This window comes from Leuciscus leuciscus, assembly GCF_965113295.1.
Source record: "Leuciscus leuciscus genome assembly, chromosome: 15".
NCBI classification, from domain to species: domain Eukaryota; kingdom Metazoa; phylum Chordata; class Actinopteri; order Cypriniformes; family Leuciscidae; genus Leuciscus; species Leuciscus leuciscus.
This window is the reverse complement of record NC_138739.1, coordinates 310658-557080: the sequence shown is the minus strand read 5'-3', so window position 1 is coordinate 557080 and position 246423 is coordinate 310658. Positions and strand designations below refer to the sequence as shown.

Sequence of the window (246423 nt, the reverse complement as noted above, 5' to 3'; positions counted from 1 at the left end):
AACACTACTGCTAGATCTACCCGGAAAACTCTGAAAACACATAAACAAATTATTTAATTTCAGCCTTTCTTTGTTCTATTGTATTTATTTGTGCCATTTCTAATTTGATTATTTGTTCTTATTTTATTACTGAATGCTTACTTGTCTTTAATAAGGTTTTAAATTCACATTAATTAGGCTAGTAGTTTTGCTGTAGTATCAAAATTGTAATAGAGAATTGTGATATTTCACAGCTATCTAAAAATTTTAACCGCTGACCCAATCCTCAGCAATGAGCCTTTGTCATGATTCCTGTCCTGTGTTTCCCTTGTCTTGTGTGCACTTTTGTTATTTCCTGTTCTGTGCCATGTTTTGTAGTCCTTTGTAGTCTTTCTTGTTTATTAGTCTCCCCAGGTGTTTCTTATTAACCACACCCCCTTGTTATTTAGTTAAGCTTGTTTGTCTCTGTGTATTTATAGCCCTTGTGTTTCACTTGTTACCTTGTCAGTTGTTGCACATGTATGGGTGCTTGTAGTTCAGTCCTTCTCGTGGTTTTGTTTCTTTGTCCTTTGTGTTCTTTATTATTTGTACTACGTGTTTCTCCATTAAAACCCTGCAAATAGATCCTCGCTTCCGCCTGCTTTCTCCGGCACACTAGTGATGGCAAAATCGAGGCCTTGTGAACCAATGAAACAGTTGAACCAAATGTGCCATATTGTTTCGAGGCTTCGAATCAACCCGACACCCGTCTCAACGGTGACACCTAGTGGTCACTTGCAGGTGTTGATCTGAAACAACCTTGACGAGCCATTAAAAAAATGTGTTGTTTTTTTATTATTATAATGTTCTAATATGTGAAGCTTGTAACCTATAGGCTCCTCACTGTGCATAATGTTATTTTGGTCATGAAAAATGAATATTAATAAAAGAAATCAAGCCACAATGTCTCACTTTTTTAGAGATTTTTATTCAAAAATATTAATTTATCTGCTGTGGAAGGACTTAGCCTACTTCTTTTTTTACAGATAATTTCTCCAGCCTTTGAAAAAATCCTCTCACAAGGGACACTTGTTGCTTGTCAAATGGTGCATCATGGATGATGTATTGTTGCAGTAGGCTAGCTGCCGATCACAATACACACATCTCACTTTATTTGGGGTTTCTAAATGGAAATGCTCCCACACCACTGATGTACGGCATCTCTTCTGGGGAGCCTCCATTTTATCTATCTATCCAAATCTATCTATATATGAATTGATCTATGTATCTAGATATGTATCTATAATCTATGTATCTATATATGTATCGATCTATAATATATGTATTTATATATGTATCTGTAATCTATCTATATATGTATCTATCAATTAATCTAGCTGTCTATATATATTTATATCTATGTATCTATTAATGTGTCACTATATGTATACTCTGTCTGTCTCTAGCCTATCAGTCAATGTGTTGTGTAAATTTAAATGTAAGTCTAAATTGCCTATAACTAATCAAATCGCACTATGTCACTATATCACCAAAAATCCGCTATCTCAAAATCAAACTCCTCTCACAAAAACCCACGAGGTCAAAATGCGTTTATTTCACTTTTATACAGATGTGCGATTGTGTGGTCTGTTCCCGACCGTGTCAATCAAATGCTGATTCGGCGGACCACACCTGATGAAACACTTCGAGGCTTCGTTTGGTCATAGTCACGTGACATGGGTGTTTCGAATCACGCTTCGGATCAGTGTTTCGACACATCTGCGCTTCGGGATCTCGCAAAGCTTCGGAACGACTGTTTCGCTTCAGCCATCCTTACGGCACACTACAGCCTTGCTGGAGCAGATCTAAATGTGCTGTGCTATTAAATGAAAGTGTACCATTACACCCCTATGTCACTATTTAGAATTAAGTCACTAATTACAGATTAGGGGTAACAATCAATAAGCATAAATTAAAATCTACTAGTTTTACCTGTGTAATATTTTTACCTGTATACTTTGCTGGGTGAGACACAACGAAGACACCAAAGACACCAGGGGCCGGTTTCACAAAGCTATTTTAGACCGGTCTATTGTGTTAGACAAGTCTACAATGTGCTGATAGACTAGTCTAATGCAAGTTAGACTGTTTCACAAAAATAAAGACTGATTTAATTTAGACCAAAAAAATTAGACACCTTATCCCCAGGCTAACTGAGGGCTTAAGCTGGTCGCACACCGGACGAGAAGCGCAGCGCCGCATCTAGGACAACTCGAGGTATCGCACACCGGATGCGCATTTTCTCAGTTTATGGCCAGCAATGTTGTTATGTTTAAGGACATTATGAAATTAAGATTAACGCTGTTAACTGTCGTAGCAATCTTTTTCCAAATTAAACATTTCTTCTTGTTACTACATTGTCCACCAAATTTCCCAAGTAAAATGTCCTTGTAACTGTTACACTCCTCCAACAAACACACACACTGGGGTAAACTACACTGAGCGTTTGAATGCGCTTACTCGATCCGCCATGTTTTTTTGTTTTGAAAAGTGTTTTATTTTACCCAGAATGCATTGCAGTGTAGTCCTACTTAAAGGTCCCGTTCTTCGTGATCCCATGTTTCAAACTTTAGTTAGTGTGTAATGTTGTTGTTAGAGTATAAATAATATCTGTAAAATTATAAAGCTCAAAGTTCAATGCCAAGCGAGATATTTTATTTAACAGAAGTCTCCTACATCGAACGCCCGGATTGAACTACATCCCTCTACTTCCTTCTTTAATGACGTCATTAAAACCGTTTTTGACTAACCTCCGCCCACAGGAACACAGGCGTATTGATGGCGAAATGTCAACAGACGTGGTTGATGTTTATCTATAATCGGATACCGCAAAAGCTTAATTCGAAGTTGTTAGTTTGCTCTGTCCATTTCACCACGGACTGTTTTTCTAACCTGGGATAATATCAAGCAGGCTTCTCTCAGCGTTTCATACTGACGAAGGGGGCAATTTCAACTATATTCCAGCAAGCGGTAAGTAGTGATTATGGAAGTAGCGATTAACTTCACATCGTTTCTCTTAGCAGGATGAAAATAATCTTACTTAAACTGTGATTAATATACAGAAAGCGATCAAAGATCAATCCCTTTCCAATCGCCCAAGCTGTCAATCACACAGCGCGAGTTTATCTGGACACTTGCCAAAACTCGTTATGAAATCAATGACGCTGTTATGCTGCACAACGAAGCTCTTACTGTATTTATATACCTCATGTTTGCATTTGCGAGATCATTAGTGAGAGTGCAGAAACGTACTCGGTTACCTAATGTAACCTCGGTTCTCTCTAGAGGAGGGAACGAGTATTGCGTAAGTTGCTTACGCTATGGGAAAGTCTTCTTTCTTCGAGATCTGAAGCCAAAAATTATCCTTAATTTTGTATTCATTGTCAACGCAGTGCGGCAGCCGGCAGACCATGGCAGGCTGAATAAGCGTGCTCATTGGCTGCTCAGCGGCAACTGCTTAAGCCTACCAGTGAGCCCTGTGTGACGTCACATCCAATGAGGGCGCTTTGCGCCCTCCGCAACCCTTTAACCGTCAGGATCGGTGTGGCTTTTCACAGTTTTCATAGTCTGAAGCGAAAAAGCTCGTGGCGCGTCACGGCAGGTTACGCAATACTCGTTCCCTCTTCTAGAGAGAACCGAGGTTACATTAGGTAACCGAGTATGTTCTCTTACGAGAGGTTCTCTCGTATTGCGTAAGTTGCTCGCCGTGCGTGCCGAGCATCCAGCACATGAATCCCAGGGAGACCGAGGAAAACATCACGCTGAAACAGGTGGCCGGTCGAGAAACGGGCCAACACATGTACAAAGCACTTCACTTCGTATATAAGATAGAGCAGCACAGCCAGTCTATATACATCAACGTAAACAACCGGTATATTTGTGGGGAGAATAATCCCCAGCGCGACAGAGTGTAGGACGGGTGGCCGGTACACACCGGTACACAAGCGTGTAACGGGGAATAAAGGAACAGAGCGGCACAGCCGGTCTGAGCACAAAATACTCCTTCCCTTGGTGCCATACCAGAAATATATATAGTCTGCAAGGCAGGAACTTCCAGATTATAAAACCTCACGAATGTCGATGGGGAGGCACAGCCCGCCGCCATACAAATATCGTGAATAGAAATTCCGCTGGACCAGGCCCACGAAGAGGCCATGCCTCTAGTGGAGTGGGCTCTAATGCCCATAGGGCACTGCAGGTGTTTGGAGGCGTAAGCTGCTGCAATCGCGTCCACTATCCACCTGGACAGGCTCTGTTTCGAGGCGGCGAGACCCTTGGTACGTCCGCCAAAAGAAACGAAGAGCTGCTCGGAACGCCTGAAAGCGGCGGAGCACGTGATGTAAACTCTCAGCGCCCTAACAGGGCATAGGAGGTTATCACTGTCCCCGTTATCGGATGCTGGCAGAGCCGAAAGGGAGATTATTTGTGCCCTAAAGTGACTTGTGACTTTTGAGTCATTTGGTCCGAACTCAAGACATGCAGGGCTAACAGATAGCGCGTGCAGATCCCCCACGCGTTTTACTGAAGACAGAGCTATCAGAAAAACAGTTTTGAGCGAAAGGTACTTTGAATCCACGGATTCAAGCGGTTCAAAAGGAAAAGCCTTCAGGGCCTCCAGGACCAAGGACAGATCCCAAATAGGAACCGAGGGGGGCCGCGGGGGATTCATCCGTCTGGCTCCTCTGAGGAAACGGATAATAAGCTCGTTCCTTCCTATTGCCCGGCTGCGCGTCGTCTCAGCGAACGCTGCAATAGCCGCCACATACACTTTGAGCGTGGAAGGGGACCTGCCCTTATCCAACAGCTCCTGTAGGAAGGAGAGCACTCGCGGGACCCCACATGTGCGTGGATCCAAGCTTTTAGTAGCGCACCATTTAGAGAACACAGACCATTTAGACGCATAGAGCCGTCTCGTGGAGGGAGCTCTAGACTGCGTGATCGTGTTCACGACCCCTTCTGGCAGGTCAACGGGTATCTGTTGATTACCCATGCATGCAGAGACCATCGCTCCGGATGGGGATGCCAGATCGATCCACTGGCTTGAGAGAGGAGATCCTTTCTCACCGGGATCGGCCATGGGGGTGAGTGCGACAGCCTCACTAGCTCTGAGTACCAGATTTGGTTCTCCCAACGCGGGGCTATAAGGAGCACTGGGTGGTGCGTTTCCCTGATCCTCGTTATGACCTGTGGTAACAGGGAGATCGGAGGGAAAGCGTACAGTGGGAGACTGGGCCAGGTTTGGGACAGCGCGTCCTCGCTTTTCGAGAAAAATATCGGGCAGTGAGCATTGTCTTTCGACGCAAAGAGGTCGACCTCCGCTCTGAATAGGCGCCAGAGGAACTGGACTGTCTGAGGGTGCAGGGACCATTCTCCCGGGGGAATGATGTCTCTGGACAGTCTGTCTGGGCCGACATTCAGGTGGCCCGGCACGTACGCGGCTCTCAGCGAGCGCAACGAGCGGTGAGCCCACACGAGAAGGCGTTCTGTCAGTTTGCACAGGTTCCTGGATCTGACACCGCCCTGTCGGTTCACATAGGACACCACGGACATGTTGTCCGAGCGGACTAGCACATGGTGATCCCGTATGAATGGGAGAAAGCGCTTGAGCGCGTTCTCGACCGCTATCATCTCCAAACAATTTATGTGGAGGCATTTCTCCTGGTCTGACCACAGGCCAAAGACCGGCTTGCCCTCGAAAAGAGCGCCCCAACCTGAGGTGGAAGCGTCCGTCGAGATAACTTTGCGGTGTGAGACGGCTCCCATTGTCACTCCCCGCTGGTACCAGTCGGCCGCTAACCAGGGCTTCAGTGCTGAAACGCAGCTCTGAGTCACTCTGATTCGAATGCCGCCGGAAGCCCAGGCTCTATGAGGCACTCGGGCATTCAACCAGCGTTGCAGCGGGCGCATACGCAATAGACCCAGCTGAAGCACTGCTGCAGCTGAAGCCATACAACCCAGCATCCTCTGAAATGTATTGAGAGGTGCGGTGCTGCCAGGCTGGAAGGACGCGGCCAGGTGTCGAATGCAGCAGCGCGCGCTGTGTCGACAGGCGGGCCGTCATTGCCACAGTCTCCAGATCCAAACCCAGAAAAGAGATTGATTGACTGGGCACTAATGAGCTCTTGGTCCAGTTGACCGTGAGCCCCAGGCTTTCCAGGTGGCTGAGAAGCACTGTTCTGTGGGCGATGAGCTCGGCCTCTGACTGTGGTAGAATCAGCCAATCGTCCAAATAGTTTAAAATTCGCATTCCCCGACCTCTCAGGGGAGCGAGAGCCGTGTCCATGCACTTTGTGAATGTGCGGGGTGCTAAAGACAGGCCGAACGGCAGGACGGTATATTGATATACCTGACCGTCGAAGGCGAATCTCAAGAATGGCCTGTGACGGGGTATTATCTGGATCTGAAAGTATGCGTCTTAGATCGAGAGAGATAAACCAGTCCCTCGGGCGAATTTGCGCGAGGATCTGCCTGGTTGTGAGCATTTTGAACGGTCTTCTCATAAGAGCTTTGTTCAAATATCTCAGATCCAAAATCGGTCTGAGAGCTCCGTCCTTCTTGGGAACGAGGAAATAACGGCTGTAAAAGCCCGACTCGCTCATAGAAGGGGGAACCGGTTCTATAGCCCCTTTGCACAGAAGTGTCGCTATTTCTGCTCGAAGTAGATGTGCTACTTCTCCATTCACTCTCGTCTCGGTACGCGCCTGAAAGCGCGGGGGGCGGCGAGCGGCGAGCGAACTGCAGAGTATAGCCCTGTTTTACTGTGCTTAGCACCCATTCTGACGCGCCTGGAATAGCTTCCCACGCTTTTGCGTGTGCAGCCAGGGGCAGAATGGCCTCCGCATCGCGGGCTCGAGAGCTCGAAACGGAGGGGGCGGGCGCAGCGCGCGCGCTCTCGGTGCTTGGATACGGCGGATCGCACACAGCGATAGCTGCCCGTTTTACACACAGTGTCCCGGTGGCTTGGACGGGGAACATATAGTGTGAGGCGCAACGCGCGAGGGCGGCGTCGGGGCGAAATGTTCGTTAGTATGTGTGAGCGCTCGAGGGCGGGCACAGGACTTACATTTAAAACATGACCGGTCGTGAGAGGCCGTGTGACAGAGCGGGCAGTGAGTAGGTGTGGGCACGGTGAGGTGGACACGTGACCTACTTTTAACACTCGAGCGGCTTCTGCCTGCTTTATGAGAGTGGGCTCTGTGAGAGACACGGGATTTATAGTGCTTGTGTTCAGGGGTGAACACGGACACGTGGGCACATTCACTGTATTTGAAACACATACGGCGTGAGCCGTGCAACCAGACATATGCTCATTTGAGATTTCTCTGGGTCGCCGTGAGGACGGTGGTTGCGCGCAGGCGAGCGGGTAGATGTACCGGCTTGTTGGCTGCGAGGTAAACATCTGCAGTAGCCGTGGCAACGGGGACTGACAGAGCGTGAAGCTTTGACGGTGGTCCAGCCGCAGCGAGACTTAATCATCTTTTCTTCCCTCGTGTATAGACGCTCATAAATAATCGAGCACCATGAGTAGGAGGGGTGCGAGAGGCGGGTTCGCTTTCTGTATGTAAGAAAAGCTGGCCGCGAGCTCGGAGAAGCAAACAGCATACATTTTTATCTGCCGCGAGAGCCGGGATCGAACACTGGTCTCTGGTGCGAAAGCATATGATTCTGCCACTGGGCTACAGGGGAGAACACATTAGCTCTCGGTTAGCGCGAGCATATAAGTGAGCGACCTCATGTTTGTTTGCAGGCGTGCGTGTAATAAAACAGGCTCGTTTACTGCAATAGTAATATTTCCAGCCGCCTGAACTTAAGAGGGGACTGAGAAATGTGTGAGAATAGGCGATTTGTCCGGCCACAGTGGGACTAAAACACTCTCTCTTCTCTTTTCGCCGGTGAGTGAAGCGCGCGCGCTGAACGTTGCTCGTGACCGTCCGCTCTGTCATCCCTTGTGAACGGCGCAATCTGCGCGGCCCAACAAGGGGGAGAGCAGGTTCGCTTTCTGTATGTAAGAAAAGCTGGCCACGAGCTTGGAGAAGCGAACAGCATAAATTTATCTGCCACGAGAGCCGGGATTGAACACGGGTCTCTGGTGCGAAAGCCTAAGATTCCGCCACTGAGTTACAGGGGAGAATACATTTGCTTTCGGTTAGAATACAGAGCGTCATCATGTCTTGTGACGGCGTTTGCTTGCGGGCGTGCGTGTATTTATAACAGGCTCGTATACTGCGATATGAACAATTCCAGTCGCCTGAACTTAAGAGTTGACTGAGAAATGTGTGAGAAATGGATGTTGTCCTTTCGCCGGTGAGTGACGCGCGAGGACGGAGTAACTTTCTTGTAACGTAAAGAGAGCTCCAAGACAAAAGGGAGAAACCGGGCATTCAGATTGATAAAAAATGCGGGACAATGCGTCAGGTTTGATGTTCTTGGAACCTGGAAAAATCGAATTGGCCGAAAAAAAGTGCGATAGTGTCTGATATATTAAAGGTTCCTGTGGTCGGTCCAAACAATGAAAGGTACCCCTGCGCTGTCCAACCAATGACGCCACTCCTCCAAGGCTAGCTTGACTGCCAACAATTCTCTATTACCAATGTCGTAGTTACGTTCAGCGGGTGACAAACAATGAGACAAATAGGCGCATGGATGAACCTTGCCGTCCACGGAGGCGCACTGGGAGAGAACCGCACCTACTCCCACCTCTGACGCGTCAACCTCCACAACAAACTGACGAGAGGGATCAGGGGCGACAAGAATGGGGGCTGAAACAAAGCAGGGGACAGACTGTGCAAGGCAAGGCAAGGCAAGTTTATTTCATATTATTACATTACATACACAATGGCAATTCAAAGTGCTTTACATAGAAGAAATTAAAATAATAAAAAGAAACAAGAATAATTAAAACAGTTTAGAAAAATAAAATGAAATACAGTACAGTACAGTCGGACGAACAGCGGCACAGTGCTCATTCAGTAAATGCATAGCTAAACAGAAGTGTTTTGAGTCTGGATTTGAATGTGACCACTGTAGGAGCACCTCTGATCTCTTCTGGAAGCTGGTTCCAGCTGCGGCTGGCATAATAGCTAAAAGCAGACTCACCATGCTTAGAGTTTTTACATTGTGCATGAAAAACGCATTTCTCTGCCTTGACATAAAGCCCATTCCCCAACATCCTCTGAAGCACTCGTCTGACGTGCTGAACGTGTTCCTGGAGAGACAAAGAAAAAAATCAAAATGTCATCCAGGTAAACATATATGAACTGATCAACCATGTCTCTCAGCAAGTCGTTGACGAGTGCCTGGAAAACCGCGGGGGAGTTGGAAAGACCGAAAGGCATGACCAAGTATTCAAAGTGCCCCCTGGGGGTATTAACCCCCTGAGGTCTACGGTATCGCCGGCGATACCAGCTCGCTTTTTTTTTATCAATGTAAAAGAAACTCATAAATACTCTCGCGCTATTCAAACGCAAATGACTGAGACGATCCCATACAAACTGTGAACGCCCACATATCAGCTCGAGAAAACACATCAAGTTTATTCAGATAAGTGTAGTTGTCTACACTGTCTCGCAGCGCTGTGAGGAATAATAATAATGGAAAACTTACCTCAGAAGTGCTGGTATTTCGAGGAGCAACGGATGGAATAATGTAGTAAGTTTTTTTTTTTCATTCTCAAGTAAATCACGTTTCTGTGTGAATGAATGAACGGCAGAGATGCGCTGTTTACCACAACTCGCAAAAAGACGGTTTAAATTTGAATTGCGTTTCTGTGTGTGAATAAATGATCTGCTTTTAGCAAACTATTTTGCTATACTGAGTAAAATCGATTGAAATATGTTGAAATAAAATGTATTTGTATAAGCAACGTATTAAACTGCAAATTAACATTTATATTCCTTATAATAAAAACGAAAGACCTATGTTACAGACATATGAAAGACAACATTTCGTTGATTAGTTTTGGATAGATTACACATTTTTACTGTAAAATATCTGCCACCTCAAATAAGCTTTTGTTTGCCAATTTTTGCTAATATGTTAAATATAGTATGTTTTGTCAATGTAGGCTATATTCGAAGTTTGAAATATGTATGATAAAATGTATACTTTAGTTTTTACAAAGAAAGATTACACTTCAATTGTTGTTGTAATTGTAACCTTTTTAATAAAAAAATATATATTTACAAGGTAGATGTAAACAAATTTTAAAAGGTAAATATAAGCATTTTCTTTAAATAATTTTTATTGTGTTTTATTATTGACAAATTTGGGGAGAGGATACATATTCCAAAACTGAAAATACAGTATGAGAATTAACTGCACAATTAATAGACATGTTTTCCTTGGATATTATACAATTTGCAAGCAAAATTTGTGAAAAAAAAAAAATTGACATGCTTCCAACTATGAACCAATTTGGTAGAATATATATATATATATATATACTGTATATATATTGCTCTTGCATTCTTTCTTGTGGCTATAGGTGACACACCTGAATGAATGGCTCATTAAGTATGCGGGCCCCATTGTCTCCTGAGGTGTGAACCACTACATATGCATGATGCTGTTGAATGGTTGACGCCCCTTGCGCATATTGCCTTTACAAACAAAAAGTGTTTTACAAGATTTAAATCAATGTATTGTGTTATGTGAATGATAAGGGCAGGATGATTTTCACATCATTTTGAAGAAAAAACTCTAGGCAAAGACATCAATGTGTTTTGTGGCCTTATTTCAGAAACTTTAGTTTTTAGTTTTTTCAATAACCATGCATAAACATTATTCTCTCAAAAATACAAACATGTACATGCATGTTGCTCACATATTATGGTAGCCCTGTTTGTGCTAAATAGAGTGTAATTATACCTTTGCCATTAATATGTTTATAAGCAACTGAAAAAAGCACAAATGTCAGGGCATGTCAGAACATCTCAAGGACCCCAAAAACCCCTCAGACCTCAGAGGGTTAAACGCGGTTTTCCACTTATCCCCCTTCCTGATGCGGACCAAATGATAGGCGTTACGTAGATCCAACTTTGTGAATAAGGAAGCGCCCTGCAGTCTCTCGAAGGCTGAAGACATCAGCGGCAAAGGATAAGTATTAAGTCCATAGCCATTTTTAAGAAACTGCTGAAGACGTATCTTTTTCGGCAGTTATATACGCTTGTTGGACAGATCACAATTTTTGAACATGCTCTTGAGATGCCATTTTGCTGGAGCTGTCAAGGTAGTCTACCATGCCAGTGACGTCACGGACCATTGAAGTTCAAAATGGCTGCGCCCTAGTAACAAAACAACAAACTAATATCACTGTTTTTCCCCCTGGTAACTACTTCAGCAGTTTTAAGTGTCCTACCACAAATAATAATGATAACACATCTGTTATATCACCTTTACTTTCTATTTCGTTTCAGTTCCCAGCATTACCAACTCTTGTACCACATTCATATGGAAAAGAACCATCATAACAGAAATTCTAAAATTATAAATTGAAAGAAATTAAAAAGCTATAATTTGAGACCAAAGACGTAGCATGTTACTGTTAAAAAACTGATTAAGTCCTTGTTTATAAGAAAGTTTGGGAATTATTAACTTATTTATGTGTCCAGCACCGTCACATCACGTCACGTGACAAAAGAACGAAAGACTCAAAAGAATCAGACCCGAAGAATCGAGAGGTGAACTAATCATTTCTCTTTCTGGTACTGACAGCATAGCCTCTATGGGACTGACGGGAAGAACGAAAGACTCGGACTCGAACCTGAAGACTCAAGAGATTAACTAATCATTTCTGTTTCCAGTACAGAACTTATAGGATGTTGCGCATGCATGGTCAACACAAAATTATTATAATTATTATATTATTTTATAAAACTAATCATTTTATGAACCGACTTGAGTGCTCTGTGCAAAAAAATTAAGAGTGCAGGTTGATGTTTTAAGGTACTGTACGGTTTCTTCCAAAATTTTGCCATCAATTTCTTTGAAATCAGACATAGTAACTACTTTCTCAGGTGGTCTGATCTGTCTAAACCCAGTGCAACTCAAGGATGTGCTGATCACCTTTCTGATATTATTGATTTTCTCAGAGAAGAAAGAAGCAAACTCACTGCACTTGCTGTCTGAGATCATTTCACTGGGAATCTGGCTTGGGGGGTTTATCAGTCTCTCTACAGTAGCAAAAAGAGTGCATGTGTTGTTTAAATTGCTGTTTATAATATTTGAGAAGAAAGTCTGTCTAGCTTTGCCTAGTTCCATATTGAAAGCATGGATGCTGTCTTTGTAGATGTTATAATGGACTACAAGTTTTGTTTTCCGCCACATGCGCTCTGCTTTTCTGCATTGTCTTTTCATATTTTGCACTGCTGTTGAGTTTCTCCAAGGTGCTTTTTGTCTGACACTCTTCCTGACTTTAACAGGAGCAATATCATCAATTACAGTTTTAACTTTTGAGTTAAAAGAATCAAGGAGAAAATCAACAGAGTCAGCAGATATACTTGGTGTTAAGGATATAGCCTTCATAAATAGTAAACTAGTGTTCTCATTTAAGCATCTCTTCTTGACAGACACAGATCTAGCTTCAGTGGCAGGAGAGATCAATATATCAAAGAAAATACAGAAATGATCAGACAGTGCTACATCCTTAATAACCATCGATGAAATGTTTAGACCCTTACTGATAAGTAAATCTAGAGTGTGTCCACACTGCAAAAAATGCTTTTCTTACTTAGTATTTTTGTGTTGTTTCCAGTCCAAATATCTAAAAATTCTTAAATCAAGAAGCATTTACTAGAGAAGTAAAATGACATAAGAAATTCTATTTTGTTTTCAGATAAACAGAAAGTAATTTAAGTAATTTTTGCTTAAAACAAGCTAAATTATCTGCCAGAAGGGCACGTGGGTGACGTCACGGCCCCGGATAGTGACGCACACTAAGGAACCAGTAACCCATGCTCTTATACGCACCGAATGCCAGGCCATTGGCCAAACCATGACAAGTAGGAGGGGTCATAACCCTTCCTGCTACATGATTATGAATTCGTTCAGTGTTTCATTTGAATTGATCTGCTACAAGTTTTCAATCGCTCTCAATGAGCCGCGCCGCGGCGGCAGATTACGCAATAGAGAAGAAACTTAGCGGTAAGAGGCTGCAGATACACACCCGCAATTTACCCGTTCCCGCGGCGGTAAAAGTATTATTCTGGTTGAGTACTAGGGGTGGGCAAAAAAATCGATTCACATATGAATCGCGATTCAAACGTTACCGATTCAAAATCGATTCATAGAATTCCAAAAATCGATTCTTGTTTTTTTTTTTTTTTATATATATTTTTTGGTATTGTCCGGAAATGAGTTTAGCTTGCCATTCCCATAGATGGCGCTGCATCGGATTCACACTTACGCCTGCACACTCTTGTCATAGCCAAAAGAAGTAGTGCAGCAGAAGCTTCTTTCTTATACTGTCCATGAGCAGAAGCGGAGCAGAAGGAAGGCTGGCTGGCTGGCTGGCTGTGTGGCGTGTCTGTTTTTATTTCGGCTCCCATGTTAACAGGTTAGAGCTTGCACACAGCCTGCGTGACGCGCGCGTCTCAGGTGTGGCCCGAGTCGTGCGGAAAACGCGTGCATGCTAGAATAGAACCGACGCCAATTTTTCTCGCGACACGCAAGCGTGTTGGAAGCGTTTTCAGGCAAAATAGAATGTTTATATGTCATTTTGACACGAATATTCATATTAATAAATGACATTTTGATGTTTGAAAGTCTAGGTTTTGACATAAATGCAGATATAATGTAGGCTTATTGTATTTTTTTTATCGATTTTCCAAAATGGCACCTGTCAATACAGAACGAAATATTCTGTAGCCTATTTTGCCGTCAATAGCCTACTCCTTAAACTACATTTAGCAGTATTGTTTGTTTGATCTGACTACAGCACTTTAAAGCTAAATGTAAACAAAAAAAAATTTAAGTTTTAATTTAAACTTGAATTAAATGTATTCGAAAGTTGGCCAAAGCTTGGCACTTTGCACTGTTTAGTTGCAAAAGTTTTTATGAAGACAAAGTAATATCAAACTTCATTTAATTTGTTATTTATTTTCTTTTAAATTGTATGTCTACTGCAATCACACAGGAAAAAGTCAACTAGGCCTACATTTACATACTGTGAATCGTTTTTTGAATTGAGAATCGTTTTTGAATCGAAAATCGATTTTGAATCGAATCTTGAGACTAAAAATCGGTATCGAATCGAATCGTGAAATTTTCTGAATCGTGCACCCCTATTGAGTACCATCTGTATAAGTTATTTATAAAACAATTTAAGAGCACATGGAATAAAAGAAAGTTCATGTCTTTTTGATTTACTCCTGGGCACAACATATTCCCTACACTGCCGTAGTAGGTAAGTAGGTGTAGGGGCCACAGACAGGAAACAATGCAGTGGTGATGATCTGTCCTTGAGTAGTTTGGAAAAAGTACGTATAGTGGCCTCGTCACGCCTCTCACTCAGTGATGGAAAAGTAGAAGTTGAAACACCTATTATCCGACAGCAACGTTTTTGGACCCTCTCTAACTCATCAGAGAGACCTTTAGGTAGTCCACCCCATACTGGGCTAGCGTACTCAAGAACGTCTCGGTTACGTATGTAACCCTCGTTCCCTGAGTAGGGAACGGAGACGTTACGTCGGATGACGACAAATGGGGTTTCGCTTAGAAAGCCTATCATCTTCGAGTATATAAAACGAGCCAATGGCAAAGAAATGCCATGGGTCAGCGGAATTTGCATAGCGTAACTCCGCCCCACCCTGGGGGTATATAAGGAAGTGCGCTGGCAACATGCAGATATGTCTTCGCTGAGGAGCCGAGACTGAACTTAGGCGTTCCAGCGGTACAGCGGAAGTGGCAGGGAGACGTAACGTCTCCGTTCCCTACTCAGGGAACGAGGGTTACATACGTAACCGAGACGTTCCCTTTCGTAGTCACTCCGAGTTACGTCGGATGACGACGAATGGGGTTCCCAGTGTAATCACGCCACCTCCCGACTGTCTTCCAGTCCCCTGCGTAAGTCTGAGCTCCCTGTCGTGAGACTGGCACGGACGAAGGACTCCTACTTAACACAGGAATACCAAGGTACACTGGGAAGCATATCTCAGTGGAAATATGCAATCATGCCCAGCCCGAAGGGGGGGACTTAGGATACACATATGACCCCGGGGGGCTGCATATGGAGAATCACTGGGGTGTCCAGCCGCAGGTGGAATATTTCAACCCCAGGGGTGGCAAGGTGGCTTGCCGAGGGAAAGACATATGCTCAAGGAGGCTTACAGTGGAAAGACACATGTGGGGGTCACCCAGAGGGGGAACCATGCACATGGAGGCACCTAGCCAAGCGCGAAAGCTGCCGGTGGCATAACTCTGGCGTTGACGTCGACAGTGCTGGAGGAGACTCAGGGCTTATTAGGCTCACCTGAGAAATATATTGCACGTATCCCGTCCGTGGAGAGGAATGGCGAGCAAGCGAAGACACCTGAGCAGAATCTAGTACCGGGTAGTTGAAGCGAGTACATGAGAAGAAACTGGCTCTACTCGGAGATTGTAGAATCTCGCGAAAGTATTAGGTGTCGCCCAGCCTGCAGCTCTACAGATGTCTGTTAGCGAGGCGCCATGCGCTAGAGCCCAAGAGGATGCCACACTCCGGTTGGAGTGGGCCGTCACACCAAGGGGGCACGGTCGACCTTGCTGCTGGTATGCCAAAGCAATGGCGTCCACTATCCAGTGGGACAACCTTTGCTTGGAGAGAGCCTTTCCCTTCAGCTTCCCACCATAACAGACAAAGAGCTGGTCTGAAGTCCTGAAACACTGAGTTCTGTCTATGTAAGCACGGAGGGTGCGTACTGGACAGAGCAGTGCCAAGGCTGGGTCTGCCTCCTCCAAGGGCAGCGCATGCAGGTTCACCACCTGGTCTCGAAAGGGAGTGGTGGGAACCTTGGGCACATATCCAGGCCGGGGTCTCAGGATCACGTGAGAGTTAGCTGACCCGAACTCCAGGCACGCTTCGTCAACCGAAAATGCCTGCAGGTCCCCTACCCTCTTGATGGAGGCCAATGCAACCAGGAGCGCTGTCTTCATAGACAGGAACTTAAGCTCCACTGATTGCAGAGGCTCAAAGGGAGCACTCTGCAGGGCAGTTAAAACCACTGAGAGGTCCCAAGAGGGTACGAGGGGAGGACGAGGAGGATGTAGTCTCCTCGCTCCCCTCAGGAACCTGATGATCAGGTTGTGCTTCCCCAGAGACTTACCATCAACTGCGTCGTGATATGCGGCAATGGCGGTGACCAGGTTACAGCTTGACTGGCCATGCGATCAAGAGACCCCCAAACGTAATAAGCTAGAGGATAGGTTTCTGTCCGGTGGCAGGGGGAGGGAAAACACCATCAGTCTCTCCCCTTCTTCAAGGACCTCCATGACGAGCTGTCTAAGTGTGTCTTTTGTCCTGTGTCTTTGTGCCCTTGATGTCGACTTTTTCGACTATCGTGGGTGCGAAGTCACGGGGGTACGCGGAGATGCCACAGGTTGAAGAGACGCTCGCAAGCTATTTCTCACCTGGTTCGGCATCTTCAATAAAGAGACCTGTCCTCCCCACTAAGCCATGTAGAATAACTTCGGTGCTCGTGGGAAAAGCTTACCAAGCTGCAGGTCAGGTTGGTGCTGCCCTGCACACTATGGCAGTGTTACAGGCGTACCAGGCTGACCTGAGAGTGAAATATCTGTAACAGTTTTTTTTCTCTCTCATCCATGTAAGAATGGAATGGTGTAGAAATACTACGAGAAGGAAGTCAGTTTGAGGTAGTGGGAACTTGTGTTTCTTGGTGGCTACCTAAAAACTTGTGCTCGTTGAGAAACCGTTTTATGCTCAATACGGAATGGACAGAAGAGAGAAGAGAGAAATATTTCAACTCACTCAATGTTTTTCTTCATAGCAACATATTTCAGCGCACTCAATGGTTTTCTTCAGGTTGCATAACTTCATTTTTTTCACTGGACGGAACTTCATCACAGATAAGAACCTTGAGATGATTTTTTTTCAAAGACATCAAAGACAATGTTTTTCTAGTATTTCATTTGAATTATTATTAGAAAGTGGCAGCATTGGGGGAATAAAACACCTAAAAACAGTCAAATGTTTGCTCAAGTTCATTAACCCTCTGGGGTCGGCAAACGCGCCAGCGCGTTTTGCTCGTTTTTTTTTTACATAGCAGCAAAATAGGTTTAAAATGCTCCGTCATTTTTGGTCATACAGACTTAAGAAATATGAAAAAATAAACTGTTAAATGTCTACTTTTTTATGTGTCCACTTACAATCGAAAATATAGCTGCGAGCAGCGATTGCGGGCCCAAGCCGGTGGCACCGCCACCCTGGTGCCTTTAGTTACACTAAAGGTGAAGCTTACACTAGTGCCTTTAGGGGTACCTTTAGTAAAGGTGCCTTTAGTTACACAGCCGGTGTCACCGGCTTGGGCCCTCCATCGCTGCTCGCAGCTATATTTATATATATATATAGCTAGATAGGTGTTCTCTATTAAACATCTAAATACAGTAGATATCGATGAGCAATTAAGTTTATTTAATTCTCTCTGTACCAACGCTCTTGACACTGTTGCACCTCTGAGACTTAAATGTCAAAAACATAAATCTGAACCTTGGCTGAATAGCAACACTCGCCAATTAAGACAACTTTGCAGAAGAGCGGAGCGTAGATGGAAAAAGGACAGGCTGCAGGTGTCCTATGAAATTTTGCGGGATTCCTTAAAGGCATACCAAAAAGCTGTTAAAACAGCTAAGTCTCAATATTTTTCTAATATATTAACTAAAAATTCAAATAATCCTAAAATCCTGTTTAAGGTCCTAAACTCTGTTTTTAATCCTGTAAGTAACAACCATCTTACTGAATCTGCTTCTACATGTGAGAATTTTCGCAATTTTTTTGTTGAGAAATTGGCAACAATTAGACCGTCCATAACGTCTTCGACTACTGACCCCGTAAACACTCCCTCGGCCATCAGGTTTTTAAACTCTTTTGACCCAATTACCATGACTGGTCTAACAGATATAGTCGCTAAGTTGAAGCCTACTGTCTCATCTCTTGATACTGTTCCTACATGGTTCTTCAAACAGATTTTTTTTAAGGTGGGGCATTGGATTTTGTCTATTATAAACAGATGCCTTCTGTCAGGTTTTGTCCCTGCTCTTTGCAAACATGCCTTGGTGAAACCCATATTAAAAAAGCCAAACGCGGACATTACTGATTTGTCAAATTTTAGACCTATCTCAAATTTATCTTTTATATCTAAGATCCTTGAGAAAACTGTGCTATTGCAACTACAGAGCTTCCTTGATGAGAATAGTATCATAGAGAAATTTCAGTCTGGTTTTAGGACTAATCACAGTACTGAATCTGCTTTATTGAGAGTTTTAAATGATATTTTGTTGTCTCTTGATTCTGGGGACTCCGTTATTTTAATTCTCTTGGATCTGAGGGCAGCATTTGACACTGTTGACCACAGAATTTTACTATCATGCCTTGAAAAGTCTGTGGGCATCCGAGGAAATGCTCTTAGCTGGTTTAAGTCCTATCTGACAAACAGAACCTTTTCAGTTGGTATTGGAGATTCTGTTTCGTCCGTAGCTCCTCTTACCTATGGCGTACCACAAGGCTCAATTCTGGCTCCTACTTTGTTTTCATTGTATATGCTGCCGTTGGGATCAATTTTTAGGAAACACGGAGTGTGTTTCCACTTATACGCAGATGATACTCAAATCTACCTGCCTTTTAAACGCACTGACACAAAGGGCCTTGAAACCCTATCTGCGTGCCTAAATGACATAAAATCCTGGATGTCCTTAAAGTTTTTACATTTAAATGCAAGTAAAACAGAGGCTATTGTGTTTGGCCCCTCTGTAGGAGATGGAAAAAATACTTTTAATACTGCAGACCTGTACTGTGATATTAAACCTACAGTCAGGAGTCTGGGAGTGGTTTTGGATTCCTCCTTAAAGCTAGAGAAACACAGAAACACAGTGGTTAAATCAAGTTTCTTTCACTTGAAGCTATTATCTAGAGTAAAGCATTTTCTATCATCGATAGAGCTTGAAAAAATTATACATGCTTTCGTTCTATCCCGTCTGGATTATTCTAATTCCTTATATGTAGAACTACCCCAGTCTTCAATTACAAGGCTTCAAATGGTACAAAATGCAGCTGCCAGATTCCTGACTGGGACTCGCAAACATGAACATATCACTCCGATTTTAATGTCTCTTAACTGGCTGCCGGTGCGTTACAGAGTTGACATGAAAATACTGATGTTTGTTTTTAAATCTTTTAACGGTCTTGCACCTTCATACTTGTCCGAACTTGTAAATGTTAATGTACCTGGGAGGTGTCTAAGGTCCACGAGTAACTATACTCTGACCCAGCCACGCTCACGCTTAAAGTCTAGAGGAGACCGTGCTTTCGCTGTTGTCGGTCCTAGGCTGTGGAATAGCCTCCCTGTCTCCTTGAGATCGATATCCTCTTTATATGAGTTCAAACTCAAACTAAAGGTGTATCTTTTGGAGCGTGCTTTTCTCTAAATTTAAATCTATGTTTATTCTTTCTGCAGTCTGAATGATATTTTTTATTCTTATATCTTGTTGTATTTATGTTATGTGAAGCACAGTGGTCAACTTCTGTTGTGTTTACTTGTGCTATATAAATAAAGGAAAGAAAGAAAGAAAGAAATATATATATATATATATATATATATAAATGTAACACAAAATATATATTCATACATACATATACATATATACATATATATATATACATATACATATATATATATATACATACATATATGGGGGGCCAAACAGGAAATAATTAAATGTAAATCCTGAATATATAGTTATAACTCGGAATATATAAATGTAAATCCCGAATTTATACTTAAACCCCATAGGCTCGTTTTTTTCCTTATCAGTGAAAAAAAAAAAAAAAAAAAAAACCTTTTTATCTTATATGCTTGTGGTATACATCAATCGATCCTGTTAAGTGTGTATTATTTTTGTCTATACTCACAATAAAAACAAAGTGTTGTGTTTTTTTTGCCAAATAAAGAAAAATAAACATGATGCGAGTTCTGCCTCCTCTCTGTCAGTGAAGAAAATGAACCATAACTCAGCGAATACTCAGTCAAACAGACATACAGACACACAGACATGAAGTTTGAATTCTCTTCTTTTAAATGAAGTAATTTTTATTATAAAAAAAATATTCTCTGTTTATGTAATCTGTATGAAAAGAGAGAGATTTCAGTCGTTCTCATCTCAGCTCATTACGTTTTAATCTGCCCCGCCCACGGAGAGCGCGCGCTATTCAAACGCAAATGACTGAGGCGATCCATGCAAACCTGTGAACCCATTTCAGCTCGAGAAAACACAAGTTTATTCAGATCAATGTACTTGTTTACACCTTCTTGCAGTGCTGTGAGGAATAATAATAATGTAAAATGTAACTCAGAAGTGCTGGTATTTCGAGGAGCAACGGATGTAATACTGTAGTAAGTTTTTTTCATTCTCAAGTAAATCGCGTTTCTGTGTGTGAATGAATGAACGGCAGAGATGCGCTGTTTACCACAACTCGCAAAAAGACGGTTTAAATTTGAATTGTTTCTGTGTGAATGAATGATCCGCTTTTAGCAAACTATATTGCTATACTGAGTAAAAATCGACTGAAATATGTTGAAATAAAATGTATTTGTATAAGCAACGTATTAAACTACAAATTAACATTTATATTCCTTATAATAAAAACGAAAGACCTATGTTACAGACATATGAAAGACAACATTTCGTTGACTAGTTTTGGATAGATTATACATTTTTACTGTAAAATATCTGCCACCTCAAATAAGCTTTTGTTTGCCAATTTTATGTTAAATATAGTATGTTTTGTCAATGTAGGCTATATTCGAAGTAATGAATCCTTAACTTTGAAATATGTATGCTAAAATGTATACTTTAGTTTTTACTAAGAAAGATTACACTTGAATTGTTGTTGTAATTGTAACCTTTTTAATAAAAAAAATATATTTACAAGGTAGATGTAAACACATTTTAAAAGGTAAATATAAGCCTTTTCTTTAAATAATTTTTATTGTGTTTTATTATTGACAAATTTGGGGAGAGGATACATATTCCAAAACTGAAAATATGAGAATTAACTGCACAATTACTAGACATGTTTTCCTTGGATATTATACAATTTGCAAGCACAATTTGTGAAAAAAAAAAAAAAATGAGATGCTTCCAACTGTGAACCAATTTGGTAGAATATATATATATTTATTGCTCTTGCATTCTTTCTTGTGGCTATAGGTGTCACACCTGAATGAATGGCTCATTAAGTATGCGGGACCCATTGTCTCCTCAGGTGTGAACCACTAAATATGCATGATGGTGTTGGATTGTTGCGCATTGCGCATATTGCCTTTACAAACAGAAAGTGTTTTACAAGATTTAAATCAATGTATTGTGCTATGTGAACGATTAGGGAGGATGATTTTCACATCATTTTGAAGAAAAAACTATAGGCAACGACATCCATTTGTCAAAAGTCTTATTGACACATATTTAGTATGTGTTTTGTGGCCTTATTTCAGAAACTTTATTTTTTATTTTTTTCAATAACCATGCATAAACATTATTCTCTCAAAAATACAAACATGTACATGCATGTTGTTCACATATTATGGTAGCCCTGTTTGTGCTAAATAGAGTGTAATTACACCTATGCCATTAATATGTTTATAAGCAACTGAAAAAAGCACAAATGTCAGGGCATGTCAGAACATCTCAAGGACCCCAAAAACCCCTCAGACCCCAGAGGCGTTAAAACTCTGAATATATAAATTTAATCCTGAATATATAGTTATAAAATCCTAAATATATATAAATGTAAATCTGAATATATAAATGTAAATCGCGAATATATAGTTAAAACTCTGAATATATAAATGTAATCCTGAATATATAGTTATAGCTCTGAATATATAAATGTAGACGGGGAGGCCCAGCCTGCCGCCATACATATGTCTTGCAAGGCAATCCCACTGGACCAAGCCCATGATGAGGCCATGCCCCTCGTAGAGTGCGCTCTGACACACAATGGGCACTGCAGGCCCTTGGAAGTGTACGCTAGCGCTATAGCGTCAACTATCCATCTGGATAGGCTCTGTTTCGATGCAGCTAGTCCCTTAGAACGCCCGCTGAACGAAACAAAGAGCTGCTCTGTCTGTCTGAAGGCAGACGAGCGAGACACATAAGCTCTTAATGCCCTGACTGGGCAAAGGAAGCTCGCGTCTCTCTCCTCGTCAGAGACCGGCAGGGCTGACAGGGAAATGACCTGTGTCCTAAACAGTGTGTTGAGGGATTTTGGAACATAACCATGCCTAGGCTTGAGTATGACTCTCGAGTCATTTGGCCCAAACTCCATGCATGTCGCGCTTACCGAGAGCACGTGTAAGTCACCTATGTGCTTCACCGAAGCGAGAGCCAGAAGAAACACTGTCTTGAAAGACAGGTATTTAAAATCAATCGTTTGGATAGGCTCGAATGGGTCACCTTTCATGGCTTCCAACACCGTAGAAAGGTCCCACACAGGGACTGAGGGAGGCCTGGGAGGGTTCAGCGCGTTCCTGCTCTTGGAGAAAAATTCCGGACAGTGAGCGTTTTCCTGAGACGCAAACAGGTCTACCTTCGCTCTGCCGAATTTCTTCCACAGCAGTTTGACTGTCTGTGGGTGTAGAGACCACTCGCCTGTCGGAACGTTGTTCCTGGACAGTCTGTCTGGTCCTATGTTTAGGAGCCCTGGCACGTGCGCTGCTCATATTTTTTACGTTAATTTGCTTTGTTTTGTTTTGTTTACTTCAAAAGTAAAGCTATTTTCAATTTCTTCAGGTTCAGGATAGGTGCAGTAAAAGGTTCAAATAAACCCCATTTCAGGCTGCTATTAGTATAATAAAAATGGTGTCAAATGCTGTTTTTGACCATAGATGGTCAAGATGTTGTAAAATATAACAAATAACAATTTCCCTGGGTCAGAATTGTATGGAAAAATGTGTCCATTTGTCTCTGTGAGTTGTTTACATCAAAAGTTATGGCACTTTATATCACATTTGATTTTTCGGGATTGGTGCAAAGGGTTAAAAAATAAAGCATTTTGGACATTATTTCAGCTTGGTACCCAATTTAATTTTAAAATAGACACTTGAATGATAAATAAATAACAGTTTGTGGGGAAAAAAAATCACCCTATGCGCTTCAGAAAATGAAAATATAGTTGATCCTCTACACATTTTTGGCCATTTTTTGCTATTTTTGTCCAGAAATAGGGTCAATATGTTGTCAAATGTCAAAAATAACCATTCCATTAAATTTCTGGGGTCAGAATTGTAAGGGAAAATGTGTTCATTTGTCTCTGTATGTTGTTTACTTCAAATGTTAAGCCACTTTCTATATTATTTTTTTATTTTCCGGGTTCCGGTCGGGTGCAGCAAAGGGTTAAAAATGAAGCCTTTGGGACATTATTTCAGCTTGGTACCGGGCAGATTCTGAAAATAGACACTTTAAAGATTTTAAAAAATCAGGTGGCATAAAAAAAGCCGGGGGGTGCGTGTGGACCCCTATTTCCATCTAGACTAATTAAAGTGTTTTGTGATTATAAATCCCTGTGTACAAAAATAATACAGGGGTTCTCTTTCCTCTTTGTTAAAGAGCATCTTGCATGTAAAAAAAAAAAGTCTAAATGAATATATAACCGTGTATGAAAATACCATATGAAAAGATAATGCAGGATTTAAAATGTTTTAAAACGACATAAGGACACCAATTTAGTAGATAAAGTGAGCGTTTCTTTGCCTGCTCGTACAAACCGCTTTTTTTTCAACATCGCGTCATTTTACGTCACACGAGGGAGACGTGTGCTGTGCTCTGCCGCAGCTCAGTGCAGAGTAGGTTGGTATTCAGTAAGAGCGGTCGTGAGTCAGTGTGTTTTCAGTAGTTTTTGTATTTCAATTTATCATCGTCATGGTAAATTTTTGTGTTTGTGGAGCTTGCAAAAACTCCAGCCTGTCAGGACATCGAGTCCACCGGTTTCCTAACAAGAAAAAGGACGGTGCTATCTTTCGTGCCTGGGTGCGGTTTGTGCAGGTGAAGAGACGGGATTTCTCTTCCGCGTCGGCTTCGGAAAACGCGGTCGTGTGTAGCGTTCACTTCAGATCGGAGGATTATCGTCCCGGCGATATGATGGAGTTCAACATGGGATACCGAAGTAAGATCCGGGTGAGACTCAGAGCTGGTGCGGTTCCTTCAGTGCACGCATCTTCGGGTTCTCCCGCCGGATGTAGGCGCGAGCACAACATCAACTGGCAAACGCAATGTAAGCGGAACGAAACTGAGCTACTGGTTGTTGTGTTTGTGTGGACCGTTTATCAGTTTGGACCAGTGCAGCGCGAGCCTGATCAAGCAACACTGTAACTGCGAGATCCAGTAAATAAAGCATTTGAATCCGCCACTGAAGTAATAACATCGCTGCGAGATCTAGTGAGAAATATTCACATTTCTCCGTTATTAACGGATCAAACAGCGCTGACATGGAAACCAGGAATAAACATTGTGCAATGAATGAACAAACTATCCAGTGTCCACAGATCAGCAACATTCACCATGGCTTTACTGTAGTAACACTAACTGCAACCATGGAAGTTTGGCATTTTCCACTAAGGCCCAGTATGCATCCACCTCCCTACACTGACTTTCCTCAGCTGTAAACATTGCCTCGCATTTCCCACACAAGCACCTATGGAACAAAATATGTATCAGGAATAAATATCTCTCTGTCTCTCGATGAGAAACCGCTAAGTTCACGTAAGGTTAGTCTGGGCGGATATTAATGAGCATGACAAACGCCTGATCAAAGCTTAGTTTCTGTTATTGTAAGTTCCAATATGTTCTGTCTAACATTAATCCTGGCCTGTCCCTGCTCTCTTGGCAGCCTAGCAGGCTCATAATTGTATGGCTGTGGTCCGTCAACAATTTCCTCAGCGTCCGAAATGCCATTGCAATCCATGTTTCCCTGTTGTTTGAATCGACCGCTCTCCCTCGCGCTACGTCACGACTCTCGCCCGTCACGCCCATTTTCAGATGAATTAGTAAATTAGTAAAATTTTCTCACAAAAACGACTCCAGAAGCCACTGTAGTGTATTTATACATTTTTTTTAAAGAAAATCTAGTTCCTACATTATTTTTCTATACATTAACTTGTTGGGTCTTCTAACCTGCAAGATGCTCTTTAAACTCATTTAACTATTTTTACATATTTCACAGTTTTCCAATAATTTCTACACTGTTCTTGAGTAGGGTTCTTACGAATGAAGGAATTCAAGTAATGTTCATTTTCTATCATCTTTATTTTCTTCTAAAAAAGGACTAGGATTTTTGTGAAAGATATTGTCCCCATCAGAGGTAGACATATCCTATCTTTCAAAAATTAAAAATCATATTTGAAGTTAAAGTTAAACTCATCCCATCTAAATATCAATCTGATAACATGTTAACTACACATATAAGCCCATTTTGGTATAAAAACTAATTTTGATTTTAATTAAAAGGATCATTTTCCATTCAAGGAACACATTAAAAATAATAATATATATAAAAAAAAAACATCTAAGATTAAAAATAAGATTCATCTTACCCGAATATAAACGGATAGAGGGATTGGGGATATGTAAAACATGATTGGGGATATTAAAACCTAATATTGTGAGTAAAAATAAATATTTTCCTCAATAAGATAGCCACATTTCACACGACGAACGATGGTGATGACGTCATCCGATGTCGTCGCCATAGAGCTGGTAAGTCCCGCCCCCTCCGCTAACCCCGCTGGACCTCTAGGTTGAAAAGTCGTCAATGCAAGTGAATGGGAGAAAATAATTATTTTCTGGTCCCGTTTGAATTGTGCCATGAATGTGAACATATGTTGTCTGTGAATTTTTATAGAACTTTTCATGTTACGAGTGTGACAGTATATGTATGATTCTTCGGCTACCAGTTGTGGAAAAGACATAACGAGAAAGACTACATGTCGCCTATGTGACGTCACCCCATTAAGTTGACTTACCCGTGGTTTTCGCCAACCTCATGGATTTTGTCCTCTCCCTGAAAGAAGGCGGTGAAGTGCACCAAAGACACAGCCGTGTTTAGCAGGATCCGTGAGCTAGTGTCCGTGTGCGAATGGTGGTGACGTTTCAAACGCGTCGAAAGCAGTGAAGAGTTGTAGTCCACAAAGTGCTCTCACACAAAGTCTAACCGTATCAAACTTCTACCCGCTAAATTGTAGCATTCTTCACACGAAAGATTATATAAAAAATTCACAGACAACATATGTTCACATTCATGGCACAATTCAAACTGAAAATAATTATTTTCGGGACCAGGAAATAATTATTTTCTCCCATTCACTTGCATTGACGATTTTTCAACCTAGCGGGGTTAGCGGAAGGGGCGGGACTTACCAGCTCTATAGTCGAGCACTTTAAAAATGAATAGTAACATGCACAACACATATACACAAATACTTTTACATCCACATGATTAAATACAACTGAAGCTACACATACATACCACTCCCATGAAATTTGAACAAAAATTTGATTTTATATCACCATTTTTTTTGTGTGAGGTGGGGAGTTTCACTCTTGCTCGACCGTGTGCGGAGGAGAGAGTGACCCAGTTTCACAAAACTCGACAAAACTCTCTTATTTTAACTCTTTTCACAAAAATCTTTTTCTACAACTGTCCTTTCACTTACTTACTATCAATTCGCCGAGTTGGAATTTTATTTTGACCGTAGGAAGCTTAGTTCAGCCGTCTCGCGAAAGATTAATTAATTTTTTTTTTTTATCAAACAGCAGTCTATAAAACGGCGACGCGCCACACGTGCATTTGCACGTGGCGTGCACATTTCTCACTTCACTCTGTGGATGTGCAGACACGATTTCGCTCTCTCTTAAACATTGACTTTCAAAAGGAAAACTACTCAAGACAAACTTTATCACAAAATATATTATATATATAATAGAATATCTTCTTATTGTATATTTTTCTCTTTTTGTTACTTTTCTTAACAAGCCTGCCTGAAGAAGATATAGTATATCGAAACGTCGCGAAGGCTTGTATTCTCTTTTCAATTTTATCTTTTCATTTTATTATTAATATTTATTTACTATTTTACTTTTGGGATTGATGAGACACTGCGAGGATGGACGTCTTTAGAGGCCGTGTGAGACAGAGAGATATAGACTCAGACTCTCTAGCAGTTCTCCTGTTCTGAATAGAACAAATAATAATCATTATTTTCCTTCTAATGCACGGGCTCGTGCGAATGAGACAGATTTTGCCCCAAAAGAAAGGGGAAGAAATATGAGTAGGAATTCCCAGACTTTTGACCACAGAAATGGTCAAAGGGTCAGGGAATTTAGAAACACGGCCAGGGGACACAGGACTGTGTCCTCCCATAGGCCTAATGTCTATCATGAGTCAAGACTGGTTGAAGGTTGAATTTTTCAAAAATTAGGTTGAGGATGATCACTCTCCTCCTCGACAACAAACTTATTATTCTCGCCAATACTCGAGACCGCCAACACAATTTCAAAGGAGGAGTTCTACTTATAATTTTCCATCACGCTCTTTTTCGAGACAACATAATAAGAGAGTCTCATTTGTAAACCATGGGGGAAGTTTTAGAGATCGATATTTCAATTGATAGACGACCAATAGAGCAAAAGAGAAAGAGCTCTGCGCTACTTTCCTCGGGAAAACGAAAGAGCCGAGGAAAGGCCTCATAGGTTTACACAAAATGAGTACATACCAGCCCAGCCAGCACTAAAAAATTAAATAAATGCTTGCACGACATCATCAGACTCGTGCATCATTTGAGCAAGGTAACAACAAAAATTACGGGCAATCAGCCAATCACTTTCCAGCAACTCACGCGGCTGCTCACAAACACGGTCAGACCAGCGTTTCCTGGTGAGCAGGTCAAAACATTGCTTGAGGGTAATGCCAAAAACTGGGCATTCAACACACAAGTAATTTTAGAGCAACATTATGAGACTCTGATGAAGCTCTGCAGAACGTTCGCACACAGAGTAACCACCATGAGTGGCCAAAAGCATTCGAGATAGCTGCTGGCTGGGCTAGTAGAAACTTTCATAGTCGAATCACCGCAGGCGGAAGCTCTTATCACGGCGGAGACGCCAGGTCCCTCTACCACACTCAGAACAGAGACAGCACGTGCTCCGACCTATGCGGAGGTAGTGACAAGAGGTGGACAAGAACCCACCAATACTGTGACCACCACTACGCTGGCAGCTCACACTATTGTTTTACCACCACGGGCCACACACGTACCTGTCGCCACCACCAACACCACCACCACACGGATCACAGACACCTCAATAACACCAACACGGGTAATACAAACACCACTTAGGGCAACCACCACTGACTCACCAATTCGACCTCAAATGATAATGAACACCATTGATATTCATACTTCTCCGGGTCTATTGGTTAGGGGGGATTGGCCCATTGATGAGGAAGTTCCTCGAGCAGGTCTTCAAAAAACGCTCCAGCCCACACAGGTTGTTGAGCCCCAGCTCACACCCGCTATTGAACCCCCTCCAATTCAAGAGGTAGAGAGCACAGGAGAGGTGGAGCCCCAACCCACACAGGTACCTGAGCTCCCTCTTATTCAGTTGACAGAGAACCCTCCTCCCTCTTGAACAAAGACAAGGAAAATAACCGTAAAGAGAAGCACTGTAAAGATCTTTTGCCCCCCCTGGAGGAAAGAAAAAAAAAAAAAAAAAATTTTTTTTGATTTGTTTCCTTGGCATTTTGTAGGCATCTTTTTAAATAACCAGAGGATTTTGTTCCAAAAATGCGGTTTGAAAGAGATCATTCAGTGTAATGTGATCAAGAAGCCCTTATAAAATCAGATGGTCATGAGACACTCTGTGATGTCATCAAACGGCACCCAGAAAGGCCATGTGCTGCAGAAAGGTGAGTTCACTGCTCTTAACCCTTTAGAACCTGAAGCTAAAATAGGTGTTTTTCACATAATTTGATTTTTTGACTGTAAAATTCTAAAACAATGTGCTATCTTCATGTGCAAGGTGTCATCTTTTTCAGAAAAAGATAAGCTTTCAACAAATTACAGTTATTGACCATTATTGTGTGTGGTGAGTTTGTAAATAGAATTTAAATAGACAAAAATAAATATACTATAATACATATATACAAGTCTTTTTTGTGACGTTGGGTTGCACAGTTTTTATGTAGGACACTTTTTTTCATACACGCACGCATACAAATGCACGCATTCATAGGCATGCACACACGCACTACATGCTTACATGTAGTTTCTTACGAAAGAAACTAACACTTTAAAGTTGAAAAATGAACTATAATACATATATAAAAGTGTTTTTTGTGACATTGAGTTGCACAGTTTTCATTTAGGATACTTTTTTCATACACACACATACAAATGCACCCATTCAGGCATGCACACGCACGCACTACATGCTTACATACGTGAAAGAGTAACGGCCATCCGCCTCCCAGATTTCATTAAAAATTATCCCAATCCCCTCTTCTGCTGTCTAACACTTCTTTCGCCATGTATTTGTTCGTTTCTTTTATTATTTTATGCAATCCAAAACACTCTAACCTGCCGCGCGTCGAATCTCTCTGTTCAAATCCTTCCATCCCGCACGGCTGTCATTTGCAGACGGAAAGCATGACATTACCGTAATAAGCCGTATATTGGCGAAAAGCGCATGATGTCTACTGTCAGGAACTATTTAAATTATTTTGATAGTGCAAACGGTTGAAGAGTTACAGTGACAAGAATACAGCTTGGTTGGCTGTGTCGTCGACGACACATCCGGTTTTAAAGGGTTAAATATCTGATAATTCCACCTAACCCATGTTGAGCTAAGTTACAAAAACACATGTCATTCAGTTAAATGCCCCAAAAAACACTTATATTGTTCGATTTTTTTTTTTTTTTTTTTTTTTTTTTTTTTAAAAAAGCAAATGATTAACAACAATTTACAAGACTAAATATCTTGCATTATTTTGCTTATCTAATAAATAGATCTTGATTTAGGAATGTTTAGATATTTTGACTGGAAAACAAAAAAACAAACAAACTATTACTTAGTAATATAAGCATTTCTTTTGCAGTGCAGTATCACTGTGTGCATAACCATTTTGACATCTTATTTTATAGTAGCCTACAGATAAATAAGGAATATTTAGCACTGACAGATATGTGTTAAACTTAATCAATATTAATATGTTGATGCCTTTTTTTGTATGGTTTAATTTGTTTTATTGATTACCAGAACTGAACACCTGCACGGTGGGAGAGCAACAGGATACAATCAAAACAAGCACAGAAGTGAGTAAATTAGGTCTTATTTTCCTTTCTTTAGTGGGACTATAAAAAGTGTGTTTTCGTTACAGTTACACTAATCCTAACTTACAAAAACCTATTTTTTTGAGAATGATGACTCCCAATAACATTACAATCTCCAACTACTTCAGATCACTGTTGTTTACAGGTTTAGAAGTGATGTGCTGTAAATCCTTGCATGATCTGTTAACATTGACATTTAACATTGAGACATCCGTCTGTTTGACCCTGATATGCTTCCCATGCAGTTTCTAGTATATACACTAAGTGTAATTGTGGTCTTTATGACCCCAAATATTTGTAGTGATTGTTAATAAAAACTTTTTTTTAATTAGAACTTTCTTCTTATTGTTTACTTCTTCATCTATACATTGGTACCAATTACCACAAAACTCACCATAACCTTCCATTTAAAAATGTTATATTTGAATGAAACATCACTTAAATCAGGGGTCACCAAACTTTTTTCTCTGGGGGCCACATTATCGTTCCTGACTGTGATGGGGGGCCGGGGCCGGGTCAGCTATATAACATAGAATTGTATGACCCAGACCAAAATGACCACCAGCAGGCCTTATTGAGAGATTACTAGCCTGGCACAGCCATCCCCACTACTATATCCACACTACTATATCAACACTTGATTCCTGGCACATATTTGTTTATCTTTACTAGTGGTTTGCAAAAGTTGTAATCGAGTCTTCACACTTTGTTTTAATTAAAGTTATTCTTCACAAATAATCGTTGGTCCACTGTTCTTTGGAAACTCTGCACTCTCTTTTAGGGGTGGAACGGTACACAGAAGTCACGGTTCGGTTCATACCTCGGTTCAGACATCACGGTTCGGTACGAGTTCGGTACAATGGAGGGAAAAGCAAAACAAAAATGCAGAAGGCTTGTGCATGTCTCAGGTTGGACCACCAAAGGAAAATAAATTACTTAAGCCTTGTATTTTTAAAATAAATTTGATTAATAAAGTAAATAAAGGTATAGAACCAGTTTATTTGTAGTGCACTGGCAATAGTTTTATATATTTAGTTTATTAATTCAATTCATAAAAATACCTTGATATGTTTGGTAATTGTAGCCTACCTGAATGAATTGAAAATTAATCTGCAACATTTCAGATTAATAATATTTTGTTTTCCTTAAAAATGTAATTAACAGTAACAAACACTTTGCAGTTTGAATGATGTCCTGCATAAACTAAATGACGGAGTATGTTTTTATGTTTCCACTGTTCGATCGCGGCCGCGCCTCACACAAACACACACACACGCACACGCAGACGCGCAAATATAAGTAAACACTTTACGACTTTTCGATCGCGCCCGCGGCCCACACCTCTCTCTCAACATATTCCAGCATAGCAATCTTACCATCGCAGCCTGCTTCAGAGCTAAGGCGGAGCTACAGGTGTCCCTAAAGAATCTGCGTATCTAACAGTAGATCCGCATTACATTAATTAAATTGCACGCGAGTTTTATTTATTTTTATACTGTGTATTCTCCGTGTAAATGTATGCACCAAACAGTGACCAAACATTCATTTTACTGGATGTGGCCAACTGCTCATAAATCACATTTTGTAAATGTGTGTATATATATTTATAAAACGCATTAAAAATAAATAGTATTAAAGAATAATATTCTATTAATTGTTTTAATATATTTTTGACTCGTTATGAAATGGATGTTTTATTACCACAGAAATTTTACAGAAAAGTGTCACACAAGAAACACCTAAAGGACAAGACCTGGAGTCAGATTATAGTAGAACATTTATTTTATAAAAAAAATAATAATAATCATTTAGAATGTATAAAAAATTATTCAAAAAATATAAAAATAAAGAACACAATATGAAGAAACAAACAGAAGTGAAGAGTGAACATGAACTTCTTGAACTTTATACATTAATACTATAGGGCAGATGAGGCGGCACTTTGATTGACAGCTGCCGTCTCCGCTCCTGTGACGTGCACTTCTTGAGACGGACCAGCAGAAGACAAACAGGTTGCCTAGTTTACAACGACACTGTACTATTTCACTATTCTCACCACCTAACTAATGACACCTCGTGATAAAAGTCAGTATTTAGTTCTTGAAACTTTCTTCAGGCTCCCTATTATTCTGAAGCGGATGATTGACAGACCAGAGTCGCCCTGTAACGTTTCTGCTGACCTCTAGTGGACGACTTACGACAGTGACTTTAATATAAATGATCTCTCCGTTCTATACCTTGGATGGGTTTGATGTCTTATAATGGACATGATGCAGAAGAGTGCTGACAGGTAATGCCACAGACGGCTTGTTTTCATCTCGCTGCAGAGCACGAGTTCTCTCCCAGTCAACAACCTGATCCTAACCTCTGTCTTAATGACCTTGACCATAGATTGTGTGCTCTTCCATTTGGTCAGAAGAAGGCAGCATGAAATTGCAACATCCCGAGGCAAACCAAGTCAAAGTAGGTACAGGACTTAAAGCAGTACTACTCTTCAAACACGTCATTTAAATGTACATTTAAAACTAATTTGGTTGTTGAAAAACCAAGATTTGAAGGCCCTGTTTTTTTGTTATGCATTTAATTTTTTTAATTTTTTCTAAACAACAACACCAGTTTTTAGGTCACCCCCATCCACAACACTTTCTACAGAGGGACTATCGAGAGCATCCTGAGCAGCTGCTTCACTGTAGGGATCCTAACATCCAGCAGCGGATAGTGAGGACAGCAGATCATCAGTGTCCATCTTCCCTCTCACAGACACACTGCTGTGCCCGCAGAGTTATCAGTGTTGCGGATGACCACACACACCCTTCTGCCGTCCAGCAGGAGGTACAGAAGCATTCTGACTTTATAATCTAATTGTGTACAGTGTTTTTTGTTTGTCCTATATGTTGTTATATGCAGCACCTTAGGCCACTGTTTCATGTCACTGTATATGAGCTGCGTATAGAGCTGCAAAGACAACAAAGCTACTTTGACTCTATAACTCTTATGGTTACTTCAATTAGAGTTGTGGAGTATGAAAATAATGCCATATTGCATAAAGAAATCCCAAACATATATGCACAAATGTAATATAAATGTTATTAGCTGACAGTGTTCAGGTGGGTCCAGATAAATTGTGACAAATGCAGCGGTACGGAATGCATCGTATTAACACATGGCATCGTATGCTTGGCCCCTAGAAAAGTCCTTCATGGTAAATTGAATCTGTGCCCTCCAACAAAAGTGCTTGGACTTTGTTTGCAATTAATTACTTTTTCTTTATCTTTTATTTGATTTAAAAAAAAGCAAAAAACACATACTTAACAGTGTTAAATAAAATAAAAAACACTGTTCAACAGAACTGCTTGGTTTTGTTACCACAGTTATCTGCGTGGTTCCTCGCCGATGAAGTTCCACATGTGTGGCTATCCAACACGAAAATGCATGCAGCAAATAAGCCGTTCACAATATTTTCTTCAGATAACTCCAAATTTCTCCCACACACTGGACTTGATTTTTGATGACTGTCGACAACTTTACAATCTCACTAGCTATTCTTTCTTCAACTCCTCAGCATCCATCTCGACGACTGCAAGCAGATCGCGCGCGCGCGGTTATGATGCATTTTTAAAAGTGAAAGATCCTGGGAGGGCGTGGCGCGTGGACAAATAAACTGATGTGGATTTTAAATTATTTTATCAACTTGAAATACAGGCAATCAGGCATATTTTTGTAGACGTGTTCCTAAAAATCTGAATATATTTTTACGTTTGCATGTGATTGTTTTAAACCCGTGTTTAAACCCGTGTTTCCCCCGTGTCCGACCCGACACACTTTGGATATTTTTCACCCGTTTAAGCAAAATTTGCGGGTCACTCGTCCAAACCCGTGCAGGACTCTAATCAGGCAGACAATTGCCATTAGCTAAAACAAGTTTATTATGGTTCTGTTCCCGTTCCTGTGATGGCAAAGACAGTGCATATATATGCCGGTCTATTAGCCGCACCATTTTTCTGACCCCATGCTGCGCGCGCACCCAACCTAGGCGTTCGATGTTTACAAACATTGAAGGGGTCTATAGGTGAGGAACATAGTCAATAATTCACTATATACAGCGAGTGTCCCGTCCCAAAAAAGTTGGAAATCTCAAAATAAATAAATAACAAAGTGCGAGTTAAAACTACACAAAGTCAACGATATTTATTACTAAATAAAACGTCTAAAAACAAGACATAAAAAACAAGTAGGCATAGAGGCATAAGCACCCCCATTAGAATCTATATACATTTTGCAGAATAGTCCATCCAAACAATACAAACAATAATCGATGCAATGTTTGAATGGGTCCTCAATCCTTGCAAGCCGCACAAACAAAAGTATCCAGGCTGGACGGCTGAACGCAGGATCTGTGGTACCGGCGCAGGCAGGAAAGACAGCTAATCTGAAAATGTGGATCAATAAAGACAACTAAATGATAACATCACTGTTAACTTTGAGGATGCATGTGTAAATGTTTGCACATACTAACCCAGGCGGTGTCTCCGCTTTCCTCTCCACAGAATGAGCACAACCGGGTTAAATCATCTAGAAAACAATACAGAATAAAATAAAAAAAAAGGAGGCCAAAAACTATTTATATAGATGTAATGCTCTCCCTGTGTCATGTCTGGGAGGAACTGCAATAATCATTACGAACATTTTGATTAGCTTCGAGACATTCACAGCTCAAGGATTTTACTGTACATACTAAATCATAATTTAAAGGACTGGTTATGCATCAGTGATTTAAGCGATGTGTCCTAAAATGAATGGTGCTCTGTCTGAACTTGAGAATGAACAACTTCCGTGAAACGTACCACTGTCTTGTAGAAGAGTGACAGCTATGTGTTTCCTGAGGTTGTTAACTGATTCTTCATCACTGGAAAAATCAATTGGCTGCTGACGGAGAATGCATTCGGCAAACTACAAAAAAATTAAAATAAAAAGATGTGTATATATATGTTGTCATTTTAGGACAGTGCTATTAGAAATTACTATATGATGTCCATGTCCACCATCATATAATCATCCTCATTTTTATTTTTTTAATTCAATCAAATTGGATGTTTAAGTCATTAAAACTTGAATTCATCAAACTGACTTAAATAAGTTGAATCTTGTATAAATTGTAAAAAAAAATTATATATATATATATATATATATATATATATATATATATATGATCAATATGTCAGGAAACCATATTACATTACTTTAACTCATCAAAATAAGTTGAGCAGTTTTTTACACCTTTGATACCTTCAGTACATAAACTCCACAGGACGAGGAATCCCTCTGTTTAGGATGAGGAATCCCTCTGTTTGGGATGAGGAATCCCTCTGTTTGGGATGAGGAATCCCTCTGTTTGGGATGAGGAATCCCTCTGTTTGGGATGAGGAATCCCTCTGTTTGGGATGAGGAATCCCTCTGTTTGGGATGAGGAACCGTCTCGCACGTCCAGGATGAGGAATCCCTCTGTTTAGGATGAGGAATCCCTCTGTTTGGGATGAGGAATCCCTCTGTTTGGGATGAGGAACCGTCTCGCACGTCCAGGGTGAGAAATCCCTCTGTTTGGGATGAGGAATCCCTCTGTTTGGGATGATGAATCCCTCTGTTTGGGATGAGGAACCGTCTCGCACGTCCAGGGTGAGAAATCCCTCTGTTTGGGATGAGGAATCCCTCTGTTTGGGATGAGGAATCCCTCTGTTTGGGATGAGGAACCGTCTCGCACGTCCAGGGTGAGGAATCCCTCTGTTTGGGATGAGGAATCCCTCTGTTTGGGATGAGGAATCCCTCTGTTTGGGATGAGGAATCCCTCTGTTTGGGATGAGGAATCCCTCTGTTTGGGATGAGGAACCGTCTCGCACGTCCAGGATGAGGAATCCCTCTGTTTGGGATGAGGAATCCCTCTGTTTGGGATGAGGAATCCCTCTGTTTGGGATGAGGAATCCCTCTGTTTGGGATGAGGAATCCCTCTGTTTGGGATGAGGAATCCCTCTGTTTGGGATGAGGAACCGTCTCGCACGTCCAGGATGAGGAATCCCTCTGTTTGGGATGAGGAATCCCTCTGTTTGGGATGAGGAATCCCTCTGTTTGGGATGAGGAATCCCTCTGTTTGGGATGAGGAATCCCTCTGTTTGGGATGAGGAATCCCTCTGTTTGGGATGAGGAACCGTCTCGCACGTCCAGGCTGAGGCGTCGTATCCTCTCTGAAGCATCAATGCTCTTATATTGACAAACAACAATGTAACAAATGACAGCGCTATGCATTGTAGTTTCAAATACATTACTGTAAAAAGCCTTTGATTTTATTTATTCATACCTTGTCACCTTCTGGCACTTCATTACATCGATTTGACTTTCTCCCATTGGGTCTAAAAACAATGGCTTCTTCTGTGATGGCAGGATAACCTTTCAGGATTTTAGAATATATAGAAACATAGTTATGCACACTAATGGTCTGTTTTAGTTTGGTTTATTTAAAAAACAAAGCAAGTACCATCTTATACCGTAACTGTCCAGTGGTTGTGCTTGTTTGTGATGCCAATGATGAAGTGGTACACTGAGGGGTCAGTCTGGAAATATTTTTGTTGTTGTTGTTGTTGTTAGAATTCAAAGCCTTTGTGACCTTATCGTATTTACACTGAATAAAACCAACCTTCAGCATTGTTAAATGACCTCGCCAAATTTTTCTCATTTCAAAGCTGTCTATGTAGAACGCCTGCTCTGCTGACCGAGTGTTGAATCTCTGGATTTCCAGATAGATGAAGGCATTGATGACCTGCTGACAATGAGGTTCACATGAAGGTGCATACATGTTGTGTTTATTATACATAATAATAAAGTCAAGCAGCTGTTTGTTTGTGTACCTCACTCTCGAGCTCCAGACCTGGAGAAGTACTGTAAAGGTCAGAAAAGAAGACTTTGTATGGCCCAATTTTGGAGACCAACACAAAAACATTCTTTCCTCTCCATGCATCTGTAATGCCTGTATTTAAAAACATACCGAGTGTATAATGTCCCTTTTCAAAGAGCCTTCCCATAGTTCACATCACAGACGCAATATTTCTAACTTACACTGTTCTATGCGTGGGCTGACTTGAGTTTCTGACACAGTTTCTGCTGTGGAAAGGTGGATGATAACACACTGATAGATTATTTGTTTATTTAGTTTGACAACACAACTACAATTTTAAATGTGTCTTGCCTTATACAAAATAAATATAAATAATGTTAAAAAACGTATGTGAATTTATATTTTACTGTTTGTACATGTGCCCAGATCCAGCAGACGATGCTCTAGCCTCCTCATGTCTTCCTTGCCATCTTTAATGAGTTGGACAACATGTCGTCTTACATCCTTGTATTGCCTTCTGACGCGTCTCACGGACTCTAGACAGAAATAATGAATGTGAATTATGAGATGGGTTATTGTCCCAGTGCTAACTTATTCCATATAAAAATCAGTCTGTTGCAATAATTGATTCTTTTTAGAAAACCTACAAATAAGCATCATTCAAAAAGTATAAATTAAAAAGAGCAAAAGATGTTGATAAATAAACAATCAAAAATAAAATTTAAACGAGAGAATAATAAAGACTACAAAATTAATCATTTCGCTACATGACGTTCAAGCATGGTATTTTTTTTTTGTAAAAAATGTTCATGTCCAAATGAATACCAATGAATAATGAATACATATATGGCAGAAAATAAAATGCTATAGCAAAAGTGTTACAAGGTAACAACACAGTGTATAAACGCTCGATCAACATGAAACTGTTATTTATCCACTCAGTAGCCCAGTTTCGAAACCGCTCACGTGATGTCATAAGTACAGGCATAACTTGAAATATCATGCAAATAATTAAAAAAGTGGAAAGATTGTCACCTTGATCAGCAGAAGATCGATCTCACACGGTGTAAAACAACAGGTTTGATTGACAGTAAGACGTCACAGGTCACAGAGGGGGATCGAGTATGGATGTTACAAAATAACATCTTAAAAAGAAACAATATAAGCATTAAAGAACTATAAAAGAAAACTATTAGATAAGAGAACTATATGATAAAAAGAACTATATAACAGAACTATAAAATTAAGACAAAAAAAACTGGCAAAGAACTCAAGCTCTGTGGACTGAGGGGAAAGGGGAGAAAAAAAACCCCGGCAGGCAGCCATCTTCAGCACAAGATCCACATAAACACATTCATCCAGTCCTCGGGAACCAAGCGTCGGCTGTGTCGAAAAGTGACAGGACAGATTTTTTAGGTGCACTCGGGCAAAGTCCTGGCCTACTCGTCAAGCCATTCTAGGTTTAAGCCCTCGCCACGGAATGAGGTCCTCCGAACACCATAATCGAATTTGAGCTGGGTGTCGACGGGTATGTCAGAGAGCGCTTTGAACAAAATCACATCCGTTTTCACTCCACTCGGCTTAACGGAGCAGTAAAACAGCTTTTAGTTTGGCATCTTTGCAGAACTATTTATAAGTCGGCCAAACGTGTCCGAGTCGGGATGGCATGCGCAGGGGAAGGTCTGCGCGTTGTGACGGTTCAATGAGTCCTTGTGCATTGAGTGCTTGTGTGTTTGTCCCCAAGTTACAGGCTGATTGCTGGAGGGCGTGGCTTTACACCTGAACCAGATCATGGTACTTTAAAAGACACTGGGTCAAACAGAGAGGTAGTCGATGGCTCACTGGTGTTGTTGCGGCTCTGGAGGCTTCCGGAGAGCTGACGGGATGTGTGGGTTACGGGAGATCACAACCGCTTCGGAGATCTGATGTGATACACTTCCCTGATGACGATATTTTGATTTGGACTTCTCGTTATGTTTGGTTGAACTGATATCATTTGAGCTTGCTACTTACAGTTACATACTGACACACTGACTAACACTTATACTGATCTCTTGACATTTCATGTTTATTACTTTATTTAAATAAATCTAGTTGTTTACGTAGCGGTTGTGTGGCGTCTCCCTTACTTTGTTGCGATCTTTGAGAAGAATCGTAACAAATGGGGGCTCGTCCTAAAAGAGTAATTAGTTAACAAATGAGAGTTTGTTTGATTAAAATGTAGGCATTGTTTAGCTCATTTGGTAGACTAGTGCTCTGTTGGATGTTAATGTGAAAGTTAATCTTGTTTGTTCGCATTATTTTGGAGATGTACGTAAATCTTTGATTAGATTATGTTGGTAATGTCCCGTGAGTTCGAAGGTAGTCATTTAAGGTAAGTGCATGTTATTGAGGTACGGATGAAACCTTATTCATTTTTCCCCTGTAGGTATTAGCAACGCTTGCGTTGATTTGTTATTTTGCCTTTTTTATTTTTGTGCAGGCTTTTGGGTGAAGCACACCGCCGTGGCTACGGATTGGGCTGTATTGCTCAGTTTCGAAACCAGCGGTATTTGGTGTTTAAAGTCGCTTTACTCTTGAAAGCTGCATGAAGATTAGGCATAGAATAGGTTAGTGGGTTGTTAGGTAGGGTAGAAGGGGAGAAGTTGAATGAGTGTTTTGGTCCGTTGCTTATTAGGGTTTTTAATGCACTTACTTTAAGTCGAGAGTGTAATCAACAAGTTAAAGGTTAAAATGACATCCGTTGAAGAATTTGTGAAAGCTCCGTCGGAGGACGTGTTAAATTCGTTTGTGAAGCAACAATTGTGGGAACTTGTAGAGCTGTTTAAAATTGGTGATGTGGATAAAAAAATAAAGAAGAATGAACTTCGTTCTATTGTGAGAGATTGTTTAATCGAAAAGAATCTTTTGATCGTTTCTGCAAAGAAAAAACAAGACGTTGAAATAAAAACTTCGTTAGATATTTTTTCAGGGTTGTCTTTCGAACAGAAAAAAGAGATTTTGCACATGCAACAGATTCACGATAGAGATTTGGTCATGGAAACTAAACGGTATGAGTTGGAGTTTGAAAAATTAAGAACAGATAATTTACTCAAACAACGCGAAATTGAATTTGCACAGAAAAAAATAGAGTTTGAAAAATCAGAACGGGAGTTTGAGCTGCAGGCGGAACGTTTGCAACTAATAAAGGAGGGTATATTACCCCCAGAGGGTGGTGAAAAGTTACATTCGTCTGGCAGTTTTGACTTTGCCGGTAATTTAAGACTGCTCCCTAAATTCAACGAACGTGACCCTGATGTTTTTTTCTCTTTATTTGAGACCATAGCGGAAGAGCGGAAATGGCCAAGTGCGGTCCGAGTTATGATGCTTCAAACTGTCATTACAGGTAAAGCACAGGAGGCATACGCAGCGCTTACGATGGAGGACAGAAGAAATTATGATAAGGTAAAAGTGACTATCCTAAAAGCTTATGAGTTAGTTCCTGAGGCATACCGCCAGCGTTTTAGGAATTGGAGAAAAGGTGACCGCCAAACACATTCTGAGGTGGTAAGAGAACTTGTTTCACATTTTGATCGTTGGTGTATTGCTTCCGATGTTGATAATTTCGAGAAGTTGCGTAACTTGGTTATTTTAGAACAATTTAAGAACATTGTACCTGACTATATTGCTACATATATAAACGAAAAGAAGCCAAATGACGCGAGTGAAGCTGCAGTCTTGGCAGATGATTACATATTGACGCATAAAAATGTGTATCAGGAGGATCGACCAGGGCGTCCGTATGGTAACTTTAGTGAAAATAGGGTGGCATCAAAGAGATTTGAACAAACCTATGTTTCAAAATTCGAGAAAAAGGGTCGTGGGAGGAGTGACCGATACTTGGTATGCAATTACTGTTTCAATGTTGGTCATTGGAAAAATAAGTGTCCTATTTTGGCCTCAAAGTTGAAATTTAGTCCAAAGAATAAGACAAATGCAAATGTTAGTCCAGTGCTGATGACGGAGACAACAGGGTTTAATGATTTTGTGGGTAGTGCTTCGATGGAAGTAGGTAATGCAGTCTCTGAGTCAAAGAGTGACAGTACAAAACACTTTGCACCATTCATTACAGAGGGTTTTGTTTCTTTGATTAATTCTGATAAAAAAGTTCAAGTTAAGATTTTGAGAGATACCGGAGCTTCAGAATCCTTTATTCTTGAATCGGTCCTGCCTTTTTCTGATGCATCAAGTGAAGGGAAGAATGTTTTAATCAGGGGAATTGGATTACAAACTTTTTCTGTCCCTTTGCACAGGATAAACTTGACTTCGGAGTTGGTCTGTGGAGAAGTAACCCTGGGAGTGCGTCCATCATTGCCAGTGGAGGGTGTCATGGTAATACTGGGGAATAATTTAGCTGGAGATAGGGTATGGCGAGAGGTAATTCCACCACCTGTGGTAGTGTCCACTCCATTAATTGAAAAGTCTGATGTACTAAAGCAAGAATTCCCTGAGGTATTTGTAACGTGTGCAGTAACTCGTTCGAGGAGTCGTGAGGCATCTTGTGAAGAAAAAGAAGTGTTTAACTGTGTTGTGCCTGGTTTGTCTACTCTTTTTCCTATTACTCATAGGGAGTTGATGACTGCTCAACAGAATGATCCTGGGTTACAACAACTGTTTGAGAATGTTATTCCATCACAGGAGGTAAGAAGTGCTGCCAGTGGATATTTTATCCAGGATGAGATACTCTTAAGGAAATTTATTCCCTGTAAGAAAGGTTTGTTGGAGGAATCCGTATTTCAAGTAGTGGTGCCAAAGCAATTTCGAGAGGTGGTAATGCGAATTTCACATGGTGAAGTTGCTGGTCATTTCGGAGTAAATAAAACGTATAACAGAGTTTTGAGACAGTTTTATTGGCCATGTTTGAAAAAGGATATTTCGGCCTTTATTAAAACGTGCCATACCTGTCAGTTAACCGGGAAACCAAATCAATCTTTGAGACCAGTGCCTCTGTGTCCGATTGCGGTTACAAGTAAACCCTTTGAGCATCTAATAATTGACTGCGTGGGTCCATTACCGAAATCTAAATCAGGTAATGTATATTTGCTGACTGTGATGTGTCAGGCAACTCGATACCCGGCAGCTTATCCGATCAGAAGAATTACTACTAAAGCAGTTGTGAAAGCTTTAACCCAATTCATCTCTATTTTTGGGATACCGAAGATTATTCAGAGCGATAAAGGGTCTAATTTCACTTCACATATGTTTGCTGAGATTTTGAGAGTGATTAAGGTCAAGCATAATCAATCAAGCCCATATCACGCCCAAAGTCAAGGTGCGCTCGAACGGTTTCACCAAACATTGAAAGCGTTATTACGTGCTTACTGTGTGGAGTTGAACCGCGACTGGGAGGAGGGTTTACCCTGGTTGTTACTTGCAGCTAGAGAGGTACAACAAGAGAGTTTGGGTTTTAGCCCGAATGATCTTGTGTTTGGTCACAGTGTACGTGGTCCTCTTTCTGTTTTGAGGGAGGGATTGGGTGAAAAGGATCCTCCTCAAGGTTTGTTGGAATATGTGGATGGTTTCCGTAGACGTTTGTTTTTAGCTGGAATGAGTGCTCAGAAAAATCTTGTCGGAGCACAAGATAAGATGAAGAAACACTTTGACAAACATACCGAATGCCGTGTTTTTATACCGGGTGATCAGGTGTTGGTCTTATTACCTTCATCTGGCTCTCCTTTTTGCGCACGGTTTACTGGTCCGTATACTGTTCTTCGAAAAATGACTGACCAAAATTATCAAATTGCAACTCCAAATCGGCGAAAGGTTAAACAGTGTTTTCACGTAAATTTACTTAAGTCTTATCATTCTCGTAATTCTGACACTCAACTGGTTAAGCCAGCTGTTACTGTTGCTGCTGTCCCTCTGGATAATTCTCAACCTTCTTTTGTAGAAGGAGGGGAGGATGTGATTGTACCTGGAGACTGTGTCTTGCTTCCACGGTTAAAGAATTCAGAGACCCTTCAGAATCTAGATGCTTTGTTTTCACATTTGTCAGAGTTAAAAAGGTCAGAATTGATAGAGTTGTTGTTTGATTTTCCTAGTTTGTTTGCAGATGTGCCCACCCGTACGCATCTGATCCAGCATGATGTGGATGTGGGAGATGCGCGACCTATTCGTCAGCGTTTTTACAGGGTTCCTATCAATAAGCGGGATGTGCTGAAGTCAGAGGTTCAGTATATGCTTGAGAATGAGATCGCTGTTCCTTCATGCTCCAGTTGGGCTTCACCTTGCTTGTTGGTAAGAAAGCCAGATTCTACTTATAGATTTTGTACTGATTACCGCAAGTTAAACGCTATTACTAAACCTGACGCTTTTCCACTTCCTCGAATGGAGGATTGTGTGGATCAGGTGGGTTCTGCTAAGTTTGTAAGCAAACTAGACCTTCTAAAGGGATATTGGCAAGTGCCTTTAACTCCCAGAGCTCAAGAGATAACTTCATTCATTACACCATCTGGGTTATATTCTTACTCTGTTATGAGTTTCGGTTTGAGAAATGCACCCGCAACCTTCCAGAGATTGATGAATAAAGTGGTATTCGGCCTGGAGGGTTGTGCGGTGTATTTGGATGATGTTATTGTGTTTAGTGATACATGGGAACAACATCTGGTACATCTTCGTGCACTACTGCTGCGTTTGGCTGAGGCATGTCTTAGTTAACTTGGCAAAGTGTGAGTTTGCCAAGGGTACTGTTAGATATTTGGGAAAAGAAGTTGGACAGGGCGAGGTGCGACCTGTTCAAGCCAAAGTTGCAGCTATTCAACAATTTCCTCCTCCATCAACAAAGAAGGAGCTGATGCGCTTTTTAGGGATGGTCGGGTATTACCGGGGGTTTTGCCCAAATTTCTCAACTGTTGTTTCTCCGCTCACTGATCTGCTTAAGAGTGCTGTCAATTTTGTTTGGAGTGCAAACTGTCAGAAGGCTTTTGAACATGTTAAACTGTTATTAACTGTTGCTCCTGTTTTAGCTGCCCCTATGCTGGATAAGCTATTTAAGATACAAGTAGATGCAAGCCAGATTGGTGCTGGAGCTGTTTTATTACAGACTGGTGAGAGTGGACTTGACCATCCTGTAAGTTTCTTTTCTCGTAAGTTTAATACTTACCAAAGGAACTATTCTGTAATAGAGAACGAAGCATTATCCTTAATTTGGGCTCTTCAACATTTTGATGTGTACGTGGGGGGCGGATTACCTGTGGAGGTTTATTCTGATCATAATCCTCTAACGTTTTTACACTCTCTACAGTCCCCGAGTCAGCGGTTAATGCGCTGGATTCTCTTTTTGCAGCCTTACAGTTTAACTGTAAAACACATCAAGGGGACTGATAACGTAGTGGCAGATGCGTTATCTCGTGTTCCTGATTAGATCGAATAGTATACTGTAAGTGTTTGGACAGTTGTTACTATTTTTCTGTGCTCTCTGTTTGTTGCCTTAATATGCTTTCAGGATCCAGATTGCTGGGGATAAATTGAGTAGTCTAGGAGAATGGAGGTGACTGTGAAAAACACTTGTTATACGGGAATCGGATTTCATTAAAAAAAGAGTGCTTTTGAAAGGAAAGTATGATTTGTTAAATAATTTTTATTAATTTGAGATTCTTTTTGAGAGGTTTTGAGGATCCTTATAAGATATCGGATCTTTTAAAGGGGGGTGTGTGACGGTTCAATGAGTCCTTGTGCATTGAGTGCTTGTGTGTTTGTCCCCAAGTTACAGGCTGATTGCTGGAGGGCGTGGCTTTACACCTGAACCAGATCATGGTACTTTAAAAGACACTGGGTCAAACAGAGAGGTAGTCGATGGCTCACTGGTGTTGTTGCGGCTCTGGAGGCTTCCGGAGAGCTGACGGGATGTGTGGGTTACGGGAGATCACAACCGCTTCGGAGATCTGATGTGATACACTTCCCTGATGACGATATTTTGATTTGGACTTCTCGTTATGTTTGGTTGAACTGATATCATTTGAGCTTGCTACTTACAGTTACATACTGACACACTGACTAACACTTATACTGATCTCTTGACATTTCATGTTTATTACTTTATTTAAATAAATCTAGTTGTTTACGTAGCGGTTGTGTGGCGTCTCCCTTACTTTGTTGCGATCTTTGAGAAGAATCGTAACAGCGTCGACGCATAGGTCTCTTTGGCCCGCCTTAAAAAAAAACAAGTAGCCAGCCTGGTCACCGAGGTCCCACATCATCTCCTTCCCAACTGATGCTGGAATCACCTTCCCGTGATAGTCACAAACTATTTCCCCTTTGTAACGACAATGACTATGACATGCGGTCACATGCTGTTCAAATTAGTAAATCCTGATCTCCAAGTCTGCTTGAACGGTCAAAATTGCATCTTTGTGGCTCCCCCGAGGGACATTTGAGTCACATAAGGAAACCCTGTTTTCTTAGAATCCCCTCTAAAACCCCCATTTCAGCATGGACTCCCTGTGACTTTTACAACCTCACAGACTCGTGACATTCCAGAACACACACACACGTACACACACACACACACACACACACCAACATCCTTTTGTGTTTAACTTAAAATGTGTGTAACTCAGACTGGTATCTGAACTTCCTGAATGTATGTATGATTAATGTTGTTTTGATCATATAGTTCTGATCTTCGAGTGTTTGGATCTGAAATGTATTTTTGAAGGATGTTCTCCCAGTAGAATCGCATTCCGTAACCCGAGCTCATTGGCAGGTCATAAAATTTGACCACAGAGCTATCCAGCCCTATGCATGAGATAACAGGGTCGCAACATTCCAACACACACACATACAAACACACTCTGGACTGTGAAACAGAAACCCCCTACAGAAAAGGACTTTTACCCATAAAGTCACTCTTAAAGGTACTAAATATATAAATTTGTGTGTTAAGAGGTGTGTGTAAACTATAGGAAAGCATATGTCCTATTTGTGACATTAATAGAACTGCTATTGCCTATACAAATGCATAATAATGTATCGTTGCATTGCTACAACGCCTATATTCTATTTTTGATATCTCTGTAATCCTCTCCAGCTAACGGAGTTGAATTCCAATAACAGAATTCAGTGATGCGCATTGTTTTATAAGTTCATATGTCTGGAGAAAATCCTCTCCAGTTAAAGTCAATCATGACTCATTCGAGTGGGCGTGTCTAACCGGACAAAGGAATCTTCCCGCTCGAAAAATCTCGACAGCTGATTCGTCCTACACGAAGGAGGGGACGGCACCTGGGGCACGCGCGCGTCCCCCTTTGCAGCATCACACTGAAAGAGTACCATATCTCGCAAGTATCGTTCTCTCTAACAGCTGATTCCTGGTGTTTAGCTTGTAGGTCTGTGAATTAAGTTACCCTCTATCTCTTAACTCTTTCTTTCTTTCATGTCATTCATTCCGATCACGTCATGCTATGTTTTATGTTTTTGTTCGGTTAAATGTTTGTCTGTTTTATCGTTTGCATTTTACGTACGTTTATATTTGTAGCTTATAATCTCTAGCGTGTGCCATTTTATTAATAAACCCATTTATACTTTTAACTGTCTCTGTGTTTGAAAACCCACTTTTTATAAAGTCAATGAAACAAAAGATCTATAAAGCTACAGGCTCTATATTATAAAACTACTTTGAGTAGTTTTAATTTATAAACCCAAAGAGGTTTTGTCTTCGTGGCCAGAAGACAAACTTTCTTGGAGTTTTGTAAACAGGAATACTTCTTCTTAACTGTAATGATCAGACAGTACAGAACGAGGCATTTCCTATAATTGATAAAGTAAATGCATATGCGATTTATGAATTATGACCATGCGTTATAAATATTAATATTGCCAAAATTCCCTATATTCTTGAGCTAATTCGCATTAACCCAGAGGCATTTACGTTACACCTTTAAGAAAGGGCCGTGTTGCAACCACTCCTACAATAGAACAAAACATTACAATTTGAGTTGGTTGAATAAACATTGCATCCATTTGAAAAATGTTCTGTTTAAAAAAAAAAAAACCCTCTACTGCCTATGCTAATAATTCACTGCAGTATACGTTGCATGGCCCACATTTTATTTATAGAACAAACTAATGCCACAGTTGTACCCTTACCACGACCTTGCTTGGCACCGAAGTCCTTAATGGCCAGCCCCGTCCATGTCTGCTTAGACAGGCACTTCATTATGGCCTCATCCGACTCTATGGCGAGGTTGGAAGGAGATGGTTTCCACAAGCGCTGAATCTCCTCTGGCTTCGGGTAGTTGGACTTCCACCCCTCCTGCCTAATCAGCCTCGACAACTTTCCGGTCGAAGGCTTACGGACTTTGAAGTGTTCTGAAAGCCAAAATGAAACCACTTTACTCACACTGATCACTTTTTTGACTTCTTTTGAGTCGGACATTGCTGTGTTTTGATAGAGATAGTGTGTGGTAGAAAAAGGTTTTTGGGTTTGGAGTTTATAAAAAAAAAAAAAAAAGGCTAATTGTGTGATGTGGGTGTGTTGCCGTGTTAAGGGGTTTAGAAAAATGTTTGCCTTAAGCATTGATAAAAACTTGTTGGCGGCTGTTTACAAAAAAAAAAACAAGAAAAACCCACAGCAACCTGCAGTGTCTGCATGTTAAAATGAGGGACAATGCTGTATTGGTGGATTCGGAGACTTACCCAGAAGATATTCCCGTCTCTGGGCGTACTGCGAGACCCGCCACTTATCGTAGAAGGTGCGGTCTTCAGGAAACCCGTATTTCACACGCTGTTTTTTTTAAGGTGGCTGCCCATCCAGTGAAATGGGAAAACTGGTCACAAATGCAGAGCGTCCTGTGGTCCGACATCACGAGCGCCACGGTCCAGGTAAAACTGCACCGTCTGCCGTTGGGGCTCCGTTAGCTTCTGCACAGCAATACTAACGGCCCTGCGCACATCCTGGCTAGTAAAGTGGGGCAGTTTGTGCCTGCAGAAACAAAATGGAACACAAAGGGTTGCCTGTGAAATGACTGTGACTGACAAAATGTAAATAACGGTTTGCACTCACACACACATGCATATGTGCAGGTACATACAGATCGTGTAGGCATTTGAGGTCTCGCGATACGCTGGAGACCGCCTCACCGGAGGACACAAGAAAGAAGGCGTTGAATGGTTTCTCGTGACAGATGTTCCCTGGCCTTATCTTGCTGAAGTAGACCTGCAAACACTATGGGAAACAAAAACAAAAAAAGGGAAAATATGTTTGTGCGACCAAAAGATTATTAAATGGTATAAACAATGGTAGCAAGTCATCGGCTGTTTATGTCGTACTAAAACTCACAGCTTCCCCTGGTTCAGGGCAAGCAGCGTGTTGGTATCCGTGCCCCTCCCTATGCCGATCACCACCCTGCCACTATGCTCAAACCGATCCAACCAATCTGAATCCTGGATAACGAAAGAGCGGTCACTAATGCATACATAAACATTGCATCATATCATGAGCGTAAAGTCTTAAAAGTAGACATGGACTTACTGTCAAGGACTCCACAGCAATCGGGCGCAGCATGTGGGCAAAAACCAGTGTAGCTTCGCAGTAGTACCTATACATGGTACTTTCTCTGTGCCCGAGTTTTCTGCCCATCACCAGATCTTGACACATCCTGTTTATTTCCGGCTTCGCCACTCTTAAAATTGTTTGACAATCTTTGAGTGCAGCAATCCCAAAGAGGAAGAACCTGTTTGGACTAAACAAAAAACAAGACAGGTGTAAGGGATCTGCTGGAGGCAAGTATAGATGAGAACTCAAGTGCATTTAGAAACATAACAAGATCAGACATAGAACAAAAGCATGGCGTGGCATTAACTCACAACAGAAGGATGGGACGGCATGACTTTGGACCAAACCATGACACTCAGCAAACACGGGTACAGTGAAACAAAAAACTGACAAAGACACGTAGCAAACATGAGGGCTTAAATACACACAAGACTAATGACAAGACAAGGGACACCTGTAAACAATGAACCAATGACAGCATGGCACATCAGACAAGGGAACACATGGCAGGATCATACCCAACACCTGGGGAATGTTCAAGTTCAAAACGGTGCGCAACGTTTTGCTACGGTTTCCGGGTTGAACGTCATGTTTCCTGGAAACCGCGTGCACTGGGGGGTATTCCAGAAAGCAGGTTATGTGACATACCCTGGTAAGTTTAAGGGTAAGTTAGTGGATAACCTCAACTTTCGGTTCCAAAAACGGAGGTAACTTTCTGGGTATGTATGTAACCAAAGGAACTTACTCTCTGAAGATAACCTGCTCGGTAGCAGGTTATGTTCCAGGGTTAGTTTGTTTCAGAGAGGTGACGGAGCATGGCGTGCCCTTTTGAAGACGATCCAGTGGATGTGGAAGCACAGATAATACGAAATCTTTTCCGCCGTGAGGGTGATACGACCACGTATCGATGTGTTTTCGTATCCAAATGAATATTTACCGGTTTTCAAAAGAATCGTTAATTTATTAAACGAAGATAATGGAGTTAAATATTTAACTCCATTTATTTAACTTTTTTGCAACGGGGAGTTTTTTGTATACAATAGTCTATTCATACTGTATACAGTCACAATAATTTTAAATGTTTCTAATTATATAACTTTCAGTTTCAGGGTTCCCAAATATGATTGGTTGCATTGATGGAACCCACATTCCCATTAAAGCTCATTCAGTCAATGAAGGAGACTATGTTAATAGGAAGTCAATCCATAGCATCAATGTGCAGGTGACAATAGATTTTTTGGGTGCTAAATGTTTGGGTGTTTAAACCATTAAATCACCCTCATTACTGGTCCCCACTAACTAGGTAATATGTGATGCAACCCCTAATGTTGAAGCCAAATGGCCAGGGTCTGTACATGATGCCAGAATGTTTAGGGAGTCATCATTGTGCCACAAATTTCAACAGGGTATGGTTTGCCTTACACAATGTTTATTTTTATTTTTATGCAATTATACACTTTAACTACCTTTAGGACACTTCAGTGGTTACTTGCTGGGGGACAGAGGGTACCCTTGTCTGCCCTATATGATGACACCCTACCCTGAACCTGAGTCTGGACCACAGGCACAATTCAACCTGGCCCACAGCAGAACACGGGTCAAGGTGGAAATGACCATAGGCATCCTGAAGGCAGGTTTCAGTGCCTGTGTGGGCTCAGGGTCAGCCCAGAAAGGGCATGTGACATCACAGCTGCTTGTGTTGTTCTTCACAACATTGCCACACTGAGAGGTGAGAGGGCCCCCCCCCCTCCAAGAGGAACCCCCAGTGAACCCAGTAGACCAAAGAGATGGCAGGGTGGTACGAGACATGATTTGCCAAAATCACTTTAATTAAAACCAGTTAACAGTCAAGTGTTGTTCAATGTTTCTTTATTTCCTGTAACAAAATACATTTGTATTTATTGCTTTAGATTTCATTCAACAACAAATGACAGATTAATGTTCACATACTGTTTCCCACCTTAAGCTGGTGCTCCAGCAATTCAAGTCTGGCCTTTTTTAGGTTAAGCCTTTACTCCTCCATTTGAAGCTGTATAAGGTCCATCTCCATGCCACTTTTTCTGATTAGCTTTTGAAGGTGGACCTTATACAGCTCTTTGGCAGGCAACTAGAAAGACAGAATAATTAAACATGACTGATAAAGTCTGTTATACAAACACAGACCAAATATTTAAATGAGGAAGGAGAACTGCAGAACATTTCTTACACTGCTAAGATTCTGTGTGGAGGTAGATGGACCCTCATCTGTATTAAAATCTCCTGCCATATTCTGTAAAATGACAATGACAATTTATTTATTCTCTTATGTAAAAAAGGGGGAATGCATTCTATGCATCATACCTCTATGGGCCTCCCCACATTTTCTGTTTCTGTCACAGCAGAAGTGGTCTCTTCATCGTCATCCTACAGTGAAAATAAGGAAGGATGCTTGGTCTAGCAAACAGAAACCTAAAGACAATAATCACTTACAACTGTGACAGAGTGTGGTGTTGCAGGAGGATCCAATAATACAATGTGGCCATCAGCAACTGCAAGATAATTAAACCAATAATATAATCATGCATATTCAATACTCAATGTATATTCTTAAACAAATACAACTAATAATGAAGGACATTAGGAACATCTAAGAGTACTAGTAATAAGATTACAGTACACAGCATATGCAGTCAAAGCAGCATGCATACTGCACAAGTGAATCAATGACTGTAAAATGCATTCAAAATGCCTTTTTAAAATGGTGACAGTGTTGATGATTTTCTTTATTAAAACACTGACAAAAACAGTGAAAACATCAATAAATCATAAGTATTAATATGGTACACCTACATTTTACTAAGCCACTTGTCTTGGTTGCTGAGTCCGATGAACTGCCCCTGGAATCCCATCGACCACAGGTCGCCCTTTATTAAGGGACAGTGCCAGCTCCTGGGCAGCTGGGGTGAGGGAAGGTGGAGGTGGACCCCCACCTGTTTTACGGGCCTCAGCCTTCTTTCTATTGGCTACATAGAAAACTAAATTAGGCTACATTAAATACTAAATATACATTGCTGGAGAATGTTTTTGTGTTTCAATTTGACTTAGCTCACACTTCTTCTGGCTCCAGAAGATAAAACAAGAAGCCAACATACTAGCCAATTATGTGCATTACTACTGTAATATTAAGAAATGTATGGAGGCCAACAAGTAAATACTTGTCTATTTTTACTACATGCCCCAAAGAATTTTTGCGTCACAATGAAAGGGGAAAATAGCCCATTTATAATTTTATAAACTCACGCATTTACTCTGTCCGTTATTTTTTGCCAAGCCAACTCTTTCTTTTGCTGATGCAGCAGTATTGCTTTTTTTTGTTTGTTATAATGGGCTTATAGTCTTCATAAGCAAGCATTAAAACCTCCAACTCAGTTTCACCGAAATATGTAGCTCGCTTTTTTTCTCCCTGGGTTTCCATGGTGACTCCTGAAATCGGTGATCCAATGAAAATGTCTTTATGTACTCGCCGTGCGCGCGCATTAACTCTGGGTTACCAATAGGAGGTTGATTAAACTAACTCTTCTCAGGTGTTTTGGAACCGACATACTCATGGTATGCGGGTTTGGGGTAAATCAACCCAGAGGTTATGATTTACCAAATGGTAAGTTAACCAAGCTTTCTGGAAAAAAATCATTTTCTTACTTAGTATTATTGTCTGGTTTCAAGTCCAAATATCTAAAAATTCTTACATGAAGATGCATTTAAATGAAGTGGGTTTTTACTTAACACAAGCTAAACTATCTGTCCATGGATTAAGAAAAATAACCTTAAATTCAATCAGAAACAATATTTTTCTTACCCCATGGACAGATAGTTTTGCTTGTTTTAAGCAAAAACTCCCTTCATTTGAATTATTTCCACAGAAAACCAGACATAATATAGCATTTGACTACTTTAGTAAATTCATCTTGATTTTAAGAAATTCTTTTGATATTTGGACTGGAAACCAAGACACGGATACTAAGTAAGAAAAGCATTTTTTGCAGTGTATGTCTTTGTTAACAACTCCCTTCAATCTGATTTACTTATCACAGAAAACAGGACACACTATAATTATGACATCTAGTGAATGCATCCTGATTTACAAATTGTTAGATATTTGGACTGGGGAAACAAGACAAGGATACGGAGGGGGAATAACACTTTTCTTTTTTTTTTTTTGCAGTGTAGCACACGGTTTACTGCACTTACTTTTGAGTCGGACCAGACGGGACTTCGTGGGTTGGAGATGGAGGTCTCCGGGGGCTGATTGGCAACGAAGAAGTTCATTGACCAAGTTGGCCTGGGAGCATCTGTCAGGAATGAGCTTGCAGATGACATTGTAGTCCCAGTTTCTGCCGTAGCAGACCCAACCCTTGCTTGAGGCCTTTGCGCTCTGCACCTCGGCTGCTCTCTCCTCTGGAGTGCTGCTCCTCATGCACACACGAGCCAGGTGAACGGAGATGCACTCCTGAGGCTTGTGGCACCGCAAGCAGTGGACGAGATGACGATCAGGAGTCCTTGGAGACAAACAGACACGTGAAAGAAATTATTTCAACGGTTTTAAAGAACAATTCATGATTTGAAGAAATGTAATTTCAATAATTAAAAAAACCAAACAAAAAAAAACACTAAATGGGCAGCAGCACAACAGGGCCTGCCCTGCACTATTGCCGTTTCCATTGTGAGGGCCTTTGTCATTAAAGGGTGTGAGAGCGTGCACAGACTATGGTCATCTTAAACCTAAGCGTTGTCTTTAAACGCTGAGAAACACACAATGAATTTGCTTAAACTTGGTTTTAAAAAAATAAAATAATTTGTTTGTGCAATTGTTGTAGTAATTGTTTGTTCTTCTAAACAACTCGCTTTGTTTGTTTTCTTTCCAGAAAACAAGACATTGCATCTTATTCAGTTTTACTCATCTATTAAATGCATATTTATTCATATATATAATATATATATATTTTTTTTCAATATTTGGACTGTTTTAAAAAAGACAAAAACACTAAGTTGGAAAATCATTTTTGGTAGTGTATTTACAGTCCAGTTTAAACTAAGAATATAGGTGGAAAATGCCTGGTGATCAGTTGTCTCTTAAAAAAATTTAAAACACAATAGGTTTGCTTTGAAACGTTGTTAACATGAGTTTTTTTTTTTTTTTTTTTGGTTGAGAAAAATTGGTTTCTCTGTAACCACCATGACCTCTGACCTCAATGAGTTGTTTGTAGCTTATTCACAAAAAACAAGTCGAAGTTAAAAGCGTTAGAATTGTGTTTTGATTCTATAAAAGATGTGCAACAGAGTGACGCGCCATCACAAGTGATACGGCATCAAATCTGGTACTGCATCAGTCCACACCTAACCCAAGTCAAAACCTAACTCGCACACAAGCTGAAAACAAGCCCCACTCACTCAAGCACCATCCAAATCTACCAAGTCCAAACAACCAAAAGTCTAACTCCATCCATGTAACAGGCCTAAAAAACATTAACTTTTTCAAACATAAACATCTATCTATCTATCTATCCATCCATCCATCAATCTATCTATAGAAATAGACACTTACCAGTCAGCACTGGTGCTGATATGCACGGCAAATGCAACCATTTTGCATTGACAGGTGAACAGCTGGGGAAAACTCAAGTTCACTTTGCGTCAGGCCGTCTGCATGCATGCAGGGTCAAAGGCCACAGGCCTGGCACGCTACCTCACCTAACCAGCTAAATCTACACACCACCTGCACAAAAAAAAAAAAAACACTGACCACTGGCCAAAATATCCCAAGATAGACCAGCCCTTTATAAAATAGCCCTAGATACAACAGCACTAGGGCTGCAGCTATCTATTCTTTTTGTAATCGATTAATCTAGCACTTTATCGATCGATTAATCGAGTAATCGGATAAAAAAATTAGTGTGTTTTTAAACAACCAAAACAAATAATGCATAACGAAAATGATGTGGCTGTAAAATAATCAAGCATTTGGCTTTTATTTCTCAAAAAAAAAACAGAGCTATTTATTCCAACTCCAACATTTGGCTCCAAAACTAAGCCTATTTATTGTACTTTTTACCCATTTAGTGTTTATAAGTGCCAGTGCCAACAATTATATAACAATACAGTTAAGTCAACTTTATACTGTAAAACATGTATAACATGTAAAACTATGAATACAAACTTAAATAGTAAAGGCCATTTGGCCTTAGTTTTGTCTTCTTAATACAACATTACAAAAAAAGGATTGCACCTTCTGCAAATTACCCACCGGAGAACAAAAATAAATTAAATGAATATAAAATATCAAGCCAAACAGGTACACAATGTACACAATTTATAAAAAAAAAAATTTTGTTTCTCGCTTAGGCTAGTTGAAGTATATTAGCACGTTTTGTAGCATTATATTTTTTTGTTAACTGAAAATGTTCTATGCTCAATTACTTTGGTAGCCGATTATGTCTTCCCCAAAAGTACGAGTGGATTTGGAGAAGCAGGCTGGGGAGTTTCATTTTTTGTTGTTGTCTGTAACTATTTGGCAGACGTGACAAACAAGGTCTCGCAAAGACTGCAATGCAATATTTGTTCCTCCATCACGTCCCGGTGTATACAGTGAATGCATGCTGAAATTATTGTTGCGTGGCTACATAAAAGTTTGAGCATATGTGATGCATTGCCGCAATTGGTCTGACTGGGGCGTGAGAGAGACGAGGGTGCGTGTGTGTGTGTGTGTGTGTTTGTGTGTGTGTGTGTGTGTGTGTGTGTGTGTGTGTAAAGGGGGTCTTTTTTAGGCTATACTCTCTTGCAGTTGAACATGAATACATTTACTACTTTAAAACATCAAAGCTAAACATCATATCTAGTCAAACCGCATCACGACATCACTACATCACTACAAATACAGTATGGGATTAAAATCAGCGAACATCAATGTATAGGCTTGGGCACGGGCGGAAATATTGGCGCTGGGTTAAAAAAAATGCGGGGGACAGAATCGTTACCTACTACGCTGGAAGGAAGCGATCCCAAACTTTATGGACATCTTTACTCTCCGCCATCGCGCCAACTAAATTCAAAATGTATCACGCGCTATTGTGCTTCCTGAACACTGAACAACGGTCCGTGTGAAATCAGATCCCTGCGCGTATAGTGCGCGTCATAGGAATTAACGAGGCTTCGAGGCAGAGTTTTTGCCTCGAGGAATTTTTGAAATCGAGTAAATCGAGTAACTCGATGAATCGTTGCAGCCCTAAATATCACTTTATAAAATAGACCCCTGTTAAAAAAACAGATCTAAAAAATAAAGTGCAGTACCGTGTCTACACACCTGGTGGCGCTAGAGGCGCACCAAACCACCACCAGTCGACTAGCCATACATCAATTACTATATAAACCAAGTTTCGTACAGATAAAACACACTGTTGCAGATATATGGACAGTTAAGATTCGGCCAATCAGATGCCATATATGCTAATGAGGGTGGTTACTAATGAGGGTGAAAGTCGTTTTTACCTCCCTACCTAACCCTAACCCTAACTCTAACCCATCATTGTTGTGAGTGATGTTGCAGAGACACATAATTTTTTCTCCGTCCACTGTGACGTCGAGCGTCTCCTCATGTCCACAAAGACGTGGGTTATATGCCCCTCACCACATCTGACTAAAACCTACCATTCGTTTTTTTCATAAAATTAAACCCTTGTTGGTATAAACCAGGGCAATATAGCCCGTTTGATTTGAACCCTTGGCGATTTAGCCCTATATTTTATTATTTTATTATTTTATATATATATCTCTCTATGGTGTGACCGCTTTCTTTTCTGGGCCTGTGGTGTCCTTTAGTGGTCAGTAGAAAGTAGGCCAGTGCATAGCCATTTCTGGGACCTTTGGGTCCTAGATCTTGGATTTTTCATTCCCCTAACCAAGCCCGTGCCACCGCCTCTGAGCTTTTGGATTGCCCTTCATCTGGATTGGATTGTGTGGGATGTCTGTGAGTGTTTATATATGATTATTAAATTTTAAAATGAAAAACAAATTTATTGATAGTGAAAAAACGATTTATGAAGCACCATACAGTTCTGAAAGGTATTTAGTAGTGGGAGGGGCGCCCCGCCCTCTACCACTGTAGAGTCCGGAGGGACCACGCCCTCAAGCACTCTGTAGTTGCAGAGGGAACAGAGACAGTTGTCATTTCAATTCGCCTGATGAGAACCTTGGGAAAGTTCGAAACGCGTTGCGAGAGTATGCCTGAATGACACAAAACCGTAAGAATGAGTACAGCTGCCATCATTTTGAAGGTGGGTGATGTAGCAGTGCTTTGGAAAATATTCTCATCGACCCATACAGGTCTTGAGTTGGTTAAAATGGCCGCCATCATTGTTGTGGGTGATGTTGCAGAGCCACATAATTTTTTCTCCGTCCGCTGTGACGTCGAGCGTCTCCCCATGTCCATATAGACGTGGGATATATGCCCCTCACCACATCTGACTAAAACCTACCATTCGTTTTTTCTTAAAATTAAACCCTTGTTGGTATAAACCACGGCAATATAGCCCGTTTGATTTGAACCCTTGGCGATTTAGCCCTATATTTCATTATTTTATAATTATATATATATATATATATATATATATATTTCTATGGTGTGACCGCTTTCTTTTCTGGGCCTGGGGTTTCCTTTAGTGGTCAGTAGAAAGTGGGCCAGTGCATAGCCATTTCTGGGACCTTTGGGTTCCAGATCTTGGATTTCTCATTCCCCTAACCCTTGTACTAACTTCTGCTCTAAACCTACCCACAGTAGCCCTGTGGTTTGTAAAACTAGGCTTGTACTAACTTCTGCTCTAAACCTACCCACAGTAGCCCTGTGGTTTGTAAAACTAGGCTTGTACTAACTTCTGCTCTAAACCTACCCACAGTAGCCCTGTGGTTTGTAAAACTAGGCTTGTACTAACTTCTGCTCTAAACCTACCCACAGTAGCCCTGTGGTTTATTTACTGAGGAGTTTGCTCTAACCCTACCCATAAGAGCCCTTATGGTTACATACCCAGTGGGAAGATAAGTTTTTCTTTTTTTCTAGCCCCAGAGCTCCAAGTAGGAGCGTGCTCCAAGAAGGAGCCATGGTATAGTCTAACATGCGTCGGCCCATGCCTTCCTCAGTCTCCTTTCTTCTCTGGACTCATGCCAGGGAGAGGGAGCTGTTGTAATATTTACAAAAAATCTAACCCAGCCAGATCCATCTGACTTGACATACCAGGGATTATCCAGGTATTGGATTTTCAGTTTTGAGAGCTATATCATTCTGTTTAGGAGTCGGGCTGTTCTAGTTGAAAAGTGCAAAGGTTTGTGTTGTTGGAGGGAGAGTGCCTCACGTGGTTTCAAAGATCCTGGCTCCTAATTATTGGTGTTTGTTTAGGGTAATGTCCTAAGAGTAGGTTCACCTTTTCTAAAAGTTTTTGTCGTTGGGGGGGGGGGGGGGGGTTGGTCTCACGGAGAGGGGGCGGGATGGGAGTACGAATACGGGCTCACACAGGCCCTTAGGGAGTTGTTCGGCCCAGACCGGTTGAACGGCTCCTGGTTCGTCTCTGTTTGATTTAGATGGGGGGAGTGGAATGATGAGGAGGTAAGCCCTAGGTGGTAATCGACTCTTTCTTCTTTCTTCTTTTCGTAGGCAGATTGAAAGTGAAAGGAGTGAACCTTTTTGAAATTATGGAGAATAGGAAGCAAAGGGAGGAGAGAGAGGAGCGTGAATACAAGGCCCTTATTAGGCCTCACCTCGGGATGATGGAGGCCGGGGATAAGGAGGGGCCACCGGCCAAGTTGCAGAGGATGGCGTACCAAATCTCGGCGGGGATCCAGCCGGCGTTTCCGAGGGTCAGCACTGAATGGCTGATCTTCGGAAACGCCAAGAATTGGCTAAATGCTGGGTTAGATATTCTGTCGGATCATCATGAGAAAGCCCTTCAGGAGGCCGGCCAGGCGGTCTCCCATGCCTCCAGGGTGCGTTGGAGGGAGGCATGGGAGATCGCAGTCAAGTGGGCCCGCCGGGTGCTCAAGACTCTGAGGGAGTCCACGGTTCGTCGAGCTTTTGCCGAGGTCGCCCGTCTGCTGACTCGGGAGGAGGGCGATGACGGTGGAGAGACCTCAGGATATGTCCCCAGGGGATCGCGTGCTGGGCCGTCTTCCTCTTCATCAGGAAGACAGGCTAGGGCTGGGGAGGAAGAGGCACGGGAGAGTCAGGTCGTGGTTGAGGCAGTAAGGGTCCGTAAGAAGACTGCCCGCAAACCGGCAATCAAGTGGCCCCAGCCAACTGTGGAGAAACCATCGGCCCAGGGGTCTTCCGTTCCCAAGCCAAAAACAGCCGTGGAGAGTCGAACGGCCCAGGGAGCTCCGGTTTCTGCACCAAAACCGGCTGTGGAAAGCCAGCCGGTCCAAGGTCCCCCAGGTCCTGTATCCAGGGAGGAGGATCCTCCACAGAGGGCTTCAGACCTGGGAGATTCCCCGAGTTACAGTCTGGAGGTGGAGCAAGAGCAAGTCTGCCTTAGGGTGGAGCCCCCGAAGCCAGGGAAGGCCAAGAAGGGTCTGGGCCCCAGCAGGAGCAGGGCGGTGGGAGTTTTGCCGGTCTTGCCAGTTTTGCCAGTCTTGCCGTCTTTGACTCCGATGCAGTGTCTGGAGGAGCCAATGAAGGTGGGAGACAGTTTGGATTCTGACGTGGAGTGGCTCTTGGAGGTGAGCCAGGTAGAAGCAGGGGTCCCCCAGGAGTCGGGGCCAGTGGCCACTGGGGAAGCAATCACGAGGGAGGTGCCAGTGGTTCCTCAGGAGGAGGAGACGATGGTCGTCAGGAAAGTACCGGGAGTTGATAAGAAGGTGCCGGAAAGTCCAGCGGCTAGGAAAGCCGCCACGTCAGGCATGAGGTGGTAGGCGGTGATAAGTATAATTTGTGGAGGTTGGCCCCGGGAAGAGCTATCCTTATCATTGGAGACTCTAATTTGAGTCAGGTCCTTGAGATTAATAATGGAGCTGTGGAGGTCCACAGCTTTCCCGGGGCCACTCTGGCACAGGCCTTCAGCCTTATTAAATACAAGATCCCGGTGTCGGATGGGGTCAGACACGTGGTGTTGTCTTTTGGCCTAAACGATCGAAGCCAGAGCAACGTCCAGGCTCTGAGAAAGTGCGTCGAGAAGCTGAAGGAGGCGGCGGCCGCAACTTACTACGAGCCCACCTTGCCGGAGCAGCAGGTGAGGAATTTGCGGGCCCTGAACGACATCATTTTTAGGGCCGAGTGTTGTATTCCCCTCCTGCCGGGTGGTCGTTTCCAAGTGGAGTTCGATAAGATTCACTGGACGGCGGATACGGCCCAAGCCATGTTACAGCACTGGCTCAGCCATTTAAACTACTGAAGGGGCCTTTCGATCAGGGTCCCGACGACGATGTTGTTGATGAGAACAATAAAAAAACGGCCTCTGTCATAAACTTGTCTCAGTGTTTTCATTTCACAACGGCACAGATTAGTTTACTGGATAGGGGTTTATCATTTATAGCCCTGGACAGGCTCTATTTCGTGAGAAATACAATGTGTGGCGGGAGTGCGTGACAAAACACCGAAATGAGTGACACTTGAGAGCCCTCTAGTCTATTTCATAACAATATATCAAAAAGCAGCACGTCAAATGAGTAGGAAACCGTATGAAACAGAACGCAGACAATACAGCATCTCAAATCAATCCCATAATGCCTCAGTGGCAGAGAGAACTGTCAAGCGTTTACTTCTGTCTTGCTTTTCACAGAGTTTCTGGTTCTAGTCTAGTCAAGTCACCTTCATTTATATGGCGCTTTTAAAGCTACACTGTCATTTTTTTAAGTTGATTCTTAGCAAAAAATATACACGAGCGAGTCGCTCGATTAGCCAAAGAGGGACAGAACTGTAAATTCAAGCTTCGCCTTTCGCGTTTTTACACTCAGTGGTGCCGCGACGAATGCGCGGGGAGATTACTCGTAACACGGCCGCTGTAGGAGTTAGAATGCCCTCGGAATGGGAGGGGCTGGAGAGTAATATTCAGTTGGTAGTATACTGTACTATTACAAGACCGTAATTTCTATGGTCTCGGACTTGTCTCGGACTCGCTGGTATTCGGACTCGGACTTGTCTCGGTCTCGGCCACTGGTCTTGCCAAATATGGCTTTTGGTCTCGACCGAGTCCAGGTGTCTTTATTATGTTCAAGGTAAGCACACATACGGCTCTTTAAAAAAATAAATGTTTTAACTCGCTGAAAGTCCACTGCTAGTGCAACGTGAATATTCACATTTTTAATTGTCCATAGCAACCTGAAACCTTGCCTGCTTGCCTTGCACATCTAATTAATAGGCGGCCTCCTCCAATAGCACTGACAGCTGGGCTCATAGCTTGCAGGTTTGCTTAGTGGCAAACTTTTTTCATTTGACTGGCTCAACCGCCACCCGCCCGAATTTAATTAAAATATTATTTTTCGTCACGTCATCCGCCCGATCCGCGGTTTATCCGCATCTCTAGAGTGTGTGTGTGTGTGTGTGTTGGCTCGGCCCTCCCTCATGCAGTTTAATTGGTTGACATCGCGTGTGTGACTGACAGGAACAGAATGTGAGGCTGATCAGACAGTCGAAACGAATGTGTGTGCGCCTTTAGGCCCATAAAATTATTTTTTTGTTGTTCTTTGAATTAGTCAATTATTTTAAATAAAATTAAAATCATTCATTATTTAATAATTACATAATGATTTAATTTCTATAGGCTATATTTTTTTAAATAGAGTCGGCTCTTTGACACTGGTTTTGCTTTTAGATCAACAAATAATAACCCAAACTGATTGTCTTGATAATTTCATGCATAAGACTTTTTTTTCCTGTCCTGGACTCGGTCTTGACTCGGACTCGAACGTTTTTGGACTTCATCTTGACTTTCATTTCATTTCATTTCATAACACTTTATTTGTCCCCGAGGGGCAATTATTGAGGCCATGTAGAGTCACGTAAACAATATACATAAAAACATCAGCATTAAATAAATAATAACAGTGTACACGAAGTGCATATTAATAAAAATCCACTACAAGTGGATACCTTAAAAACACAACTAGTCCATACCATGAATAAGAATATATAAATAAATACGTAATTATATGTATACGGAGTACAAAAAAAAAAAAAAAAAAAAAAAAAAATTTTCAATACGATTTCGACTTGGTAACCCAGGGAGCCAGTGACGGTTGAGAGTTTAAAAGCTGCACTGATTTTGGAACAAAAGTTGCCTTCCTCCTTTGAGTCCTACAACATGGGCAACGAAGCCGTCGCCCTGAAGGAAGCCACTCAAAAACAGAGAACATGACATGTGAAGTGTCTTGTAAAATCCTTCCAGCCAATCGCAATGTTTGCTGATCACTTACAGTAGAAAGAGCCCTAATAGGGAGTCCAATTATTTTTGAACAGACTCTAACTGTACGCTCCAGACTATTTCTATTTTGAAGGCTAATAGAATGAAACCAGCAGACAATAGAAAATGTAGTGACACTTTCAATGTAGGAGTAGTAGAACATGATAAGAATGTTCTTACTAACTCCAAAGGAATTAAGCTTCCTTAAAAGGTACTGCCGTTGCTGAAATTTCCTCAATATCTCCTCTGTATTAGAAGCAAATTTAAACAGGCTATCAAAAATTGTCCCCAGGTACTTGTACTCCTTGACAATCTCAATTGGTTTTCCATGAATAACAGTAGGGGCTGCCATAGCCATCTGCCTCTGCTTATTAGAAAAGGTTACCACCATCTCTTTGGTCTTATTCACATTAAGTTCCAAACAAGAGATATCACACCACTCAACAAATTTCTGAAGTGTTGGGCCATGATGCTGTGAAGGGCCTGAGAGCAGAGACAGTAAGATGGTGTCATCAGCAAACTTAATTAGATGACAATCAGATAGGTTAGATCTGCAATCATCAGTATACAAAATGAAGAGCAGTGGTGAAAGGATACAACCCTGGGGAGAGCCAGTTGAAGTAAATAGGAGGTCAGAAAAGATATTATTGACCAGCACTCTTTGAGACCTATTGGTCAAAAAATCAATTATCCATAAAATCAATTGGTCCTCCAGATGAAAACGACTAATAAGTTTCTCAGCGAGAATATGTGGCTGTAAGGTATTAAGCATCTCTTCTTGACAGACACAGATCTCGCTTCAGTGGCAGGAGAGATCAATATATCAAAGAAAATACAGAAATGATCAGACAGTGCTACATCCTTATGAACCATCGGTGAAATGTTTAGACCCTTACTGATGAGTAAATCTAGAGTGTGTCCGCAATTGTGTGTGGGTCCATGTACATGCTGAGTCAGATCAAAAGTTTTTAAAAAAGTTTTGATTTCTTTGGCCATATTGTTTTCTGCATTATCTATGTGGATGTTAAAATCTCCAGCAATGGCAAAACAGTCAAACTCTGATGTAATTGTTGATAACAGTTCTGTAAAGTCCTCAGCGAAGGCTGGAGAGTATTTTGGAGGCCTGTAAATAATGATAAGTAAAATGCGTGGAGCACCTTTTAACACAATACCCAGATATTCGAAAGAAGGGTAATTCCCAAATGATGTTTGCTTACATTGATAGATATCTTTAAAAAGAGCAGCTAGACCCTCACCTCTCTTAACAGCTCTGCAGACACTCATAAAAGTAAAGTTAGGAGGGGATGTTTCATTGAGGATTGTTGCACTGCAGCTGTCTTCTAGCCAGGTTTCATTTAGAAGCATAAAATCTAGGTTGTTTGTGGTTATTAAGTCGTTGACTAGAAGTGATTTATTTTTAAGTGAGCGGATGTTAAAGAGTGCTAACTTAACAGTCTTACTTTTCCCCACAGCAATATTAGTTTGACGTGTAATAGGCTCCAGATTAGTTAGGTTTGCTGTACGGCTATTGAAGGCCTTAGACTTTCTATCTTGTAATAGAACAGCAATAGAGAAAGATACAGGCACACTGGGTTCCCGCTTGTTCTGTAAACATTTGAGAAAGTTACTGTTATCAGAGCGGGGACCCGACACATATCACTGAGAGCTGGTATCAGTTGTTTTTGGTTCACCTCGAGCAGAAGGAGGAGGGTGTGGGCCCTGGCGTTGTGGCAGAGGCCGAAGAGCTCTCACAGGAGGAGGGGGAGGGCGAGCTGGGCCCGCAGGCTTTGGTGCGGGCTTTGATGCGGGTGGTAATGGTGCCTGTCTTTTTTTGGTTGGTATCTGGGGGCTTGCAGCAAAAGAGTGTGATAGTCTGGTTCCAGCATGCACCAGTTCTTCCATTTTCTGTGAGAAGCACAGATGTGGCGATGCTGGAGAGAGAGATAACGTGTCTGGTGAAAGGGGCTGTTGCTCTGGTGTTATCGGAGGCTGTGATATGCTGTCCTGGCTTCCCTGGCTGTTTTCCAGGAAGTCGTCCTTGGGTGCTGAATCTTCAAGCAGTTCTAATATGTCACTGCTGTCTGTGGTGAGCTCTGTGGGCAGGGCTCAGCTGAGATTGTGTCCGTGAGCAGAGGTTGTTGTGGCGGAGTGGTGTTATCATTGTCCATTTTGCTGTAGTGAAGTCCCGTGGTCATTCATACTGTGTCCAGGTGTGTGTGTGCCGTTCAGATTGAGTTGATTGGCACACACTGCAGAAGGATGATTGAGGGAGAAGTAGAAATTGTCCTTTAACACTCTTGAACCAAGTTTGTTTGGGTGATGGCCATCCCGATGAAAAAGTTGTCTCTGACTCCAGAAAAGATTGAAATTGTCAATGAAGTTCACTGCTTTTATATTGCAGGTTTTTTGCAGCCACGTATTAAGCCCAAGCAGCCGTGAAAACCTGTTTGTTCCTCTTGCTGGGAGAGGTCCACTGATGAATGTTTGAACTTTCAGTCTTTCAAGTGTTTCAAAAAGTTCATTGAAATCCTTCTTAAGGAGTTCTGACTGCTCTTTATGAATATCATTCTTCCCCACATGAATGATGAGTCGATTTGCAGTCTTATGTTTCATCAGAATGTTCTGAAGTTCCCTGTTTACATCAGAAGTTGTTGCTTGTGGAAGGCAGCACGTAGTTGTATCCCTGCCGCTAATGTTTCTGATTATGGAGTCCCCCACTATCAGAGTCCTGGGCTCGGCTGTACATTGTACATTTATTTGAATTCATATTTTTAATTACATTCATTTAACTGGTTGTATAAGTCACGATTGAAACGGTTGATGATTGTTAAAATATATTTACATATTGTAAATGTTAGAAGATAGTGTTAATTCAATGAAATAACTAAATACAATTATCAATTAAAAAAATGGCAACAAGAACATTCTTTGTGTGATATATATGTAATGAAATGCCCTTTGAGGTCTGTATCTGACAGCAGGCCACAACTGTAATTTTCATATTGTTTAATTTCCTCTTATTTAAGTGATCATTTTTATGGTGTAAACGTATATCATGCTAACAATGAGTAGTGTGATGGCCATGGTTGCCAACCTTGATTACCTGGTTGAAGTTTGACTTTCTTGACGGCTGAATATATCACACACGTTTGCTAGTATTCTCTTTAAATTGTAACAGCTCAACCTAATCAGAGCCTAACATGCAAAAGAATCATCAGGAATAAACAAATATTCTCCGAAAACATTGGACACCACAATATTTTAAGTATTATATACAGTACTTTAATGTAGGCCTACAATTTCACCTGAATAGACTGAATAGATCTCTTGTGCTCCTAAAAGCTTCTGTCGACTAAGTAGTAGCAGCAGGTAAATACATATAAAATTAAAAAACAAACATAACTTAAAGGGACTGTATGTAGCTTTTTAGGTATTTTATTATCTAAAATCAATATTTTTATTAATAAATATGCCCTCAATGATGTACAAATACCTATGCCAATGATCAGACTAATCCTCGTAAACGAAGAATTTATTATCTTTATATACATGGGACGGGTAGGTCCACGGAGGCTTCCATGTAGTTCCGCCATCTTGAAAAACTATAATAGCAGAGAGGGACAAAAAGTACTAGACCAACGCGTTTCCACAACGCGTTTTCGTTCAGAGCCAGCGTCACGTGACTGAAGCCAGCAGAAGCGGAGGAGCAGAGCAGAGAGAGATGCTTGTCACTGCCCCGGCAAGTTTAAAAGGCTGCACTGCACGGTTATTTATACACCGTTCATTCATACATACATATGAGTCACAGGATAAGGAGTCCTCGTCGTCGAAAAAGTCCAAAATAGACCGTAAAAGGAAACGTGACCGGAGATTACAAAAATAAGGGTTAATGTCGGGATAGCTAATGCAGGAGAAAGCTTTCAAAGAGACGCTGAAGTTGCCTGCTTTCTTCTCGACAGGTAAGTCAATGTTACGAGCTTAATTACAAGCTTATTTTCCATTGCTTGGTTGTGTACTTTATTATATAGACAGAAGAACATTTATAGTAAAAGTTAAACAGGCTCTTTGATGAATAGCAGCCATTGAGTAAAGTAACATTAGAGAAGTTTTTTATTATATAGACAGAAAAATAATAATATAATATTTATATAATAAAAAACTATATAAGTTTTTTATTATATAGAGAAGTACTTTATTATATAGACAAAAGAACATTTATAGTAAAAGTTAAACAGGCTCTTTGATGATGAATAGCAGCTATTGAGTAAAGTAACATTAGAGAAGGCTCTGATGATGATGATGATATCTAACAATGCACGTAGCCTAATTCAAAAAATATAACGAGTAAAGAAGGATTTATTACTACCTTAGTTAATGTTTTTCACAGTCAGTAATTCATACTGTAACATTTTTTTTTCGTTGTTTCAAGTTTCAGTTTGTTTTAAATAACAAACCTGTTCACCCGAAGAAAAACTCGAAGTGCTATTATAAGGCATCCTGTCATAGGTTTTTGGTACATAACGGCTACCGTAGATGCAACGCGCATTTGAAAAAGTGAGGCGCTGGAGAGCATTATTCGTTTGAATGCAAAATACAATTTCACCACTAGATGGGAGAAATTCCTACTTACAGTCCCTTTAATATCACTAAAATGAAATAGAAAGCTGCGATTACAGACGCTCACATAAACACACCACTGACGTCTTCACTTCAAGGTGAAGAAGCTGTCAATCAAAACCTCAGTAGCCAATGAGAACACACCGCCCCCATGAGAGAAATGTGTCAGAACGCGAACGAAAACTCAGGCAGCGTAAACGAAAATTCCAGAAGCGTAACAAAACCTCCAGAAGCGTAAATGAAAACTCTGGAAGTGCATTTGTAAGTTCAGATCAGCGATTGAAATCTGAGAAATAGTTAGCAAAACATGCAGTGAATTAAAAACGAAGTAAAAAAACTTTTTCAGTTTCAAAGATATTTTATTTAGTTTCAATTTATATTTTCATTAGTTTCTTGAAAAGTTACGTTCATTATTATTGGCACAAGAATAATTCCATAGTGTCCAGTACAAATATCAAAAAATTCTTGAATCCAGAATCATTTACTTAAAACAGTAAAATGCCATTAGATATTATGTCTTGTTTTGTGGGGGAAAAAATCTAGATGAAGTGAGTTTTTGCTTAAAACAAGAAAAATTATCTGCCAATGGGGTAAGAAAGAAAAAATCTTGTTTCCGTTTGAATTAAGATATTTTTTCTCACCCAATTGGCAGATAATTTTGCTTTTTTAAAAGCAACAACTCACTTAATTTTGATTTATTTCCCCAGAGAACAAGACATAATATCTTATGCGCTTTTACTACTTTAGTTAATGTATTTCGTCTGTATTTATAATTAACTTTTGTCATGTCTTTAGTTATGTCCATAATCATGAGTCAGAGTTAATGCAATTTGAAAAAAACAAAATCAGTTTTTGGGAAAAAGGCAAAGTACCGTACATAACATATAATAATAAGAATTAGAAAATTAATATGAAACCTAGCAGGCAGTGGTGATTAAAAAAAATTGGGCTGATATAATTGTATGTCTTAGTTTTATTAAGCACTCTGGCTTTATTAAGCACACTACTTTCAATATTATTTTAGTTCTACGCTTAATCTGACTCCAATTTCAAATGATAATCAAATTTAGATTGTGTTTCTTACTAGAAAATCTTTAGTAACATAACATTGGCGACGAGGATGGCTGATGCCCCGGTTTTTTCTCTGCCACCTCCGGATTTTTTTCTTCCCCTCCCTGGCGAACCTGTCGTTCCTTGGAATCAGTGGAGAACGTCTTTTGAACTATACCTTTTAGGTATTGGATTGGATAATGCCTCTAGCGCGAGGAAGCGCGCTATTCTTCTGCACCTGCTGGGAGCGGAGGGGAACAGGATTTTCAACACGCTCGATGGTACTCTGGACACTTATAATGCTGTAATTACGGCTTTGACTGGACATTTTGTGAAGTCACAGAACATCCTCTTTCAGCGGCTGGAGTTCAGACAAAGATGTCAGCGCCCTGGTGAGTCTGCTAGGCAGTTTGTAGCAGATTTAAAAGCCTTAGCACAGCGCTGTAATTTCGGCGTCATGAGGGATGAACTTATTCGAGACCAGCTCATTGAAAAAACGTCTAATCCCAGAGTCCAGGAGGAGTTATTACTCAAAGATGCAACACTGTCACTTGAGGATGCATTAACACTCGCCTTACAAGTGGAGGCGGCAACTCAATGTGCTGCTAAAATAGCAGAAAACAAGTCTCATACTGCCGTTATTGAACAGCCAGTGCAACAGTTATCAAGCTCAGACAATAGGGCTGACCCTGCTGCTATACAGGTCGCGCGCCCCCAGCAAACACGGCAGCAGAGACGCTGTGGGAATTGTGGCTCCACCCGTCATGCCACAAGGGCTCAGGACTGCCCTGCTAGGGGCCAAACATGCAGACGATGTCAAAAACCTAACCACTTTGCTAAATGGTGCCGGTCTGCTCCGGCTGACTACCCTGAACAACCACATGACCCGGTGGTGCCAGTGCGCACTATAGGCCCCCACCCAGGGACCTTCTCCAGGTGCCCTGTATACCTGGATGGATGCTGTGTTCCTCTTCTCCTTGACACTGGGGCCAAGGTGTCACTGCTGAATGTTGACACCTGTAACCTACTCTTCCCAATCAGACAGCTGCAGCCCCCATCCACTGCTCTCTGTGGCTACGGCCGCAGCAAAATTGACGTTGTTGGCCTACTTTACCTCCCAGTTCGCTACACCTCCGCAACTGTGGACCGTTTCCCATTCCACATTACACGCCACGTTGAGAACATCATGGGCCTTGACCTCTTCCTCAGCCTTGGTTTTACCCTACAGGACAACAACGGAACACGAATACTACAAGTGGGTTCCCCTTGGCTACAAAGCCGGCCTGAACTGTTCAATGGCCTTGGGTGTCTCACCTCATTCACACATAAACCGCTCCTTGACCACAGCGTGCCTCCCGTGGTCCAGCCCCTTCGGCGTGTTCCCCTGGCTCTGCGGGACGGCGTTACACAGGAGCTCCAACGCCTCCAGGCTGACGGCATCATAGAACCCATTGATGCCTCTCCGTGGGTGTCCAACCTCGTCATCGCCAGGAAGAAGTCAGGTGGACTGAGAGTCTGCGTTGACCTTCGCCAGGTCAACAAGGCAGTAGTGCCTGATAAGTACCCTCTTCCGACAACAGAAGAACTCACAACCCACTTTTACGGCTCCCGGGTCTTTTCTAATTTGGACTTACGTCAGGGCTACTTACAAATTCCCCTGCACCCGGAGGGTCGGAACCTGACGGCTTTTATTACTCATACTGGCCTGTACCGCTATACAAGGATGCCTTTTGGGCTCAGTTCAGCACCCAGCTGTTTTCAAAAGATCATGGCCACAATCCTCGCCAGCTGCCCCGGTACTGTGGCCTATTTAGATGACATTGTGGTACATGGGCCAGATGTTGACACACACAACGCCCGCCTGGAACGGGTCTTTGACTCCCTCAGCCGCCATCATGTCACCTTGAACACTGAGAAGTGTACGTTCTCCGCACCGGCCATTGATTTTGTCGGGTTCCGTGTGTCAGCAGATGGTATCTCCCCTCTTCAGTAGAATGTGGCAGCCATCAGCGCAGTCCCCAGCCCCACGACAGCCTCTCAACTGGCTTCGTTCCTGGGAATGACAGCTTACTACATGCGTTTCCTGCCACAGTACTCCTCTGTCACGGCCCCGCTGAGGATGCTGCTCAGGCAGAATGCTCCCTGGACCTGGACTTCTGAATGCCAGGCAGGTTTTGACGAACTGAAGCGTCTCCTCACAACGTCTCCGATCCTGGCACACTTCCAGCTGGACTGCCCCACATTCGTGACCTGTGATGCATCTGCTATGGCTCTGGGCGCCGTTCTGTCACAGCTCCATGACGGCGTGGAGAGGCCCGTAGCCTTCGCCTCCCAAGCGCTCAGCCCCACCGAGCAGAAATACTCAGTGGGTGAAAGGGAGGCCCTCGCCTGCATTTGGGCATGCGAGAGGTGGCATTTGTACCTGTATGGACGGTCTTTTACTCTACGAACGGACCACCAGGCCCTGACAGCCCTGATGTCCACTTCAGGCAAAGGACACAGGCCCCTTCGGCTCTACAGATGGTCAGACCGCCTGCAGCAGTATGATTTTCAGTTACAATTCATGCCTGGCAAGACTAATGTTGTAGCAGATTTTCTATCCCGCCCTGCTGCCACCCAGTGCTCCGCTGTCTCTCCAGAGGATGAGGAGGAGGTAGTACACCTGGTCCACTCACCACTTAAGGACACAGTCTCCCCCCGTGACCTGGAGTCGGCCTCAGCAGCCGAGCCAGTCTTCAGCATGCTTCGTGACTATATCAGACATGGTTGGCCTGCCCGCGTCCCACCAGAACTGGAGCCATACTATCGAGTGAAGCATGAACTGTCATGCTGGGGTGAGGCCTGCATCGCTCGTGGCCTCTGTGCTGTTATCCCAGTGGCCCTCAGAGGGTGTGTCTTGCAAATGGCACATCAGGGACACCTCGGCATCGTCAAAGCCAAACAACGGTGCCGTGACGTTGTGTGGTGGCCCGCCATGGACCGTAACCTTGAGGGACTTATCCGCTCCTGTGCAGCGTGCCTCACCAGTGGGAAGACTGGTCCACCCGCTTCAACTCCATTACAGCCGGTAGACTGGCCGTCTGCACCATGGGACCACTTGCAGCTTGATATCTGTGGTGATCTGTACAATGTGCCACACCATCAGAGGTTTCTCGTGATGGTCTACGACCTGCACTCCAAGTGGCCTGAGGTGGCTCCCATGGGTACGGTTACCTCTGCTGCTGTGGTCAACTTTCTCGATCAGCTGTTTTCCCGCTGGGGCTTGCCTCGTGCAATTACCACGGACAATGGTCCTCAGTTCCTGTCCTTGGAGTTCACCACCTTCCTTGCCAACAAGGGTGTTACTCATATCCGAACCTCTGTTTATCACCCCCAAGCCAACGGAGGGGTGGAACGATTCAACCAATCCCTGAAAAATGGACTGCGTGCTCACATGTCTGAGGGATACTCCCTGATGGCCGCACTGTCACAGACCCTCCTCCACTACAGAGCAACTGCCCACTCTACAACAGGGGTCTCCCCTGCCGCACTCATGCTGAAAAGGGAGCTTGTGCTTCCCCTGTCAAGACTCCGTCCACCAATGGCCGCGGGCCCACGGCCATGCCCAGCAGCAGTAAAGTCTCACGTCAAGAGACAACAGAGTTCCATGAAGCGGAGGTTCGATGAGAAGCACAAGGCTAAGTGGCCTGCTATCAAAGTGTCAGACTGGGTCAGAACCCGCCGGCCCCACAGAGCTAACAAGCTCTCATCATTCTGGTCGGCTCCGAACCAGGTCAGTCGGCAGCTCGGCCCAGCTTCATTTCAGCTGACTTATGGTTCCCGTTGGCACGCCAGCTGCCTGCGCAGAGTGCCCTCCCCTCTTCACCACCCTCATCTGGCAGGGGTGGAGCAGAGCATCCCAGTAACTGAGCCGGCCCCTCACGCCCCAGATCCCATTGCGGCACCTCTTGCCCAAGCTGTTCCGGCTGCTCGGAAAATAACCGAGTGAGTTTGATGCATTGAAAGTGAAACTAGTCGTTATTTTTAGCAACATAACACTAACACGGTAACATAATGAGGGTCCCTACATGCAAACCGAAGCACTGAGAACTTTGTAAGTGTACAGACAGTTTAATAAGAAGATACTTTATAAAGAAAGTACATTACACATATACAGACAGGAGCCATCTTGGAAAACAGTCTTGACTAATCCAGTCACGAACGCCGTGCTAAGTGAGCTGGTCTATAGGGATTACGTTTGTGAAATCTAATTACAATGACTGTAATGCAATTAAGACCGTTTTACCAATCACACTGAGACATTTAAAATGATACCAAACATGAGATAAGTTTGGACAAGACAATGTCCTGTGCTCTTTCTTTGTGATCTTCTGTCCAGGGTGCGTTTTATTGCTTTATTGCAGGGTGACTTTTATCTCTGCTTTTGTCTTAGCAGGAAAATCAGTTCTTACAAAGTCATTGTTTAATCAAAGTTAAACGATTCACCAGAAGGACATTTCAAAACCTGTCCCTTATCTAGACCTTGCCTTTCATCTGTATTTATAATTAACTTTTGTCACATCCATAGTTAAGTCCATAATCATGTGTCAGAGTTAATGTAATTAAAAAATAAAAAAACTTAACATAACATCAATCATATAATAATAAGAATTTGAAAAATAAAAAAAATGGGCTGATATAATTGTATGTCTTAGTTTTAGTAAGCATTTTGAACTAACTTGAGTTTATTATTGAGCCTGTATTAGGAAAATACAGTTGCCAAATCTTGAGGACTAGTCTGGAAAAAGTCTGTTCTGCAAACACTGGAAATATATTAGTCAAACGGATCAGACCCAACACATCACTTTACTCTATTTGCACTTGTATTTACTAGTCCTTTTAGCAATGATGCAATAAAGGCTTCTTATTTTTACTTTATCTTAAATGCTTTGATTATAAATCTTGAATCATGAAATCAGTTATTTCTTATCCAAAGATCCCCAGGAGATATAGACTTCATGAGCTAAGGGCAAAAACATGAAAAAGATACTAGCATCAGTTAAATTAACTGTTGTACATGTCAATCATTAGCTGATTTTTATGTTTACTCCTCCTTTATCTAGCTAAATAAATGTTGGGCAGACTCAGTCTCATGTAAACCTTTTCAACAAGACAAGACTCTACATGAGTATCCAGGTAAGTCAGAATATTTCACCTGCTTTTTTATTTGTACACTGTAAAAAAATACAGTGCTATGCATAAGTTTAGACACCCATGCTAAAGTTGACTAAAAAGAGAATAAAAAATCAGGAAAAAATTAGGAAAAATCCAACCTTTAAGGACACCAATTTTCTTTGTGAATGAATAATGTATCGTAAATAAATAAATGTTCTTCCTAAAAATACAGGGTGCATAAGTTTGGACACCCCTATGTTAAATTCCCATAGAGGCAGGCAGATTTATATTTTTAAAGGCCAGTTACTTCATGGATCCAGGATACTATGCATCCTGATAAAGTTCCCTTGGCCTCTGGAATTAAAATAGCCCCACATCATCACATAGCCTTCACCATACAGAGATTGGCATGGTTTTATTTCAGTTAGCCTAATAGCTAGTTTGATTTGCATTGAGAGATGATCTTATGGAAAGTACTCCATACCAATCTCTAGGTATGGTGAAGGCTATTTGATGATGTGGGTCTATTTTAATTCTAAAAGTCAAGGGAACTATATCAGGATGCATAGTATCCTGGATCCATGAAGTAACTGGCCTTTAAAAATAAAAATCTGCCTGCCTCTATGGGAATTTAACATAGGGGTGTCCAGACTTATGCACCCTGAATTTTAAGGAAGAACATTTATTTATTTATTATACATTATTCATTCACAAAGAAAATTGGTGTCCTTAAAGGTTGGATTTTTCCAAAAAAAAATTAATTAAGGCATTAAGTTCAATTTCCAAAAGATGATTTTTTATTCCTCTTTTTAGTCAACTTTAGCATGGGTGTCTAAACTTATGCATAGCACTGTATATTCTTCCTCAGTATTTTGGTCTTGTTTTCCAGTACAAATATACATAAAAAATCTTAAATTAAGATACATTTACTTGAGAAGCAATATTACTTTTAAGAAGTAATGTTTTCTGAAAAAATTACTTAAATTATTTTAAAACAAGTGTGTGTTTTAAAACAAGATCAAATGTATCTGTCAATGGGGTCATAAAAATAACTTAATTCAAAGGGAAAATAAGAATATTTTTCTGGCGACAATGGCAGAAAATTTCTGATCTTATAGGTGCAGTATGTAATGTTTAGCAGCATCTAGTGGTGAGGTTATGAATTGCAACCAACAGAAGTTAGGAAGTGATGCCGTCGTCTGACGCAGAGAGTAGCCAGTTAAGCAATGAGGTTTCTGTACAAAGATAAATTAAGAAATTAAGTTTACTTAATTATTCAGTAAAACAATATGTTATTGCAAATATTATTGTTACTTGTTCATTCATCATTGTGTCAGTGTTTTATTCGCTGACTTTAGCTAGCTTCTTTGCACAGAGAACAACAGTGAGGAAACGTGTTTGTCCGTTCAGGGCCACCGTAGAAACATGTCGATGTAAGCGGACCCGCGGTGTGTGTAGAGAGAAATTACTTATTATAAGGTAATAAAAACATAACGGTTCATTAAGTAAGGACTTTATACACCACTGAAAACATATTTATGTTTATGATATTGCATTTCTGTCAACAGATCCTCCTAAATATTACACAATGCACCTTTAAGGCTACGTTCACACTATCAGTCCAAATCCGTTTATTTGTGTGTCCGACTGGAATCTGATTTAAAATGATTGATGTCCACACTGTGTATCAGAACTGTTCAGATGTCGTGAGAAAGTCACATAAACCACACAGTCAGACTGAAATGGGTTTCCAGAAATGCAATTTGAATGGGATTTAAAGATTAGATATTTGTTCTGGAAAACAACACAACAATACTGATGAGGGTTGGTTGGAGTTTGTAGAGACCCTCAATTCACACTACCCATCTATCAGGGTAAAGTGGGAGCTGAAGTTGGATAAGATCGACTTTTTGGATACAACTGTCTATAAGGGACCAAAGTTCTTGGACACAGGGAGGCTGAATGTTAAAGTATTCTTCAAACCTACAGACACCCACGCTCTACTCCATTGAGGGAGCCACCATGACACGCATGTATTCAAGGGGATAGTGAAGGCTCAACTCTTAAGGTTCTGGCAGATCTGTACGAGGGAAACAGATAGTTGAAGCAGTTGAAGAGTTGAAGCAGTCAAAATCCTGGTGAAGGCCCTTAGGGGCAGGGGATATTCGCTGTACTTTCTGAGGATGGCAATTAAAGGGGAGAGGAGCATGAGAGGGGTGGGGGTCCAGACTTAAAAAAAGAAGGTCCTTCCCTTTATTGTAATTGTTTTCAAGGACGGCCCAAGACTTAGCGACAGGACTTAGGAAGAACTTTGAGAGGCTCTCAAAGGATGAGGCACTGGGCAAACGGTACAGGATGGTGGCGGCCACAGGACAAAACTTACAGGACATCCAAGTGCACAGCAAGTTGGGTCCAGATAACAGAGCAGCTCCATCCAAAGCCCATGACAACTTAGTGAGAGGAGAATGCAGAACGGTACACAGAATTGCTCAGGTTATTCCCTTGAATCGCAGAAACTGCAATTACTTGATCAGATGCGCTTGATGTGGGAGAAGATACGTGGGGGAGACCAGGAAATCCATACTCACCAGGATGTGGGGGCACAGGTATACAGTCAGGAGAGGGACACAACGGAAGGGGCACTTGGTACTTCACTTCCAGAGGCATGGAATCCAGAACCTCAAGGTGTGTGGGCTGGGACACGATCCAGGATGGGGGAAGAGAGATAGGTTGAAGAGGGAGTGGTATTGGATCAAAGAACTGGACACATGGTTTCCAAAAGGGTTGAATATGAGATAAAATTAATAAAAACTTTGCTGAGAGATGATATGAAAAAGTTTTTTTTGCCCATTTAATATACTTAGCCCTCACAGGAGGGTAACTTAATTAGGATACAATTGGACTATCCCTGTATCTGCACAAGCACTAAAACCTACCCCTTACAGGGGATCAGGACTAAATTCTTAACATACCTAAACTTACCCCTAACAGGAAGGTGACTTAGTTTAGATACAATTGGACTATCCCTGTATCTGCACAAGCACTAAAACCTACCCCTTACAAGGGATTAGGACTAAATTCTTAACATACCTAAACCCACCCCTCACAGGAGGGTGACTTAGTTTAGATACAATTGGACTATCCCTGTACCTGCACAAGCACTAAAACCTACCCCTTACAAGGGATTAGGACTAAATTCTTAACATACCTAAACCTACCCCTCACAGGAGGGTGACTTAGTTTAGATACAATTGGACTATCCCTGTACCTGCACAAGCACTAAAACCTACCCCTTACAAGGGATTAGGACTAAATTCTTAACATACCTAAACCTACCCCTCACAGGAGGGTGACTTAGTTTAGATACAATTGGACTATCCCTGTATCAACACAATAACTAAAACCTACCCCTTACAGGGGATTAGGACTAAAATCCTTTTATATATTTAACTTAACCCTCAGAGGAGGGAGACTTAATTTTGTACAAGGCTGGGCCAACCCAGGTTCTTTGAGCAATCATAAGGAAATGGATTGAAGTAGACATAGGGGAACAATTGGATTGTGTGCCTGTTGGTGGATCAGCCTCAGCAAAAACATACTCCGGCCAGTGCATTTCTGCGTCCTTCCTAATCTAAACCGGATAATCAGGAGAGGTTGTCTGGGGGAAGGCATTATCCTTACACAAGCCTAACCCAGGCTCTGTCACCAGCCAATCACAGATAGCACCATCCCCGGAGTATCACACAGACCTGATACCTCTCAAGTTCATCACCACACACATACTTAAGCACACACCTCGAGCCTCATAGTTGTCTGGTCTCGTACTTGAGATTAGACTAAAGACTTGAGATAAAGACTGATTACCCGTTGTAACAGAGAGGCAGGGACGAAGCGGAGAGAGAATCCACATGCAATCACTACTTTAATAATAATACAAACAGGTAATACAGCGCAAACAAAGAAACTCAGGACAGGAACATGGTACAGCAAACAACAACTGACAAACCACAAGAAAAACACAAGGGAAATGTATATACAGGCTAACAAGGTAGCAAGGGGGTGTGGTTGATTGTCATGGGAACATACAAGGGTAACCAAGGGAACTAACAATACAACACGGGAGATTAATCAGCATGAAAAACTACAAAACATGGCACAAGACAGGAAATAACACAAGTCCTCACACAAGACATGAACACAGGCTGAGATCGTGACACCCGTATATTCTCTGCATATTCTATGTCCCTGCGTTCCTAGTCTCAATACTCCTCGCCCCATGTGTGCTTCCCTGTGCTCTACCTACCTGCCTCCTCTTCATGGGTCCTCGCAAGGTGTGTGCTCCTCATCCCACTCTGAAGTCACCACCCCCGCATCTTCTCTGCATCTCCTCTGCATCGCCCATGTTACAGTAAAGTTCCAAGCCATTCTCTTCAGTGATTATCTCCATTGACATCTCTCATCTATTTCCATTGATTTCACTATACTTCAATAAACCCTTTCTTGATTATATTCCATCTAAGACAATCCATTACAGAGGACCAGACCCACTTTAACACAGCATGAGCTCTCCAGATCCTTTTCAGGAGATCGTGGATGGACTCAAGCGCGCGCTCAGCGCTTCCACAGCCACAATATCCGCCATTCTGCCAGTCACGTGGCCAACCTGGCTCGGCGGAGAATTGCAACGGATTCCTTTTACAATGATCACTGGCTCTAGAGATGCAACCGCAGCGTTTTGCCTTTATTATATCTCTGCTGTCGGGGCGAGCTTTATAGTGGGCCAAAACTCTCTGGACTCAAGCAGGACCTGTAACTCAATCCCTGGATAGTTTCACAAGGCACTTCCGCAAGGTCTTTGGTCGACCACAAGGAGAGTCAACCATTGGTGAGCAACTATATCATCTTAAACAGGGGAAGGTAGATGCTGTTTGAAACTGCTCCACAACCATCAAAGAACTCCAGTGCTTCCTCGGTTTCTCCAATTTCTATCGATGCTTCATCAAGAACTTCATTCAATGTCTCCCTCAGCCACACATCAGTTACAGTACCTGCAAACATATCTTGTGAGATTGTTAAAAAAAAAATACAAAATGGATCTTTAATGTTTTCTGTGATGACTGTCTTTAACAATCTACTCTTTTACTACATTTGTTATTTTTTATTTAAATTTTGGGGAAATTATTATGGGATTTGTGGTGAAAGAACTTACTTTTTACAGTAGCCTTTAACCTAACTTTATGTCATGTCTTCTCTCTGTTAATGATACTACTCTTAGTATGCAGGAGTAGGTGGAGAGTCATTGGAAAAGTTGCTGAAGCGCGCTACTGCCTCCCTGACCTACAACTCCCTCTGTCTTCCTGATAACATCTCTGAGAGAGGCCTGGAGAATGTACCCCACTACTACTACCGAGATGACGGGATGAAACTGTGGAATATCATCAACAAGTATGACTACCAGTGGTGTTTAGTCTAGTGTTTTATTTAAAGGCATTATGATTTTATCATAAAGGTCTATCTCTGTGTGTTACATAATACATCCAGTTTTAGGGCTGAACTTATGCATCCTGGTGCACTTTCTGATTCAAATGTCAACAAATATAGTGTCAATTATACAGGTTCATGGGTTTATTCAGTAAGCACAGGCTGTACATGTACTGTGTTGTAAAGTCCCTGTAAAGTCAAGTGTTCTGAGTTTGTCACACCACAGAAAAATGTGTTACTAGCCACCCAGCCAAATTTGATGATAAAAAAAAACAAATAAAATTGATAATAAAAAAAAGCAGCAAGCAAATAAAATAAGCTATCAAAATCTTGAAAAAATTAGCAGTGGTCTCTGCTCTCAAACGCTGGGGGCGTGTCCACTGGCTGCGCTGAAACCACGCCCACTCGCGGGAAAGTTGACTCGCGGACACACACTGCCAATCATGGCACCAGTTGTCGGCACGACGGGAGGATGAAGGCAGAGGCGGGAGATAGTCGTTTCGGCCCCATTCACCAGTAACAGCAGATTATCAGTGAATCCCAGTTGTCTCTGACGAAAGTTTATAAAACTATCCCGTGTAAAATGATCACTACAGAGGCGGGTGTTGGTGGTGATCCTCAGCTCTCCATCAAGGTGGCACTTCACAAAATGAATCCACCTCTTGTTGATATGAAATTTAAATAAGGACACTGATCTGTTTCGTAAGTGATCGCATCCAGGTAATACGCATTTCCGTGAAGCTAGCTAGTAAACTGTAGGCTGTAGTAAATAGCACTGACAGTAACTCACGATTGAGCGGCGAACTGATAGGGGAGGGGGACAGCCTCAGTGGCTCCAGTGCGTCATCGACAGTAGGGGCGGGGCCAGGAGCTCAGCGGCTCCAGTGCGTCATCGACAGTAGGGGCGGGGCCAAGAGCTCAGCGTCTCTAGTGCGTCATCGACAGTAGGGACTGGGCCAGGAGCTCAGCGTCTCTAGTGCGTCATCGACAGTAGGGGCGGGGCCAGGAGCTCAGTGACTCCAGTGCGTCATCAACAGTAGGGGCAGGGCCAGGAGCTCAACGGCTCCAGTGCGTCATCGACAGTAGGGGCGGGGCCAGGAGCTCAGTGGCTCCAATGCGTCATTGACAGTAGGGGCGGGGCCAGGAGCTCAGCGTCTCCAGTGTGTCATCAACAGTAGGGACTGGGCCAGGAGCTCAGCGTCTCTAGTGCGTCATCGACAGTAGGGACTGGGCCAGGAGCTCAGTGGCTCCAGTGCGTCATCAACAGTAGGGGCAGGGCCAGGAGCTCAACGGCTCCAGTGCGTCATCGACAGTAGGGGCGGGGCCAGGAGCTCAGTGGCTCCAATGCGTCATTGACAGTAGGGGCGGGGCCAGGAGCTCAGCAACGGTGAAAAACTGTTTAAAGGGTAACTAAACCCCTGATCAGAGCCTGACTCCACCCACTGACAATATTTGAAAAATGCTGGAAAAGTAGGCAGAGCCCAGTGGAGAGGGGGCGTGCATCTGAGACACATCTCTCTGTAGGCAAGGGCGTGGTTAACTGGTTCCCTCTGACGTCACAGGCCTCCACAACTTCCAATAGGAAAATTCAACTGCAGTAGCTACTGTTCAACCTGAAGAGGGCAGCACTCAGATGTTTTTACACCATATATTGTAGAATTAAAACACTTTAAACCCAAATGTCAAAAAAATTACTTGAATCAATGAACAGCATTAATAAAGCCCCAGTCTTACAGATCATTAACTAAAAAAAGTTGTTTTAGGGTTTAGTTACCGTTTAACGGTCTAACTCCACAATTCAGTACTTCACAGTTCACAGTCTTTGTAATGTGTTTTATCAATACATTTCTAACATTTATAATGTGTTTAGATTTTTTTTAAGAATTGACTTTACAGGGACTTTAAGAAATAAATGCAAAGCAAATCTACAAAAAAAAAGTAAAGCTGTAAATATGTAAACCTGGCAAATATCTGACTGTGGTTGCTTACAGGTTTGTTGCAGCTTTCTTGCCACACTACTATCAAAGTGATGCACACGTGCAGAAGGACACAGAGCTGCACAGTTGGATCAGTGAGATATTCACCAATGGCTTCCTGGAAAGAGATTCCTCAGGTCTGTTATCAGTCCGTTATCAAGGCTGTTGCAGTTGAAGATGCTGCAAGTGTGATTTGAACAATCTGTTACCTTAAATTATACGCTTATCTCTGTAAAGCTGCTTTGAAACAATCTACATTGTTAAAAGCACTATATAAATGAAGTTGACTTGACTTGACTTGATTTCTGGTGGAATAAATAAAGTGTCGCGACCAATGAGTATGCATTTCCAACGGAATTGTTGCCATATTAGGACATTTAAGTCAAGTCAAGTCAAGTCAAGTATATTTGTATAGCGCTTTTCACAATACAGATTGTATCCAACAAATTAATCCAACAAAGGCTTCCTTTCTTTTTATTTTGTGTTCATTTGCACAGCATAAGAACATTTTTGCTTTGAGGCACAACCTTCTTTTGTAAACCCCACTGTAATTCACTGTTTTATGGAAAATAATTTAACCAGGTCAATAGTCAAAAGTAGTTTGGTTTATGGCTCCACTCTCCATTTCAGTTTGTTTGTGTGTGTGTGTGCATGTGAGTGTGAGTGTTTATGTATAAACATCCTAAACTGAGTTCCCCACAGAAACAGCCTTTCATTCTTCTTCCCAGGAATACCATCATCTTTTCAGACATTGAAAGAGCTTATCAAGTTTGTTACCATGGTGATCTTCACTGCATCAGCCCAACATGCCGCTGTAAACAATGGACAGGTCAGTTAGTACAAGTCAATTCACTTCCAATCACACAGAGCCATTAAAGCTGCACTCCGTGATCCCAATCTCATACACTTTTAAAATTTTGAGTATATGAACTATGAACTGAACTAGTTCATTTTAAAATTTGTGAACTAAACTTTGAACTAGTTCATGTAGAAAGTGAACTTTACCAACACTGCCAAATCTCATACACTTTTTCTCAAATCCAGCGAATTGCTCCACACATTCCTCTAGCTGTACATTCAGTGTCACGTGTTCATGTGCTTTGATTCATGTATATAGTCATGTTCTAGTGTTTTGTGATCTGTGTGTTAAGCCAAGTGCACACTGTGATTTTGGCCACAATTTGGCCATCTGATACAAATTTACCAAATCCTAAAAGATTCCTCTGGTCCTTGACTAAAATCTGAAGTCTTCGATCATTATTTTGACATATTCAAAGACAGACGATTTTACCTCTGATGAAATTCTGGCAGTGTCAGAAGATTTGAATCTCAGTCCTGCAGTGTGACTTCTCCTACGAAGACCGTCAAACTGTCTTTGTTTTTCAAGACAAGCCATGACGAAAATGAATGATGTCTTTGTAGCCACTATTTCAATCCCGCGTGTAATGCAGCTCACATCACCGAACGTATCATTGATTGATCAACTGAGATCTTACAGTGAGGATCATGTTCATACAATCTGACAAGCTACAATCGTAAAGAACTATTATAAGGAGATCAGCAGAAAAACAGAACACAGCCGTTACAATGGCTTTCAAGTGCATGAATAGCGGTTGGCGCTTTGCCTTTATAGAGCGGCACCAAACGCCAATTCCACTGAATCATTCTTAAGACTGTTGACTTGCCACTAGATTTTTTTTAAGTGTTTAAAGGGACACTTCACCCATTTGCATTAAGCTTTGTATCATTAGAAACCATATTTTTGAATGGTCGTGCATTATTCCCTCGTTTTCCTCTGAGACGGGAGAAATACGGATTTCAGTGTTGCAGTTCCTGCTTATAATGATTCTGTCATCTATAATGTCATTCTAAGCAGGACGTCCCATATCTTCGTAGAGGGGTTGAGACTACAAACACTCGTTCCTCATTTTTCCAGGGGGTGGGACCCACTTACACTACAGACTTATTACAGATCAGTGGGTGGGACGTAGAAACTAAAAGCAATATCCGCCATCTTGTTTGAAAGCTAAGCTAACAGGCGCTGTGGAGCCAGATGTGAAGTTACGACAATGGCAGAAGGTACTCAGTATGATATGGAAGAAGAGGATTTCGAAAGTCTGATGCTCGAATCAGTTGTTCGTGGCTATCTTTACGAGCCACAATATAGCGAAGAACAGTTGAGGATGATGGAGGAAAAGAAGGTGGCTGCTGTGGCTCCAGAGATGGAGTCCTTCTACTGCAAAGAATTTCAACGATGCTAATTTCTCCTGGATGAAATCTCTGAATCAGACGAGGACACGGACGTTTGTGTTATGAACTGGATTAGTGTGAGTGGCTTGCGGAGCTGTACACTATGGTGGTGTGTTGTTGTCTTCCATACAAATGTGCCCTAAAGTTACTTTCTGTCTTTCCTCGGTCAAGAAGGCACCACATTTGGAATTTACGTTACATTTTGACTACATACATGACCCACTTTCAATAAAGATAATGTTCCCAAAGGTGAAATGATCCTTTAAGGGGGGCATGACTAAAAAAAGTTTGAGAACCACTGCCCTAGAGTAAGTAGCCCATGATGAGAAGAAAAAACTTGTCCATATCCACTTTCCATGGCCTGAGTAATGTTAATTATGTGCTCTTTTTATTCTTAATGAATATTTAGCTTAAATATCACAATTTTCACCAATTCTTTCCCCCCAGTTTGAATTTGGCGGATGGATGCCTAACTACCCCACTGCCCTCAGAAAGCCCCCTCCCAAGGAGAAAGGCCAGACCACTGAGGACACGATCCTGGAGACCCTGCCTGATGTGAGCACCACGGTGAATGGGATGGCTGTCCTGAAACTCCTGAGCAAGGACTCCGCAGACCATGTGAGTTTTACACCATCAGGGCACATGTTAAAAGACTGCAAATCAATTTTGTTGTGAAAAAGTTAACAATCTGAATGGCGTTCTTGTGAATGCCATCATATTAGGCCTTGTCCACACGGACACGGGTATTTTTATAACCGTGACTTTTTTACGTGGTTCGTCCACACGGAAACGCAGTATCAGGTCACTGAAACCAAACATTTTTGAAAACCCCTGCCAGGGTGAGGATTTTCAGAAACGCCGGTTGCAGTGTTGTCGTGTAGACAGTAAAACCGGGGTTTTTGCTTCTGATTCAGGCTTCTGATTGGCCAACGTGGCATTACGATTAGGGTTATATCGCCGCCTGCTGGTGTGGCATGCTCTTTACAGCGCTTGATAGCGTGTTTTTGCGCTTTCATGTAGGCGGAGATTTCTTTTAAACCGAGCATGAGTGGAAAGGATTTTTTTTTAAACGCAGGAGGAAAAACTCCGGTTATAAAAATACCCGTGTCCGTGTGGACTAGGCCTTACTCTAGATGACAATGGTGTCATACGCAGTGTGTTAAACATTGTTATAAACATGTTTCTTATCAACATGCTATTTACGATTACAATCTTGATACCCTGTCCGTAGTACCCTCTGGGATATTTCCCAGAAAATCTGTATGATGAAGAGGTCCCTTGCAAGCTCATTGAAGATTTTCAAAAGGATCTGAGGGAGTTGTCAGATCTCACCGAGAAGCGGAACAAGAAGTTGGAGCTTCCCTACACCTATCTGAGCCCCAAAAATGTGGACAACAGTGTAGCCATTTGAAAGGATACAGTAGTCCTTCTTAATACATTTGTCTTTCTATTAATAGCTTTTCCAATCACAATAAAGACCAAAGCAAAAATTACTCAAAGTGTGTCATGGATATTGGATTTCAGGGAAGAAAAGGTACTGCTTAATATGTGGGTTTAGTCCAGTCATTTTATGAAAAAAGGTTAAACAAATTGTTCTAAAGTACTTCTTCCTGCCTCTATGTATTAATGTTCATGGGTAGCATAATGGGTTCCATTCAGACCTTAACATTAAGTATTTTACTGTTATTTGTCAACAAAATTCAACAAGACATTTTCATCTGACTATACACAATGTTTAGATCTGTTGTGGTATTTATGCAAATTAGCACATACGTAATTAGATTATGCACCGTTTGTCCACGGTAACAAACTATTTTAAAAAAAACGTGTAATTCTTTTGTCTTGATATAAGTAATCAACTCAGTAATTTTCATGGTGATATCAAAAGGTTAAAAATGTTACCCTATTCACGTAAGAAAAATAATGAAAAAGTGTATAAAAAGGCTATATTTGGGTCTTTTTCGAAACTTTCCCCTAATGGGACTCTTCGTGGCCTTTTTTTTTCCTTGCTCAGGACATATTGAGGATACAAAATCAGTTGAGTTTGCTTCTGTTGCAATTTGTTCAAGGTTGACCCCCATTTTGGCTTACAATGACTGGACTAGTTCTGAGATATGTTTTTACAACTTTGGTGTCATCTAGTGACATAAATCAGTACATTCCTGCAATATTAACCCTCTGGGATCTAAGGTGTTTTTGGGGTCCTTGAGATGTTTTGACATGCCCTGACATTTGTGCTTTTTTCAGTTGCTTATTATTATTATTATTATTATTATATTAGGCTACCTTTATTTAACCAGGAGAGAACCTCACTGAGATTAAAATCTCTTTTACAGGAGTGTCCTGGCCAAGATAGGCGGCCCAGTTATTCAAACACACATATAACAATAAAACAATACAGCACACAATAAATTGGTATTACAAATACCATGTACATATAAACATATTAATGGCAAATGTGTAATTACACTCTATTTAGCACAAACAGGGCTACCATAATATGTGAGCAACATGTATGTACATGTTTGTATTTTTGAGAGAATAATGCTTATGCATAGTTATTGAATAAAAAAACTAAAAATTAAAGTTTCTGAAATAAGGCCACAAAACACATACTAAATATGTGTCCACAAGACGTTTGACTAATGGATGTTGTTGTCTAGAGTTTTTGCTTCAAAATTATCTGAAAATCATCTAGCCTAATCATTCACATACATTTTGTAAGACACGTTTTGTTTGGAAAGGCAATATGTGTGGGGGCGTGAACGATCATGAGTGAGTGAGTGAATGAATGAGCGAGTGAATGAATGAGCCAGTGAATGAATGAGTGAGTGAAAAAGTGAATGAATCTCACTTTTGAGGAAAGAAAAAATAAGAAAAAATAGAAACTTAATGTTGCTTTTCCTAAAAAGTTAAATAAAATTATAATGCATTACTTCAACCACAACATCCCACAAAACTAGTTAAAGACAAAATTTGTGTAAAGCAGTTCTCTATGCAGCAGAGCAATGCTGAAGTTGATTAGACATGTTTACCTTGGATATTATACAATTTGCAAGCACAGTTTGTGGAAAAATAAAAAAATTGTGATGCTTCCAACTGTGAACCAATGCTCTTGCATTCTTTCTTGTGGCTCAGTCCCAGTATGTTTCTTTTCGAGAAAATTCTTGTCATATCAGCTGAATTATTCAGTTATTGAAAAAGAGGCATTGGCGCTGGTTTGGGCACTTTGACGTTTATGTGGGAGGGGGTATACGTCAGTTGTGATTTATTGTGATCATAATCACCTTACGTTTTTGACGACCCTTCAAAATCCTAATCAGAGGTTGATGCGCTGGTCATTATTTCTACAACCTTATAATTTGGAGATCTGCCATATAAAGGGAACTGAAAATGTTTTGGCGGACGCATTGTCCCGGGCACCTGTGTCTTAAGAGTTAATGTATTTCTCTGTCTTTATTCTGTTTATCATTGTGTTCTTTTTCTAGGTTCCAGGTTAGTGAATAGTGATTGTATGGTAGCGAAGGAGATGTGCTCTGATACAGGGTCAGAGTGACCTCGATATGCTTGGATACATAGAGGTTCCAGCGGGGTTTACCCTATAATTACAGAGGTTTTTTTATGGGGGAAGGTGTGACGTCCCTGTCAGTCCTTCCTTGTTTTGTGTGTGTGTATGTGTGTGTTGCGTTTGTATTGTCTGCAGATGACTGGTTGATTGCGGCGTGATTGGGAGCACCGGTGCACAGGTTCTTCGTTCCCTACCAAAGCTATCGGGTTTTTGCTGGCGGGTGTTCTTCTGCTCTGGTTTGGCGTGGCAGTTCCTGATGTTTTGCATCGATACAGATAGCTGTAAATGGCCAGACTTCGGCTTAATTTAAAGAAGAATGTGAAATAAAGTGCAGATTTCAGCAATGTAAATGTATTCGTTCTCTCCTTATTTGTGGTGATTCTTTGGAATCACAACAGTAAACTACTAGTATACTGTACTTATAAGTTGACTTGTAGTACAGATGCAGTCTATTTGTTTCGCCGAATAAATAATATTCATAAACCTTTGTATGTTATCAACTGAGGATCTATTTTTAATAAATCCAGTTTGATCCATGTGAATTAAACTAGGCAAAACCTGTTCTAAACGTAGCGCGATCATTTTAGTGAGAATTTTATAATCTGAATTGAGTAGTGAGATTGGTCGGTATGAGGTAGGTAGATTCGGGTCTTTGCCAGGTTTAAGCAAAACTGTAATTAAAGCCTGATTTAAAGTCTCTGGTAATTCTTTTTTATGAATTGCCTCTGTATACATTGAAAGCATCGGATCGGCTAATTTCGGAAAAAAAGTTTTATAAAAATCCATAGAGAAACCGTCCAAACCAGGTGTTTTACCTCCAGCCAGTGCGATAACTGCAAAATTAATCTCTTCTTTTGAATTTTTTTTCTCAAGTTCTTCTCGGTCATTATCACATAAGACTGGGATATCCTATTTGCTTACAAACTTTTGGATTTCCTCTTCATCTACTCCTTGAGACTTGTACAGTAATTTATAGAAATCTAAGAATTCTTGGTTAATCAATTTAGGGTGCTTAATACTTTTTTTGCCTGGCGAACATATTGTAGTAATAGTTTTACTAATTTCTTCTTTTCTTATCTGCCACGCCAACACTTTTCCAATCTTATCCCCATGTTCATAATATTTCTGCCATGTTCTAAGAAGCGCATTTTCGGCTTCTTTGGAAGTCATAATATTGTATTCCAATTTTTTTGATTGCAATTGTAGAAACAAGAAGAATAATTGATAATTTGGCCCTGTAAAAATGCTTTCATAGCCTCCCAAACTATGCCATAAGAAGCAGGATTCCTGTTTGTAATCATAAAGTTGTCTATATTATTATTTATGAAGCTCACCGCTTCAGAACTGTTCAGTAAATGGTTGCTAAATCGCCAAAGCTTACAATTCGGCAACTCCGAAGGATGTTGCACTGATATAAGTAAAGGGGCATGATCTGACAATATTCTTGGTAGATATTCACACAATTCAATCAAATAGTCCTTCGCTTTTGGAATGAAAAAATAGTCAATTCTGGAAAAATTACTATGCCTATGCGAGTAGAAAGAATATTATTTTTTTGTTTTATTCTTAAATCTCCATATGTCTATTAAATTAAAACTTGATGGTTCGTCAAAGCTAAGGCAACTTGACTTAACGCTGACACTTTGGTAGACGATCTATCTAATACTGGGTCCATGACTACATTAAAGTCCCCTCCAATCATTAGTTCTGCCGTAGGACATGCAAATTTGAAAAATAGATTGTGAATAAAATCAGCACCCTCCATTTCAGGATGATATACATTTACCAGTGTTATTCTCTGCATAGCAATTATTCCTCTTAAAATAATATATCTACCGGATTTGTCTTTATCAACAGATTCCATTTGAAAGGGAATATTTTTGTCAATAAGTATAGCCACCCCTCTGGATTGTGATGTAAAGGAAGAAAAGAAAACCTGTCCAGGCCATTGAATTGGTCAAATGCGTTTCTTGTAGCAAAGCAATTCCAATATTATGTTTTCTAAGGTATAGCATGACTTTTTTTCCTTTTAATTCTTTGATTTAACCCATTGCCATTCCAAGTAACATAATTGTATTTCAGTGTATTTGACGTTAACTGTAGATTATTTGTTATATTTGCATTTAGATCTTAAGAAATTATCTCTAGACCACCCATAAATAAAATAATTAAAACATGTGTTCTGTCCACCTCCCTCTATCACTCCCACCACTTCCCCAAACGAAGTGTGAAACTTCAAACCCCCATGACTGATTGTGCACCGCAACATGCAGTCGAACTTGACTTCCTCTTCCTTATCCATCCTACCTAACTTCCAGGTAACATTAGATTTACTGTCAAACCTACCAATTGTTAAACTTAAATTACGTACTTTCAAGCAAACATTTTATTTCAAATTATTTCGAACACTCCTAAAGTCCCGAAATTCACATATTTTAGTAAACCGTAACGAAGCTGCTCAGTGTCCAAAATATAAATAAAACCATGTTCTTCTTGAACCGTTATTTAACCCTCTGGAGTCTGAGCTGTTTTCTGGGCCCTGGAGATGTGCTGACATGCTCTGACATTTGTGCTTTTTTCAGTTATTTATAAACATGTTAATGGCAAAGGTGTAAATTCACTCTATATAACACAAACAGGGCTACCAAAATATCTGATCAACATGCATGTATATGTTTGAATTTTTAAGAGAATAATGTTTATGCGTGGTTATTGGAAAAAATAAAAATGAAAGTTGCAGAAATAAGACCACAAAACTCATACTAAATATGTGTCAATAAGACTTTTGACTAATGAATTTTGTCGAACTTCGAGTTCTGGCTTCAAAATGATGTGAAAATCATCCTGCCTTATCGTTCTCATAAAACAGTACATTGATTTGAACTTTCTAAAACAGTTTTTTTGTCAGAAGAGGTTTATGCATGGGAGGGGTGGCCCATCAATATTAATGGCCCAATGGCCCATCAATATTAATGAGATTCAGACCAGGGGTGTGACATACACTCTTCCAGTGGCTTATGGGCCATCAAGTGCCTGAACAAAGAAGAGGAGATTCAAAGATTTTGTTTTTCAATCTGTTTTATTGTAATTCCTCTATGTGGAGGAACTAAATGTTCTAAATTTGTTCTAAGCAAATCAAATGTGAGCAAAATAAAAAAATTATCAGTCTGCTATAAACAAAGCAATTGTGAGCGATAAACAAAAGTAAAGGCAGGTATCTCACAGTAAATTCCTGTGTTGTGGCACAGAGTTGAGACAGCACTTCCTGAAAAAAATTGTTTGAATAGACTCATGGGCGATTGTGAGTCTACAGGGCTCAGTTGCGGTCCAGTTTCCCGTGCAGGATGGAATCGCACAGTCTGTGGAACCATGTCAACATCAGTCTCTGTTTTCCATGCCAGAGTTGACTGCCTGTTGCTTGCCTGCTGGTTAGCCTTGGCTCTCTTCGGGACAGGTGCTTGGACAAGTTCATTGTCACATCTGTAAAAAACAAAACAAAACACACTGTGAGCATACTGATAACACAATCAAAGACACTGTATTATTATTATTATCATTATCGATCACTAATGGCCATGGATAAAAAAAGACAACAGTTTTTGTAATATCACACAAGAATATGTACTTTTATATTATGATGATGTAAACAATTATATTTCATCTGTAAATATTCCGTCTGTGGACTTACTCGGGAAGATTCTCCATCATACGGAGAACTGAACGACACCTGCGTGCCCCTCTGCGAGGTGCTGGAGAAGGAGAGCTAGCTGCAGTCATATTCCTAAAAAACAACAACAAAAAAAATATTTAGCATACATTATCCAAAGTAAACTGATGGGCAATTAATTGTTATGGACGCACAATCTATGTATATATCTGTTGATGGTCCATAGGACAGAGAAATATCACCGCGTCACCGCGAGTATCTGTTGATGAGCCATTTAGACCGCACGCATTTAGTGACGCACGCAATGAACGGATCGTTCGCGAACGACACATCACTACATTTCAAACATTTACACCTGTATTCACAAACATCTGTGCATAAGGCAGTATTGAAGCATGATAAGCAGTGTGATAGTTTAACCAAAACCATAAACCATATACACTCACCTAAAGGATTATTAGGAACACCTGTTCAATTTCTTATTAATGCAATTATCTAATCAACCAATCACATGGCAGTTGCTTCAATGCATTTAGGGGTGTGGTCCTGGTCAAGACAATCTCCTGAACTCCAAACTGAATGTCAGAATGAGAAAGAAAGGTGATTTAAGCAATTTTGAGCGTGGCATGCTTGTTGGTGCCAGACGGGCCGGTCTGAGTATTTCACAATCTGCTCAGTTACTGGGATTTTCACGCACAACCATTTCTAGGGTTTACAAAGAATGGTGTGAAAAGGGAAAAACATCCAGTATGCGGCAGTCCTGTGGGCGAAAATGCCTTGTTGATGCTAGAGGTCAGAGGAGAATGGGCCGACTGATTCAAGCTGATAGAAGAGCAACTTTGACTGAAATAACCACTCGTTACAACCGAGGTATGCAGCAAAGCATTTGTGAAGCCACAACACGCACAACCTTGAGGCGGATGGGCTACAACAGCAGAAGACCCCACCGGGTACCACTCATCTCCACTACAAATAGGAAAAAGAGGCTACAATTTGCACGAGCTCACCAAAATTGGACAGTTGAAGACTGGAAAAATGTTGCCTGGTCTGATGAGTTTCGATTTCTGTTGAGACATTCAGATGGTAGAGTCAGAATTTGGCGTAAACAGAATGAGAACATGGATCCATCATGCCTTGTTACCACTGTGCAGGCTGGTGGTGGTGGTGTAATGGTGTGGGGGATGTTTTCTTGGCACACTTTAGGCCCCTTAGTGCCAATTGGGCATCGTTTAAATGCCACGGCCTACCTGAGCATTGTTTCTGACCATGTCCATCCCTTTATGACCACCATGTACCCATCCTCTGATGGCTACTTCCAGCAGGATAATGCACCATGTCACAAAGCTCGAATCATTTCAAATTGGTTTCTTGAACATGACAATGAGTTCACTGTACTAAAATGGCCCCCACAGTCACCAGATCTCAACCCAATAGAGCATCTTTGGGATGTGGTGGAACGGGAGCTTCGTGCCCTGGATGTGCATCCCACAAATCTCCATCAACTGCAAGATGCTATCCTATCAATATGGGCCAACATTTCTAAAGAATGCTTTCAGCACCTTGTTGAATCAATGCCACGTAGAAATAAGGCAGTTCTGAAGGCGAAAGGGGGTCAAACACAGTATTAGTATGGTGTTCCTAATAATACTTTAGGTGAGTGTATATATATATATATATATATATATATATATATATATATATATATATATATATATATATATATATATATATATATATATATATATATATATATATAAAATGTCTAGTATTTAGACAGTAGGCCTAGGCTATCACATATTTTACCGGAGGCTGAAATATATTTAGACTAAATCACATTACACTTAAGCAGATATTCACAAATAAGGTACATAAGACATACGGCAGTATTTTAGCATGATAATCAGTGTTATAAGCTAATCAAAACTGAGTGAAATATATTTAATATACAAATATGCTTAGAGAGTAATAGCCTATCACATTGAAAAAGTTTACACTTGAGCATATACACGAATGTTAGGGATATTGTTATGCAATCTTTCATGTAAGATGCCAAAAGCTAGCCAACACTAAGCAGATATAGTCTGAATTATCAGAAAAATAATTATATAACAGTAAAACTTACTCCGAAATTGTGTCCTCGGCGGGATTAATTCGCTATTCAAAATGCTGCCGTTCGTCGTCCAAGTTACAATCTTCCTCTGAGGAAAAGGTGCATTCTTCCTCGCTGTCCAGAATCATCTGAAGGGCGTTACCGGAGAAGCGTGCCATAATCAAAACGCGATGAACTATCAGTAAGTCTGATGAAGAAACTGTGTTTTTATGGCATTGATCGGGGGGCGTATGCGATGCATACTAGATCACCTAACTATTACCATGTGAATAGTGCCGGGGGCGGGGCGGCCGCAGCTCATTTAGAGATAATGAAGGGAGAAGGAAAAACGGTACCTCTCCTTGCTTTCAAACGGATTACATGAGTTGAAAACATTTGTTTTTTATATAAATTACTTCATTTAAAAGAAGAGATTTCAAGCTTCATAAAGACATATCTCACGTGTCTGTGTGAGAAGTATTCGCTGAGTTATGATTCATTTTCGGACGCGTTTCAGAATGGACTACACTGACAGAGAGAAGGCAGAACTCGCTTCGTGTTTATTTTTCTTTATTTGGCGAAAAGCACAACACTTTGTTTTTATTGTGAGTATACACAAAAATAATACACATTTAACAGAATCGATTGATGTATGAAACTCCTATGAAAAATCAAAGACAACAGAGTATTTATGAGTTTCTTTTACACTGATAAAAAAAAAGCGAGCTGGTATCGCCGGTGATACCGTAGACCTCAGGGGGTTAACCCTCTGGGGTCTGGGCTGTTTTTGGGGCCCTTGAGATGTTCTGACATGCCCTGACATTTGTGCTTTTTTCAGTTGCTTATAAACATATTAATGGCAAAGGTGTAAATTCACTCTATATAGCACAAACAGGGCTACAATAATATGTGAGCCACATGTATGTACATGTTTTCCTTTTTTAGAGAATAATGTTTATGCGTGGTTATCGAAAAAACTAAAAATTAAAGTTTTTGAAATAAGACCACAAAACACATACTAAATATGTGGCAATAAGACTTTTGACTAATGGATGTCCTCGCCTAGAGTTTTTTCTTCAAAATTATGTGAAAATAGTCTTGCTTTATCGTTCACATAAAACCATACATTGATTTAAATTGATGTAAAACAGGTTTTGCTTGGAAAGCCAATATGCGAGGGGGGAGTGAAGGAGGAGTGGTTTACACCTGAGAATACAATGTCCCACCCACTCTGCATAATGAGGCATGCATTCAGGTGTGACACTGACTGAGCCACAATGCAAGGACAAAAGATATATTTAGAAGAAGACTTATACTGACCATTTAAGATTTTGCTTAGGGACTGTTCGTTTTTTATTTAAGGGGCCACCGGAGGAGTTTTGAGATCTGTTGTCAAAAAAGACATGACCCTCCCTTCGCCAGCAATACATTTTCCTATGACCCTCCAAAATGATTGTGAAAAAAGGCATGACCCTCCCCGATAATTTTTAGCCTACTTCTGTACTGGTTTGCGCTTGGCAAAGATGTTCAGATAGCCATTGTTTTGTTTTTTTTTAACCATAAACTTACTTCATCTTACTAGGGCTGTAACGATAGACCAAACCTACGATTCGGTTCGTATCACGATTTTTGATTTTAGATTTAAAAAAAATCATGTTTTCGGTGCTGATGCGGTGTGACTCGTTCAACATGTGGGTGGCGCTGCCAACAAAGCATCTAAAAGCTGTCACAAAGAACCAGCAAAAGTAATGATTATTAATATGTCAAATATAGCAAGGAGACATTTTAATTGTTTATTAATAAACAAGTGTTTTCTGTGTCGACTGCAAAGATGAAGTTGACGATGCGTCGCGATCTTCTCAGAACGCGCCATAGAGAAATGCACATTTCATAAGCAGAAAGCAGTCTGTTTTCCTTCGTTCTGAATTGTTCTGTTTAAAAGTAGAAATTTCAAGCTTTCTATATATTTCTCAGGTCTGTGAGGCAAGTAGCATACCTTACGCTGAGTTTCGGTTCATTTATGAGACAAGTCCAGTTCACTCGCCCGCGCCTCCGTGTCATGATTAGGCTATCTATTTTCTAGGCTACTATATTTACTTATTATTTATTAAATCCAGATGAAACATTGATTAAAATTAAGATACAATTAATAAAAAAACGAAATTCACTTTAAAGAAAGGCTTTGTGCTTTCTGTTTGAGGTCTCTGTGAAATTTTTAAAGTCGCTTTCAGAGCAGTCATGTCCGTAATGGAGAACTGTCACGCCCGTAACATTGTTTTTTTGTTTTTGTTTTTTTTACATAAATGCGAACACGAAAAATAAAATAAAAATAATATTTTATGTTCTGTGGAGGCCGATCTTTATTCATCCGGTGGGTATATATTTTTTGGTTTGCACAGTGTAATTTATAGAATTACTAAAAAATATTTTGCCACCTAAAAGTTAAAGATTTCCCTCATATTAAATATAAAACGCATGTGTAGACCGATATTTTTCTAATGTCTGGACTCCTTTCAGACGTTTCAAAATATTGGTATTAAATGCATTTTCTGAGAATTTATATTTCAAGTTTTGACTGCAAATGTTACGTTCATAACACTGGAATCGGACAATTTTAATGAATTTATCCTCAACTAGTTTTTGTGTTGTAGGTCTATTATGTTATCTTAAATAATACTAATAGTAATTTAAAGATGTGGTAGCCCTACAACTTACACATCGTGGAAACAAAATAAGAATGGAAACTAAAATATGGTATCGCGCTACAGCGCACATTCTATCAGCTGCAGTTCTGGTGCTGTAAAACTCGACGTACGTTCACATCACATGTTAATGCAGCGGTAGAGTTACTCACAGGACACTGTGCACTTATTCGCAATCGCAAAAATTCATTATTTGCTCGTGCTTTAAAGCTTTGCCGGGTAAACATTTAATTGGCATTCTGTTCTGACATGATGCACTTTTTCTAAGCGCGAACTGAAGTGCGCACGCACTGTCAAACAGCGCCAAACTGGATTTTTGTTGGGTCAGACCCATCTGATATCGAAGGGGGGCTGATAACGCGAGATCAACATGAAGCTAAATGGAAAAAAAAAATAGCACCAAACAAGCCACTTTGAAATGTTGCTGTTTTCATGATTATAAAAGTTGGGTGACCCTCCCCCTAGACTAAAAAAAGTTGGATGACCCTCCCCTCAACAAATAATAAAAATACATGACCCTCCCCTATTTTCCTCCGGTGGCCCCTTCCATAAATACCGAACGGTCCCTTACATCTATCTTGTAAATATGTTTTGCTATTTTATTAAAAAGGTTACAATTACAACAATAATTACAATTTCAACAATATTTCAAGTGTACTCTTTCTTTGTAAAAAAAAAAGATAATAGGCCTACATTTTATCTATGTATTCATTAGTTTGAATATAGCCAACATTGGAACAGCTAACATCTTAGTTGATGACTTTATTTTTGACAAAAGTAGTATTTTATATAGAAATGGCTAAACAAAAGCTTATTTGATGTGGCAGTATATTCTACAGTAAAAACTGTACCCAAATCTAGTCAACAAAATGTTGTCTTTCATATTTCGCCTGACTGTAACGTTGTTTTTATGAAATATTAGGGCATATAAATGTTAATTTGCAATTTAATACGTTGCTTATACAAATAGCCTACATTTTATTTCAACATATTTCAGTCGATTTTTACTCATCTCAGTATAGCAATACAGTTTGCTAAAACATCATCATTCATTCACACACGCGATTTAAATTTAAACTGTCTTTGCCAGCTGTGGTAAACAGTGCGCATCTCTGCCGTTTATTCATTCATAAACAGAAACCCGAGAAGGAAAAAAAACTTACTCGTATTCCTCAGCTCGCTCCTCGATATACCCGCACTTCTGAGGTACATTTTCCATTATTATTATTCCTCACAGCGCTGCGAGACGGTGTAAACAAGTAATGATCTGAATAAACTTGTGTTTTGGTTTTCTCCAGCTGATGGGGGCGTTCACAGAGGTTTGCGCGGATTGCCTCAGCCATTTGCGTTTGAATAGCGCGTGCTCTCCGTGGGCGGGTCACATTACTTTTGAATCAGCTCTAATGAGCTCAACTGGAATCGCTCTCTTTTAATACAGATTTCACAAGATGAGAATATTAGTTTTTTATATAAATTACTTCATTTAAAAGAAGAGAATTCAAGCTTCATGCCTGTGTGTCTGTATGCCTGTTTGACTGAGTATTCGCTGAGTTATTGTTCATTTTCGGACGCGTTTCAGAATGGACTTCACTGGCAGAGAGAAGGCAGAACTCGCCTCGTGTTTATTTTTCTTTATTTGGCAAAAAGCACAACACTTTGTTTTTATTGTGAGTATACACAAAAATAATACACATTTAACAGAATCGATTGATGTATGAAACTTGTTTGTAAAATCAAAGTCAAAAGAGTATTTCGGGTCTCAATTCAACTCATAAGGAAAAAAGCGAGCAGATCACGCCGGCGTGATTGCCGACCTATGAGGGTTAAAAGAGCTGGAATGACATGTCCAGTCAGACGCTGATTCACCAAGGACGGCCTCTCCGGTGTTAGATGCCTTGCTATTGCGCCTCATGAAGATGAAAGCTTGTAAAATATTTGGTTTTGATTTACTTTTATTTTTATTTTATATATTAGTACCGTTTATGTAAACTAGTTAACCTGTATTTAATAAAAAATACATATAATTGAAATTAAGAAGCTCGCCTGCCTTAAGTCTCTGTTTTACAAAATATTGAGCTGAACTAAACCACGGAGCAGTCTTTCGACTGAAATGTAAGTATGGACATTTATATACTTTTTGTTTAGAACGAATTCGACTGACTTTACCTAACCTGAGAATAAACAAAATAAGGTAGAAGGTGTCTATATTTAAGACCCAAACAAGGGGTTAAATTAAGCACCATAAAACAATATATAGGTGTCACATCCACCGTCTGTCTTCCTCCTCTGTCTTTGCACTACACTCCCCAGAATCCTCCTTGGCGCACACCTGCACTCACTCTCCTCTCTCCTCTAATTAGTAATCACCGTCACCTGGATTCCATCACCAGCTCACCTTTATATGCAGCACTTAGTCACTCACTCTTTGTCTGGTCTCGTCTATTCGTCATTACATGACCCACAGACTCCCTCACACTTACCTGCTATGCATCTTCTCCGTTCCGTCCTGCCTGCCATCCTCTTCAGCCTGCTACCCGAAATCATCTACAAGAGAAAGAGATAGAAAGCTATAACAACCAGCTAAGCATTCACTGTTATTCTGTGTTGCTGTTACTCACCTTCTGTCTGCATCTCCGCACTATCTGCAATAAAAGCATTAACCTTACCATCTTGTCTGCATCCTCTGTGATCCCTGACAGAAGACCAGACCATACTACAGAAGAACCAGCCCCAAAAGACATGGAAGTTGGCCGCTTCCTATCAACCCCAGCCGATCGTTTGATCCATTGTTTTCAGGACCGTCTCCCTATCGAGGATTATGTCGCTGGATTCCTGGAAATTTCTAATGGGGTAAGCTGGACAGACGAAGTCCTAAAAATTGTGTTTTGGGGCGGTTTGGATGATAGTCTGTATCAGCAAGCTCCAGCGGCGTCAATCCCAGGCACGTTTGTCCAGTACCTGGATCATGTGCTGTGGTTGAGTGGCTCAAACTTCACCGTAGGTGAGGTGGAGGACATCGCCACTCAACCACCATCTCCAGCCATCTCCACCACGCCCACCATCAAACCAGCCATCGGATCAGTATATGGCCGTCCAGGACTGGTTTCATGCGCGGCCGATCCCCCTTTGATGTCCGTCCGAAGAGCTTGCAAGTATGCTTCACACAAAATCAGCCCAGCCAAACCCGTTCATCCTGCCTGCCCGCCAGAGCCAGAGCCAGTCGCCTGCCCGCTAGAGTCTGTGAGTGTCGTTCTCCCCGAGCCAGAGCCAAAGTCTTCTAAGCCCTCTTCATCGCTGGTCCCGTCCAGTACTAAGCCCTCTTCACCGCTGGTTCCGTCCAGCTCAAAGCCCTCTTCGCCGCTGGTTCCGTCCAGCACAGAGCCTTCACCGCTGGTTCCGTCCAGCTCAGAGCCTTCACCGCTGGTCCCGTCCAGCACAGAGCCTTCTTCACCGCTGGTCCCGTCCAGCAGAGACCCTTCCCCGCTGTTCCCGTCCAGCACTGAGCCTTCCCCGCTGGTCCCGTCCAGCACTGAGCCTTCCCCGCTGGTCCCGTCCAGCACAGAGCCGCCTTCACCGCTGGTCCCGTCCAGCACAGAGCCTTTTTCACCGCTGGTCCCGTCCAGCACAGAGCCTTCTTCACCGCTGGTCCCGTCCAGCACTGAGCCTTCCTCACCGCTGGTCCCGTCCAGCACAGAGCCTTCCTCACAGCTGGTCCCGTCCAGCAGAGACCCTTCACCGCTGGTCCCGTCCAGCAGAGACCCTTCACCGCTGGTCCCGTCCAGCACAGAGCCTTCCCCGCTGGTCCCGTCCAGCACAGAGCCCTCTTCACCGCTGGTCCCGTCCAGCACAGAGCCCTCTTCACCGCTGGTCCCGTCCAGCACAGAGCCCTCTTCACCGCTGGTCCCGTCCAGCACAGAGCCTTCACCGCTGGTCCCGTCCAGCACTGAGCCCCCTTCACCGCTGGTTCTGTCCAGTACAGAGCCCTCTACACCGCTGGTCCCGACCAGCACTGAGCCCTCTTCACCGCTGGTCCTGCCCAGCACTGAGCCCTCTTCACCGCTGGTCCTGCCCAGCCCAAAGCCTACACCGCTGGTCCTGCCCAGCCCAAAGCCTTCACCGCTGGTCCTGCCCAGCCCAAAGCCTACACCGCTGGTCCTGCCCAGCCCAAAGCCTACACCGCTGGTCCTGCCCTGCACAGAGCCTTCCCTGTTGGTCCCGTTCAGCTCAACGCCCTCTTCACAGCTGGTCCTGTCCAGCTCAACGCCCTCCTCACAGCTGGTCCTGTCCAGCTCAACGCCCTCCTCACAGCTGGTCCTGTCCAGCTCAACGCCCTCCTCACAGCTGGTCCTGTCCAGCTCAACGCCCTCTTCACAGCTGGTCCTGCCCAGCACAGAGCCCTCATCGCTGCCCAGCACAGAGCCCTCATCGCTGCCCAGCACAGAGCCCTCATCGCTGCCCAGCACAGAGCCCTCATCGCTGCCCAGCACAGAGCCCTCATCGCTGCCCAGCACAGAGCCCTCATCGCTGCCCAGCACAGAGCCCTCATCGCTGCCCAGCACAGAGCCCTCATCGCTGCCCAGCACAGAGCCCTCATCGCTGCCCAGCACAGAGCCCTCATCGCTGCCCAGCACAGAGCCCTCATCGCTGCCCAGCACAGAGCCCTCATCGCTGCCCAGCTCAGAGCCCTCTTCGCCGCTGGTTCCGCCCAGCTCAGAGCCCTCTTCGCCGCTGGTTCCGCCCAGCTCAGAGCCCTCTTCGCCGCTGGTTCCGCCCAGCTCAGATCCCTCTTCGCCGCTGGTTCCGCCCAGCTCAGAGCCCTCTTCACCGCTGGTCTTGTCCAGCTCAGAGTTCTCTTCGCCGCTGGTCATGTCCAGTCCAGAGCAGCTTTCGCCCCCTGCCTCTTCCAGTCCAGTGGTAAAGCCTGATATGGGGGGGGGGCTATCAGTCGTCCCCGCCATGGCCACCCGAAGGGTCCGCACCGCCGTGGCCACCCGAAGTGTCCGCACCGCCGTGGCCACCCGAAGTGTCCGCACCGCCGTGGCCACCCGAAGGGTCTGCACCGCCATGGTCCCCTGATCAGCCTGCTTCACCTTGGTCCCCTGCTCTGCCTGCACCACCATGGTCCCCTGTTCTGTCTGCACCGTCGTGATCACCTCCTCCTCTGTCTGTCCTGCCACCATCCTGGAGTCCGTACTTCTGAACCTGTTCCACCTTCCCGTCACGGACTCCAGGATGCCCACCCCCCCTCCCGTATGCTGCCTTCTTCAGCGCGGGACGCGCCTTGCGGGAGGGGGGAGTTATGTCACATCCACCGTCTGTCTTCCTCCTCTGTCTCTGCACTACACTCCCCAGAATCCTCCTTGGCGCACACCTGCACTCACTCTCCTCTAATTAGTAATCACCGTCACCTGGATTCCATCACCAGCTCACCTTTATATGCAGCACTTAGTCACTCACTCTTTGTCTGGTCTCGTCTATTCGTCATTACGTGACCCACAGACTTCCTCTCACTTATCTGGATACTTACCTGCTACGCATCTTCTCCGTTCCGTCCTGCCTGCCATCCTCTTCAGCCTGCTACCCGAAATCATCTAATAATAATTATAATAATTCGTTACATTTATATAGCGCTTTTTCTGAGACCTCAAAGCGCTTTACATAGATGGGGGAATCTACTCAACCACCACCAATGTGCAGCATCCACTTGGATGATGCGACGGCAGCCATATTGCGCCAGAACGCCCACCACACACCAGCATACTGGTGGAGAGGAGACAGTGATGAAGCCAATCAGTATATGGATTAGGAGGCCATGATGGACAGGGGCCAAGGGGCAAATCTGGCCAGGATGCCGGGGTTACACCCCTACTCTTTTTCGAAGGACATCCTGGGATTTTTAATGACCACAGAGAGTCAGGACCTCGGTTTAACGTCTCATCCGAAGGACGGGTCAAGACAATCTACAAGAGAAAGAGAAAGAAAGACATTAACAACCAGCTAAGCATTCACTGTTATTCTGTGTTGCTGTTACTCACCTTCTGTCTGCATCTCCGCACTATCTGCAATAAAAGCATTAACCTTACCATCTTGTCTGCATCCTCTGTGATCCCTGACAATAGGTCAGCATGAAGTCAAGACATTGAGGATGCTAAATTGCAGACAGATTTTTGATATCTCGAACGGTTTGGCCGTGGCGAGGAAACGAATTTTCAGGGAGAAAAGAGAAACAGGAAGTGTGTTATAACTTCTGCATTCATTGACTGATCTTGATTAAACTTCAGTAGTGTGTTCGTTGTAAGAGGCCGATCACATGGACGTGACTATTGTGAGTCAAAGTTATAGTGTGTCACTTTCAAAATACTTTGAAATCACCCTCTTATTTTACTCAATTTGCTTCAAACTTTATGTGTATAATGTAGACACTCGGCAGATGTAGGCCTGTGAAAGGATTATTGATTTCTTAGATACTGTTGCCGTGGCAATGCTTCAAACTTTAATATTCTTTTTTGATGCTTTTGAGACTCTTAACATACTTGAAATTGCATGAAACAGAGCATGAAGATGAGACATGTTTCAAAGGTCATAGATCTTTTTCAAAGAACTTGTTCATGTCTATTAGACATTACAGTTTTTCTAAATTTCTAAAACACAATTTCTGAAGCCTCTGAATCCTCTCGCAAAATGAAACTTTCGCCTCAAAACAGTTTTACCTGTGTTCAAAATCAAACACTGCTCTTAAATCATAAACAAATTGATCAAAATGATATACACTATCAAGCAGTCAGTAAACAATACACCAAAAAATAGAAAACACATTGTTCAAAACATATAGTTCTCGAAAGATACCTATGGACTGCTATTCTGTTTAGACTTACCCGTGACACCTTACTGTACCATCAAAGAGTTCAGGGAGAAGTACATTTTTGATCTCAAAACAAATTTCATATTTTTCCATCATTGTCCTTTGATGAACGAAAACATGTTCTATCATAGTAGCTCAAAATTGATCACTATTACTACTTGTTCTTTGTTGATATGAACCTGCAACCAGTCAAAATCTATTGAGCAGTCAGTACTGTTAACAAATGGAAAGCACAATGTTCAGGGCCATAGGATTTGTTCATTGTACAGTATACAGCCTACAATGCACTGTACTACAGTATACAATACTAAAAGGGACAAAAATCAAAGGAGTAAACATGTGATCAGTGTGCTTCTTCTTGTCTTTGGGCATCATTTGAAACAGGTTAAATCAGTTGTGTTCAATCAATGACATGTGTTCTTTATTTGTATTTGATTGTTGCCTCTTGTGTTTACCAGTATGGATGACATGTGCATTGGAGTGCAGAATGTGTTTTGAGGATGAGAATGTGTTTAGAGTTTGGCTGAAAAGTCTAAGTGAGATCTGCAAATTGTGTTTTACCATGTGAAATGGTTTAAGGTATTGACAACAGACTGCACAATTAGCTAATTGAGTTCAGGCAACTGAGAACTTTATTCAGCCAATGGGTTTTAATGTTTTAACAATTGAGAAAAACTGTATTATTTGTAGTCTGCAGAACAGAACCAGAATAGATTTGTTTAGACTCACAGGTTGTTTTTCTGTCAAAACAAACACTAGTCAAGTATGTGACTGACTGTGCCTAGGCCTTTAACACTGTTACAGAGGTTAACAGTGAGGTCATCCACAATGTCCAACAGGGAGGAGAAGTCTTTGACATTGTACATGTGAATATCATCAGGGTGGGATGCAATGGATCGCAACTCATTTTCATCTGCATCCTTCACACCTAGAAGCCAAGAGGAGATCATTATTGAAAGATCTCAATTACTTCAGCTGCGTCAAAGAGACACTGATCAAGCTGTAGTCTTGCAAATAAAAAGATGTGAGATGTTTGGACACAGGAGAGCTCTGGGTTGAGTGTCTATCACTGGCATGCAAACTATCATAGTCCATTGTGACTGAATGGATAGTATGTCAGCAATGTCAAGAAGAGAAGAACATACCGATGGCATAGAGCTCAATGCCAGAGTCACGCAGTTTCTGAGAATTCACTATAATCTCGTCCTGAGATTTGCCGTCGGTAACAAGGACACCAATCTTACGAGAATCGGGTCTCAAACCCACATTTGCCTTGAAGATGTTCTGGAGGATGTAGTTCAAGGCCATACCTTTGGAAACACATTAAGTTGCATGTTGGTTTCGTAACATGTCACCTTATTTTATTAGATCTATTGCATTTCTCTAGGAGAAATGGCTGTTGTGGATTTATGCATTTCTTATCTGTCTACATCAGTGGTTCTCAACTCCAGTCCTCGGGACCCGCTGCTCTGCACATTTTGTATGTCTCTCTTATCTGACACACTCAGTTCAGTTCATGGAGTCTCTCCTAATGAGCTGATGATCTTATTCAGGTGTGTTAAATAAGGGAGACATACAAAATGTGCAGAGCAGCGGGTCCCGAGGACTGGAGTTGAGAACCACCGGTCTACATTCTATTTGCAAAACACTTGTGAAACTGATTTAAAGGTGAAGTGTGTAATTTTGGCATTAAAAGAAGCAACATATTTAAAACATTTTGGGTAAATATGCATATACATACAAATATGTAAGTAGTTTGTAAGCTTGGGCAGATTGACTATCAGGACGTGCACAGACATTTTGAGGGGCAGGGGCTGAAGTGAAAGAAAGGGCACTTCTCATAATTGCGGGGGTTTTTTTCCAAAAAAAGTATATTAACGCAACTCTGACTTCCTTTTTAAAAAATTAATTAAAAAAGTTAATTAATTTTATCTTCCTCAAACTCACGCAATTGTTTCATTTTCAAAAGATGTGTACAAAATAATCCGTTCACACAGAAACCATGGTCTCCTTAGTATTCATAGGTTTATAGAGCAGCAAAGGAAACCATTCCACAATGTGCATGTTTTGAAAACATTTTCTATGCTACTAGTTTCAAGTATATATTTAAAATAACCTAAATAACTGCATCAAGCAGAGGGGCGTGTTTTACTAATAATTCGTTTATTTTTGCACAAGGCACTACATCATTTTAATTATTTTGGTGTTATCTAAATACATAACACTTTAAAATCAACACAAATATTCACTCTAAACTGAAGAGGGCTGTTGCTGCTATTTTGTTACAGATAGCAAAATCTTCTAATTTATTAATTACTCATAAATAAAAAGTTAATTTATAAATATTGTTATTTTTAATGTTTAATGTTAACTTATTTCTACTCAGTTTTATTTATTGATGTACCAGATGCATTTACTCAGATTTACTAAATTTTTTAGAGTGTATCCTCCATCTGTTTGCATCTGTAGATTTCTTCTAAATTCACCAATTTAGATTTCTAAATTACAGGGGGAAAGACTCTTGATGCAAGTCATTAACTGGGGACGATCTGTATGCAAGTTAGTCAACTAGTTAAAATGCGCACATTTGCATCTAATTGACAGGGCAATGCAGGTAAATAGGATAAACAAAATAACTAAAGCATATATGCTTATTTTATTAACTTATTTTATTTGGCTTGGTTGAATTCCAATGTAGAATGCGGTCTGTAATTTCTTGATAACAGACCGCTGTGCGGAGTATAACAGACCGTTGCCATGATAAACAGAGCGTTGCTATGGACTCACAGGATTCTAACCGTAGAGACGGAGCCTACTATTTTCTTCAGCGGAAGCAAAACAATCGGGTTTAAATCAATAAACTCCCTTTTAAATCAATATTTTGTGTCAAATTATTTATTCATTTGGTTGGTAGCTATGTAATAAGTGGGATAATGTATAGCGATTATCCTGCTGGGAGGGGCTGCTGCTGCCTGCAGGTGTGTGTGTGTGTATGATGTGTGCCGATGTGCGCCGCTGTGCAGAGACGCATCAGAGAGAGAGGGAGCGCTTCAGAACTCCTGACCTGGGGCCGTATTCACAAAGAATTTTAAGGCTAAAAGTAGCTCCTAACTGGCGAATTTAGGAGCAACTCCTAAAAATAATAGGTGTGTCACTCGTAACTTTAGGACTCCTAATTGTTTTGACTAAGAGTAATTCACAAAGCATTTTAGCCCTAAAAGTAGCACCTACGCCTGGGACAGCTTAAAATAAGTCGAGAGGACTCCTAACTCACTAAGACCTATTCACAAACCGCTTTTTGTGGCATTTCACGCTGCGATGTTTTGAAATGCGTATGCGGCGGCTACAGGAGCTTCCAATCGCGAGGGAACAATTTTGCATTGTAGGCATAACTAGGGATGCAATAACGCCACCAACAACAACCAAAACTAGGCTACTCATTGCATGTAAACTAATTGTAACGTTTCATTGTGAATCAAATTAAAATGTTCTTCTCTTTGCAAACATAGGCAGAGGCATATAGTGACAGATTAATTCAATAATGTTGCAAAGATATTGCATCAATCCATATGTTTCATTAGGCTACTAGGCTATTTGTTTTGCCTTACTCTTTATTCATTTAGGCTATTTATTCAGTTATTCATCATCTTCCGTCCTTCGCACTACTTGTGTAGCGCACGCATTCTCAGACCTGTCACCTGTCAATCATCATCGTAGGGGAGGAGTTTGGAATCATTCCCGCATTACAATCATCAGCCAATCAGGGTGGTCACTTCAGTCAAGCTCGTGCATGAGTAATGATGTCATCCATAGCAACGGAGACTCGCTCTTAGTTTAGGAGTTGTCATTTTACTTTACTAAGAGTAGGTCTGAAAGGCGTTGTAAATAACTTTTAGGAGAAAACTCCTAGCTAAAATATTTTAGTGCGATTTAGGAGTACTCCTAGTGGTAAGATAAAATGCTTTGTGAATACGGCCCCTGATATTTAGATATACTATTCTTCAATAAATATATTTGTTTGACAGGGAAGCTGTGCGCAAACAGGAATATATATATTATTTTTCAAAAATAAAAAAAGCACCCCAGAAAAAAGGGCACTTTCTCTCCAGGAATAAAAAGGGCAGGTGCTCAAGCCCCCTTTGATGTCTATGTGTGCACCTGCCTGTTGACTATCATGTCACTGGCAGGTGCTAAAGTGTTCTTTTAGTGTAATTTGCTAGTTTAAATTCTCTGATTGGAGGAGATTTCTTTGCAGAATCATAGGTACATGGAGGAGGAGGAGGAAGGGCAAGAAGACAAGCAGTCTCAGATGAAATCAAGCCACTCTAGTTGCCCATGTCTTACAGTTTTTCTCGATTGTTTACACACACTTTCTGGTACTTGAGACACAATGACCACAACATGTAACTCATTCACCAACCCCCTGAGTCAATTCTGCTAAACTACAAGCACAATTCCTGCTTTACACTCAAATTGCAGTTTTAAAACACACTTTTTTCAAAACACTACACACAATTCTCTGCTTTTGGCACAATTTTGATGCAGAAAATCTCTTGTTTTCACAAGGAACACACTGCCATTCAGATATGCACACTGACTCATCACACAGTTTTACAATTAGCAATCAGAGCTTTGTGATCTGAGTATAAAAACAATATTCTCAGATATTTTACAACACACTTATGTATGTACTGTCTGTAGAATGTGTAACACTGAGCCAAAAAAAGGCCTAAGTCATTATGATGAATGGAGAAGAAGTGTTTTCCATTCATCATAGTGTTTTACATTGAGCACATCAGTGTTCAACTGGTTCTTATAAATGTCTATTCATATGATGGTTTGTGTGTGTCATTTGAAAACAAAATACCATTTTGAGAAGAAATAACATTGTTTTGAATGTAAAGTTTCATTTTGCAGGAGAATTGAGGGGTTTTGCCCATTGTGTGTGTGTTTTTGGATTTGTGTGTAGAGTTCTGAGAATATGAGGCGTGCTTTCAGAAAATGTGTGTTAACAATCGAGAAAAACTGTAATCAATGGTATGACTATGAGGGAGGCTGGGCTACAAGTAAGGCCAAATTTGAGTCGCTTTACTGTCCCCTCGAGAACCTTCAGGGAGGTGTGGTGACAAACAAAATTCTATCACTGAATAAAAGACAAACATTTCCAAAGGTCTTTGATGAGGTGTATTTTCTTGCAAGAAAAGGCCAGCAGTCGTACAGTCACACAGAGTGGCTGCAGAGTGTGACAGTGAAGGGAGGGCATCCTTTCTCCTTTATAGTCTTGACTCCCAGGATGTTATCTTTCTAGGCAAATGATGGTATTTCAACCACATGTGGAACATTCTTAGAACATGTTCATCATGTTGTCTCCTTGAGTGGAGGCCCTCTTGTCAAGTCAAGTCAAGTCAAGTCATCTTCATTTATATAGCGCTTTTAACAACGTAGATTGTTTCAAAGCAGCTTCACAGAGATAAGCGTATAATTTAAGGTAACAGAGATTGTTTTGGCTTTATAGCAGAGTTAAGTTATTTTCCATCTAAAGTTAGTTTTGATTGATTTGCTTCCGTCGCAACGATCATTTGTTTTTAAATTAGGGGCCGCTAAGACGACACCATTCCCTCTACACAGACTTTAAACGCGAACCTGTGAGAAACGCTGATGGCGTTCACATGCGCATTTAGAATGGGTTCTATAGTTATGTGCATTTGAAATTACGCAGGTTTGGATTTTCCCTACAAGCCAAGCCTAAAAGCCAAAGTAAAAGTACTTGTCTTTCCTTATAAATTTTGATAAAGAATTTTATTTTATTTTGTCGCTTAGGGGTAGGAACGCGAAACGAATTTTCCCGACAACGCCTTATCTGTAGAGTGGTAGAGGGATCCTCCATAGGGACAGACTAGTTGAAACTTCAGCACTGCGTTGTCATCGGGTCCAGGCGAAGGTCCATCGTCAGATCTGGATACGGCCCGGATCCGGCAGGCTGCAGGAAAACCTCGGGATAAACACAGACACTAAAATTAGCGTAGATGCCATTCTTCTCATGATGTAACGAGTACATCAGGATTTATGGGAAGTGTTCCCGGTTCCGGCTGACCTAATCTATGCAGCCTAACATTAAATTATAGAAGTCTATAATGTATTATGTGAATGCTAGGTCAAAGAGATGTGTCTTTAATCTGGCTTTGAACTGACAGAGTGTGTCTGCTTCCCTGACAATGGTAGGAAGACTGTTCCAGAGTTTTGGTGCTAAATAGGAAAAGGATCTACCGCCAGCAGTCGATTTTGATATTCTAGGTATTATCAACTGGCCGGAATTTTGAGATCGCAATAGACGTGAAGGACTATAATGCGTTAAGAGCTCGCTCAAGTACTGCGGAGCTAAACCATTTAGTGCTTTGTAAGTAATCAGCAATATTTTAAAATTTATGCGATGTTTAATAGGGAGCCAATGCAGTTTTGACAGAACTGGGCTAATATGGTCATACTTCCTGGTTCTGGTAAGAACTCGAGCTGCTGCGTTTTGAACCAGCTGTAGTTTGTTTATTAAACGTGCAGGGCAACCACCCAGTAGAGCATTACAATAATCTAGCCTTGAGGTCATGAACGCATGAACTAATTGTTCCGCATTTGTCAATGAGAGCATATAGCGTAATTTAGATATATTTTTAAGATGGAAAAATGCAGTTTTACAGATACTAGACACGTGACTTTCAAATGAAAGATTGGTATCAAAGAGCACACCCAGGTTCCTAACCGACGACGAAGACTTAACAGAGCAGCCATCGAGTGTTAGACAGTATTCTAGGTTATTACGTGAGGACGTTTTTTGTCCAATAATTAGAAACTCTGTTTTTTCAGAATTTAGAAGTAGGAAATTACGAGTCATCCAATTTTTTATATCTGCTATGCATTCCGTTAATTTTGTGAATTGATTAGTTTCGTTAGGTTTTGAAGAAATATACAGCTGAGTATCATCAGCATAACAGTGAAAACTAATTCCATGTTTCCTAATGATATCTCCTAAGGGTAGCATGTACAGAGTGAACAGCAGCGGTCCTAGTACTGAGCCTTGTGGTACGCCATACTGAACTTGTGATCGATGAGACATCTCATCATTTACTGCTACAAACTGATAACGGTCAGATAAGTATGATTTAAACCATGCTAGTGCATTTCCCGTAATGCCAACATAATGTTCTAATCTATTTAAAAGAACGTTGTGGTCAATGGTGTCAAATGCAGCACTAAGATCGAGTAACACTAATAGCGAGATACAACCACGATCGGATGATAAGAGCAAATCATTTGTGACTCTAACGAGAGCAGTCTCGGTACTATGGTAAGGTCTAAATCCTGACTGGAAATCCTCGCAGATATCATTTCTTTCAAGAAAGGAACACAGTTGTGAGGATACTGCCTTTTCTAATATCTTTGACAGAAAAGGTAGATTAGAGATCGGCCTGTAATTGACTAATTCTGTAGGATCAAGTTGCGTTTTTTTAACAAGCGGTTTAATCATAGCCAGCTTAAAGTTTTTTGGTACGTATCCTAGAGACAAAGATGAATTAATGATATTAAGAAGAGGATCTATGACCTCTGGAAGCATCTCTTTCAGTAGCTTAGTCGGTATAGGGTCTAACATACATGTTGTCGATTTAGATGATTTAATGAGTTTAGTAAATTCTTCCTCTCCTATAGCAACGAACGAATCAAATTTTTCCTCAGGGAGGCTACAATGCACTGCCTGATGCGATACTGTAGTAGACGGTTGCATAGTTATAATTTTGTCCCTGATATTATCAATCTTATAAGTGAAGAAGTTCATAAAGTCATTACTGCTGTGTTGCTTGGAAACTTCTGGGCTTGAAGATTTATTTTTCGTTAGTTTAGCCACCGTTTCAAATAAATACCTAGGATTATGTTTATTTTCTTCTAATAGGGTTGAAAAATAAGCAGATCTAGCAGCTTTTAAAGCCTCTCTGTAAGTAATCGAGCTCTCTTTCCATGAAATGCGAAATACCTCTAGTTTCGTTTTCTTCCAGTTGCGCTCCATTTTTCTGGCTGCTCTCTTAAGGGCCCGAGTGTGCTCGTTGTACCACGGCGTTGGACTATTTTCTTTAATCTTCTTTAAGCGCAACGGAGCAACTGTGTCTAAAGTGCTGGAAAAGAGAGAGTTAAAAGTTTCTGTTGCAATATCAAGTTCTTCTAAGCTATCCGGGATGCTGAGATGATGAAACTGATCAGGAAGATTATTAATAAAGCAATCTTTAGTAGCAGAAGTGATAGGTCTCACATATTTGAAACACGGAGTCGGCTTTGAAGCCTTGGCTAAATGTAATTTACACGAGACTAGATAATGATCTGAGATGTCATCGCTCTGCTGCAGAATTTCAACGGCATCAACATTTATTCCGTGTGATAATATTAGATCTAGAGTATGATTACGACGATGAGTAGGTCCTGACACGTGTTGTCTAACTCCAATTGAATTTACAATGTCTTTAAATGCCAATCCCAATGCATCTTTTTCATTATCGATGTGTATATTAAAATCACCAACAATTAGTACTTTATCTGCAGTCAATATTAATTCTGATAGAAAGTCAGCAAATTCTTTGATAAAGTCTGTATGGTGCCCTGGTGGCCTGTATACAGTAGCCAGCACAAATCTCAAACGTGATTTATCGTTTACACTATATATTTTTACATTAAGCACCAATGCTTCAAAAGAATTATATTTAAAACTTGATTTCTTAGTGGTTTTGAAGCTATTACTATAAATTACAGCAACACCTCCTCCTTTGCATTTCAGACGAGGCTCATGTTTATAACAGTAATCTTGCGGGGTTGATTCATTTAAAGTAATGTAATCGTTTGGTTTTAGCCAGGTTTCTGTCAAACACAGCACATCTAGGTTATTATCTGAAATCATATCATTAACAATGAGTGCTTTTGAAGTAAGCGATCGAATATTCAGCAACCCAAGCTTTAGCATTTGCTCATCTGTATTATAGCTGTTTTTTATTTGTTGAACATCAATTAAATTTTTAACCTTAGATGGGTTAAAACGTTTTTTGGATTTCCAAATTCGGGGAACAGACACAGTCTCTATATGATGATAGCTAGGTGAAAGAGGCTCTATGTGATGTGATTTATCTGACCTGGGTGACGCGAGGCCGCTAGCAGACGGTCGGTTTAGCCAGTCTGTCTGCTTCCTGACCTGAGCCCCAGATTGTCATGTTTGAGCTCTAAGACTATGAGCCATATTACTAGAGAGAAGAGCAGCACCATCCCAGGAGGGATGAATACCATCTCTTTTCAACAGGTCAGGTTTGCCCCAAAAGCTTTTCCAATTGTCTATGAATTCTATATTATGTTGCGGACACCACCGAGACAACCAACCGTTAAGCGAACACAATCTACTAACTATCTCATCACTCCTGCGAACAGGAAGGGGGCCAGAGCAAATTACAGTCCTTGACATCGTACTTGCAAGTTCACACACCTCTTTAATATTAATTTTGGTGATCTCCGACTGGCGGAGTCGAACATCATTAGTGCCGACATGAATAATGATCTTAGAGAATTTACGATTAGCATTAGCCAGCACTTTTAAATTTGCTTTGATGTCAGGCGCTCTGGCTCCCGGCAAACATGTGACTATGGTGGTTGGTGTCTCTATTTTCACGTTCCGTGTAATAGAATCGCCAATAACTAGGGCACAATCATTCTCAGTGGGTGTTTCACTGAGCGGGGCAAATCGATTTGTTATGGTAATCGGAACGGAAGAGTGGTTTTTAGATCCGCGACTAGAGCGATCCCTCACTGTCACCCATTTGCCCGGCTGCACAGGCTCTACTTCAGCCGGAACCGACTCATGTAAAGTGTTCACTATGCTATGCACATCCAAAACATCTGAAGCTCTAGCACTCTTACTATCCTCAATTAAAGTTTGGATGCGTGTTTCTAATTCTGAAATCTTCTCTGTCAACCTAACTGTCTCCTTACATTTATCACATATAAATCCTATATTGTCGACAGAGAAGGCTATGCTAAACATGTGACATGAAGTGCAGGTGACAATAACAGGACAAGACATTACTCACCGTGTTTGTTGAGTGATTCTTACTCACCTGAGCTTTTATGAACTCAAAGGCGCGGGCGCGCGAGAGAAAAATAAATAAATAAAAATACCTGAGCGCACGGGTGGCGCGTTAACAGGCTAGCGAATTACTAGCGTTTTGTGCTAGTAGTACTAATAACAAAAGCTAGCGATGTCAGTTTAATCTGAGATGTTGGGTAAAATGTAGTAGTATAAACAACTAGAAATGGTAGTAAATGATGGTTCAAAACAAAGAAATACAAGGCTAAGACGGAGCTTACAGCACCGAAGCAAACAAACACACTCACAGCAGGCAAGGCAACGAGGCAGACAGGAGCAATCGATCTTGTCACGACCAACACTCTTTACCATTCCAATACACTTTCATATTAGAATAAGGTTTGTGTGTGCTCTTTTACTGTCATATGATGGTCACACACATCTTACTGTAAGTAAATATAAAAAAAATTTTGAGAAAAAAAAAAAAAGTAAAACAGGGGAAAAAAAATGTGTTTTGTTTTGTTGCATGTGTGTTGTACTGTGTAGTACATGAATGAATAAAAATGTGCCACTGTATCCATTGTTTGTGTCTTTTGTGTTCATCATGTGAAAAGGTTTGTGAGGGGGGGAACCACAAGCAACATAACTTACCAATTTTGGAAATGTTGTTTTGAATTTATTGCACCAGTGTGTTAGACTATGTTGTAGTGTGTGTGATTTTGAGGGCTTGTGTGTCCTGTCTGAGGGCAAAGTTTGTTTTTTCAGCAAGAGTGAATGCACTGTAAAACCCAACAAGTTAAGGTAACTCATTTCATTTGAGGCAACCGATTGCCTCAATTCAATTAAGTTTATAAAAACAATAGTTATGAGTACTCTAAACTTATTTTAATCGAGTTCACTAAAACAATAATATTTCTTAATACACAATTAAACTTTACACTGCATTTGAATACTTTATATAGCTGAAACTTCACTTTATTGAGTAAAAACAGTGACATGACAAACTTTAAATGAACTCAGAGCACTTGCAGTTACTGTTAGCTCACTATGGCTACGTTCACACTGCAGGCTGAAACGACCCAATTCCGATTTTTTTGCCACTATGCAACCTGTATCTGATCTTTTCATGACAGTCTGAACGACACAGATCCGATCTTTTCAAATGCGACCCAGGCCACTTGGGTATGTGGTCCCAAATCCGATACATATCCGATCTTTTCAAATGCGACTTCAGTCTGAACGGCCAGGTCGCATTTATCCGACCCGCACGTCATTGATACGCGAAAAACGTCATAATCCTGCGTTGAAGTAGTCGTCGGTTTGAAAACGGACTGCATATTCGTCGAGCTGAGGTAAATCTGCAGAACGGGTCGACCTCGACGAGCCCGTTAATAAAAAAAAAAAACGCCCACGGCCATTATATATACGTTATGTTAACTTATTTGTGCTGGATCTGATATTAGATAGGTCAGCGGCTGCTGTCTGGCTCTTGTGTAACGGTCGCTGCGCGCGCTCGTGTGTGTGTGTGTGTGTGTGTGTGTGTGTGAGAGAATCACAGTTAAAGTTTAGCTACTTCCGCAAACAACAAGTGACGTCGTTGACCGTTGAGTACTCTTCTGCGCATGCGGGTCACTTCTGGGTCATTTCACGTTCACACAGGAGATCACAAAAGGTCGCATTTAATTGGAAATGTGAACGGCCTTGCAAAAAAATCGAATTTTTTCAAAAAATCGGAATTGAGCATTAAGCCCTGCAGTGTGAACGTAGCCAATGTCACACACAAAGTCAAATTCAATAAGTTAAGCTAACTTATTACATTTGAGGAAACCGATTGCCTTAATTCAATTAAGTTTATAAAAACAATAGTTATGAGTACTCTGCAATTATTTCAGTTGAGTTTACTAAAAGTAGATATACATTGCAGTCAAAAAATTAAGTGATTAATTAAGTGATTATTGAGCATTAGTGATTAACACCTGCTGTTAACGAGCAGAATCAATGAAGGAAAAAGAAACACAAGAACTACAACTGACTTCCAGTCACAGCCTTAGATGAAATCAACTCAAGATAAAAGATGTTTAAATCTCTAAAGATCTCAGCAGAGGAGGATTAAACCACTACACAAACAGCATTACCAGCTTCACTTATTACTAAACAGTTTGACTTTTGTCATGCGTCTACAGAAGTTGTTATTGAGAATGAACAGAGGGTTAGATGCTAATGATTTATTGAGTTTCATTTAAAGACACCATGATAGTGATCAGTGTTTACTTTAGTTGGGCTCTTGACCCTTGACTTTATAACACCAGTTTTCCCTCTGGCTGCTGTAACTGAGTATTTATAAAACACATTTGTTATGGCACATACGCCTAAAGAAAATATGAGCATGTGGTTGTGTTAAGATGATAAAAATCATCATTTAGTGACTTGATTCTCTGATCTTTTCCAGAGCCTGATCTCTGATTAGACAGGTGATGTATTACTTGTATTATTCATTATAATAGAACTGATTCTGCTGTAAGGCCCATTGTTGTGACAATCAGATTTTAAAAACCTCTATGGTATCATGCTGACTTACACAGTAATCAAGAATCAGCATATGAATCTCAACAATGGTGACCATTAAAAAATGATTTATGCCGCAATGCATGCTGGGAGCCATGGATAAGTTTTGTATTATGCTAGTACCCAGCATGCATTGCAGAATGAATAATTTTTTAATGGTCACCATTGCTGAGATTCATATGCTGATTCTTGATGTCTGTGTGAGTCTTAATAATGCAATACCTTTTCTGTGAAACTTTTTGTGCACAACTCTTTGTAAAATCCTTCATATTATCTGATGGTCACAACATGGCTAGCTCTTATGCTGTAGAATAACAGTTTTGAGTGAAACTAATATGTTACCCTGTTAATCAGAGATCAGACTCTGAATGAAATCAGTGAATCAAGTCACTAAATGATGATTGTCATCATTAATCCTGCACCATCAACACCCGATCAGACTTTTCCTTGCCTTTTGTGCCATAACAAATATGTTTTATAAACACTCAATTATAGCAGCCAAAGAAAATCTTAAGTGCAAAAGTCAAGGGTCAAGAGCTCAACTAAAGCAAACGCTGATCTCCATCATGGTGATTTAAATGAAACTCAAATAATCAACTTCTAAACCTTTGTTAATTCTAATAAGAACTTCTGTAGACGAATGGCAGTAATAAAGTCAAAGTAGTTAATAATAAGTGAAGCTTGTAATGCTGTTCGTGGAGTTGTTTAATCCTCCTCTGCTGAGATCTTGAGATATTTAATGTCTTCTTTTATCTCCAGTTGATTTTGCTGTGGCTGGAAGTCAGTTGTAGTTCTTGTGTTTCTCTTTCCTTCAGTGATTCTGCTTGTTAACACCAGGTGCTCATCACTAATGCTCAATCATCACTTAATTAATCACTTAATTATACAATTATCATTCTGGGATCTAGAAATGTTCTATAACTCATTCAGTTTGAGTTCTGTTTCAGTCATTCAAGTTTCGGTAATATTTGAGTGCTGTGAACTCAATTGTATTTAGTTAATATTACTGTTAGGTTTTACAGTGTGGTTTTGAGTGTAGAGCTTCATTTTGACCTGAAAATAGGATGTTTGGGGAATTGGGTGAGATGTTATGGATTTGTGTTTACAGTTTTGAGAATACGAGGCATAGTTTCAAGAAATGTGTTTAAGCAATCGAGAAAAACTGTAATAATTTTTTTTTTTTTTTTTAATAATGTAGACTGATGGATTCAACAAAACCATATAGTTTTAAACAGCAACCCCGCAGCTCAGAGTAGGTCTGTCTTTAAATGTTTATTATAAGTTATCTTTGTTTAAAAATATAGTAGAAAATTCATGCGATTGTTACAGATAGCAGACAATCATATTTTTTGCAATTGCCACTAGAGGTCCATAAATGACACACAACACATTTAAATGTTGTTTTCAGGGATTTAGTTGAACAAATAAGAGTGCATCTTCAAGATTGTAAATTTTAAAGCACTTATGTAAGAGCTCGGTACCCGTCATTGTATTTCCGCCTTTGTAGGGTAGGTTGGCCACAGCATCCTGCAGCGATTGACGGGTTGCATGAGCGTTCAAATGCCACTCAGTTTTGGGATCCCCGCTGTACTGAGCCAAACCTGTGAGAGAAGCACACGCCATTACGAATGCAAGAGTAAAGGTGTCACGGTTCATGAATCCGCTGTCTCATTCTGGTGTGTTTGTGTGTGTGTGTGTGTGTGTGTGTCTGTGTGGGCGTGGTTACCCAATCCCGTGTTGATTATCTGCGCCAGCTGTAATCAGTCCCCATTCCCTTTATATGTTCAGTAATCCTCAACTCATGTTGTTAGATCGTTGTGGCTTCCCCGGTGTCGTGTCCTGTTCCTGTGTGGCTCTCTCTCGTCTCCTCATGTGGATTACCTATTTTTGTGGATCTTCATCGTTGTTCTTCACTCTGTCTGGATTGTTTATTGTTCCTGGTTCCTGAGCACATCGATCACCGCACACCATCTCCGGGTTGCCCATCGAAGTCCTTGCGTCACCTCTTTAAATCTTGGACCTTTCCAGAACCCTGAATGGCCTGGTGGAGCTTGCGCTGAGGGTCGATGCCCGTCTAAATCGTGTGACTCATTGTGCACGTCCGAGTCGACCCCAGAGAGGACCCACGGACCAACGGCTGGAAAGAAGGATGTTGGAAAGGATGTTGGATCTTTTTTTGTTGGAAAACTATTTTGTTGGAAAGGATGTTGGATCTTTTTTTGTTGGAAAGAAGGATGGTTCTCTGCGACCTTGTATTGATTACCGAGAGCTGAATAACATCACAGTAAAGAATACTTATCCTTTGCCGTTGATGTCTTCAACTTTCGAGAGGTTGCAGGGAGCATCCATTTTCACAAAATTGGACTTGCGTAACGCTTATCATTTGGTTCGCATCAGGAAGGGGGATGAATGGAAAACCGCGTTTAATACCCCTAGGGGGCACTTTGAATACCTGGTCATGCCTTTTGGTCTTTCCAACTCCCCAGCGGTTTTCCAGGAACTCGTCAATGGCGTGTTGAGAGACATGGTAGATCAGTTCATATATGTTTACCTGGATGACATATTGATTTTTTCTTCGTCTCTCCAGGAACACGTTCAACACGTCAGACGAGTGCTTCAGAGGTTGCTAGAGAATGGGCTTTTTGTCAAGGCGGAGAAATGTGCTTTTCATGCACAGTCTGTTTCTTTCCTAAGGTACATCATCTCCTCTGAGGGAGTGCGCATGGATCCTGACAAGGTTAAGGCGGTGATGGATTGGCCAAGTCCAGATTCCCGTAAGGCCCTACAGCGGTTTCTGGGGTTCGCCAATTTCTATCGGCGGTTCATTCGCAACTTCAGCCAACTAGCCGCACCTGTGACTGCCTTGACCTCCCCCAGAACAACGTTCAGGTGGTCCGATACTGCGGAGGCAGTATTGGTCAACCTCAAAAGCCGTTTCGTTTCGGCTCCCATTCTTGTCACCCCTGATCCCACACGTCAGTTCGTGGTGGAGGTCGACGCATAAGAGGTGGGGGTAGGTGCAGTTCTTTCCCAACGCACTTCCTCAGACGACAAGATGCATCCCTGCGCGTTTTTTTCAAACGTAACTATGACATTGATAACAGAGAGTTGTTGGCGGTCAAGTTAGCGTTGGAGGAGTGGCATCATTGGTTAGAGGGGTCGGGGGTACCTTTTATCGTTTGAACCGATCATAAGAACCTTGAATATATTAGATATGCTAAAAGACTCAACTCCAGGCAGGCTCGGTGGGCACTTTTTTTCGGACATTTTGATTTTGTTCTCTCGTACCGCCCGGGTTCCAAAAACATCAAACCCGATGCTTTATCTTGTATTTTTGATCCATCCGAACGCCCGGTTACTCCTGAGTGCATTTTACCTGAGAAAGTAGTTACACTCATATGGGAGGTCGAGTCGAAGGTCAAGACGGCCTTAGAAGGGGTAACGCCTCCGCCCGGTTGCCCACCGAGTCGTTTGTTTGTTCCGGAGGGGTTACGGTCCGACGTAATTCGATGGGGTCATTGCTCCAACGTGGCTTGTCATCCAGGAGTAAGTCGCACCAGCTGTTTAGTAAAGCAACCAGATGCAGGAATATACCTACAACATATCTAAAAACATGAAGTAAACAGAAGCAGGACAGACTTGCCGATTTGAACCCTGTCAGGGCCGATGTCAAAGACGCCCACCATGCGACCAATAAAAGCCCGGATGGTTTTGAAGTTCAGACGGCCGATACTCCAGGATCCATCAACCAGCAAGACGATATCAGCCTTGGCTGTGGTTTTACACTGAGCATCTGTGAGTTAAACACACCAAAGTTATATAGTGAGAAACGCCATTTCGGGGGGCGGATTGCTTGAATTTATTTTACAAAAGCACAATGTTGTGTTTTATTGCGAGTGTACACAAATATAAGCTAACGCTTTGCAGTTTGAATGATGTCCTGTATGAACAAAATGACGGAGTATGTTTTTATGCGTCCACTGTTTAATCGCGCACACACACACACACACACACACACACTCCAGCATTGCCATCTTGACATCGCAGCCTGTTCATTATAGCCCTAATAAAATATAATAATAAAATAGTCAACCTAAAATATAAAAATTGCACTGCTCAGTTTAAATAGTCAGTAGTACAATTTGTACCATTCACGATAAGCATCGCTCCACTGTGATGTTTCCAAGCACATTTTTGCGCGTGTGAAGAGGATGATTTTTTCCGTCAATATTCCGACCAACAGGAAGTCAGATATTTTTGTTTGAATGTGGATTTTCTGGAGAATTTTCTCTCTTTCTGTCTCTGCGTGTGTGAGGGGTGGGTGGGTTTTGTCTATCGCTTTTGTTTTTCAAGGTTTCGGGGGCTTTTGGGGCGTTTAACGTGCTCGAAAACTCTTGAAACTTTGCACACAGGTCAGAACCCACGGCCATCAGGGCCGGGCTGAAGCTGGTACCCGGGCGTGGCAGGGGGGCTCAACAGCGCCCCCTTGAACGGGGTCTGAAAACTTGGTCCATATATCAAACATGCTTGCATGAATTAATTTGAAACTCAGTACACATATAGATCTCATCGGGTCGAACAACTTTCCCTCTGTCAAGTTTTACGCCAGCCCAACAGGAAGTCGGCTATTATGGGTTGTTTGGAAAACGCTTGCTGTGTAATTTGAAATACTCCTAGAGAATTCATCCAATCCCCACCTAACTCGATGTGCATATAGTCAAGACATTGAGGATGCTAAATTGCGGACGGATTTTTGATATCTTGAACGGTTTGACCGTGGCGAGGAAACGAATTTATGGCAAGAAAAGAGAAACACGAAGTGGTATAACTTCTGCATACATTAACTGATCTTGATGAAACTTCAGCAGTGTGTTCTTGGTAAGAGGCCGATCAGATGGATGTAACTATTGTGAGTCAAAGTTATAGCGCCACCATCTGGCAGCAGAAAGTGTGTCACTTTCAAAATGTTTTTGACAAAAGTGGGGGGTTAGTTTTATATACAGTAACAAAAATCAGTATGTATATTGTTCTCCTCGAGCCGGACAACTTTCTAATTTACAGTCATTAGCTCCGACCAACAGGAAGTCAGATATTTTGATTTGAATGTAGATTTTTGGGATATTTCAGACTCTGAGTTTTTAGCTACTCTTCCTAAGTGGTTTATTTTATTCACACCAAACTTTTTCAACATGATGAAAATACATTAAAGATGCTAAATTGTGAACAGATATTAAACATCTCAAACGGTTTTGCGATTACAGATAAGGAGGGGCGATTTATCATAGTTGCATGAGAAATATTTTCAACACCCATAACCTTAGTTAACATCTACGGACCAAATTTTGATGAACCACGCTTTTTTCAGAATGTGTTTTCAAAGATTCCCGATATATCGAGTACTAATTTAATTATAGGAGGAGATTTTAATTGCGTTCTGGACCCATATTTAGACAGATCATCTGCTCAACGTACTTCCCCCTCTAAGTCCAGGGACTTTCTTAACATGTACATTAAAAACTCTAATGTTGGTGATGTATGGAGGCTAGCCAATCCAACAGGGAGGGACTACTCCTTTTATTCACAAGTCCGCAATGTTTATACCCGTATAGATTACTTTCTAGTTGATTTTAAGTTAATTCCTTTTACGTTCAATGCCACTTATCATAACATTCTAATCTCGGACCATAGTCCAGTTACATTTGCTCTAAAACTATCAGAAATTGTAACAACTCAACCATTGTGGCGGGCAGACCCCTATTTATTAAAGGACACAAAATTCTGTGAGTATTTGCATACACGGCTAGAATTATTTTTTGAAACTAATGATCAAGCGAATCCCCTTTTCGAATTCCCCTTCTCTCTTATGGGACACCTTTAAAGCTTATTTACGGGGCTGTTTTATCTCCTTTAAGGGTGCAAAAAATAAACAAAATGCAGCGGCTTTACAATCTTTAGAAAGACAGCTTTGTCAATTAGATAATGAGAATGCTACAACACCCTCTTCAGTACTGCACAAGAAAATATTAAATCTTAGATATCAGTACAATAAGATTATATCTGAAAAGTTTTCAAGATATCTAATGTTTATGAAACAAAAAATATTTAGAATTTGGTGATAAGCCACTCAAACTGTTATCTAGACAGTTGCGAAAGCTGGAAAATGACAGTATAATTCATCAGATCAAATCAGAATCCGGGAATTACTTATTTTCTTCTTCAGAAATTAACAATCGTTTTAAACAATTTTATGAATCATTGTATGTTAGTAATACAAGTGATCATCCCTCCATCATGGAGACCTTTTTAAACAGCTGTAATCTACCAATGCTAGAACAGGAAGATGGAGAATTTCTTGGAGCTGATCTAACATTAGATGAGTTAAAGAGCACTATAAAGTCACTTAAGGGAGGTAAATCCCCTGGCCCTGACGGAATCCCTTGTGAGGTATATAAAACATTTACTGATCTATTGGGGCCCTATATGCTTAAAATGTTCTCTCAGGCTCTGGAGGTGGGACGACTGCTTCAGTCGTTTAATGAAGCGGTTATCACAGTCCTACCCAAGAAGGGCAGGGACCCTAAGGAGGTCGGGGGGTATAGGCCAATTTCTCTCATTAATGTGGACCAAAAAATTTTAGCTAAGACATTAGCCATTAGACTTAATACGCTTTTAGGAAAATTAGTGAAATCAGACTGGCTTTGTTTCAGGTCGTAGCTCTTTTAGTAATCTTCGTCGCTTGTTTAATATTTTATACTCTTCCCAGACCAATCGGTCTGATCTGGTGATTTTGTCCTTAGATGCTAAAAAAGGCATTTGACCAGGTAGAGTGGCCTTACCTCTTCGCTCTGCTACAGAAATTCCATATGGGAAATAAATTCATCACTTGGGTTAAAATTCTATATAACAATCCTAGAGCGCGTATACTTACAAACAGAATTTTGTCACCATCTTTTACTTTATTTAAGGGTACTCGACAAGGTTGCCCGCTTTCTCCCCTTCTGTTCGCATTGGCCATTGAGCCTCTAGCGGAAGCCATTCGCTCTGATGAGAGAATTCATGGGCTCCATACTAAAACCACTATAAATAAAATTTATAGTCTTGCTTTTCCGGACTTCCGCTGCTATTACTGGGTGGCTAACCTCAGAATTATTTCAATAATATTAAATGATAAAAGTGGACAACTGGACTGGCTCAGATTAGAACAGGATGAATGTACCCCCTATGATCTTGGTGCTGTGATTCTTTCACCAACAAGCTGTAAAAAAGAAATATACAGATGCAGCCCCGTCATTAGCAGTGTGATTTGTATTTGGAAACAAATTAGAATTCATTTTGGGGTGGAGTCGTTACCTTTATCAATTCCCATAGCTGACAATCCCTCTTTTATACCCTCCATATTAGATAAATGTCTTTCAGCATTGGAGAGAGTCAGGAATTCACACAGTAAGGGATCTGTATCAAGATGGTACATTCGTCTCCTTTGAAAATTTTTGGGAGAAATACAAACTTCATAGAAGTAATTTTTTTAGGTTCTTGCAAGTCAGGAACTATGTACAATCTTACTTAAACAGGTTCTCTACAATTAGCCCTTCTTGTCTGGACACCTGCCTTAATCACTATTTCGGTAAAGGGAAAATGATTTCCTGCATTTATAATACCCTCCAGGCCTCCCAATTGCCCGCTACATCTTCTATCAAGAGTTTATGGGAGGAATAATTAGGATTAAAGATTTCTGATGAGTTATGGGCAGATAGCCTGGAAGAGGTTAACAGATGCTCTATAAACTCCAGACATTGTCTCATCCAGTTCAAAATCTTGCATAGACTACACTATTCTAAAACAAAATTATCCAGAATATTTCCATGGGTCTGCTTCACAGTTATGCGTTATGTCCCAGTCTTCAAAACTTTTGGTGCAAGATTTTCAATGTCATCTCTGAAATCACGAATCAATATATTGAACCAGATGAGTTTTTAATTGTGTTTGGGGTTTCAAGACACGAGCTCTGTTTGTCCAAGTCTCAACAACAATTTCTTTCCTACGGGCTTTTAACAGCCAAAAAGCTTTTTAACTTTCTGGAAAAGCAAATTGCCACCTTCTTTCCAGCTTTGGCTTGACGAACTTACAAATACTCTGCATCTGGAACGTATACGGCTCCATCTAAGGAATAAAAGACAACAGTTTGCTAAAATTTGGGAACCCTTCATAAGGTGGAGGAGACTTGGAGGAAAGAGATGATGGGCCCTATCTTGCACCCAGCGCAAGTGACTTTGTACACCGACGCATGTATCATTCCTATTTTGCACCCGCGCAAAGCGGACTTTTCCCTCCACAGAAGCACGTCGGTTAACTAAGAAATACACTTGCGCTCCCGGGGGCGGTTCAGCGCAAAGAGGAGGCGTGTTCCGGCGCAAACGTTCCTTCTTGCTATTTTGCAGGTTTAGAAAACAATTGCGCCACTAACCAGGAAAAAATTGTTTAAAGTCAGTGGCGCGTTGCGCATGTTATTCATAGGCTATTTTAAGGGCGCATGCTTGGCCATAATCAATGTAGCGTGTGCACAACGCGCACTTTGATTCTCTCATCTACACAGAAGCAGCAGTTTTCATTTTTGCAAATCATACATTATTACGATAGATAGATAGATAGATAGATAGATAGATAAACAATTTATTATAAAAGCATACATCTAGCTTACACATTTACCCAAATTAACCGAAGTTAATTTGGGTGGGTTTCTCCATTTCAATGTAACTTCTCTCTTTTACGGCCGTGACGAGAGCGTTGCTCTCCTTGGCTGTGAACCGCTGCTGGCGTGCGCCTGGCAAATCCGCCGTTACAATAGCAATCCGCTATGGAAAAAGCGCATCTGCTCTTAAAGGGAATGTGAGATGACGCTCTGATTGGTTTATTTCACGTTACGCCCAAACCACACCTATGAATAATGAAGCTACTTCAGACCAACCCATTTTAGATTTGCGCCTGGCGCAAGAGTCATTTATCCCGCCGGGAAAATAGCAACAGCGCCGAGACCCGCCCACAAAGTTACTTGCGCTTTGCGCTTTGACACTTGCGTTTCAGATCGTTAAAATAGGGCCCGATGACTCAATTTGAGTCAATTTCAAATGAATTCCTATGGAAGTAGGAATGAACTAAAAAACGTTGACTCTATTCTGCTCATTCCTCACCGTGGACACGCACCATTATGAATGCCCGTGCAGCCATGAGCATTTTAGTTTCATTTTAAAGGGTTGCGGTGCCACAAATCAAACACACTTGCATGTAATAATATGAAAATCGGTACACATATAGATCTCATCGGGCCGAACAACTTTCGTGCTCTAAGTTTTACGCCAGCCCAACAGGAAGTCGGCTATCATGGGTTGTTTGGAAACGCATGTTGTGGAATTTGATGTACTCCTCCTAGGGAATTCATCCGATCGCCACCAAACTCGGTCAGCGTGAAGTCAAGACATTGAGGATGCTAAATTGCGGACGGATTTTTGATGTCGAACGGTCTGGCCGTGGCGAGGAAACAAATTTATGGCGAATAAGGGACACAGGAAGTGTGCTATAACTTCAGCATACATTAACTGATCTTGATGAAACTTCCACAGTGTGTGCGTTGTAAGAGGCCAATCACATGGATGTGAATATTGTGAGTCAAAGTTATAGCGCCACCAAAAGGCAGCAGGAAGTGTGTCACTTTCAGAAAGCTTTGAAATCACCCTCTTATTTTTACCCGATTTCCTTCAATCTTCATGTGTATAATGTAAACACACGGGAGATGTAGACCTGTGAAAGGATTCTTGATATCTTTAATACTGTTGCCGTGGCAACGCATCAAACTTTAATTTTCAGGGATGTCTGAGGTCTATCTACATTGGGCTTAAAGGATTAGTTCACTTTCAAAAAAATGTTTTGCTGATAATTTACTCACCCCGATGTCATCCAAGATATCCATGTCTTTCTTTCTTCAGTCGAAAAGAAATTAAGGTTTTTGAGGAAAACATTCCAGGACATTCAGGATTCAAGAAATAAGGCTCTTATCTAGCGAAAAGATCGGTCATTTTCTAAAGAAGATTTAAAAAAAAAAAATTATATATATATATATACACATACATACACATATATATATATATATATATATATATATATATATATATATATATATATATATATATATATATATATATATATTGTAGCAACAATGACATCTGCTTTTCACATTAAGTGAATCATGAGGGTTCCGAACACATCTTTTTTGTCCTTAGGAAGACAGCTTTGGTTGATTACTCTCTGGGGTAATTCACCGGCGCCCGTGTGGCTGGACTCCCCCCCCAGTTCAGCGTGAACTCCTAGTGACTTTATAGCCGCGTGACATTCCAGAGCACACACACAAAACACACTTTGGACTTTGAAACAGAATTCCCCTTTACATAACAAGCCATTACTAAATGTTGATATGTATTCCTGTGTTTCTCAAGTGTCGTCACTTGCCATAACGGAAACACTGACAATTTTATTGTGTGTTTAATCAAACTTTATTTGTGTGTAATTATGCATATAAATGTAACGTTATGTTTCCCCTATATTTACCTGTCATCCTTGGTATCTGTCTGACCGTCCTGTTTTAATTCAACCAGTCACACATAGGAGATTACAGTAAAATGTATTGTTCTGTGTGTACAGTCTTAAGAGGAAATATGAATTCTTTCTCTCATAAGACAGATGGTCAAAGTAGGCGTTTCTTCATTCACACAAAGAAACTTTTTCCCGCTTCAGATCAGAAGACCTGATTTGCTGTTGTCTCAAAAAGAGGGCGTAAACAAATGCCTTTTAAAAGGAAGAGACCCCCACTTCTTTTTCTCTCTCACCCTGATCTCTCACCCTTCCTCCTCTTCTCCCCGGCGCAACGCTTCTCCAAGGAACATCTGAAGAAGGCCCTGGCCTTCTCTATTGAACGAACACATGTTCGAGTCGTAGCTTCCGTCCTTTGCAACCAAGATTTGCAACCTCTCCCTTCCCGGGAGATGAATCTGAACTTTCTCGGTAACGTTAAATTCAAGTGAGCAATTCAAGTCGTCTTGCGAAACGACACCGGAAGACGACGCCAGACGCAAACCAGCCGGACCCGTGCACACGCGCGCGTCCTTTTCCAGCATCCCACTGAAAGAGTACAAAATCTTGCAAGTAATTTTGATCTCTCATTATTAAGCTGATTTCAGGTGTCTGGCTCTTAGGTCTGTGAATTTAAGTTACCCTCTTTCCCCTTCTCTCTCTCTTTCTTTCTTTCTTTCTTTCTTTCTTTCTTTCTTTCTTTCTTTCTTTCTTTCTTTCATTTATTCTGACCACGTTATTGTTTTATGTTCTTGTTTGGTTAAATGTTTGTTTGTTTTATTGTTTGCATTTTTACGTAAGTTTATATTTGTAGCTCATATAATCTCTAGTTTTACATTTATTAAAATTCATTTATACTTTAACTGTCTCTGCGTTTGAAAACCCACCATTATAAAGTCAATGAAACAAAAAGATCTAATTAAGCTACAAGCTCGATATTATAGACTACATTGAGTAGTTTTAACTCAGAAAGTTTGATGTTCGTGGCCAGAAGATAAAACTTTCTTGGAGTTTGTAAAGGGATATCCCTTCTTAACTGTGATAATCTCACATTTATTCGCTGGACGAATGACTGATGACCAGACCAGTTACAGAACAAGGTAATCTCGATAATTGATAAAATAAATGTACATGCGATTTCTGAATTATTATGACCATGAGTTATAGGCTAATTATTAATATTTCCAAAATTCCCTATATCCTTGAGCTAATTCACATTTACCCAGAGTCGTTTATGCTACAATATATATATATATGTATGTATATATATATAATTTTTTTCTTTAGAAAATGACCGATCGTTTCGTTAGTTAAGACCCTTATTTCTCGACTGGGATCGTGTAGAGACTTTGAAGCTGCATTGAGACGGACATTTGAACCTTCAAACCGTTGGTTGCCATTGAAGTCCATTATATGAAGAAAAATCCTGAAATGTTTTCCTCAAAAACCTTCATTTCTTTTCGACTGAAGAAAGAAAGACATGGATATGGATGACATCGGGGTGAGTAAATTATCAGCGAAACATTTTTTTGAACGTGAAATAATCCTTTAAGAGTCAACAGTTTTTGTGTTTTAAGTTGATTATTTGTTTTTGTGTGTGTTTTGTTTATGATTGTTGTTGTTTATTTATTTATTTTATTTTTATGTCAGCTATATCATCTGGTGCTCTTTGGTCTGTTTTAATAAAATTTTCTGTTTTATTTTTTTTTTTAAATCCCAGCTTCATCGGAATGGTACGAAACTTTGTGACTTTTATGGCATTTGGAATGTGAACACACAAAAAAATTGAGGGCATGGTTCGAGCAGGCTAAGTGGTCATAAAAAAATGTAGTCACACTTGTGCTCTTCGATCAAAAATGACCGACCATAGGAAATGAATGTGAAATCGAATTTGTTCAATCTACAAATCGGCCACGATGCAGAAAAAAAGTGCCCAGCAATGAAGGGGTGAAACTCAATAGTGCAAAACATCAATAGTGCAAAACAGATCCACCCACGCACACACACACACACACACACACACACACAAACACACAATTATACACACAAATGAACTGGTAGGGCTACTACCCCAGCGTGCCGCACAAGCCCTGAAAAGTGAAGCCAAAGCGTCTTGATCGCCCCCCGGTGACTGGTCCTAGTATAGTTCATAAGCCCCACCTCCCTGTGTTATTCAATGGGACTTGAGAGACCAACTAAACAATTTAATTACACTTCAAATATCTTTTTTCCAAGGGTGGTTTCTGTCATTTACAGTAGTTTTTATCACGGTGATGTAAATTTAAGTGTTTGTTTTTAAAATAAGTTTGTTTTTAGTTATTTGATGCTATAAAAACGGTGGTGTGACATCATGATTGACAGCTGTGATTGACAGGTTCTCTGAGCGAAGTAGTCACTGAAACAGACTTTTTTTCGGGATCTTCTGAGGACTGAGGAGATTGGAGCTTTAAATTTAATATCTAAATTTCTATAATTAATTATTTCACACCTAGAGTGAGGGCGGGGCCTTGATTTCGCGGCTTTACTTCCTGCTCACTACTGCGCAGGTCTGGTCCCGAAATTGCTACTGCGCAGACTCAAGCCCCAAGATGTCATCGGGACACTGGCGGTTTCACTTCTCACCAATGGAAGAGAGCGAAGGTGCGTCGTCCATATTTTTTTACAGTCTATGCTACTACCATACAGAAAAAATGAGTCAGAAGACTGAAATAAGAGGTTGAAATGAGGTCAGATCCAGAAGCATTCCTGTTTATTTTTGTTACATTTTTATTGAATTTTAATGTAACAAAATTTCCCTTTCAAGGGAGAACTCGAGCTGTGTCGAAACGCTACGGGAACGCCCCTGCGTGAGTGCATCATGAAGCACGTATGGAATCAATCCAATGGCGAGATGGAACGTCATAGGCGGGTGACGTCATCGACCAGGAAATTATAAAGCATCCCAAAGAACACAATGCAATAGCTTCTGTGACTTCAGCAAGCGCTCTGTGTGTGAATCATTTGTCTCTATATTGTCGAAGTGTTTTTGTCTGTCCTTAGTTTCACTAGGCAGGAGTTTTTCACATATATATATATATATATATATATAAAAAACTATATATAGAGATGGCGAGCGAACAATTCAGGCAGTGTGTTCATCCCTGCACTCGCTATATTACGGGTGGGGATACACACCAGCTCTGTGTTGTTTGTCTGGGAGTGCAGCATGCCCAGTCAGCTCTCGAGGGAGCTGATTGCGAGCGTTTTCCTCTTAGAACGCTGCGCTCCCGCCGATCACTCTTCGAGGAGGGTGGTTCGGTTCGCGCTCCCCGCGGCTCGGGTCCCGCTTCTGTCGAGGCAGAGCGGCGGCGGCAGTCGTGGGGATCGCAAATGGATTTGACAGAGGGGTTTGAGACGGGCTCTGCCTTATCTCAGCCTTCACCTGTCAGATCCAGTGCCTCAGTTCTGGGTGTGGAAGCACGCGCTGCGGTTTCTTCCCCTCAGGCTGAGGCCCCAGTACTGCAACTATCCAGTTCTGAGGAGCTGGATGTTGTTAGTATTGGTACAGGAGATACTGAGGACTCGTCACCCCAGTCTCCTGCATGTGAGGATTTGATGGAGGTGCTCACTAGAGCTGTTGAGAAATTAAATATTGAATGGCCCACAGATAAACAGGAGTCTAGAATAAAATCTAAGCTAGATGAACGTTTTCTGCCTTCTCGTGTGCAGCCTCCATGTAGGTGCCTACCGTTTTTTCCAGACCTCCACACTGAGGTGTCGAGGTCCTGGAAGAGACCGGTTTCCTCTCGAATTTATACACCTCAGACTTCCACCTATTCTAATATTATGGGGGCTAGTCAGTATGGGTATGGGTCGATGCCAAAAGCTGAGGAGGCACTAGCTAGTCACCTCTCACCTGAGTCAGCATCATCAAGGCACCTATGTTACCCACCAAGCCACTTCGTAACACTTCGGCTTTGGTGGGTAAAGCTTATTCGGCGGCTGGTCAAGCGGCGGCATGCCTTCATACAATGTCCATCTTACAGGCTTACCAGGCAGATTTGTTAAAAGATATGAGCGAGTGTCAGGAGGCTAGTTCAGAAACTGTCAGAGAGCTACGTCAGTCAGCGGATCTCGCTCTCCGCGCCACCAAGGAGACGGCCAAATCAGTCGGCCGTTCTATGGCAGCCCTGGTGGCCGCGGAGAGGCATTAATGGCTAAACCTTTCTGGCATGAAAGAGAGAGAAAAATCTTTTCTCTTGGATGCTCCGCTTAATCCTGCGGGCTTATTCGGTGACTCAGTGAACACAGTCATCGATAAGTTCCAGGAAGAGAAAAAACATGTCGCAGCATTCCAAAAATTCCTCCCGCTCAGAGTTCAGGTCGCTGGTAAAAAAGATCAGTCCCAGCCGTCAGCTAGTTTCTCACACCGGGCGCAACAAAAGCAGAGTGTCGCGTCTCGCGCTCCCCACAAAAAGATTGGGACGCGGCACGGCGCTCTCAGACGAAGTCTTCGAGGGGTAAAACTGATCTGAGGACAGTTATTATTGCCAAGAAGGCTTCGTCTAAGAAAAAATCCTGACGCTTTTTCCCCGAGGGGAGCTCGCTTCCTCCGAGGAGGGGTCCGGAGCAGGCAGGCCAGTTGTTCCCTGCCCGTGCGCCGTTACAGGGCATTGTGTCTGCAGCTCAAAGTATTCCAGAGGCCAGTCTCGAGAGGCTGGTACCCTTAGTAGATTTTTTGGCAGAGTGGAAAAGCCTTCCAAATATTTCTCGTTGGGTTCTGCAACAAACGGTTATGCTATTCAATTCAGGTCTCGTCCACCTCGATTCACAGGGGTCCTGTCCACATTGGTGGGCCCCGAGCAGGCTCTGGTAATGGAACAGGAGGTAGAGACTCTTTTGCGAAAGGAGGCTATAGAACGGGTTCCTCCTCCCAGCAGGGAGTCAGGTTATTACAGCCGATACTTCATAGTTCCGAAGAAGGACGGGGGTTTGCGTCCAATTTTAGATCTGCACCTGTTAAATCGCACAGTAGGGAAGCTCAAATTCAAAATTCTCACTCTCAAGCAGATCGTGTCACAAATAAGATCCGAGGACTGGTTTGTCACGATAGATCTAAAGGACGCTTATTTCCATGTCTCCATCCTTCCACAACACAGGAAGTTCCTGAGGTTTGCTTTCTGGGGCGAAGCATACCAATATCGGGTTCTTCCGTTTGGCCTAGCTTTGTCTCCCCGCACATTCACGAAATGTATGGATGCAGCTCTGGTTCCGCTGCGACTCCAGGGCATTCGCATTCTAAATTATATCGACGATTGGTTGATTCTAGCTCAATCGGAACAACAGGCAGTTCGACATCGAGATGTCGTTCTTGCTCACATCAAGAGATTGGGTTTGAGGCTAAACGCCAAGAAAAGTGTGCTTTCTCCATTACAGAGTACCACTTTTCTCGTGTGGTGTGGGATTCGAAGACGATGCAGGCACGTTTGTCTCCTGCTCGTATCACTTCGATCCTCTCAGCGGTGAAACAAGCAAAGCTAGGCCAGTCACTCACTGTCAAATAGTTTCAGAGAATATTAGGTCTCATGGCAGCAGCGTCCAACGTTATACCTTATGGCCTGTTGTACATGAGACCGTTGTAGTGGTGGCTCAGAACCAAGGGGTTCTCCCCGAGGGGAAACCCACACCGCATGATCAAGGTCATGCGACGATGTCTTCGTGCCCTGGTTATGTGGGAAGAACCTTGGTTTCTCTCCCAAGGGCCCGTACTTGGAGCTCTTTGTCGTCGCGTCACGCTAACGATGGATGCTTCCCTCACGGGCTGGGGAGCGATCATGAGTGGTCGCTCAGCCCAAGGTCTGTGGCAGGACCATCATCTCTCATGGCACATAAATTGTCTAGAAATGCTGGCGGTGTTCCAGGCTCTGAAACACTTCCTCCCAGACCTCAGGGGTCACCATGTGCTTGTCCGGTCAGACAACACATCGGTGGTCTCTTACATAAACTATCAGGGGGGTCTGCGTTCGCGCCCCTTGTACAAGCTGACTCGCCAGATCCTTCTTTGGACCCAAGGGAAACTTCTCTCATTGAGGGCTTTGTATATACTGGGGTATTTAAATCAGGGGGCAGACATCCTGTCAAGGCAGGGGCCGAGGCCCAGGGAATGGAGACTCCACCCCGAGGTGGTGGAGCTCCTTTGGAAGGAATTCAGTCGTGTCGAGGTGGACCTGTTCGCTTCCGAGGAGACATCGCATTGCCCACTGTGGTTCTCCCTGAGCTATCCAGCCCCTCTGGGGTTGGATGCCATGGTGCAGGCGTGGCCGAGGTCACGTCTGTACACATTTCCCCCGATTGCTCTGCTCCCAGGAGTTCTGGAAAGGGTCCGTCGGGATGGGGTCAGTCTTCTGTTGGTAGCCCCGTTCTGGCCGGCCCGAGTGTGGTTTGCGGACCTAGTGTCTCTCCTCGACGGCTCTCCTCTGGAGATTCCGATCAGGAGGGACCTACTCTCTAAGGCAAGTGGGTCGATCCTTCACCCCCGCCCAGAACTGTGGAAGCTGTGGGCTTGGCCTCTGAGGGGGCCCAGCTTATAAGTTCTGGTCTCTCAACTGAGGTTGTTGAGACCATTCTCCACTCCAGAGCTCCATCCACGAGGAAGTTATACATATTCGCCTTGAAGTGGAGATTATTTACTTCTTGGTGTGGAGAACACCAGTTGGACCCGGTTAACTGCCCGGTGGGTGCAGTGCTGGAGTTCCTGCAGGAGCGCTTCTCCACAGGGCTATCCCCCTCGACACTAAAGGTGTACGTGGCGGCACTAGCGGCTTACCACGTCCCTTTGAGTGGAGTCTCTCTGGGGAGACACCCACTTATAACACGCTTTCTTCGTGGCACTTTGAGGTTGAGGCCAGCAGTCCGCACGAGGGTACCGTCTTGGGATCTGGCCATTGTTTTGGAAGGTCTTTCCCTAGCTCCGTTTGAGCCTATTGAGGAGATTCCTAAGAAGTTTCTCACTTTTTAAACTGTCTTTTTGCTTGCTATTTCATCTCTAAAGAGAATTGGAGATATTCAAGCTCTCTCGGTTTCTCCCTCATGCTTGGAATTTTCGCCTGGCATGGTGAAGGCTTTTCTCCATCCCAGGCCAGGTTATGTTCCGAAGGTTCCAACTAATGTTGTTAGGCCTATCGTACTGCAGGCTTTCTGTCCTCCTCCTTTCCAGACGTCGGACCAAGAGAAACTAAATCTGCTCTGCCCAGTCAGGGCATTAGATGCTTATGTCCACAGAGCTGCCCTGTGGAGAAAGTCTGAACAGTTGTTTGTGTGTTTTGGGTCACCCAGGAAGGGATGTCCTGCATCTAAGCAGAGGATGAGCAAGTGGGTGGTTGAGGCTATCTCACTTGCTTATGAATCGGCTGGTCAGCCTTCCCCTTTGGCTCTACGAGCTCACTTTACTAGGAGTATGGCCGCTTCTACAGCTTTATTGTCAGGAGTTCCACTTCATGATGTCTGTGATGTGGTAGGCTGGTCCTCACCGCACACATTCATCAGGTTTTATGATCTTGACCTCAGCTCCACTCCAGGGGCGCAGGTGCTTTCGTCCGCTTGTGCGCTTTGATTTCACACGGACGGTCACTATTAGCATTCCCGCAGCGTTTCGACGCAGCTCGAGTTCCCTTGAAAGGGAACGTCTCGGTTACGTATGTAACCCTAGTTCCCTGAAGAACTAGGGTTACATACGTCCCTGCCATACTCTCGGCAATCCCGTGATCGACCTGCTTCAGCCTAACAGAATCTATCGCATTGTGTTCTTTGGGATGCTTTATAATTTCCTGGTCGATGACGTCACCCGCCTATGACGTTCCGTCTCGCCATTGGATTGATTCCATACGTGCTTCATGACGCACTCACGCAGGGGCGTTCCCGCAGCGTTTCGGCGCAGCGTCTCGTTCCCTCTTCAGGGAACTAGGGTTACATACGTAACCGAGACGGTCTCTGTATTCAGGTTTGGCAGTAGTTATAATAATGCAAAAACGTGTACACGTCAAATCAACATAAAAAAAAGTATTATTTGAGAATAAAAAAAAATAATAATAAAAAAAAAACATTCAAATCCACATCTTAAAAGTAAGTAATTTTGTCCAAAAACTACTAGAGAATTCACAAGCCTCTCAATAGAGAGCTGTACAGGCGTCTTGTGGTAACACCATGAAATTACAACAGACGGCGCTAATCTACCTTCAAAAATTTATTTAAAAGGCCTAGTCTCTATATTAATCTGAAATACTGCATTAATTGAAAAAATATTTTTTTTTAAATTTAATTTGTTTTTAAATTATTTTCAATGGCAAAAATGGACCATAATTATTGCATAAATCAAATCCACTCAAAAATACAATTTCACATTTTACAAATTTGACAAAATAAAACAATTTCAGGTGTCTGGTCACTTTTGACCGCAGAGAGAATAAGTGTGACTCCCAAATGAGGAGCACCAGAGGGTTTTAAATGTCCTATTGGTTTTCATACAGAGAAATGTATGTGTCACTTGTTCAAGGCTTTGTATTGTTTATTGTGAATGTCATATGATTAAGTACACTAGCCTACATTAGACATCAAATACATATACTCTGCGTCTTTACAGACTATCTGTAACAACATGAACGAAGGAAATAATACGTTTATATATTTCAGTCAAGTGGGAAACACTTTACAACATGTTACATATTTAATTATAGCCACACATGTTAGGAAATATGGTTGTCAATGCAAACATTGACTGTGAATGAAGCGAAATATATATCTTTTTTAAAAGATAAAGATTAATGCAAAAAAAAAAAAAGTGCATATAACACTTACCTGAATACAGTATGGGGCCGATAGTGTCACTGGCTTCACTCACTCCCACTTTACCCACTATCCTATAGCGGATCGAGTACTGTTTTCCAGACTCCAATCCAGTCAGAGTAAAGACTTCCTCAGCGGTGTTCATGATAATCCACTGTTCCTCAGCGCCAGAATCTGCTCTCTCCTGCTGGTACTCCACTCTGAACTGCACAGTTTCTCCAGTTGGGGACTTCTGCAGTTTCAGGGTCACACCACGCTCCAGGACCTTCATCACTTCTGGTGGGGGAGGCTTCGACACGGGCTGGAACTGTGTGTCCGTCAGGTTCCCTGATTCATACAGATAGATAGAGGATCAACGAACAAATTTCATATTTTTCCATCATTGTCCTTTGATGAACGAAAACATGTTCTATCATAGTAGCTCAAAATTGATCACTATTACTACTTGTTCTTTGTTCTTTGTTGATATGAACCTGCAACCATTCAAAATCTATTGAGCAGTCAGTACTGTTAACAAATGGAAAGCACAATGTTCAGGGCCATAGGATTTGTTCATTGTACAGTATACAGCCTACAATGCACTGTACTACAGTATACAATACTAAAAGGGACAAAAATCAAAGGAGTAAACATGTGATCAGTGTGCTTCTTCTTGTCTTTGGGCATCATTTGAAACAGGTTAAATCAGTTGTGTTCAATCAATGACATGTGTTCTCTATTTGTATTTGATTGTTGCCTCTTGTGTTTACCAGTATGGATGACATGTGCATTGGAGTGCAGAATGTGTTTTGAGGATGAGAATGTGTTTAGAGTTTGGCTGAAAAGTCTAAGTGAGATCTGCAAATTGTGTTTTACCATGTGAAATGGTTTAAGGTATTGACAACAGACTGCACAATTAGCTAATTGAGTTCAGGTAACTGAGAACTTTATTCAGCCAATGGGTTTTAGTGTTTTAACAATTGAGAAAAACTGTATTATTTGTAGTCTGCAGAACAGAACCAGAATAGATTTGTTTAGACTCACAGGTTGTTTTTCTGTCAAAACAAACACTAGTCAAGTATGTGACTGACTGTACCTGGGCCTTTAACACTGTTACAGAGGTTAACAGTGAGGTCATCCACAATGTCCAACAGGAAGGAGAAGTCTTTGACATTGTACATGTGAATATCATCAGGGTGGGATGCAATGGATCGCAACTCATTTTCATCTGCATCCTTCACACCTAGAAGCCAAGAGGAGATCATTATTGAAAGATCTCAATTACTACAGCTGCGTCAAAGAGACACTGATCAAGCTGTAGTCTTGCCAAAAAAAAAGATGTGAGATGTTTGGACACAGGAGAGCTCTGGGTTGAGTGTCTATCACTGGCATGCAAACTATCATTTTTACTATTTTACTATTAACTATCACAACATAGTCCATTGTGACTGAATGGATAGTATGTCAGCAATGTCAAGAAGAGAAGAACATACCGATGGCATAGAGCTCAATGCCAGAGTCACGCAGTTTCTGAGAATTCACTATAATCTCGTCCTGAGATTTGCCGTCGGTAACAAGGACACCAATCTTACGAGAATCGGGTCTCAAACCCACATTTGCCTTGAAGTTGTTCTGGAGGATGTAGTTCAAGGCCATACCTTTGGAAACACATTGAGTTGCATGTTGGTTTCGTAACATGTCACCTTATTTTATTAGATCTATTGCATTTCTCTATGAGAAATGGCTGTTGTGGATTTATGCATTTCTTATCTGTCTACATCAGTGGTTCTCAACTCCAGTCCTCGGGACCCGCTGCTCTGCACATTTTGTATGTCTCTCTTATCTGACACACTCAGTTCAGTTCATGGAGTCTCTCCTAATGAGCTGATGATCTTATTCAGGTGTGTTAAATAAGGGAGACATACAAAATGTGCAGAGCAGCGGGTCCCCGGGGCTCGAGTTGAGAACCACCGGTCTACATTCTATTTGCAAAACACTTGTGAAACTGATTTAAAGGTGAAGTGTGTAATTTTGGCATTAAAAGAAGCAACATATTTAAAACATTTTGGGTAAATATGCATATACATACAAATATGTAAGTAGTTTGTAAGCTTGGGCAGATTGACTATCAGGACGTGCACAGACATTTTGAGGGGCAGGGGCTGAAGTGAAAGAAAGGGCACTTCTCATAATTGCGGGGGTTTTTTTCCAAAAAAAGTATATTAACGCAACTCTGACTTCCTTTTTAAAAAATTAATTAAAAAAGTTAATTAATTTTATCTTCCTCAAACTCACGCAATTGTTTCATTTTCAAAAGATGTGTACAAAATAATCCGTTCACACAGAAACCATGGTCTCCTTAGTATTCATAGGTTTATAGAGCAGCAAAGGAAACCATTCCACAATGTGCATGTTTTGAAAACATTTTCTATGCTACTAGTTTCAAGTATATATTTAAAATAACCTAAATAACTGCATCAAGCAGAGGGGCGTGTTTTACTAATAATTCGTTTATTTTTGCACAAGGCACTACATCATTTTAATTATTTTGGTGTTATCTAAATACATAACACTTTAAAATCAACACAAATATTCACTCTAAACTGAAGAGGGCTGTTGCTGCTATTTTGTTACAGATAGCAAAATCTTCTAATTTATTAATTACTCATAAATAAAAAGTTAATTTATAAATATTGTTATTTTTAATGTTTAATGTTAACTTATTTCTACTCAGTTTTATTTATTGATGTACCAGATGCATTTACTCAGATTTACTAAATTTTTTAGAGTGTATCCTCCATCTGTTTGCATCTGTAGATTTCTTCTAAATTCACCAATTTAGATTTCTAAATTACAGGGGGAAAGACTCTTGATGCAAGTCATTAACTGGGGACGATCTGTATGCAAGTTAGTCAACTAGTTAAAATGCGCACATTTGCATCTAATTGACAGGGCAATGCAGGTAAATAGGATAAACAAAATAACTAAAGCATATATGCTTATTTTATTAACTTATTTTATTTGGCTTGGTTGAATTCCAATGTAGAATGCGGTCTGTAATTTCTTGATAACAGACCGCTGTGCGGAGTATAACAGACCGTTGCCATGATAAACAGAGCGTTGCTATGGACTCACAGGATTCTAACCGTAGAGACGGAGCCTACTATTTTCTTCAGCGGAAGCAAAACAATCGGGTTTAAATCAATAAACTCCCTTTTAAATCAATATTTTGTGTCAAATTATTTATTCATTTGGTTGGTAGCTATGTAATAAGTGGGATAATGTATAGCGATTATCCTGCTGGGAGGGGCTGCTGCTGCCTGCAGGTGTGTGTGTGTGTATGATGTGTGCCGATGTGCGCCGCTGTGCAGAGACGCATCAGAGAGAGAGGGAGCGCTTCAGAACTCCTGACCTGGGGCCGTATTCACAAAGAATTTTAAGGCTAAAAGTAGCTCCTAACTGGCGAATTTAGGAGCAACTCCTAAAAATAATAGGTGTGTCACTCGTAACTTTAGGACTCCTAATTGTTTTGACTAAGAGTAATTCACAAAGCATTTTAGCCCTAAAAGTAGCACCTACGCCTGGGACAGCTTAAAATAAGTCGAGAGGACTCCTAACTCACTAAGACCTATTCACAAACCGCTTTTTGTGGCATTTCACGCTGCGATGTTTTGAAATGCGTATGCGGCGGCTACAGGAGCTTCCAATCGCGAGGGAACAATTTTGCATTGTAGGCATAACTAGGGATGCAATAACGCCACCAACAACAACCAAAACTAGGCTACTCATTGCATGTAAACTAATTGTAACGTTTCATTGTGAATCAAATTAAAATGTTCTTCTCTTTGCAAACATAGGCAGAGGCATATAGTAACAGATTAATTCAATAATGTTGCAAAGATATTGCATCAATCCATATGTTTCATTAGGCTACTAGGCTATTTGTTTTGCCTTACTCTTTATTCATTTAGGCTATTTATTCAGTTATTCATCATCTTCCGTCCTTCGCACTACTTGTGTAGCGCACGCATTCTCAGACCTGTCACCTGTCAATCATCATCGTAGGGGAGGAGTTTGGAATCATTCCCGCATTACAAGTGAAAGTGAAAGTGACACGTGACGGCCAAGTATGGTAACCCATACTTGGAATTTGACCTCTGCATTTAACCCATCCAAGTTAATGCACACACATTAGGAGCAGAGTAGTGAGTAATTAACACACACACACTGCAAACGTGGATACACACACCCAGAGCAGCGGGCAGCCTTTGTGTGGCGCCCGGGGAGCGATTAGGGGTTAGGTGCCTTGCTCAAGGGCACCTCAGTCATTTCCCACCGGCTCTGGAATCGAACCAGCAACCTTCGGGTTACCAGTTCAACTCCCTAACCACTAGGCCATGACTGCCAATCATCAGCCAATCAGGGTGGTCACTTCAGTCAAGCTCGTGCATGAGTAATGATGTCATCCATAGCAACGGAGACTCGCTCTTAGTTTAGGAGTTGTCATTTTACTTTACTAAGAGTAGGTCTGAAAGGCGTTGTAAATAACTTTTAGGAGAAAACTCCTAGCTAAAATATTTTAGTGCGATTTAGGAGTACTCCTAGTGGTAAGATAAAATGCTTTGTGAATACGGCCCCTGATATTTAGATATACTATTCTTCAATAAATATATTTGTTTGACAGGGAAGCTGTGCGCAAACAGGAATATATATATTATTTTTCAAAAATAAAAAAAGCACCCCAGAAAAAAGGGCACTTTCTCTCCAGGAATAAAAAGGGCAGGTGCTCAAGCCCCCTTTGATGTCTATGTGTGCACCTGCCTGTTGACTATCATGTCACTGGCAGGTGCTAAAGTGTTCTTTTAGTGTAATTTGCTAGTTTCAATTCTCTGTTTGGAGGAGATTTCTTTGCAGAATCATAGGTACATTTTCACCAGGAAATCTGCTGTTAAAGGGATACTCGATAGATTTTTTTTTGAAATAGGCTCATTTTACAACTCCCCCATAGTTAAACAGTTGAGTTTTACTGTTTTCGAACCCATTCAGCCAAACTCCGGGTCTGGCGGTACCACTTTTAGCATAGCTTAGCATAGATCATTGAATCGGACAAGACCATTAGCATCTCTCTCAAAAAAATGACCAAAGAGTTTTGATATTTTTCCTATTTAAAACTTGACTCTTCTATAGTTACATTGGCCCTCATTTATCAAAAGTGCGTACACCAAATTTCCAGCGTACACCTGGCGTACACCCAAAACCACGGTGACTTTGAGATTTATCAATATGGACGTTGGCGTATGGCACGCTCAAATCCTACGCCAGCTCAGGAGGTGGTGTACGCACGTTTTGAGTGCGGGAATGCGCAGAAAAACAATTCCTAACACCACAAAACGCACTGACAAACTATAAGATATGATATATTATGACCCACTGTAAAAAAAACAACAACATAGTAATTATAAACTTCAGTGTTTATTTTTGTGCAACATGGACTTCAATGTTTAATTTGTGTGACTTTACCAAAGCATTTGATTTGTAGGCATATGTATTCCTTCAGTTGCGAGCCTGTGCGCTTTACCTGACGTTTCAAGCCTTGTTTATACTTTCGCCTGGCTCCGCAGCGCGAGTCTCCGCAGACTGCGCGCGCACCTCCCCAAACGGACGAGGCGTTTATACTCGACGCGCTCGCCGTTGTACTATTCTTTGAAACGATGGTTAGGCCAGGGTTAGGCCCGGCAGGTGTGCACGGACTGGGTTCAGTAATGAAAGACCAAATGACCAATGACCAAAAAAATAATTCAGACTGACAAAATAATAAAAATGACATTCTTCTTCTTTTAAATAATAATAATAATAATAATAATAATAACGCATCCTTCTTCTAAATAACAATAAGCGTCATTAATAATAAAAATCTAGAAATCAATTTTGTTTCTTTCCACTTCCCTGGTTTTGCTTTCTCTTTCTCAAAGAAGTTTCTCTTCTTTGCCGTCTTCCGTGTGTCCATGGCGTAAAATGAGGGCGTGGGGGGAGCGGAGACTTGAATATATAGGGGCGTGTTATTCTAATGATGCTCGTTTTCAGCCGCGGCATTTATCAAGCGCAGGTATTGCGTACACCTGGATTTCAAAGGTACGCACAGCTTCATAAATCAGGCGGTGAGAAGAGTGTAAGCATAATCTTACGCCAACATATACGCCCGTTTCTACGCAAGAATGATAAATGAGGGCCATTGTGTACTAAGACCAACGGAAAATGAAAAGTTGCGATTTTCTAGGCTGATATGGCTAGGAACTATACTCTCATTCCTGGGTAATAATCAAGAAACTTTGCTGCCGTACCATGAGTCCAGCAGGCGTAATGATATGACGTAGCGCCTGAAAATAGTCCCCAGCTCTGTAACTTCCAACGTGACAGGGACTAAGTTTGTCTAACCTATTAGACCTATTTTCAGTTTTTCTCGATTGCTTAAACACGATAACCAGGCTTTTGAACTAGAATTTCAAACCATAATGCCATTTATCAAAAAGCATACCCATTTCACTAAACTATAAACACTATTCCCTGTTTTGACACATGAGTCAGATTTGTTGAACTGTCACTGCAAAACTCTACACACAAATCCCTTCATTTCTCATTGCCTACGCCATGTTGTCATTTATAAAGCACTAGCACTCAATATTGTTCACTCAAGTCAGCACAGCTTCAGCTCAGTTACACACAATTACCCAGATGGAAACACTAAGAGTCCAAATTGAACACACATCAATCAGATCCTTCAATAGATGGATAAAAGGGCCCGAATCAGTTTATTGAGTTTTGGAACAATGGATCCAGAAAGACATGAAGGAAGAGGAGGAGGAGGAGGGGCAAGAAGACTAGCAGTCTCCGATGAAATTCAAGCCACTCTAGTTGCCCATGTGTTAGTCAATGGTATGACTATGAGGGAGGCTGCGCTACGAGTAAGGCCAGATTTGAGTCGCTTTACCGTCGCCTCGAGAACCTTCAGGGAGGTGTGGTGACAAACAAAATTCTATCACTGAATAAAAGACAAACATTTCCAAAGGTCTTTGATGAGGTGTATTTTCTTGCAAGAAAAGGCCAGCAGTCGTACAGTCACACAGAGTGGCTGCAGAGTGTGACAGTGAAGGGAGGGCATCCTTTCTCCTTTATAGTCTTGACTCCCAGGATGTTATCTTTCTAGGCAAATGATGGTATTTCAACCACATGTGGAACATTCTTAGAACATGTTCATCATGTTGTCTCCTTGAGTGGAGGCCCTCTTGTCACGACCAACACTCTTTACCATTCCAATACACTTTCATATTAGAATAAGGTTTGTGTGTGCTCTTTTACTGTCATATGATGGGCACACACATTTTTACTGTAAGTAAATATACACATTTAAAAAAAAAAAAATTAAAAAAAAGAAGTAAAACGGAAAAAAAAGGTCTTTTGTTTTGTTGCATGTGTGTTGTACTGTGTAGTACATGAATGAATAAAAATGTGCCACTGTATCCATTGTTTGTGTCTTTTGTGTTCATCATGTGAAAAGGTTTGTGAGGGGGGGAACCACAAGCAACATAACTTACCAGTTTTGGAAATGTTGTTTTGAATTTATTGCACCAGTGTGTTAGACTATGTTGTAGTGTGTGTGATTTTGAGGACTTGTGTGTCCTGTCTGAGGGCAAAGTTTGTTTTTTCAGCAAGAGTGAATGGTTTTGAGTGTAGAGCTTCATTTTGACCTGAAAATAGGATGTTTGGGGAATTGGGTGAGACGTTATGGATTTGTGTTTACAGTTTTGAGAATACGAGGCATAGTTTCAAGAAATGTGTTTAAGCAATCGAGAAAAACTGTAATAATTTTTTATTTTTATTTTTAAATAATGTAGACTGATGGATTCAACAAAACCATATAGTTTTAAACAGCAACCCCGCAGCTCAGAGTAGGTCTGTCTTTAAATGTTTATTATAAGTTATCTTTGTTTAAAAATATAGTAGAAAATTAATGCGATTGTTACAGATAGCAGACAATCATATTTTTTTCAATTGCCTCTAGAGGTCCATAAATGACACACAACACATTTAAATGTTGTTTTCAGGGATTTAGTTGAACAAATAAGAGTGCATCTTCAAGATTGTAAATTTTAAAGCACTTATGTAAAAGCTCGGTACCCGTCATTGTATTTCCGCCTTTGTAGGGTAGGTTGGCCACAGCATCCTGCAGCGATTGACGGGTTGCATGAGCGTTCAAATGCCACATAGTTTTGGGATCCCCGCTGTACTGAGCCAAACCTGTGAGAGAAGCACACGCCATTACGAATGCAAGAGTAAAGGTGTCACGGTTCATGAATCCGCTGTCTCATTCTGGTGTGTTTGTGTGTGTGTGTGTGTGTGTGTGTGTGTGTGTCTGTGTGGGCGTGGTTACCCAATCCCGTGTTGATTATCTGCGCCAGCTGTAATCAGTCCCCATTCCCTTTATATGTTCAGTAATCCTCAACTCATGTTGTTAGATCGTTGTGGCTTCCCCGGTGTCGTGTCCTGTTCCTGTGTGGCTCTCTCTCGTCTCCTCATGTGGATTACCTATCTTTGTGGATCTTCATCGTTGTTCTTCACTCTGTCTGGATTGTTTATTGTTCCTGGTTCCTGAGCACATCGATCACCGCACACCATCTCCGGGTTGCCCATCGAAGTCCTTGCGTCACCTCTTCGTCTGAGTGTTTGTTTCCCGACCTGTGTGATTATCTGGACCTACTTCATTAAACGCCTTTACTTGCATTTGTATCCGTCTCTGTTTCATAACAGAACGATCTGGCCAAACATGGATACAGCAAGTGCGGCCAGTTTGAGTGACTTCATCGCGCACAGCGTCACAAGAATGGATCAACAAGGCGAGGAGATCATGAATACAGGTCGCGCGGTTCAAGCACTTGTGACGCAGGTGTCCGAGCTCACCCAACAGTTACAACTTCTACGAGCTCCCACTGTGCCGCCCACACCGCCCGGACCTTTAACAGTGAACAGTCTAAAGTGGCGTTTGTATTGACTCTACTGTCGGGGAAGGCGGCTCTCTGGGGAACAGCGGTGTGGGAGAATCAAGATGTCTGTTGCGCCTCGTTCCAGGCACTCTCCACGGAGATGAGAAGAGTTTTTGATCGAGCGGTGGCGGGTAAGGAGGCGGCCAGATTACTCGCAGATCTATGCCAAGGTGATGGCTCGGTGTCGGATTACTCGATCCAATCCAAATTGGACTTGCGTAACGCTTATCATTTGGTTCGCATCAGGAACTAGGGATGAATGGAAAACCGTGTTTAATACCCCTAGGGGGCACTTTGAATACCTGGTCATGCCTTTTGGTCTTTCCAACTCCCCAGCGGTTTTCCAGGAACTCGTCAATGGCGTGTTGAGAGACATGGTAGATCAGTTCATTTATGTCTACCTGGATGACATATTGATTTTTTCTTCGTCTCTCCAGGAACACGTTCAACACGTCAGACGAGTTCAGAGGTTGCTAGAGAATGGGCTTTTTGTCAAGGCGGAGAAATGTGGTTTTCATGCACAGTCTGTTTCTTTCCTAGGGTACATCATCTCCTCTGAGGGAGTGCGTATGGATCCTGACAAGGTTAAGGCGGTGATGGATTGGCCAAGTCCAGATTCCCGTAAGGCCCTACAGCGGTTTCTGGGGTTCGCCAATTTCTATCGGCGGTTCATTCGCAACTTCAGCCAACTAGCCGCACCTGTGACTGCCTTGACCTCCCCCAGAACAACGTTCAGGTGGTCCGATACTGCGGAGGCAGTATTGGTCAACCTCAAAAGCCGTTTCGTTTCGGCTCCCATTCTTGTCACCCCTGATCCCACACGTCAGTTCGTGGTGGAGGTCGACGCATAAGAGGTGGGGGTAGGTGCAGTTCTTTCCCAACGCACTTCCTCAGACGACAAGTTTTTTTCAAACGTAACTATGACATTGATAACAAAGAGTTGTTGGCGGTCAAGTTAGCGTTGGAGGAGTGGCGTCATTGGTTAGAGGGGTCGGGGGTACCTTTTATCGTTTGGACCAATCATAAGAACCTTGAATATATTAGATCTGCTAAAAGACTCAACTCCAGGCAGGCTCGGTGGGCACTTTTTTTCTGACATTTTGATTTTGTTCTCTCGTACCGCCCGGGTTCCAAAAACATCAAACCCGACGCTTTATCTCGTATTTTTGATCCATCCGAACGCCCGGTTACTCCTGAGTGCATTTTACCTGAGAAAGTAGTTATATCCACACTCACATGGGAGGTCGAGTCGAAGGTCAAGACGGCCTTAGAAGGAGTAACGCCTCTGCCCGGTTGCCCACCGAGTCATTTGTTTGTTCCGGAGGGGTTACGGTCCGACGTAATTCGATGGGGTCATTGCTCCAACGTGGCTTGTCATCCAGGAGTAAGTCGCACCAGCTGTTTAGTAAAGTAACCAGATGCAGGAATATTCCTACAACATATCTAAAAACATGAAGTAAACAGAAGCAGGACAGACTTGCCGATTTGAACCCTGTCAGGGCCGATGTCAAAGACGCCCACCATGCGACCAATAAAAGCCCGGATGGTTTTGAAGTTCAGACGGCCGATACTCCAGGATCCATCAACCAGCAGGACGATATCAGCCTTGGCTGTGGTTTTACACTGAGCATCTGTGAGTTAAACACATCAAAGTTATATAGTGAGAAACGCCATTTCGGGGGGCGGATTGCTTGAATTTATTTTACAAAAGCACAATGTTGTGTTTTATTGCGAGTGTACACAAATATAAGTTAACACTTTTCAGTTTGAATGATGTCCTGTATGAACAAAATGACGGAGTATGTTTTTATGCGTCCACTGTTTAATCGTGCACACACACACACACACTCCAGCATTGCCATCTTGACATCGCAGCCTGTTCATTTCTTTAAAGCTTATTTACGGGGCTGTTTTATCTCCTTTAAGGGTGCAAAAAATAAACAAAATGCAGCGGCTTTACAATCTTTAGAAAGACAGCTTTGTCAATTAGATAATGAGAATGCTACAACACCCTCTTCAGTACTGCACAAGAAAATATTAAATCTTAGATATCAGTACAATAAGATTATATCTGAAAAGTTTTCAAGATATCTAATGTTTATGAAACAAAAAATATTTCGAATTTGGTGATAAGCCACTCAAACTGTTATCTAGACAGTTGCAAAAGCTGGAAAATGACAGTATAATTCATCAGATCAAATCAGAATCCGGGAATTACTTATTTTCTTCTTCAGAAATTAACAATCGTTTTAAACAATTTTATGAATCATTGTATGTTAGTAATACAAGTGATCATCCCTCCATCATGGAGACCTTTTTAAACAGCTGTAATCTACCAATGCTAGAACAGGAAGATAGAGAATTTCTTGGAGCTGATCTAACATTAGATGAGTTAAAGAGCACTATAAAGTCACTTAAGGGAGGTAAATCCCCTGGCCCTGACGGAATCCCTTGCGAGGTATATAAAACATTTACTGATCTATTGGGGCCCTATATGCTTAAAATGTTCTCTCAGGCTCTGGAGGTGGGACGACTGCTTCAGTCGTTTAATGAAGTGGTTATCACAGTCCTACCCAAGAAGGGCAGGGACCCTAAGGAGGTCGGGGGGTATAGGCCAATTTCTCTCATTAATGTGGACCAAAAAATTTTAGCTAAGACATTAGCCATTAGACTTAATACGCTTTTAGGAAAATTAGTGAAATCAGACTGGCTTTGTTTCAGGTCGTAGCTCTTTTAGTAATCTTCGTCGCTTGTTTAATATTTTATACTCTTTCCAGACCAATCGGTCTGATCTGGTGATTTTGTCCTTAGATGCTGAAAAGGCATTTGACCAGGTAGAGTGGCCTTACCTCTTCGCTCTGCTACAGAAATTCCATATGGGAAATAAATTCATCACTTGGGTTAAAATTCTATATAACAATCCTAGAGCGCGTATACTTACAGAATTTATTCTGAATTCAGAATTTATTTAGGTACTCGACAAGGTTGCCCGCTTTCTCCCCTTCTGTTCGCATTGGCCATTGAGCCTCTAGCGGAAGCCATTCGCTCTGATGAGAGAATTCATGGGCTCCATACTAAAACCACTATAAATAAAATTTCTTTATATGCGGACGATGTCTTACTGTATGTGACTAAACCTGCGTCCTGTATCCCTGTAATCTTAGAAGTGATAGAACAATTTGGCTCATTCTCAGGCTACAGAATTAATCTAAATAAAAGTGAACTCATGCCAGTTGGGCTTAAAGATCTTTCACAAATTTACCCAGTTCGGTTTAAAATAGCTAAAGATAGATTTACTTATTTAGGAATAACTGTAACTAGGAAGTTTAGCTCTTTTATGCCGAGAAGCCAATTATGCCCCCCCTTTTAGAAAAATTGAAAAGAAATATTCAGTTCTGGAGAACTCTTCCTATCTCGTTAATAGGTAGAATAAATGCCATCAAGATGGTCTTTCTCCCGCAACTATTATATCTGTTGCAAAACACCCCTTTATTTCTATCCAAATACTTTTTTAAGCAACTTGATTCTACTATCTTACCCTTTATTTGGAATTATAAAAACCATAGAATTAAACAACTACATCTTTCCAAACTCAGAAAGGTGGGGGGTCTTGCTTTTCCGGACTTCCGCTGCTATTACTGGGTGGCTAACCTCAGAATTATTTCAATAATATTAAATGATAAAAGTGGACAACTGGACTGGCTCAGATTAGAACAGGATGAATGTACCCCCTATGATCTTGGTGCTGTGATTCTTTCACCAACAAGCTGTAAAAAAGAAATCTACAGATGCAGCCCCGTCATTAGCAGTGTGATTTGTATTTGGAAACAAATTAGAACTCATTTTGGGGTGGAGTCGTTACCTTTATCAATTCCCATAGCTGAAAATCCCTCTTTTATATCCTCCATATTAGATAAAGGTTTTCAGCATTGGATAGAGTCAGGAATTCACGCAGTAAGGGATCTGTATCAAGATGGTACATTCGTCTCCTTTGAAAATTTTCGGGAGAAATACAAACTTCATAGAAGTATTTTTTTTAGGTTCTTGGTTTTTAGGTTAAGTCAGGAACTATGTACAATCTTACTTAAACAGGTTCTCTACAATTAGCCCTTCTTGTCTGGACACCTGCCTTAATCACTATTTCGGTAAAGGGAAAATGATTTCCTGCATTTATAATACCCTCCAGGCCTCCCAATTGCCCGCTACATCTTCTATCAAGAGTTTATGGGAGGAATAATTAGGGTCAGAGATATCTGATGAGTTATGGGCAGATAGCCTGGAAGAGATTAACAGATGCTCTATAAACTCCAGACATTGTCTCATCCAGTTCAAAATCTTGCATAGACTACACTATTCTAAAACAAAATTATCCAGAATATTTCCAGGGGTCTCTCTAAAGTGTGACAGATTCAGGACGGCGGATGCGACCCTGCTTCACAGTTATGCATTATGTCCCAGTCTTCAAAACTTTTGGTGCAAGATTTTCAATGTCATCTCTGAAATCACGAATCAATATATTGAACCAGATGAGTTTTTAATTGTGTTTGGGGTTTCAAGACACGAGCTCTGTTTGTCCAAGTCTCAACAACAAATTCTTTCCTACGGGCTTTTAACAGCCAAAAAGCTTTTTAACTTTCTGGAAAAGCAAATTGCCACCTTCTTTCCAGCTTTGGCTTGACGAACTTACAAATACTCTGCATCTGGAACGTATACGGCTCCATCTAAGGAATAAAAGACAACAGTTTGCTAAAATTTGGGAACCCTTCATAAGGTGGAGGAGATTTGGAGGAAAGAGATGATGACTCAATTTGAGTCAATTTCAAATTAATTCCTATGGAAGTAGGAATGAACTAAAAAACGTTGACTCTATTCTGCTCGTTCCTCACCGTGGACACGCACCATTATGAATGCCTGTGCAGCCATGAGCATTTTAGTTTCATTTTAAAGGTAACTAAAGTAAAGTAACTTTCGTATGTTACAAAAACAGCCTTTTTCCACCTTAGAAACATTGCTAAGCTACGTAATATGCTATCAGTTTCTGATGCAGAAAAGTTAGTTCATGCATTCATGACCTCGAGACTAGATTACTGTAATGCTTTATTAGCTGGTTGTCCTGCATCCTCAATAAACAAGCTACAGTTAGTCCAAAATGCAGCTGCTAGAGTTCTTACTAGATCAAGAAAATATGATCATATAACACCGATTTTATCATCACTACATTGGCTACCTATAAAGTTCCGTATTAATTATAAGGTATTGCTACTGACTTATAAAGCCCTAAACGGCTTAGCTCCAGTCTATTTAACGGATCTTCTATCGCCCTATAATCCATCGCGCTCTTTAAGATCACTAAATTCGAGGCTTTTGGTCATGCCTAGGATATCCAGATCAACCAAAGGAGGGAGAGCATTTTCACATTTGGCTCCAAAACTCTGGAATAGTCTTCCTGATACTGTTCGTTGCTCGGACTCGCTCTCCCAGTTTAAAACTAGATTAAAGATGCATCTCTTCAGCCAGGCATTCATATAATATTGTTAATCTTACAGTTCAAACTACAATCCGGCCTCTAGTTCATAAATGCCAGAGGAGAACTGGCCCCCGACTGAGCTTGGGTTCTCCCAAGGTTTTTTTTTCTCCATTAGGTCACCTGATGGAGTTTTAGGACACCATTAAGCCACTTGATGGAGTTTTTTCGGTTCCTTGCCACTGTGGCCTTTGGCTTGCTCAGTTGGGGATATTTTGGGGATATTAATTTAATTTTATCAATCAATAAATTTACACTAGAAACAACCTTGTTGTGTTATTTTGGTTTAATGCTGTGAAGCTGCTTTGATGCAATCTGTATTGTGAAAAGCGCTATATAAAAAACAAAAAAGAAAGAAAAAAAAGAAAGAAAAAAAGTGTGACATCATGATTGACTGCTGTGATTGACAGGTTCTCTGAACGAAGTAGTCACTGAAACAGACTTTTTTTCGGGATCTTCTGAGGACTGAGGAGATTGGAGCTTTAAATTTAATATCTAAATTTCTATAATTAATTATTTCACACCTAGAGTGAGGGCGGGGCCTTGATTTCACAGCTTTACTTCCTGCTCACTACTGCGCAGGTCTGGTCCCGAAATTGCTACTGCGCAGACTCAAGCCCCAAGATGTCATCGGGACACTGGCGGTTTCACTTCTCACCAATGGAAGAGAGCGAAGGTGCGTCGTCCATATTTTTTTACAGTCTATGCTACTACCATACAGAAAAAATGAGTCAGAAGACTGAAATAAGAGGTTGAAATGAGGTCAGATCCAGATGGATTAAGCTGTGATAAAGCATTCCTGTTTATTTTTGTTACATTTTTATTGAATTTTAATGTAACAAAATTTCCCTTTCAAGGGAACTCGAGCTGTGTCGAAACGCTGCGGGAACGCCACTGCGTGAGTGCGTCATGAAGCATGTATGGAATCAATCCAATGGCGAGACGGAACGTCATAGGCGGGTGACGTCATCGACCAGGAAATTATAAAGCATCCCAAAGAACACAATGCAATAGCTTCTGTGACTTCAGCAAGCGCTCTGTGTGTGAATCATTTGTCTCTATATTGTCGAAGTGTTTTTGTCTGTCCTTAGTTTCACTAGGCAGGAGTTTTTCACATATATATATATATATATATATAAAAAAACTATATATAGAGATGGCGAGCGAACAATTCAGGCAGTGTGTTCATCCCTGCACTCGCTATATTACGGGTGGGGATACACACCAGCTCTGTGTTGTTTGTCTGGGAGTGCAGCATGCCCAGTCAGCTCTCGAGGGAGCTGATTGCGAGCATTGCGAGCGTTTTCCTCTTAGAATGCTGCGCTCCCGCCGATCACTCTTCGATGAGGGTGGTTCGGTTCGCGCTCCCCGCGGCTCGGGTCCCGCTTCTGTCGAGGCAGAGCGGCGGCGTCAGTCGTGGGGATCGCAAATGGATTTGACAGAGGGGTTTGAGACGGGCTCTGCCTTATCTCAGCCTTCACCTGTCAGATCCAGTGCCTCAGTTCTGGGTGTGGAAGCATGCGCTGCGGTTTCTTCCCCTCAGGCTGAGGCCCCAGTACTGCAACTATCCAGTTCTGAGGAGCTGGATGTTGTTAGTATTGGTACAGGAGATACTGAGGACTCGTCACCCCAGTCTCCTGCATGTGAGGATTTGATGGAGGTGCTCACTAGAGCTGTTGAGAAATTAAATATTGAATGGCCCGCAGATAAACAGGAGTCTAGAATAAAATCTAAGCTAGATGAACGTTTTCTGCCTTCTCGTGTGCAGCCTCCACGTAGGTGCCTACCGTTTTTTCCAGACCTCCACACTGAGGTGTCGAGGTCCTGGAAGAGACCGGTTTCCTCTCGAATTTATACACCTCAGACTTCCACCTATTCTAATATTATGGGGGCTAGTCAGTATGGGTATGGGTCGATGCCAAAAGCTGAGGAGGCACTAGCTAGTCACCTCTCAGCATCATCTTTTAAGGCACCTATGTTACCCACCAAGCCACTTCGTAACACTTCGGCTTTGGTGGGTAAAGCTTATTCGGCGGCTGGTCAAGCGGCGGCATGCCTTCATACAATGTCCATCTTACAGGCAGATTTGTTAAAAGATATGAGCGAGTGTCAGGAGGTTCAGAAACTGTCAGAGAGCTACGTCAGTCAGCGGATCTCGCTCTCCGCGCCACCAAGGAGACGGACAAATCAGTCGGCCGTTCTATGACAGCCCTGGGGCCTCATGTACAAAGACTTGCGTTGAATTCATACTAAAACATTGCGTACGGACAAAGCTGTAAATGTGCGTACGCACAAAAAAACCCAGATGTTTGAATCTCTGCGTACGAAGGATCCCACGCATATTCTCTTTGTACATCCCAGTTAACGTAAAATTGAGCGCACATGCACGAGCACAACGCCCCACCCAGTCTCCTCCCTTAATTAAATTAATTTAAATATGGTAATGAGTCCACTTTGGCAAAATAAAACAGTAAGAAAATGGGGGCAAGAAACGAAACTTTACAGAGAGTGAATTGGAGGTAGAAACGAAAAAAAAAATGTATTTGGAATTTTGTCCTCCGGAATTAATAACAAAAGGAAAAAATATGAGTGGGAGAGTTTGGCTGATGCCGTCAATGTGGTGGGATCTGAAAGTCGCACTGTAGAGTAGACTGAGTACAGTTGAGACACTTGCGTTTTGATTTTTCACACAAAAAATAGACACTGAAAAGAAGTGAATTTCCACATGACACGCCACATGACATTTCATTACCTTGTAGACTAAGATATTATCAATTAGTTTATATTAGTTTATATTAGTTTATATTAGTTTATATTTAGTTTATATTTTCCAGAATTAGCTCATAAAAATAAGGTGCTTTTTGTCTCAACTTTGTCTCAACTGTACCCATAATATCATGTGGTACAGTTGAGATACCCCATTTTTAATGATGTGAAGGTAACTAACCATTCATTGTAAAAAAATTAAAAAATAAAGACAAATAAAGAAAATAACAATTGTGCAACATTTTTGTTTATTCATCCATTTATATTCATTCATTTTATTTAAATTAGCACTGGTTAAAATGTATAAAGCAGGAACAAGATATGTAACAATATTTATTAATAATACACAGTTTAAATATCACAAATATCACATTTTATTTTCATTTGCATCCTATGCTGGCTAATTACGGCGTTTAAACTGTTATCATAACACTGAACAACTAAACAATGTGTTTCCTAATAGAACTCTATCGGGGCTACAGTAGATATGTGTCTCAACTATCCCCCGCTGGCCACCTCGCACATTTCTCTAGATTTTGCAATTACCTTGCATGACACAATACCATGAAATACAGAATAACGTTTGTGGTGATACCAGTTACGTTTTACAGTCACATAAGGATAATAAGCTATATTCATTGTGGAGAGTGCATGGTGAAGTGAACGTCATATCTTAGAGAAAAAAAAACGTGATGCGTCCGTTGTTCAAATTTCCCACGATCAAAGAGGACACTAATACGCACGTGCACAGCAAAAATCACAACTTGTGCTTGCTGCGAACGCAAGTTATTTAAGGTGTCTCAACTGTACACATGTCTCAACTGTACACAGTCTACCCTAAATGACCTTAAAAAGAAATGGTCTGATATAAAGGTGGACATTACACCAAAGCTGCCATTGCCATAGACTAAGGGTTGTATCAATTTGCATCATGCTTTTATATGTTCTTACTTAATTGCAAAATTGATAGAATATTCCCATAAGGCTCGACAATATATGTCAATTATTTTATAAATTGCAAATTAATAGCAATGCTTCCCACAGGTGGTGGTGCGGTAGACTTGTAGAACAATTCGTTGTGTAATGTTTGCAACTTCACTTCATTGCCTGTAAGAGTCGCCAACGGACAAAAACAATGAGAAATGTACGTACGCCAGACATGAAATTGGCGTGGAGGAACGCACATTCTCGCGTTAATTTCACTGTTAGTACATACGACCGTAAGCGTGAAAGCTGGCGTACGCAACGTTTTTGTGCGTACGCAAGATTGATACATGAGGCCCCTGGTGTCCGCGGAGAGGCATTTATGGCTAAACCTTTCTGGCATGAAAGAGAGAGAAAAATATTTTCTCTTGGATGCTCCGCTTAATTCTGCGGGCTTATTCGGTGACTCAGTGAACACAGTCATCGATAAGTTTCAGGAAGAGAAAAAACAGGCGGCAGCATTCCAAAAATTCCTCCCGCTCAGAGTTCAGGTCGCTGGTAAAAAAGATCAGTCCCAGCCGTCAGCTAGTTCCTCACACCGGGCGCAACAAAAGCAGAGTGTCGCGTCTCGCGCTCCCCCACAAAAAGATTGGGACGCGGCACGGCGCTCTCAGACGAAGTCTTCGAGGGGTAAAACTGATCTGAGGACAGTTATTATTGCCAAGAAGGCTTCGTCTTAGAAAAAATCCTGACGCTCCAGGCGTCAGGATGCTGAGGGTAGTCCCCGCCGTGAGAGAACTGAGTTCACCGCATCACACGGTGCCCGTTCTCTCTCGGTGCCCTCAGGGGATCGCTCCGCCAACCCTGCCTTTATGCCAGGGCGTGGACGGTCCCGGCGAGTTTTTCCCCGAGGGGAGCTCACTTCCTCCGAGGAGGGGTCCGGAGCAGGCAGGCCAGTTGTTCCCTGCCGGTGCTCCGTTACAAGGCATTGTGTCTGCAGCTCAAAGTATTCCAGAGGCCAGTCTCGAGAGGCTGGTACCCTTAGTAGATTTTTTGGCGGAGTGGAAAAGCCTTCCAAATATTTCTCGTTGGGTTCTGCAAACGATCGAAAACGGTTACGCTATTCAATTCAGGTCTCGTCCACCTCGATTCACAGGGGTCCTGTCCACAGTGGTGGGCCCCGAGCAGGCTCTGGTAATGGAACAGGAGGTAGAGACTCTTTTGTGAAAGGAGGCTATAGAACGGGTTCCTCCTCCCAGCAGGGAGTCAGGTTATTACAGCCGATACTTCATAGTCCCGAAGAAGGACGGGGGGTTGCGTCCAATTTTAGATCTGCGCCTGTTAAATCGCACAGTAGGGAAGCTCAAATTCAAAATGCTCACTCTCAAGCAGATCGTGTCACAAATAAGATCCGAGGACTGGTTTGTCACGATAGATCTAAAGGACGCTTATTTCCATGTCTCCATCCTTCCACAACACAGGAAGTTCCTGAGGTTTGCTTTCGGGGGCGAAGCATACCAATATCGGGTTCTTCCGTTTGGCCTAGCTTTGTCTCCCCGCACATTCACGAAATGTATGGATGCAGCTCTGGTTCCGCTGCGACTCCAGGGCATTCGTATTCTAAATTATATCGACGATTGGTTGATTCTAGCTCAATCAGAACAACAGGCGGTTCGACATCGAGATGTCGTTCTTGCTCACATCAAGAGATTGGGTTTGAGGCTAAACGCCAAGAAAAGTGTGCTTTCTCCATTACAGAGGACCACTTTTCTCGGTGTGGTGTGGGATTCGAAGACGATGCAGGCACGTTTGTCTCCTGCTCGTATCACTTCGATCCTCTAAGCGGTGAAACAAGCAAAGTTGGGCCAGTCACTCACTGTCAAACAGTTTCAGAGAATATTAGGTCTCATGGCAGCAGCGTCCAACGTTATACCTTGCGGCCTGTTGTACATGAGACCGTTGCAGTGGTGGCTCAGAACCAAGGGGTTCTCCCCGAGGGGAAACCCACACCGCATGATCAAGGTCACGCGACGATGTCTTCGTGCCCTGGTTATGTGGACAGAACCTTGGTTTCTCTCCCAAGGGCCTGTGCTGGGAGCTCTTTGTCGTCGCGTCACGCTAACGACGGATGCTTCCCTCACGGGCTGGGGAGCGATCATGAGTGGTCGCTCAGCCCAAGGTCTGTGGCAGGACCATCATCTCTCATGGCACATAAATTGTCTAGAAATGCTGGCGGTGTTCCAGGCTCTGAAACACTTCCTCCCAGACCTCAGGGGTCACCATGTGCTTGTCCGCTCAGACAACACAGTGGTCTCTTACATAAACCATCAGGGGGGTCTGCGTTCACGCCCCTTGTACAAGCTGGCTCGCCAGATCCTTCTGTGGACCCAAGGGAAACTTCTCTCATTGAGGGCTTTGTATATACTGGGGTATTTAAATCAGGGGGCAGACATCCTGTCGAGGCAGGGGCCGAGGCCCAGGGAATGGAGACTCCACCCCGAGGTGGTGGAGCTCCTTTGGAAGGAATTCGGTCGTGCCGAGGTGGACCTGTTCGCTTCCGAGGAGACATCGCATTGCCCACTGTGGTTCTCCCTGAGCTATCCAGCCCCTCTGATTTCTGCATTTCCCCCGATTGCTCTGCTCCCAGGAGTTCTGGAAAGGGTCCGCCGGGATGGGGTCAGTCTTCTGTTGGTAGCCCCGTTCTGGCCGGCCCGAGTGTGGTTGCGGACCTAGTGTCTCTCCTCGACGGCTCTCCTCTGGAGATTCCGATCAGGAGGGACCTACTCTCTCAGGCAAGTGGGTCGATCCTTCACCCCTGCCCAGAACTGTGGAAACTGTGGGCTTGGCCTCTGAGGGGGCCCAGCTTATAAGTTCTGGTCTCTCAACTGAGGTTGTTGAGACCATTCTCCACTCTAGAGCTCCATCCACGAGGAAGTTATACGCCTTGAAGTGGAGATTATTTACTTCTTGGTGTGGAGAACACCAGTTGGACCCGGTTAACTGCCCGGTGGGTGCAGTGCTGGAGTTCCTGCAGGAGCGCTTCTCCACAGGGCTATCCCCCTCCACACTAAAGGTGTATGTGGCGGCACTAGCGGCTTACCACGTCCCTTTGAGTGGAGTCTCTCTGGGGAGACACCCACTTATAACACGCTTTCTTCGTGGCACTTTGAGGTTGAGGCCAGCAGTCCGCACGAGGGTACGGTCTTGGGATCTGGCCATTGTTTTGGAAGGTCTTTCCCTAGCTCCGTTTGAGCCTATTGAGGAGATTGCTAAGAAGTTTCTCACTCTTAAAAATGTCTTTTTGCTTGCTATTTCATCTCTCAAGAGAATTGGAGATATTCAAGCTCTCTCGGTTTCTCCCTCGTGGTTGGAATTTTCGCCTGGCATGGTGAAGGCTTTTCTCCATCCCAGGCCAGGTTATGTTCCGAAGGTTCCAACTAATGTTGTTTTTTTATTTTATTTTATTTTATTACAGAGTAAAATAACAAGACAAGCTTCAAACCCCCCACCCACCTCCCCATGCACCACAACCACAATCATCCACACATTCATAATGTTATGACAAGAAAGCAAAATAAAGGAAGCACAAAGCAAACAAAATTAATAACATAAGAAAATGAAAAATAAAATAAATCAATACTACTGATAAAAAAAATCAATAAACAAAAACACAATAGAATTAGCAAAACAATTATGCCATAACACATGGCGCACCTTTAAGAACGTACACCTAATATTTATATCTCTAACTCAAATAAGTAGACATTCCATTTATTTTCATGCTCAGTTATTCTGTTGTTATTTGTTGCAATAATTGTTTCTAGCATATATTGATAAAACACTCTATTCTTAAAGTGTTTTATACATAAATTTGATAAAGTTTTAGCTTTAAAAATAAAAATTTTACCCATCAAAATAATCATATTCAAAAAGTGTATGCATTTACCCTCAAAGACACATAACATAATATTCTGAGGTGTGATTTGCAAAACAATATCCATAGACCTTAACCATAACTGTATACTGACCCAAAACTTAGCCACATGTGGGCAAAAATAAAACGAATGCATCAGGTCCTCCTCCTCATCCCCACAGAACCTGCAACAGGGATCCTTTTCTATCTGCCATTTGAACAGAGATTTTTTTGTTGCAATAATTTTATAAAAGATTTTAAGTTGAAATATTCTGGAATATGAATCGATTGTAGTTCTATAAATTGTTCTAAAGTAATCTTTCCACAAAATTTGATCATTAAATTCATCTTCCCAAAACAGGCAGGTTCTGTGTGGAAAAAGTGCAGTGCCCGTGATATTTAAATTCCAAATATATATTATTTTATTTATCTTTACACCAGACAACCATTTAAGGCATCTTATTGGTGGGAGACAAACCATTAATTTATTCCTCTTTTCATTTTGCAGTCTCATTTTCCAAGTTTTAGGAATTGCAGAAATCAGCCGGTTGAATTGTAACTGATTGAGAGAAATGCTAAAAACATTTCTCAAGTTTTCATAAGAAATAAAATCTCCAGATAAATCTAAAAGGTCATTGACAAAAATTGACCCATTTTTGACACATTCCTCCCACAACAATGGCTTGTCTCCAACCGTAATGTTTGAATTCATCCATAGCAACTGTGTCTGAATGTCTTGAATTGTATCTGGAGGGTGGTACTGGAAATTCAACCAAGCTTTCAGTGCATCCTTGAAGAAAGGTGATAACTCTTTTAAACTATTTTGAAATATTTTATCAATATGTATTGCTTTTAATTGGTAAAAAGGAAATATATTATTCGAGAAAAAGGAAAAGGCTGAATATAATCTCTGACTTGTGATCCATTGTTTGTTGTGATAAATTTTAGCAACCCATGAGGCTTTTAAGGAACAATCCATCATTCGAAGATTTTTCAAATTCAGTCCGCCGTTGTCATAAGAATTATATAAATACTGCCTTTTAATTTTATCTGGTTTATTGTTGCAACTAATGTTGTTAGGCCTATCATACTTTAGGCTTTCTGTCCTCCTCCTTTCCAGACGTCGGACCAAGAGAAACTAAATCTGCTCTGCCCAGTCAGGGCATTAGATGCTTATGTCCACAGAGCTGCCCTGTGGAGAAAGTCTGAACAGTTGTTCGTGTGTTTTGGGTCATCCAGGAAGGGATGTCCTGCATCTAAGCAGAGGATGAGCAAATGGGTGGTTGAGGCTATCTCACTTGCTTATGAATCGGCTGGTCAGCCTTCACCTTTGGCTGTACGAGCTCACTCTACTAGGAGTATGGCCGCTTCTAAAGCTTTATTGTCAGGAGTTTCACTTCATGATTTCTGTGATGCGGCAGGCTGGTCCTCACCGCACACATTCATCAGGTTTTATGATCTTGACCTCAGCTCCACTCCAGGGGCGCAGGTGCTTTCGTCCGCTTGTGCGCTTTGATTTCACACGGACGGTCACTATTAGCGTTCCCGCAGCATTTTGACACAGCTCGAGTTCCCTTGAAAGGGAACGTCTCGGTTATGTATGTAACCCTAGTTCCCTGAAGAGGGAACGAGACGCTGCGTCACCCTGCCATACTCTCGGCATTCCCGTGATCGACTTGCTTCAGCCTATCAGAAGCTATCGCATTGTGTTCTTTGGGATGCTCTATAATTTCCTGGTCAATGACGTCAGCCGCCTATGACGTTCCGTCTCGCCATTGGATTGATTCCATACGTGCTTCATGACGCGTTCCCGCAGCATTTCGACACAGCGTCTCGTTCCCTCTTCAGGGAACTAGGGTTACATACGTAACCGAGACGGTCTCTGTATTCAGGTTTGGCAGTAGTTATAATAATGCAAAAACGTGTACACATCAAATCAACATAAAAAAGTATTATTTGAGAATTTCTTTTAAAAAAACAAAAAAACATTCAAATCCACATCTTAAAAGTAAGTAATTTTGTCCAAAAACTACTAGAGAATTCACAAGCCTCTCCATAGAGAGCTGTACAGGCGTCTTGTGGTAACACCATGAAATTACAACAGACGGTGCTAATCTACCTTCAAAAATTTATTTAAAAGGCCTAGTCTCTATATTAATCTGAAATACTGCATTAATTGAACAAATATTTTTTTTAAATTTTATTTGTTTTTAAATTATTTTCAATGGCAAAAATGGACCATAATTATTGCATAAATCAAATCCACTCAAAATACAATTTCACATTTTACAAATTTGACAAAATAAAACAATTTCAGGTGTCCGGTCACTTTTGACCGCAAAGAGAATAAGTGTGACTCCCAAATGAGGAGCACCAGAGGGTTTTAAATGTCCTATTGGTTTTCATACAGAGAAATGTATGTGTCACTTGTTCAAGGCTTTGTTTTGTATATTGTGAATGTCATATGATTAAGTACACTAGCCTACATTAGACATCAAATACATATACTCTGCGTCTTTACAGACTATCTGTAACAACATGAACGAAGGAAATAATACGTTCATATATTCAGTCAAGTGGGAAACACTTTACAACATGTTACACATTTAATTATAGCCACACATGTTAGGAAATATGGTTGTCAATGCAAACATTGACTGTGAATGAAGCGAAATATATATCTTTTTTAAAAGATAAAGATTAATGCAAAAAAAAAAAAAAGTGCATATAACACTTACCTGAAGACGGTATGGGACCGATAGTGTCACTGGCTTCACTCACTCCCACTTTACCCACTATCCTATAGCGGATCGAGTACTGTTTTCCAGACTCCAATCCAGTCAGAGTAAAGACTTCCTCAGCAGTGTTCATGATAATCCACTGTTCCTCAGCGCCAGAATCTGCTTTCTCCTGCTGGTACTCCACTCTGAACTGCACAGTTTCTCCAGTTGGGGACTTCTGCAGTTTCAGGGTCACACTGCGCCCCAGGACCTTCGTCACTTCTGGTGGAGGAGGCTTCGATACGGGCTGGAACTGTGTGTCCATCAGGTTCCCTGATTCATACAGATAGATAGAGGAGCCAGGATTGGAGGGATCAGAGATGGCAGAAATAATGAATCGATATCTCTTTTCATCTTTATTAGCCTCTGAAAAACTTCTGAAAAGAGATAAGTTCTCTCTCATCTTTGAGATGACATCAGGATCGTTGAACCCCTTTCTGACAGATGCTAACATGCTAGAATTGTGTTTCATTCCCACATCTAGCTCTTTAAACTCATCAGATTCCAGAAACTTCTTCATGGCTAAAAGATACGGGTCTTCATACTTCAGAGATGTGAAGGTCAAGCACACCACAACATCAATATAAGGATTAAAGAGGATGGTGTTGAGACTGTTTGAGTCTTCAGTATTGATTCCTTTCAGTATTTCAGTGTGAGAACTTAAGAGGTTAAGTTCAGCCTTTGCATGATCTAACCACTGGTTAAGCATGTCAGCATTAAAGGGGGAGCTGTTGTGGATCTTCAGGATGTCTTCCAATGAATTTTGCTCCTTCTCTCCTCCTCGTATAGCAGGCAAGACCTTTGCCACTTCTTTCAGGAGCAGCGTTTCGTAAGTGCTAAGAGAGTCCTGAAATAAATGGAGCCTCTCATTGATGTCTTTGAAAACATTTACCAGTGTTTTTCTGGAGAGGACGTTGCAAGTCCTCTCTACTTCTCCCAGCCCCTCTATTATATCTTCAGTGTTGGAAACTAGACTTGTGCTAATTTCTCTCTCCAACTTAGCAGCTTTTGAATCCAGTAGAGAAAGAGGATAGAGCCAGACTTTTATTGGAACTGCATTCTGTGGATTCTCCTTCAGTATAGTGGGGAGCTTCTTGTACACCTCTAGGGCCTCCATGTAAGTGGTGGGGTTCTGCTCAAGGCGGACGTCACCATGAAATGTGCAGGCAATATTCTCAGCCACTTTCTTTTGAGCATCTGTCATATCTACAGCTCCTTGTCCCTCAATGGAAAATTGAGGAATCTTCTCAACCATGACATTCAGTTCTCCCTCAATCTCCTGCTTGTCTTCCTCTTCTGAAAATGTCCGATCAAACACCATGACGGCCTGAGCTCCGTATAGAACACCTGTGACCACATGAGTTGCAGTTTTCTGGTCAAAGACCTGAGGGTAGGTGATGTGTCCCACTCCCAGCTGAGTCATATTGAGCTGTTCGAATCTAGAGGTTTCACTGTAATACATTGTAACTCTGGACTGTTGGTTTGAGGATTTGGTGTCACGCAGGAACTTGGCAGATCCTCCCACCTCCACCAGCCCTGCCAAGAAGCTGGCCTTCAGGGAAGCACTCCCATCCAGGAGACTGGACTTACTGGAGAGAGAGTCGGAGCTACTGAACTTCACATCTGTCCTTGGCTGTGGACGACTATCCAAATCTGCTCTCAAGGATTTCTTGTCCCACAGAGTGACACCTGAAAAGAGAAATTACTTTTAGAGTTACTAGTGCAAAATGCCCGTGCAAAATCAGTTTTTGTGTGTTTTTAGTAATTGTTGGTTTGGTGTGTTTGAGTGCTCATTGTTACAATTACACAGCAAAAGTTAAGTGACATTTTTATTTGTGCATGGTAGAAAGCACACAGTGAACTCCGAGAAAACGCTATGCTTGAGCAAACAGTTTGTGCATAGGCAACTACAAATGATGCCTGTGAAAGAGACTGTGTGAACGCATTGAATAGGATATGTTTAGCTGGTGAATAGCATAGGCTACTATTACACAGTAGTGATAACGTTAAGCGCACCAGAATGAAATATAATATTCAGAAGTAAACAGCATAGCTGACTTACAGATTCAGTTAACATCCACAAATGAATAAACGCGTCGATTCAGGGAGCAGTGCAAAGTGCCCGTGCAAAATCAGTTTTTGTGTGTTTTTAGTAATTGTTGGTTTGGTGTGTTTGAGTGCTCATTGTTACAATTACACAGCAAAGGTTCAGTGACATTTTTATTTGTGCATGGTAGAAAGCAAATACTGATACTGACATAATGACATACAATAAATGTGGAAAGTTTAACTACACAATTCAGGGAGCAGGCTACACAGTGAACTCATAGAAAACACTACTTAAGTTGCACTGCTTTCTACGACCCTCTCTGTCTCTGGTCCTGGGGAGTGGCCAGTTGTGCTCACTCAGTGTCAGTGTGAGAGGGGGAGGGGCCAGCTGTGCTCACTCAGTGTGAAGTGTGTGCTTCTTATACCGATATATATTAACAAAATCTTTGCATTTCTAATTCAAACAACGTCAAACTTGGCACTGCACTTACTCGTGCCTGTAGCAAGACACCTGTCAAGTTTGAAATCCATCAGACTAACGGTTCGATAGATATGCGAATAACACATACACACACACACACACACAGGGTCTCATACACACACAGACAGACGTTGCTGTAATTTATAGATAGATGTATGAGGAAGTGATTTACTGTTGAAGAAACATGCAGGTTTTATAGTGTTGTTAAACAAGGACTGGTAATTAGTGATGCAATATTTGATGAAGAGGGGAAAATAAACTTTTATTTATTTATATATTTTAGGTTTGTAAAGCACCTGGAAGGAAGGTATCCTTGCGGCAGTCATACAGCATACCAGGAAACAGAGGTCTTCCTAGAGCTGCCACTTCAATGGTCTTTGATGCCAGGGCTGCAGTAAATAACAAATAAAAGGTATTATTTATACTTAGAATATTTATCATATATTAACAAAATTATATCTGATGGTAATGAATACTGTTTAACTGTTTACCCGCCAGCATTTTTGAAAAAAGTTGCTAGCCACTGCCAGCATTTTTGATCATTTTCACAAAATGTTCATGATCCCAGAATATTTTGTTGTGTGAATATCTCAAACATGCAACATTTCAAAATAAAGAGCACACCCTCTGCTTTAAAAAACAAAAAGGTTTTATTCTAGCTCTATGCATTTCCTTTTTAAGTTAAAAAAGCAATAATTTGAGCAAAAAGCTGAAAAAGCAAAAAAAAGTTTTTGTCAAAGACTACATCTAGATCTAATTTAGAACGATGATCAAAACATAGATGGATAGAGTAGATTGAGTAAACACCCTCAAAGCTTGCACAGTCCTATAGCTTGTCCTGGGTCGACTTTTCATTCAGTAACATTAGGCAGTTTGATTAATGTGCTATTTAATGTTGATTAATGAATGTTTCTGCTTCTTTTTTCACCTGTGTTTTGATCAGGAGATTCGGTATTCTTTTAGAAGATGCATAATAGTGCCCCCTACCGTAAAACAGTGAAAACACGAAATGCCGGAAATTTCCATCAATGGTGGGGAAAGAGTTAATGCTGAAGAAATCCATTTTAAAATAAAGATGCAAGCAGCAAAATGGGGTCAAGCATAGGCGGAGCGTGTGTAAGGCTGGGGAAGGCTTAGCCTTCCCCTGGCCACGGACTAGAGACTAGCAATATACAATTCGATTTTTCTCCCTCAAAAGCAGCCTGCCTGCTACTACTAGTTGCTTTTATAAAGAAAAGCTGCCGATAATTGCTGGTCTAGGATCAGTTTTCTCCACTCCAAAATCAAATGATAAGCGCGGCTGGGCTGGCTCAGCTGTGGTCTGTGGAAAATGTAAATTGCATGCCGTGCGCACGCACGGAGATAATTCATTTATGCAGGATTTTTTTTTGATAAACAATTTTTAAATAAATGAAAGCAATATAATTAATAAATTACAAAGTTTTTATTAAATTGTGATCACTTTTCATTCATTTTAAAAATAGGTTATGACACCCATATCCGGCACTCGCCTAAAAACGCGGGTTTATGTGCTTTAGAAAAAAAAAAGTGATTTAGGCTATTAGGCTAATTTTGAGCTGGCAGCCAATTTAGTCGACATAATGGATATACGAAAATTTTTCAAGACAAAGACTTCAAGCTGCAACGATCTAAACAACAGCCCTTGCCCATCCAATTCAAGTGTGCAAATATCTGACAAAAACTTAGAAGAAAGCTCGTCTTCACAGATATCAACAGATACAGCCGGTGAGTCTGGCTGCACCAGGCCTTGTGAACGGATCTTTGAGTGTGTTACCAATAAATGCAGCACACCTGTGGATTTGGGCACAAAGGAAACTGGACCATCACAACCCTACTTGCCCGAATACCCCAAAACATTGTTCGGTAAGCAGAACCGGTCATTTTCGTCCGATTACTATAAGACATATTCATTCATTGAATACAGCAAAGAGGCAGACGCGATTTTCTGCTTCCCATGTAGATTGTTTCAGTGCAGTTCTAGTGGTGCATACAGAGATCCTGCTTTTATTGCAAATGGAGTATGTGACTGGAAGAATATATTAGCAAAGTTACAGAAACACGCAGACGGAGCACCACATCGTCAGTGCAGTGAGCAGTGGCACTGCTTTGAGCAAACCAAAGCTACTGGTTCCATCGCTGCACAGTTAAGTGAATCTCACAGGACCTCAGTGCAGAGCAATAGGGAATATGCAGCATCCATTGTTGACATATTGCTCTATATAGGAAAACAAGGACTTGCACTGAGAGGGCACGACGAGAGAGAAACGTCTGCAAATCGTGGGAACTTTTTGGAGCTGTGTGACTGGTACGCCAGACGTGACGACGCTTTCTGCGCTCGATTAAAGGCCCCGTTCAATCTAACGAGCCCTGACACACAAAATGAAATTTTTGAAATTGCTTCTGATTTAGTAAAAAACAAAATAATCCGCGGCATCGAAAACAATGTTTTTTTTACTGTTCTAGTGGACGAAGCACGGAGTTTTAAAGAGGAACAAATGGCCGTGTGTGTGAGGTACACAGAGAAGCTGGAGATAAAGGAAAGATTTCTAGGATTTGTTGACTGTTCTGAAAGAGTTGATGCTACTGGAATTTATGGACACATAAAGCACTTTCTGGATGCGTGTGGAATCTACACTTTACCCATTGTTGCACAAAGTTATGACGGAGCGGCTGTCATGTCCGGTCACGTAAACGGAGTTCAGCAGAAACTCCGTCAAGACCATCCATCTGCGGTGTACATTCACTGTATGGCCCACAAGTTGAATTTGGTTTTGGTCGATGCATGCAAGGTAAATCGTACAGCATCTACGTTTTTTCACATCCTCGAGAGTCTGTATGTGTTTTTCTCACAACCAGGCACACACCATGCATACCAGCAGCACCAAAAGGAGCTCGGGGTTAAAGCCGAACTGACAGCACTCAGCGACACGAGATGGGCGTGTCGATGGAAAAACATAGCAGCTGTCAAGACTTCCATAAGAGCCCTGCTCTCCACTCTTTCCGAGCTCTCTGTTCCCCCTTATCGTAGGTTTGTTGAGGCATCCGGTCTCTTAAGCCATCTCAAGAAGGCCACGTTCTGTGTGTGTCTTTTGGTGTTTTACCATGTTTTCAGTATGATCCACGTTGCACACAAGGCACTACAAAAGAAAGACACGACATTATCTCAGGCCTCAAGTGTCATGGAATCTACAATAAACGGCCTTGCAAACATGAGGACCACTGAAAAGTGGGACGAAATATGGATGGAGATTGAAGCATTCTGTAATTCACTTGACATTTCAGTCAATGAAGATGAACGCGATCTTACGCATAAGCGAACTGCGAAAAGAACTGCTACGTTGGATTCCTCTGTTGTCACAAGTTCCCTTGGACAAAGAGAATACCAAACAAACATCACACAAAGCATGAAAGAGAAATGGGCCCAACAGCTCTATTTTCCTGTTTTGGATACCCTGTTGGGTGAGTGTCAGTCCCGGTTTTCCACTCAGACAATGGGAATAGCAAAGAGTGTGGATGCAGTGCTAAAATGTGACCCAGAAGGCGCGCAGTTTCTTTTAAATAAATATGCGACCACCCTCTCTATCAACCATAAATTGGCATGTACTGAGATGAATTTACTGAAACTGAGCTCACGTCACACATCTCCTGACTTCGTTAAGGAGGCACTCTCGACTGGATTTTATCCAAACTTCGAAAAACTTTTCAAGTTGGCTCTAACATTACCGGTGGGGACCGCAACATGCGAGAGATCTTTTTCAGCTATGCGACGCGTAAAGAATTGGATGCGTTCAACAATGGGCCAGGAGAGACTTTCATCCTTGAGTCTGCTGCATATTGAGAGTGACATAACCACAAAACTAAACAACGAGGACATCATCAACGCATATGATGCCAGGTCTAAACGCAGGATTTTGCTGCATTAGGTAAGGCAGTGTTTATTTATATTGGCTGCCAGGCATACAGTACTGCTTGCTTTTTTGCTAAAATTAACAGTTTGTAAACGTGCTCTTTTATGTATCTATTTTCTAAGATGTGCACTGTAGGGTCGTAGTAACATTTTTACATTGTACCTGATTTGTTTGTATTTGCTTCGCTAATTAAAAAAAAAGAAAAAAGTGGAAGCCGCTTGCGTTAGTTGTTGCTAGGCGACACGTTGGTTAAAACTTACATGGTTATAGGTGGTAGGAAATCTATTTAAATGCATCAAGGGGAAGCGCACATCTTAGCCTTACCCTGGAGTTGGTTCACCCTCCGCCTATGGGGTCAAGCAAGCACTGAAGCCATAGCAAGCACATGGCATGGCAAAGAAAATGGTCTTTGGAAATACAGATTTAAACTTTAAACTTTAACTATAATTATATCATATAAAATGCTTTATTTGCATGTACACATTTAAAAGACGCTTTTATCCAAAGCAACTTACAATAGAGTGTCTTACATCAGTCACCAGAGCGAGCTGTGCTTGCACCTCCTATTCAGAAAGGCACAGCAGTTCCTGTTTTTGGCAGAAACCAAACTGCTCTTCCAGAGGGCAATTTACTTTCTGGCTGAAGATTTGGAAACTTTGGGTCTTTTCCCTTAAGGTAAGGTTGAGACACTTTTGACTTCCAGAGCTCCCACCACATGAAAATTGTATGACCTAAAATTGCAGAGTTCCTTTGTAGGATCTTTCTGTGGTCCTGGAAAAGTTTTTATTTTTTATCAGAGGCTCTATTTGAGCCCTTAGAGTCAGCCTCAGAGAGGCTTCTCACTTTTAAGGTGGCTCTACTATTTGCATTGACATTGCTCAAAAGAGTAGGAGATCTGCAGGCCCTGTCAGTAGACTTTCCCCTGGTATGATCAGAGCTATTTTGCACAGCTCCTGTAACCAGCCACCTGGTCGCCACATGAATCACCATAGCAATATAGAGGCTGAATCTACTATAACCCATCCAGGCTCTTAGGATTTATGTCGGGCCAGTGGCGTACATTCTCCCAGTTTTTTGCAAGTGTTTTGCAAGTAATGAGCATGATGAAAGGTTGGGGAATGCCGAATAGTAGGTGCGCGTAGAAGGGTCTTTATTATTGGTCACGAAAGCTGTCGACCAAGGTGTGCGGCAGGATTAGTTTCTGTTGTAGCAATTCACACCTCCAAAACACACCTCCTTTCTGCACGCCCATTGCTCCAACCTGCAGCTACTCCTGTCTTGTTGTCTGGTCTGCTTTAGTAACACAGTCACCAAGCAGTGCCTTTCCCATTGGATTATAGATGCTATCGCTCTGTCCTATGAGGCTTTCGTAATGGCTTTGCCTCTGGAAATCCACAAGGAGTGTAGCATCTTCTATAGCTCTATCTAGGGGTGGGCCCTGACATAAGGTGTGTGCTGCAGCCGGCTGGCCCTCTCCGCACACATTACTCAGGATTTACAGTCTGGACATGGGCTCAACCCCAGGGTCACAGGTCCTTCAGGGTTTACCAAGGCATGTCTGCATTCAACAGTTGTCTGTGGCAGTATTACACAGCCTTGTTGAGCAGACAATCTTCCTCAGTGTGGCAGCGTTGGTAATGACATTCCCATAGTTGATTCATAGTCTGTCAATGCCATGACAGAGTTAATTATAATTATTTATTATTATTTTGTCAAGGTTCCGGGCACTTTTGGGGCCCGGTTACGCATGTAACTTGGTTCCCTGAAAGGGGAACTAGATGCTGTCATGGTATTGACTAGGGCTGCACGATTATGACAAAAATCACAATTGTCGATTATTCCCTTGAAATTGTAATTGCGATTATTAATTACGATTATCACAATTTACATCGAATATATATATAGCCAAATTATTATACATGTTTACTTAAAAATTGTGAACACACACACTGTCCCCCTTTACTTAACATACACATAAATTGTAAGAATATGACTAATAGTAAAGACTACTAAGAAATAAACATTAGGTATAGATGCTAAAGCTATTAAATAGCAGTCCCAAACTAGCTTTTGTTAATACAATGTTGGTATGAGCCACGTACCACAGTCATTTAAAATATAAAAAATAACACAAAGTGAAAACAAGGGGGCATTTTGGGGTTAATGTTAAAATGACAGTTACCATGGTGATACACAATACTAACAAGAACTGTTAACCCTCTGGGGACCAGGGTGTTTTTGGGGCCCTTGAGATGTTCTGACATGCCTTGACATTTGTGCTTTTTTCAGTTATTTATAAACATGTTAATGGCAAAGGTGTAAATTCACTCTATATAGCACAAACAGGGCTACCATAATATGCGAGCAACGTGTATGTAGATGTTTGTATTTTTAAGAGAATAATGTTTATGCGTGGTTATTGGAAAAAATTAAAATGAAAGTTGCTGAATTAAGACCACAAAACACATATTAAATATGTGTCCACAAGACTTTTGACTAATGGATGTTGTCCCTTTGAGTTCTAGCTTCAAAATTATGTGAAAATAGTCTTGCTTTATCGTTCACAAAAAAAAATACATTGATTTAAATGGTGTAAAACAGGTGTTGCTTGGAAAGCCAATATGCGAGGGGGAGGAGTAGTTTACACCTTAGATTACAATGTCCCACCCACTCTGCATAATGACTCTGCATAATTAGCCATTCATTCAGGTGTGACACTGACTGAGCCACAATGCAAGGACAAAAGATGTATTTAGAAGAAGACTTATATTGACCATTTAAGATTTCGCTTACATCTCTCTTGTAAATATGTTTTGCTATTTTATTAAAAATGTTACAATTACAACAATAATTACAATTTCAACAATATTTCAAGTGTACTCTTTCTTTGTAAAAAAGAAAAAGAAAAAAGATTATAGGCCTACATTTTATCATATGTATTCATTAGTTTGAATATAGCCAACATTGGAACATCTAACATCTTAGTCTATGACTTTATTTTTGACAAATATATATATATATATATATAACGTTAGATATGAGCAGAAATTGCTAAACAAAAGCTTATTTGATGTGGCAGTATATTCTACAGTAGCCTAAAAACTGTACCCAAATCTAGTCAACAAGTGACTGACTGTAACGTTGTTTTTATGAAATATTAGGGCATATAAATGCTAATTTGCAGTTTAATACGTTGCTTAAATACAAATACATTTTATTTCAATATTCCAGTCGATTTTTACTCATCTCAGTAGGCTATAGCAAAGCAGTTTATTCTTTCACACACAGACGCGCGATTCATATTTAGGCTAAACAGTCTTTACAAATATGTCCCCTTCATTCATCTCACAGAAAGGCGAGTCATATTATAGAAATGCGATTCAACTTTTTGCGGTTTGCATAGGCCTACACTAACGTTATTCCACACGTGAGAAAAGAAAACAGCCTACCTCACTCCTCAGCCGGATCTGCTCCTCATATCAGGAGATATTGCTCCTCATATCAGCACTGTTCTGAGGAATCTTTTCTCCATAAGGTAGGCTATATTATGCCTCACTCGATCGCGACGCGCTGTGTTTACAGCTGATGGGCGTTTCACAGCTCTGAAATAGTTCTCAGAATTTGCGTTTGAATAGCACGCGCTCTCCGGGGAGTGGTCACATTACTGTGAATTAGCTCGTAATGAGCTCGACTGGAGTCGCTCTCTTTTTATACAGATTACAGAAGCTGAGAATATTAGTTTTTTATATAAGTTACTTCATTTAACAGATGCGATCTCAAGCTTTATGCCCGTGGGTCTGTTTGCCTGTTTGACTGCATTTTCGCGGAGTTATAGATCATTTTCGAACGCATTTCAAGTGGGAGCTTACTGACAGAGAGAAGGCAGAAATCGCATCATGTTCATTTTTCTTTATTTGTCAAAAAGCAAAACACTTTATTTTTATTGTGAGTATACAGAAAAAAAATAGAAACTGAACAGGATCGATTGATGGATTACACGAAAATGAAAGATCAAAATTAACAGAGCATTTAGTGTTTATTTTCATTGCTAAAAAAAAAACGAGCAAAACGCGCGGGCGCGTTTGTGGTCCCCAGAGGGTTAATGAAACATGGAAACTGCTCCTGGTGAATAGAATGAAAATCATCCCTGTATGCAAATCCTTCTCAGCTAACACACGACGTACCAGTAACGTGATTTATTGGTATTTTACTTTTATTTTGTGACTTACCAATTTACAACGTAACAACGTTGCATGCTCGTAGTTTCCTTTGCACTTTATACACAGCGCGCGCCGCCGCATTTGCGCGTGCAATTGAAGAGTGTGCGCTACTACGAACACAGTAGCCTATAACGGCTGACAGGACAGGAACGTCCGTTTTTCTGAGGTGAAAGACTTTTTATTTCAGTGTACACATACATCGCTGCCTGGTAGAATTCCTTCCTATTGTGCTGGGTTTTCTGAAGTAGTTGTGATTTGCCTCTCATAACATGCTCTAAATGCACGCAGAGTGGATTTTTTTTTTGTAATCGCGGCTTTGAACGATTACGTAATCGTGGCATCCATAATCGTAATCGCGATTAGAAATTCGATTAATTGTGCAGCCCTAGTATTGACAGTATGGAAATGTCATTACCAACCCCTCTTAGGGAACCAGGTTATATACGTAACCTGAGACATTTTTCCTTCAAATGATATTGAATCTGTCCAGTGATATTTTTGATAGCACATTCACATTTTGTAACAACATTTCAATCTGACCTGGATGTTTTTTGTTTCCTTCGTCTGCTAAGAAATGAAGTCCTCTGGTGTCTTTATTTAAAATCTGAAGTTCATCAGGTTTGGGTTGTAACACTTCCTATTTTTGAAGGAATAGTAAAAAAAAAAAAAAAAAGTAAAAAAAAAAAACTTCCACAAAGGTTTTTTATCCTTAATCTCATGAAATACATCTGGTTACACTTGTACACTTACCTGTGCATTCACCGCAGCTAGGGTCGCCAACCATAGATATGTACAGTAGATGCAGCTCGGCTGCTTCATGTACGTCAAACGTGCCGCCATCTTGGAATCGTCAACAAGGAGACCTGTTTGAATGTCAGTGTGAAGGAGATGCCTGTCACGACCTTGTCTTGTTTAGTTTCATGGTCATATTCTGCTTAGTTTCCCCTGTCACCCTTTGTTCTCATTCTTTGTTTGTTGTTTCTTAAGTGTTCCTTTCTAATTATAGGTATAGGCTGCCTTCATTTCTCTTATAAAATAAAGGTAAAATTATTATTATTATTTTAATTACTATATATTTATTTTTAAATACTGTAATTTTATAATAATGAAATAGTGCAACCCTACAAGTAGGCACAATCTGAATGTCAAATCGCAATTTTAACCAGATTTCCCCCCTAAACTGTGCATTTGCTCCTGATTTCAGCATGTTCACAGTTGTTTTTTTTACAGGGACCAGATGCCACTGATGAGTCCTGCTGACTCCTTCTAACCTCTCCTAACCTTCTCTGATCAAGTCAAGTCAACCTTTATTTTTTATAGCATACAACCAAAGTTGACCCAAAGTGCTTTACAGATCAAGCAAGAATAAACTTTTTTCTTTTTAAATACAACATCATACATTATATCAGCTTCAAAAACCCATTTCATGATCTATTCAAAGCCAAAGAAAACAGATATGTTTTTAAAGAAGACTTAAAAATGGCTAGCGATGAAGATGACCTCACATGGAAAGGAAGACTATTCCATAATTGCAGACCCTTCACCAAAAAGGCACGGTCACTGCATACACTGTGCAATTTTCGACCGATTTTGAGCCGAAATCTGACTCGTGCGACTCTTTTTCGGGTCGGGCCGATTTTCAGCTTTGTCATGCGTAGTTTATCATGCAGTGTTCGTGCAGTGTATGGGGGGATACGAGAGGCATTAAACCTCTCCTGACCGGCAATCGGATGGTCGGATGAATTTCTGGCATGTCAGACATTTTGGTTGCTCCTCGTGACTAGATCGCACAGTTGAAGCAGAGCTACGAACCGATTGCCCTAAACTCAGTGTGTTTTCCCTCACTGCGCCTGTGCGAAAACAGAAGTGTCACCATTTCATCTTTAATGTAGTGTGGCATCGAAAAGGTGAGTTTCGTTATTCTGGACTCAATTATAATTACAACACCGACTACGCCACCCTGGGAATTTCACCCAGGGAAATAATGGTCCAATAAGGACACACAGGTTCGTTCCCACAAGACACAGCAGAGACGTGAATATAGAAAATAACAATAATACTTTATTATAATAACTAGACTAAAAGCTCGACACACACACACACATCAATACACCAGGGGTTAATGTGGCTTCAGAATCAAAACTAAAGGAAAATAACAAAAATCAAAGATAACATGTCGGATGGCAAGGAGAAATAACAAACCTACCCAATTCCATTTCACTACAAGCACTTCAAACATACAGTAATGTACTCACTTCACCACAAGCACACGTGCATTCAAGTGACAGGGAATTCAAAAGACTCAAATCACTCAGTGAACAAGGGTACCCGTTAACTTGGACCTAGAGTGGTCAGCACTCCTTCTCAGCCGGTCCAACAAAGTTAACAAAATCAATGTCAAATTGTCACAAATCAATAAACAAGAAAAAAAGAACAATAATCAAAATTGTCAAATCAATAAACGAGAAAAGAAAAGTACAAGTTGATCAACAAAATACAAAGCAGAAAAATAACAAATCAATAAACAAAAAAAAAGAAAAATACAAATACAAAGTTGATCAACAAAATACAAAAAAAAAGCAACAAAATAACAGATGCAAATCACATTACACCTTGTCCATTAACCAACCACACACACACACACACACGATGCATTTAAGATCACGCAAACTCGCAACCATTAAAGGGATAGTTCGCCCCAAAATGATATTTAAGCCATGATTTACTCACCCTCAAGCCGTTCGAGATGCATATGTCAATCTTTTTTCAGACGAACACATTTTCAGTTATTTTAGAAAATGTCTTAGATCTTTCAGTGGTTATAATGTGAGGCAATGGGGTCCAGCTGCTTCAAGTCCGAGAATGTGCATGCATCCTTCACAAAAATAATCCACCCGGCTCCAGGGGGATAAACGAAGGCCTTCCGAGGGTAATCCGTGCGGTTTTGTCGTCAAAATATGTACATATTTAAAACTTTATAAACGAAAATAACTGGCTTCCGGTGGCGGTTGGTGCGCGTTCATGGAGATCGATGCTGGCGTATGACGTAGGACGTAGCGTAGGAAGCGTCGTGACGTAGAACGAACGTAGAGTTTTGTTTTGCTCTGCTCTCTGGCTGCGCTGTCACGTTCGTTCTACGTCACGACGCTTCCTACGCTACGTCCTACGTCATACGCCAGCATCGATCTCCATGAACGCGCACCAACCGCCACCGGAAGCCAGTTACTTTCGTTTATAAAGTTTTAAATATGTACATTTTGACGACAAAACCGCAAGGATTACCCTCGGAAGGCCTTCGTTTATCCCCCTGGAGCCGGGTGGATTATTTTTGTGAAGGATGCATGCACATTCTCGGACTTGAAGCAGCTGGACCCCATTGCCTCACATTATAACCACTGAAAGATCTAAGACATTTTCTAAAATAACTGAAAATGTGTTCGTCTGAAAAAAGATTGACATATGCATCTCGAACGGCTTGAGGGTGAGTAAATCATGGCTTAAATATCATTTTGGGGCGAACTATCCCTTTAATACTTATTTCTCACGCTCGCACACTCGTACATATACACGCTCGCACACACTTCCAACAATAAACAAACGCACTCAAACAACTCACATTAACTTTGAATTCATCCACACAACCATACAAACCCCACAGACACAATCTTCCAGTTGAAACAGTGTGGAGGTGGCCAAACGGCCACACAGATTAATACTCGGGTCTCACAATCTCCCAATGTCAAGTTCACTTGATGTGGACTGGTCAAGCAGGCGCAATTGAGTTGAGGCAAGACTGAACGTCGCGGCAACGCGCAACGACAGTAGTCTATTCAAGACAACGAAGGCAAAGACCAAACAGGAAGGAAGGGGAAGCCCGGTCACAGTCCCAATCAGCTGTCATCACACGGACATATTACCAGCTCTTGGCCTCTTCAGCTACAACAGAGGGGAACACGATATAAACAAATCCTTTCGCGGATATCCACCCATTAAATCAAATCATTTACCCACCTGATTATTAACAAATCAGCCCTTCCAACGTCAGACCACGATAGATAAACAGCCCAGGATGCATACTAAAAACAACAGAATGCATATGGCCAACAGCTCGCCCCACATTAAATATTTATTTCTTCATGGTAACATACCCAAATACTGCGTGGCTCAGCTCGAAGATCCCCATAAGGGAACAACTCGAAAGAACAGCGTCCAAGTTTGCAGCAGTCAACACACTCCAACAACGCAATAGCTTCCTTATACACACACTCACGCACCTATAGCGCACCTGTATCTAATTAGGTGATTACCATTCATTTGTACTAGGGTTGTACCAAAATTAACGAGGCAGCTATGACTACTACAGTAGCAAGAAAGAAAACGAAAAGAGGGAGATCTTTAAGTTCTGTAGATATCAAACTAGCCACAAATTACTGTTGCTTACCTCCAGTTCGTGTTGCAAAATGGATAAACCATATTACCCACGTCTTTCAAGCCACCTGTGATGTAGCTACACCCTGTCTCTTTTATTAATTTGTTAAACAATGTTCATGTTACACAAGCTGTTTTTGAAATAAAGCTGTTTTTAATTTTCATTGGTGACTGTTACGAGCCCATCAAATGAATTAAAATGGAACATCATAACACATAAAGACCACAGAGATTCAGTGACGGTGCATAAATTATTTATTTATAAATGATTTAAATAATGAATAATTTGTCATAAGCAGAGCATGGTGGTAAAAGAAAGTAACAAAACAAACAAAAAGAAAACCCTGCGCCCACATATCTACTGGAGAAATAACACTTGCCTACCTACCATTCGAAAACAAAAGACAATGTTCTCCGTGAGTCTTCCGGGTTCTCTGACTGCTACTCTAACTAATCCTAAACTAAATAACATGTGAAAAACCCATCACCAATTACCACCAGCTCTAAATAAAGTTATAAACTGAATCTAACAGACGTGCATTCCACTCCGGGAACGGGCTTATGAAACACGATCATGAAGTCGACACGAGAAACTCCATAAAGAGGCATAACGGGCCGAGCACACGAGACACCTAACCCTAACCCTCACCCTTACCCTAACCCATCTGAAAAATGCATTAAATACAATTCTGAAGAAAGATTGGCAGTAGACGAGTGAATAGACCGGGCTTTACATAAAGGCTGAGTGTATGTAGGGCGAGGGCAGGTTGACACAGACTCAAATATGATTGAATAATGGTCAGAAATGCCAGTATATAACATTTCTAAATTGAACACAGAAAGACCATACAATAATACCAGATCTAATGTATGTCCCTTGTTGTGAGTAGGATCAGTGATGTGCTGTACAAGGGTTAGTGACTCAGTGAGTGAGATAAATTCATTTACCAGCAGTTTTGATGGACAGCTAACATGGATAATAAAATTCCCAAGAGTGAGGAGTCTGTCACCATGAGTCACCAGTCCAGAGAGGAAGTCCGAAAATTGCTGAATAAAATCCTTGTTAAATTTGGGTGGTCTGTAGACGAGTACACAGAAAACAGGACCCAAGATGTCAATTTTTTACAACTGGGCCTCAAAACTGGAATACATGTCCATAGATAGCATTCTGCATTTAAGAGTTTTCAAAAACAGTAGCGACGCCACCGCCGTGTCCTGAAATCTGTGGGGAATTTAGAAAGTCGCAGACTGGCGGTGTTACATCCCCCAAAGCCATTTGTTCGCCGGGGTTCAGCCATGTCTCAGTGATGAATAAGAGATTCAAAGATTGTAATATAAAAAAGTCATTAAGAATAAAGGACATGTTCGATATTGAACGAGTATTAAGGAGAGCCATTTTAATATTGACACTATCCATGTTTTGTTGAGGAGAGATGTGCGTTTCAGTATGTCAAGATTGCCACCCCGCTTCGTATTACTTTCACTAATCGAAGAACGGCGGCATGAAGACCAGATGGCCGGTATTTGGTTGTTATCAGGGTGGTCGATCTGTAATCTGCAGAGATGTCGTTGTTTTGACCCTCAATGGACATAACAGCGATACGCAATTCCAAGTGCAGTGCAATGATTGTATACTCCGTCTGACAAGCAATCTTAGAAATTCAAACTCTGTAACTCCAGAGATGAGTAGAATAGGACCATATCAGACAAGCAGGGAGCTCTCTGTTGAAGTTGGCGAGGGCAGGCAGTAAAATTCCAGAAGGCCAGACTAAGCAACAGAAGGCAGATCATTCTCAATGCATCCACCAGAACAGTTCGGAAAGGAAACAAGCAGCCTATTTTAAGACTTCACATAACGGTCACAGCAAAGGTGAGTGCATTGGTGTTAATTTCCTTGAAGTAATCCAGTCAGACGTGAGGTGTACCGTAGATTTCAAACACAAGAAAAGTCATTAACCCTCTGGGGTCTGGGCTGTTTTTGGGGCCCTTGAGATGTTCTGACATGCCCTGACATTTGTGCTTTTTTCAGTTGCTTATAAACATATTAATGGCAAAGGTGTAAATTCATTCTATAAAGCACAAACAGGGCTACCATAATATGTGAGCCACGTGTATGTACATGTTTTCATTTTTGAGAGAATAATGTTTATGCTAAATATTGAAAGAACTAAAAACTAAAATTTCTGAAATAAGGCCACAAAACACATAGTAAATATGTGTCAATAAGACTTTTGACTAATGGATGTCCTCGCTTAGAATTTTTTCTTCAAAGTTATGTGAAAATAGTCTTGCTTTATCGTTCACATAAAACCATACATTGATTTAAATTGATGTAAAACAGGTTTTGCTTGGAAAGCCAATATGTGAGGGGGGCGTGAACGAGGAGTGGTTTACACCTGAGAATACAATGTCCCACCCACTCTGCATAATGATGAGCCATGCATTCAGGTGTCACACTGACTGAGCCACAATGCAAGGACAAAAGATATATTTAGAAGAAGACTTATATTGACCATTTAAGATTTTGCTTACATCTATCTTGTGTAACGACTATGGCTCGATGGGTAAAAATTGACTTTTAATTTATATACTAATTAAAAGTGAAAACACTTTCTAAGTCCCACAGACTTGGCGAACTCTGTAACTGAACCCCCGTTTACGACTCGCTTCCCCCCTCTCGACAGTGTGAGCTTCAAAGACATTACTGACATTCCGATCTCAACAGAAAACCCGCTCTGAACACACACACACGTACACACACACACACACACACACACACACACACACGAAAGCCACTAAAGTGCAACGTCATGTAGAAATATGGCTCTTGAATGTATACCTTCCGATATGTATGTGTGTGATTAGCTTTGCCTTATAATAGAGGTGTGTTTTGCTAGAGTAAAATCTTTAATTCTGAAGATTCATTGAAAGAATATTCACTCCATAGTGTTGTAACCCTAACTCAGACCATAAAACTTTACGACCCAAGCCTCAAAGGCATTCCAGAACACACACACACACACACACACACACACACACACACACACACACACACACACACACTCTGGAACTTTGGAAACAGATATTCTTCCACATAACAAGCCACTGAATGTTGATATGTATTCCTATGTTTCTCAAAGTGTCGTCACTGGCCATAACGGAAACACTGACAACTTTATTATGTGTTTAACCCTCTGGGGACCAAAAACGCGCCCGCGCGTTTTGCTCGTTTTTTTTTTTAGCAATGAAAAATAAACACAAAATGCTCTGTTAATTTTGATCTTTCATTTTCGTGTAATACATCAATCGATCCGGTTCAGTTTCTATTTTTTTTCTGTATACTCACAATACAAATAAAGTGTTTTGCTTTTTGACAAATAAAGAAAAACTAACATGATGCTATTTCTGCCTTCTCTCTGTCAGTAAACTCCCATTTGAAACGCGTTCGAAAATTATCTATAACTCTGCGAAAATTCAGTCAAACAGGCAAACAGACCCACGGGCATAAAGCTTGAGATCGCAGCTTTTAAATGAAGTAATTTATATAAAAAACAAATATTATCAGCTTCTGTAATCTGTATAAAAAGAGAGCGACTCCAGTCGAGCTCATTAGGAGCCATTCAAAAGTAATGTGACCACTCCCCGGAGAGCGCGTGCTATTCAAACGCAAATTCTGAGAACCATTTCAGTCTGTGAAACGCCCCCACATCAGCTGTAAACAAAGAGGCATAATATAGCCTACCTTATGGAGAAAATTTTCCGTGCTGATATGAGGAGCAGATCCCGCTGAGGAGTGAGGTAGGCTAAGTTATCCTTTCTCAAGTGTTAATGTGGAATAACGTTATGGAATAACGTTGTAGGCTTATGTAAACAAAAAGATGAATCGCGTTTCTATAATATGAATAGCGTTTCTGTGAGATGAATGAAGGGTACATATTTGTAAAGACTGTTTAGCCTAAATATGAATCGCGCGTCTGTGTGTGAAAGAATAAACTGCTTTTACAGTTACAGTTACTGCGTTACAGTCAGGCGAAGTATGAAAGACAACATTTTGTTGACTAGATTTGGGTACAGTTTTTACTGTAGAATATACTGTCACATCAAATAAGCTTTTCTGCTCATATATATAAAATACTATTTTGTCAAAAATAAAGTCATAGACTAAGATGTTCCAATGTTGGCTATATTCAAACTAATGAATACATATGATAAAATGTAGGCCTATAATTTTTTTTTTTTTTTTTTACAAAGAAAGAGTACTTTTTTTGCAGAAATATTGCTGAAATTGTAATTATTGTTGTAATTGTAACCTTTTTAATAAAATAGCAAAACATATTTACAAGATAGATGTAAGCAAAATCTTAAATGGTCAATATAAGTCTTCTTCTAAATATATAGGCTATTTTGTCCTTGCATTGTGGCTCAGTCAGTGTCACACCTGAATGAATGGCTAATTATGCAGAGTCATTATGCAGAGTGGGTGGGACTGGGTAATCTAAGGTGTAAACTACTCCTCCCCCTCGCATATTGGCTTTCCAAGCAAAACCTGTTTTACACCATTTAAATCAATGTATTTTTTTTTTGTGAACGATAAAGCAAGACTATTTTCACATAATTTTGAAGCTAGAACTCCAAGAGAAAACATCCATTAGTCAAAAGTCTTGTGGGCACATATTTTGTATGAGTTTTGTGGTCTTATTTCAGCAACTTTCATTTTTATTTTTTTAAATAACCACGCATAAACATTATTCTCTTAAAAATACAAACATCTACATACATGTTGCTCGCATATTATGGTAGGCCTGTTTGTGCTATATAGAGTGAATTTACACCTTTGCCATTAACATGTTTATAAATAACTGAAAAAAGCACAAATGTCAGAGCATGTCAGAACATCTCAAGGGCCCCAAAAACAGCTTGGTCCCCAGAGGGTTAATCAAACTTTATTTGTGTGTAATTATGCATATAAGTGTAACGTTATGTTTCCCCAATCTTTACCTGTCATAATTGATATCTCTGTAATCCTCTCCATCTCACGGAGACGAATCTTGACTGCAAAGTACAATAATATGCATTTGATTCCAGGAAATATCATATTTCTAAGTATGAATCCTTTCCCTCATAAGACATATGGTAAAAGGGGGCGTGTTTTTCTTCACACAAAGAAGACTTCTTCCCGCTACAAATCAGAAGTTTTGATTCGCTCTGTCCCCAAAACAGGGCGTAAACAGATGTCTGTTAAAAGGAAGATTCTCTCTTCTCTTCCCTCTCTCATCCTTCCGCTCTCAACTCATCCAACTTCTCTGGACCCTCCTCCCCGGCGCAGCGCTTCTCCAAGGAACATCTGAAGGAGGCCCTGGCCTTCTCCATCGAACGAACCCATGTTCGAGTCGTAACAGCCGGTCTTTGCAACTAAGATTTCCAGCCTCTCCCATCCCGGGAGACGAATCTGAACTTTCTCGGTAACGTTAAATTCAAGTGAGCCTTTACATCGTTTTGCGAAACGACCCAGAAGACAAAGCTAGACGCAAACCAGCCGGACACGCGCACGCGCGCGTCCCCTTTTCAGCATCACACTGAAAGAGTACCACAACTCGCAAGTATATTGATTCCTATAAAAGCTGTTCCAGGTGTCTAGGTCTTAGGTCTGTGATTTAAGTTACCCTCTATCTTCCCTCTATATCTTTCTTTCTTTCATTTTATGTTTTTGTTCGGTTAAATGTTTATTCGTTTGTTTGCATTTTTACGTACGTTTATGTTTGTAGTTTATATAATCTCTAGTGTGTGCCATTTTATTAATAAACCCATTTATACTTTTAACTGGCTCTGTGTTTGAAAACCCACTTTTTATAAAGTCAATGAAACAAAAGATCTATAAAGCTACAGGCTCTATATTATAAAACTACTTTGAATAGTTTTTATTAATAAATCCAAAGAGGTTTTGTCTTCGTGGCCAGAAGAAACTCTCTTGGAGTTTTGTAGACAGGAATACTTCTTCTTAACTGTAATGATCAGACAGTACAGAACGAGGCATTTCCTATAATTGATAAAGTAAATGCATATGCGATTTATGAATTATGACCATGCGTTATAAATATTAATATTGCCAAAATTCCCTATATTCTTGAGCTAATTCGCATTAACCCAGAGGCATTTACGCTACATGTATATTGGTGGAGACATTTCGAGCAGTTTCAAACTTCATTTTTGTGGGCAAATTCAGTTTCAGTTGAATGTGTATTATTGGTATTAATAATTGTAGGCTATACGCGCGTTTTGAATTGTGAGATAAGTCGCCAAGGCGAACTCACCCAGCTGATCGCGGGCACAAAAGCCAGCTCAGCTCTGCTAAAACTGCAGTTCATGACATTACATCTGTCTCTGTAAAGACGAAGCAAAACTCTTTGCAGTTGATACATGTAACATGATTTAAACCGACTAAATGAAGACGAAGGATCTCTTTTAGGACGAAGACGTAAATCTGATAGTTTTCAGTCGTAATAGGCCTTATACAATACGTTAACGATAAACTCCTGGTCAGAAATTGGCCTCGCGATCCAATTTCGTAAACCTACGCAAAAATCATAAAAGTGCTATTTTGATTAATGCTTATGGGAGATGAGCAGATGATAAGTCCTGCTCACAGCTGTTCTGATGCCTGGTGTGCTCACAGCTTAAGTAAATAGATGTTCAACGCCTGTTTGCTCACAGTTTCTAGTGATTAAAACACGAAGTTTTAATACCTGTTTTTATGTAAACCGTTTTATATGTAATGAGTAATTGGAGACCAGTTTTATGAATTAAGAAAAGATGATAATCCCTGTTCTTATTCTAAAACCGTCTCAATGTGTAATGTATAATGTGTAATTCCTGTTAGTCACATGTTGTGAAACTCGCGTCAGTTTTCCGCATGCAACAGAAGCGCAAAACACCACGTGATTCCACAGATAAAAAAATCTGCTGTCTTAACTGCTGAATCACGTCACCGACACTAGAGGGCAGCCTCTAGAGGTGTGGCAGGGCTCAAATTACGCGCCCCCCACCGACGTCATCCTGCGTGAGCGTCGCCTCCCACTGACGTCAGCCTGCGCGAGCGCAACTACGCCATCTCGTGGCGTTCTAAGATAATACCTGCTTTCAATTTCTTTTTCTCTCTGCATTCATTTTCTCTCTCAAATACTTAACTGCATTCAAGCTTAGCTTATGCTGATATTATTTGGAGTTAGACAATTCCTTTTTCTGTTTTTGACTGTCACACTTTAAGTTAAGTTCGAAAAAAAAAAAAGGGAAAACTTTTCGAATTAAAAACTTAGATTTGATTCACTCAGTTCATTGATAAGGTCCACCTAGGAAGAAGCACGCCACCGTGTGGCGATCTTGGGTCGACTTATCAATATCTGTTTAACCCCCAGCCTGCAATTGAAGTGTCTCATTGCCACCCTTTTTGTTTGATTATTTTTATAATCAATACTAATAACCTCAGTGTTATTGTAAGGATTATAGGAAGTCATTCTGAATTTCAGTTTTGATTATTTTTAGTATTGATACATCACTGTTATCATTCTGATTTTCTTTCCTTCCTTATTATTATTATTTTGGACCTCTCCTTGCATGCTTATTTAAATTTAAATTTAAACTAGTTTGAATTTTAATTTAAATTGTGTTCACTAACAACCAGGTGGACCACGGAGAAGGAATACGCCCCTTTCCCTTGTGGCACAAACCCACTGCAGGGCCTATCCCTCTGCCTGCGTCCCAAGCCTGTGTTGTTTATTTGAATTTTATTTCATTGATAATTTTTTTTTTCTCTTTCCCCAGCCTTTTCAAAGGGGGGGTAGGTTATTCTGATAATTACAACCAATTATCGTAATTTCCTTTTGTTGTATCATTATTTTAGTAAAGCCTTTGCCTCTGACTCCTGCATACCTATTTACTCAATTTGATGAAACCAGAAAGCCTTAATTTACTTTAAGTCTAACATTTTAATCCCTTATTGTGTATCTATTGGCAGGACTCAGTCAGTGCACTGTGGTAATCCAAAAGTCATCCCTGGTGGTTTCCGGTGGGCGGGGATCATCTGTCCGGCGTTACTGACACTGCGCTCTGTCTGGTGTTGGGACCGTCGGAGAGTCTGACCGCGCCCGCTGGTTTCCACCTGGATGACCTCTATTCACCCCAGGTAAACTAAAATTTGATAGAACCCATCCACTTATTAGGAACCACAGAATACTAGCTATTCCTTCGGGTGTATTTTAAGTGCTTGGACTCACCTTTCTCTCTCTAAGACACACCTTCTTTCGAGGTCCTGTCCCGATAACCCACGCATCTCCTGGCCCGATCAGGAACTCTCGCAGTGTTAATAAGGCCTAGGCCTCTTTATTTTATTTTATTTTATCTTATTTGATTTATTTTCCTTAAATAACGCTCCCCGTGTTATTGTTTGTGACATTTCATTGCAGACCAATTCACTTCCTTGTGTTGTGTTTCCCTCTGATCTTCCCTACCTTCAACCTTGTCTCTTTCTCCACTCTGTTGTGATTTGTTTCTTTCATTTCACTTAGACACAGAACCTAAGAGAGACCCCAGGAAAAGCTGAATAATAGAGTGACGATCAAAGCGGGCGTCGCTAGACGACCCACCCAGGCTACCGCCTATCCAAATTTCTATTGTGGGTTTCATCCATACCCACGAAATTGGCTCCGCTAACTGTTGACATCAGTTAGCCCCGAAATTCTCATAAACGACATAGCCCGTAATTAACCCTAAAACAAACTTGCATTGTGTCTCTTTTTGTGTGTGCTGTGCTTCTCTCGCCAACAGTAAGCCGAGATGTCGAGCTCACCCTGTCCTGCAGTCCGCTGGGACGACCTTGAGGCATGGCTGAGGGACATAACAAAGACCGTGCTGCCCCAGGACCCACATCGCTCGAGCCAAGAGCAACGGGACACAGACCTGAGCCAGTTCGAGTCCCATGATCCAGCCCAGACATACAGCCACGAGCAGCTGTCCAAAATCTTCGGAAACCTCGCACTCAAACTCGTCGCCAGGGCCCGGGACAGCGAAAGGAGCAACGCCGACCTGCAGCAAAAGACAGCCGCACTACAGCTCCAGGCCACAGAGGCCCTGGAGGACCGAGCCCACACACAGAGTCGGCTAGACCAGCTAATCTTCCTGACCGAGGAAGAGGACGAGACGGACACAACGCTACAACAGGAAGTTGAAAGACTTCAAAAAGCCCTGGACGACCTTCGTCTGCACACAGATCAAAGACAGCAGTCGGAGGAAAACACCCGGAAGGAACTCCGAGCCCACAAAGCCACAAAATCACTTTCCAGAACATTCTCATTTACAGTTCCATGCTGGTGGAACGCTCTCCCCACCCTCATCCGGAATGCAGAATCCCTGACAACATTCAAAAAACAGCTGAAAACCAATCTCTTCCGCGAGCACTTAACCTTATAGAAAAAAAAAAAAAAAAAGAAAAAAAAATCCTTTCCCTTTGAAACATCACTTATCAGGCTTATGCTACTCTGAATAATACCTGAACTTCGTATTTTGAGCACTTCCTGCGTTGTTGTTGCTTTTGCCTCTTTATGATGACTCGCTGAACTTAGTCCTAATTTGTAAGTCGCTTTGGATAAGGGCGTCTGCTAAATGACTAAATGTAAATGTAAATGTAAATGTAACTCAACGAAAGGCTCCAACGGGCTGAAGCTCTCCTTGAGAGAGCAGAGACTAAAATCCATCAGCTCATTCAGCAGAGACACGATCTCGAAGACGAACTAGACATGGTTCGCAGAGAACTGAGACATGCGTACAGTTTCAACCGCGACCGGGAAGGGGAAGAACATCTCACACCATTTCCCCCTTCCAGCGAGTCTGCGCCTTTCAGCCACACACCCAGAGCTGAAAAGGGGGGCGAAAGCCCACTGCACAACACCACGCCTGTCAGCCAAACACCAAGAGCTGTAAAGGGTCAGAATCCTCTCCAGACGGATTGGGCCCCCAGCAACAGCTCTCGTCCAACAAACCTCAACAAGATGGCCAGAAACCTTCCTACGTTTGCCGGAGACTGCAGTGTTCATGCGTACCTTCAAGACATTGACTTTCACCTGCAAACTGTCGCCAACGCGACAGCTTGGGACAAATTGTACCTGGTAAGAATCACCTCAAGCAGAGAGGTGCGTAGTTTTCTGGATCGCCAACCACAGCCTGTCAAAGCAGATTACAAGCAACTGCGACAAGCGTTGATCCGCGAATTCTCTGACCCAGAATCAGACCAAGGGTTTATCACGGCCCTCGACGTGAAACAGGCCCGACTTGAACACCCACACTCCTATTATGACCGACTCCGACAAACGTTCTTCGGAGCAACCAACACACCAGATATGGAAGAAGATATAACCTTTAGAACTTTGTTTCTGCGGAACCTGCATAGCACCGTGAGTAAACATCTCGGCGTGCTCGTCTGCCCACGAACCATGTCTATTCGAAAACTCAGAGACTTAGCCCACAAGGCTTACACCAAGCAAAGGGCTATGGATGAAAAGACGGTAAAGACACACACAATTCACTCCGTCTCTGAGCACCGCTCAGAACCAGACAGCAGGTGGCGGCACGACTGTGACGGTGCCCGTCCAAAGCGTCGGACCAACCGCTCAGAAAGATTCTGGAACCAGCACCACCCGCCGTCCAGAACTCCAAGCCCAGACCGTCGAAACTGGAACCACTCTCCCCAGAACACTGGTGAGCCCGAGTCTTCTTACATCACAGATGAAGACAGTGCAGCCACGTCTGACACAGACACAGAAAACGAACACTGACACCTACTGCTTCAAGGTCCTGACTGACCTGCAGTTGAGTAACCAGACCAATGTCTGCGCCACATACACACCACCATCACGATTGCAGTGACCACACAGCACGAACGAACTTTACCAACTACACTGCACGCCTCAGAGCCGCTAAACGCTACCTCCGCTGTGTACAAAGAAAGTCATGCGGGCCTCTGATGAACAGACTTTTCCTATGCCACCACTTACCCCTCCACCACCCTCGCAGGCCATCTGAGCTCACTGACGACCAGTGCCTCAGACAGCTGTCTGCCACCACGCACATGTTGCGTTCACAAGACTTCAATACGCATTGTGCACCTGTTGCCATCACAGCGCCACAGCTCGTAAAGCCACAAAGCACAAGGGGGGGGGGGGCCAGGCGTAACAATGACGCCACATGTGCCAAAAAGCCATGCATGGGACATCAAAGCATGTGGCATACCAACCTCAGCGAACCAAAAAGACTGTCCTAAACCAACTAAGGACCTCCATCGCTGAAATTTTTCCTCCCTTTCTCTCTCTCTCCCTCTTTTCTCTAACAGGATGCTGTGGTGGTTCGCGAGAAAGCAGCCACGATCGGACATCACCTCACCAGGTCCGGCATCCGGCATCGCATGGAGAGAGCAGCCCCGGTCCTGACTACCAAGGCAGGATTCTCACTCATAAAGTGTACGTTCGACTCAATCCCAGCAACGTCGAAAGAGCACACTACCTCAAACAGCAAACATAGTCACAGTAAGACAGCCTGTGGCCGACATTCAGACTGAACTTTCACAGCTAACAGAGCAACTCACAATGCTGAGTACAGACATTGCTCCCATCACAGCCCTCCAAGCATGGGCAACCGCCCAGCCTGAATACCTCACCTGTGTCCGTACCTGGACCCCAGATGACACTGTGCTGTGTACCTCCACAGCAACCCACCACGCCCTGACTCCCGTCTTGGCTTTCACCCTGTACCAGACCCTACCAAATGTGAGCAGCCACAGCAAAGCTCACAAAGCCGTGTCTGGTGGTTTCCTATGGAACCGCAAAAAGGGGGTCCCGATCCGGGGCTCGCCTAAACCTCATTTGACCTGAGTCCTCAGTCATCAGCCGCTTGCCATCGACCATTGCGCTAATTTGTTGTTCGATAAAGTCCTTCCGAGGTCTTTATCTAACAAAAAGGGGGATATGTAACGACTATGGCTCGATGGGTAAAAATTGACTTTTAATTTATATACTAATTAAAAGTGAAAACACTTTCTAAGTCCCACAGACTTGGCGAACTCTGTAACTGAACCCCCGTTTACGACTCGCTTCCCCCCTCTCGACAGTGTGAGCTTCAAAGACATTACTGACATTCCGATCTCAACAGAAAACCCGCTCTGAACACACACACACGTACACACACACACACACACACACACACACGAAAGCCACTAAAGTGCAACGTCATGTAGAAATATGGCTCTTGAATGTATACCTTCCGATATGTATGTGTGTGATTAGCTTTGCCTTATAATAGAGGTGTGTTTTGCTAGAGTAAAATCTTTAATTCTGAAGATTCATTGAAAGAATATTCACTCCATAGTGTTGTAACCCTAACTCAGACCATAAAACTTTACGACCCAAGCCTCAAAGGCATTCCAGAACACACACACACACACACACACACACACACACACACACACACACTCTGGAACTTTGGAAACAGATATTCTTCCACATAACAAGCCACTGAATGTTGATATGTATTCCTATGTTTCTCAAAGTGTCGTCACTGGCCATAACGGAAACACTGACAACTTTATTATGTGTTTAATCAAACTTTATTTGTGTGTAATTATGCATATAAGTGTAACGTTATGTTTCCCCAATCTTTACCTGTCATAATTGATATCTCTGTAATCCTCTCCATCTCACGGAGACGAATCTTGACTGCAAAGTACAATAATATGCATTTGATTCCAGGAAATATCATATTTCTAAGTATGAATCCTTTCCCTCATAAGACATATGGTAAAAGGGGGCGTGTTTTTCTTCACACAAAGAAGACTTCTTCCCGCTACAAATCAGAAGTTTTGATTCGCTCTGTCCCCAAAACAGGGCGTAAACAGATGTCTGTTAAAAGGAAGATTCTCTCTTCTCTTCCCTCTCTCATCCTTCCGCTCTCAACTCATCCAACTTCTCTGGACCCTCCTCCCCGGCGCAGCGCTTCTCCAAGGAACATCTGAAGGAGGCCCTGGCCTTCTCCATCGAACGAACCCATGTTCGAGTCGTAACAGCCGGTCTTTGCAACTAAGATTTCCAGCCTCTCCCATCCCGGGAGACGAATCTGAACTTTCTCGGTAACGTTAAATTCAAGTGAGCCTTTACATCGTTTTGCGAAACGACCCAGAAGACAAAGCTAGACGCAAACCAGCCGGACACGCGCACGCGCGCGTCCCCTTTTCAGCATCACACTGAAAGAGTACCACAACTCGCAAGTATATTGATTCCTATAAAAGCTGTTCCAGGTGTCTAGGTCTTAGGTCTGTGATTTAAGTTACCCTCTATCTTCCCTCTATATCTTTCTTTCTTTCATTTTATGTTTTTGTTCGGTTAAATGTTTATTCGTTTGTTTGCATTTTTACGTACGTTTATGTTTGTAGTTTATATAATCTCTAGTGTGTGCCATTTTATTAATAAACCCATTTATACTTTTAACTGGCTCTGTGTTTGAAAACCCACTTTTTATAAAGTCAATGAAACAAAAGATCTATAAAGCTACAGGCTCTATATTATAAAACTACTTTGAATAGTTTTTATTAATAAATCCAAAGAGGTTTTGTCTTCGTGGCCAGAAGACAAACTCTCTTGGAGTTTTGTAGACAGGAATACTTCTTCTTAACTGTAATGATCAGACAGTACAGAACGAGGCATTTCCTATAATTGATAAAGTAAATGCATATGCGATTTATGAATTATGACCATGCGTTATAAATATTAATATTGCCAAAATTCCCTATATTCTTGAGCTAATTCGCATTAACCCAGAGGCATTTACGCCACACTTGTAAATATGTTTTGCTATTTTATTAAAAAGGTTACAATTACAACAATAATTACAATTTCAACAATATTTCAAGTGTACTCTTTCTTTGTAAAAAAAAATGATTATAGGCCTACATTTTATCTATGTATTCATTAGTTTGAATTTAGTCAACATTGGAACAGCTAACATCTTAGTTGATGACTTATTTTAGACCAAAATAGTAATTTATATATAGAAATTGCTAACAAAAGCTTATTTGACGTGGCAGTATATTCTACAGTAAAAACTGTACCCAAATCTAGTCAACAAGATGTTGTCTTTCATATTTCGCCTGACTGTAACGTTGTTTTTGTGAAATATTAGGGCATATTGTTAATTTGCAGTTTAATACCTTGCTTATACAAATAGCCTACATTTTATTTCAACATATTTCAGTCGATTTTTACTCATCTCAGTATAGCATACAGTTTGCTAAAACATCATCATTCATTCACACACGCGATTTAAATTTAACTTCTGGCAAAGATGAAGTTGACAATAGGCTTTTGACTCGCGATCTTCGCAGTAGGCTAGTGAACGAAATCCAGGAAATTTGTTAATGAAAAAAATATTAAAATTAAGATACAATTGATACAAAACGAAATTCGTTTTAAAGAAAGGATTTGTACTTTCTGTTTTGAGGTCTCTGTGAAAGTTTGAAAGTCTTGTAGTGCTTTTTTTAGAGCGCTAGCGTCCATAATGGAGAACTGTCACGTAATATTGTTTTTTGCCAGCTGTGGTAAACAGCGCGCATCTATGCCGTTCATTCATTCATAAACAGAAACCCGAGAAGGAAAAACTTACTAGTATTCCTCAGCTCGTATTCCTCATTATTCTTCACAGCGCTGCGAGACGTTGTAAACAAGTAATGTTCTGAATAAACTTGTGTTTTGGTTTTCTCGAGCTGATGGGGGGCGTTCACAGGATTGCGCGGATTACCACATTACATTTGAATTAGCTCTAATGAGGTCGACTGGAATCGCTCTCTTTTAATACAGATTTCACAAGATGAGAATATTTGTTTTTTATATAAATTACTTCATTTAAAAGAAGAGAATTCAAGCTTCATGCCTGTGTGTCTGTATGCCTGTTTGACTGAGTATTCACTGAGTTATTGCTCATTTTCGGACGCGTTTCAGAATGGACTACACTGGCAGAGAGAAGGCAGAACTCGCCTCGTGTTTATTTTTCTTTATTTGGCAAAAAAGCACAACACTTTGTTTTTATTGTGAGTATACACAAAAATAATACACATTTAACAGAATCGATTGATGTATGAAACTTGTTTTGTAAAATCAAAGTCAAAAGAGTATTTGGGTCTCAATTTAACTCATAAGGAAAAAAGCGAGCAGATCACGCCGGCGTGATTGCCGACCTCTGAGGGTTAATCCATACGATTGTCCGTAGAGAAGGAAATATTTGAGGTTCCTAAAGTCATTCATACAGAACACCACTAAGACGAAAACCCGGAGAGCAGCGGCAGACAGACACACCAGCGTTCACTCTACCGGAAGTCTCTTTGTTTCTTAAAGAGATGATGACAGGGTAAATGACATGTATGTTGAACAGGAACTGTTTTAGGAATGGCACCAAGGTGTTTAGTTTGTTTAACAATGTGTCTTTTTTCTCCTTTGTTATGTATATTTGGATTGTGTTTTGATGTAAATAAAATAAAAACAGATAAAAAAAAACATTATTTTAATCTCCTCACATTCTTTCTTCTAGTCCCATTCAGATGATAGGGCCATCAAGAGAGGAGTCTCTGTCTTCCCAGGTGTGAAATATTCATGATGATTCACCGTGGCCGGCCCAGGCTCTGTTGGTGCCCAACTAGTAGTTATAAGTAGTTATAAGATTGTCATCAGTGTCCCGCGTTCTCATTTGTTTATGCTCTGTTGTTATGTATCGTCATCAATGTCCCGTGTTCTCATTGGTTTACGCTCTGTTGTTATGGATCGCCATCACTGTCCTGCATTCTCATTGGTTTACGTTCTGTTGTTATGGATTGTCATCACTGTCCTGCGTTCTCATTGGTTTACGCTCTGTTGTTATGTATCGTCATCAATGTCCTGCGTTCTCATTGGTTTACGCTCTGTTGTTATGGATCGCCATCACTGTCCTGCATTCTCATTGGTTTACGCTCTGTTGTTATGGATTGTCATCACTGTCCTGCGTTCTCATTGGTTTACCCCCTGTTGTTATGGATTGTCATAACTGTCCCGTGTTCTCATTGGTTTATGCTCTGTTGTTATGTATCACCATCACTGTCTCGCGTTCTCATTGGTTTAGGCTCTGTTGTTATGTTTCATCAAAACTGTCCCGCATTCTCATTGGTTTAGGCTGTGTTATGTATCGTCATCACTGTCCTGCGTTCTCATTGGTTTACCCCCTGTTGTTATGGATTGTCATAACTGTCCCGCGTTCTCATTGGTTTAGGCTCTGTTGTTATGGATTGTCATCACTGTCCCACGTTCTCATTGGTTTAGGCCGTGTTGTTATGTATCGTCATCACTGTCCTGCGTTCTCATTGGTTTAGGCTCTGTTGTTATGTATCGTCATCACTGTCCTGCGTTCTCATTGGTTTACCCCCTGTTGTTATGGATTGTCATAACTGTCCCGTGTTCTCATTGGTTTATGCTCTGTTGTTATGTATCGCCATCACTGTCTCGCGTTCTCATTGGTTTAGGCTCTGTTGTTATGTTTCATCAAAACTGTCCCGCATTCTCATTGGTTTAGGCTGTGTTATGTATCGTCATCACTGTCCTGCGTTCTCATTGGTTTACCCCCTGTTGTTATGGATTGTCATAACTGTCCCGCGTTCTCATTGGTTTAGGCTCTGTTGTTATGGATTGTCATCACTGTCCCACGTTCTCATTGGTTTAGGCCGTGTTGTCATGTATCGTCATCACTGTCCTGCGTTCTCATTGGTTTATGCTCTGTTGTTATGTATTGCCATCACTGTCTCGCGTTCTCATTGGTTTAGGCTCTGTTGTTATGTTTCGTCAAAACTGTCCTGTGTTCTAATTGGTTTAAGCTCTGTTGTTATGTATCGCCATCACTGTCCCGCGTTCTCATTGGTTTAGGCTGTGTTGTGTTGTAAAGTTTTATTTCTTCAAAGCAGAAACCAGGAGACGTTGGGATCACGTTCAAACAGAAGTATTCTTTATTGAGCGCGGCTGCGGATTCGTCCAACATAATCTAATCTAACATAACTTTACATGGTGTCTTATAGGCATTTTAGGAGGAGGGACTTTTGAAGGTGGAGACAAATTCAAACAAAGCATGTAAATGAGTATACAGGTTAAGGAACCTTAACCTTAACCTTAACCCCCCCCCCCCCAGACCGGCAGTCTCAATCCAATCAGCATAACCACTCAAATGATCCAATCAGCCTGACGGTATCACCCATATCTTCACATGATCACAGAGACAAAAGCACAGCTGTACATTGAGCTTACTGGGCAGGAAATGCATAAGGGCAAAGGATGAGGGTGAGAGTCTCAGGAATTGACTCATTTAGAGAACAAAGGAAAACCAGGTCGGGCAGGAATATCTTGCTGTAAACTCAATAATCACTTTCTCAGTTTATATACTATCTAAATTAAAACCTCAAATGCTAAAATCAGTATTCTTCACCGTGATGTTATGTAAGGAAGCATATCTGAAAACATATTCTTAAATTTTAACCCTTCAGTCCCCTCTTTGAGAGTTCTTAAAATAACTCTCACAAAAATACAGATTTAGACACATAAAGTTCATTCTTGTAACTGGTGTAAGTTACAGGCACATATAACTTGCTCTGTGTTGTTCATCTGTAATTGCATGCTGACACAGAAACAAAACATGCAATTTAGGGTCCGTGAATTTCTCTGCGTTGTGTATTTTTCATTTTCTTTTGTGATAGTTCGTTCAGCAGTGGGTCTGGTTGTCTTCTTGAGGTTGGGGCTTCATACGCAGATGAGAAGGTCGTTGCATATGGATCTCGGAAAAGACATTTACATTTTACATTTACATTTAGTCATTTAGCAGACGCTTTTATCCAAAGCGACTTACAAAGTAGGACTAGATTAAGCGAGTCATCATGAAGAGGCAAAAAACAAAAAGCAGCGCAAGAAGTGCTCAAGATACAAAGTTCAGGCATTATTCAGAGTAGCATAAGCCCGATAAGTGAGGTTTAGAGGGAAAGGGGAGGTTTTTTTAATTTTATTATGAGGTTAAGTGCTCACGGAAGAGATGGGTTTTCAGATGTTTTTTGAAGGTTGTCAGGGATTCTGCATTCCGGATGAGGGAGGGGAGAGCGTTCCACCAGCATGGAACTGTGAATGAGAATGTTCTGGAAAGTGATTTTGTGGCTTTCTGGGATGGAACCACAAGACGTCGCTCGTTGGCCGATCGTAGGCTTCTGGTAGGGATGTAGACTCGTAGGAGTGAGTGAAAGTAGGAGGGAGCTGAGCCTGTGATAGATCTGTAAGCAAGCGTCAATGCCTTGAACCTGATGCGAGCAGTGAGAGGTAGCCAGTGCAGAGAGCTGAATAGAGGAGTGACGTGGGCCCTCTTTGGCTCGTTGAAGACAAGACGGGCTGCAGCATTTTGGATCATCTGTAGGGGTTTAGTTGCACATGCTGGAAGTCCGGCCAGAAGAGCATTGCAGTAGTCAAGCCTAGAAATGACCAGGGCCTGGACGAGAAGTTGTGTTGCATGCTCAGTTAGGAAAGGCCTGATCTTCCTGATGTTGTGCAGTGCAAACCTGCATGATCGAGCTGTCTTTGAAGTGTGATCTGTGAAGGTCAGCTGGTCATCAAACGTTACTCCAAGATTTCTCACCGACTTTGATGGGGTGATTGATGATGACTCTAGCTGGATAGTGAAGTTGTGCTGTAGAGACGGATTGGCAGGGAGGACGAGAAGCTCAGTCTTTGCCAAGTTGAGCTGCAGGTGATGTTCCTTCATCCACGTCGAGATGTCTGCCAGGCAGCTTGAGATCCGTGCAGCTACTGTGGGGTCATCTGGTTGAAACGAGAGGAAGAGCTGTGTGTCATCAGCATAGCAGTGGTAGGAGAAGCCGTGTGCTTGTATGATGTGTCCCAGTGATGTGGTGTAGATGGAGAAGAGGAGGGGACCAAGAACTGAACCCTGGGGAACCCCTGTGGTCAGTTGATGTGCTCTGGATACCTCGCCTCTCCATGCGACTTTGAATGACCTACCTGTGAGATAGGACTCAAACCAGTGGAGTGAAGTTCCTGTGATGCCCAGTGATGAGAGGCTGGACAGAAGGATCTGATGATTCACAGTGTCGAAGGCAGCAGACAGATCAAAGAGCAAAGACATCAAGTTTTATCTGCACACTGTAAGACAGAAAACAGAAAAACAGAGAGCAGTATTTCTTCAAAACACTACGGTTGTAGCAGTTTAAACACTATGGTTCTATCGTTTTCAGAGTCTACTGTTGTCGTTTCATTCTTTCCCTATTTCTTAATTGATTTGACACCTATGGACCAGTGAGGTAAGGATGGACTAAATGGGGAAAGGCCTATGAGGTTGTCTTCACCCTGGATTGGCCCCCGACGGCTGTTGCGTCAGTTCTTTCCAGGGCCCTCACTGAACCGTGTCCTATTCTGTCCCTGTGTTGTGTACACACTGTACAGTGTGTGAGAAAATTGGCACATTTTCATTCTCCAGTGAAACATCAGTCTTAATAGACATCATATAGAGCATGGAGGTCTGATTGTAGTGTTCTGCAGTGTAACATTTATGGCTGTGAGTTTTCTGAATGTCCCCCAAACAAAGGCTGTGACAGTCACTTTCCTTTTGTTCTATTAAACAAAAATAAGTCTTTCATCTTTGTTGTGATTTACTGGGGAAATTAAGCACTCACAGCCTAAATGGTTAACACCGTATCAAGTTGCCCCACGAGTTTAACGAGGAGGGGAGGGGCTGCTTTAAAGTAGCAAACAAATGTAGTAAGAGCTGCATAACATTGTTAACTTGTCTTAAGTTATTTTTGTTTTTTCTACATTCTTTTCCAAAATGTCCGTGCTTGCCACAGTAAGAACAACTGGCTTCTCTAGGACATTTGCGTTTCTGTTTCTCTGAATTGACCTTAAAAGTAGCTGCTGCAATTTTTACTCTTGCCTTTACATCAGAGTCTCTTTCCCAAGTAGCTAACTTGTCCAAGTTGCTTTGCAGGGTTCTACTGGACCATGTTAGTTCTAAGTAAGGCAAGGCCTTTTTATGTTCTGACAGAAGACCCTGAAACCATGCGCGAACTAGGGGACCATTATCACGTAGCACCTTTTCTGCAGTATCTGCAATTCCACTGTATACTGCAACTACCTGACAGAACCTCTCAGTATATTCACTCACAGTTTCTTCTTTCTCTCGTACACAATTGGTAATTTTCGACCAGTCCACTTTCGGTCCAACAATGTCCTTTAACACTTTCAGAACTTCCTCTCTCAATTCATCTTTACTGGCTTGTTGCAGTTCAGAATTGTTTACAGCACTTTCAAAATCATTGAATTCTGACTCAGTCAAGATCTGTGATATTAGCTGAGTGACTTCAGCTAGAGTCATATCATAGAGCCGCATCTTTTTGGACAACTCTCTCCTAAACTCAGAAAAATTTCTTTGCACTGATGGCAAACTTTCAGCAATTCTCTCGATCTCTTTAGGACCTAAAGATGTTTTGACTGCTTGTGGCTGCAATATGGGGGTTGCAAATTAAACTGTATGAACACCTTTTCCCTGAGGCTTTTGTCTAGCTACGCACACTTCAACTGCATTTACATTTGCATTGACCTTGTCCTCTATACTATCAAAAGACTGTAAATCAGGATAGCTTTCATCTGACTGTTGGTCTTCTAAATCACATTTGGTTGAGGCTTTGTTATGGCCCACCTTTGTCTTGAGACAGGACATGTGAGTCTGCAATTGTTTGTTCTGATCGGTTAACTTAGCAATAAACTGATCTTGTTCTTGTGCAATGGATAAGCTAAATTCTCTGTGACAACAGATAATGGCTTTGACATCGTTCTTGCGAATACTTTCTCCTAGTACCTTCTTACAATCTTCAATTGTCCACACTCTGTCTGCATCAATGCCAAATTTCTTTGTTAAATTCAATCTGACTTTCTCAGTCACGATGGAGTCCATGTGCTCTGATAACAAAGACTTGAATTCACTATCTGTCCAAAAAGGTGTAATCTGTCTAGTACTTTTCCTAAACATTTTGTGAATTTCTGTTACCACAAACAAACACTAAAAAAAAAACTTCTCTCTACTGTCTTGCAAACAGAGGGTACAATCTTATTAGCACATGAGGCTAAATCTAATTCTAAAGCTAATTCTCTAGCTTACAGATAGGTCTTCTCTAGCAAGAGCATACACACAATATTAACATGTAACTGTTAATCTTCCCTGCCATCAACAGAGGATCAATTTCATCTCTAAAAGAAAACTTTTTAGAGGCTTATCTTTAGTTAACCAAACTCTACAGCTGTTTGTTAACTACTTCTCTGAACGGCGCAGAGGAAAACATTTGTACTGGTCTGCATTGGTTCTTTGAATGGAGTGAGAACTCACCGAATCGTTGGTTGTACAGAAAAATTTCGTCTGGAACTCAGTCAGCTTTGTTGAGATCTTTGAGCTTGAAGTTTCAAGATTCAGTCTGGAACTCAGTCAGGCATTGAGATCTTTTTGGAGCTTGAAGTTTTCAATCTGGAGGAAGCTGGAAAGATTCAGTCTGGCAATCTTTGTCAGATCTTTTGTTGAGCTTGAAGTTTCAAGATTCAGTTCTTTGAGCTTAAAATTCTTTGAGTTTCCTTCTCCATCCGGGTCACGGCACCATCTGTTGTAAAGTTTTCTTTCATCGAAGCAGAGACCAGTGAGACAGTTGGGATCGCGTTCAACAGAAGTTATTCTTTATTGAGAACTCCTCTGTACGCGGCTGTAGAAACTTCCAACATGATCTAACTCAAACATTATACATTTACAGTTATATACCTTCCAAGGGGGAGGGACTTTTGGAGGTGGAGACAAATTCAAACAAAGCATGTAAATGATTATACAGGTTAAAGTAACACCCTAGACTGTGAGGGTCTGGCCAATCCTAATTCAATCAGCATAAGGCTCCAAGAGCCATTTGGGTCCGAAAGCCATTTGCAGAACAAAAGGTGAGATCCTCAGTGAAAGTCATTCAACCTAACTATTCAACGTCTGGGCTCCGAAAGGTGAGAATCAAGTGATCTGACTCATTTAAAACACAATAGAGAAAACAGGTCTGGCAGGAATGGAGACTCTTGCTGGAGACTCAATAATCACCTGAAATCAGTCTACTAAATTTTATCAGTTTAGATACTATTGCAGTGGAAAAACTAAATTAAACATTTAATAAAAATGTAATCCAACAGTTGTTATGAATCGTTATCACTGTCCTGTGTTCTCATTGGTTTAGGCTCTGTTGTTATGAATCGTCATCACTGTCCTGTGTTCTCATTGGTTTAGGCTGTGTTGTTATGAATCGTCATCACTGTCCTGTGTTCTCATTGGTTTAGGCTGTGTTGTTATGTATCGTCATCACTGTCCTGCGTTCTCATTGGTTTACCCCCTGTTGTTATGGATTGTCATAACTGTCCCGTGTTCTCATTGGTTTATGCTCTGTTGTTATGTATCGCCATCACTGTCCCGCGTTCTCATTGGTTTATGCTCTGTTGTTATGTATCGCCATCACTGTCTCGCGTTCTCATTGGTTTAGGCTCTGTTGTTATGTTTCATCAAAACTGTCCCGCGTTCTCATTGGTTTAGGCTGTGTTATGTATCGTCATCACTGTCCTGCGTTCTCATTGGTTTACCCCCTGTTGTTATGGATTGTCATAACTGTCCCGTGTTCTCATTGGTTTATGCTCTGTTGTTATGTATCGCCATCACTGTCCCGCGTTCTCATTGGTTTATGCTCTGTTGTTATGTATCGCCATCACTGTCTCGCGTTCTCATTGGTTTAGGCTCTGTTGTTATGTTTCATCAAAACTGTCCCGCGTTCTCATTGGTTTAGGCTGTGTTATGTATCGTCATCACTGTCCTGCGTTCTCATTGGTTTACCCCCTGTTGTTATGGATTGTCATAACTGTCCCGCGTTCTCATTGGTTTAGGCTCTGTTGTTATGGATTGTCATCACTGTCCCACGTTCTCATTGGTTTAGGCCGTGTTGTTATGTATCGTCATCACTGTCCTGCGTTCTCATTGGTTTATGCTCTGTTGTTATGTATTGTCATCACTGTCTCGCGTTCTCATTGGTTTAGGCTCTGTTGTTATGTTTCGTCAAAACTGTCCTGTGTTCTAATTGGTTTAAGCTCTGTTGTTATGTATCGCCATCACTGTCCCGCGTTCTCATTGGTTTAGGCTGTGTTGTTATGAATCGTCATCACTGTCCTGTGTTCTCATTGGTTTAGGCTCTGTTGTTATGGATCGTTAAAACTGTCCCGCGTTCTCATTGGTTTAGGCTCTGTTGTTATGAATCGTCATCACTGTCCTGCGTTCTCATTGGTTTAGGCTCTGTTGTTATAGATCGTCATCACTGTCCCGCGTTCTCATTGGTTTAGGCTGTGTTGTTATGAATCGTCATCACTGTCCCGCGTTCTCATTGGTTTAGGCTCTGTTGTTATGTATTGCCATCACTGTCCTGCGTTCTCATTGGTTTAGGCTCTGTTGTTATGGATCGTCAAAACTGTCCCGCGTTCTCATTGGTTTAGGCTCTGTTGTTATGTTTCATCAAAACTGTCCCGCGTTCTCATTGGTTTAGGCTCTGTTGTTATGTATCGTCATCACTGTCCTGCGTTCTCATTGGTTTAGGCTCTGTTGTTATGTTTCATCAATACTGTCCCGCGTTCTTATTGGTTTAGGCTGTGTTATGTATTGTCATCACTGTCCTGCGTTCTCATTGGTTTATGCTCTGTTGTTATGTATCGTCATCACTGTCCTGCGTTCTCATTGGTTTAGGCTCTGTTGTTATGGGGTGGTAGTGGCACAGTGGATAAGACACATGCCTTTGGTGTGAGAGACCCGGGTTCGAATCCACTGTGAGACACCAATGTGTCCCTGAGCAAGACACTTAACCCCTAGTTGCTCCAGAGGCGTGCGACCTCTGACATATATAGCAATTGTAAGTCGCTTTGGATAAAAAGCGTCAGCTAAATGAATAAATGTAAATGTAAATGTAAATGTTATGGATTGTCATCACTGTCCCACGTTCTCATTGGTTTAGGCCGTGTTGTTATGTATCGTCATCACTGTCCTGCGTTCTCATTGGTTTATGCTCTGTTGTTATGTATCGCCATCACTGTCCCACTTTCTCATTGGTTTAGGCCGTGTTGTTATGTATCGTCATCACTGTCCTGCGTTCTCATTGGTTTATGCTCTGTTGTTATGTATTGCCATCACTGTCCCGCGTTCTCATTGGTTTAGGCTGTGTTGTTATGAATCGTCATCACTGTCCTGTGTTCTCATTGGTTTAGGCTCTGTTGTTATGGATCGTTAAAACTGTCCCGCGTTCTCATTGGTTTGGGCTCTGTTGTTATGAATCGTCATCACTGTCCTGCGTTCTCATTGGTTTAGGCTCTGTTGTTATAGATCGTCATCACTGTACCGCGTTCTCATTGGTTTAGGCTGTGTTGTTATGAATCGTCATCACTGTCCCGCGTTCTCATTGGTTTAGGCTCTGTTGTTATGTATTGCCATCACTGTCCTGCGTTCTCATTGGTTTAGGCTCTGTTGTTATGGATCGTCAAAACTGTCCCGCGTTCTCATTGGTTTAGGCTCTGTTGTTATGTTTCATCAAAACTGTCCCGCATTCTCATTGGTTTAGGCTCTGTTGTTATGTATCGTCATCACTGTCCTGCGTTCTCATTGGTTTAGGCTCTGTTGTTATGTTTCATCAAAACTGTCCCGCGTTCTTATTGGTTTAGGCTGTGTTATGTATTGTCATCACTGTCCTGCGTTCTCATTGGTTTATGCTCTGTTGTTATGTATCGTCATCACTGTCCTGCGTTCTCATTGGTTTACGCTCTGTTGTTATGGATTGTCATCACTGTCCCACGTTCTCATTGGTTTAGGCTCTGTTGTTATGAATCGTCATCACTGTCCCGCGTTCTCATTGGTTTAGGCTGTGTTATGTATCGTCATCACTGTCCCACGTTCTCATTGGTTTATGCTCTGTTGTTATGTATTGCCATCACTGTCCCGCGTTCTCATTGGTTTAGGCTGTGTTGTTATGAATCGTGATCACTGTCCTGTGTTCTCATTGGTTTATGCTCTGTTGTTATGTATCGTCATCACTGTCCTGCGTTCTCATTGGTTTATGCTCTGTTGTTATGTATTGTCATCACTGTCCTGCGTTCTCATTGGTTTACGCTCTGTTGTTATGGATTGTCATCACTGTCCCACGTTCTCATTGGTTTAGGCTCTGTTGTTATGTATCGTCATCACTGTCCCACATTCTCATTGGTTTAGGCCGTGTTGTTATGTATCGTCATCACTGTCCCACGTTCTCATTGGTTTATGCTCTGTTGTTATGTATTGCCATCACTGTCCCGCGTTCTCATTGGTTTAGGCTGTGTTGTTATGAATCGTGATCACTGTCCTGTGTTCTCATTGGTTTATGCTCTGTTGTTATGTATCGTCATCACTGTCCTGCGTTCTCATTGGTTTAGGCTCTGTTGTTATGTATCGCCATCACTGTCTCACGTTCTCATTGGTTTAGGTTCTGTTGTTATGTCTCGTCAAAACTGTCCTGTGTTCTAATTGGTTTAAGCTCTGTTGTTATGTATCGCCATCACTGTCCCGCGTTCTCATTGGTTTAGGCTGTGTTGTTATGGATTGTCATCACTGTCCCACGTTCTCATTGGTTTAGGCTCTGTTGTTATGTATCGTCATCACTGTCCCACGTTCTCATTGGTTTATGCTCTGTTGTTATGTATTGCCATCACTGTCCCGCGTTCTCATTGGTTTAGGCTGTGTTGTTATGAATCGTGATCACTGTCCTGTGTTCTAATTGGTTTAAGCTCTGTTGTTATGTATCGCCATCACTGTCCCGCGTTCTCATTGGTTTAGGCTGTGTTGTTATGAATCGTCATCACTGTCCTGCGTTCTCATTGGTTTAGGCTCTGTTGTTATGTATCGTCATCACTGTCCTGCGTTCTCATTGGTTTACGCTCTGTTGTTATGGATTGTCATCACTGTCCCACGTTCTCATTGGTTTAGGCTCTGTTGTTATGTATCGTCATCACTGTCCCACATTCTCATTGGTTTAGGCCGTGTTGTTATGTATCGTCATTACTGTCCCACGTTCTCATTGGTTTATGCTCTGTTGTTATGTATTGCCATCACTGTCCCGCGTTCTCATTGGTTTAGGCTGTGTTGTTATGAATCGTGATCACTGTCCTGTGTTCTCATTGGTTTATGCTCTGTTGTTATGTATCGTCATCACTGTCCTGCGTTCTCATTGGTTTAGGCTCTGTTGTTATGTATCGCCATCACTGTCTCACGTTCTCATTGGTTTAGGTTCTGTTGTTATGTCTCGTCAAAACTGTCCTGTGTTCTAATTGGTTTAAGCTCTGTTGTTATGTATCGCCATCACTGTCCCGCGTTCTCATTGGTTTAGGCTGTGTTGTTATGGATTGTCATCACTGTCCCACGTTCTCATTGGTTTAGGCTCTGTTGTTATGTATCGTCATCACTGTCCCACGTTCTCATTGGTTTATGCTCTGTTGTTATGTATTGCCATCACTGTCCCGCGTTCTCATTGGTTTAGGCTGTGTTGTTATGAATCGTGATCACTGTCCTGTGTTCTCATTGGTTTATGCTCTGTTGTTATGTATCGTCATCACTGTCCTGCGTTCTCATTGGTTTAGGCTCTGTTGTTATGTATCGCCATCACTGTCTCACGTTCTCATTGGTTTAGGTTCTGTTGTTATATTCCGTCAAAACTGTCCTGTGTTCTAATTGGTTTAAGCTCTGTTGTTATGTATCGCCATCACTGTCCCGCGTTCTCATTGGTTTAGGCTGTGTTGTTATGAATCGTCATCACTGTCCTGCGTTCTCATTGGTTTAGGCTCTGTTGTTATGTATCGTCATCACTGTCCTGCGTTCTCATTGGTTTACGCTCTGTTGTTATGGATTGTCATCACTGTCCCACGTTCTCATTGGTTTAGGCTCTGTTGTTATGTATCGTCATCACTGTCCCACATTCTCATTGGTTTAGGCCGTGTTGTTATGTATCGTCATCACTGTCCCACGTTCTCATTGGTTTATGCTCTGTTGTTATGTATTGCCATCACTGTCCCGCGTTCTCATTGGTTTAGGCTGTGTTGTTATGAATCGTGATCACTGTCCTGTGTTCTCATTGGTTTATGCTCTGTGTTTATGTATCGTCATCACTGTCCTGCGTTCTCATTGGTTTAGGCTCTGTTGTTATGTATCGCCATCACTGTCTCACGTTCTCATTGGTTTAGGTTCTGTTGTTATGTCTCGTCAAAACTGTCCTGTGTTCTAATTGGTTTAAGCTCTGTTGTTATGTATCGCCATCACTGTCCCGCGTTCTCATTGGTTTAGGCTGTGTTGTTATGGATTGTCATCACTGTCCCACGTTCTCATTGGTTTAGGCTCTGTTGTTATGTATCGTCATCACTGTCCTGCGTTCTCATTGGTTTACGCTCTGTTGTTATGGATTGTCATCACTGTCCCACGTTCTCATTGGTTTAGGCTCTGTTGTTATGTATCGTCATCACTGTCCCACATTCTCATTGGTTTAGGCCGTGTTGTTATGTATCGTCATCACTGTCCCACGTTCTCATTGGTTTATGCTCTGTTGTTATGTATTGCCATCACTGTCTCACGTTCTCATTGGTTTAGGTTCTGTTGTTATGGATTGTCATCACTGTCCCACGTTCTCATTGGTTTAGGCTCTGTTGTTATGTATCGTCATCACTGTCCCACATTCTCATTGGTTTAGGCCGTGTTGTTATGTATCGTCATCACTGTCCCACGTTCTCATTGGTTTATGCTCTGTTGTTATGTATTGCCATCACTGTCTCACGTTCTCATTGGTTTAGGTTCTGTTGTTATGTTTCGTCAAAACTGTCCTGTGTTCTCATTGGTTTAGGCTCTGTTGTTATGTATCGCCATCACTGTCCTGCGTTCTCATTGGTTTACGCTCTGTTGTTATGGATTGTCATCACTGTCCCACGTTCTCATTGGTTTAGGCTCTGTTGTTATGTATCGTCATCACTGTCCCACGTTCTCATTGGTTTATGCTCTGTTGTTATGTATTGCCATCACTGTCTCACGTTCTCATTGGTTTAGGTTCTGTTGTTATGTTTCGTCAAAACTGTCCTGTGTTCTCATTGGTTTAGGCTCTGTTGTTATGTATTGCCATCACTGTCCTGCGTTCTCATTGGTTTAGGCTCTGTTGTTATGTAACCATCACTGTCTCGCGTTCTCATTGGTTTATGCCCTGTTGTTATGGATTGTCATAACTGTCCCGCATTCTCATTGGTTTATGCTCTGTTGTTATGTATCGTCATCACTGTCCCGCGTTCTCATTGGTTTAGGCTCTGTTGTTATGAATCGTCATCACTGTCCTGCGTTCTCATTGGTTTAGGCTCTGTTGTTATCAGTGTTGGGAACGTTACTTTAAAAAAGTAATTAGTTATAGTTACTCACTGCTTGTTCCAAAAAGTAACTGAGTTAGTAACTGAATTACTCTATAATAAAAGTAACTCGTTACCAGGGAAAGTAACTATTTGCGTTACTGTTTAAAAAAAAAAGTTGCTATATGTCAAAGAATTTGGATTTTTTGAGCAGTTTTCACAAGTCATTTGAAATGAATAGAACAGACAGGTGTTTGTACATAACTTTCTATATTTATTGCACGTCGACAGACAGCAAGAGGTTTATCCTGCACTTCAAGCATTATCTTTGTAAGAAAAGTAAACAGTTACACCATATAAAGTGCATTTAACTCTGCAAATTAAGTCAACCTCTCTCAACTTTTTATTAAAAGTTTTATTAATAAAGTAAAGGCATTGAACCAGTTTATTTGCAGTGCACTGACTGTGCACATTATATAACATTATATATGTTTTATATAATTAGTTTATTAATTAAATTAATAAAAAGACAAAAAGGCCTTTGCTTTACAAAAAGACCAAAAAGAAATTTGCTAAATTTCACATTAGCCTAATATATTTGTTTTCCTTGAAATTTTAATTAGCAGTAACTTAAACACTTTGCAGTCTGAATGTCTGTATAAACAAAATTACGGATTATGTTTTTATATTTCCACTGTTCGATTACGTCCGCGCCTCACACACACACACACACACACACACACACACACACACACACACACACACACACACACACACACACACAAATGTAAACACGTTGCAAATTTTCGATCGCACCCGCGCCTCTCTCTCTCTCTCTCTCTCTCTCTCTCTCTCTCTCTCTCTCTCTCTCTCTCTCTCTTACTCTCACTCTCTCTCTCGGTTCAGTACAAATACATGTACCGTTCCACCCCTATATAGTTCTTGCCTTTGACCTCAATGAATTTGAAGAAGTGCTTATATCTCCACCTTGAAAATGCCAACTTTTCATCGGATTGCTCCTGCGCCATCTCTGCTGCTTCATTGAATTTCTGTTTAGCTGGTGTGTGTATGTGGCGCGTGTGCTGGCATGTGTGTAAAAACATGGGCTCTGATTGGCTACCATGAAACACATGACTCTGCCTTAGCCAATCATAATCGCTTACCTTGTTATTAACCCACCTCCTCACTCGCTGTCTGAGCCAGGGATGCGTTCGGATTACACAGTTTATTTAATCAATGCATAGTAACGCACTGCATTTAACGTCCAGTAATGTTAACGGCGTTGTAACGACGGGAAAAGTAATTAGTTAGATTACCCCGTTACTGAAAAAATAACGTCGTTACCTAACGCCATTCTTTTAAACGGTTTGGTTATTCCAAACACTGGTTGTTATGGATCGTCATCACTGTCCCACGTTCTCATTGGTTTAGGCTCTGTTGTTATGGATCGTCATCATCGACAAGGAAGTTGTCTGGCTCTGAAAGGAAGGGCCTGATCCTGTAATACTGTAATTTTCCAGATGTGCTGGATTTAGAGTGGGTTTCTCTTTTAGTAAAGAGAGAGAATGGGAGAAGGAAGTTTGTGTGAGGTGGATCTGGTCACCACAGACCCAAATCTTCTCAGCTGTTGCTACTGTCATATGCTGCACTGTCTCTTCATGTGGCACATTATGTTTGGCACATTGTATGGGTCACTATATCATAACAAGGTAATACAATGTGTAATCAAGTGATGACTGATTAACAGTAATGTAAATGCTAAATGTCCTAATACCTGTTGATACTACAACAATGCAGAGCATATGCTCTTAACCTTGCAGTTTTTCACATATCATGCAAGACTCAATTTCTCTATTTCTTTGCACAAAACTCTCCAGAAAGTGTAATTTAATGGTTTATTTTTCAAATAAAATTCCAGAGGGGGGCATACCCCCGGACCCCCCTAGGGAGATCCCCCCCACATAATAAATCCCAATTTAACCCCTGCTGATAATGGTCAGATAAGTATGATTTAAATCATGCTAATGCAATTCCACTAATGCCAACATAATTTTGGAGTCTATTTAAAAGAATGTTGTGGTCAATAGTGTCAAATGCAGCACTAAGATCGAGTAACACTAATAGAGAGATACAACCACGATCGGATGATAAGAGCAAATCATTTATAATGGTTTATTTTTTTATTTATTTTTTACCATTTATTATGGTACGGTCTAAATCCTGATTGAAAATCCTCGCAGATATCATTTCTCTCTAAACAGGAACATAGTTGTGAGGATACCGCCTTTTCTAGTATCTTTGACAGAAAAGGTAGATTCGAGATCGGCCTGTAATTGACTAATTCTGTACGATCAAGTTGCGTTTTTTTAACAAGGGGTTTAATCATAGCCAGCTTAAAGGTTTTTAGTACGTATCCTAGTGAGAAAGATGAATTAATTGATTTGATTTGCTGAGCATTGTATTAACCTTCTCTTAACCTTTACTCCAAAACACACTGACACTGCCTGTTGAAATTGTTTTAAAATCACATCTTACCTGGAGTCTCTGTTCCTGATATGGTAAGAAGTCTGAGGCTGTAGTTATAGTTAAGTTCTGCTACTGAGGAAATGTCTCATGAAAAAGTGTGTTGTCAGAAAAAAGTGTTCTCAGAAATGTTGAGAAAGGTTGGAGGGGAGGTGGCCCAGTGGTCATTGCCCATTAGACCTTGAAATGCTTTCTGGCAGTATACAATCATTTTTGGCATTATACTGTGTTTGTGTGGCTACAGTCCCAGGGCTGAATTTTTGTCCCAGTCCGCCCCTGCATATAGGCCTAGAATATACATTATATTCTGTATCAGATTATGTTATCTTATATCCCACCTGGATTTAATACATAAGCAAATATAGCAGACAATATAATCAGGGCATGGAGGCGCCGGCGCGATCACTTGCATTGCACGTGAACTGAAGCTCATCTCATAAATGAACCAAAACTCAGCGTATAGGCTACATGCCTCACAGACATGAGAAATATATCCTATATAACTATAATTAGTTATAGTTACTCACTGCTTGTTCCAAAAAGTAACTGAGTTAGTAACTGAATTACTCTATAATAAAAGTAACTCGTTACCAGGGAAAGTAACTATTTGCGTTACTGTTTAAAAAAAAAAGTTGCTATATGTCAAAGAATTTGGATTTTTTGAGCAGTTTTCACAAGTCAGTTGAAATGAATAGAACAGACAGGTGTTTGTACATAACTTTCTATATTTATTGCACGTCGACAGACAGCAAGAGGTTTATCCTGCACTTCAAGCATTATCTTTGTAAGAAAAGTAAACAGTTACACCATATAAAGTGCATTTAAAGGGTCATGAAACCCTAAACCACATTTTCTGAGATTTTAACAGAGGTATGTGTGTTGAACACCATTGAAGACAATGTTAGCATCTGTTAGATTTAATAGTAGGGGGAAAATGGTAAAATTTTAGTTTTTTTCCGCTATTTTCGTCTTCCGAGTTTAAAATCTTCATCGTGGCCACGTCACAGGCTGTGACGTGGCAGAGCACTATAGTACTTTGATGACTCATCGGTGTCTCATAATTATTCATGACTGAGTTTTCTTATCCAATGAGAAGACACGTGCCTCTTAATTATTCATGACACCACGTGGAACTTTCCAATGACAGACATGTCAAACTGTCGTGTAATAGATGAGAGAGCGCGTTTGTTTTCGTGGTGCAAAAGTTCCAGTGCATCTTTCCCCGCGATGCTGCCCGGGCTAGACTCTGGCTGTGGGCGGTTGGTTGGCCATCAACCACGGACACATCTATGTGTGTGTAGCAACCATTCAACTGGAGAATGGTGGACTTCAGCCTTGTAACACCAATGCAGGTTTCATCTTGCGAGTGATGCGGTCCCGAGGACTTTTCTATCGCTTCAGAGGTGTGTGTGTGTGTGTGTGTGTGTGTGTGTGTGTCTAAAATGTAACCCTTACCGTGTGTGTGTGTGTGTCTAAAATGTAACCCTTACCGTTTTACTTGCCTTTTGTTAAATAATCACTCGTTATTAAAATTTAGATATTTAGATAATACCTCAATTGTATGGAACGTATGCTTAGTTTGTGCAAATTTCTATGTCACTGTCCATCTTTATTATCGGTTCAGGGGGCGCGTAGATCTAGGCTATGTACGGAACGTTTTTGTTTTTTTTTAAGCGGAAAATTTATTATTTTCAAATATATGCATTTATAGTGTGCATATAAACAAATATATATTTTATAATGGCATAATTATACATATGCATGTACATTTATATGTTTTAAATACAATTATGATTACTGTAGTAGGCTAATATGTGTAGCAGGGCATTCAGTTACTTTTGAAAGGACAAACATAAGGTGTCAGTGTATTTCATTAGACTTTAACTTTGCCAGCTATAAAGAAATCTAGCATTTCCTCACGTTTTACCACTGTTGACAGCGATGTGCATGCATGGGCCACTGGCTTTGACCACACCCACTCCCCTCCCTTCTTCTCACAGCCACCACGCCCATTTAAAGGAGAACTTGGTAACTTTTTTAACTTAATAAAACTGTCTAGAAATCATTTGGATGGTTAAACAACCTGTTCTGGTGATATTGATGACTTTCCCAGCTCCCCCCAGCGTTCCCAGGCGGAAAACCAACCTTGCAACTTGGGGACTACCGTCCCGGCAAGATAGAAATTGGAAGTCTCGTGAGAAGCGAGAACTAGAACGAGAACGAGCGCGAAACACGAATTGCTTTACGGCAATTCGACATAAACACACACGCATGTATGATGTATCACCAGATTACCCACCTCGGTAGACATAGCTCCACGCGATACAGTTGGCTTGCGGTAGAGAGGGGGAGGAGGCCGCCGCAAGTGAGTTTTTACGACCTTGTTGTGAAATATACGCCCCCCCACAGCTGTAGGGGGAGCTCGTGCGGAAAACATGCGACAACAAAAGGGAAAATCAGCGAAGAAGTGACTAGAGTTCGCTAGAGTTGCCGAGTTCTGCTTTAAGTTGCATTTTTCAAAAAGATTGTGAGCTAGACTTGAGCTGAAAGAGGGGGGTTTCATGACCCTTTAACTCTGCAAATTAAGTCAACCTCTCTCAACTTTTTATTAAAAGTTTTATTAATAAAGTAAAGGCATTGAACCAGTTTATTTGCAGTGCACTGACTGTGCACATTATATAACATTATATATGTTTTATATAATTAGTTTATTAATTAAATTAATAAAAAGACAAAAAGACCTTTGCTTTACAAAAAGACAAAAAAGAAATTTGCAATATTTCACATTAGCCTAATATATTTGTTTTCCTTGAAATTTTAATTAGCAGTAACTTAAACACTTTGCAGTCTGAATGTCTGTATAAACAAAATTACGGATTATGTTTTTATGTTTCCACTGTTCGATTGCGTCCGCGCCTCACACACACACACACACACACACACACACACACACACACACACACACACACACACACACACACACACACACACACACACACAAATGTAAACACTTTGCAAATTTTCGATCGCACCCGCGCCTCTCTCTCTCTCTCTCTCTCTCTCTTACTCTCACTCTCTCTCTCGGTTCAGTACAAATACATGTACCGTTCCACCCCTATATAGTTCTTGCCTTTGACCTCAATGAATTTGAAGAAGTGCTTATATCTCCACCTTGAAAATGCCAACTTTTCATCGGATTGCTCCTGCGCCATCTCTGCTGCTTCATTGAATTTCTGTTTAGCTGGTGTGTGTATGTGGCGCGTGTGCTGGCATGTGTGTAAAAACATGGGCTCTGATTGGCTACCATGAAACACATGACTCTGCCTTAGCCAATCATAATCGCTTACCTTGTTATTAACCCACCTCCTCACTCGCTGTCTGAGCCAGGGATGCGTTCGGATTACACAGTTTATTTAATCAATGCATAGTAACGCACTGCATTTAACGTCCAGTAATGTTAACGGCGTTGTAACGACGGGAAAAGTAATTAGTTAGATTACCCCGTTACTGAAAAAATAACGTCGTTACCTAACGCCATTCTTTTAAACGGTTTGGTTATTCCAAACACTGGTTGTTATGGATCGTCATCACTGTCCCACGTTCTCATTGGTTTAGGCTCTGTTGTTATGGATCGTCATCATCGACAAGGAAGTTGTGTAGCTCTGAAAGGAAGGGCCTGATCCTGTAATACTGTAATTTTCCAGATGTGCTGGATTTAGAGTGGGTTTCTCTTTTAGTAAAGAGAGAGAATGGGAGAAGGAAGTTTGTGTGAGGTGGATCTGGTCACCACAGACCCAAATCTTCTCAGCTGTTGCTACTGTCATATGCTGCACTGTCTCTTCATGTGGCACATTATGTTTGGCACATTGTATGGGTCACTATATCATAACAAGGTAATACAATGTGTAATCAAGTGATGACTGATTAACAGTAATGTAAATGCTAAATGTCCTAATACCTGTTGATACTACAACAATGCAGAGCATATGCTCTTAACCTTGCAGTTTTTCACATATCATGTAAGACTCAATTTCTCTATTTCTTTGCACAAAACTCTCCAGAAAGTGTCATTTAATGGTTTATTTTTCAAATAAAATTCCAGAGGGGGGCATACCCCCGGACCCCCCTAGGGAGATCCCCCCCACATAATAAATCCCAATTTAACCCCTGCTGATAATGGTCAGATAAGTATGATTTAAATCATGCTAATGCAATTCCACTAATGCCAACATAATTTTGGAGTCTATTTAAAAGAATGTTGTGGTCAATAGTGTCAAATGCAGCACTAAGATCGAGTAACACTAATAGAGAGATACAACCACGATCGGATGATAAGAGCAAATCATTTATAATGGTTTATTTTTTTTATTTTTTTTTACCATTTATTATGGTACGGTCTAAATCCTGATTGAAAATCCTCGCAGATATCATTTCTCTCTAAAAAGGAACATAGTTGTGAGGATACCGCCTTTTCTAGTATCTTTGACAGAAAAGGTAGATTCGAGATCGGCCTGTAATTGACTAATTCTGTACGATCAAGTTGCGTTTTTTTAACAAGGGGTTTAATCATAGCCAGCTTAAAGGTTTTTAGTACGTATCCTAGTGAGAAAGATGAATTAATTGATTTGATTTGCTGAGCATTGTATTAACCTTCTCTTAACCTTTACTCCAAAACACACTGACACTGCCTGTTGATATTGTTTTAAAATCACATCTTACCTGGAGTCTCTGTTCCTGATATGGTAAGAAGTCTGAGGCTGTAGTTATAGTTAAGTTCTGCTACTGAGGAAATGTCTCATGAAAAAGTGTGTTGTCAGAAAAAAAGTGTTCTCAGAAATGTTGAGAAAGGTTGGAGGGGAGGTGGCCCAGTGGTCATTGCCCATTTGACCTTGAAATGCTTTCTGGCAGTATACAATCATTTTTGGCATTATACTGTGTTTGTGTGGCTACAGTGCCAGGGCTGAATTTTTGTCCCAGTCCGCCCCTGCATATAGGCCTAGAATATACATTATATTCTGTATCAGATTATGTTATCTTATATCCCACCTGGATTTAATACATAAGCAAATATAGCAGACAATATAATCAGGGCATGGAGGCGCCGGCGCGATCACTTGCATTGCATGTGAACTGAAGCTCATCTCATAAATGAACCAAAACTCAGCGTATAGGCTACATGCCTCACAGACATGAGAAATATATCCTTTGTGCCAATGAGGCCACAACTCGTGTGATGTGTAGTCTGGTAAACAGATTCACATACTGATCAATGATATAAAATATACAAGTATGTGATCATAATTAATGGAATTGAGAAGAATATTTTAGGTGTTCTGTTTAAAATATATATAATTTATATTATAGGGATGTGTAGTGTTAAATCATTTAAATAATGCTTCCTCAATAATCATTTCCCTTTTTATGCATCGGATGAGGTTTTACATTTTTTTTATACTGCATGACATTCGAAGCTTCTAACGTCATCAATCACATGGTAGTGTCATTTCGATACAAGCATCGGTACAGTTTGTGATACAATAGTGCTACAAGGCTTAAAGGCAGGGTAGGCAGGTTTTTTCTAAAAAACTTTTTCCCAAATTTGTTTAAACTGTCTTTATATACCAATACATAATTATTGAGTGTCTGTAGTCCTCTCAGGGCTGCAATAAACACAGCTACTTATTTCCATTCGGAACGAATGAAATGATTGGCTGGGTGACTGTTACTCTCCCTCGCTACCATGGCTACCACCCCTGCCGCTTTCAGGAGCTGCCCACATGCGCACACCCGCAGGAGGGGAAGAGGCATGGAAGCTAGGAAGAATCACAATTATGGCAGAGAAAAAGTGGGAAAAAGTTTTTTTAGAAAAAACCTGCCTACCCTGCCTTTAAGTATGGTGATAAATCAATAACAAAAAGAACCGAGCGCACAACTGATGCTGGCTCGCGCTGTAAATGACTTTCGCAAGAGGATAACAGATCTACACGTGATAAAACGTGAACTTGCGAGTTCATTCAAACCCTGCACGTGCGCATGACATCTCCTCTGCATGCAATACAAGCCCTCGCGCGTGCGCATGATCATTCCCCATGCTCTCGCGCTTGATCTCCCCTTAGCCTGCTGCTTCTGCTCGCTTGAACACTTTTATTTTTGGCAGTCGAGGGGTGGGACTTACTGTTTTAATAACCTCAAATGTCATTGGTTACTTCCCCTTTTCTGGAAGTCAGTTGTGAATGGATTTCTGAATGGATTTCCCGTAATTCACTTGAAAGTCTTACTAGTGATTGCATCATGTTGTTAAGAGATATTTACAGACTGTAATGAGGCATTTTAATGGGTATTAGCATTGTAAATCTACCAAAATTCTTATAAATTTTTACATTTTATATTTATAACACTATGATTTGTGTTATTGGCATTAAAATATCTAAACGAAATTGGAGAAAAATGGGAATGCAAAGTCATATTTGCTGTAGTTCACCACTACATTACCACTATACTCCCATTCGACACTATTTACGTTTAACAAACCAAAATTATATTGGATCTGAGAACCTCATAAATGTAAAAAGTGTCCATTAAATAGTTGTAAATATAACAAGGGCTTGAGATGAAAGATAAATTACTTGTTTATTTCAATAAGCAAGAGTTGTTGTGTAAGCTTTTTGTAATCATCCTGTGTATTACTATTATGTCAATTTCGAGTGGGTCATTATTAGGGATGGGTGCCGAAACCAGGTATTAAACGGGCCCCGGTGCTGAATTATGAAAGACCGCTGGATCGATAAGCTCGGACGTTATCGGTTCTGCTGTCGGTACTGGAGAAATTAAGAAAGTACACACGCTATTTATCATTGCTATTAAGAAATTATTATCTTGCAAATTTAATCTTGCCAGCCACTTCTATATATAATAATATTGAACCATTTGTCTGTTATGCAATTTTGCTAAAGATAGAGAGTGTGTATGTGAGAGAGAGAGCGATCTTTCACGCGGAGCCACGGCTTGCACAACACAACAGCCCTGCTTAAAGGTGCCCTAGAATTTGAAATTGAATTTATCTTGGCATAGTTAAATAACAAGAGTTCAGTACATGGACATGACATACAGTGAGTCTCAAACACCATTGTTTTCTCCTTCTTATTTAAATCTCGTTTTTGAAAAACACCCCTGAAAAATAGGCGAATCTCCACATAACACCGACTGTGACGCAACAGTCGGGATCATTGATATGCACGCCTCCAAAAATGTGCATATGCCAGCCCATGTTCAATGCCAGGCGGAACTGCGCCCTCCCAGGACCTATAACGTTACCTAGGCTACTTTCACTTTTAAAAATTCATCATAACCGCATGCGTGATCTGCTTGCAGTCGTCGAGATGGATGTGTGTGGGAGAAATCTGGAGTTATCTGAAGAAAATATTGTGAAAGGCTTATTTTCTGCATGCATTTTCGTGTTGGATAGCCGCAGATGTGGAACTTCATCGCAGAGGAAGCACGCAGATAACTGTGGTAACAAACCAAGCAGTTCTATCGAACAGTATTTTTCAAATTTAACACTGTTAAGTATGTGTGGTGTGCAGGGCGTGTTTGAACCCAAAATTGTCAGATGTAGGCTAGACGAAATTGCGTGGCAGATATAGTGTTGTAGCCGCGTCTGTGTGATTGGTAAAATGTTATAAGGCTACTCAGTTTTGTGGTAACGGTTTGAAGCACTGCGGGTGCGGATTTACAAAATCGGACCCGTGCAGGACTCTGATGTACGGTTGAACGCCTAATCTCTCCATTGTCACGCTGGACATCAGGGACCTGTTTGCTGTCACTCTGAGCTACTGTAATGAGCCCGCAGTGAAACAGCCAATCAGAGCAGAACTCCTCATTACTATTCATGACCCTTCCAAATAAGGTAAAAACAGACCATTTCATTCTAGGGCCAATTTCTAGGGTTGAAAATGGACCTGTAAAACCATATCTGGACATTTTAAATGCCCTTAAATAAGCCATACCCTCTATGTAGATATCAGAGACAAAATTAAAATATTATTTCAACACATTCTAGGGCATCTTTAATGAGTGACGATGAGGACAGAACTAAACATTCAAACGGTTACACTTTAGATCTTTGATATTAAACTAATTTTATTTTAGATTTAGATTTTGGCTTCCAATGATTATAAAAAAGAAGATATTTGAGTTATAACCATTAAAAACTAAAGCCGCATTCTCTCCAGCACAACTTCCTTAACTTCACGGCGGTGCGCTGTCATTTCTCCCTAAATCCCAAACGTAATGGCAGAATCTGCACGATCGTTGATTGTTGTAAAATGTAGTCTTTACTGTTGCTAAACTGCGGGATGTGTTTGATAATAAAAGGCTATTAAAAGTACGCAAAATTGACGCAATAGACGCTGTTCCAAATGTGGCGCGTGCTCCAAAACACACCGCAACGAGACAAGCAACGTATATTTTGGGATTCGTGTGCGCATCTAAACGATCAAATATACACACAAATATGTCAAAATGGCCGTCTTGGAGATTCACTTAAACAGTTTATTCACTTAAATACAGTTTATGTCTTAAATGGACGTAAATAGTTGGGAGAAAATATGATGCGTAATAATGATTAGATCTGCATTTGGTCTTAAAGAGGCAGCAGTCTAATAAACCTGCTGACGATTGCTCCATTAATGTGAATCAAACAACAAAAGGCAAAGAGAAAATCAGTCGCAGCTCTTGAATGAATAATTTTGGCTTTTATAAGCTTTAATCTATCTATGATAAACTACGCAGTGTTATTTTACATCTGACTTTATTAGATGTCTTTTTAGCCCATATTACTCCTGAACAGTAATGTCAGTAGACATTACTGAAATTAAAGCACTGGGTATATAATTTGTATATTTGTTTTATTGTGTAGGCTACTTTTTTTTTTGTTTGACCATGTGTTTGTACTTTGTTTTTGGTGTCCTATGTCTTCTGTATATAAAACACAAAAGCCTGCACCCTTCTGCATAACATACATGTTTTATTTGTTTTGTTAAAGCATTGCTTTTTCTTTTGCTATAGATATTTATTTAACATTTCAAAATATAAAGCAATATTAATTATGTTCTAAATTATTATTTTTTCCTTTAATATAACAAAAAGAACCGATAAGAATACAGTTAAAGTACCGGATCGATAAGGAGTATCGTTAAGAGTAGTAATACCGTTAAAACCTTAACGATACCCATCCCTATTATATTTTCTATTAAATGTAAAAGGGGTTCTGGCAGCATGAATGCATTTTTTTATTTTTTTTATATATATTTTATGTTCAGATGGGGTGTAATCATTCATGCTGTGTACTGTACTTGCCTCATACTTTATCCTATTAGGTTATTCACTAACAAAAAGTTAGATGATTAATATCACTATATAATGTTGTAATATCTACTTTGCTGGGTTTAATAATTTGCTGGGTTTCATTTTGTTCCTCTGTATTCTGTAGCAAATTCTGAAAAGGCATTTGTAAGCTATAATTAATGCTGTGTACTGTATCTTAAAGCCCCCCGTACAATGGTGTTTCATGTATTCAGTGTTAAAGAGATGGATTCTCATGCTAAACATGGCCAAAGTTTAAAAAAAATATTTTGGACGAATAATGGAGAATTTCTGTGCCGAAAATCTTACTTCCGGGTTGGTACAAGTTTTTTTTTTTTTCGATCGTGGATCTAATGACGTAGACGAGAGTGGAACTCCTTATATGAGCATTTCTTTCGGAAAAGCGCGCCCGCGCACACGTCGACCAGAGGAGAGCGAGACCGCACACATCAACACGCTTCAACAGGAAATTATCAGCAGTGCTGCATTGCATAGGTTTTATAAACAAGGCCCAGTTCGACGGCGGATTTGCAGATCGTCTAATGCAGTGGTTCTCAACCTCTCCTGCAGGGACCCCCTGACAGGCCATGTTTCTGTTTTAACCCTGAAATGGCACACCTGATTCAGTTAATTAAAGGCTTAATGAGTAGTTGACTAATTGATTAATTGACTAATTCCTACTCTTCCTACTCTAATAACTACTCATTAATTGAATCAGGTGTGCCATTTCAGGGTTAAAACAGAAACATGGCCTGTCAGGGGGTCCCTGCAGGAGAGGTTGAGAACCACTGGTCTAATGCTTAAGGATGGAGCAGTCCCAACGACAAAGGTTCACGGAGTAAAACTGGAGTAAAACTGCTTCAAATGTCTGTGTGTTGTTAGTTATCGGCGCTCCGCCCACATGGCATGCCTCCAGCCGCTCGTTTTTTTTTCCGGAAAGACTCGGTACAGCCTATCTTTCTTTTATAAATATAATAAAACTAAAGACTTTTTGGAGATATGAAGGATGCAGTACTACTCTATAGGTACTCAAGATTAAAATGAGATTGACTGAAACTGTCACGGTTGAGTTATGCACTGTTTCCTCTGTGTCGTGTGTCACTGTTTGTTTTCATGTCTGTGAGTGTGCGCGAGTGGGCGTTGTCCCGCTCGCGTGGTTGTTCAGTGCTCCAGCTGATATCAATCACACTCACTCCCCGCTCCAGCTGCTATCAATTCCCGCTCTCTATAAATACTCACTCATCTCTCCATTCCAGTGTCCATCCGTTGTTTTGCAGTTCCATTGAGTGTGTCGTGTTTACCGGATCCTGTCTTGTCTGTGGAATTGTCTTCTCTGGTTCACTGCATCGAGCACCACGCACGGGATATCACCACCGATTCACCTCATCTGAGCACCATTCACCTGACCATCGAAGTCCCTGCGAGAGAGAGCCTGAGACCTGCTGTCCCCCTGAGAGACTCTTCTCCATTGACTCTTTTGAGATTTCACCTTTGAGTTGCTGTTCTAAATAAACACTGTTTCACCCGCATTTGCTTCCTGTAATCTATCATGACAGAACGGATGGACCAATCCATGGAAGCAGCGGGTGGTTCTCCAGCCTCGTTAGAGGATTTTATTCAAGTATGCATCAACCGGATGGATGCACAAGAACGCAGCCAGGGGGAGACTGGACGCGCAATTCAGGCTCTTGTCTCGCAGGTGTCCGAGCTCACCCAGCGAGTCCATCAACTTCAACCTCCCACTGCGCCAGCACCCCCAGACCCACCGGTCGTTCCCCCCACACCAGCTGTGCCGCTCTCCCAATCAGAACCCAGACTTCCGACCCCCGAGTCTTACTCTGGTGAGCCCAACTACTGCCGCCCGTTTCTAACACGTTGCAGCATGCATTTCTCCCTACAGCCTAAGACCTTCGAGAAGGAGGAATCAAAAGTGGCATTCGTGTTAACGCTACTAACGGGGAGAGCGGCGCTTTGGGGAACGGCGGTCTGGGAGAATCAAGACCAGTGCTGCTCCTCGTTCCAGGCACTCTCGGCGGAGATGCGGAGGGTCTTTGATCGTGCTGTCGCGGGAAGAGAGGCTGCCAGGGTTCTGGCAGATCTGCGCCAGGGAGATCGCTCCGTCTCGGACTATTCCATTGAGTTCAAGACCCTGGCGGCCGAGTGTCGCTGGAACGAGGAGGCGCAGTGGGACCTATTCCTGCATGGGCTGGCCGAACGCGTCCAAAGAGAGATCTACGTCCTGGACCTACCATCGTCTCTTAACGCGCTTATGGATCTGGCCCTGAGGGTGGACGCTCGTTTGTCTCGGATCGGCCAACGTACGCCACTCAACAGAATCCGCAACAGCATGGAACCCCAGCAGTCCAGCGGCATGGACGCGTTCGGCCCCCACGATCCCGAGCCCATGCAGATAGGGCGAGCTCGGCTTTCCCGGGAGGAGAAAGAAAGGCGGAGATCCCAGGGCCTTTGTCTATACTGTGGTGGGGCCGGACATTTCGCTCATAGCTGTCCATTAAAAGGCCCAGCCCGATAGTAAGTATGAGGCTACTATCGGGTGGGATCTCCGCAGAGAAGACCTCATCCACTTCCACCCTCCTCCCGGTAAGACTGAGATGGTCAACTCACGATCACCACTGCAATGCACTTATTGACTCTGGAGCCGAAGGTAACTTTATGGATCACCGTTTTGCGTTACAGTTTCAAGTTCCCCTCCAAACACTCCCTCAGAAAATCACTGTCAATGCATTAAACGGACAATCTCTACCAGCCATCTCCCAAGTTACCGAGAGTCTCACACTCATCACATCTGGTAATCACGCAGAAACCATTTCATTTTACATCATGGACTCCCATCTCACACCCATTGTTTTAGGACACCCCTGGCTAAGTTTACACAATCCCCGCATTGACTGGAAACAAAAAACTATTTCGGCTTGGAGCACTGAGTGTCATAATTCGTGTCTAGTGTCTGCTTGTTCTGTTGTTCCTGTCCCTGTGTTGCAGGAGGAAGCAGTGGATTTGTCAAACGTGCCCGTAGAGTACCGTGACCTGAGGGAAGTGTTCAGTAAGTCAAGGGCTGCTTCTCTCCCTCCGCATCGTCCCTATGACTGTGCAATAGATTTACTGCCAGGTAAGTCTCCGCCTAAAGGCAAGATTTATTCACTCTCGGTTCCTGAGAGAGAGGCTATGGAGAAATATATTTCTGATTCTCTAGCAACCGGGTTCATCCGCCCTTCCTCTTCTCCTGCGGGGGCGGGGTTCTTTTTTGTGGGGAAGAAGGATGGTTCTCTGCGACCTTGCATTGATTACCGAGGGCTGAATAACATCACGGTAAAAAACACTTATCCTTTGCCATTGATGTCTTCAGCCTTCGAGAGGTTGCAGGGAGCATCACTCTTCACAAAATTGGACTTAAGAAACGCTTATCATTTGGTCCGCATCAGGAAGGGGGATGAATGGAAGACTGCTTTTAACACCTCTAGGGGGCACTTTGAATATTTGGTTATGCCGTTCGGCCTGTCCAATAGTCCCGCAGTCTTCCAGGCGCTCGTCAATGACGTGTTGCGAGACATGATCGATCAATTCATATATGTTTACCTGGATGACATATTGATTTTTTCTTCGTCTCTCCAGGAGCATGTGCAGCATGTCCGACGAGTGCTTCAAAGATTGCTAGAGAATGGGCTTTTTGTCAAGGCGGAGAAATGCGTTTTCCATGCACAGTCGGTTCCTTTTCTGGGACACATCGTGTCGGCTGAGGGTATGCGTATGGATCCTGACAAGGTTAAGGCTGTGGTAGAGTGGCCAATCCCAGATTCCCGCAAGGCCCTGCAGCGGTTTTTGGGATTCGCCAACTTCTATCGGCGATTTATTCGCAACTTCGGCCAACTAGCCGCACCTCTGACCGCCTTGACCTCCCCCAAAACTACGTTCAGGTGGTCAGACGCAGCTGAGGCTGCGTTTGCCAAACTCAAGAACTGCTTTGTTTCAGCTCCCATCTTAGTTGCCCCTGATCCGTCACGTCAGTTTGTGGTGGAGGTCGATGCGTCAGAGGTGGGGGTAGGCGCAGTTCTCTCACAACGCTCTCCTTCAGACGACAAGATGCATCCCTGCGCGTTTTTGTCACATCGTCTATCTCCTGCCGAACGAAATTATGACATTGGTAACCGAGAGTTGTTGGCAGTCAAGTTAGCGTTGGAGGAGTGGCGTCACTGGTTGGAGGGATCAGGGGTACCCTTCATCGTCTGGACAGACCACAAGAATCTGGAATATATTAGAACCGCCAAAAGATTGAACTCCAGGCAGGCTCGGTGGGCACTTTTTTTCGGTCGTTTCGATTTTACTCTCTCATATCGTCCAGGGTCCAAAAACATCAAACCCGATTCTTTGTCGCGTATTTTTGATCGTCCCGAACACGAACCTACTCCCGAGCGCATTTTTCCAGAGACCCTAATTATCTCTTCGCTCACATGGGAGGTCGAATCGAGGGTCAAGAAGGCCTTGGAAGGGGTAACGCCTCCGATCCGGTGCCCACCTAACCGCTTATTTGTGCCGGAGGGATTACGATCAGACGTTATCCAGTGGGGTCATTGCTCTAATCTAGCCTGTCATCCAGGGGTGAGTCGTACTATCTATTTAGTTAAGCAGCGGTTCTGGTGGCCACTTATGGCTCGTGATGTTCACCATTTCGTCTTGGCTTGCTCAAGTTGTGCCACTGGTAAGTCGTCCAATCGACCCCCAGATGGGTTACTTCAACCGCTGTCGGTGCCTTCGAGACCCTGGTTTTGTAGATTGCTGGGGGCGACGGTCAGTCTGTCCTCTGGGTTCCATCCCCAGAGCAATGGTCAAACTGAGAGAGCCAACCAAGATTTGGAAAGAACACTACGATGTTTGGTCTCCAGGAATCCTTCCTCCTGGAGTCAACAACTTTCTATGGTGGAGTACGCCCACAATACCTTGCCAGTGTCATCCACGGGCCTGTCTCCGTTCCAGTGTAGTGTAGGGTACCAACCACCTGTTTTTCCTAGTACGGAATCCGAAGTCGCGGTCTCCTCCGCCCACGCCTTCATCCAGAGGTGTCACCGTACTTGGACGAGAGCCCGGGAGACACTCCTCCAAGTGCGAGAGCGCACCAAGGCCAAAGCCGATCGCCACCGGTCTAGACCTCCCGTATACGTCGTCGGTTCCAAAGTGTGGCTTTCTACCAAGAACATTCCTCTCCGCTCCGTATCGAATAAATTAGCTCCTAAATTCATTGGCCCGTTTTCTGTCACCAAGATCGTTAGTCCGGTGGCTGTCCGCCTCAACCTTCCTCCGGCGTACAGGAGAATTCATCCGGTTTTCCACGTTTCAAAGATAAAGCCCGTGTTTTTTGCACGTATTAATCCGCCAGTCCCGGTTCCCCCACCGCCGCGACTCGTAGACGGGGAACCATCTTATTCGGTTCGTCGCATCCTGGATTCAAGGCGGAGGGGACGCGGATTTCAGTACTTGGTGGATTGGGAAGGTTACGGTCCAGAGGAGAGAAGTTGGGTTCCTGCTCGGGACATCCTGGATCACTCCCTGATCGATGATTACAATCGACAGGTAAGGAGGCCTGGGAATGCCGTGAGGCATTCCTAGGGGAGGGGGTACTGTCACGGTTGAGTTATGCACTGTTTCCTCTGTGTCGCGTGTCACTGTTTGTTTTCATGTCTGTGAGTGTGCGCGAGTGGGCGTTGTCCCGCTCGCGTGGTTGTTCAGTGCTCCAGCTGATATCAATCACACTCACTCCCCGCTCCAGCTGCTATCAATTCCCGCTCTCTATAAATACTCACTCATCTCTCCATTCCAGTGTCCATCCGTTGTTTTGCAGTTCCATTGAGTGTGTCGTGTTTACCGGATCCTGTCTTGTCTGTGGAATTGTCTTCTCTGGTTCACTGCATCGAGCACCACGCACGGGATATCACCACCGATTCACCTCATCTGAGCACCATTCACCTGACCATCGAAGTCCCTGCGAGAGAGAGCCTGAGACCTGCTGTCCCCCTGAGAGACTCTTCTCCATTGACTCTTTTGAGATTTCACCTTTGAGTTGCTGTTCTAAATAAACACTGTTTCACCCGCATTTGCTTCCTGTAATCTATCATGACAGAAACTGAGTGTTTCACCCCCCCCTTTAACTTGAAAAGCCAGAGCCCCTTTTACATTTAATAGAAAATATAATTAACCATTTATATTACGTAAAAATGTATAAGAATTTTGGTAGATTTACAATGCTAATAATCATGGAAATGTCTGAAAATATATTTTAACAACACAATGCAATCACTAGTAAGACTTCCTGTTAATAAAGTATCTGGTAAGAATCTATTCTATATTACCAATGCATTAAATCACATTACACATTAATATAAATAAATAAAACAAATTACCGTATTTTTCGGACTATAAGTCGCTCCGGAGTATAAGTCGCATCAGTCAAAAAATGCGTCATGAAGAGGAAAAAAACATATATAAGTCGCACTGGACTATAAGTCGCATTTATTTAGAAATTTATTTCACAAAATCCAAGACCAAGAACAGACATTTAATATGGAAAGGCAAGTTATTCAACTACACAGTAGCACACAGAACAACAGGCTGAGTAGGTGTCCGGTATGTTAACGCAACACATTAACAGTTATTCAGCTACACAATAGCATAAAGAACATTTACATTTACATTTTACATTTACATTTATTCATTTAGCTGACGCTTTTTATCCAAAGCGACTTACAATTGCTATATATGTCAGAGGTCGCACGCCTCTGGAGCAACTAGGGGTTAAGTGTCTTGCTCAGGGACACATTGGTGTCTCACAGTGGATTCGAACCCGGGTCTCTCACACCAAAGGCATGTGTCTTAAAATTGCGCCACTACCACCCTACATACACCTGGGAGGCTGAATAGGCTAAATTAACATAAGCCAGCGAGTCCAACAAGCAAGTTACCAGTAAACAAGTTCACCAAGCTCCCGCGATCTCATTCCACATCACTGAATCCATTGAATTTTCTTCATCCTTGGGTGTGGCTTCTGAACAACTCCGCCATAGAGCGCCCTCTCGCGGCTGTAGACGGTAATGTTTTCATCTCAGTCTGAATTAATTTTCAGGAAAGTCGCAGGACCAGTCAAACTATGAAAAAAAGTGTGACTTATAGTCCGAAAAATACGGTAAGTGATGTCTCATGTCTGAAGTCAAGTGAATAACGGGTCATTGGACAGGCGTCCAATCACAACTGACTTCCGGAAAAGGGGAAGTAACCAATGACATTTGAGGTTATTAAAACAGTAAGTCCCGCCCCTCAACTGCCAAAAATAAAAGTGTTTGAAGCAGCAGGAGAGAAGAGATCAAGCGCGAGAGTGTGGGGAATGATCAGGGCGCAGGGTTTGAATGAGCTCGCGAGATCCCGTTTGATTGATTTGATTTGATTTGATTTTAATGACCACACAGCCAAGCTGGTGGAATTTGTTTTCAGTATAGCTCTTTGGTACAGGTTCCAGCATTACATTAAACAAACAATAAACATATAAAATAAAATAACATACATTTACATATACATACAGACAAACACATAGATACATAATAATACATAAGGGGTCATGCTTAATCCACAGTCCTCAGCGTTCAGAGTTCAAAATGTTTATTGCTATTGGGATGAAACTGTTTTTGAAGCGAGTTGTTCTGGAGGCGATTGTCCTGTAACGCCTCCCAGAGGGCAGTAGCTGGAAGGCGTAGTGTGCAGGGTGGGTGATATCAGAAATTATCTTGTGGGCTCTGCGTAGTGTCCGTTTGTGGTTGAGTGATTCAAGGGATGGTAGGGGTGAACCAATGACTTTGGATGCTCTGTTGATGATGTGCTGTAATTTCTTCCAGGAAAGTGTGTCAAGACTGCCAAACCAAACTGTGATGGATGTGGTGAGGATGCTTTCAACGATGGCTGTGTAGAAGCGGAGCAGGAGATGAAACCTATGTATCACTGAATGTATCAGTGATGGAGATGGGTTCACCTTCAATGAGCACAGGAGTTTTGGGGGATGGCTGACGTCTTAGGTCGACGATGAGTTCTTTTGTTTTTGATGTATTGAGTAGGAGATCATGGTCTGTACACCAGGTCACTGCTTGGTTGATCTGTGCACGGTATTCGGTTTCTTGGTTGTTGGTGATGAATCCTATGATGGTTGTATCGTCCACATATTTGTATAGGCTGACAGAACTATGGTGTTGATGTGAGCTGGTTTGTGTAGAGAGAGAATAGCCAGGGTGAGAGAACACAACCTTGGGGTGCACCTGTACTGAGGAACAGAGGGGAGGATGTATAATTGTTAATCTTTACCTTCTGTTGCCTGTTCCAGAGAAAACTGTGAATCCAGTGACAGATGCATGGGTCGATATTCATGTCCAGTAATATATTAAACAGTTTGGGCGGGTTTATTGTATTGAATGCAGAACTGAAATCCATAAACAGGATGCGGGCATATGTATTTGCGGATTCAAGGTGGTTCAGTATGTGATGAATTGCTAAGTTGACGGTGTCCTCAACTGACCTGTTGGCTCTGTATGCAAATTGGAATGGGTCCATGAGGGGGGTGGTAACGGTTTTTAGGTGATTGAGTATGATGCGCTCGAATGATTTCATGACTGCTGATGTCAAGGCAATAGGTCTGTAATCATTGAGATGGTGGTGTAGCCGGTACCTGCTCAAACCTCCCATAAAAGAAGTTGAGTGTATCAGAAAGCTGATTATCGCCGTCAGGTATGGGGGTGGGTTTCTTTTTGTAATTTGTCATGTTTTGAAGTTTTTTCCAGATAAAACGTGTATCATTAGTGGTGATTTGTTCTTCTAGTTTAGTAGCATAGTTGGATTTGGCTCTTCTTATTGCAGATCTCAGTTTGTATTTGGAAGCCATATATTGTTCTTTGTTTCCTGATAGATGAGCTGCATTTTTCTCCTTTCTTAACTGTTTAATGTCTTTGTTAAACCACGGTTTGTTGTTATTGTAGTATTTGATTTTGATTTTTTTGATTGGTATGCACAGGTCCACACAGTAATTGACGTATGACGTTATTGCGTCGGTGACGTCATGAAGATCGCCTGCAGCATGGAAAACTTCCCAGTCTGTGCACGCGAAACAACCACAAAGTTTTTCGATGGCCTCAGGGGACCAGCACCGGACGAATTTTGATGGTGACTTGGAGGATTTAACTTTTTGTCTGTATTGTGGAATTAGCAGCAGCATTGTGTGGTCGGACCTGCCCAGCGGAGCCCTCGGGAAAGCACGGTAAGCCTCTTTGATGGTAATATAGCAGTGGTCCAGCGTGTTGCTCTCTCTGCTAGGGCAGGCTACCTGCTGATGGTAGCCGGGGAGCTCAGACGACAGATTAGTCTGGTTAAAGTCCCCGAGGACAATGACTGCTGCGTCCGAGTGTATATTTTCCACTGAGGAGACGTAGTTGGCTAACTCGGCTATGGTGGTGATAGCGTTAGCCTCAGGTGGAATGTACACACAGATCATGATTACTGACGTGAACTCCCGTGGGAGAAATGATGGTCTGCATTTGACAGTGAGGTATTCCAGGTGAGATGAGCATACATGGGTGAGTTCTGTAGAATTTGTACACCAGCGTTCATTGATCATTATGCAAATGCCACCACCTTTAGACTTGTGCGATAGTTTGGGTGATCTATCGGCACAGTGTAATGTGAAACCTGGAAGTGTTACCGCTTGGTCAGGTACTGATTGATCCAGCCAGGTCTCTGTCAGGCAGATGGCAGAGCAGTCACTGTAGTCTTTGTTGGTTTGTAACATAAGTTGGAGTTCATCCATTTTGTGCCGGAGGGATCTAACGTTTGACAGCAAAAGGGCTGGGAGCGGTGGCCGGTGAGGGCGTCTCCTGAACCTAGCAAAGGTTCCTGAGCGACGGCCTTTTTTGGTCGGCAGCCATGGTGTTGAGTGGCTTGATATGTTTAATTCCCGTAATTTCTCCAGCAAGGATGTAGATGGACCCAGATCACTGTGAGAAATGTATCTGAGGTTTAGGAGCTCCGATCGAGTGTACTGGATTAAGCATGACACTTCACAAACAAGTAACGCAGATATTAAAATGACAGACAGGAACACTGCTTGTACTGTGGCAAGCCTCACGGCCACCATCTTGGATCATCACATGTAGATCTGTTATCCTCTTGCGAAAGTCATTTACAGCGCGCGCCAGCATCGATTCTTTTTGTCATTGATTTTCTGCCATACTTAAGTGTTTATTTTATGATAGCAATAACTGTAAAGTGACTATTGTAATGGGGTAATGTAGGCTTATATACGGTAGGCCAATTACTAAGCTCAGCTTCATCTTACCAGTTAAAGTTTAGTCTATGCTTTTGTTATTTATTTTAATTTTGTGATTTAAACATCTGCTTTAAAAATCTTTTTTTTTTTAGATTGAAATATTCTAATGTTCTTCTAATAACCGTAAAATGTATTACAGCTGCCAAACAAAACCAGAGAGAAATGTATCCATACATTTTAAAAACAATCTAATTAAATCTTACATCATTGTAGCCTTATTTAAGTTGATTTTCTGTATACTGTATATTTATTTTTGGACTGATAGTGGTTAATAAATTAAAACAATGGAATGCGAGAGTGTCAGTGGTAATATTATTGTGTAACAACTCAGGCTTAGCCTTACAGTTAGCCTGACAGTTAGCCTGACCTGGACCAGGTTAGTTCCCAGCATAACCTGCCAGAGTAACTGAGTTTGAACTATTTTAAGTTTGCTTTATGAAACAGAATCAACCGACTATAAGTCTGACTAACCAAAATAAGCCTGGCCTGTATTTTAATCTTGTTTATGGAACAACCCTCCAGTTAGGTATATATTGTATTTGTCTATTTTTCTGTTCTGGTGTTTCTATTGTCTTCACTGGTTTATGTTTTTTATTTTTCCTGTTAGTCTAATTGTGGCATTTTCATTGTCACTGGAGAAGGGTGAGTAAAAGTCAGCTACATCCCACACAGAGCTTGTATGGCGTTTATCCCACAGCAAATTAATTTGTGTCAATGAGGCCACAACTCATGTGTGTCACAGTTTCCAGCTAGTCACCACCTCCTCACTACATTTCCCATCATCCTCCCTCACCTGCATGCACTTCCCAATCACAGATCACCGTCACCTGTCACCAATCTTCACTGATCATCATCCAGCACTATTAAACTCTTCCCTCTGCAGTTCACCGTTGTCTGGTCTCGTTGTTCCCTCAGAGAACTCTACCTGACTCCTTTCTTTTGAGATACCTTTTACCGTCAGTCGTCATTCCAGATCCTACATCAGATAAGACTCTTTAACTTCCAGTTTAATCCAGTACTCTATATTCTTCAGTTATTTTCCATCGCTGTGATATAATCCTTCTGCAATTAAAACCTGTTATCCACTTTACCTGTGTGAATCCTTCTGTTCCATGACAATGGGATGTGTATCCTGACTTATTAGTATTATTAAGTATTATTACTATTGCCTGTTGTATTTCCTTATGCATGTATAGAAAAGTATTGACAAATGTGTTTGAAACAAAAAAGCTGGCCGAAATACACTAATTGTAAAAAAAAGAAAAGAAAAAAAAAAAAAAAAAAAAAATGCATTAACCGTGCTTGCATTTTAATTGCATTTTTATTGGCTGAAATTCAACATCTCACCAACTTCTTAAACACATGTTACTGTGTTACAAATGTTACCTAACCCTAATGCCTTTTTTATTTATACTGTATAAAGCTGTATAATGCTGCGTTCACACCGGACGCGAATAGCGCGTCAAATTCGCGCCTGCCGCGTCTAGTTTGACGCTTGACCACTCTGTGTTAATTCGCGTGTCTAACGCGCGTAAAAACTAAAGTTTGAAGCGAAATTTACGCGCGTCAGAGGTGAAAGTTTTGGCGGCCATCTTTTTTAGATGTTTATCGAGCATTAGCGTTAGCATTAATCGAGAGAGTCACCGCTCGTATATGCTCTGGAGAGCAGAAACAGCTGCGTAGAGGACATCGTCGCTGTACTCGGGTCCACCAGACCCCCCGGAGGGTTTCAGGAGTTTCACAATTTGCTCCAGGAGCTAGGTTTGGTGGACCTAACGGTGAGGACGCTGATGAGGACAGCGTAGGCCGTATAAGGCCTCGGCCTCGAGTGGTCGCTGCCTGTCGAGCCCGCGCTCTACAGCCCGGCGCGAGGTTCACCCTCGCCCCCACCCACCTAATCTGTCATTTATTTTTGTTTTGATAATAAATGGAGTCAGCCTCCAAAAGTGAAACCTGTCCTGTGATTTTTGTTTTTATACACTAAATTGTGTTTGTTGTCTTTACATTAGAATAATTATGTTTCATATAATCTATAATAGATATGGAATAAATAGCATTCAATACAAAATGAGTATCTCTCATATATTGAAATCGAGTTTTTATGTGAAAGATTTGCTTTGTTGTGCATTTTAGTCATATTACAAAATAATTTATTGAGGCCAAACATAAAATAACATTATAAACTGTCACTTCACCACGTGACAGCAGCAAGCAGGCTCCTGATTGGTTAACGCGGCGCGAATTGACGCAGAAGTTCAGATTTTTCAACTCGGGCGGCAGACGCAAATTCGCATCAAACCCGTGAATGCACAAATAGCACTAATAAAATCATTCGCGCGGAACGCGCTTAACGCGCCAGACGCTCAATTCGCGCGAACGAGGCGTATTCGCGTCTACCGCGCCGCGCTCTACGCCTCATTCGCGCCGCAGGAATTTTTTACGCGCGTAACGCGTCTTTGCATTGACTTAACATTGAAATCACTCGTGCCTGACGCGCTATTCGCGTCCGGTGTGAACGCACCATAAGTAATTTGCTTTGTACAACACCATACTCCTGAAATTGCTGCTTTTGTATGTATGCCTTCACCTCATGTATCCAATTTAAGATTTGTTTGTCTATGTCTGCTGTCTCAATGGCCCTTTTGTATTTGTGCATTTTCCCATCTTTGCATTTACAGATGGTGGACAACCAGAATGAGACTTTTACCGCCGCCGTTCCCGCGGCGGCAAAATTGGGATGTGTATTTGCTGCCTTTTACCGCTGAGTGGCGCTGTAATCACAGACTTTGAAAAGTGTCAGTTTATTCTCTTAATGACGTAATCTGCCGCGGCAGTAATCTGAGCTGAGGTCACAGATAAATTCAAGATAAATCTTGTGGTTAAACGAATTCAAATTCATTAAATTTAAAAAAAGTAGACACACATTAACATTGTGTGCCCAGTGTTTCTATAGCCTAATTTAGAAAGGCTATGTCAATAGGTTACTTGTCATTTACTTCGTGTTATTTTAATGTGTTTGTAGATTTATTAACTGAAACATAACAGTGAAATAAATTAAAATAATTTACCGTAAAATTAAAACATTTTCAGGACTTGCAGTTAGGCTACTAACCGATGTTAGTCGGTTTAAGCATTCTTTGTTATATTCAGAATTAAATAGGCTTACTTGTTGTTATGATTATCAATTGAATTCTTTAATAAATAATCAACCACAATGCCTATTACTGCCGCAGCAAAAATAAACCAGTCGAATTTCAAAGTCGTTCGCGAAATGACTATAGGCTATACCGGGTGGCGCAAGTGACAGGGCAAAACAGCAGCAACTGCGGCATTTTAAAAGGTAAGTTTCCTATCTGTTTATAATATATAGGCTATATATATATATATATATATATAGGCTATATATATATATATATATATATATTTCATTATTTGAACAAAAATGAGACTGATTGAATATGTAAAAATATAAATCTGCTAAATAATTTTTTTTGTGTGTGTGTGAATCATTCACGAGATTGAGATGACTGACAGTGATACCCGGCCATAGCAACGGAAGACATTTTTCAAAACAGATCGAACAAATCAGAAAAATACTTTCAATACAGTATTGCTTTCAATTAAAAAATAAACAATGAAAATGTAAAAGAAAATTAATTAAGTTTGAAAACCCATCGCACATTTCAAGGTATGAATAAAGTGTCGGGACAGTTTATTTATTTAAACAGGGTTGCATCGATAGTTTATTCCCTTTGTGATGCAAAATAAGAAACACAGAATCTTATTCTTGCAACATTTTAAATTTCTATTGTCAAAGAAATTGCAGCTAAATTAAAAAATTAAAACGTTACAAAACGAAAAAAGTTCAAAGCAACATAAATTAAGAACAGGCGTTTTTCTTTGCCTCTCTCGCACTGGATATTTTTTTAGTAAGTTTGGTCTCCCTCACTGCGCACGCGGGTCTTTCTCGAAATTAAGCATTTCAGCGTAAAAAAAAACACCATACAGCTGATAATACTGTATATGTCGCTGTGTGTCATCCACACAAATCACGAAGAAAAAACTGTAACAAATAGCTTTTGTTCCTTCAAAGATACAACATGCCTTGCTGAATTCACCTTACAATAAAACGAGGTGGGTCGCGAATTAAAGAGCTCTGTATCTGCTAAATTGAAATTGTTTGTGGAAAACCTTTAAATACAATCAATAAAACTACAATATAAAATTTAATAAGATATAGGGCCTACTGTACATAGGCTATGGACTTTTGGAGATTTTGAGATTAATCCTTAGAATTTTGCCTTTGCCTGCTCATCAGGCTCAGGCTGGCTCCGACACTCTCCATATGAAAGACGGAACATTAACACCTCTGTCCTGCACCCCCACGATAAAGCAACTATTGCCTTCTCCAAACCCCCCACAGGCTAGCTGAGTTTGCAAAACAAAACAAAGAGTTTGCCACTCGTCGTGGTGTGCCAAAACACTTAATTATAAACTTCAATATTTCATTCAAAACAATCTCAAAACGCTTTGTGACATTTTGAAAAGCCGTGGATGCATTACTGCCACTGGAACCATGAACGCAACAGAATACTGGTTCTGATTTTATTGTTTGTCGTTTAAACGTCATATATATATATATATATATTTTTTTTTTTAACAGAACTGCTTTTGAAATTACGATTGGAATTATTATAGGTTACAGAAGTAAAGTCATTGTATAATATTTGTTCCTTGGTGTAAAATGGAAATGCATGGTGATTTTATTTTGTAAATAGGCTATAAGCAAAAAACTATGTTTTAGAACTATAGACAAATCTCTCTGCATCAACAATAGACTATACAATGCATTAATAGGCTAATATAAAAATATCAGTAGTCTAAGTTAGTTCGTGATTCGAACCCGTGTCATCTAAATGATCGTGACGTAAGTTCAACCACTCGGCCACGATTCACTCGTTGCGACATGGCCTAACGTTCCAGTGTGTGTTCGCTCACACGAGCGAGAAGCGCTCTTCATTCAAAAGAACGCGCCGCCGCGTTTGTCGAACACTAATTCAACATGCTAGAATAAAACCTGGCTTTAGAACAATGCATAGCGCCACTCGTCGTGGTGTGCCAAAAAATTTACAATACTTTAGTTTCATTTATTTCAGTGTTAATGTTTGAGTTAAAAAAATCCTCTACAGATTAAATTAACACAAAGTCGGCTATAAGAATCCTTTATAGGCTACGAAAAAAGCAAAGGGCTTACAGTCTTAACATTTAGGCTACTTTGCTTAAATTCGATACATTTATTTTCAGTAGGGCCTAATACATTTGTAGGGATGTAATTTCAGTATGCTTTACCAACGCTATGTATTCAATTAAAGTTCCAAGAGGTCTGGTCTCTATATTTCCTTCCCAGCTGACACTAATATGCAAGTGCACAGCAAAAATCACAACTTGTGCTTGCTGCGAACGCAAGTTATTTAAGGTGTCTCAACTGTACACAGTCTACCCTACAGTGTGAATTCGTTACAAGGTTTCATTTAATTAAATTAATGTGCAGCCATTTGTACAAATAGAGTCTATAGGCCTACGCCTACTATACTGTTGTAGCCATTAAATAATCTCATTTAGTATCATATTTGTTAAAATATTCTAATGTTATTTTTTTCCATCTATGTTAAATAATTATGAAAAGTGAACAGCACGAGTAAGATAGGATGCATTATATCGAGAGATGGATATGGAGTGGGTCAGACATGATTTTGACCACTTCATTAAGTTTTGTTTAGTAGAAAACCTTTCTTTAAAGTGAATTTCGTTTTCTATAAATTGTATCTTAATTTTAATATATTTTTCATCAACCAATTGCTGGATTTAAGAGATAAGTAAGAGAAGCAAATATAACAGACACTAATCATGGAGGCGCCCGCGCGGTCACTTGCATTGCACGTCAGCTGGAGCGCATCTCATCCTCCTAACTTAACGAAACTCAGTGTATGCCTCACACAGACATGAGAAATACATCAAATACACAAAGCTTGAAATGTCTTCAAACGAAATAATTCAAAACGAAAAGAAAAAGGCTACTCTCTGATTATGTCTTTACGTGCATTTCTCTCTAGGTGCGTTCACTACAAATATGGCGATCGTCAACTTCATCTTTGCAGTCGACACTGTCAGAAAACACTAGTTTATTGATAAAAATCAATGCACGCATCACCGGATTTACAAATACACATCTTGCTTGTTGCACGCACATATTATGTCGAAAAAACGAAATATTATGTTGAAATAACATTATTATTAATAATACATCTTTTAGAATATTTGATTAAATGCTGCTTGTTCAATTTAATAAAATTAAAACTTTAATTGTGATAATTAAAATAATTGAAAATTAAATATTTAGTGGCCAAGTTTTGCTAATTTATTATATAGGCTATTATATGCATATTGCCTATATTAAGTAGGTCATATTAAGACAAGGCATATATTAAGTTATTTTAGCTGTTATGAGAAAAAAAATCTAACGAAATCTAAAATCTAAAAAAAATTCTAACGCCAATTCAACATGCCAGAATAAAACCTGATTTTTGAACAATGCGTAACGCCACTCGGCCTGGTGTGCCAAAACACTACATTTTAAACTTCAATTTTTAATTCAAAACAATCTCAAAACGCGTTGTGACATTTTTTTAAGCAGTAGCCTAGCCTATATAAGGGCATTGAAACCAGGATCTTAACTAAAACGCATTCCGCGTAATCTCTCAAAAATTATGCCACACTACTCCATGTATTTTTTTTTAAGGACTGCTTTTTGAAATTACTATAAATTACTATGCAATTGTATCGCTCACGAGAGCTCTTCATTTATCTAATTCCTCAATAGAATAGTAAAAATATTCAGCGTCATTGCTCCTAATATTGTCTCTATTTTCAACTTTTGATTCTATTTTTTCAGTTCTAAAATTGATTCTATCTTTGGTTCTATTCTGTTGTAGCCTAATAGGCCTATTTATATATATGAACAATATGCCTATTAGGCTTAGGGTTTTATATTTAACCCACTTACATTTTAAAATACGGCAATTGCTGCTGTTTTGCACAATGTCCCTTTGCGCCACCTGGCGGTCATTTCGGGAACGACTTTGAAATGCGGCTGGTTTATTTTTGCCGCGGTGATTTCGCCGCGGCAGCTGGCGCGGCGGTAATAGGCATTCTGGTTGTCCACCATCTGTATATTCCTATCCCTTGTCTTTGCATTTGCATTTATGACTGCTCTTGTCTTTTGCATTTTTTTTCTAGCCTATTTTTTGTTTTGTTTTAGGGTTAGGGTTAATGTCTTCAATACATCTTTAATTTATCTTTAATTTATGCTCCTTGCCTTATTAGCCATTATGCTGTTTTATGGCCCTGTCCCATTGACTATTTTATGCCCATTGCTATTTTTCTAAAAAGGTTGTATTTTGTATTGAAATGTACTGCATAAAATGTTTTGTCTTTACTGTTTGTGTATGTTGTATATGTATGCACTTGTTTTTATTATCTGACTGCCTTTTGTGTGTTAGTATTAGTGGCTGTCTTACTATGCCCTTTTTTTGCTTTGTGATTTTTCTCTATGCTCTTGTGCCCATTTGTATTTTTATCTGATGCTGCGATTTCATTTAACCTATTTGAATTATTTTTTTTTTTTTTCTTGATGGAATGGCTATCGGGTTCACTGGCTACTTCATTAATTTTCATGAACTTTCATGAATGTGGAGAACTTTCTTTTTAAGTGTTCAACAGTTGGACTTGGGTGTGTGGGACTTGTCCAGGGGTGCGTTTCCCGAAAGCATCGTTGGCCAACTATGGTCGCAAGTTCATCGCAATGTCCATTGAACTCTATTGGTAACGACGGAACTTGCGACCATAGTTGGCCAACGATGCTTTCGGGAAACGCACCCCAGGATAGATTTCAACCCTGCAACCCAACAATCTATCAACTGCAGGTGCATATCAAAGTCACTTAAGCTACAATATATGGGTGTGCCTCCCACTCACAAAGACAAAGTTTGTTTTTTCTTAAGTGTTTTTTTTATATATTTTTTTTATATTGTACTAATTGATTCCATTCAAGATCATGTTTGTCTTTGTCCCTTTTTTTTATTCATCCTTTTTATTTCTATTTTGTGTTTTTTTTTTTTTTTTTTTTTTGTCTGTGTCTTTGCATTTATGGTATATTTAGGTCTTTATTTTTATTTTTGCTTTTAATGTTTTTAAATGCATTTCACTTGTTTCTTGCATTGTCTGTTTGCCTTTTAAGCCATTGTTTGCCCCTTCTATTATTGTAAAGCTTGGGTTAGGGTTACTCTACATTACTTGGGTTAGGGTCACTCACACACTCACACACACATTTGGCAGACGCTATTATCCAAAGAGACTTACATTGTAATCAAGGTACACATTTTACATTTTGTCAGTTCTTGCTTTCCCTGGGAATCGAACCCATGACCTTGGCGTTGCTAGCGCCAACGCTCTACTGTTTGAGCTACAGGAAAGCCACTTATAGCCACTCACTCACTTATACACACACACACACATTTTTAATGACACCTTTTCAATGTTTTCAAGGATGCGGAGTGGGTTGGACGACACGATCATGGCAGTAAGGTGATAGTACGCACTGTACGCGCCAACTCTGTCGGCATGAGGGTTGCCCTTAGCAAGTCCGAGGAAGCTGTAAGTTTAATTGTGAAACAAAGAGTAGTTTGCTTACCACCAATGTTTTAAATGTAATAACTTGACTGTTTTTTTTTTTCATAGATATTGCAGCAGTACTACATTTCAATCAGGCCACACTATGTTGTGGCAGACAAAGGCTGCAATCGTTTTTTTATCTCTGTGTCTGGAGAAAAGGTTCATAGTGTCTCCCAAGATATGAATCACCTCCATTCAATGTACATACATACACAGATTCATGTACACATGTCTGAATGTATAATCTCAATTACATCTTGTCAGTCACAGTCATTTAATGATTAACATGTTTTTTTAAATTTTATTTCAACAGCTATAAACAGGTAGTGTCAACAAGCCAGGACGTGCGTCGAGCGGTGTGGATGGTGGGAAAAAAATTTCAAGAAAAACAAAAAAAAATTCTTGAATTATATTTGACCCGTACCACTGGTGCTGTCGACAATGACGAATTGGTGGAGGCAGCAGAACTGCTCTCCACTATGGCTGGGTATGGCTCTTTATGTATCAAGCACATAACAAATATAAGTATTTGTACATTATATTACTATCAATGTTGTATTCCTCACTTATACAGGACTCGTTTGGAAGAGGGGACAGCAGCAGCAGCAGCAGTTCCAGAGTCAAGTGCACGGCGTTCATTTGGCCAATTTTTGGAAACATTTCCTGTGACTTTGCAGGGCCAGCCTCCATCCAAGAGGCAGCGATGTTCATCAGGATTTTTTGAGTCTCGGGCCTTTTATGATAAGTGGCGCATGGACCAGTATAGTCTCAGAAGAGACTATCTTCTCAGTAAGTCTTCAAATCTATCAATATAGCATTGGCACTCATTAATTTGACATTGATTCACTGTGACAAATGACTTGCATTAGTATAGTATTGTCATTCTGTCTTTCAGGTCACTTCAACCTACGGAGGCCTTCGGCGGGCAAAGTACAAAGGATGATTGGTCAGGAGGGCTGGACCACTAATTGTCCTAAAGCTGAGGAGGTGGTGCGGTTGTGGAAGCCACCCACAAAAAAAATGGTTGAGACCGACCCTTATGTGGGGCATTGTGTGGCAGAGCAGGCCTGGACAGGCCTAGCTCTTAAAGATTTTGGTCCTCCAAAAGGTCTTGGTAAGAAAACATTTCATCTAATTTTAATGTCAGATAATAAAAAATACTACAGTTTAGTTTTTTTATTCGCTTTGGTACTACTTTCTTTCACAAGTAAGGTGTACATTTTACAAACTCTTAGTACAAAAATCCAAACTGATCAACACTTGTAACACAGCTACTCATTCTTTCAAAACCTGATCTCATGCTTTCATTACAGTTATACACTTTTCAGTCCACATAATCATTGTTTCAAAAACAAGATTATTGTAATATGTAATGAGAACATTTGGTTTAATCACAGAAACACAACATTATGACCTCCTTTCAGTTTAGTACTTTTCACAATCAGCTCATTCAACAGCAAACAATGCAAGATACATGTTTCAAATCACTGTTGTTGCTGAAATAATTACAGTAATACATGCTACAGCTGCCACTTTAGAAGTGATTGAATACATAATGTTTGTAATAGTATCTATCCAGTGTGTTATCAAAAGGTGTGATGAAGTACAGCCATGAGGTTTTGTGCTAACAATACAGTCAATGATATCACTCTATACCATTTGACTGAATCTATACTGTAGTGGACCTTTACAGATGATGGTTGAGTTATAGTAATTCGGCAGTCTCTACCATGGTAAACTGTTTATAACTGATAAGAATGTAAATGTCTACCTTGAAATGAAATGCAAGTCGCTTCGGATAAAAGTGTCTGCCAAATGCATAAAAGGAAATGTAATGTAAATGTTTACAGTATTGCATACATAATGTAAAATGCTGTTTTTGATGCCATCTGTCTCCCTTTTACTGATGCATCTCTGATCAATCTGATGTTTTACAGTCATTGACTGTTTCTTCTCCCTTATACTCTATTCTGCTTTACAGCATTTGCACAAATGGCAATTTTTTCTCAGCATTATGAAAGGCAGTTACTGTGAATGAAACATTTGTGTAGATGAAACACTTATTTTGTGTTGTGAAAATGATAGTTTGAGATTTTGTGTATTGTACTTACACAATCGAAAATATAATGAAATGTTTGAAAAAAGTGCACTTTTGATGATCTGTTGTGATATTAGCACTAAGAGTTTTGAAAATGTACACCTAACTTGTGAAAATAGTACCAAAGTGAATAAAAAAAAAACTGTCAATTGTACATTTTGTTGCAGCTATTGAGTACAACAATAATTATAAATAATTATTGACACATTTTACTACATGCAATGTATATTAATAACTCCAAATTTAATGTTTTCCTCATTACAGGAGTGGTTGCAACCAGAATATTTCAGCCGGATGACATTATATGCGATTATCATGGGCAAGTCATCCCAGCTGCTGAAGGGAGAGCAATGATGGCAAACCTTCAGGATGAGGCAGGCTACCTGTTTTTTTTTTAAATCAGGCCAAAATAGCCTGTGTGTGGATGCACAAACGTTCCCCTGTGTTTGTCATCCACAAGCAGATACGTTTGGTAGGCGTATCAATCACTCCTCCAAATCAGCCAATGTAAAGCCCTTTTGCTGCACTTTGACGTTCGATGGCCAACAAAAGGAGGTGGTTTTATTCAAAGCACTAGTGGCAATCCCTGTTGATTGCGAATTGAAATTTGATTACGGGGTCAATAGAAAATCCTTTCGTGGGGAAGGGTTAGACCTTGAATGGTTGGATGAGTAGGCCCCATTCAAACCGGTGTAACATTTAATTTGTTTACACACATTTTAGTTTTCCTGTATATAGTTTTCAAAATTTATTATAGTGTTTTTTTTTTTTGTTATGTTTTCAGTTATCGGTAGTTAGGGTTAATTGTTTTATGTTTTATTCATTAAAAACCCACTTTAATTTTTATTAAGCAAACAAAAAAATCCAACAAAAAAAAACTAAAAAATAACAAAACCCCCTCAAAAAAAAATTTTTTTTAACCCAGCCTCTGACTTTACACAAAGCAGTGCAATGTCAGTGCCGGTCCCAAGCCCGGATAAATGGGGAGGGTTTTAACTCACTTATGGTGCACTTTGTCACATTCACCAGTTAGTCACCAACTCTTCACTACATTTCCCATTGTACTCATTGGCTCTAACCGGCATTTACTTTTTTGAAATGGGACTTTTGTTTTTTTGGGTGGGACTTGTGATTTTTTTTAGATGGGACTTGTTGTTTTTTTTTGGGTGTATTTTCCATTATTATTCTGTGTCTCCCCCTTGAGGCCAATTAACATTTATTTATTAAAAATTTTATAAATACTTATAAATATAACACTTATTTATAAATGTTTCTAAATCTACAAATGTACATTATACAATTTGTCTGAAATTGTCACTTCTATATTATAATATTACAATTTAAGATTGTTCACGTATTGATTTTAACTCGTTTATTTCATTATTGTTGATTTTAATTATGTTTTTGTAAAGGGGTTAAAATGAAACTAAACGTAAACAAAAATAGAAATAAATAAATACATATTTATAAAAAAGGATTTATAGTAATTTTAAATAGTAATTGGAAACAAAAGTTAAAGTGAATGTAAAAACATATCAGCGATTTATTATAAAGATTAAAAATGAATAAAATGCATAAACCTTGCTGTTTTGTGTGTTTCACTTTTAAACACAATGTAATTACCATTGAAATAAAGTATTTTTCGAAATGGTACAAATATTTCTGAACCATTAAATCATTTATTAATATGGATTTTTTTTATTTATTTTTTTATAAATACAAGACAACATGCATGGCCTTGTAACATTTTTATTCATTCATTTATTTATTTATTTATTTATTTATTTATTTATTTATTTTTTGCAATGTGCATCTTTATTTAAAAATATTAAAATTTTAGATTTGACATAATTTATGTTATTCATTCATAATATATATTATTTTCTCATGGTTTGTGTAATTATGTTTGTTTTGGAAAGAATGATTTAAAATTAAAATGTAAGTTAACATAGGCTGAGATACATTTTAAAAACATGAATATATTTTGTCCCACAGCTCCGCCCAGGAAGCTGTCAGCGACATAAACTCTGTACCATTCGAATGGGTTTCCTTTATTTTTTTTGGTGGGTGCGAATTGAAAATAATTTGACATAACACAAGAGATAGGGTTAAGTAATATTATTTATTTATCAAAATTGAAATTGTAAAAAAAAAATGTTAAGTGTTGGTGCTTGTTTAGAAAAAGATAAAAAAAAAAAATCTTCGAACAGGAACCAAAAAATTCGTCAAACAGGAACAAAAAAATCGCCGAACAGGAACCAAAAATTTGTCAAACAGGAACAAAAAAACAACAACATCGCGATTTCCTCTGGAGATGTGGTCATCCAGGTAAGTTGGTTACCAGGTGGTCCATGATTCTGCATAATAAGGTAAGTTGTGTATTAGCATAAAATACAGTGATTTTTACATCAGTTAAACGATAGGAGATAAAGTGGAACAAAAAAATAAATTACCTAGTGTTGTCTCTGTCTTTGAACAGGAACAAATAAAAAGTTGTCAAACAGGAACAAAAAAAGAACATCACGATTTCCTCTGGAGATGTGGTCATCCAGGTGAGTTGGTTACCAGGTGGTCCATGATTCTGCATAATAAGGTAAGTTGTGTATTAGCATACAATACAGTGATTTTTACATCAGTTAAACGATAGGAGATAAAGTGGAACAAAAATTAACTTACCTAGTGTTGTCTCTGTCTTTGAACAGGAACAAATAAAAAGTTGTCAAACAGGAACTAAAAAAAGAACATCGCGATTTCCTCTGGAGATGTGGTCATCCAGGTAAGTTGGTTACCAGGTGGTCCACGATTCTGCATAATAAGGTACGTTGTGTATTAGCATACAATACAGTGATTTTTACATTAGTTAAACGATAGGAGATAAAGTGGAACAAAAATTAACTTACCTAGTGTTGTCTCTGTCTTTGAACACGAACAAATATAAAGTTGTCAAACAGGAACAAAAAATAAAAACACAGCGATTTCCTCTGGAGATGTGGTCATCCAGGTGAGTTGGTTACCAGGTGGTCCACGATTCTGCATAATAAGGTAAGTTGTGTATTAGCATAAAATACAGTGATTTTTACATCAGTTAAACGATAGGAGATAAAGTGGAACAAAAAATAACTTACCTAGTGTTGTCTTTTTCTTCGAACAGGAACAAAAAAAAAGTCGTCGAATAGGAACAAAAAAAAGAATCGTCGAACAGGAACAAAAAAAAGAATCGTCGAACAGGAACAAAAAAAAAGAATCGTCGAACAGGAACAAAAAAAAGTCGTCGAACAGGAACAAAAAAAAGAATCGTCGAACAGGAACAAAAAATACCACATTTCAATTTCCTCTGTAGATGTGGTCATCCAGGTTAGTAGGTTACCAGGTGGTCCATGATTCTGCATAATAAGGTAAGTTGTGGATTAGCATAAAATACATTGATTTTTACATCAGTTAAACGATAGGGGATAAAGTGGAAAAAAAAAATTACTTGCCTATAGTTGTCTCTGTCTTTTCTTTTTAAAGGCTTGGAATGTCCTCACTGGGCGGGCCATTTGCTTGCAGGTGTTGAGGTATGTCCGATAAGCCTCTGCATGCGTCATATTGGGGTGAGCCATTACCAGTTGCACCTCTTCATCTGTCCACCTCCCCTGTACGTTTGCGGGTATCGTCGTCGTCTCCACCCTTTCAACTAGTTGATCCTCTTCTTCCTCTGGGATCCCTGTGGGATCTTGTTCTTCTGGTTGGGTGGGGTTTTGAAGTGATGGGGGGCGTTTTTTTGTACTGGGTTTGGTGGCGTCAACCTTGTAAGGCACCGTGTCATGGAGCTGGTTGACACGTGGAGACTGTATTAAGATGAGGGGCGATAGCAGGTGTGCCTGTTGGAGCTGCTGTTGGCTCATTGGGAGGTTTGCCATGAGGGACCCAAGGGAAGAAAATAAAACAAAATCCCCATTCTGAATTAGAGCGACACTACTCACAAAAGTGAGGACAGAGATCTTCTTATCTTTTGCCATGGTTTTAGGCAGACGTTCAAGGCATGTTTGTAACCACGGCATGCCCCCCTCTTTGTATTTTTGTAGGTTGTTTGGATATGTCAAATTGCTCCGTTCCAAGTTGGCACAGATGTCCCCCATTAGTGCCGCTGCCTGAGCTTCAGTCAATGGTGTTTCAGTTGGACCATACAGCTCAATGTAGTCTTTTTTGTTCCATTTCGCCTTTGGGTGGCGATTCTCGTCCCAAAATACAATGAAAGGGAAGTACTTGAACTTGGAAAGTGCCAGCTGCAGGCACTGCTTGACGTCCTGATTTGCCGCCTCGACAAGTTCCAGCGCCCTTTTGAATGTGTGTGGATACTTAAAAGCATCCCGCTCCACCAGGTCATTGGTGAAATCACTTACTGTCCTGCACCCGACGAGCTTTCCAAACAAAGGTGGTGTCTTCTCTTTGAGTGAATGGACCGGGATGCGGTCGTTACGTTCGTGCAAGTCACTTAATAGGACTTGCACCAATCCCTCACCTACGATGAGTGGTGGTGCCTTAAGGGAATCAGTTAGTGGGAATAACCTCATGACTCGCATTTGTTGCACTGGGTCACTGAACCAGGTGTTCAGTGGTGGTGGACTTTCTCCCACGCTTGCACTTCCCGGTGGCGACAATGCCAGAAAGCCTCTTCTTTTTGTCAGGCTGTTGGGGTTACTTCCATTTGTGCCCAAGCTCACTGAGAATGGGACAGACGCTCTCTGGTTAGGCTTGCCAAAGAAGAGCTCTTCCAGAGCCAGCTCATGTTGGAAGGCAGTCCAACTGTTGGTATACCCTCCCAGCCCTTTGCACTCTGTCAGAAGACTAAACAGGCTCTGAGTTAGGTATTCCGCAACCGGGTGGATTACGTGCCGCAGCCCCAATTGTTGATTGTTGTCTTTAAAGAGAAGTACCATGGGAAACTCCTGTAGAAGGGCGTAGATGTCGTCTTCATGGTAAAAGTCACGTGCCACAATTCTCTCTGGGATGTTGTTGTCCCTAAGCAGAAAGACTGCCTCCATTCTTGTGTAGACGCGACATTTTGTTTTGTCTGTCAGGTTACGCATGTAATCTACATAATCCTTCGCGTGTTTTAACAGCGACTGGTTGTGCTGGTGATTATGCAGACCACAAGTAGTGATGATTCTGCTCACTGGGTGCTTCGTTGTTGTTCCCACATGACAGTGAGGTGTTGTCGCGTAGAGCTGCACAAAGTTTAGCTCGGCATTTGGCTCCATCCCACCAAAAAACATTTTTAAATTAGGCTCAATTGTAATTGGGTTCTGATCCAGGTTTGACTGAAAATTACACGCCTCAGGGATCCCATAAGCAGTGTACAGGGAACCCCTGTTTCCAACCACCTGTTGCATTCCATGCCGCGACCACAGCATCTCAATACGATAGTCATTTGGACGAAGGGTGCAGGCTGCGTGGACAGAGATGGAATGAATGCTGTCCATGTCAATAATTTCCGGAACGTTGATGGGCTCGGGGTCCTTCTGTCCAAATTTGGTTAGTGTTACCACCAGAAATTGGTCGGGATTTGAATCCACTTGACTGATTGCCTCCATCAATAACTGTAGGACAAATGCCTGATCTTGTTTTAGGATGTGCATCCGTCCAAGGTTGTAGATGTTGTTCTTCATAATCGATTCTCGCTGCTTCTGTTCCGGCGGCAGATTCTTTATTTTTTCACCAAACACATGATAGACAGTGTTGATGGTCACCAAGGCATTGGCACGGGCGGCATTTTCAGACTGGAAAACTGCGCCAGGGTGTGCGCGATGAGCCGACAAGACGCTCAAGTTAAGAAAGTGTCCGCCATCAACAAAGGCTAAGACAGTTCCGTAGGTCTTGTGTAGAGCTGTGAATCCCGCACCGCTGTATGTGTGTAGTTGTAAGTGTTTCTTCAAGATGTGCCAGTGATTTTGAAGACTTGGCATCAACACTTTTCCCACCATCAGATAGTGCACCCGGACTTTAATACCAGACATGTTCTTAATCTGAACAACAATTCCATTCAAGTCATACACGCATCGTATGGCATGCTTGACATCTACCACTGTTGTTGGAAATATTGGAATCGTGATGTCTTCATTCACCAAGAAGTCGTTAACAAAGTGGTGCGAATACATGGCATCTAGTATGTTCTTTGTGTTCTCCTCCGAAGAGTAACCGAAGTTGTACCCATAGAGGAAATCCAATTCTTCGTCGGTGTAGGCTTGTTCTCCAAAGTGCTCCATTTTCTGAAAGAGATTTAAAACATAAGAAAGTTAAATTCAAAGAGCAGATGAGTAGTCATCAAAAATTGTTCACATACTGGAAAGAATCATAACGAGAAACATCTCAGAGATGTTCTGATATCTTGAGCATGGTCTAGTATCTCCATAACTTCAAGGAAGTCAAATACCAATGACATTTTATGTAATAACATGTTTACTACAATGAATCAGAGTAAAATTCTCTCCAAGAGCCCACAATCAAAGAAAGCTGGTGGCCAAATCAGATTGAGCTCAAAGATCAGAGGATGGCAGTCAAGACCACCATCTCAACTTTCACAGATTAACCTAAAGTGGTCTGACATGGTCTCAAAAGTTTCAGATAAGCCACAAATAAGTTGCAGCTTCTAAAAGAAACAAAGAGAATCTAGAACAGCCCATGTATATTAAGCAAATGCTACTAAAAATTTGTGTCGGGAGTCAAACTGGCGGATGTAAGAACATCAAGCTTCTACCAGCTCTTCTCCCTCAGAATGATTGCAACCAAACATACATTATCCTCACCGAAGACAACAGTTGGTGACAAGCATTCCTGGTCTGGAATATGGTCCAAAAGTGCTATGTAAGTGCTGGAGTTTGTGGATGGTGACTGGAGATTGTGTCTACATTCAGTGTTTAAAAATCTCAAAGTCCTAAATCACAAAGTCACTCAGAATTCCATGCCATTCTTCGGTCTGAGCCAAGCCGAGTAAGGCTCACTATTCTTGGCCAGGTTCAAAATCGCCCGCGGACACTGGCTAAGATGGAACGGTCTTGGACACTATATTACACTTTTTTTTATTCGCTTTGGTACTATTTTCACAAGTTAGGTGTACATTTTCAAAACTCTTAGTGCTAATATCACAACAGATCATCAAAAGTGCTCTTTTTTCAAACATTTCATCATGCTTTAAATTGTGTAAGTACAATACACAAAATCACAAAGTATCCTTTTCACAACACAAAATAAGTGTTTCATCTACACAAATGTTTCATTCACAGTAACTGCCTTTCATAAAGCTCTTACTATCAAACTTTTGATTTGCATCTCTTCTTGTTCAGTTTAATACATTTGTCTATTATTTAATCCAACTGATCTTAATGGTTAATTAATTAATCATTTGGTACACCTATAGATTTCTATATTGATTTAATACACAGTTTCTATAGAACTTTTTTGCAATTTCTGATATGGATAACCAAATGTAATGAATTCTGTGTGTGTGTGTGTGTGTGTGTGTGTGTGTGTGTGTGTGTGTGTGTGTGTGTGTGTGTGTGTGTGTGTGTGTGTGTGTGTGTGTGTGTGTGTGTGTGTGTGTGAGAGAGAGAGGAAGTGAGAGAGAGAGAAAGATACAGAACAAAAATTGCCATTTGTGCAAATACTGTAAAGCAGAATAGAGTATAAGGGAGAGGAAACAGTCAATGACTGTAAAACATCAGATTGATCAGAGATGCATCAGTAGAAGGGAGACAGATGGCATCAAATACAGCATTTTACATTACAGTACGTATGCAATACTGTAAACAGATTACCATGGTAGAGACTGCCGAATTACTGTAACTCAACCTTCATCTGTAAAGGTCCACTATAGATTCAGTCAAATGGTATAGAGTGAAATAATTTACTGTATTGCCAGCAAACTCTGTAGCACACTGCAAAAAATGCTTTTCTTACTTAGTATTTTTGTCTTGTTTACAGTCCAAATATCCAAACATTTTTAAATCGAGAAGCATTTACTAGAGAAGTAAAATGACATAAGAAATTCTGTTTTGTTTTAAGATAAAAAGAAAGTAATTGAAGTAATTTTTGCTTAAAACAAGCAAAATTATCTGCCAATGGGGTAAGCAAAAAAAATCTGAATAAGAATGGAAAACAAGAAAAAAAATCTTAATTCAAATGGAAAACAAGATTATTTTGCTTACCCCATTGGCAGATAATTTAGCTTGTTTTAAGCAAAAATTACTACAATTACTTTCTTTTTATCTTAAAACTTAAATCTTAAAATTTGGACTGGAAACAAGACAAAATTAAAGCTGCAAGCAGCGATGAAAGGGCCCTCGCACCCGTGCCATCAACACTCGGTGGCTTTAGGAAGACAGAGCATGGTTGGGAAATGTACATTTAAGGAGGTATATATAGTAAGAGTATGTCAAAGTCAGTTACAAAATGTTTTGTATAATGGTGATAATAGCATGCTTCATGACTCAGCTAAGTGTTGCTAGCATGTTTAGTCTGTTTCTAGCATGCTTAGTACACAATAATTATGTGGTTAGTACTGCATTACTGTGTTACCCATGTCAGTTTCTGTTGCCAGTAGGTTGCGTTATGACTATAACTGAATATGAGCATGGATGTGTGTTCAGGACAGAACTCTTATCAAACATGTGAAGTTTGGTGCAAATTGGACATTGCCTTCTTGAATAACAACAAAGTCATGTTTCACTGAATTAGCATTCTTTAGCACTTAGCTAAGCATTGTTAGCATGTTTTAACATGTTTCTAGCATGTTTAGAACTCAATGGCATTTTTAACATGTTGCTAGAATGGCATCAACGTGTTAAACATGTCACTTCCTGTTGCCAGTAGGTGGCGCTATTACTATAACTGAACATTCTCATGTAGATGTGTTCAGGCCATGACTCTTATCAAAAGTGTGAAGTTTGGGGCAGATTGGACATTCCATGCCTGAGTTACAGCAAATTCCTATTTAATTGCAATAATAGCATGCTTTAACACTTAGCTAAGAGTTTGCTAGCATGTTTTAGCATGTTTCTAGTATGTTGTTAGCATGTTTAACACTTGCTGGCACTTTTTTATATGTTATTAGGAGTCCATAACAGTGTTAAACATGTCACTTCCTGTTGCCAGCAGGTGGCGCTATGACTGTAACTGAATATAAGCATGGTCATGTGTTCAGGACTGAACGCTTATCAAAAGTGTGAAGTTTGGGGCAGATTGGACATTCCATGCCTGAGTTACAGCAAATTCATATTTTAATTGCAGTAATATCATTCTTTAGCACTTAGCTAAGTGTTTGCTAGTATGTTTTAGCATGTCTCTAGTATGTTGGTAGGATGTTTAGCACCTACTGGCATTTTTTTATATGTTATTAGGAGTCAAGAACAGTGTTAAACGTCACTTCCTGTTGCCAGCAGGTGGCGCTATGACTATAACTAAATATGAGCATGGACATGTGTTCAAGAGATAACTCTTATCAAACGTGTGAAGTTTGGGGTAGATTGTACATTGCCGTCTTGAGTAACAACAAAGTCCTGTTTCATTGAATTAGCATGCTTTAGCACTTAGCTAAGTATTGCTAGCATGTTTTAACATGTTTCTAGCATGTTCAGAACTCAATGGCATTTTTAACATGTTGCTAGAACGGCATCAACGTGTTAAACATGTCACTTCCTGTTGCCAGTAGGTGGCGCTATTACTATAACTGAATTTGAGCATAGACATGTGTTCAGGCCATGATTCTTATCAAACGTGTGAAGTTTGGGGCAGATTGGACATTCCATGCCTGAGTTACAGCAAATTCCTATTTAATTGCAGTAATAGCATGCTTTAGCACTTAGCTAAGTGTTTGCTAGCATGTTTCTAGTATGTTGCTAACCTGTTTAGCACTTGCTGGCTGTTTTTTATATGTTATTAGGAGACCACAACACTGTTAAACATGTCACTTCCTGTTGACAGCAGGTGGCGCTATTACTATAACTGAACATTCTCATGTAGATGTGTTCAGGCCATGACTCTTATCAAAAGTGTGACGTTTGGGGCAGATTGGACATTCCATGCCTGAGTTACAGCAAATTCCTATTTAATTGCAGCAATAGCATGCTTTAGCACTTAGCTAAGTGTTTGCTAGCATGTTTTAGCATGTTTCTAGTATGTTGTTAGCATGTTTAGCACTTGCTGGCACTTTTTTATGTGTTTTTATATGTCCACAACAGTGTTTAACATGTCACTTCCTGTTGCCAGCAGGTGGCACTATGACTGTAACTGAATATGAGCATGGTTATGTGTTCAGGACAGAACGTTTATTAAAAGTGTGAAGTTTGGCGCAGATTGGACATTGCCTTCTTGAGTAACAACAACATCCTGTTTCATTGAATCAGCATGCTTTTAGTAAGTAAGGTTTATTTATAGAGCGCTTTTCACAGATACAATCACAAAGTGCTTTACAAAGTGCAATCATACTAATAAAACTTACAATTATACAAATAAAAAGGCAATAAAGCCCAGTCAACTAAAAGCTTGTTGAAATAACAGTGTCTTAAGTTGCTTTTTAAAAGAATCGACAGAGTCGGCCACACGGAGGGACAGAGGCAAGGCATTCCACAGTCTGGGGGCTACAACCTGAAAAGACCGGTCACCCCGGGTTTTATAGCGAGTCTTTGGGACGAATAAAAGACTCTGGCCTGAGGATCGAAGGGCACGGCCTAGGGAGTAGGGGAGCAACAAATCAGCAATGTATTGTGGGGACTGGCCATTTAAAGCTCTAAAAGTTAAGACTAATATTTTAAAATCAATTCGAAATTTGATGGGTAGCCAGTGTAGGGA

At 41.2% G+C, this 246423-nt stretch overlaps 4 protein-coding genes and 3 long non-coding RNA genes across 11 annotated transcripts; 3 read left to right on the top strand and 4 right to left on the bottom strand.

Moving 5' to 3' along the window:
* The first annotated feature begins 27101 nt into the window (after nucleotides 1–27101).
* On the top strand, nucleotides 27102–94791 carry LOC309475861. The gene is made up of 6 exons (XR_014197873.1): nucleotides 27102–29182; nucleotides 30532–30587; nucleotides 32530–32895; nucleotides 32997–33072; nucleotides 33222–33437; nucleotides 91609–94791. It is a non-coding gene; the product is annotated as an uncharacterized lncRNA (long non-coding RNA).
* Nucleotides 37004–48149, bottom strand: LOC309475851 (uncharacterized protein). The gene is made up of 7 exons (XM_082138795.1): nucleotides 47614–48149; nucleotides 37896–38633; nucleotides 37710–37751; nucleotides 37502–37620; nucleotides 37291–37413; nucleotides 37132–37207; nucleotides 37004–37043 (listed from the first exon to the last, which is right to left on the bottom strand). Exons 2-6 carry the CDS (start codon nucleotides 37942–37944, stop codon nucleotides 37136–37138), a joined length of 405 nt encoding a protein of 134 aa, XP_081994921.1. The 5' UTR covers nucleotides 37945–38633; nucleotides 47614–48149; the 3' UTR covers nucleotides 37004–37043; nucleotides 37132–37135.
* LOC309474860 (hydroperoxide isomerase ALOXE3-like) lies at nucleotides 78438–84452 on the top strand (the record flags this gene model as incomplete). The annotated part of the gene is made up of 6 exons (XM_082137477.1): nucleotides 78438–78449; nucleotides 78530–78699; nucleotides 80727–80848; nucleotides 81440–81540; nucleotides 83409–83579; nucleotides 84193–84452. The coding sequence occupies 6 exons, from the start codon at nucleotides 78438–78440 to the stop codon at nucleotides 84370–84372; spliced, it is 756 nt and encodes a 251-aa protein (XP_081993603.1). The 3' UTR covers nucleotides 84373–84452.
* Nucleotides 89296–205185, bottom strand: LOC309475795 (uncharacterized protein). 5 transcript variants are annotated; one of them, XR_014197854.1, is made up of 16 exons: nucleotides 205052–205185; nucleotides 170310–170422; nucleotides 170100–170196; nucleotides 161707–161799; nucleotides 158839–160569; nucleotides 144455–144604; nucleotides 142111–142230; nucleotides 135429–135593; nucleotides 135032–135178; nucleotides 133969–134283; nucleotides 118160–118309; nucleotides 115998–116117; nucleotides 102995–103159; nucleotides 102631–102777; nucleotides 90155–90310; nucleotides 89894–90009 (listed from the first exon to the last, which is right to left on the bottom strand). XR_014197854.1 is itself a non-coding variant. In XM_082138698.1 (15 exons), exons 2-15 carry the CDS (start codon nucleotides 170397–170399, stop codon nucleotides 89846–89848), a joined length of 3654 nt encoding a protein of 1217 aa, XP_081994824.1. In that variant the 5' UTR covers nucleotides 170400–170422; nucleotides 205052–205185; the 3' UTR covers nucleotides 89301–89845. The 5 variants fall into 5 exon arrangements, 4 of the variants coding, with proteins under 4 accessions (XP_081994827.1, XP_081994826.1, XP_081994825.1 ...); XM_082138698.1 differs by lacking the exon at nucleotides 90155–90310 and having other exon boundaries at nucleotides 89301–90009; XM_082138699.1 differs by lacking the exons at nucleotides 90155–90310; nucleotides 142111–142230 and having other exon boundaries at nucleotides 89300–90009.
* Nucleotides 191228–196928, bottom strand: LOC309475046 (uncharacterized protein). The gene is made up of 2 exons (XM_082137653.1): nucleotides 193082–196928; nucleotides 191228–192883 (listed from the first exon to the last, which is right to left on the bottom strand). The coding sequence occupies exons 1-2, from the start codon at nucleotides 193203–193205 to the stop codon at nucleotides 192084–192086; spliced, it is 924 nt and encodes a 307-aa protein (XP_081993779.1). The 5' UTR covers nucleotides 193206–196928; the 3' UTR covers nucleotides 191228–192083.
* Nucleotides 205186–223050: 17865 nt separating the features above from the next.
* Nucleotides 223051–224024, top strand: LOC309475026. The gene is made up of 3 exons (XR_014197472.1): nucleotides 223051–223177; nucleotides 223461–223493; nucleotides 223540–224024. It is a non-coding gene; the product is annotated as an uncharacterized lncRNA (long non-coding RNA).
* A 13708-nt stretch (nucleotides 224025–237732) lies between these two features.
* Nucleotides 237733–238759, bottom strand: LOC309475130. Its single transcript, XR_014197522.1, has 5 exons — nucleotides 238722–238759; nucleotides 238497–238626; nucleotides 238273–238401; nucleotides 238050–238177; nucleotides 237733–237953 (listed from the first exon to the last, which is right to left on the bottom strand). It is a non-coding gene; the product is annotated as an uncharacterized lncRNA (long non-coding RNA).
* Between the last annotated feature and the right edge of the window lie 7664 nt (nucleotides 238760–246423).

What these genes read in the sequence shown, in the direction of transcription:
- LOC309475851 (XM_082138795.1), bottom strand. Translation starts at nt 37,944, where the DNA reads ATGAGGAGGCTAGAGCATCGTCTGCTGGATCTGGGCACATGTACAAAC. An exon ending in GTCTGGAGCTCGAGAGTGAG is followed by an intron (nt 37,414 to 37,501) that starts GTACACAAACAA and finishes CATTGTCAGCAG; the next exon opens with GTCATCAATGCCTTCATCTA. An exon ending in GTCATTTAACAATGCTGAAG is followed by an intron (nt 37,208 to 37,290) that starts GTTGGTTTTATT and finishes AAATATTTCCAG; the next exon opens with ACTGACCCCTCAGTGTACCA.
- LOC309475795 (XM_082138698.1), bottom strand. Translation starts at nt 170,399, where the DNA reads ATGGCGGCACGTTTGACGTACATGAAGCAGCCGAGCTGCATCTACTGT. An exon ending in AGGCGGAAATACAATGACGG is followed by an intron (nt 103,160 to 115,997) that starts GTACCGAGCTCT and finishes GTGTTTCCAAAG; the next exon opens with GTATGGCCTTGAACTACATC. An exon ending in CATTGAGCTCTATGCCATCG is followed by an intron (nt 102,778 to 102,994) that starts GTATGTTCTTCT and finishes CTTGGCTTCTAG; the next exon opens with GTGTGAAGGATGCAGATGAA.
- LOC309475046 (XM_082137653.1), bottom strand. Translation starts at nt 193,205, where the DNA reads ATGTCTTTGCTCTTTGATCTGTCTGCTGCCTTCGACACTGTGAATCAT. An exon ending in GTTTGAGTCCTATCTCACAG is followed by an intron (nt 192,884 to 193,081) that starts GTAGGTCATTCA and finishes CGTTTCAACCAG; the next exon opens with ATGACCCCACAGTAGCTGCA.